At 40.5% G+C, this 288358-nt stretch overlaps 2 protein-coding genes and 1 pseudogene across 2 annotated transcripts; 1 reads left to right on the forward strand and 2 right to left on the reverse strand.

Annotated features, from left to right (window-relative positions):
* Positions 1-17028: 17028 nt before the first annotated feature.
* NEXMIF (neurite extension and migration factor) lies at positions 17029-230318 on the forward strand. Its single transcript, XM_062183547.1, has 4 exons — positions 17029-17108; positions 224300-224425; positions 225102-229473; positions 230075-230318. Exons 2-4 carry the CDS (start codon positions 224347-224349, stop codon positions 230163-230165), a joined length of 4542 nt encoding a protein of 1513 aa, XP_062039531.1. The 5' UTR covers positions 17029-17108; positions 224300-224346; the 3' UTR covers positions 230166-230318.
* Positions 80836-81972, reverse strand: LOC133753372 (dimethyladenosine transferase 2, mitochondrial-like). Its single transcript, XM_062183930.1, has one exon. It carries the CDS (start codon positions 81970-81972, stop codon positions 80836-80838), a length of 1137 nt encoding a protein of 378 aa, XP_062039914.1.
* Positions 230319-261764: 31446 nt separating the features above from the next.
* On the reverse strand, positions 261765-262696 carry LOC133752705 (protein C12orf4-like; annotated as a pseudogene).
* Between the last annotated feature and the right edge of the window lie 25662 nt (positions 262697-288358).

A 288358-nucleotide genomic window follows, 5' to 3' on the forward strand; every position in this document is an offset into this window, starting at 1 on the left:
AGATATTTTTTTCCTCATTTGAATCCACAGCTGCCTCATAACCAGAGCTTATGCCTATGCACATTGCTACTATTCTTGTAAAGTGAAAGGGCACAGGTACTTGTTGCTAGTATTGCCTGAGTGAGAGTGCAGGACTAGAAACATCAGCTGTGTACTTTTGGGAACTCAGTTGTTAATTATTTTATTTGAGGATGGTGTCAATTAGCTGTCATCTTCCAACACCTATAATGACCACAATCTGAGCTCACACAGGGGAACATGAGGTCCTCTCCTGTGTAATAGGTTGTCTTCAGGGTCACATCAACCCGGAAACTGAATAAATGCAGAGACAGTGGTCCTGGTCAGGGTGACCTCATATTAAATGAGAAGCCTGGCAATTGGCCCAGCTTGGTCAGGTTTTTTATTAACTTGTTGTCTGAGCCATGCTTAAGAAAGAACCCACTGTTCTTTGTAGCCATCCCTTAGGAACATTCATCGGTGGGGGCATGGCTGATGTAAGAGTGTGCATGAAATATTCAGCTCAGTCACTTATTTAGACATTTTATTCTTCAAATGTGTGTGCCTGGCACTCTCTGAAGAATGGAGAGACAAAGAGAAGGAAGCAAGCTCTTTATCCTGAAGGAGCTAAGAATTCTGAGTGCAGTGTGAAAGCAGACACATGTCCAAATCCTTATAATACAGGAAGGTAAGTGCTTTAATAGAGATTTATGCTATACAAGGTGCCATAAAAACCCAGAGGAAATAGCCGCTCATTTTTCTTGGGAGGATGGGAAGTCAAGAAAGGCTTCAGTGAGGAAGTGGCATTCAAGCTGCACCTTGACAGGTGAGCAACAGGTCACCAGACAAGGAAGGAAGGACATTCCAGGCAGAACGAAGAACTTGTGCAAAAGCATAGAGGCATGAAAGTACATGCAGCTTTTGGGAACAGGAATTCATTCTGTATTTCTGGTCAGGATGAACTCTCATCACTCAGTCTGTGACTGAGACCAAGACAATTACCCCTCTTGGCTTGCATTTTCCTCTGTTAAAAGGTAAGTGTAATAACAATGATGAGGATGATCATTTTATCCACATTATGTATCTCACTATTATTGTATTAGGAGCAAATAAAATGGTTAACATGGGATTCCAGTGCTCTGGGAAGATGTGCATTTAGACATGCTTCCCAACCTTTAACTATCGTAAAGCATCATACACATGAGTATTGATATTACTGTAAGTCTCATGAGCCAAACCCACAGCCCCACAGGAAAGTTTAACAGCTCAGTTTTCAGTCACCTAACTAGTTTGATGCTATGACTCCTCACTCTATCACTCAGCCTCATGACTGCTTTTCATCAGTTCATATGGAAGAATATGCAAGTAAGACTTTCCCCTGCACCTGCTCATACATCCAATTCTTACCTTCTTAGCTGTTAGTCCCTGAGCCCCAAATGGGGACATATATACTTCAACTGTCCCCTTTTCATTCCACCCTCCCTCATTTTATTCCAGGAGTTTCAGGTAGCCTTTTGCTCTCCTTTATTCTAGCATCTTAATTCTGGCATATGACATCTCAATTGTCAGTTCCAATCACAGTGTCTCCCAGGGTTTGGGGTGGGGGATATCTGGAATACACAAAACAATAAACCCCCAGGTAATCTGCTTTAACTTCCCAGCATTTCAATAAAGAATAAATGATTGAATTGCTCTTGTGCTTAAAGGATTAGTAGTTATATAGTATTTGGTAAACAGGCATATTTTATGCAGATCTGTGAAATGGGCAGGGAATATGCACCCTAATTTGTGCTGCCTCATAGGAAACTATTTCAGAAAACAAGTAGTAAGTTTCCCTGGCCAAGTCCATGGCTCTAAACTCTGTTGAGACATTGGGTTAGCTAACTTATTCTTGACATAACCCATAAGTAATGCCTATGAGAAGATGACCATATCGGGTCCCATACATGTCATTTGCACATCTCTCTCTCCTCTCTCTCTCTCTCTCTCTCTCTCTTCTCTCTCTCTCTCTCCTCTCTCTCTCTCTCGATAACTCTAAGCTCATAAAGGACAATACTTACATCTTAAGGATTTATGTTTTGCCTTACTATGCCTAGCCCCATGTTTGGCAAATAGGAGCTCAGTTAATTGAATGAATTAGTTATAGCTACTTGAGTGAATCAGTAAATCTTGAAAGATATGCTAAGGTTTGGTATAGGATGGCTTGTTTTGAAGATTGTCAAAAAAAATCCTTCCTGTTTGGATTATAATACTACAGGGAGTTACAGTTGATTCCTGCTGATATGGAAGCTAGTACTTTCTCAGATGTAGGCACTGAATCTATATCATAACTGATGGTTAGGTAGTACATTGTTGGTCCCAGTCTGCCTTTCATAACTATTTTCCTCTATCCTGTAATTGGAAGGTAAATCAGACACTTTAAAATTTCAGTGATAATTAATTCAGCACCTACTATATATCAGGCACTTGGATAAGCAATGAGTTGCACAGAGATAAATAAGATATATTTCCTGCCCTTAAAGAGTTTGCCCTCTGATCATACAGACTTTTATTTACATACCTGCATTATAGAAGGGAGAATAGAGTTGTATTAGTCATATTTCCTTTACTGCCATTAAATAACTTGATGCAGGATACATATGAAGGAAAGAGGTTTATTTTGGCGCATAGCTCTGGAGGGTCAAGTCCAAGATCAGGCAGCTCAGTTAGTTTGTCCTCTGATAAGCACAGTAAATAGCAATGGTGGAGCACATGTGGAGGAAGGATCACATATTGAGACAGGAATCAGACACAAACACATACACACACGAGAGAGAGAGAGAGAGAGAGAGAGAGAGAGAGAGAGAGAGAGAGAGAGAGTCTGGGCCCTACTCAGGCTTTATATTCAACCCTCTTGTGAGAACTACCTTCCAAGGGCTTTACCTTAGTGGCCTAAGGGCTTCCCACTAGAGCCACCTCCTAAACACCAAGGCTGGGTTAGGTTTCTATCCTCTTAGTACCATTAGCTTATAGCTTTGGATTGTAAACATCTGCATGAGTTCAGTAGCCAAGTAGCATTCAAACCATAGCAGAAGTCAAGCTCTTATAATCAAAAATATGTAATATGTAAGGTCAAAAGAAAAGAATGTGAATTCAGTCTGAAAGGATGTAGTGGGTTGAATGGTGACCCCACAAAAGATGTGTCCAAGTCCTAACCCCTTATATCTGCAGGTGTAAGCTTACTTAGAGTATTTGCAGGCAAAATTAAGTGATAGATCTTGAGATAAGATTATCCTACTTTAACATAGTGGAATCTGAATCCAATGACAAGAGCCTATATAAGAAGATGACAACTATACAGACAAAGGGAAGACAGTCTTGTGAAGATGGAGGCAGACATTGTAGATTTACTGCCACAAGTCAAGGAACACCAGGAATTACCAGAACCTGGACGAGGTAAGGAAGGATTCTCTCCTGGAGCACTTGGAAGGAGTATATTCCTGCTGACACCTTGATTTTAGGCTTCCAGTCTCCAGAACTATTAAAGTCTAAATTTCTATTGCTTCAAGCCACCAAGTTTGTGATAATTTGTTGTTGTAGCCCTAGGAAAATAATGTAGGAGGATTAAAGAAGGACTTTGGAAAGGATAGGACATTTCCACTAGACCTAAAAGGAAGAGAAGGATTTTGATGACTCAAGGCATAGAACGGTTAGTCCAGGCTGCAGGAACAGCCTGAACAAAGACATGGAGATATAAAGTGGAGAATGTGTGGATGGACTATCAGCTATGTGGAACTGGAAAGACAGGTTGGGGCTGTTGTTGGTGATTATTATCTTAAGGTTTTTGACATTGTCTATTCAGATTTAAAAAGCCACTAAAGATTTTGGTGGTTTCCAGGAGCGGCAAGATGGTGGAATAGGAAGGGAGCACACTATTAGTCCGGGGGAGAGACAGGTTAATAAAAGTGGAGATACTGCAGGGTCAAGGAAGAGTAGGGGAAGAAACAGCAGAGGAAACTCTTCTGGAACTAGTGATTCACAGTGGACCTGCGTGGAGAGCGTGGGAGCCCAAGTTCGGGACACCAGCGGCAGACTCAACACACTAGCGCTGGAACGCGAGGTGAGCCGAACCTCAATAGCCCAAGACACCAGCGGGCAAGCGGAAAGAGGAGACTAGAGGGAACGAGGCTTGAAACTCCGTGGGGAAAAGTTCACCAGGCTAACTAGAAGAGAGAGAGAGAGAAAAAAAAAAGTGACCGATACGGACACGAGTTTCTCTCTCTCCGCTCACCCCTCAAAGGCGAGCAAGACAAAGAGCAGGCGCCATTTTGGACATACGTCATAAGCAGGGCGACCTCAGGTCTGCACTGGCCCTGAGCCTAGCAGAAAAACCTGACTCTGGGGGGAGGGGTGAAATAACAGGAGATTAGCCTCTAACTTGACAACCCAGTGGGAGACTGCAGGAGAATTGGAGCCCACACCGAGGGCAGCAGAGATTCCCTGTGTGGTCCTTGGGAAAGAGCTTCCAATCTCTGGCTCCTGTGGGTATATCATTTGCCTGCTAACTACCTCCAATTACGTTCAGCTGTGCAGAATTACTTCCCTTTTGAATCAAAAAAAAAAAAAGAAAGAGAGAAAGAGAGATTTACCACACCTAACCTGGGAGTGTCATCTTTGACACACCCTCAACCCTGAGGAACCAAACACAGCTCTCAGTCCACACCCATCTCAAGCCTCTAAGGCTCCACTGAAAGCAGACAGTCCACTTAATATAGAGCCATAGTGTAACAAGAAAAAACACCACAGTGAAGAAACCAAATATCTCCAACATGCCAAACAACAAACGCAAAAACCGAGGTAACAAGAACAAGGAAGACACTACGACGCCCCCAAATGAAAAAGACACCCCAATGCAAGATTTTGAAGATGATGAGATAGAAGAAATGCAAGAAGCAGATCTCAAAAAATTGATAAGAACATTAAGAAGTTCTCAAAAACAAATTCTTGAACTACAGAAATCCTTAATGGACAAGATAGAAAATCTCTCTCGTGAAAATGAAATATTAAGGAGGAATCAAAATGAAATGAAACAACTAGTGGAACAAGAAACTGTGATAGTGACGAGAAATCATAATGAAATGAAGAATTCAATAGATCAAATGACAAACACATTAGAGAGCCTTAAAAACAGAATGGGCGAAGCAGAAGAGAGAATATCAGACTTAGAAGACAGAGAACAGGAAAGGAAACAGGCAAACCAAAGAAAAGAAGAAGAAATTAGAAATCTAAAAATATTGTCGGGAATCTACAGGATACTATTAAAAAACCCAACATTCGGGTTCTAGGAGTTCCTGAAGGCATGGAGAGGGAGAAAGGATTAGAAGGCATTTTCAGTGAGATACTAGCAGAAAATTTCCCAGGTTTGGAGAAGGACAGAGGCATCTTAGTACAGGAAGCTTATAGAACCCCTAATAAACATGACCAAAAGAGATCCTCACCACGACACGTCATAATAAAACTCACCACAGTGAAACATAAAGAAAAGATCCTAAAATGTCCAAGAGAGAAATGTCAGATTACTCTTAGAGGATCTCCAATTAGACTCACTGCAGACTTCTCATCAGAAACCCTACAAACTAGAAGGGAATGGCGAGACATAGGCCAGGTACTAAGAGAGAAAAACTGCCAGCCCAGAATATTATATCCTGCAAAGCTCTCATTTGTGAATGAAGGTGAAATTAAGACTTTTCATAGCAAACAGAAACTGAAAGAATTTGTTGCCACTCATCCTGCCCTGCAAAAGATGCTTAAAGATGTGTTACACACAGAAACACAGAAACATGGTCACCAATATGAAAGAAGGTAAAGGAAGGAAACCTCACAGCAAAAGATCACAGGAAGCTCAATTTCTCTTTGACATAGAATTAAACTCTGATGCTCTGTTAAAGCAATGTGTTAAAGTAATCTATTATGTTCTCTTGATGTCTGTTAAATTCTACTTGTTCAAAAACAGCTGAATTTTTATTAAGAGCTATGGGTTATTTAAATATGTGCTTATTTTCAAAGATTTGAATAATCACCTTGTAACAATGATCAAATTTGGTCTATGTTATGTCATGATTTTAAGGAATCTTATTTCAACCAGATATTTTGGATTTTGAGCCTTCTTGGCATTCTTGACAGGCATTCAAAAAATCAAAGTTTCAAACAATCTGGACTCTAAAATTTCCAGTAAATCTTGGACTTTAGTTTTTCCAGTTTGGGCCCAACTGAAAAAATCGAAGGACCTATGTCTCTCATCTTATAGAGACACCAACCAATCAGGCTATTTGGATTATATTAGAAGTACTGTCAAGATGTGATGTGGTACCAAACTTTAAGTTTCTATAATGGAAAATGATATTAATACAAATGTTTGAGAATTAAAAGTCTAATGATCTTGTGTTACTAGACATGATAGTTATCTTAATGATAAAGCCCCAGAGGCCTAAAGGGTTAAATACTTGTAAAATCCTACAGGTGCTTTGAAAAATACTGTGAAGTAAGCAAGTGCCTCTTGTTGGTTGATGAGTTCATAATTTTAAACATGGCAACTTAAAGTCTTTTGTCATCCACAGTTATATATGATTTGCTGCTCATAAAACTAAAGCGTTGTTGGTTCTGTGTTTAGCTGTCCTCCTATAGGATCCTATGGACTTTTTCCAGCCCCTTCTATTGTATTCAGTACTTTGGGATGGCTCTGTAAACAGCTGAAGCCAATAATGTAATAACAGTACCAACTGAGAGAAAGTATGGTTAACTGAGGTTACTAAAAAGAAAAAGCAATTCAAATCAATTGGCAATTTACAAAAAGAGTTAAAGATTTTAAAAGCTATTATTAAAATTGCTATATTGGTCTACTATGCTACGTTATATGTGTGTACATATTGTATGTCCACATGGGAAAATTTTATTAAGAATTTTATTTTAATTGCCTTATAGATAAGATTGTCCATAAATTTAAGCTGCTAAAATCAATCAAAGATACATTTTAATTTGTGGGACCTGAATCTGTGTATCATATGGTTTAAACTTGTTGGTAGAAAGAAACTAAAAACATTTTATATGGTTGTGCTTAAGTTTACTGGTTAAACAAACTAACACCATGTTAGATATTTAAGAGGTGTTTTCAAATACAGGATTCTTAAAATTTATAGAAGGCATTGGATCTTCTGGTAAATGTTTTCTTAAGTTGTTATCTAATGGTTGAAACTGTTTGCTAAGTATTCATGTGATATTGCTATTGTCAGCAAGCAATCTAGGACTTGCTCCCTCATTTCTCTATTCTAAGCCCAACTTGTTCTTTCATTTCTCTATTCTCTTCAAGGTAGGAAACTAATTCTATTATGAAGGAATCTGTAGGACGCACAATTTAATCTTTAGACCTTATAAAAGAGATGGCTAACATTTTTCTGTGATAGCATAGCCAAAATAAGAGCTTAAATTATAATCTCATAGCTAGATTTACTTCGCCATCAGCGAAGTAAACAGTAAGTAGAAAAAACCTCCCTTTCAGACCAAAGGGAAAGAAAGTGTTTAAGTGAGAATATAATTTTCCTCATGGGCATTGTCTACCTTAGAAAAACTACTACAGAACATGCCTGTGACTATAGACTTGTAGTTCAGGCCACCGAAGATTAGAGATGGGACACGGGCACTCCCTTGACTTGCATCCTCTGGTCTGCTTTAACACAAACCAGGAGGAAAAGAAAGCTAGGCATCAGAAGCAGTGGGTGGCAGGCCTATTAAGGGCTGATCTGTACAGTGATCTGCCCTCAAGGAGACCCAACAGGCCAGTCCACTGCAGTGGCTTTCAATGTGGTAAGCCTGGGCTTCAGCAGAATTCAACTTGTGAAGAGCCCTGGCAGCTCTGCCAAGAGTTGGATCACTGGAAATGGACCTGCCCTGGAGTCGAAGGATGCCCAGGTCAGAGCCACAGATCTTATTGGCTCTAAGCTGAAAAGCCCTTCACTCAGCCCAACTTCCAAAGTGACCACCGCAGCTGAGGTTATGGTCAAGTAGGGTCAGCAACATTGCAGGCAGAACTGTAAATTTCTTGTTAGAGATGCCCCCTGCTTTTACCTGGCCAGCTCTCCTCCCAGGCCAGCCAAGTAATGAAAGTCAACAGAGTGCCTTCCCCTAGGAGGTTCACACCTCCCTTAGGATATACCCCATGTGAAGAGATAGATAGGTCTGGGCCTCTTAACTTACAAGGCCTAAAGCCCACCAGATTATTATCAAGCCCCTTCTATCAGGTTCTATTTGCCTCTATATCAGAAAACTTAATTGTAGCTTAGACAGCACCGTTCTTAGCTCCTCTAATAATGACTCTGTCCTTTGTTCTAGACCCTGTCTAGCACACTTGGGCCTCATTCCTTTGTAATCATAACCTCTACCACCAATGGCTCTACTCCCAACCTGTGTGTACTGATGGTCCTCTTCCCCACTTAATGCTGTATAATTGTTCAAACCTGGTTAATGCCACTCTTAGGATCATTGGTTACTATCCTCACTCTGTCTTTTATGAGCTTGTCTAAATATGATCAGAGTCGGCAAACTTGGAAGGCTTCCATAGCCTTGGCATCCCATGACGTGAGCCTAGGGTGGTTACTGGTGCCATAAACTAGAGTGTCAATTTGTTGGGTCAACAACAGGAGCCACTGTGCACTTGCTCCTCATGTGGGATCTCTATCCTTAATGTGCTGTACATTGTGATTTAATGCTCTAACTATTACTCAAACAGTATGTTTCACTTTGTGTTTCTATGTGGGTGCAAACGGTTGAAATCTTTATACTAATTTGATCTTCTGTATATAAAGAGAATTGAAAATGAATCTTGATGTGAATGGAAGGGGAGAGGGAGCGGGAGAGGGGAGGGTTGCGGGTGGGAGGGAAGTTATGGGAGGGGGAAGCCATTGTAATCCATAAGCTGTACACTGGAAATTTATATTCATGAAATAAAAGTTAAAAAAAAAAGATTTTGGTGGTTTGAAATGGTAAGAGGGATGTACTATTATTTAACAACGCTGAAGACATTTTGACTGGTCTCAGCAAATAGCCATACTGAGTGTGTGTTGACTCTACATTTCCTAGATGTCAGTGCATTCATTCATTTGTGGTCAAAGAGTGTATTCAGGAAGCATTTATTTTAGATGAATGGAAATATGTCCTTTCCTGGTTTGTTTTATATTCACTCTTTTGGAGAACATCCCTTTTCTGTTTCTTAGGACACATTTTACTGTATAATTCCCAGTGCAATACTCTTTGGGATTTTGCATGAATTGTGTATATAGATAGACTTCGAGAGGCCTGCTCAGGGAAGGTCAGACATTGAAAACAAAGCCATAGCTTCTGTTTTCTCCCTAAAGGAACTTCTCTTGCTGTCTTTTTATTTATGTTATTTATTTCATGCTCTTAACTGGTCACAGTTTTCCACATTATACAATCCTATCATCCCCATCCTCAACAGAGGAGTAGCAGCTATTATTAATAGGGTAAAAGGAGAGCATTATAGGAATTGCTAGTAAGAAGGAAATTCACATCTTCTCCATTGATGACTTAGAAGAGCCTCTTGTAAGATAAGAGATTTCAGAAATTTCTGGAATATATACATGGACAGACATTTATTATGTATCAGCATATGCCAAGCATTTTGCCAGGTGCTTTCATACACCTTAACTTATGAACTCCACACACGTGCTGTGTGAGAAAGAAATTATTACTGTTTAAAGATTTATTTATTTATTTATTTTTTGAGAGGCAGAGTTATAGACAAAGAGAGGAAGAGACAGAGATTTAGGTCTTCCATCCTCTGGTTCACACCCCAAATGGCTGCAATGGCCAGAGCTGGGCCAATCCAAAGCCAGGGGCCCAAGCACTTGGGCCATCTTCTACTACTTTCCCAGGAGCATTAGCAGGGAGGTGGATTGGGAGCAGCCAAGACTCAAAATGGGGCCCATATGGGATGCCAATGCCACAGCAGATGCTTAATCTACTACACCATAACACCGGCCCCTGTTGGCTCTTTATAATAGATGAGGAAACTGTGGTTCTGAGAAGAATTAGTAAACAGCCCAGGATCACGTTAATCAGGAACAGAACACAAGGTCATTTGATTCTAAGTCTAGTGCTTTCCCAATAGGGCACAGTCAATCCTCTTTTTCTTTATCTGGGTGAATGGGAACAGGGGAGTGGGATATATTGTGATGTATTGGATTTTACATGAAGAGTAGTCCATTCCTTAAATGGACAGAGGTTACTATGTCCAAGAAGCCCTAGACAAGATATATCTATAGCTAGGTGAGCTCAATCTGTCTGTGTCTCCTCACTTTGGGACTATTCTTCAAACTAATCCAAGATTGCATTACAATCTCCTACAGTGTACATTTGGCACTGCTAATACCTCACACATTGAATAAGGCCTTTGAGTCTGTGCCCAAGAAAGAGCTTACACTGTACATGGTACTCTGGCAATGAGCAATCTAGGGATGGCAAAAACCCACATCACATGGTCCATACATTCTGCAGTGCTGCCCAGGCACACAGACATGATGGAGGTCTGTACTTCACTGTGAGATTTTGTTAAAGATGCCTGATGATCTCTGTCCATGGTCCTGTCCTGAGTCCGAACACACTTCCTTACCATCTCCATCCATGTTCAGTGTTGTCAGGTTACAAACATCTTTGGCTTGTGGCTGAAACTGTGTAAAACAGCTCCGTATGCTGAGCTATTTGGCTCACCTTCATTTGGGCCTCTCCAATGGCCATTGGCAACTGATGGGGGAAATGGTTCTCCCCAAACCTCAGTTCCCTAACTTTGACACATTCAGCGTGTCCCAGTATATTTCAAAGGCTCATCCTGAGAAAAAGTACTCAAGTGGCAGGAGCTTGAGTACTTGAGTTCCTGCGTATGCTTCCCACAGTAGCCAAGGTGCCTGGGCCTGTTGAACAAATTGGGACAGGACACCCCAGACACTCTGGATTGGAATCAGCATTTTGTTTATCTGGCTTTGATTTGTGGGCCCTACTGTTGCTTCCTTACCCCCAGAAACTCAGTTATATCTCCATAGGATGAGCTTAACCAACAGGTTATGTTTATCTGTTTATTTGTTGTAGACTTCAATGAAGAAAGGGAGAAGGGAATGTCTGCTGTGAGACACTCTGAACAGGTTGTAATATATAGATCACATAATGTAAGTGAAAGTGTATCATATATCATATATGTTCATCATTGCTGTTTTCTGAACCCTAAGAGTCACTGCCTCAGCTAGCTACCTGTCTACTATATAGCCATGACCTTTTTTTCCACATTGGTAAAGTAGAGAGTTAGAATTGCAGGACAAAATATCCTAGAGTTCCAAAGCCTCCTCAGTCTGGCTTCATTCAGCCCCTGCAAATTTTTCTTGTTCCCTGGAGTGAGTTTTTGGGTCCATTCTGGTACATCCCTGATGCCCAAACACATTGTTCACTAGTCTGTTTCAGTACTTCCTCAGCTCATGCTCTTTCCTGTGATCAACACGCTTTCCTCATCAGTGCCTCATACAATCCTACTTCTCCCCCAAGTCCACCACATCTGGTGCATGCCCAAACTCCTTTGGTCCCCTGAAGCCCTGATTTAGTCTCACCTCTCACTCAGGCCTCATTCTGCACAGCCTAAGAGTTTTTCTTTCCTGTGTTTTCTTCTCCTCCAATAGACTGTAGGCTCCTTTGAAGCAAAAAAAATTGCACCTTTAACTGTCTCTGTTTCCTTAAGACCTAATAATATAGGGCCCAAACCAGGCAGTAGTTGAATAACTTGTAGAATAGTGATTACTTCACTGCTGAAAGGGGAAAAAATGAAACATCTGTCAGTATAGATGAGAGTTATATTCTTCCAGTCCTGTTTAGGACAAAGGGAGGACATGCTGAGGCAGCTTATCAGTTCCACTGTATTCAATTAAAGCCCTCAATGCTGGGTGCTGCCCCTCAAATGAGAAGAAGAGCTAATGCTGGTTTCAATTCATTGACATCTGGAGTCTGAACCCCCTTGAGTTCCTTTGGACCATTCTTTGACATTTACCATGGAAAGGTGGCATAAAGTCCCAGCCAGAGGCCATTATTATGATTATTATATAGTCTAGGCACAATAGTGGTATATTATATGAAAAATAATATAGTAGTTTTCTTCTTTATATATGCACATGATACCATAATAATGTTATTTCTGTCATTCACTTTCTTTATCCCTTTGGGTTATAACAGAACATAAATTTGGGCTGAAAATTCTCCTGTGTCTGGCCTCTGCATGCTAGAAAGAAACCTTTTGGGTCTATCTCCATGATGGTGGTACCTCTTATGCCCCAGAAATTTCCAGACATCTTAGACCCTTCACTGGAAATAGGATGAATTGTGGGCTATTAGGGAGCTGATTTGACAGACTAAAAACCACAATATCCTGGAATTTGGGTTGGAGTATGAAAGTCTATGACCATTTTAGAATACCAAGTCCAGAGACTGATAACCATCTAGGCATGTAATATGAAAGTAGCAGATGAGTTCAATGTTTTTCCCAAAGTGAAAGTCCAATAAACTCTTTAATCTTTGTTATCAAAGTCCGTTAACCCATGAATGAAGAGATTATGCTCTCTATGTCCCCTATGGAGAAACTGAAGTTCTGAGAGGTTTGGTGATTTGCTAAACAGCATAGTTTGTTTGTGAAAGAATAAAGGTCAAAATCCAAGATTCTAGGGATTAGTTTTACACTCCTTCACTGACTCCACTTTGCCCTAACAGGCATGCTACCATTGGCTTTTAAATAGCAGAGGCTAATTGTTTCCAGACCTTGCCTTAAAGTTTTGTACTCTTTCCTCTATTTTATTAAAATATGTATTTATTTACTGAAAGCAGAGTTAGAGAGAGAGAGAGAGAGAGAGAGAGAGAGAGAGAAACATCATCCATCCATTGGTTCACTCTCCAAGTGGCCACAATGGCCAGAGCTGGGCCAATCAGAAGCTAAGAGCCAGGAGCTTCTTCTGGGTCTTCCAAGTGGGTGGCAGGAGTTCAAGGACTTGGGCCATCTTCTACTTCTTTCTCAGGCTCATTAGCAGGGAGCTGGATCAGGAGTGGAGCAGCTAGGACACGAACCAGCACCCATATGGGATGCTAGCACCACAGATGGCAGTTTTACCAGCTACACCACAGCACCAGCCCCCATTCTTTCCTTTAGATCTGCCTTATAGGGAGGATTACTTTGTGAGAGATCTTATATTACCGTTTTAATAATAAAAAAAGAGATAATCCAGGGAAAGGGATGATGGTGGCTATGACTAGCCTGACCTGAGTTCCACCCTAGACAAAGCAAAGAATGTGGCAAAAATACAATCTGTGACTTTATATTGAGTGCCTTTATTGTGCTGGGCACTGTGCTCACATATGGGCACCAAAGTTGAAAGTATTGTCTTCTTTCCATAAATAGTCTGGAAGGGGAAGGAAACACACAAGCAGTTGTCAGTATCATATGCTAAGTGTAGTGATTAAGGTAAATACTGGTGCTATGGGAGCACAGTGGAAGACAGTCAGGTGGGTCTACAGGTAGGGATGGGGCCTCTGGAGCTTTCTTGAAGTAACTATAGTTAACATAAACGTTTGATACATTGAAAACACTCGGTAAAAGTTAGCTATTATTACCATGACAACAGACATTGTCCCTGTTCTCAAGGAGCTTAGGGTCTAACACAGGATAAAGTATCACTATCGTAATATTGTGCAAGCCATGCTATAATGGTCTGTTGGAGAAGACAGACATGGGTAAGAGCTCACATTCAATGAAGGCTGCCCAAGTGCAATGAAGGCTGCCAAGTGCAAAGCCCTGTTCTAAGGACGTTACACGACAGGACTTCAAAAATTTTCTGGAAATGTATACTATACAAAACTACATGAATTTCAATTTTCTGCACCAAAAATAAACTTTTAATTCCACTTTCCCATGAATTTCTTGAAGTAGCCTCCTACAGGTGTTTAGAGCTTCAGCATTTGAATTTTGATGGTGCACAATTCAGCCCATAACACCTCTGGTTTGTGTTCTCTCTCACTATCACAAATAACAATAGCTCAAATTTAGGTGTGTTCCTGGTAGTCTGGTTGGACAGCATCGACACATATTATAACTGATAGTAAGCAACTAGCTTAAAAAAGGAAGAATGATACATGTGGTTAGTGCAGGAGAAGACAATGTGCTTCTGACAATGGGAAAAGAGAATTCATGCTGGCTTTTGAGATCCAGCCAAAAATTGGGTGGTATTTTACATGTTTAACCTTGTTTGTTTTTGCTTTTGAGGACAGACACTAAATTTTATTTTGCTTCTTATTTATTATAGCGTCTTAAAGATGCAAATGTATTTTCATAGTGCCTGATAGATGCAAAATAAATAAGATGGTCCTCAATATATATATACCTAACTTCTTTGTAGCTCAAACTTTTTTCACCTGTAAAATGAGGATAACAGCATTCTGTTTGTTGTGAGGATTAAGTAAAATATGTCGTGTAAATTGCATAGCACAGTGTCTGGCACATAGTAAGAACTAAATAAGTGTTGATTAAGGGTGAGCTATTACTTATGAATGAGTTGCATAGATATAAAATGAGAGAGAGAGAGCGAGAGAGAGAGAGAGAGAGAGAGAGAGAGAAATACAAGAGTGTTCTAAGCAGGTGGAATGACAGAAATAAAGGCACAGAGATGAGGAGCTATAAAAGGATCTTCAGTGCCTTTATAGATACTTTAGGGCTCAGGGATAAAAGGCCAATGGTAGAGTGCCTGTCTCAAACATGATAAAGTGGAGTGGGAGTTGTGGTGCAGTGGCTAAAGCCACCGCTTGGGATGTTTGGGACTCCTGCATCCCATATCCCGAGTTCCTGTGGGTTTGAGTCCTGGCTTTGTTTCTGATCCAGCTTCTTGCTAATGTGCACCCTGAGAAGTCAGCTAGATGATGGTTCAAGTAGCTGGGCCTTGCCATCCTTGTGGCAGACTTGCATGGAGCTCCTGGCTCCTGGCTTTGGCCTGGATCAGCCCTGATTATTGCAGGCATTTGGAGAGTGAACCAACAGATGAAAGATCTCTCTCTCTCACTCTCTCTCTCTCTCTGCCTTTCGAATACATAAAAATAAATAAACTTTTAAAAAATGTGATAAGGGGACCCGCATCTTGTTGGAAATTAACTCTCTGGAAGGCGTGTCTCCTGTATTTTGTCGGGGAAAGGCAAGAAGTGCCCTACCTCTCCTTCACCACTTGTGTTATTTCTGGGGAGAGGTGTGTGACAAGCTCTGTTCAGGGTGGTAGTCAGTTGCACACCTGTATTTCAAAGCCTGAGCCTTGATAGTGAAATGGGGCTGTAGCTGTGGCAGCAGAGAACTCTGAAATCAAGCCCTCCCTGACTGGAGATCCTGTGTTTTGGCAACAACTTCCTGGAGCAAGTGCAGGAGTTCTACCTCTCCTGCCCCAGCACCAACCTTCTCATTTCTTGTCCTGGTTCCTAGTGGTGATGACTGCTGGCCTGGGGCCCCAACCTCAGACCCAGGGTTTGAGGACTGCTAAAATGTTCCCACCTGCCAATGTTTGGCTGTTTCCCGTTGGGTTCCCAGGACATCTAAAGGGAAATGAGCACCTAAGGATTTTTCAGTGATGGCACTCATGCAGATCCCCCTTTGCTTCCTACCCATATTCAGGTTCCCCTCTCTCCTGTTTTCCAAAACAACAACAACAACACACACACACACACACAACCACAACAAAACAAAACACCTCTTTCCAATTCTCTGCCTTCAGCCAACCCTTCCAACAGGACCCACCTTTCTCAGCACCAGGCCCTGAACTTAAGGGTAGGTAGAGGTTGAATGGTTAAATGCTTGGTGGACATAGCCATTCAAATATTCTTCCCCAAACTTCAGAGCGCCCCTCTCCGCGCACACAGCTGCCCTACAAGTCGTGGGAGAGTGGTGTCCGGCTGCGTGTCTGCCAGGGGAAGAAGGCGCCAGTGGCGCGGTGGCCTGGGCGGGCTGTGAGAATGCGAGTGGGGGGCGGGGTGGGGGTGGGGAAGGGGGGTGCGCGCCCTTTATGACAGGTGGCCGCGCAGTGCGCGCTCCCGGGTGCCTGAGGGGAGGGAGGGACAGACGGACAGGGTGGGAGGGGGCACATGAGGAGGGGACCGTGAAGAGGATAAGGAGAGAGCGGGAGGGTAAGGAGAGAGCGGGAGGGAAAGGGAGGGCTGTAGTGGGGAAGGAGGGTAGAGGGGGGGAACGCGTCCAGCAAGAACAGCAGTGTTGGAGGAAACAATGGCAGGGGCAATAGCGATGGTGGCAGCCTAGGCAGTCCCACTCTGGGCACCTTTCTGAATGGGCAGAGGCAGCTCTGGGAGAACAGGGGACCAGGCAGCGCCCGCAGAGGCTCTGAGAAAAGCGGCAGAGGGAGGAGAAGGGGGAGGAGGGGGAGGAGGAGGGAGAGGAGGGGGAGGAGGAGGGGGAGGAGGGGGGAACGAGGCAGGGGGAGAACCCGGGAAGGAAAACCAGTAGCATCAGCAGCAGCAGCCGCCGCCGCCACAGCAGTAGCAGTAGCGGCAGTGGCAGCATTTAGCAGTAGCTTTACCGGCGACAGCGACGGTAGCAGCCGCCCTCCTTCTCTCTCCCTCTCGCGGACAGCGGCAGCCACCGCACAGAGCTAGCCGGCTGTAGGCGCCGCGCGAGCAGCCCGCTCGCGAGGTAGCCCCGGCCCGAGCGAGCGGCGGTGCAGGCGAAGCGCGGAGCCCGGGAGCACTTGGACATCCACCGAGGCTCTGAGTTTCAGGGCCAGAGCCGACAGCTCTGACTCCATCTGGAGCGGCGGCGGCGGCGGCGGCGGCGCCTGAGGGAGAGCGAGGGAGAGAGGCGCGTCCACCTGGCGGGCCCGGCGCATGGAGCTGAGGCAGAGGCGGCGGCGGCGGCGGTAGCAGTAGCGGCAGCGGCAGCGGCAGCTTGAACAGCTGCGGCGACGGCGGCAGCGCAGCCTTGACTGTGGCCGCGCTAGCTCCAGCGCCTTGCTGCCTGAGCCCGCCAGCGACGTGCGCTTCGGGAGTCGGCCTGTGAGGTGAGTACGAGCGCTACCATCCAGCCCCCGGCCTTCTCGCCGGCTCGCCGCCGGCTGCCTCGGGGTGGCGGCGGCAGGGGGTGGAACGAATTGGGGGAAGCCGAGCGAGCTAAGGAGGAAGGGAGAACGGAAGGGAGGCTGTCTGTGTGCGAATGGTGTGCGTGTGTGTGTCTGGACGAGGGAGCGGGGCCGTGAGGGCGAGAGATCCCAGTTCGCCCTGACAGGCACTGCAATCTAGGAAAGGCCTCTGTGCTTGCGCGGGGGGTGGGGGGGAGGGGAAACGAGCGGGCCGGAGCCGCGGCGCTCACAGGCACACAGGCGGGCACCGGGAACCGGCAGAGTGCCGCCTCCTTTCAGGCTGGTGCCTGGGAGCGCCTGGCCAGGGAACCAGGGGCAGCGGCACGGCACGCTTCGGTGTGAGCGGGAAAACCCACGCGGCGGCTGCCGGGAGGCCAAAGCCGCAAAGGTGCGAAGCCGCGTCGCCGGCGCCTCCCCCGCCCGCGGCTCCCGCGCGCGCGCCAGGCGGCCACGGCCACGGCCACCACAGAGCGCCCGCGGGGCACGCTCCAGCCGGCCCGGGGCTCGCGAGCCGGGGTGAGTTGGGGGCCCGACTGAGCCTCGCCCAGCTCGTCACCTTTGCGGAAATTGACCCGCAGCCCCTTCCCGCTCTCTGGGCGGCGATGGAATTGACGCTTCCCTGGGAGGCTGCTGGCGCTTCTCTCTGCCGCGCCCCACAGCAACACGTCGGCTCGGGTCTCGTACACCCCATGGGGTGGGGAGGCGGGGAGGCCGGGCCGCGGGGCCCCGCTCTGGGAAAGTGTGGAAACCGCGCCGCTGAGTTGGCGCCTTGCAGCTGAGGAATCCAGCGGTTTCAGCATGAGTGCTTCTGTCTGTCTGATTCGTGAGGGACCGAATCACCCGCGCAAGGTTTTCTGTCTTTTTCGAAGTTAAAAAAAAAAAAAAAAATTGGCATCCTCATTTTGACACCAGCGCTCTTTGATTTTTGTCGAGCTTCTGGTTGCATTTTGGAAGAAGTGGGTCTCTTGGCTCCCAGCATAGTGTTGAATTCTGTGCAGAGCAGTGCACTTAGCTGTGTGGCCTTTCCCTAACATTCCATTTTCTAGACTGTGATCTGAAAAGACATGATTTGTGTGCCGGGCTGGCAGGGCTGTTTTTCAGAAGCATCTAGAGCACTTGAACCCCAGGATTGGAGTACCTTCTCGGTTGTTTTAGGCGGAGAAGCAGTGTGCTGCTAGTTCCTGGAATATTTTGCTTGGTGAGAAAAGGTGCTCCAGTGGTCTTCTCTAAACTACTAGAGACCATTTGGAGTTGCTTTTGTGTGTGTGTGTGTGTGTGTGTGAATCTCCCTTACATCTTTTACACATGGCGTAACATAGGACCGAACGGTTTATTTACAGCAGTGACGTTCTCATGGCTGAGGAGAATTTACACTTATTGAAAATATATTTTTAGAAAGGAACAAAAAAGCCCTAAGTAACTGTCATTTTACATATTAACTGGGAAACCGGCTAATCAAATAAAACTGGCTGAGTGTCTGAAACTCTATCCCAGTGAAATATGTGGCTGTGAATATAATTAACCATCTGTCTAGTGAGCAATTTAAATTTGGGCTGGTACATTTTTATTACGGTGTCTAATTTCTGGAAGACTTGTACATTTTACCCAACAGTAACAACAAAAACGTATTCACTTACTAGGTCAAAAATGTACTTGTGTGCTGGCGAGATTTCCTTTCCTCCCTATATCTTCCCTAGTCTCCACACTCCTTGACCTGGGAGGTCAAAACGAGCCTCTTGCTATTGCAAATGGCATATTTACAATAGAAGAACTCAAACCAACCCTGGCAGCTAGTGATTAGACATTTTTCTTTCTTGGAAGCACTTTCCAATATTTTACCTCCCACAGAACCTAGATAGATTGCATGCATTTGAGTTGAAAAGATATAATTTTTGTGCACATGTGTTCAGATGGGGTAGGGTGATTCAACAAAATCTGTAAGACTTGAAATTTGACTCCATTTACTTTCTCTTATTTTACCTAATTCTCTAGCTTGCTTTCCCCTAACTGTCCCGAATGCCCACACACACACAGATAAGTACTCACACACACACAAAAAAATCACACCCTTTTGTCCTTTTAGCCAATTTTTTTGGGCTAGCAATTTTCAGATCTGTGATTTTAACAATATGGCAAGAAACTGCTGTTTTGGAAATAAGTGTAAAACCCTGTAACATAAAATCACATTGTAAGTATTTAAAAATTTTACTCTATGGTATGGTTTTAAACCCAAAAGTTATTAGTGGGCTAAGAAATGTAGGAATAGAGTTTGGATGGAGATGAGATGGCGTGGGGAAGACCAGATTTCAGAGACCTCCACCAAATAGCTATTGTTAACATAATTAAAATAAACTGTGCAGGTTGATTGTGCAATAGGCCAGAGGAGTCGTTTAAAGGAAAATACTTATAAAACAAATATTTGCCTAAATAGCAGCTCTGATAAATGGGTAACAATTATGTAAGCACATGGCAGAATTTTACATATGTCAAGTCTGTTAAACAAATCAACCTGTTCAGTGAATAAATCTTCTATGCTTCGGTGCTTAACACACACACACACACACACACACAAACCTGTAACACCCTGTTGCCAAAGTCAAACAACTGCAGAGCACTGCTGCTTTCTGTTTTACTCAGACTCTGTCTCCCCTCTTTTTCCTTTTTTCCACAATCTTCTGATTACCTATAAGCTACCCAGTGGGCAGAGAGAACTGAAGGTGTGGTAGCATTGCCTGTGTTTATGATGTGCAAGAAGAGCAATGAGAAAAACGATAAATGCTGGATTTAAAACAGTCAAAGGTGTGCTTATGGATTCCTGACACAATCAGGGTGAAGGTCTTGGTCTCACTTAAGTACTTGCTTAGGAGAGGGACTGGCCTAACCACAGAAGCACTGATTGCAGTTTCTGTGTTCCTAAGTCCAGTTTGAGTGAATAATTACTTTTTTTCTTCGGTAGATCCTTTTAGTAAGGAGAGAAAAGGAGATTCTAATTGGCCTTTGCCTCTGTTACATTATACATGTATTTAAACTTATTTTCTTGGTGGCAATACATAGTTTAAAGATTCCTGTTCATAGTAAGCAAAAGGAGAGAAGGATCAAGTGGGTGACAGGGAGTGGTGGATGATTCACTAAGGAACAGGTCATTTGGCTTCCTTGTTTTTTCTGGCTTAGAAATTTCAGGTTTGGACATTTTAATCTTTTCTTTCTTTGACTTTTTCCTCCTCTGAAAAGTTGTCCACCAGCTCCTTAATTGACAGTTTCTCCACAAGAGCACCTTTTCAAACCCAAGGTCACAGGGTTAGACACAAAGAACTTGTCAGGTTCTCCACACCACTTCTCCATAGCTGCTGGAAAACAAAACAAAGAGCACGGTATGAGGCTGCATCACTTAGGGCTAATTTTAAGTTTACACCTTTTCTCTTGTCCAGAAAATTTCTCTTTAGCAGAGATGAACATGCCTCTCTTCTCAAACAGTACTGGCCTATAATACAGCAGTGAGTGCATCACAACCTCGGGGAAATCTTTGGGTGTGGTCAGCTGAGAAAGTGGAGGGTTAGGGGAAGCTGCTTTTTAGTGATGGTAGTGTCTTTTCTGGGCCAGCTACAAGTAGAGGTGAGGATCTTTGTTTCTTCCCTCTGGTCTCTCACTACCCACAGTGATTTGCAGGTCTCTGCCAGGGAAGGTGCTCTTTTTGATCTTTTCCTGTAGGTAAGTGCTGTGATCTGATGTCTTTCTCCTTCCTTGTTTTTCTCGTGGAAAACAAGGACTAACTACTATGCACACAATTATTGTTTCTCCAAAGAGCTCTTCAAAAAGGTCATTTTACCTACCCCAGTGGGACATTTTTGATACAATTAACTACTGTTTTCTCAAGCACTTCCAAATCCTATTTTAAAAATTCAGCTTCTCTTCTTTAGTAACCCATTTCAGTTGTTACACAACTAAGCAAGAATCTGCTCCCAAGGGGATTTAGAGGTTTGATACCAGGATTATACCTTGGCCCTGACTGCTAGAGCAATGCCAAGCCATCCTCCATCAAGAACAGGCAAAGGGATTCATTTCATTTGGGGCAAGTTAAAGCATTTCCTCTATGGAGGACTGTAAGTTGGATGACCATATACATGTCATGTTTTACACTTATTATGCTGGCATACTTATTTCACTCTCAAAACGTTCCAGTTGGGAAAAAAATTCTATGGCCACCTTAATTGTAAGCCACATTTGAAAGAAGCTACTATTCTTTTCTTTTTTAAAAGATTTATTTATTTTATTTGAAAGTCAGAGTTACACAGAGAGAGAATGAGAGGCAGGAGAGAGAGAGAGAGAGGTCTTCCATCCTCTGGTTTACTCCCCAATTGGCTGCAATGGCCGGAGCTGCACCGATCCGAAGTCAGGAGCTAGGAGCTTCCTCTGGGTCTCCCACGTGGGTGCAGGGCCCCAAGGACCTGGGCCATCCTCTACTGCTTTCTCAGGCCATCAGCAGGGAGCTGGTTGGAAGTGGAGCAACTAGGACTCGAACTGGTGCCCATATGGGATGCCAGCACTACAGGTGGCAGCTTTACCTGCTATGCCACAGTGCTGGCCCCAAAAATACTGTTCTTGATTTGGGAGAAGGATATTTTTGCCAAACCTGGAGACATAATAAGCTTTGGAGATGGAACAGTATCTTAACCCAGCTCAACCTTTCTAAGAGCTCTTTCTAGAGGAGTCCCAGAAATTATTCAGGCTCCATGCTTTCTGGAATTGCATTGTTAGGTCCAACGACACCCGTCCAAAAGCATGAATATGTTTGCACATACACAGGCACGCAAAGAGGTGCTAACTGTTTGCTGGAGAGTGCTTGTTATTACTTTCATGGAATATCTTGACCATGGTAGTTGTGAAAAGAAATTAGTATCAGGGAAGTGTGAATTCTTCTTTTCAGAATGTATTTGACAAGTGCATGGACAACCTTCTATCCCAAATAGTTTGTGTATGTGTGGTTTTGCTCCGTGTGTGTGTGTGTGTGTATGTTTATTTATTGTATATTATGCCTTTTCTGTAATAGACAAGATGATCTTTTATACTGCCTCCCAATCCTAAGTATCTGTGATTGACTTTCATTGATCTAGGTCAAGAGTCAAAACAAACTAAGGCTTTCAGGCAAAATCTAGCCGGCCATAAAGAAATACTGCAGAATAGAAGACATGGAGCCAAGTCCAGTGTTGTGGCATAGTGCTTAAAACAGCTGCCTGTGACATGGGCATTCCATATGGGTGCTGGTTCTGTCCCTGCTGCTCTAACTTGCGATCCAGGTCCCTGCTAATGGCCTGGGAAAAGTAATGGAGGATGTCCCAAATATTTGAGCCCCTGCTATCTATGTGGGAGACCTGGATGAAGCTCCTGGCTCCTGGCATTGGCCTAGCCCAGCCCTGGCTGTTGCAGCCATCTGGGGAGTAAACCAGAAACTGGAAGATCTCTGTGTGTGTGTGTCTCTCCCTCTCTCTCTGTAACTCTTTCAAATAAACAAATAAATCTTGGAAAAAAAGAAGAAGAAGAAGGGCATGGAGCCATTTGGAGTTGCTTTTGCTAATATTTTCAAGCTGCCCCATCTTAATTAAGATTTATTTTGTCAATTGCCCGCATTTCACGACTATATATCAGTTTATTTCTAGAGTTTGGGAGATTGTCCTAGTGGAGTGGCATGGGGATGACCAAAAAGTGGAATCCATGAGTGAATTTGTTTTTTTTGAGTCAGCATGTCAGTAGTTACCTTTCTTGCCTATTGCAGTAACCTAAATTTGTGATGCTACTAAATTCTTTCTGCCTTCCTTCTCAATATTTGCTGTTATTCTAGTCAGGCAGGTGATTTATTAACCCAGAGACCAGTTCTCAGAGACTTGGTTGAATAGAAACCCACTGTCTCTTTCGTTAATAAATAACTGGAACACATTTTGAAGATGTGCTGCTTTGCTAAGTAAAGGAGTGGAAAAAGTGGGCCATCACCGTCTACAGTGGTCTCCAACTTTAGCTTGAACTCCTGTGAAAATTCTGTGAACACCAAGGATACTCTTTTCAAAAAGTGCATATTTACATATATAACACCTGCACATATTTTCAGCAGTCCAATCATGCATTGTGAATTAAAAGCCTCTGCATCAGCCTTTCCCAGTTATTACAGAATTCCTGTTGCATGGCTATCATGGTCACAGTAGCTGGAAATGGAAGCCGGGAAAATAACTGTCTCAAAAAAGCATGTTATTAGTATACTTATGGTTCATAGCACTCAGTTACCATTACAAGCAGTTTTCTGATTAGCCTTCATAGACACTTTCATGATGAAGAAGAGCCACTGAATACTCCCTTTGACATTACTGTTCTCACTAAAAACAAGTAAAGACTAGTTTTCCAAAATCCTTGACTTAACAACTCTCAAATTTTTAAAAAATGCTTGTTCAGCTCCCACACCCCAGTTCATTCACTATTAATACGTGAAATATATTCCATAAAAGCTCACTCACACTCAACTTCCTCTGTCTCTCTTTCATCTGTATATCTCTATAACTGAGGAAATTTCAAAAAATTTTTGGAATTAAAATGTTTATCTTGGTGCTTTTCCATAATACCCATTTTTCATGAACTTTTTGAAATGCCTTCGTATTTCACTTTGCCAAAGGCCTGACAAAAATAAGGAACTCTTTCCAAGATTGGTTGTTAGGTATGATGATGGGTTAAGAGAGGGAATTGGTGTCTAGATGTCTTCATGGTTGTTTTGGAGTACTAGCCATCCAGGAGAGAGTTAATGGATTTCATCCTGGAGATCTAACACCATATATTAAAGGCAAAGCTCCTTAAGCTCTGCAAACACAAATATATGCCACATCTGTACCTTGCAGTTGGGATGATAGTAATGGGTGAGATTCCCATCCATGAATAAATGTTTATTGCTTCTTGTCTTAGCAGCTTGGAGTATTGCAGAGTATGAGGGTTAGTATGATACTAAGGCTGGATGAATTCATTAATAATAATTTATAACTCAAGTCAGCAAACTTTCATTGAGCATCTATGTGCTAAGCATTGAGATACTGGGGACAGAGAAAAGAATAAAATGTATTATCCTGTCATAGGGCATTAACTTTGTTTCTGTCTGGGTATTTTCAGAGTTTGCATGACTTTATTTCAACCTTATTTAAAAGTTATTTTTATCTTTTAATTGACATATAGTAATAACACATTTATGGCGCACAATGTGACACTTCAATACATGCATACAATATTTAATGATCTTATTAGAGTAATTGGCCTATATATCACCTCAGATATTTATCATTTCTTTGTGTTGGGAGCATTCAATCTTCTCTATCAGCTATTTTGAAGTATTCAATTAGTTGTTGTCAACCATAGGTCATTCTGTACCACATCATTTCTTTAATTCAATTTATTATTCTGTTATTTCTATATTCTACCATTTGAAAAATAAGTGTAGATATTTTGTTTTCCTGACAGCAAGAAATTCTTAGGCAAATAGGTATCTTCTACCTGGCTCGAGACAAGATTTCCAGCCTCCATGAAACAAATGTTTTGTTCTCATCTCTGTATTGGCATAGAAGATCCCATTTAATACAGAGTAATATGTTTATTTTCCTTGCAATTCTGAGGCTAGATTTCTATCACTGCTGTCATTGGTAATATGGAACTGCAAATAGCATTAATCATGATGAATTGACTATTGCCTAAAGATTATAGTAGAGTTATTGACTTCTGACTACTGAATTGAATGTATTCTGTAAAAAGCCAGTTAGTTGTCTATCTCTGAGCAGGTTAGTTTTTAACCCCTTGTTCATGGTGGTTTAGGTTTTCTATTATGGCTACTGTGACAAATTACCAAAAACATACTTTCAATGAACAAAAAAATTATTTTTCCACAGTTCTGGAGTTAGAGGTAGGTGTCATTGGGCTAAAATCAAGGTGTAGGCAGAGCTGCGTTCTTTTTGGCGGCTCTAAGAGGACATGGCTGTCTAAATAGTTCATTTCATTTTATTGTTGAACGATATTCCATGGCATGACTGTATCCCAGTTTATTTAACCATCCACCTGTTGAGAAGCATTTGATTATACTCAGTTTTTGGTTCTTACAAATAAAGCTTCTAGTAACATGAGTGTACAGATTTTTGTGTCATTTCTCTCGCTGCTTTCAAGATCTTTTTTCCTTTAGTTTTCAGAAATTTGACTATGACGTGCTTTGGCCTTGATTTCTTTGGGTTCATCTGGTTTGGGATATACTCACCTATTTAAATCTGTAGGTTTGTATCTTTTGCTAAGTTTGGGAAAACTGTTATTTCTTCAAATACTTTTCCTGTATCTCTACGTTCTCCTGTAGTTATAGTAGTTACTTTCCTCCTGTGATAGCAGGAAAGTTGGGTCTTTTTTGGCATCTTAAGTTTCTTGACTCTATTCATTTTTTTCTGTTGTGCAGATTGGATAGTTTCTATTGTTCTATCTTGAAGTTAACTGATTTCTTTCCTCAGTCTTCTTGATTATGCTACAGACACCCTCCATTAAGGGTTTTATTTTGTTGTTATTATAGCTGTCATTCCTAAAATTTCTACTTGGTTCATCTATAGATCCTGTACTTAATTTACTTCAAGAATGTATGTATTTGTATTTTGAAGCACCTTTGCTATGGTCACTTCAAAATTTTTGTTAGATGGGGTAGACATTTGGTATAGCAGTTAAGATACCATCTTCCAGGTCTATGCTAATGTTCACCCTGGGAGGCAGAGGTTTGATTCAAGTAGCTAGGTCCCTGTCACCCACGTGGGAGACCCAGATTGAGTTCCTGGATTGTGGGCCATCTCCACCATTGTAGGTGTTTGGGGAGTGAACCAGCAGATGGGAGATTTTCTTTCTCTCTCTCTCCCCATTTCAAATAAATGAAATAAAAGTTTTTAAAAATATTCATCAAATAATTCTTTTTTTAGTAATATTTTAAACTGTTATTTAATGAATATAAATTTCCAAAGTACAGCTTTTGGATTACAGTGGCTCCCCTCCCCCATAACTTCCCTCCCACCCGCAACCCTCCCATCTTCCACTCCCTCTCCTATCCCACTCTTCATCAAGATTCATTTTCAGTTATATTTATATACAAAAGATCAATTTAGTATATATTAAGTAAAGATTTCAACAGTTTTCACCTACACAGAAACACAAAGTGTAAAGTACTGTTTGAGTACTAGTTATAGCATTAATTCACATTGTACAACACATTAAGAACAGAGATCCTACATGGGGAGTAAGTGCACAGTGACTCCTGTTGTTGACTTAACAAATTGACACTCTTGTTTATGACATCAGTAATCACCCTAGGCTCTTGTCATGAGTTGCCAAGGCTATGGAAGCCTTTTGAGTTCGCCAACTCCGATCTTATTTAGATAAGGTCATAGTCAAAGTGGAAGTTCTCTCCTCCCTTCAGAGAAAGGTACCACCTTCTTTGATGGCCCGTTCTTTCCGCTGGGATCTCACTCGCAGAGATCTTTCATTTAGATTTTTTTGTTTGTTTGTTTGTTTGTTTGTTTTTGCCACAGTGTCTTGGCTTTCCATGCCTAAAATACTCTCATGGGCTCTTCAGCCAGATCCGAATGCCTTAAGGGCTGATTCTGAGGCTAGAGTGCTGTTTAGGACATCTGCCATTCTATGAGTCTGCTGTGTATCCCGCTTCCCGTGTTGGATCATTCTCTCCTTTTTAATTCTATCAGCTAGTATTAGCACACACTAGTCTTGTTAATGTGATCGCTTTGACTCTTAATCCTATCATTATGATCAATTGTGAACTGAAATTGATCACTTGGACTAGTGAGATGGCATTGGTACATGCCACCTTGATGGGATTGAATTGGAATCCCCTGGCACATTCCTAACTCTACCGTTCGGACCAAGTCCGATTGAGCATGTCCCAAATTGTACATCTCCTCTCTATCTTATTCCCACTCTTATATTTAACAGGGATCACTTTTCAGTTAAATTTAAACACCTAAGAATAATTGTGTGTTAATTAAAGAGTTCAACCAATAGTACTAAGTAGATAAAAAAATACTAAAAGGGATAAAGTATTAAGTTATTCATCAACAGTCAGGACAAGGGCTGATCAAGTTACTGTTTCTCATAGTGTACGTTTCACTTCAACAGGTTTCCTTTTTGGTGCTCAGTTTTTAAAAATATTCATCAGATAATTCTAATATCTCTGTCATCTTGTTTCTCACATCTATTTATTGCTCTTTTTTCATTTCATTCAGTTTGAAATCTTTTTGGTTCTTGGTATGATGAGTGATTTTTAGACAGAAATCTTGGACTTTTTTGTAGTATGTTAACAAAACTCTGGATCTTATTTAAACCCCTGTTTTAAGCTGTCTTTCTCTGACAATGCTTCAGCATTGTTGCAATTGCCAGATGAAAGTAGAAGTCCATACATTTCCCACTGAGCCCAGTTGATACTTGGAGGGCAAGGCTTGTAACTTCTGGGTGGAGGTTAGAAGCAAGCACATTTCAAGTATTTAGTGGCCACATAAGGTTATTGGATACCATATTGGATGACACATAGGTGGAACCTTTCTATCACTGTTCTAGGAAGACTGCGGTTACAGGAGAGAGCTGTAAAGGAACTTGATCTACAGAAATTGAGGTTTGGTGTTAGATGTGTTAGACACAGGTGGATATGACAAGGACCTACTTACTGAATCTGAGGTCCATAGATGGGGCTTGGTTCCAAAACCTAAGATGTTATTAGTTCTAGAGAAGTATTGGCACAGAGAGCTCACCTTGTCAGTATGGACCTAGTAAGAGCAGGGGTGGTATCCATAGTATTACCCAAGTTTCTTACTCTCAATTCTTGTAAGAGAGGTGGAGTGACGTGCTACAAATTCTGGTACTATGCTGTTTGAATAGAGGGAAAGTCTTCCTTATTGGGAGCAGGGGGCAGCTAGCTTGTATATTCGTAGCAATAAAATGCCACTTCCATGACTGAAGTAACCATGGATTGGGGAAATATTAACAGAAGAGAGTGGGTTGTGAAAAGGGTATTCATTTGGTTTGTAGAATCGAGAGTTTACTTGGCATCTTGGTGGCCCTGATATTCTAATCCTTGAGGTTTTCAGTATGCTCAGCCAGGTGGCAGGCATTTGTGAAAGAACTCTGTCCTTCACAGAGCTCTGTGTTGACCTGTTGGCACTTTTTGTCCAAGGTCTGGAGAGTTAGTAGACTCAGTTACACAGCTTCTTTGTACACTGGAATAACCGTTGCCTTCTCAAGTCTCTTTTTGCTTAGAATAGTGGTGATGTCTTCAATGTAGATTCAGTGTTCCCAATCTCCCCTTAGGGAAGTTCAGTTAAATTTTTCCCTTACTGACTCTGTATTTGTGCATACATCTCCATGTGCTTGTATTTATGAACTGTCTGTGTACTGTATATCTTGGCAAGGGAAGAGGTGTACCCAGTATCCTTGAATATGTGTTATATGAGGAGTTGTCAAAAAGTTCATGGAAAATGTGCCTTAAAAAAGTAATGCATGGATTTCAAATTTTTTGCATAAAAATGAATATACTTTTTAATTCCATTTTCCACTAACTTTTTGAAGGACCCTCTTACACAGATCACATGCTTTCTCCCATGGTAATTTATATGTAAAACTGTGGTCGGCATGTTAAATGGTAATACGTCAATCCATTTGTGTAAACAGGCAAAAAAAAAGGGGAGTTGCACCAATTCTATAGTGGTTTTTCAGATCTATATAGTTTAACTTTAAACAAAAATACATATTCATCTGAGAAAGGAGTAATTTGGGGGTCAGACTAAAAAATAGGCATGCATGCTTAATAACCCGAGGCCAAAGTGTTAGTTTAAAATCCTACACCATACGTCTTACCCAGATCATTCTAATGCAGGTATATATGGGGAGGAGGTGAGTGTGTCTGTTCTGCTATACAGAGATATGGAAATGATACAGTGGGAGCAACCAAAAAAATCCAGATTTGTCACTTTGTCTTTGAAGAAGTCCCCAAATTTGTCACTTACTTTTAAAGACAGTGGCCATGACTTGTGTTGGAGAGCCAAAGATCCTGCTATACTGATCTGGGAAGAAAATCCAGAATCATTCTTCCTTGCCATTGATCTTACCCTTTTCCAATAAGCTACTGTTTTTTGGTCTCTTTCAATAATGGTTTATTAGCTACAGTTACATAGATTTAATGCCTGAAAGAAGGGAAATATCTTTTTGTTTATTATCTAAATAAGGTGTTGGTATCACAACATTACTGACCCCAGGGAAGAGATACATGACTCACTAAAACCATATTACTTCTAGCCTACCACTGAAAGATGCTGAAAAAGAGGTAGGAGAATTAATATCTTCCTTTTGATTTTCACTTCCATTGTTCTGCCTTCAAATTTGACTTTGATATCGTCTGGCACTGAGTACCATTGGCTAATGGAGGCCTAATGTGGGTGCAGATAATACTAGGAATGGAATTCCTTTGTTTTCTGAAAATTCAGTTTATTACACTAAAAAGTCTGCACTCCTGCCTCACACAGCCAGACCACTTACTAGACAAGAGTGCCCTCAAATTATACTTTGAAATGAAAAGCTATTTTGGAATAATGTGCACTGATGGGAAAAGCGCGTACCTAAGTATGCTCTTTACTTTGCCTTTTGGACTTTCTCAGCTTTTCTTTGATCTGTGTGTTGTTCTGACTCCTCTCCCAACAACCTTCTAGGAGGCCCTGCTGTATGTCGTCTACTTATGGCACTGAAATGCTGGGTATCACATGGCAAAAGGTAGCAACAACCACAGTGGGGCTGAGAGAAGGATGTAGTGGTGAGCAACCATTTCCAAACCCACAGGTAGAGAGAGTACTCAAGCAGCTGAGACAGCCTGAGGTGGGACAGGGAACAGTGGATAATAGGTCAGAGAGCTGCCATCTCCTTTTCTGAGATGACCAGCTGAAGGAGAGAGCAGTGTGTTCAATATCACTGAGAACATAAAAACCAACATTGATGTGTCTTTATTCAGGATTTATGTTAAGGGACCATAGCCATTAAGGCTACTGATCATAACACCTTGCAATTCTATAGCCTTCTCTTCTAAAGGAGTAAAAGTGCTCCTATGTTTTATTTCATTTGGTCTTACAAACATCCTTATGGGTTTAAGTTCAATGTTGATGACCACACAGAACAAACTGTTTCTCCTCCCAAGCCTCAGAGTTGTCAAACTGTGAAATGGGGGCTTGCTTTGTCTGGAAATGCTTTCTAAGGTCTTTCCCCACACTAACAGTTTCCATGATGGTAACGTTTTCCAGATGGGAAATTGAGTCTCAGAGACTTTAAAGAGAGTTGCCCAAAGCCACACTGTTTATCAGAGATAGAGATCTTTTCCCTTAGATTGCCCCAGCTGTGGTCTTTTTTGAACAATGATGTAAGGGGGAGTCTCATTTCTGAACACAGGAAGCCTTGTGCTCATCAGTTGCATTTAGCACTGTCCCCCATCTGGCCTCTTTCACAACCAGCCCCCTCATCCCACTTATCAGCAAGGCCTTCAGCCTTTCCCTTGATGTTGCCCAGTATCCATATCTTGACTGAAGTTGTGTTCCTGGAATAATTTGTGCTTGGATGCAAGGTCATTGTTACCCATAGTGAACAAAGCCTGGAGCAAGCACTTTAGTTACATCAGCCAAGAAAGGCTGTGGCCGCTGGGTGTGACAGGGTGTCAAGACAGGAGAGACATGAAAAAACATCTTATTATAAAATGCCCTCAACAGATGAGGAGAGTTTATAGATTAGGACTGGGAAAGGGGAAGTGCTGATGAAAGGGGCCAAGGAAGAAATTAAGGGACAGTAAGTTGATAAAATAAATTGGTTCATTAACCAATCAATATGCAGCAAAGACACCAAGATGACTGACATTTCTTCAGAGTTATGGAATAAACATGGCATTTCTGACTGTGATGGAGATTTAGCTTGGGAGAGAGCATCAGGGGAAAAATGAAAAATCAGCTTTCATAGTAAGACATTGAGTTTAAGAAATGTTGTGAGCTAAGTATTATAAGGGAATAAATTCAGAGAACTATATTCTCCATATGATTCCTGGAAACCAGTAGGAAATTGGCTCAAGAAGGGATGGCAGAAGGTGATTTGTGGTGTTGTAACAACTGCCTTAGAAGCCAAGATGGAAAATTTGTCCCTGAAAGGCTAGATGGTTTGGAAGAGACTCACTGGAAGTTTCTGTCCACAGAAAATCAATGAAACAGAGTGGAGTTTTAGAACATGTGGTGGGGGTGAAGGCTGGAACACCCAGGAGCTCCCATCTTGTAATAGGTACATTTGTTAAATTCTTGGCTTATGGTCTAGAACAGGAATTTGTTAGTTACTCTGAGGGAAAAAAATGTCCTCAAGCTCCCAGGGCTTCTCTCTATCTTATCTCAGTGACCCACTCTCATTTTTCTTTGTCCTGTTTTCTCTTTTCTATTTCCCTAGCTTTAAGATTAAATTCATCTGACATTTATCAAAATAATCTATGAACATTTCACAAATATAGAAAAATTCAAGCTTTTGCTTTTAGAAATAATTTATTTTTATTCTGAATAATAAGAAAAATATTGTGAAGCACTGAGAATTGATAATATGACAAAGAAATCTAGATCTCTATTCAGAACTGTTAACATTTTAAATGTAAAGTTTGCTTTAGATTTTAAAAAATTCTTTTCTCTACTCTCATTCTCATTTTTTCCATCCATTTGCAGAGGCAAGCATTAAGACAGATTTGGTATGTATTCTGCCATCTTGTTTGTATACTTTTGCATGCACACACACACACACATCCTCCCATAACTAATGTATAGAGCTGTTCTTTGTTTTTAAAATTTATAAAAGTAATATCCTAATGTGTGTGTCATTCTGCAACTAGTTTTTTTTTTTTGCTCAATATCTTATTTGGGAGTTTAATTCTACTTTTCTTTTCACATTCTCCTTTTCCACTATATCTGTGCCCTAGAGTCAATGATATTGGCTCTTTCCCATTACTTTTCGTGATACTTTATGATAAAGATAATATATAATCACATTATAGGAAAATTAGAAAATTCAACTAATTAATGGCTCTAAGTACCAGAGAACTCACTGTATAATTTTTTTTTGACAGGCAGAGTGGATAGTGAGAGAGAGAGAGACAGAGAACTCACTGTATACTGAAGTTTGCAAAGGCTCTAGGCAAATCGAGTAGCTCAATGATTCTGGATGTAAAACATTGAAAACCAAATTTGGAAAGGTCTCTAGGGGAACTTTCTCTCCAGTTTCCCACTCTATTTCATGAAGGAGTAAACAGAGGCTCAGACAAGGAAAATGACTTAACAAGAGTACATATTCATTTAATATTGTATCCTGGCTCCCTGTCCCATGCTTGAAACCTTTCCAAGGCAAGAAAACAGGAAAGGAAAAGAAAACTAAAATTGCTATTTTTTGTTATAAAAATAATCAATTTTTAATAACCTGGGAAGTACAGAAAAGTAAGAAAATCAAGGACTGCCTATTTTAATATTTTGATCTTCTGATCTTTTTTTCTGTCCAACTTTTATGTTTCTGTAATTGTAGTTTACCTTTTGTTCCTGTTCTTTGGCCAGATCTTGTTGTTCTAAAACAAAATGACAAAACCTAGATAGATACGTCCAGGGTTCCTGCTCCTGAAGTTTTCATTCAGAACAATTAGATTGCCCTCTGAGATGGCTTGAGTATGACCAAGAGATGCCATAATAGGTCCTTCCTTCTTCAAGGTAAGGGTTGCCCTTGGGCCCAAAAGGAGCCAATTCCAGAATTGTCCGGCTCAGAGAAGCCAACTCAGAGGAACATGTGGTGGTTTTCCATGATCCATGGAGAGGGGTGGGATGCTCAGTTTTTTCAGAGCTCAAGCACAAAGACGATGACAGTCATTAAAACTTCAATACAGACTATGAGAGGAGAGATATCCATCCTTGACAAAGCCACAACACTGCTACACACACACACACACACACAATCAGAATTTTAACATGTGTCTAATTGAAATGTGTACAAAATTTCATTCAACTGTCAAGACATGCTGAGAGAAAGGGAAGTGATGGTTTATTATTCTGGGCAGTTCAACGTGCTTGAAACAACAAAGCACTGGGAGATTAAGCTACTTGATCAAGGTCACACAGCCAAAAAGTATGATGCTGAGATTAAAAAATAAAATAAAAAATGGAAGTGCTGTTTTTCCTTGGTCTTAGGTCTTGCAAAGCCAGACCTTAGCCCGCTGAAGCTCACCATGCTTCTGCTTTAATCAGTTTAATTCGTTGCTAGCTTGCCCTTGCCACCTTTGATTCTCTTTGCATCGGCCAAATGTCAATTCGCAGTAGTTGTTCCAAACCGCTTGACTGTTTTCAATTTTTCAGTTCCTGGGCTCTACTCTTTTGTGCAGGGCTGGACAGAAACAAGTCAAACTAGTGGCAAGCTGCATCTCTGCCCCAGACATTGAGGGTTGAGGTGTGTGTGTGTGTGTGCACGCATGCGCGCGCACACGCACATACATGCATGCACATTCATACCTGTGCTTGAAAATCACTGAGGTCTGCAGGATTGGGAATGTTCAAGATTTTAAATTGACATAATTAAACAAATTCCTCTATGAAGAATCATTTCCCCTGCCAAAAAGATTTTCTTTTTTAAAGATATGTATTTATTGAGGTTGGAAATAGGCAGGGTGAAGTTGACCAAACGTGTCTTTCTCTAGGACATAGGGTGCTCTTGCTGCCAGGTCACAGAAGCCAATATTGGAACAAGTCCCAGCTGTGTTTACCCCTAGATTCAAGTTTCAAGGGAGCTTCTTTTCCCACTTCTCTCCCCTCCTCCTAGCAAAACCAGCTGAACTAAAATTGCCTTTATTCACTGTAGAAGCGGTTCCCCTTCAAACTGGGCAGACAACTTCTTGGTGGGAGTCTGAACCTGCCACACATATCACAGGTTTTAGAAAATGCGAAGTGGCACTGCAGCTAACCTCCAAAGAATTTGCCTGCATGCTCACCAGTTTGGCTACAGGATACCTTACCATTTTTTGACTATCCAAACAGATCTGAATGTTTGAGTGTAGGGAGAATGGAGCAGGGAGGACTGCAGAAAGCTCACAACTATCCTCAGACCTAAGGAAGGTGGCAGTCAAGAAGACCATTATTGATCTGTTTCCAGTGTCTCAGGTAAGTGAAGATTGCAGTCCTCAGTGGAAAAGATAAAAGAGGCAAGGAGATATATGGGAACTCAGATGAATTTCAAGGGACCTCAGCCATAGATCAGCTACATCAGTGCTTCCCAAATCTTTTCAGACCCTCCCAAACCTTTCTATATCTTCTTTTCATAAGGCCTGGTACTTCAAAGAGTTATTTCTCCTGAAAAAAAAAAACCCTATTTATTGAATAATAGCTTCTTCATGCTTTTTAAGATTTATGCAGAGTAAGACAGAGAGAGGGAGAGAGAGAAAGAAAGAGATCCACCAGTTCACTCCCCAAATGGCTGCAATGGCCATGGCTGAACCAGGCCAAAGCAAAGAGTCTGGAGCTCCATCCAGGTCTCCCATGTAGGTGGCAGGAGGGACCCATGTACTTGGGCTATCTTTCACTATTCTTCCAGGTGCATTTTCAGTGAGCTAGATCAGAAGCAGAGCAGCTAGAATTTTATGCTCCCAATATGGGATACCAGCATCACATTGCAAGTGTCAATTCAACCTGCTGTGCCACAACCTTGGCCCATTTCTTCATGCTAATATATAACTATATATATAATATATAGTTATATATATATAACTATATATATATAATATATAGTTATATATATATAACTACATATGAATGCACATGCATACACATCAGAGATGATCAGTACAGGTAACCAGTTTTGTTCTTGTGTGCTGTAATTCCAGGCAAAGACAAAGAAACTTGACATTTAGCTATTTGGGCAACTGTATGATAAAGTGTTCTGTTTTCCTTAAAGTTTTGAAAATGGCTTGAGGAACCTTTTCAATTAAGATGACCTGAGACCACAGGGTGTGAATCAGTGATCTAATTAACTCTTCCTCCTCCTTTTTGACTTAAGTAGTAAGGCTTTTGGACAAATAGAAAGTTAGTTTTTGAGCTGGAATTAAAAACTTACTGCATTTGGAGCCAATTTACATCCTTTTACTTGGTTTTCCAAACCATGACACTTTTTATCTATAATTTTGCCTCATCCATGATCAAATTTCAAAAATGTCCTGGAAAGGAATTTTTACTGTGTTCTTTTTTAAAGAGATTGATTTATTTACTTGAAAGGCATAGAATTACAGAGATGCAGAGGCGGGGGGGTGGGGTGGGTCTTCTGTCCGCTGGTTCACTCCTCAGTTGGCTGCAATGGCCGAAGCTGTGCCGATCTGAAGCCAGGAGCCAGGAGCTTCCTCCAGGTCTCCCACGCGGGTGCAGGGGCCCAAGGACTTGGGCCATCTTCTACTGCTTTCCCAGGCCATAGCAGAGAGCTGGATTGGAAGTGGAGCAGCCAGGTCTCGAACTGCTTTGCTACAGCACCAGCCCCTTCTGTGCTCTTTAGTATACAGTAAAGGTACTCATAGTGGTTTGGAACTGGCTTGGGATTTGAGACAGGCCCTCAATTTCTAGGAGGGAGTATAAAAGGAGCTGCCTCATCTTATTTATCTGAAGCTAAAAGTCATTTGTAATAAAATGTGCTTAAATATACAGCCTACTAAGTGCAATATACTATATAGTTGGAAGGAGGATAGGGTAGGAGTAATGGTGGAGGAGCAGCTTAGTAAAAAAGACCCCACTGGGGAAACTATATTTTATTAGGGAGATATAAATACACAGGACTATTTCTAAGGCAAGACATAAGATAGGGCATGCCTCTGCGGGTTGTAAATTATGCATATAACACTTGGTTAAGCAGGATTCCCCGGGACTGAAACCAGCATCTTCACAATTTCTAACTATCTTCTAGAAGAAGACAAGTGATGTAAGTTGTGTCACACTGTGCTTTGTGCAGCAAATTACAACAGAATTTAGAAGCACTATCATCCTTGCTGTTTGTGTTTATCTGTTAAGCCTCACATTGACAGCATGGGCACAAATGTTTTCTACCTCTGGGAAACCTAGGAGATCATCTAAGCTACCTTTATCTGATAGATTAATTACTTTTGCTACATTGCCTTGTCTAGACAGGCAGCTACCTGCAAAGGTAGTCCATGCCAGAAATCCTATATTTTGTTTTACTATTTAAAATTGCAATAAAACAAGTATAAGATGAAATTTGCCATCTTAACAATTTTAAGTGTACACTTCTGTGGAATTAAGTACATTCACATTATTTTGTAACCACCATCACCATCCACTCCTAGAATTCATTTCGTTTTATGGTACTGAAACTAACGGGTTAAATAGCAGCTTCACATTTCCCCCTTCACCCCAGTCCCTGGCTACGAGCATTCTACTTTCTGTCTCTATGATTCTATGGCTCTAGGTACCTCATATAAGTGGAGTCATGCAAGTATTTGTCTTTTTGTAACTGGCTTATTTTACTTAGCATGATGTTTTCCAGGTTCATCAACTTCATAGCATGTGTCAGAATTTCCTTCTTTCTCAACACTGGATAATATTCCACTATGTATGTGTGTGTATGTATTAATATATATATATATGTAACATATATACCTACAACTATATATACATATATATAAAACATATATATAGTTAATCCATTCATCCATTGTTGGACACTTCGGTTGTGTCCACTTTTTGGGTTTTATAAACAATGCTGCAGTGAACATAGGTATACAAATAACTCTGAAGACATTGCTTTTAATTCTTTTGAACTTATTCCCAACATTGAAATTGCTGGGTCATATAGTGATTTAGTTTTAATTTTTTGAGGAACCTTCATACCATTTTCCATAGAGGCTGCACCATTTTACATTCCCACCAACAATGCACAAGGATTCCAGTTCTTCCACATCCTCACCAACATTTGTTATTTTCTGTTTCTATAGCATCCATCCTAATAGGTGTAAGGTGGTATTCTCATTGTGGTTTTGATTTGCATTTCCCTAATAGTGATGTTGGACATCTTTTTATATGTTTATTGCCCATTTGTGCATCTTCTTTGGAGAAATGTCTATTCAAGTTCTTTGTTCATTTTAAAATCAGGGTTTTGTTGTTACTGGGTTGCAGGAGTTCTTTATATATTCTAGTTATCAATATTTTATAAGTGGTATGATTTTAAAAGATTTTCTCTCATTCTATCTGTTACCTCTTCACTGTGTTGATAATGTCCTTTGATGTAGTTTTTTTTATTTTTGTACAATCCAATTTATTTAATTAATTAATTTTTTCGTATGTTGCCTGTGTTTTTGGTGTCATATCCAAGAAACTATTGTCAATGAAGCATCCCCTCTATGTTTTATTTTGAGCTTTTATAGTTTTAGCTCTTATGTCTAGATATTTGGTCTATTTGAGTTCATTCTTGAATATGATATATGCTAAGAGTCTGGCTTCCTTCTTTGGCATGTGGATATCCAGTTTTCCAAAACCATTTGTTGAAAATGCTGTGCTTTCAATCAGACTTGCCCCAAATGATGGAGTTAGAAATGTACCAGGGAATTCCAATACAATCCCATCAAGGTGGCATGTACCAATGCCATCTCACTAGTCCAAGTGATCAACTTCAGTTCACAATCAATCACACTGATAGGTCTAAGAGTCAAAGGGATCACACAAACAAGACTAGTGTCTGCTAATACTAACTGATAGAATCAAAAAGGGAGAGAAAGATCCAAATTGGGAAGTGGGATACACAGCAGACTCATAGAATGGCAGATGTCCTAAACAACACTCTGGCCTCAGAATCAGCCCTTAAGGCATTCGGATCTGGCTGAAGAGCCCATGAGAGTATTGTAGGCATGGAAAGCCAAGATTCCATGGAAAAGAAAAAAAAAAAGAAGACCTAAATGAAAGATCTCTGTGAGTGAGATCCCAGTGGAAAGAACGGGGCCATCAAAGAAGGAGGTACCTTTCTCTGAAGGGAGGAGAGAACTTCCAATTTGACTATGACCCTATTGGAATAAGATCAAAGTCAGCGAACTCTAAAGGCTTCCATAGCCCTGACAACTCATGACTAGAGCCTAGAGAGATTACTGACGCCATGAACAGGAGTGTCAAATTGTTAAGTCAGCAACAGAAGTCACTGTGTACTTACATCCCATGTGGGATCTGTCCTTAATGTGTTGTCTAATGTGCAGTGATGCTATAACTAGTACTGAAACAGTATTTTTACACTTTGTGGTTCTGTGTGGGTACAAACTGATGAGATCTTTACTAATTATATACTGAATCGATCTTCTGTATATAAAGATAATTGGAAATGAAAAAAAAACCTGTTGTTAAATTGGAAATGGCATAGAAAATTAATTATTTTTTTAAAAAAATATTATGTAGGATCTCTGTCTTTAATGTGCTGTACACTGTGATTTAATGCTATAACTAGTACTCCAACAGTATTTTTTTTCACTTTGTGTTGCTATATGGGGGCAAACTGTTGAAATCGTTACCTAATATATACTAAACTGATCTTCTGTATATAAAGAGAATTGAAAATGAATCTTGATGTGATTGGAAGGGGAGAGGGAGCGGGAAAGGGGAGGGTTGTGGGTGGGAGGGAAGTTTTGGGAGGGGGAAGCCATTGTAACCCATAAGCTGTACTTTGGAAATTTATATTTATTAAATAAAAGTTAAATTAAAAAAAAAGAAAAAAAGAAAATGCTGTGCTTTCTCCATCCAATGGTCTTGGACTCCTTGTTGAAAATCATTTGACCAGATACATGCAGATGTATTACTGGTTTCTGTCTTGCATTGATCTATATATCATTCTGTACAGTAGCTTTGTAGTAAGTTTTGAAATCAGAAAATCTGAGATCTTCAACTTTATTCTTCTTTTTCAAGATTGTTTTGGCTCTTTAGGGTTTCTTAAGATTTTATATGAATTTTAGAATGAAATTTTATGTTTCTGTAGGAAATGTCATTGGGTTTTTAAGAATTTTTAATTTTTATTCACAAATAATTGCATATATTTATGTAGTACAGTGTGATGTTTACACACACATACACATACACCATTTAGTGATATCAAGCTAATTAATATTTCCATAACCTCACATAAGGCTATGATTTTTATATTGTCACCCAGAGATTCAGGTAATGAAATCTTGGTCCACAGTGTGGTAGTGTTGAGGTAGTAGAACCTTTAAAAGGTGGGGCCTAGGAGAAGGTAATTAGGTCACTGGGGGCTCCACCTTCATGAATAGACTAACGCTAATATTTCCATGTGGGTTTAACTGGCAATAGTGAACTGTTTCTCAGGAGAATGGGTTGTTATATATAAAAGGAGAGAGTCTGGAACCTCTATAGCCTCTTGCTTCCTGTCTTACCATATGATCTCTTCCACCTGTGCTCTAGCCATTGTAGTGCCACCTACCATGAGGACCTCACCAGAGCAAGCAGATGCTGGCACCACACTCTTGAATCGCCAAAACAAAATAAATCCCTTTTCTTTGAAACGTGCTTAGCCTCAGGTGTTTTGTTATAGAAACACAAAGCAGACTCATACATATAATTTTTTGTAGTGAGAACATTTTAAATATAATATTTTAGCAATTCTAGAATACATAATATTTTATTATTAACTGTTACTACCATGCTGTGCTATAGATCTCAAAAACTTATTCCTCATATTTACCAGAAACCTTGTACCTTTTGGTCAGTGTCTCCTCATTGTCCCCTCCCCAGCCTCTGGTAATCACCCTTCTCTTCTCTACTTCTGTAAGTTCAAATTTTTAGATTCCACAGATTAGTGGGATCATGTGGTATTTACCTTTCTGTGTTTGGCTTATTTCACTTAGCATAATATACTCCAAATTCATCCACATTGTTTCAAATGACAGAATTTTCTTCTTTTTAAAGGCATAATAGTATCCTATTGTGTATATATACTATATTTTCTTTATTCATTCATCTACTGACTGACACTTAGGTTGATTCCATGTATGGGCTATTGTGAATAATGCAATAAACATGGTAGTACAGGAACCTTTTCAACATAGAGATTTCATTTCTCCTAGATATGATCACAGAAGTGAAATTATTAGACATGAATTCTATTTTTATCTTTTTTAGCCCCTCTGTGCCATAATGCTTGTACTAGTTTACATTCCACTAATAGTGTTCAAAGATTCTCTCTTGGAACCAGCATTGTGGCAGGTTAAGCCTCTGCCTGTGATACCAACATCCCATATAGGAGTGCCAGTTCAAGTTCCTGGTACTCTGATTCCTATCTGGCTCCCTGCTAATACACCTGGGAAAGCAGTGGAAGATGGTCCAACTATTGGGCCCCTGCCAACCATATGGAAGACCCAGATGGAGTTCCAGGCTCCTGGCTTCAGCTTGGCCCAGCTCTGGCAGCCATTTGGAGGGTGAACCAGAGGATAGAAGATCTCTTTCTCTTTGTCTCTCCCTCTCTCTGTCAATCTGTCTAAAGAGTCTCCCATGTGGTGGCAGGGGATGAAGTACTTGGGCCATCGTCCACTGCTTTCCCAGGTGCATTTGTAGGGTGCTGAATTAAAAGCAGAGCAGCGGGAGAGCAGCAAGATGGCGGAATAGGAAGGGAGCACACTATTAGTCCGGGGGAGAGACACTTTAATAAAAGTGGAAATACTGCAGGGTCAAGGAAGAGTAGGGGAAGAAACAGCAGAGGAAACTCTTCTGGAACTAGTGATTCACAGTGGACCTGCGTGGAGAGCGTGGGAGCCCAAGTTCGGGACACCAGCGGCAGAATCAACACACCAGCGCTGGAACGCAAGGTGAGCCGAACCTCAATAGCCCGAGACACCAGCGGGCAAGTGGAAAGAGGAGACTAGAGGGAACGAGGCTTGAAACTCCATGGGGAAAAGTTCACCAGGCTAACTAGAAGAGAGAGAGAGAGAGAGAGAGAGAGAGAGAGAGAGAGAGAAAAGTGACCGATACGGACACGAGTTTCTCTCTCTCCACTCACCTCTTAAAGGCGAGCAAGACAAAGAGCAGGCGCCATTTTGGACATACATCATAAGCAGGGCGACCTCAGGTCTGCACTGGCCCTGAGCCTAGCAGAAAAACCTGACTCTGGGGGGAGGGGTGAAATAACAGGAGATTAGGATCTAACTTGGCAACCCAGTGGGAGACTGCAGGAGAATTGGAGCCCACACTGAGGGCAGCAGAGATTCCCTGTGTGGTCCTGCTACTACCTCCAATTACGTTCAGCTGTGCGGAATTACTTCCCTTTTGAATCAAAAAAAGAAAGAGAGAGATTTACCACACCTAACCTGGGAGTGTCATCTTTGACACACCCTCAACCCTGAGGAACCAAACACAGCTCTCAGGCCACACTCATCTCAAGCCTCTAAGGCTCCACCGAAAGCAGACAGTCCACTTAATATAGAGCCATAGTGTAACAAGAAAAAACACCACAGTGAAGAAACCAAATATCTCCAAAATGCCAAACAACAAACGCAAAAACCGAGGTAACAAGAACAAGGAAGACACTACGACGCCCCCAAATGAAAAAGACACCCCAATGCAAGATTATGAAGATGATGAGATAGAAGAAATGCAAGAAGCGGATCTCAAAAAATGATAAGAACATTAAGAAGTTCTCAAAAACAAATTCTTGAACTACAGAAATCCTTAATGGACAAGATAGAAAATCTCTCTCGTGAAAATGAAATATTAAGGAGGAATCAAAATGAAATGAAGCAACTAGTAGAACAAGAAACTGTGATAGTGACGAGAAATCATAATGAAATGAAGAATTCAATAGATCAAATGACAAACACATTAGAGAGCCTTAAAAACAGAATGGGCGAAGCAGAAGAGAGAATATCAGACTTAGAAGACAGAGAACAGGAAAGGAAACAGGCAAACCAATGAAAAGAAGAAGAAATTAGAAATCTAAAAAATATTGTCGGGAATCTACAGGATACTATTAAAAAACCCAACATTCGGGTTCTAGGAGTTCCTGAAGGCATGGAGAGGGAGAAAGGATTAGAAGGCATTTTCAGTGAGATACTAGCAGAAAATTTCCCAGGTTTGGAGAAGGACAGAGGCATCTTAGTACAGGAAGCTTATAGAACCCGTAATAAACATGACCAAAAGAGATCCTCACCACGACACATTGTAATCAAACTCACCACAGTGAAACATAAAGAAAAGATCCTAAAATGTGCAAGAGAGAAACGTCAGATTACTCTTAGAGGATCTCCAATTAGACTCACAGCAGACTTCTCATCAGAAACCCTACAAGCTAGAAGGGAATGGCGAGACATAGCCCAGGTACTAAGAGAGAAAAACTGCCAGCCCAGAATATTATATCCTGCAAAGCTCTCATTTGTGAATGAAGGTGAAATTAAGACTTTTCATAGCAAACAGAAATTGAAAGAATTTGTTGCCACTCATCCTGCCCTGCAAAAGATGCTTAAAGATGTGTTACACACAGAAACACAGAAACATGGTCACCAATATGAAAGAAGGTAAAGGAAGGAAACCTGTGCAAAAGATCATAGGAAGCTCAATTTCTCTTTGACATAGAATTAAACTCTGATGCTCTGTTAAAGCAATGTGTTAAAGTAATCTATTATGTTCTCTTGATGTCTGTTAAATTCTAATTGTTCAAAAACAGCTGAATTTTTATTAAGAGCTATGGGTTATTTAAATATGTGCTTATTTTCAAAGATTTGAATAATCACCTTGTAACAATGATCAAATTTGGTCTATGTTATGTCATGATTTTAAGGAATCTTATTTCAACCAGATATTTTGGATTTTGAGCCTTCTTGGCATTCTTGACAGGCATTCAAAAAATCAAAGTTTCAAACAATCTGGTCTCTAGAATTTCAAGTAAATGCTGGACTTTGGTTTTTCCAGTTTGGGCCCAACTGAAAAAAATCGAAGGACCTACGTCTCTCATCTTATAGAGACACCAACTAATCAGGCTATTTGGATTATATTAGAAGGACTGTCAAGATGTGATGTGGTACCAAACTTTAAGTTTCTATAATGGAAAATGCTATTAATACAAATGTTATTAAAAAGTCTAATGATCTTGTGTTACTAGACATGATAGTTATCTTAATGAGAAAGCCCCAGAGCCCTAAAGGGTTAAATACTTGTAAAATCCTACAGGTGCTTTGAAAAATACTGTGAAGTAAGCAAGTGCCTCTTGTTGATTGATGAGTTTATAATTTTAAACATGGCGACTTAAAGTCTTTTGTCATCCACAGTTATATATGATTTGCTGCTCATAAAACTAAAGCGTTGTTGGTTCTGTGTTTAGCTGTCCTCCTGTAGGTTCCTATGGACTTTTCCCAGCCCCTTCTATTGTATTCAGTACTTTGGGATGGCTCTGTAAACAGCTGAAGCCAATAATGTATTAACAGTACCAACTGAGAGAAAGTATGGTTAACTGAGGTTACTAAAAAGAAAAAGCAATTCAAATCAATTGGCAATCTACAAAAAGAGTTAAAGATTTTAAAAGCTATTAAAAAAAACCTCCCTTTCAGACCAAAGGGAAAGAAAGTTTTTAAGTGAGATATAATTTTCCTCATGGGCATTGTCTACCTTAGAAAAACTACTACAGAACATGCCTGTGACTATAGACTTGTAGTTCAGGCCACCGAAGATTAGAGATGGGACACGGGCACTCCCTTGACTTGCATCCTCTGGTCTGCTTTAACACAAACCAGGAGGAAAAGAAAGCTAGGCATCAGAAGCAATGGGTGGCAGGCCTATTAATGGCTGATCTGTACAGTGATCTGCCCTCAAGGAGACCCAACAGGCCAGTCCACTGCAGTGGCTTTCAATGTGGTAAGCATGGGCTTCAGCAGAATTCAACTTGTGAAGAGCCCTGGCAGCTCTGCCAAGAGTTGGATCACTGGAAATGGACCTGCCCTGGAGTCGAAGGATGCCCAGGTCAGACCCACAGATCTTATTGGCTCTAAGCTGAAAAGCCCTTCACTCAGCCCAACTTCCAAAGTGACCACCGCAGCTGAGGGTATGGTCAAGTAGGGTCAGCAACATTGCAGGCAGAACTGTAAATTTCTTGTTAGAGATGCCCCCTGCTTTTACCTGGCCAGCTCTCCTCCCAGGCCAGCCAAGTAATGAAAGTCAACAGAGTGCCTTCCCCTAGGAGGTTCACACCTCCCTTAGGATGTACCCCATGTGAAGAGATAGATAGGTCTGGGCCTCTTAACTTACAAGGCCTAAAGCCCACCAGATTATTATCAAGCCCCTTCTATCAGGTTCTATTTGCCTCTCAATCAGAAAACTTAATTGTAGCTTAGACAGCACCTTTCTTAGCTCCTCTAATAAGGACTCTGTCCTTTGTTCTAGACCCTGTCTAGCGCACTTGGGCCTCATTCCTTTGTAATCATAACCTCTACTCTACCACCAATGGCTCTACTCCCAACCTGTGTGTACTGATGGTCCTCTTCTCCACTTAATGCTGTATAATTGTTCAAACCTGGTAAATGCCACTCTTAGGTTCATTGGTTACTATCCTCACTCTGTCTTTTATGACCTTGTCTAAATATGATCAGAGTCGGCAAACTGGGAAGGCTTCCATAGCCTTGGCAACTCATGACGACAGCCTAGGGTGGTTACTGGCACCATAAACTAGAGTGTCAATTTGTTGGGTCAACAACAGGAGCCACTGTGCACTTGCTCCTCATGTGGGATCTCTGTCCTTAATGTGCTGTACATTTTGATTTAATGCTATAACCAGTACTCAAACAGTATGTTTCACTTTGTGTTTCTATGTGGGTGCAAACTGTTGAAATCTTTATACTAATTTGATCTTCTGTATATAAAGAGAATTGAAAATGAATCTTGATGCAAATGGAAGGGGAGAGGGAGCGGGAGAGGGGAGGGTTGCGGGTGGGAGGGAAGTTATGGGAGGGGAAGCCATTGTAATCCATAAGCTGTACACTGGAAATTTATATTCATTAAATAAAAGTAAAAAAAAATAAAATAAAAGCAGAGCAGCTGAGACTCCAGTTGACACTCTGATATGGGATACCGTTTTCTCAGGAGGAAGCTTAGCCCACTGCTTCACAACCCCAGCCCCAATAAATAAATATTTTTAATAAAAGGGTTCCCTTTTCTCCACATCCTAACACTTATTATCATTTGACATTTTGATAATAGCCATCCTAACTGATATATTGATGGTATCTCATTGTGGTTTGATTTACAGTTTCCTGATGATTAATAGTGTTGAACATTTTCTCATAAAATTGTTGGCTGATTTGTATTTCTTCTTTTGAGAAATCTCTCTTTAAGTCTGCTCATTTTTAAATTAAGTTTTTTTATTTTCTTGCTATTGAGGTTTTTGAATGCCTTATATATTTTAGATATTAACTCCTTATTGGATGTCTGGATTATAAATATTTTCTCCCACTCAGTAGCTTTTCTCTTCACTCTGTTAATTGTTTCATTTACTGTATAGAAGCTTTGTAGTTTGATGAAATCCCATTGATATATTTTTACTTCCATAGCCTGTGCTTTTGGGGTCCTATCCAATAAAAATCATTGCCCAGACCAATGTCATGAACCTCTGTTTTCTTCCAGAAGTTTTATAGTTTCAGGTGTTATATCTAAGTATTTTATTAAAAATGTTTATTTATTTTCATCTGCTTAAAAGGCAGGGAGATGGTAAGAGAGAGAGAGAGAGAGAGAGAGAGAGAGAGAGAGAGAGAGAGATCTTCCACTTGCTGGTTCACTGATTGACTCCCCAAATGTCCCACAACAGCCACAGGTAGGCCAGACTGAAGTCAGGAGCCTGGAACTCCATATGGGTCTCCGTTGAGCCATCATTTGCCCAGGATGCATTAGCAGGAAATTGGATTGGAAGTAGAATAGTTGAGACTCAATTGGCACTTGGATATGGGATGCAAGGGTGCCATGTGGTGGCTTAAACCATTGCACCACAATGCCCACCCCTATGTCTTTAAGCCATTTTAAGTCGGTTTTTATGTATGGTGTGAGATGAAGACTTAACTTCATTCTTTTGCATAATAGTTGGAATTCTTGTGCACTGGAATGTGTCTATTTTCTCTCATTTATTTGTTCATTTACTTGTATCAATATTATTTAATTTTGTTTCCCAAATTCTTCTCTCTGGTCATTGAGAGCTTTTTCAGCTGGCTCCTGTATCCTTTCAATGTAACTTCATAATGTTGGTTATTTTTTTGTTCTGCCTTCTGCCATGAAAAAACTTAATTTCTCTTACATGTGGCAACCCTTCCGATCTCTGAAAACATCCATCATTACCCCTTTAGTCTCCAGACTAAACATTTCCCACCCATTCCTTCAGACATTCTTCTTGTGACAGATTTATTGACCCTTTACTCTCCTTGTTGCTTTTTTTCCCCTGGAAACATTCCATTTTGTCAGTTACCTAAACTTCCTCCTCTAACTCTTCTTACCCTCCATGACAATTATACAATTTTAGAAAAATCAAAAGTGGTTCTTCTGGAAACTTTGTGATAGTACCTCATACCTAGACTATGTCACTGAATGAATAAATACATGGTCTCTTCATTAGAATGAAGACTCCCTAGGAATTAGAGGGAAATGATAATGCTTCTGTTTTGTGTAGAGCTTAATAGTTTTCAAGGTCACATAGGAACCTGTTAGGCTCTCCTTATCCCCTGTGGAAGGTAGGTAAGGCAGTTAGTGGTATGCTTAGAAAACCAAGGCTCAGAGAGAGTGCCTTATTTGAAGTTGCAATATGAGTTAGACGGACCTGGGTGCCTGACTCTTAGTCCAGTATCCTTTAAATTTTGTTTAAACTTTGACTCTTTAGGCTAATATTTGTTTGGCAGACCTTTAACCTTAGTCAGAATTGCCAGTACATTTGCTTATGGGCTGAACATAACATGAGTATAACTCCTGACATAACATGAGATTTAAAAGATAAGTCCAAAATGCAAACACTTAAGACCTTTTTTTAAATCAAAATCATTTTTGTATGCTAGTAGATATCAATTGGGTGGTCAAGCCAGAACCTAGAAAGCATTTGGTTATCTTTGGGAATAGAAGTGTGAACATAACAAAAATGAATGTTTTCTAATTGTCCTTGCCTACTACAGATATTAGGCAGCTAGCTTTGTGTCTTTTTCAATACTTATCAAATTCTAATGGAAAGGTTCTGAGGTGTGGCTAATCCCAAACAGTGTATAATCCCCAAATAATTTATACAGTAATATCCTGTCACACATACACACCCCAGTGCTCAGTCCCTGCTCTTCTATTTTGGAGGTTGCAAACACTGCACTGGGATGTTTGACAAATGGCACCAAATTTTATTACTGGGCGTCTGTTCATTCACACCCAGGGTAAGACTTTTTTTTATTTTTTTCATTTTTTATTTCATAAATGTGAATTTACAAAGTGCAACTTTTGTATTGTTGTGGCTTCCCCTCCCAACTTCCCTCCCTCCCGTAGCCCTCCCCTCTCCCTCTCCCATCCCGCCCTTTATCGAGTTTCATTTTTAATTACCTTCATATACTGAAGATCAACTTAGTATATACTAAGCAAGGATTTCAACAGGCTACACTCACACAACCGCACAAGGTATAGGGTACTGTTCGACTAGTAGTGTTTTTAAGTTTCACAGTAAAATACATTAAGGACAGAGATCCTACGTGGGGAGCATGTACCCAGTGACTCCCGTTGTTGATTTAACAATTGGCACTCTTATTTATGACGTCAGCAATCACCCGAGACTCTTGCTATGAGCTGTCTAGGCTATGGAAGCCCCTTGAGTTCACCGACTCTGAACTTGTTTAGTCAAGGCCGTATCACAGTGGAGGTTCCTTCCTCCCTTCAGAGAAAGGTGCCTCTCTCCTTGATGGCCTGTTCCTTCTGCTGGGGTCTTGTTCACCCGGATCTTTCATTTAGATTGTTTTTTGCCACCGTGTCATGGCTTTCCATGCCTGTGAGACTCTCATGGACCTTTTAGCCAGATCCGAATGTCCCAAGGGTTGATTCTGAGGCAGGAGTGCTGTTTTGGGCATTTGCCATTCTATGAGTCTGCTGTGTGTCCTGCTTCCCCCACTGGATCATACTCTCCCTTTTAATTCTATCCTTCATTATTTGCTTACACTGGTCTTATTTGTGAAATCTCTTCGACACATCAGGGTAAGACTTTTGTAGAGCCTTGTGACATACTCCTTCAAGTATGAGCTAACCCCTTGTTAAGAAGAAAAAAGAGCTATAAATTTTTTTCTGTGACTACCTGACCACTGCCTCAGTATCAAAATCAGTCTGTATAGACTAGAAATTATAGTGCATATGGAATATTTTGCATCCCAACTTCAGGATGAAGGATTGTTATACCCAAAGAGCCTGCTGCCTTCAAAAAAATTATTAGTTGAGAAGAATCGTCCAGCTATCCGTGACGCCACCTACTGGCCAGGATGGGATGGAGAACGTTATCTGAAGTTTGGCTGGCAACCCTAAGGAGTAAATTTCAGGGCTGGGGCCGGCGCCTTGGCGCAGTAGGTTAATCCTCCGCCTGCAGCGCCGGCATCCCATATGGGCGCTGGTTCTAGTCCCGGCTGCTCCTCTTCCAATCCAGCTCTCTGCTGTGGCCTAGGAAAGCAGTAGAAGATGGCCCACGTGCTCGGACCCCTGCACCCACATGGGAGACCGGGAAGAAACACCTGGCTCCTGGCTTCGGATTGGCGCAGCTCCAGCCGTTGTGGCCATTTGGGGAGTGAACCAACGGATGGAAGACCTTTCTCTCTGTTTCTCCCTCTCACTGCCTATAACTCTACCTCTTAAATAAATAAATAGATAGATAAAATCTTTGAAAAAAAATTCAGGGCTGAGGGAGGGTGAATATGGTATTTGGAGAAGAAGGGTAGTAAAAGGACTGAGACTTTTCGACTTTGGTAACGAAGGATGGGTAGGATTAAGTAGGTACAAATACTGTCCCTACTCGAAGAGTGGGGATTATGAGGAAGGAAAACCCCCGCTTCATGTTAAATGTTAGTTTAATGTTTTATGGACCTCTGAGATTCAGAGTTCATAGAAGAACCTAGGAAGCATGACTGAGTAGGTGAATCCGCTATGGAAAAAGGGCAAGTGATGCCAGCTTTTAACTGAACTTTGTGTCTTTGCCACCTGAAAGAGGTTCCGAGATAATTTGAACAAGGAATATTAATTACAATGATGTGGTTCTTTTTACTAGAGAAAGCTTAAATCCTTTGGAAACAAAGTTTTTAATCCTCCCTCAACCCCAAAGCATTAGTCATTGTAAACGTGATTAACATGCTTCTGCCTTAGATAGGGGTATCCAAGGTAATGGCAGAGCTAGGTCATGACTCCAGGACCAAATGGATCTGACTAACACTGGTAAGTTGAGCAACTTTGTATAAATTTAGGAGACATTCTAGTCTCCTAATTTGATGCAGAGGGTCTTACGAGCCCAAGAAGAAACTTAGAGGAAAAGTTTCCATGTACATGGTCTGTAGCTGTTCTCTCTGTGTGTATGTGTACTGAATATTTTAAAAATTTTCCAACATGGCCGGCACTGTGGCTCACTTGGCTAATCCTCCACCTGCAGTGCCGGCACCCCGGGTTCTAGTCCCAGTTGGGGTGCCGGATTCTGTTCTGGTTGCTCCTCTTCCAGTCCAGCTCTCTGCTGTGGCCCGGGAGTGCAGTGGAGGATGGCCCAAGTCTTTGGGCCCTGCACCTGCATGGGAGACCAGGAGGAAGCACCTAGTTCCTGGCTTCGGATCGGCACAGTGCACCAGCCGTAGCCAGGAATTTTGGGGGGTGAACCAACAGAAAGGAAGACCTTTCTGTCTCTCTCTCTCTCTCACTGTCTAAATCTGCCTGTCAAAATAAAAAAATAAAAAATCTTCCAACTTGCCTGAAGACAGTCTTCCCTTCTCCATCTTGGGTGCCATATTTCCTCATTCTTTCTTTAATTTCTTCTTTCCTACGTTCATTGAATGTGCATAATTAAGTATAATAATATTAATTTGCACACTAAATGAAATGACTTTCTTAACTGTGACTTTTAGACCAAGCATAAGATACTCTACATGAAGATGTTAGCCCTCTCATCAAATGAACCCTTTAAGTCCTTAAGAAAACATGAGGGTGAAAAATAAGGAACTTTTGGGTTTCAGTCTTCTATTTGCAAAGATAAATAATAAATCCAAGTTGCTTTTCTTCCTTGTACTTTAGCTTCTTGAATGATAAAATAAAACACTTTCAGTTTTTTGTTATCTGAAATCATCTGCTTTGTGGATTATTCAGATTTTTGTTTCTTTCCCCTTCAGCTGTATGATATCACTTCTACCAATTTTTTTTAGAGATTTATTTATTTATTTATTTGAAAGTCAGAGTTACACAGAGAGAGAGAAGGAGAGGCAGGGAGAGAGAGAGAGAGAGAGAGACAGAGAGAGAGAGAGAGAGAGAGAGAGAGAGGTCATCCATCTTTTGGTTCACTCCCCAATTGGCTGCAACGGCTGGAGCTGTGTGTGCTGGTCCGAAGCCAGAAGCCAGGAGCTTCTTCTGGGTCTCCCACACAGGTGCAGGGACCCAAGGACTTGGGCCATCTTTTACTGCTTTCTCAGGCCATAGCAGAGAGCTGGATTGGAAGTGGGGCAGCCGGGACTTGAACCAGCACCCATATGGGATGCCGGCACTGCAGGTGGCAGCTTTACCCACTGTGCCACAGCGCCGGCCCCCCAATGTTGTTTTTGTGTATATTTTCTTATTTTACCAGAACAGAAGTCACAGGGCTTACCCATATAGGAGGAAACAGAAAGTTGTGGGGCATTAGTGAGTGCATTTTCTAGTATTCTCATTCCTTAAGACCTAAGTCAGCATGTTTATTTTTTAAAACAAATGTCTCTCCCAACCCCTCTTTGCTAACCTCCTGTCCCAGACATAAATTTTCTCTCCCTTATTCCCCTCCATCCCTTCTCAGCAAGTTTGATGGACAGACTAGTTTGATGCCTCAAAAGTACTCTAAGAAAGAAACTAAATTCTCCCTCTAACATTCCATTCCCCCTGTGGTTTTAATTAGGTGTAAATTCTCATATGTTCACTTTGAAATATGCCTCTGGATCTTGGGGAGATGGCAGGCAGATGGGGTATTAATGCAGGGTGATGTTTGTGACTTCATGGTGCCCATGCAACATTTATTGTCATTAAAATAGTGTCATTCAAATGAGGTGGCTGATGTTGGAAAATGAATGCAAAGTTTATCATTGTTCTGTGGGTCTGAGCTGAATTAGAGGCAGCACTTCAGTTCTGCTTATGCAATATGTATCTATGTATCTATCACTCAGTAGTGAAACCCTTGAGATTGTGACAGGAGGACAAAGCCTCTAAGACTGCATTAGGGTTGTGGGAATGAAAATACCTGCCTCTCCTGCTTTACCAGACTGTGGAGAGAATAAGGGAAATAATACATGTAAAGTGGCCTGAACTAGAAAGAAAATGTAGATGTTTTATTAGCTCTATGTAAGATTTTTGGTTAATTCCCCAGAGCCATATAGAGTCATGGAATCCCTGTAACAAAATTTTCTCTTCCTTCCTCAGGTTTTGGTTTCCTCCTGGTGTCCACGTTAAAGAGAAATTGATTCCTTTCTATCTTGTGTTTAGCTTCTGTCCTTCTGCATTGAGGTTTTAAATTCAGCAAATCTCTTTAGGTCTATAGGGCTGTCCACTGATGGTTAGGCTTTGACATTAAACAGTCTCATAGAACCAATTAGGCTTTATGGCCTATGGCCAAGTCAACTAATTTTGCTTCATAAAATTTCTGAGAGACAAAAAAAAAAATACACGTTTAGGACTTGGTAAAACTTCCCTCACAATGCCTCTTTGTAAATGTGAACATTACCAACCCAGTGAAAATATTCCCAGTGTAGAAACATCTCCTACCTTTCTGCTCCTTATCCTTTATGACTTCATTCTAGGTTGAGCTATGAAAAGGTGAAAGGGACAGGAGCCATTTTGGAAAAACAGAGGAAGCAGAATTGAATATATAGAGAACACAGTTTGATTAAGTCAAAACTGAAGCCCTGGCCTCCACAGTCTGGTGCTCCACAGCAATAATTTCTCCTTGGCTGGAGGCCTAAGCATTTGTATCCAAATTTCATACCCTTTTCTGGATGGATTCATTGAGTCAAACCTCGAATTGCTTTGGTTTTCTTCTGCACCATCCCCTAATTTAAGTTAAGCTTAAAAATGAAAGCCATTAAATAACAAAACAAACAAATACAACAATAATAATAGAACATTATGTTCTAGCCCTCAGAGGTCAATTTAATGTGATTAGCAGCATAAAACTTCACAAAGGCCTTTGCTGGAGGATTACCAGAAACAGCATCATTCAGTATGTTGCCACGCGCTGCCTTTCTTTCACTTTGGCATTATTTATTGATTGTAGCAAAGCACAATATTTTTACCTATTAAACCTGTTAGTCTCCTTTCAGCTTTTCTTGAGTAAAAGTGGAACTGCACCATTATTGTTAAACTGTTCTCAAGGCTAAGAAATATCCTGAATATTGTTTACATCTCTGGTTACAAAGGCGAGTACTGAGGTGGAGCTGCTCTGCCTGCTTTGATTCATAGGAAGGGTAAGAGTGTGTGTGTATGTGTGTGTGCGTGAGTATGTGCATGTTTTCACATAGATAGCGAGTGGAATAAGAGTTTTAAGGAAGGAGGGGGACTGGAAGGAAAAAAAATTTTCAATGAATTGAAATTGCATAATGAAATTCTGAAATTTAATTATAAAAATGGCTGTGTTTTTTCTCTCACCTCCTCCTCTCTCTCTTTTTCTCCCTCCTCCTCCCTCCCCAAAAGCACTGAAGTAAAATGAGACTGTCAGATCGAAGCCACACACCCACTCTAGGTCTGTTTTGAAGAAGGAGATTTTTTTCTTCCCTTATTTACTTGATAGCAGGAGCAGAGCACATCAACTGCTGGATGCAGTGATAGTATGGAATCTTGCCGTTGTTCTGCTAGGTCCCCTCCCTTGAGCTACTGTCCCATTTGGTGAGCAGGGTCAAAGGTTCTATGCATTGCTATTTATACATTTCTTACCGTCTCCTGCAGTTTCACACTTGGCCATTCAGTAGTTAGTAATTGTTCCCCGGAATAGCCTGAAAGAATTGAAAATTTTGTTTCCAAGCTTGGAAATGCTCAAATGTGGCAGCAGAGGGTGGGTTTGCCTTTGTGGCTCTGCAGATTCTGTTGAAGATTTTTGGAAAAGGAATAAAATGTCTTTTTAAAACAAGATTTATTTATTTGAAAGGCAGTGGGAAAGAGAGAGAGAGATTTTCCATCTGCTGGTTCACTCCCCAAATGCCTAAAACAGCAAAGTATGAGCCAGGACAGGTCTCCCACATGAGTGGCAGGGGCCTAAAGTATGTAATCCACCTTCTGCTGCCTTCCCAGGCACATTAGTAAGAAGCCAAATCAGAAGCAGAGTAACCGGGACTCAAACTCGTGCTCTGATATAGGATGCTGGTGTCACAGGTGGCGGCCTAACCAGCTGCACCACAACACTGGCCCCATTAAAGCTTTTTTATTTTTGTTTAAGAATCTTTAGAATGCCTGTGTTTGAATCCTTTAATTTTTTTTCAGACCAGTTGTCAATTTCCAACAACTCTAAAATAGAACTTTTGGAGATGAGTGTTTGGTTTAGCAGTTGGGACACCAGTAGAGATGCCCACATCCCATATTGAATTACTTGTGTTTGGTGCCTAGCTCCAGCTTCTGAGTCCAGCTTCCTGCTGGTGGAGACCTTGGGAAGCAGTGGTAATGGCTCAAGTAGTGGGGTTCCTGCCACACATGTGGGAGACCTGAAATGAGTTCCCAGCTGCTGTCTATGGCCTCCTCTGCTACTGTGGACATTTGGGGAATGAATCAACAGGTTGAGCTCTCAGTCTCTCTCTCTTTCACTTGCTCTCTAATAGATATACTGAATCGATCTTCTGTATATAAAGATAATTGGAAATGAAAAAAAACCTGGTGTTAAATTGGAAATGGCATAGAAAATTAATTAAGTTTTAAAAAAATATTATGTAGGATCTCTGTAAAAAAATTTTTTTTAAAAGTAGAGCTTTTGGGTTTTCTTGTTCTTTACTGGTTCCCATTCTTTTCTACTTGTTGTTTCCTCCTCAAAATAAAATTGCACCTAGTTAACAAAAGTAGATGGATATTCAGTTTTTACACTGTCTGTGAAAATCTGTCTCCTTCTCTCTCTCTCTCTCTCTCTCTCTCTCTCTTAGGAATATCTTCCTCATGTGCAATACATATTCTGGGATTGGTTGAGAAAGACTTGTAGGTCGAGGATCAAAGTCTTGGACCAAGTGACCACTATACTTGGTAACTGCAACCAAGACAGGGTCAGAGGCTCATGGAGCAAGAGCTGGAAGCTGGAAGAAACTAAGTGCAGCTTTGGTGGAGGGAGAGAGTGATTGGGTCAGGGAGAACCTGAAACAAACAAAATGAGAAGAAAACTAAACTAGATTCAAGAGCAGCATGTTTTGAATCGAACAACCTTTGTTGGTCTCTGTTTTTACTGAGCTATATCCTTCAGCTATCTCTGAAATGTATATGATGTGCAACTCAATGTACAAAAGATCTATGAAATGTCAACCTTAGCTTATTCATTGAATATATTTTTATCACTTTCATACTCCTTATTAACTCTTTTTTATGACCTTTGGGAACCAAGAACTACATTATCACCTTAGGAAGAATTTTATTAGTGCTCTGTAAAGATGTATTTACCATTATGGCTTTTATTTGTATGCTATGCAACCACAGGTACACGTAGCACCCACCTTACTGAATTATATTTTCTTTATGGTCCATTCTGATCCTGAAATCCCTTGAGTGTCACAATTCTCAATCTGATTTTAACAGGGACTAAAATAATTAAGTAAATAACAGCATTCTAAGGTTAAATAAATATAGGGAATAGTGGAATAAAGAAAATAGAACAATTTTAAAGGTCTTCCCAGAGTGTGTATTGTGACTTTATAAGATGCAACTTTCCCTAAATTCATTTGCTGAAAATACTTATTAGTAATATCTTGAGTAAGCTTCTGTTCCAAGGCATACAGTCTGTGAAACAACTATTATAATGAAATTTAGAGGACTTGGAGCTTTTAACTCAAACGACATTTCCTTTATAATTTTGATTCCCATGCCCATTCGGTCTTTGCCACTTCTTTGCTACAACAAAAGAAAACCTTTTAACACCTGATGTTAATACTTGGCATCCATCCATCTCACTGTGGTTTTCATTTACAAAACCCAACAACTTGCTTTTCCCATCTCATTCCATTCTTTTCTTTCTACTTTGGCCCTAGGAATTAAAATAAGCCATCCTGACCTCACAGCTTATTTCTGCCTCTCAGTTTTGCAGATCTGGATATTAATGGAAATAGTAAGCACCTTATAATTTTATAATGTTTTATGTTTTTCAAGGTACTTTCACATCCATTATCCTATAGGATCCTTTCTGTACCTCAGTGGGTAAGCAGGGCATGGATTATTACCCCATTCTACCTCAAAGCCATGCAGCTAACTAAGGGCGGAGCCCATAAGGTTTCTAGATGAGTAAGTTCCACTATACTTAACCTACCATCAGGTCGCCAGTGTAATTCCTTTCCTGCTATTTTTTGGAAACTGAATATGTGTAGGGATTTGCTTGGCAAATATGAGAATTTAGGAAGATACCAAATATGGAAAATGTTTGGCAGGAAATTATGCAAGGAGGAGACCCACGAGGTCACTAGGTGCTTGAACATTAATGTGGGAAATTATGTCAAAAAGGAAGCCAAGACTATCATATGTTAGGTCATCACAGAGAAGATTCATTTCTAAGTGGCAAGAGCCCTTTCTGCTGCTGAGACGAATTTCTTTTTTAAAATCTTTATTCATTTTTATTTTTTGAAAGAGACAGAGACAGACAGAGAAATATCTCCCATCCACTCTTTCTTTTGCCAAGTGACTACAGTGACTGGGGCTGGTCCAGGGTGAAACCTGGAGCCTGGAACTCCATCCAGGTCTCCTATTTATGTGGCAGGGACTCAAGTACTTGAACTGTCATCTGCTGCCTCCCAGGATGCACATTAGCGGGAAATTGAATCCTAAGTATGTGTAGCCAGGACTCAAACCAGGCACTGCAATATGGGATGTGGGCATCCCAAGCAGTGGCTTAACATGCTGCTGCCAGAACACTGCTCCTAACTGAGAAGGACTTCTGATCATAAAAACCCCTAACCTCCTCCTTGACTGTGTACTAGAAAGACTAATAAGGGTGGCCGGCGCCGCGGCTCACTTGGCTAATCCTCCACCTGCGGCGCTGGCACCCTGGGCTCTAGTCCAGGTCGGGGCATCGGATTCTGTCCCAGTTGTCCCTCTTCCAGTCCAGCTCTCTGCTGTGGCCCGGGAGTGCAGTGGAGGATGGCCCAAGTGCTTGGGCCCTGCACCCACATGGGAGACCAGGAGGAAGCACCTGGCTCCTGGCTTTGGATCGGCACAGTGCGCCAGCCGTAGCAGCCATCTGGGGGGTGAACCAACAGAAAGGAAGACCTTTCTCTTTGTCTCTCTCTCTCTCTGTCTAACTCTGCCTGTCAAAAAAAAATAATAAAGACTGATAAGGGTAATTAATTAATCCTTCATCTATTTTTGTAATGTAGCAATTTTCTTGCTAACTGGAGCACGAATAGGGGAATCTTTTTTGGTCTAAGGCAGTGGTTCTCAAAGTGGGGAATTTTGCCATTGGGACATTTGGGAATGTCCGGAGACATTTAAAAATTTTTTTATTAATACAAAGAGAACAGATTTTATGCATTCCATAGGTACAGTTCCAAGAAGACAACCACACTTCCCTCACTCCCCTGCTCCCTCATAATCCCCCACTCTCCCTCCCTCTGCTCCCCCATAGTCCCCCTCCCTCTCTCCCCTCTCTTCATCAGTTTTTGCAAAACCATAATTTTTTTTGTTAAAGATTTATTTATTTGAAAGGTAGAGTTACAGAGGCGGGGAGAGACAGAAAAAGGTCTTCCATCCACTGGTTCACTCCCCAAATATTCACAATGGCCAGAGCTGGGCTGATTGGAAGCCAGGAGTTCCCTCCAGGTCTTCCATGTGGGTGCAGAGGCCCAAGTACTTGGTCCATCTTCTACTGCTTTCCCAGGCCATAGCAAAGAGCTGAATCGGAAAAGGAGCAGCTGGGACATGAACCGGCGCCCATATGGGATGCTGGCACCACAGGTAGAGGCTTAGCCTACTAGGTCATAGTGCTGGCCCCACAAAACCATAATGTTATCCACTCTATATTCACAGGTTTAATTTACCACTAATCATAATATTCATCAAGCAAAAAGTAGGAAGACCACAGTTCCACAGGATTATAAACAAGGGTTAAAAATGACGATCATATCCCAAAAAGACTATTTCATTCCTACAAACTGCAGTTGTGAATATGGATGATTCAAGGAAGGAGTGATGTTATGGGAGGAAGGGTTATAAGCATTTGGTGTGCCAAAGGAATGCCTGAGCATATGGGTATATGTTGTAGTTTTGTATTTCAGCTTCAGTTCAAGGCTTTTTCATTTACATGATGAATAATTTCCTTTCCACTCCTAATTTCCAGTGACTAATGGTGATTAACCTTTATAATTTTGGCACTATAGATAGTAAATGAAATTCATTATTTTAGGCTTATCCACAGTGCTGGTTTTTGAGTAGAAACAAAGGCTGGGATAGGAATCCCTTTTGTTCATTGTACCCCTAAAGTAATTGTGAACCCTTGTAAAACCTCTATCTACAGTGCACAAAAAATTTAAGGTTTGTAATGCAGAGGTGGGGCTATGGGAATTACCAAATGTTGTAACCAGGGACAAGTGTTGGTAAAGTTTTAAAAACCTGGCTACTTTTAGTGTTCTCTTTTCCTCTTCTCTTGGTCAGCCATCATCATTATGTCAGATGAAATTCATGGGTGACACATTGCTGAATTATAAGTTATGTTGCTTGTGGAAGAAAGGGTTTAGTCTCTCTGTTCCTTAGGGAGTTATATCTGATTTTTACTCTTCCTCTTTCCCTCTAAGTTTGTGTGGGGTTTCTGCTTTGGAGCATGGGAAATGTTTACTAACAGTGGACCTAAGGTAAGGTGGTGTGAAAATGAGGTACTCTTCTAATTGTAATCTGACTTAAATAAAAATTCTATCTGTTGAGATAGATACATTTAAGTTCCTAAAGGTCAGGAGTTGTGGTTGAGCCTGGCAAATGTGATACAGTTCAGTTGGTGGGTACTTATGAATTTATGCATGCATACATAATGTTGAGAATATGTGATTAGTATGCTAATTAGATCATGTGTTTTTATGTCAATATATGATCATTTCTCCATTGTTGATGATGAAAAGCAGTAGTTCAAATAATCTCAAGCATCAGGTGATTTAAAAATCTTTTCTGTTGAGTTTTAAATTACATTATTATAATTTTTTAAAAAGGTGAAGTTCACTTATATGTGTGAAGAGAATATGGGAAGTCAGAATGGGATTAAAAGGAAAATATCAAATAATCATCAAATAATTCGCAAAAGGAATAGTTCTGATAACAAATAGTTCAGTGATGTAGTCTACAAATGTTATGACCAGTGTTCAGCAATGGTTAAATATCAGACCACTACTTTAAATGTCAGTATATTCTTGAAATGGGTGCTCTTTACTATGTGTGCTTTGTATAGCTTTCCTGAAATTTACTTCTCACATACTAAATACCATAGCCTTCATCTTTTAAGTAGTAGATAATTGTCTATAATCCTTAATTTACTAGCCTTTGTTTTTTTTCTTCACTTTCTTTTCACTAGTCTTGTCTCTCCCATTCTTATCCCATTGTCTAAATAAAATAATTCCTGTTGAATTTATCATAGGTTATACAATGTGTCTAGATTCAGATCTTTTCGAGTCTGACTTGGAGTCTGTTTAGCTCTTTGGATATGTAAATTGTGTTTTTAAATCAAATTTAGAAAGATTTTGTCCATTATTTCTTCAAATATCCTTGTTCTCCCTTTTCTCCTTCTAGGATCCCATGTGTGTATGTTGATGTACTTAATGGTTCCTATAGATCTTTGAGGCTCTGCCAATTTTCTTCATTCTTCTTTTTCCTTTTTTAAAAGATTATTTTTTTAATTTGGAAAGCAGAGCAACAGAGAGAGAAAGCAATCTTCTATCCACTGGTTCATTCTCCAGATTACTGTAACGGCCAGGACTGGACCAGGCCTAAGCCAGGAGCCCATAACTCTTTCTGGGACTTCCACGTGGGTGACAAGGGAGCAATTATTTGGGCCATTAACCACTGCATTTCCCAGGTGAATTAGCAGGAAGCTAGATGGGAGGCAGAGCAGCAGGGACTCAATCTGGCTTTCTGAGGATGCTGGCATTGCAGGCATCTGTTGACACCAACTGCATCACAATGTAGGGCCCTCATTCTTTTTTTCCCCCTATTCCACAAACTGGTTCATCTCAGTTGGCCTGACTTAAAGCTCATTGATTCTTTCTTCTACCTGTTCAAATGTGTTTTGTTTTTATTTTCAGTTTTGTAGTTTTTGACTCTAAAATTTCTATTTAGTTTGTTGTTATAATTTCTGTGTGCTTCTTTATATTCTTTATCTGGTTAAACTTTGCTCTCATACTTTCCTTTAGTCCTTTAGATATGATTTTCTTTGGTTCATAAACATATTTGTAATAGCTTTTTAAGATTTATTTTACTTATTTGAAAGGCAAAGATACAGAGAGAGAAATCATCCATCCCCTGGTTCACTCCCCAAATGGCCGCAATGGCCAGGGCTGGGTCAGACCAAAGGTAGGAGAAAGGAGATTCTTCTGGGTCTCCAACATGTGTGGAGAGTCCCAAGGACTAGGGACATCTTCTGGTGCCTTCCCAGGTGCATTAGCAGGGAGCTGGATCAGAAGTGGAGCAGCCAGGACTCGAACTGGCACCCATATGGGATGCCAGTATCACAGGCAGTGACTTTACCTGCTGTGCAACAGTGCTGACCCCTAATAGCTGTTTCAAAATGTTTGTCTAGTAAGTTCAACAATTGGGCTATTTCAAGGAGTTTCTATTGGTTACATTTTTAAAAGATTTATTTATTTATTTGAAAGAGTTATATAGAGAGAGGGAGAGACAGAGGGAGAAAGAGAGAGATTTTCCATCCACTGATTCACTCCCCCAGATTGCCTCAATGACCAGGGCTAGGCCAGGCCAAATCCAGGAGCCAGCAGCTTCATTTGGATCTCCATGTGTGTAGTGGGGGCCCAAACACTTGGCCCGTCCTTTATTGCTTTTCCCAGTTCACTAGCAGGGTGCTGGATTGGAAGTGGAGCAGCTGGGACATAAATCAGCACCCATAGGGGATGCCTGCCTCACAGATGACAGCTTTACCTGCTGTACCACAATGCCAGCAATTGGTTACATCTTTTTTTGTGTATGGGCCATACTTTATCTTTTGTTTATTTGTTTTGCTGTCTCATTGCTTTTTGTTGGAAACTGAATATTTTAAATAATACAGTGTAGCATATCTGGAATTCAGATCCTTCTGTTACCTCTCCAGGGTTTGCTGTTGTATGTTTATCTAATAACTTTCTTAAACTACTTCTATAAAGTCTGTATTCTATATCCTATGTGGTCACTGAAGATTGGTTGGTTAGCTTATGGGTCCGCTAACGAATGGACAGATTTTCTTAAACCCTTGGAACCAGTAGGTATCTCAGTCTTTGTGAATAGGTTCTGTGTGCATATTGGCAGCATACAGTTAGTATTCAGACGAGTAGTTGAAAACTTTGCATTACCCTTTACTTCCTCTTAATACAGGCTCAGGATCAGTCAGAAATGTGAGTACAGACCCTTCTCAGTATTCCTGGGTATGCACACAGCCCTGGACATGAGCACAGTCCTATCAATACATATGGCCATTGAGATTTATAAGAGTACGTCAGAATTTTCAAATCCCCCTATGTACATTTCTTTCTCCAGCTTTTCCTTTTAAGCTCTTTGATTATACTGTTGTTTTCCCCATCTGTTATACATTGCCTCAGACAGCCATGATGTTAAACAATTGCCACAGAGTATTTTTGACAAATGCCTCTGGGGAAAAGGCTGTTCATATTGGGATAGCTCCCAGTCGTGTCAAATTAAGACAAGCCTTGTAAATGGAATATTCCTGGGAACCACCAGACAAATCAAATAATGACAATTCTCAGAAAATGGGACCTTGAAACAGCTCTAACCCCATTCTGCCCCCTCCTGTCACTACTGACTTTCACTCTGTTTTATTACTCATTTTCACTATGCTTGTGAACTGGTGGTTTTCAAGGCTGCTCTGGAGCTGCAAAAGCTGTAATGATGATAAAGTTAAAACACCACCAAAGTGCATTGTTCTTACTGAGACACAGACATTTTCCTGAATAAATACTTCCTGAATTTTTGCAAGCCTTTGGTTAATTTCCAGAGTCCTAAAAAAATGATTTGACAATGTTTGCCAGTGTTCTAATTGATGGAGGAGGAAGATTTCTGAGGTCCTTAATCCACCTTTCCTACTGATATCACTCTGAATTCCTAGATGTATAATTTGACTTTCTTTTTTTTAAAACTTTTATTTAATGAATATAAATTTCCAGTGTACAGCTTATGGATTACAATGGCTTCCCCCTCCCATAACTTCCCTCCCACCCACAACCCTCCCCTCTCCCGCTCCCTCTCCCCTTTCATTCACATCAAGATTCATTTTCAATTCTCTTTATATACAGAAGATCAATTTAGTATAAAGATTTCAACAGTTTGCACCCACATAGAAACACAAAGTGAAACATACTGTTTGAGTACTAGTTATAGCATTAAATCACAATGTACAGCACATTAAGGACAGAGATCCCACATGAGGAGCAAGTGCACAGTGGCTCTTGTTGTTGACCCAACAAATTGACACTCTAGTTTATGGCGCCAGTAACCACCCTAGGCTGTCGTCATGAGTTGCCAAGGCTATGGAAGCCTTCCCAGTTTGCCGACTCTGATCATATTTAGACAAGGTCATAAAAGACAGAGTGAGGATAGTAACCAATGATCCTAAGAGTGGCATTTACCAGGTTTGAACAATTATACAGCATTAAGTGGGGAAGAGGACCATCAGTACACACAGGTTGGGAGTAGAGCCATTGGTGGTAGAGTAGAGGTTATGATTACAAAGGAATGAGGCCCAAGTGCGCTAGACAGGGTCTAGAACAAAGGACAGAGTCATTATTAGAGGAGCTAAGAACGGTGCTGTCTAAGCTACAATTAAGTTTTCTGATTGAGAGGCAAATAGAACCTGATAGAAGGGGCTTGATAATAATCTGGTGGGCTTTAGGCCTTGTAAGTTAAGAGGCCCAGACCTATCTATCTCTTCACATGGGGTATATCCTAAGGGAGGTGTGAACCTCCTAGGGGAAGGCACTCTGTTGACTTTCATTACTTGGCTGGCCTGGGAGGAGAGCTGGCCAGGTAAAGGCAGGGGGCATCTCTAACAAGAAATTTACAGTTCTGCCTGCAATGTTGCTGACCCTACTTGGCCATCCCCTCAGCTGCAGTGGTCACTTTGGAAGTTGGGCTGAGTGAAGGGCTTTTCAGCTTAGAGCCAATAAGATCTGTGGGTCTGACCTGGGCATCCTTCGACTCCAGGGCAGGTCCATTTCCAGTGATCCAACTCTTGGCAGAGCTGCCAGGGCTCTTCACAAGCTGACTTCTGCTGAAGCCCAGGCTTACCACATTGAAAGCCACTGCAGTGGACTGGCCTGTTGGGTCTCCTTGAGGGCAGATCACTGTATAGATCAGCCATTAATAGGCCTGCCACCCATTGCTTCTGATGCCTAGCTTTCTTTTCCTCCTGGTTTGTGTTAAAGCAGACCAGAGGATGCAAGTCAAGAGAGTGCCCATGTCCCATCTCTAATCTTCGGTGGCCTGAACTACAAGTCTATAGTCACAGGCATGTTCTGTAGTAGTTTTTCTAAGGTAGACAATGCCCATGAGGAAAATTATATTCTCACTTTAAAACTTTCTTTCCCTTTGGTCTGAAAGGGAGGTTTTTTCTACTTACTGTATACTTCGCTGATGGCGAAGTGAATCTAGCTATGAGATTATTATTTAAGTTCTTATTTTGGCTATGCTATTACAGAAAAATGTTAGCCATCTCTTTTATAAGGTCTAAAGATTAAATTGTGCGTCCTACAGATTCCTTCATAATAGAATTAGTTTCCTACCTTGAGGAGAATAGAGAAATGAAAGAATAAGTTGGGCTTAGAATAGAGAAATGAGGGAGCAAGTCCTAGATCGCTTGCTGACAATAGCAATATTACATGAATACTTAGCAAACCGTTTCAACCATTAGATAACAACTTAAGAAAACATTTACCAGAAGGTCCAATGCCTTCTATAAATTTTAAAAATCATGTATTTGAAAACACCTCTTAAATATCTAACATGGTGTAGTTTGTTTAACCAGTAAACTTAAGCACAACCATATAAAATGTTTTTAGTTTCTTTCTACCAACAAGTTTAAAACATATGATACACAGATTCAGGTCACACAAATTAAAATGTATCTTTGATTGATTTTAGCAGCTTAAATTATTGACAATCTTATCTATAAGCCATTTAAAATAAAACTCTTAATAAAATTTCCTATGTGGACATACAATATGTACACACATATAACATAGCATAATAGACCAATATAACAATTTTAATAATAGCTTTTAAAATCTTTAACTCTTTTTGTAGATTGCCAATTGATTTGAATTGCTTTTTGTTTTTAGATTACTTTAACACATTGCTTTAACAGAGCATCAGAGTTTAATTCTATGTCAAAGAGAAATTGAGCTTCCTATGATCTTTTGCACAGGTTTCCTTCCTTTACCTTCTTTCATATTGGTGACCATGTTTCTGTGTTTCTGTGTGTAGCACATCTTTAAGCATCTTTTGCAGGGCAGGATGAGTGGCAACAAATTCTTTCAGTTTCTGTTTGCTATGAAAAGTCTTAATTTCACCTTCATTCACAAATGAGAGCTTTGCAGGATATAATATTCTGGGCTGGCAGTTTTTCTCTCTTAGTACCTGGGCTATATCTCGCCATTCCCTTCTAGCTTGTAGGGTTTCTGATGAGAAGTCTGCTGTGAGTCTAATTGGAGATCCTCTGAGAGTAATCTGACGTTTCTCTCTTGCACCTTTTAGAATCTTTTCTTTATGTTTCACTGTGGTGAGTTTGATTACAATGTGTCGTGGTGAGGATCTCTTTTGGTCATGTTTATTACGGGTTCTATAAGCTTCCTGTACTAAGATGCCTCTGTCCTTCTCCAAACCTGGGAAATTTTCTGCTAGTATCTCACTGAAAATGCCTTCTAATCCTTTCTTCCTCTCCATGCCTTCAGGAACTCCTAGAATCCGGATGTTAGGTTTTTTAATAGTATCCTGTAGATTCCCGACAATATTTTTTAGATTTCTAATTTCTTCTTCTTTTCATTGGTTTGCCTGTTTCCTTTCCTGTTCTCTGTCTTCTAAGTCTGATATTCTCTCTCCTGCTTTGCCCATTCTGTTTTTAAGGCTCTCTAATGTGTTTGCCATTTGATCTATTGAGTTCTTCATTTCATTGTGGTTTTTTGTCACTATCACAGTTTCATGTTCTACTAGTTGTTTCATTTCATTTTGATTCCTCCTTAATATTTCACTTTCATGAGAGAGATTTTCTATCTTGTCCATTAAGGATTTCTGTAGTTCAAGAATTTGTTTTTGAGAACTTCTTAATGTTCTTATCAATTTTTATAATTTGACTTTCTGATGTTGATGGAGAGATAGGATAATCTTTAGTGGGATGATTAAAAATTTTTTCATTTGGAAATAATTTTAAGTTTATAGAAAATTAACAAAAGGAATACACAGAACACCCATCTACTTTTCACCTAGATTCACCAATTGTTAATATTTTGCTCTATTTTATTTATTAGTTTTTTATATACACACACATGCACACAAACTGAAATAATCTATAATGGGGTCTTCAAAAACTTATGTAAAATATATACTGTGGAAAAAAGTATGCATGAATTAAAAAAAATTAAGTGCTTTGTTTTTCCCACATTTGTCATTTCTTTTGTTTGTTTAAATTATTATTTATTTGAAAGGCAGACAGACAAACAGACCAATCTTCCATCTGCTAGTTCATTCCCCAAATATCTAAAACAGCCAGAGCTTGGCCAGGCTGAAGCCAGGAGTCCAGAACCCAATCCTGGTCTCCCATATAGGTGACAGGAACCCAAGTAGTTGGACCATCACCTGGTGCCTTGCAGGGTGAACATTACCAGAAAGCCAGAATTGGGAGCAGAGCCAAGACTCAAACCCAGGCACTCCAATATGGGATACTGGTGTCCCAAGTAGATGCCTGTCCTGGATTTCAAATTTTTTTGTACCAAAACAAACTTTTATTTCCATTTTCCCATATATATATATATATATATATAGAGAGAGAGAGAGAGAGAGAGCGCCATCTGAGAATAAATTGCATTCATCATGGTCGTATATACTAAAATAAGAAAATTCTCTCAAATAATCAAAGTAGTTATCACAATACTTTATCTTCTGCATTCCCATTTTGTCAGTTGACTCGATAATGTGCATACCATTTTTCTCCAGTTTAAGATCCATCTAGGATGATTATTACTGCATTCAGTTATCATATTATTGTAGTCTTATAAATGGATCACTGTGTGTTCTTACAAGTTCACAAGAAATAAGAGCTGTGGTAATTTTTCAAGGAATAATTTCAAAAAATAAACTTAATTAGTGGCCCAGAAAACTGTTTCTGTATCTCCTCATCCCCAAACCTCCCACCTCAGGTTCATAAAGTGTCAGGTTTAGTCTGAGTACTCCTAGTCACCAGCATTCTCTTGTCACTTTCTGTTTAATGTCTCAAACACATCTCCTTTTCCTTCTGACTGCTATCCCTTTGGTACCCAACATGTGACAGATAATGATTTGCTTGGGTTTAATCTGTCACAGTGTATCTGAGTGAGGATAGTCACAAGATAGCTGGGGACTACAGTGAGCTTTCCTTTCCAAAGATCCTGTTAATTAAATTTTGTATGAAGGAGCTCAGGCACACCAGCAAAGATCTTTTTTTTTCCAAGCCAAAATGTTGCAGGCATTTCACAAAGAGACTTCATGTGTGTGCTTCTCTGTGAAAATCAATTAGTGTTATGAATGTGTGATAGCTTTCCTTAAAAAATTTCTCCCATGGTGGTAAAGACTACACCTTAACTTAGAAAGCAATGCTTCTGTCTTAATTCTTTGCCCTCTATTCCCTTGAATATTCTACACCACCACTCCTCAAATGTTGATTTCAAATGACTCTTTTCAAGTAGAGAGTACATTAGATCCTCTTCCTATGCTAGATAATCTAGCCCTCATATTTCTACCCTTCACTGTCATACTGGCCCTCTGCCTCCACCCTGCCACATATGTGCACCCACATTCATGGCTTGAAGCCAATGACTGCCTTGGGTGAGGAGGCTTCCATTATCTACTTACCCATATTACCCAACCTGACAGTCCCTCTCTGAATTCTTATAACCAGTAAATAACTGGTTAAAATTGGTCCATTCTTTATTTGTACTAACATGCATTTTAAAGTTATTTTTTATCATTAGCTAGTTTTACTTGATTCTTTACAATTTTTGTAACAGAATTCTATATCATGAACTTAAGTTTCTCAGCACCAAATCCACTGCACTTTGGAGCTCTAAGTGGTTAGGTGCTTCAGTTTGAAAGTTTTCATGATTATTACACTTCTAAATGATTAAATATCAGGACAGGTATCCTGCTTTTGGATGTTTTGTACTTCACTGATCATTTCTTTGCCCTTTTCTGCCTGTTTCATTCACCCATTCTATTCTCTCACCTATGGACTACCCACCTTCCCCTTCTGTTTTTTGAAATCTTTTGTATTCTTATCCTACCTAACCAAATTATACACCCTGAGAGGAGAGATTTGTTTTGTTCAGTTTGAAATCTCACATGACACTAAACAATAGTGCCCTGATACAGTAGGAGCTAAATGTTGAACATTTGAATATTGGATAGTTGAATTATATTGGGAAGAACAAACTGCTTTTATAAAAATTTATTTTTGTTAATGAATTTATTTTTTAAGAAATACAAATTTCGTGAGTACAACTTTAGGAATATAGTTATTCTTCCCACCATACCTGCCCTCCTACCCACACTACCAGCCTTCCTCCTCCTCCCTCTCCACTTCCCAGTACCACTCTCCACTAAGATCCATTTTCAATTAACTTTGTACACAGAAGACCAATTCTATACTAAGTAAAGATTTCAACAATTTGCACACACACAAAAAAACTGTTTGAGAACTAGTTTTATAGTTAACTCTCATAATACAACTCAATGAGTACAGAGGTCCTGCATGGGGAGTTACTGCTCAGTGACTCATGTTGTTAATTAAACAATTAACACTCTTCTGTATGACGTCAGTGATGACCTGAGGTTCTTGACATGAGCTGGCTAGGTTATGAAAGCCTTTAGACAAGGCCATAAGCAAAATGGAAGTTCTCTTCTCCCTTCAGAGAAAAGTACATCCTTTGATGGCCACTTCTTTCTGCTGGGATCTCACTCACAGAGATCCTTCATGTAGAACATTTTTTACCACAGTGTCTTGGCTTGCCATGCCTGAAATGCTCTCACGGACTTTTCAGCCAGACCAGGAAGCCTTAAGGCCTGATACTGAGGTCAGAGTGTTACTTAAAGCAATTGTCATTCTATAAGTCTGCTGATTGGACGCTTCGTATGTTTTAATTCTATCTATTATTATTACCAGACACTTGATCCTATTTATATGATCACTCTAACATTTAATCCTAGCTATATGATCACTTTAACACTTAATTTGATCACTTTAACACTTAAGATGGCATTTGTACCACCCAGCTTAATTGGATTTGGAGTCCTATGACAAGTTTTTAAACTGTACCATTAGAAATAAGTCCTCAAGAATGTATGTAGAAATATACAACTTTACAGTTACAAACTTCCTCCTCCCTCTCTTTTTCTCACTCTTGTTTTTGACTGGGATCCATCTGTAATTGACTTTTATACACACATGATTAACTCTATGTTAAGTGAAGAGTTCAACAAATGGTATGAAGAAAAAGAAACCAAAAAACAAAAAGAATGAAACTGTTCCTCAACAGTAAAGACAAGGGCAGCTAAAGTCATCCTTTCTCAAAGAGTCAGTTTCTCTTATAAGATTTTGTTTTAGGTGCTCTATTAGAGCTCACAGATCAGGGAGAACATATGCTATTTGTCCTTATGGGACTGGCTTATTTCACTAAATATGATGTTTTCCAGATTCATCCATTTTGTTGCTAATGACTAGATTTCATTTTTTTTTACTGCTGTGTAGTATTCCATGGTGTACATATTCCATAATTTCTTTGTCCAACCTTCAGTTGATGGGCATTTAGGTTGGTTCCATGTCTTAGCTATTGTGAATTGAGCTGCAATAAACTTGGAGGTGCAGATAACTCCTTTACTTACTGATTTCATTTCCCTTGGGTAAATTCCCAGGAGTGAGACAGCTGGGTCATATGGTAGGTCTATATTCAGATTTTTGAGATATGTCCATACTGTCTTCCATAGTGGCTTTATCAGTTTACAATCCCAACAACAGTGGATTAGGGTACCTTTTCCCCCACATCCTCACCAGCATTTGTTGCTAGTTGATTTCTGTATGAAAGTCATTCTAATTGGGGTGAGGTGAAACTTACTTCTGGTTTTGATTTGCATTTCCCTAAAGGCTAGTGATGCTGAACATTTTTTCATGTGCTGTTGGCTATTTGGATTTCTTCTTTTGAAAACTGTGTGTTTACAGCCCAGACATCCCACTCCTTGGAATTTACCCAAAGGAAATTAAACTGGCAAACAAAAAAGCTGTCTGCACATTAATGTTTATTGCAGCTCAATTCACAATAGCTAAGACCTGGAACCAACGGAAATGCCCATCAACAGTAGACTGGATAAAGAAATTATGGGACATGTACTCTATAGAATACTATACAGCAGTCAAAAACAGCGAAATCCAGTCATTTGCAACAAGATGGAGGAATCTGGAAAACATTATGCTGAGTGAATTAAGCCAGTACCAAAGGGGAAAATATCATATGTTCTCCCTGATCAGCGACAACTAACTGAGCACCCAAGGGGAAACCTGTTGAAGTGAAATGGACACTATGAGAAACAGAGACTTGATCAGCTCTTGTCCTGTGTGTTGATGTACAATGTAATACTTTATCCATTTTAGTATTTTTTTGTTCTAGTACTATTGGTTGAACTCTTTAATTAACACACAATTATTCTTAGGTGTTTAAATTTTAACTGAAAAGTGATCCCTGTTAAATATAAGAGAGGGAAAAAGAGAGGGAGGAGATGTACAATTTGGGACATGCTCAATCGGACTTGCCCCAAATGGTGGAGTTAGAAACATGGCAGGGCGCAGCGCCGGCCATTGCGGCCATCTGGGGAGTGAACCAGCGGATGGAAGACCTTTCTCTCTCTCTTTACCTCTCTCTGTAACTCTGTCTTTCAAATAATATAAAATAAATCTTTAAAAAAATGCACATCAGAGAATCTTTTTTTTTAACAGATAGAGTTAGACAGTGAGAAAGAGAGACAGAGAGAAAGGTCTTCCTTCCATTGGTTCACTCCCCAGATGGCTGCTACGGCTGAAGCTAAACCGATCCGAAGCCAGGAGCCAGGTGCTTCCTCCTGGTCTCCCATGCAGGTGCAGGGCCCAAGCACTTGGGCCATCCTCCGCTGCCTTTCTGGGCCACAGCAGAGAGCTGGACTGGAGGAGGAGCAGCTGAGACTGGAACCCGGCGCCCATGTGGGATGCCGGTGCTACAGGCAGAGGATTAACCAAGTGAGCCATGGCACTGGCCCCAGAGAATCTTCTGAAAGTATATTTAAGAAGCATTCTTACATAACAAGTAAGTACTGATTCATTACTTTCTTAAGAAGCCCACATCCCAGTGCTGACATTCCAAACTGAGTGCATATTTCATCTATGTGCCCAAGGGTTATGCATGTATTTGTTGGGGCCTTCTTTCTGGCTTAGAAGTTCAGACAAATCTAGTGGGTTTGACAGTGGTAAAGTGTTTAGGTGTGGCCTTTTTCTTTGGAATACCCCATTCTTTTTAGCTTTTCAGTAGAACAAAGGAAAGTGTAATGCCATTCTTCTTGATAGCATCATCCTTATTTTTCCTCTGTCTGTTTGTCATTTCCTTTCCTTTTATTTTCTCCTCTCTGGAAGAATGTTACCTAAGTGAATATTTGAAAAAAAAATGTACAAATAGCTTTTGTTTGTTTTTGACTGGAAAAGGCTGATTTTCAGGATTTAGCAATGGATCCATTTTCCCTCAAAATGTGAAAAAAAAATAAACCTACTGACTTAAAAACTTAAAAAATGAAACATGCCAGGGGATTCCAATACAATCCCATCAAGGTGGCATGTACCAATGCCATCTCACTAGTCCAAGTGATCAACTTCAGTTCACAATCGATCACACTGATAGGTCTAAGGGTCAAAGGGATCACACAAACAAGACTAGTGTCTGCTAATACTAACTGATAGAATAAAAAAGGGAGAGAACGATCCAACATGGGAAGGGGGATTTACAGCAGACTCATAGAATGGCAGATGTCCTAAATAGCACTGTGGCCTCAGAATCAGCCCTTAAGGCATTCGGATATGGCTGAAGAGCCCATGGGAGTATTTTAGGCATGGAAAGCCAAGACACTCAGGAAAAAAAAAAGAAGACCTAAATGAAAGATCTCTGGGAGTGAGATCCCAGTGGAAAGAATGGGGCCATCAAAGAAGGAAGTACCTTTCTCTGAAGGGAGGAGAGAACTTCCACTTTGACTATGACCCTGTTGGAATAAGATCGAAGTTGGCGAACTCTAAAGGCTTCCATAGCCTTGGCAACTCATGACTAGAGCCTAGGGAGATTACTGACGCCATAAACAAGAGTACCAAATTGCTAAGTCAACAGCAGGCTTCACTGTGTACTTACTTCTCATGTGGGATCTGTCCTTAATGTGTTGTCCAATGTGAAGGAATGCTATAACTAGTACTGAAACAGTATTTTACACTTTGTGTTTCTGTGTCGGTGCAAACTGATGAAATCTTTACTTAATATATACTAAATCTATGGGAAGCCATTGTAATCCATAAACTGTACTTTGGAAATTTATATTTACTAAATAAAAAAATAAAAGTATGTTTAAGTCCTTGACCCATCTCTTAACTTGGTTGTTCTTTTTGTTGTGGAGTTTCTTGATCTCTTTGTAGATTATGGTTATTAATCTTTTATCAGTTTCATAAATTGAAAATAATTTCTCCATTCTGTCAGTTGCCTCTTCATTTTCCTGAGTGATACTTTTGCAGTACAGAAGCCTCTCAGTTTGATGTAATCCAATTTATTAATTTTGGCTTTGACTTCCTGTGCCTCTGGGGTCTTTTCCAATAACTCTATGCCTGTGCCAATGTCTTGCAGGGTTTCCCCAATGTTCTCTAATAATTTGATGGTGTCAGGTTTTAGATTAATTTCCTTAATCCATTTTGAGTGGATTTTTGGGTAAGGTGTAAGGTAGGGGTCTTGCTTCATACTTCTGCATGTGGGTATCCAATTTTCCCAGCACCATTTGTTGAAGAGACGGTCCTTGCTCTGGGGATTGGTTTTAGCTCCTTGGTAAAAAATAAGTTGGTTGTAGATGTTTGGATTGATTTATGGTGTTTCTATTCTGTTCCATTGGTCTATCCATCTGTTTTTGTACCAGGCTGTTTTGATTGTAGCTGCCTTGTAGTATGACTTGAAATCTGCTGTTGTGATGCCTCTGGCTTCGTTTTTATTGTCTAAGAGTTCCATTGCTATTCGAGGTCTTCTGTGTTTCCATATAAATTTCTGCATCATTTTTTTCTATAACTGAGAAGAATGTCTTTGGTATTTTGATTGGTGTCACATTGAATCTGTAAAATGCTTTTGGAAGAATAGACATTTGATGATACTTATCCTTCCAATCCATAAACATGGAAGATTTTTCCATTTTTTGAATCTCTTCTATTTCTTTCTTTAATGTTTTGTAATTCTCATCGGAGAGATCTTTGACATCCTTGGTTAAATTTATTCCAAGGTATTTGATGTTTTTTGTAGCTATTGTGGATGGGACTGATCTTAGAGGCTCAACCTCAGCCTTGGTATTGTATGTATATACAAAGGCTGTTGATTTTTGTGTATTGATTTTATATCCTGCCACTTTACCAAACTCTTTTATGAGTTCCAGTAGTCTCTTGTTGGAGTCATTTGGCTCCCCTATATATAATCATGTCATCTGCAAATAGGGATAGTTTGACTACCTCATTCCTGCTTTGAATCCCTTTGATTTCTATTCTTGCCTAATGGCTCTGGCTAAAACTTCCAGAATTTTATTGAATAGCAATAACTGGAGTGGGCACCCTTGTCTGGTTCTGAATTTCAGTGGGAATGCTTCCAAATTTTCCCCATTTAATAGGATGCTGGCCATGGGTTTGTCATAAATTGCCTTGATTGTATTGAGATATGTTCCTTCTATACCCTGATTGTGTTGAGATATGTTCCTTCTATACCCAATTTGCTTAAGAGTTTTCATCATGAAAGGGTATTGTATTTTATTAGATGCTTTCTCTGCATCTGTTGAGACAATCATATGGTTTTTGCTCTTCAGTTTGTTAATGTGATGTATCATATTGATTGATTTGCAAATGTTGAACCATCCCTGCATACAAGGCATAAATCCCACTTGGTCTGGGTGGATGATCATTCTGATGTGTTGGCTAGAATTTTGTTGAGGATTTTTGTATATGTGTTCATCAAGGAAACTGGTCTGTAATACTCTTTTTCTATTGCATCTTTTTCAGGTTTGGGAATTAAAGTGATGCTGGCTTCATAGAAAGAATTTGGGAAGATTCCATCCCTTTCCGTTATTTTGAGTAACTTGAGAAGAATTGAAGTTAGCTCTTATTAAATGTCTGGTAGAATTCATCAGTAAAATCATCTGGTCTTGGGCTTTTCTTTGTTGGGAGGATCTTAATTACTGATTCAATTTCTGCCTTGGTTATGGGTCTATTTAGGTTTTCTGTGTCTTCACAGCTCAATGTAGGTAGGTTGTATGTGTCAGGAATCTATCCATTTCTTCTAGGTTTCCCAGTTTGTTGGCATGCAGCTCTTTGTAGTAGTTTCTGATGTTTCTTTTTATTTCTGTGGTGTCTGTTGTTATATTTCTTTTTTCATTTCTAATTTTATTGATTTGGGTCTTTTCTCTCCTTTTTTGGTTAGTTGGGCCAATGGTGTGTCAATTTTGTTTATTTTTTTTTAAATCAGCTCTGTTTAGCTGATCTTTTAAATTTTTTATTCAATTTTTTTGTTGATTTATTCTCTAATTTTAATTATTTCTTTTCGCCTACTAGTTTGGGGTTTGGTTTGCTGTTGTTTTTCTAGGTACTTGAGATGCACTGATAGCTCATTAGTTGGTGGCTTTCTAATTTCTTGTTGTAGGCACCAACTGTTTTTTTTTTTATTTTTTATTTTTGACAGGCAGAGTTGGACAGTGAGAGAGAGAGACAGAAAGAAAGGTATTCCTTTTTCCATTGGTTCACCCCCTAAGTGGCCGCTATGGATGGCATGTTGCGGCTGGCGTGCTGCGCCGATCCGAAGCCAGGAGCCAGGTGCTTCCTCCTGGTCTCCAATGCAGGTGCAGGGCCCAAGGACTTGGGACATCCTCCACTGCACTCCTGGGCCACAGCAGAGAGCTGGACTGGAAGAGTAGCAACCGGGACAGAATCCGGCACCCCAAGCGGGACTAGAACCCAGGGTGCCAGCGCCACAGGCAGAGGATTAGTCTAGTGAGCCGCGGTGCCAGCCGATGTAGGCACCAGTTGTTATAAACTTTCCTCAACACTGCTTTTGCTGTATCCCATAAGTGTTGAATATGTTGTATTGTCATATTCATTTGTTTCCAGAAATTTTTTTTATTTCTCTTTTGATTTCTTCTGTGATCCACTCTTCATTCAAGAGCATGTTGTTTGGTCTTCATGTGTTTGCATATGTTCTAGAGATTCCTGAGTTGATGATTTCCAGTTTCATTGCGTTGTGGTCTGAGAAGATGCATGGTATGATTTTGATCTTTTTTAATTTGTGGAGACTTGCTTTATAGCCTAGCATGTGGTCAATCCTAGAGAAAGTTCCATGCACTGGTGAGAAGAATTTGTATCCTGCAACTGTAGGATGAAAAGTTCTGTAGATATGTTAGGTCCATTTGGTCTATAGTGTCGATTAACTCTGCTGTTTCCTTGCTGATTTTCTGTCTGGTTGATCTGTCCATTGCTGAAAGTGGGGTATTGAAGTTCCCCAGTACTATTGTATTGGAGTCTACGTCTCTCTTTCGATCTCTTAAAATTTCTTTTAAATAGCCAGGGGCCATATAATTAGGTGCATATATGTATATAATAGTTACATCTTCCTGTTGAATTGGTCCCTTAACCATTACATAGTGTCCTTCTTTGTGTCTTTAACAATTTTTGTGTTAAAGTCTATTTTGTCTGATATTAGGATGGCTATACCAGCTCTTTTTTGGTTTCTGTTGACATGGAATATCTTTTTCCATCCTTTCACTTTCAGTCTGCACACATCTTTCTTGGTGAGATGTATTTCTTGTAGGCAACAAATTGATTTTTTTTAATCCATTCAGCCACTCTGTGTCTTTTTACTAGAGAGTTGAGGCCATTTACATTAGGGTGACTATTAGTAATTAATGACTTTGCCCTGCTATTTTTCCAAAAATATTCCTATTTTTTACTTTGAATTTCCTTTGAACTTTTACTGGGAGATTGTCTTCCTATACTTTCTTTCATAGTGATGACCATGTTTTGTGTTTCTGTGTACAGCACATCCTTAAGCATCTTTTGTAAGGCTGGACAAGTGGTGACAAATTCTTTCAACTTCTGTTTGTTATGTAGGTTCTTTAATTCCCCTTCATTCATGAATGAGAGCTTTTAAGGGTATAGTATTCTGGGTTGACAGGTTTTTTTCTCTAGAGACTTGGACTATGTATTTCCATTCTCTCCTAGCCTATAGGACTTCTGATGAGAAGTCTGCTGTGAGTCTAATTGGAGATCCTCTGAAAGTAATCTTACATTTCTCTCATGCAAATTTTAGAATCTTTTCTTTATGCTTTATTGTGGTGAGTTTGATTACAATGTGTCATGGTGAAGATCTTTTCTGCTCATGTCTATTAGGGGTTCTATGTGCTTCCTGTACTTGGATGTTCCTTTCTTTCTCAAATTAGGGAAGTTTTCTGTTATTATTTCACTAAAAGCCTTCTAATCCTTTCTCTGTTTCCACACCTTCAAGAACTCCTAAGACCTGTATGTTGAGTGGTTTGATAGTATCCTGTAGATTCCCAACATTTTTTTTAGTTTTCTAATTTCCTCTTCTTCTTTTCGGTTTGCCTTTTAAGTTGGATATTCTTTCTTTTTTTTTCTGCTTCACAAATTCTGTTGTTAAGGCTTGCCACTGCATTTTTATTTGTTCTATTGAATTCTTCATTTCATTTTGATTTCTCTACGATCTCAATTTAATGGGGGAATTTTTTTTCATGTCAGGTATAGATTTCAGTAGTTCATGCATTTGCCTTGATTACTTCTATGTAATCTTATGATCAATTTTTTGAATTCCATTTCTGGCATATCGTCAATCTCATCATCTTCACAATCTGGTATTGAAGTATTGTGTTCTTTTGGGGGCATCCTTTTGTCTTCCTTATTCTTGTTTCTTGAATTGGTGCATTTGTTATTGGGTATTTGTGGAGATAGTCGTTGGTTTCTTTATTTGTTCACTGTGGCAGCTTTCATCTTTGTACTATGTGTTTGTTGATAAGTGGAGTGTCTGCTTCAGTGAATATCTAGAGGCATGTGGTGGGTGCGGCCAGGGAGCTCTGTTCAGTTCTCCAGGATGAAGAACGTGTCTAAGATGACACACCCAGGTTTGTGATAAGTCCCTCTCTTTTTTTTTTGATGTCAGAAGAGAAGTTTACTCTGCTCAGCTGAGCTCTTCTCCTCAAAAGATAACAGCACCTGAGTGCTAGCCCCAGTGAGTATAATTTTCGTCCCCTCTTCCCCAAGGACCACACAAAGGATCTGTGCAGTCCTCAGTGTAAGCTCAGATTCCCTAGCAGTGTCCCTCAGCAGGTTACCAGGATGCCCTGAGCGTGTGGAGTCTCCCACAGTGACTGCCCAGAGTCCCAGCCACACCGGGAGTCCTCCCACTCAGCCTCAGTTTTTTTCACAGTCACGGCACACAAGCCTCCCACAGTCATGAGCACCTAGCCCCCTGTTAGTTCTCCCCACCAGAATCAGTAGTCTCCACTCAGCTAGTTGTTGGTTGCGGATATGAGCTGGCACAGCTGTTACATATGTCCAAAATGGCACCCACTCTATCATCTTGTTACAGGACTCCATTGCAAGGTGATCAGGGAGAGAGAAACGTGTTCCTCCTTTTTATTTTTTTCTCCTTTAGTTTGGCAGATAAACTATCCCCCACAGGGCTCCAAGCCAGGTTCCCTCTAGGCTTTTCCCACAGCCTTATTGCCAGTGCGTTAGCTACTGCAGTCTGATCTCATCTCACCCTCCAATGCTGGTGTGTAGGCTCTCGGCTGCTGGGGTCCTGAGTTGTAGGTATCCACACCCACCATGTAGGTCCACTGTGTCCCTCTAATGTTCGTAGAGTTTTCTCTGCTGTTTTCTCCCTAACTCTTCCCTGAGTCTGCACTCTCTCCACTTTTTTTTTTTGACAGGCAGAGTGGATAGTGAGAGAGAGACAGAGAGAAAGGTCTTCCTTTTTGCCATTGGTTCACCCTCCAATGGCCGCTGCAGCCGGCGCATCTCGCTGATCCGAAGCCAGGAGCCAGGTGCTTCTCCTGGTCTCCCATGCGGGTGCAGGGCCCAAGGACTTGGGCCATCCTCCACTGCCTTCCCGGGCCATAGCAGAGAGCTGGTCTAGAAGAGGGGCAACCGGGATAGAATCCGGCACCCCAACCGGGACTAGAACCCGGTGTGCAGGCGTCGCAAGGCAGAGGAATAGCCTGTTAAGCCACGGCGCCGGCCCCTCTCCACTTTTTTAAAACTATCTTCTCCTAGACCAGATCAGTAAGTTCCTTCCCTACTCCACCATCTTAGAAGCTCTGAAACTTTCTTTAATAATGTAAGTGATGATGTTCTTATTTTCTAAACTTCCATACTCCTTTCACCACTTAAGTATTATATCATAAGCTGTTTTGAACTGTCTCCTGCATTTGTTTATACATACATTTTTAAATGTTTTATTTAGCCAGCGCCGTGGCTCAATAGGCTAATCCTCTGCGTTGCGGCATCAGCACCCCGGGTTCTAGTCCCAGTCAGGGCGCCAGAGTCTGTCCTGGTTGCCCCTCTTCCAGGCCAGCTCTCTGCTGTGGCCAGGGAGTGCAGTGGAGGATGGCCCAAGTCCTTGGGCCCTGCACCCCATGGGAGACCAGGAGAAGCACCTGGCTCCTGCCTTCGGATCAGTGCAGTGCGCCAGCCGCAGCGTGCCGGCCGCGGCGGCCATTGGAGGGTGAACCAACAGAAAAGGAAGACTTTTCTCTCTGTCTCTCTCTCTCACTGTCCACTCTGCCTGTCAAAAATGTTTTATTTAAAAAACATTTAACAGACATAAAATTGTACATATTTATGGGGTTCCATGTGATGTTCCATTACATGTATATATTGTTTAATATCCAGTTAGGGTAAATACATTAATCTTTTGAATTATTGAACATTTCTTATAGTGAAAACATCCAAAGTACTATCTTCTCGTTTTTATAGAGAGATATATCCAGGAAATTAAAATAATCTCCACCATACTGTCAGTAGAACCCCAGAACTACTTATTGCTATCCAGCTATAACATAGTACCCATAAATCAACCTTTTCAAATCCTTCCTTCCCTAACTCCCTTCCCAGCCTCTGGGACTACAATTATATTTTTAACTTCTATCAGATGGCCTATACTTTTTAGACTCCACATGTAAATGAGACTATGTTTCACTTTTGTGTGCTTAACTAAATAACACTTAACTGAATGACCTCCAGTTCCACCTATGTTGTTGGGAATGACAATATTTAAACCTTTTTATCAGCAAATATTATTCCATGGTGTAGATGTACCACATTTTCTTTATCCATTCATCAGTGGATGGACACTCAGGTTGTTTCCATTTCTTGGATATTGTGAATAGTGCTGCAATAAATATGGGAGTGCAGATGTCTCTTTAACAGACTGATTTCATTTCCTTTGGAAATATACCTAAAAGTGGAATTGCTGGATCATATGGCAGATCTATTTTTATTTCTTTGAGGAACTGCTATACCATTTTCCACAATGTCTGTACTAACTTACATTCCCACCAGCAGTGTGAAATGGCTCCCTTTTCTCCACATTCTCATCAACACTTGTTATCTTTTGTGATTTTGACAGTAGCCAAACTTACTAGAATGAGATGATACCTCATTGTGGCTTTGATTTGCATGTCCCTGATAATTAGTAATGTTGAGTAGTTTCATTAGCCTGTTGGCTATTTGTATGTCTTCCTTTGCAAAATGTCTGTTTAAATCTATTGCCCATTTTTAAATTGGATTTTTGTGGAGTTTTTTGGCCATTGAGTTGTTTGTGTTTCTTATATATTCTGGATATTAAACCCTTATCATATGTATAGCTAGCCAATATTTTGTTCTGTTGATTGGTTCCTTTGCTGAGCAAAAACTCTTCAGTTTGATGAAATCCATTTGTTTATTTTTGCTTTTATTTCTTGTGCTTTGGATCTCTAATTCAAAAAAATCTTTGCACATTCCAATGTCCTAAAGTGTTTTCCCCTGTTTTCTTCTAATTGTCTCAAAGTATCAGGTCTTACATTTAGGTCTTTAATGATTTTAAACTGATTTTTGTTAAGCACCGAGACATAGGGGTCTAGTTTCTTTCTTCTGCAAGTGGATATCCGATTTTCTCAGTACCATTTAATAAAAAAGCTACCTTTTCTCCAGTGCATGGTCTTAGCACCTTTGTCAAAGATGTAGATGCATGGGTTTACTTGTGTGGTGTCTATTATGTCCCATTGGTCTATAGATCTGTTCTCTACACCAACAGCATACTGTTTTAATACCTGTATCTTTGTAATATACTTTTTTTGACATGCAGAGTGGACAGTGAGAGAGAGACAGAGAGAAAGGTCTTCCTTTTGCCGTTGGTTCACCCTCCAATGGCCACCGCGGTAGGCGCGCTGCGGCCGGCGCACCGCGCTGATCCGAAGGCAGGAGCCAGGTGCTTCTCCTGGTCTCCCATGGGGTGCAGGGCCCAAGGACTTGGGCCATCCTCCACTGCACTCCCTGGCCACAGCAAAGAGCTGGCCTGGAAGAGGGGCAACCAGGACAGGATCGGTGCCCCGACCGAGACTAGAACCCGGTGTGCCGGCGCCGCAAGGCGGGGGATTAGCTTAGTGAGCCGCAGCGCCGGCCTCTTTGTAATATATTTTAAAGTCAGGTGGTATAATGCCCCCTGCTTTGTTCTTTGTGCTCAAGATCACTTTGGCTATTTGGGGTCTTTTGTGATTCAATAAAAATGTAGTAGTGTTTTTTCTAGCTCTGTGAAAAATGTCTTTGGATTGCACTGAATATTTAATCTCTTTGGATGGTATAGACATTTTATTTTTTTATTTTTTTTTACTTAAAATATTTTAATTTCTAAAAAATTAAAATTTAAATAATTTCATTGTACAGTACTTGATATTACATTCCAACAAATTGGAAGGTAAAATAAACCTCTTAAATCAATTTAATTTTTTCCCCAAGATAATAATATACAAACTCCTGCCCTCTCCTTCTCACAGAAGGATGCAAAATGCAGCAACACTCAAAGTGGAATATTTAAATTATAAACAATATAAGATGTTGGGACAAAAAAACTTATTTAAAAATAAGTTTGAGCTGGTAATACCCACAACTACCAGTATATTTATAGTAGAGAAAAATTTAAAGCCAAACAAATTCAATCTGATCAAACCCACAATTAACTGAAGTTTTCATTTTATTCCATTGTAAATAAAATAGCAGTCCTGTTTTAGCCAACAGATCAGTGGAATTATCAGAATGATCTGCCTAATCTGTGCAATACAACAACAGTTTTCTGTTGAAAGGAGGTAAGGTTTCCAAACTCAGTTCTTTTTCATCTATGTTAAAAACTGCTCCAGCTGATGTCGTGACAGTCTAGTTTTCTGCATATGTGTTCTCCATGCTGTCATCATATAGCCATTTATGGGTATAAATGGGTAGCTTCAAAAAGGCATTTAAAGTCTTGAGGATACATGTCAGTTATTTTCACTTTTTCATTTTTTCTTGTTTGCATCAATATATCCATTGCATCAACTGGACTCAATGACCTTAAGTGTTCTATTAGGCTTGCATTGCACTTCCCAAAACAGTGCTTTACCATATGAAAAAATACATCATAGTTAATAGGAGTTAAGTTTTCTGTGAATAAATTTCGACGAGGAGTCATTCGAATAAAATACAAGTTTTGTTGTATTCGTTCTAATGAATCCTTATGCTTTGGCTTTTTCAGCTGCCCATTTTGGGTATATACATAAAATGATGACCAAGGCTCCACATGCAGCACCTTAATCTCACAAGCAACTTGCCAGAGCACACTTAATACTTGATACAAGTTTGGATTTCTTGGATTTGCCATTAGTTTCTGGTATTCTTTTTCACTAATGAACATATTTAATTCTACTCGTCCATGCCTATATATAGAAGTGCAGGAATACAGGTCATATACAAGTTTCCATAGTGCCTTTCTTTCATTTTTAATTGGGAAGATTCCAATTATTTTTAAGGGAATACCTGCTGACCAAGGAAGTGCCTTTATTCCCAAATTCTGAAAAAGCACATGTGAAATCATAATGGGTGGTCTTACTAGTCCACACTTTCTAGGATCCAATTTAAAGAAGTCACAGTAGACCACTTCTAGTTTTCCACCCAGATTATTTCCTAAGGACTCCAAATGCGGAATGAAATTTCTGTCACTTTCAAGGGCAACCACTTTGGCACCAGTTTCAAGTAATGCCTGAGTCAGCACTCCAGGACCTGGATTGCACTCTAAGAAGAGAGAGCGAGGGTCTTTTTGACTCCCCTGCAGGATCTGCACCAAGGTCTCAGCCAATCCCCGACTGCTTATGTAACGCTTAGGGTCCAAGCGGTGCTTGCATACCCACGGAGGCAATTCCTCAAAGTCAGGATAGGGCAACAGCTGCGGGGATGAATCAGACAAGCCACAGCGATGCGGGTGTCCACGTATCGTCGCTCGGGTCCTCAAAATGCAAAAGCGACTCGTGCCCGCCAGGGCTAAGGGCACCAACCTCAAAGGAAGTCCCGCTGCTGGGACCCACATCGTCACCTCCAAGGTGCCCCCTCACATGACCCAGGGTCGCTATTTCGGTGAACCCCATGAAAGGCATCCCACCGGTGTAGACATTTTAATGATACTTACTCTTCCAACCCATGAAAACGGGATGTCTTCCCATTTCTTTGTGCCCTCCTCAATTTCTTTCATCAGTGATTTAGAGTTTTCATTGTAAAATCTTTCACCTGTTTGGTTAAATTTATTTCCAAGTGGATTTTTTTTGTAGCTATTGGAAATGAGATTGCTTTCTTGATTTCTTGTTCAGATGATTCACTATTAGTCCATAACACTGCTACTGATTTTTGCATTGACTTTGTATTCTGCAACTTTGATGATTTTGTTTATTAGTTATAAAAACGTTTGGTGGAGAATTTGGGGTTTTCTATATATAATATCATGTCATCTGCAAACAGCGACAGTTTGACTTCCTCTCTTTCAATTGGTTGTTTTTATTGCTTTCTCTTGCCTAATAGCTCTGGATAGGACTTCTGGTACTATGCTGAATAAGAGTGGTAAAAATGAGCATCCTTATCTTGTTCTAGATTTTAGAAAGAAAGCCTTCAGCTTTTCTCCATTTGATTTGATGTTAGCTGTTGGCTTGTTTTATATAGTCTTTATTATTTTGAGGAATGTTCCTTCTATACTTAATTTGGCCAATTTTTATTATGAAAAGATGTTGTATTTTATCCAGTGCCCTTTCTGCGTCTATTGAGATTTTCATATGATTTTGGTCCTTCATTCTGTTGATGTTCTGTATCACATTTATTGATTTGCCTACATGAACCCCACTTGATCATGTTGAAAGATTTTTTAACATGCTGTTGGATTTGATTTGCTACTATTTTGTTGAGGAATTTTGCATTTATGTTTATTAAGAATATTTGCCTGAGGCTTTGTTGTTGTTGTGTCCTTGCCTCATTTTGGTATCAAGGTAATGCTGGCCTCATAGAATGAATTTGAAGGAATTCCCTCGACTTCTATTTTTTGAAGTATGTAAGAAATATTAGTGTTAATCCTTCTTTAAATATTTGGTGGAATTCATTAGTGAAACATATGGTTCTGAGTTTTTCTTTGATTTTTTTTTATTATGATGCAGTCTTGCTAATTATTATTATTTTTTTATTATGCAAATAAAGTATCTTTTATTTTTTTTTATTAAACTTTTATTTAATGAATATAAATTTCCAAAGTATAGCTTATGGGTTACAATGGCTTCCCCCTCCCAAAACTTTCCTCCCACCCACAACCCTCCCCCCTCCCGCTCCCTCTCCCCTTCCTATCACATCATGATTCATTTTCAATTCTCTTTGTATACAAAAGATCAGTTTAGTATATATTAGGTAACGGTTTCAACAGTTTGCCCCCCATATAGTAACACAAAGTGAAAAGAAAAGAAAAAAAAATACTGTTGGAGTACTAGTTGTAGCATTAAATAAGGTGTACAGCACAATAAAGACAGAGATTCTACATAATATATATATTTTTTAATTAATTAATTTTCTATGCCATTTCCAATTTAACACCAGGTTTGTTTTTTTTTTCATTTCCAATTATCTTTATATACAGAAGATCGATTCAGTATATAATTAGTAAAGATCTCATCAGTTTGTACCCACACAGAACCACAAAGTGTAAAAATACTGTTTCAGTACTAGTTATAGCATCACTGCACATTAGACAATACATTAAGGACAGATCCCACAGGGGATGTAAGTACACAGTGACTCCTGTTGCTGACTTAACAATTTGACACTCCTGTTCATGGCGTCAGTAATCTCCCTAGGCTCTAGTCATGAGTTGCCAGGGCTATGGAAGCCTTTAGAGTTCGCTGACTTTGATCTTATTCCGATAGGGTCACAGTCAAAGTGGAAGTTCTCTCCTCCCTTCAGAGAAAGGTACCTCCTTCTTTGATGGCCCCGTTCTTTCCACTGGGATCTCACTCACAGAGATCTTTCATTTAGGTCTTCTTCTTTTTTTCTTTTCCATGGTATCTTGGCTTTCCATGCCTACAATACTTTCATGGGCTCATCAGCCAGATCCGAATGCCTTAAGGGCTGATTCTGAGGCCGGAGTGTTGTTTAGGACATCTGCCATTCTATGAGTCTGCTGTGTATCCCACTTCCCATGTTGGATCTTTCTCTCCTTTTTTGATTCTATCAGTTAGTATTAGCAGACACTTGTCTTGTTTGTGTGATCCCTTTGATTTTTAGACCTGTCTAAGCCATCGAATGTGAACTGAAATTGATCACTTGGACTAGCGAGGTGGCATTGGTACATGCCACCTTGATGGGATTGTATTGGAATCCCCTGGCACATTTCTAACTCCTTCATTTGGGGCAAGACGGATTGTGCATGTCCCAAACTGTGCATCTCCTCCCTCTCTTTTTCCACTCTTAATTTTAGCAGGGATCACTTTTCAGTTAAAATTTAAACACCTAAGAATAATTGTGTGTTATTTACAGAGTTTAACCACTAGTACTAGAACAACTACTACAACAACAAATACTAAAAAGGATAAAGTATTACATTGTACATCTAGAGTCAGGACAAAAGCTGATCAGGTCATTGTTTCTTGTAGTGTCCATTTCACTTCAGCAGGTTTCCCCTTTGGTGCTCAGTTAGTTGTCGCCGATCAGGGAAAACAAATGATATTTGTCTCTTTGGGACTGGCTTAATTCACTCAGCATGATGTTTTCCAGATCCCTCCATCTTGTTTCAAATGACTGGGTTTCATTGTTCCTTACTGCTGTATAGTATTCTATGGAGTACATGTCCCATAATTTCTTTATCCAGTCTGCTGTTGATGGGCATTTGGGTTGGTTCCAGGTCTTAGCTATTGTGAATTGAGCTGCAATAAACATTAATGTGCAGATGGCTTTTTTGTTTGCCAAATTAATTTCCTTTGGGTAAATTCCGAGGAGTGGGATGGCTGGGTTGTATGGTAGGGTTATGTTCAAGTTTCTGAGGAATCTCCAGACTGACTTCCATAGTGGCTTAACCAGTTTGCATTCCCACCAACAGTGGGTTAGTGTCCCTTTTTCCCCACATCCTCTCCAGCATCTATTGTTGGTAGATTTCTGGATGTGAGCCATTCTCACCAGGGTGAGGTGAAACCTCATTGTGGTTTTGATTTGCATTTCTCTGATTGCTAGTGATCTTGAACATTTTTTCATGTGTCTGTTGGCCATTTGGATTTCCTCTTTTGTAAAATGTCTATTGAGGTCCTTGGCCCATCTCTTCAGTGGGTTGTTTGTTCTGTTGTTGTGGATTTTCTTGATTTCTTTGTAGATTCTGGTTATCAACCCTTTATCTGTAGTATAGTATGCAAATATTTTCTCCCATTCTGTCGGTTGCCTCTTCACTTTCCTGACTGTTTCTTTCGAAGTACAGAAACTTCTCAATTTGATGCAATCCCAAATGTTAATTTTGGTTTTGACTGCCTGTGCTCCTGGGGTCTTTTCCAAGAAGTCTTTGCCTGTGCCTATATCTTGCAGGGTTTCTCCAATGCTCTCTAATAATTTGATGGTTTCGGGCCGTAGATTTAAGTCTTTAATCCACGTTGAGTGAATTTTTGTGTAAGGTGAAAGGTATGGGTCTTGCTTCAAGCTTCTGCACATGGAAATCCAATTTTCCCAGCACCATTTATTGAATAGACTGTCCTTATTCCAGGGATTAGTTTTGGTTCTTTGATCAAATATAAGTTGGCTGTAGATGTTTGGAGTGATTTCTGGTGTTTCTATTCTGTTCCATTGGTCTATCCATCTGTTTCTGTACCAGTACCATGCTGTTTTGATAACAACTGCCCTGTAGTATGCCCTGAAATCTGGGATTGTGATGCCTCCGGCTTTGTTTTTGTTGTACAAGATAGCTTTGGCTATTCGAGGTCTTCTGTGTCTCCATATGAATTTCAGCATCATTTTTTCCAGATCTGAGAAGAAGGTCTTTGGTATCTTGATTGGTATTGCATTGAATGTATAAATTGCTTTTGGGAGAATAGACATTTTGATGATATTGATTCTTCCTATCCATGAGCATGGAAGATTTCTCCATTTTTTGGTATCCTCCTCTATTTCTTTCTTTAAGGTTTTGTAGTTTTCATCGTAGAGATCTTTAACGTCCTTGGTTAAGTTTATTCCAAGGTATTTGATTGTTTTTGTAGCTATTGTGAATGGGATTGATCTTAGAAGTTCTTCCTCAGCCGTGGCATTGCCTGTGTATACAAAGGCTGTTGATTTTTGTGGATTGATTTTATATCCTGCTACTTTGCCAAACTCTTCGATGAGTTCCAGCAGTCTCTTAGTAGAGTTCTTTGGGTCCCCTAAATAAAGAATCATATCATCTGCAAAGAGGGATAATTTGAGTTCTTCCTTCCCGATTTGTATCCCTTTAATTTCTTTTTCTTGCCTAATAGCTCTGGCTAAAACTTCCAGAACTATATTGAATAGCAGTGGTGAGAGAGGGCATCCCTGTCTGGTACCAGATCTCAGCGGAAATGCTTCCAACTTTACCCCATTCAATAGGATGTTGGCCATGGGTTTTTCATATATTGCTTTGATTGTATTGAGGAATGTTCCTTCCATACCCAGTTTGCTTAGAATTTTCATCATGAAAGGGTGTTGTATTTTATCAAATGCTTTCTCTGCGTCTATTGAGAGAATCATATGGTTTTTCTTCTGCAGCCTGTTAATGTAGTGTATTACATTGATTGTTTTGCGGACGTTGAACCATCCTTGCATACCGGGGATAAATCCCACTTGGTCTGGGTGGATGATCTTTCTGATGTGTTGTTGCATTCTGTTGGCCAGTATTTTATTGAGGATTTTTGCATCTATGTTCATCAGGGATATTGGTCTGTAATTTTCTTTCAATGCTGCATCTTTTCCCGCCTTAGGAATTAAGGTGATGCTGGCTTCATAGAAAGAATTTGGGAGGATTCCCTTTTTTTCGATTGCTCTGAATAGTTTGAGAAGAATTGGAGTTAGTTCTTCTCTAAATGTCTGGTAGAACTCAGCAGTGAATCCATCTGGCCCTGGGCTTTTCTTTGTTGGGAGGGTCTGTTTAGGTTTCCTATGTCTTCCTGGCTCAATTTAGGGAGGTTGTATGTGTCCAAGAATCTGTCCATTTCTGATAGATTTCCCTGTTTGCTGGCATACAGGTCCTTGTAGTAATTTCTGATGATTCTTTTTATTTCTGTGGTGTCTGTTGTTATGTTTCCTTTTTCATCTCTGATCCTATTGATTTGGGTCTTTTCTCTTCTTTTTTTTAGTTAGTTGGGCCAATGGGGTGTCAATTTTGTTTATTTTTTCAAAAAACCAGCTCCTCGTTTGGCTGATTTTTTGTAATGTTTTTTTGGATTCAATCCTGTTGATTTCTTCTCTGATTTTAATTATTTCCCTTCTTCTATTGGGTTTGGGTTTGGTTTGCTGCATATTTTCTAGATCCTTGAGATGACTTGAGAGCTCATCTATTTGGTGCCTCTCCAATTTCTTGATGTACGCACCTATTGATATAAATTTTCCTCTTAACACTGCTTTTGTTGTATCCCATAGGTTTTGGTATGTTGTGCTGTTATCCTCATTTACTTCCAGAAAATTTTTGATTTCTCTTTTAATTTCTTCTATGACCCATTGTTCATTCAGGAGCATGTTGTTCAATCTCCATGTGTTTGAACGTGCTCTGGGGATTCCCGAGTTGCTAATTTCCAATTTCATTCCTTTGTGGTCTGAGAAGCTGAATGGTATGATTCTAATTCTTTTGAATTTGCTGAGACTTGCTTTATGGCCTAGTATGTGGTCAATCCTAGAGAAGGTTCCATATACTGCTGAGAAGAATGTAAAGTCCTTAGATGTAGGATGAAATGTTCTGTAGATATCTGTTAGATCCATTTGGGCTATAGTTTCATTTAAATCTGCTGTCTCCTTGTTGATCTTCTGTCCTGTTGATCTGTCTATCTCTGAGAGTGGAGTATTGAAGTCCCCCAGTACTATTGTATTGGGGTCTAAGTCTCCCTTTAAGTCCCTTAACAAGTCTTTTAAATAAGCTGGAGCCCTGTGATTCGGTGCATATACATTGATAATTGTTATATCTTCCTGTTGAATGGATCCCTTAATCTTTAAATAATGTCCCTCTTTGTCTCTCCTGACAGTTTTTGTGGTAAAGTTTATGTTGTCCGATATTAAGATGGCTACGCCCGCTCTTTTTTCATTTCTGTTGGCATGGTATATCTTTTTCCAGCCTTTCACTTTCAGTCTGTATGGATCGTTGTTGGAAAGATGAGTTTCTTGTAAGCAGCAAAAGGATGGGTTTTGTTCCTTAACCCAATCAGCCAATCGGTGTCTTTTAACTGGACAGTTCAAGCCATTAACATTCAATGTGACTATTGAGAAGGAGTGACTTTGCCCTGCCATTTGCCAAAGATATTTTCTAATATCTGATTTGAGATTCCTGTGATCTTTTGCTGTGAGGTTTCCTTCCTTTACCTTCCTTCATATTGGTGACCGTGTTTCTGTGTTTCTGTATGTAATACTTCTTTAAGCATCTTTTGCAGGGCTGGACGAGTGGCGACAAATTCTTTCAATTTCTGTTTGCTGTGAAAGGTCTTTATTTCACCTTCATTCACAAATGAGAGCTTTGCAGGATATAATATTCTGGGCTGGCAGTTTTTCTCTCTTAGTACCTGGACTATATCTCGCCATTCTCTCCTGGCTTGTAGGGTTTCTGATGAGAAGTCAGCTGTAAGTCTAATTGGAGATCCTCTGAGAGTAATCTGGCGTTTCTCTCTTGCACATTTTAGGATCTTTTCTTTGTGTTTCACTGTGGTGAATTTGATTATGACGTGTCGTGGTGAGGATCTCTTTTGGTCATGTTTATTTGGGGTTCTATGAGCTTCCTGTACTAGGATGCCTCTGTCCTTCTCCAAACCTGGGAAATTTTCTGCTAGTATCTCACTAAAAAGGCCTTCTAATCCTTTCTCCCTTTCCATGCCTTCAGGAACTCCTAGAACCCGAATGTTGGGTTTTTTAATAGTATCCTGTAGATTCCTGACAGTATTTTTTAGATTTCTGATTTCTTCTTCTTTTCTTTGATTTGACTGTTTCCTTTCCTGTTCTCTGTCTTCTAATTCCGATATTCTCTCTTCTGCTTCACCCATTCTGTTTTTAAGGCTCTCTAATGTGTTTGCCATTTGATCTATTGAGTTCTTCATTTCATTGAGGTTTTTTTTCACTATCTCAGTTTCGTGTTCTACTAGTTGTTTCATTTCTTTTTGATTTCTCCTTAATATTTCATTTTCACGGGAGAGATTTTCTATCTTGTCCATTAAGGATTTCTGTAATTCAAGAATTTGTTTTTGAGAACTTCTTAATGTTCTTATCAATTTTTTGCAATCTGCTTCTTGCATTTCCTCTAACTCTTCATCTTCATAATCTTGCTTAGGCGTGTCTTTCTCGTTTGGGGGCGTCATAGTGTCTTCCTTGCTCTTGTTGCCTCGGCTTCTATGTTTGTTGTTTGGCATGTTGGAGATAATTTATGGTTTTTGTTTTTTTTTTTTTTTGTCTCAGTTGGGAGTGGAGTTGAGGGTAGTTGAAATCTGGCCTCTGTAGGTATTCGTTTGATCTACTTCTGGGACCACACAAAGAGTTTATTCAGCCCTCAATGTGTTCTCCAGTTTTGCTAAAGTTACTGAGTTTGGCTGCGCTTTAGATATGTAAAATCGCGGTGCTCTTTGTTTTGCTTGGTGAGTGCAGGGAGAGGCCTCTGTTTCCCCCCCCCCCAATGTCTTGGGTTTCTGAGGTCTTACCCTCCTCCGTTGGTTCCCGCGCTGGCGAGATTCTGTGGCCCGGCTCCCGCCACCGGGGCCGCTGGCGAGATTCTGCAGCCCGGCTCCCGCCGCCCGGCTCCCGCCGCCCGGCTCCCGCCTGCTAATTATTATTGACCTCTATCTCCTTATGATTCAATCTTGGTAAAGTGTATGTGTCCAAGAATTTGTTTCTCCTTGCTTATCAAATTTATTTCCATAAGGTTGTTCATAGTAATCTCTAACAATCCTTTGTTCTTCTGTGGCATCAGTGGTCTCTATTGTATTTTGGTTATAAAAGATACTTGGAATAATTTCTGTTCTTTTAAACTTGTGAAGATATGTTTTGTGACATACCATATCATCTATTCTGGAAAACGTTCCATGTGCTGTTGAGAAGAGTGTATATTCTTTTTTTTTTTATTGCTTATTGTACTTATATTCATTCATTGCAAATTGATCTGAAAATTTTGGAGTCAAGTGTTATATTTTTTTTAAACTTTTATTTAATGAATATAAATTTCCAAAGTATAGCTTATGGGTTACAATGGCTTCCCCCCTCCCATAACTTCCCTCCCGCCCGCAACCCTCCCCCCTCCCGCTCCCTCTCCCCTTCCATTCATGTAAAGATTCATTTTCAATTCTCTTTGTATACAGAAGATCAGTTTAGTATATACTAGGTAAAGATTTCAACATTTTGCCCATATAGCAACATCAAGTGAAAAAACTACCATTGGATTACTAATTATAGCATTAATTAGCAATGTACAGCACATTAAAGACAGAGATCCTACATAATTTTTTTTTCAAAATAATTAATTTTCTATGCCATTTCCATTTTAACACCAGGTTGTTTTGTTTTTTTTTTTTTTCATTTCCAATTCTCTTTATATACAGAAGATCACTTCAGTATATAATTAGCAAAGACCTCATCAGTCTGTGCCCACACAGAAACGCAAAGTATAAAAATACTGTTTCAGTACCAGTCCTAGCATCACTTGGCTTTAGACGACACATTAGGGACAGATCCCGCATGGGGTGTAAGTACACAGTGACTCCTGTTGCTGACTTAACAATTTGACACTCCTGTTCATGGCGTCAGTAATCTCCCTGGGCTCTAGTCATGAGTTGCCAGGGCTATGGAAGCCTTTAGAGTTCGCTGACTTTGATATTGTTCCGATAGGGTCATAGTCAAAGTGGAGGTTCTCTCCTCCCTTCGGAGAAGGGTACCTCCTTCTTTGAAGGCCCCGTTCTTTCCACTGGGATCTCACTCACAGAGATCATTCATTTAGGTCTTTTTTTTTTCCATGATATCTTGGCTTTCCATGCCTGCTATACTCTCATGGGCTCTTTAGCCAGATCTGAATGCCTTGAGGGCTGATTCTGAGGCCGGAGTGCTGTCTAGGACATCTGCCATCCTATGAGTCTGCTGTGTATCCCACTTCCCATGTTGGATCTTTCTCTCCCTTTTTGATTCTATCAGTTAGTATTAGCAGATACTTGTCTTGTTTGTGTGATCTCTTTGACTCTTAGACCTATCGGAGCTATCAATTGTGAGCTGAAATTGATTACTTGGACTAGTGCGATGGCATTGGTACATGCCATCTTGATGGAATTGTGTTGGAATCCCCTGCACATTTCTGACTCCACCATTTGCGGCCAGTCCGATTGAGCATGTTCCAAATTGTTCATTTCCTCCCTCTCTTTTTCCACTCTTAGATTTAACAGGGATCACTTTTCAGTAAAAATTTAAACACCTGAGAATAATTGTGTGTTAATTACTGAGTTCAACCAATAGTACTAGAACAACAACAACAACAACAAATACTAAAAAGGATAGAGTATTACATTGTACATCTAAAGTCAGGACAGGAGCTGATCAGTTCATTGTTGCTTATAGTGTCCATTTCACTTAACAGATTTTCTCTTTGGCGCTCAGTTGTCACCGATCAGGGAAAACAAATGATATTTCTCTCTTTGGGACTGGCTCAATTCACTCAGCATGATGTTTTCCAGATTGCTCCATCTTGTTGCAAATGACTGGGTTTCATTGTTTCTTACTGCTGTATAGTATTCTATGGAGTACATGTCCCACAATTTCTTTATCCAGTCTACTGTTGATGGGCATTTGGGTTGGTTCCAGGTCTTAGCTATTGTGAATTGAGCTGCAATAAACATTAAGGTGCAGATGGCTTTTTTATTTGCCAAATTAAATTCCTTTGGGTAAATTCCAAGGAGTGGGATGGCTGGGTTGTATGGTAGGGTTATGTTCAGGTTTCTGAGGAATCTCCAGACAGACTTCCATAGTGGCTTAACCAGTTTGCATTCCCACCAACAGTGGGTTAGTGTCCCTTTTTCCCCACATCCTCTCCAGCATCTGTTGTTGGTAGATTTCTGAATGTGAGCCATTCTCACCGGGGTGAGATGGAACCTCATTGTGGTTTTGATTTGCATTTCTCTGATTGCTAGTGATCTTGAACATTTTTTCATGTGTCTGTTGGCCATTTGGATTTCCTCTTTCGAAAAATGTCTATTGAGGTCCTTGGCCCATCTCTTAAGTGGGTTGTTTGTTTTGTTGTTGTGGATTTTCTTGATTTCTTTGTAGATTCTGGTTATCAATCCTTTATCTGTAGTATAGTTTGCGAATATTTTTTCCCATTCTGTTGGTTGCCTCTTCACTTTCCTGACTGTTTCTTTTGAAGTACAGAAACTTCTCAATTTGATGCAATCCCAAATGTTAATTTTGGTTTTGACTGCCTGTGCTGTTGGAGTATTTTCCAGGAAGTCTTTGCCTGTGCCTATATCTTGCAGGGTTTCTCCAATGCTCTCTAATAATTTGATGGTTTCGGGTCGTAGATTTAAGTCTTTAATCCATGTTGAGTGAATTTTTGTGTAAGGTGAAAGGTATGGGTCTTGCTTTAAGCTTCTGCACATTGAAATCCAATTTTCCCAGCACCATTTATTGAATAGACTGTCCTTATTCCAGGGATTAGATTTGGATCTTTGGTCAAATATAAGTTGGCTGTAGATGTTTGGATTGATTTCTGGTGTTTCTATTCTGTTCCATTGGTCTATCCATCTGTTTCTGTACCAGTACCATGCTGTTTTGATAACAACTGCCCTGTAGTATGTCCTGAAATCAGGTATTGTGATGCCTCCGGCTTTGTTTTTGTTGTACAGGATTGCTTTGGCTATTCGAGGTCTTCTGTGTCTCCATATGAATTTCAGCATCATTTTTTCCAGATCTGAGAAGAAGGTCTTCGGGATCTTGATGGGTATTGCATTGAATGTATAAATTGCTTTTGGGAGGATAGACATTTTGATGATATTGATTCTTCCAATCCATGAGCATGGAAGATTTCTCCATTTTTTGGTATCCTCTTCTATTTCTTTCTGTAAGGTTTTGTAGTTTTCATCATAGAGATCTTTAACGTCCTTGGTTAAGTTTATTCCAAGGTATTTGATTGTTTTTGTAGCTATTGTGAATGGGATTGATTTTAGAAGTTCTTCCTCAGCCGTGGCATTGCCTGTGTATACAAAGGCTGTTGATTTTTGTGCATTGATTTTATATCCTGCTACTTTGCCAAACTCTTCGATGAGTTCCAGCAGTCTCTTAGTAGAGTTCTTTGGGTCCCCTAAATAAAGAATCATATCATCTGCAAAGAGGGATAGTTTGAGTTCGTCCTTCCCGATTTGTATCCCTTTAATTTCTTTTTCTTGCCTAATAGCTCTGGCCAAAACTTGCAGAACTATATTGAATAGCAGTGGTGAGAGAGGGCATCCCTGTCTGGTACCAGATTTCAGTGGAAATGCTTCCAACTTTTCCCCATTCAATAGGATGTTGGCCGTGGGTTTTTCAGATATTGCTTTGATTGTATTAAGGAATGTTCCTTCCATACCCAGTTTGCTTAGAATTTTCATCATGAAAGGGTGTTGTATTTTATCAAATGCTTTCTCTGCGTCTATTGAGAGAATCATATGGTTTTTCTTCTGCAGTCTGTTAATGTAGTGTATTACGTTGATTGTTTTGCGAATGTTGAACCATCCCTGCATACAGGGGATGAATCCCACTTGGTCTGGGTGGATGATCTTTCTGATGTGTTGTATTCTATTGGCCAGAATTTTATTGAGAATTTTTGCATCTATGTTCATCAGGGATATTGGTCTGTAATTCTCTTTCAATGTTGCGTCTCTTTCTGGCTTAGGAATTAAGGTGATGGTGGCTTCATAGAAAGAATTTGGGAGGATTCCCTCTTTTTCGATTGCTCTGAATAGTTTGAGAAGAATTGGAGTTAGTTCTTCTCTAAATGTCTGGTAGAACTCAGCAGTGAATCCATCTGGCCCTGGGCTTTTCTTTGTTGGGAGGGCCTTTATTACTGTTTCAATTTCTGTGTCAGTTATGGGTCTGTTTAGGTTTTCTATGTCTTCCTGGCTCAATTTAGGGAGGTTGTATGTGTCCAAGAATCTGTCCATTTCTGATAGATTTCCCTGTTTGCTGGCATACAAGTCCTTGTAGTAATTTCTGATGATTCTTTTTATTCTGTGGCGTCTGTTGTTACGTTTCCCATTTCATCTCTGATCCTATTGATTTGGGTCTTTTCTCTTCTTTTTTTAGTTAGTTGGGCCAATGGGGTGTCAATTTTGTTTATTTTTTCAAAAAACCAGCTCCTCGTTTGGCTGATTTTTTGTAATGTTTTTTTGGATTCAATCCTGTTGATTTCTTCTCTGATTTTAATTATTTCTCTTCTCCTACTGGGTTTGGGTTTGGTTTGCTGCAGATTTTCTAGATCCTTGAGATGGCTTGAAAGCTCATCTATTTGGTGCCTTTCCAATTTCTTGATGTAGGCACCTATTGATATAAACTTTCCTCTTAACACTGCTTTTGTTGTATCCCATAGGTTTTGGTATGTTGTGCTGTTATCCTCATTTACTTCCAGAAAATTTTTGATTTCTCTTTTAATTTCTTCTATGACCCATTGTTCATTCAGGAGCATGTTGTTCAATCTCCATGTGTTTGCACGTGCTCTAGGGATTCCTGAGTTGCCAATTTCCAATTTCATTCCTTTGTGGTCTGAGAAGCTGCATGGTATGATTCTAATTCTTTTGAATTTGCTGAGACTTGCTTTATGGCCTAGTATGTGGTCAATCCTAGAGAGGGTTCCATGTACTGCTGAGAAGAATGTAAAGTCCTTAGATGTAGGATGAAATGTTCTGTAGATGTCTGTTAGATCCATTTGGGCTATAGTGTCATTTAAATCTACTGTCTCCTTGTTGATCTTCTGTCCTGTTGATCTGTCTATCTCTGAGAGTGGAGTATTGAAGTCCCCCAGTACTATTGTATTGGGGTCTAAGTCTCCCTTTAAGTCCCTTAACAAGTCTTTTAAATAAGCTGGTGCCCTGTAATTAGGTGCATATACGTTGAGAATCGTTATATCTTCCTGTTGAATGGATCCCTTAATCATTATATAGTGCCCCTCTTTGTCTCTCCTAACAGTTTTTGTGGTAAAGTTTATGTTGTCCGATATTAAGATGGCTACGCCCGCTCTCTTTTCATTTCTGTTGGCGTGGTATATCTTTTTCCAGCCTTTCACTCTCAGCTTGTATGGATCATTGTTGGATAGATGGGTTTCTTTTAAGCAGCAAAAGGATGGGTTTTGTTCCTTAACCCAATCGGCCAATCGGTGTCTTTTAACTGGACAGTTCAAGCCATTAACATTCAATGTGACTATTGAGAAGGAGTAACTTTGCCCTGCCATTTGCCAAAGATATTTTTTAATATATGGTTTGAGATTCCTGTGATCTTTTGCTCTGAGGTTTCCTTCCTTTACCTTCTTTCATATTGGTGACCGTGTTTCTGTGTTTCTGTATGTAACACATCTTTAAGCATCGTTTGCAGGGCTGGACGAGTGGCGACAAATTCTTTCAATTTCTGTTTGCTGTGAAAGGTCTTAATTTCACCTTCATTCACAAATGAGAGCTTTGCAGGATATAATATTCTGGGCTGGCAGTTTTTCTCTCTTAGTACCTGGACTATATCTCGCCATTCTCTCCTGGCTTGTAGGGTTTCTGATGAGAAGTCAGCTGTAAGTCTAATTGGAGATCCTCTGAGAGTAATCTGGCGTTTCTCTCTTGCACATTTTAGGATCTTTTCTTTGTGTTTCACTGTGGTGAATTTGATTATGACGTGTCGTGGTGAGGATCTCTTTTGGTCATGTTTATTTGGGGTTCTATGAGCTTCCTGTACTAGGATGCCTCTGTCCTTCTCCAAACCTGGGAAATTTTCTGCTAGTATCTCACTAAAAAGGCCTTCTAATCCTTTCTCCCTTTCCATGCCTTCAGGAACTCCTAGAACCCGAATGTTGGGTTTTTTAATAGTATCCTGTAGATTCCTGACAGTATTTTTTAGATTTCTGATTTCTTCTTCTTTTCTTTGATTTGACTGTTTCCTTTCCTGTTCTCTGTCTTCTAATTCCGATATTCTCTCTTCTGCTTCATCCATTCTGTTTTTAAGGCTCTCTAATGTGTTTGCCATTTGATCTATTGAGTTCTTCATTTCATTGATGTTTTTTGCCAGTATCGCAGTTTCCTGTTCCACTAATTTTTTCATTTCATTTTGATTCCTCCTTAATATTTCATTTTCACGGGAGAGATTTTCTATCTTGTCCATTAAGGATTTCTGTAGTTCAAGAATTTGTTTTTGAGAACTTCTTAATGTTCTTATGAATTTTTTAAAATCTGCTTCTTGCATTTGCTCTATCTCTTCATCTGCATAATCTTGCATTGGCGTGTCTTGATCACCTGGGGGCGTCATAGTGCTTTCGTTGTTCTTGGTACCTCCGCTTCTATGTTTCTTGCTTGGCATGTTGGAGATAATTTGTGGTGTTTTTGTTTTTGTTTTTGTTTTTTTTTTCTCTCGTTATACTATGCCTCTAAGTGAGCTGTCTGTTTAGTTGGAGCCTTAGGGGCTGTGATGGGTGTGGCCAGAGAGCTATGCTTGTTTCTTGAGGTTTAAGGCTGTGTAAAGAGCGACTCTCCCAGAATAGTTGCTCCTTGCTGGGATACTCACTCTCTCTCTCTCTCTCTTTTTTTTTTTTTTCTTTTGACTCAGTTGGGAGTGGAGTTGAGGGTAGTTGAAATCTAGCCTCTGTGAGTATTCGTTTGATCTACCCCTGGGACCACACAAAGAGTTTATGCAGCCCTCAATGTGTTCTCCAGTTTCGCTAAAGATACTGAGTTTGGCTGAGCTTTACATATGTAAAATCGCGGTGCTCTTTGTTTTGCTTGGTGAGTGAAGGGAGAGGCCTCTGTTCCCCCTCCCCCCAATGTCTCGGACTTCTCAGGTCTTTGTCTTACCCTCCTGGGTTCCCGCGCTGGCGAGATTCTGTGGCTCTGGCTCCGCTCCCGCAGCTGCCGCTCGGCTTGTCTCGGTTGGTTTTCCACGCGGTGGGTTCCCTGTAAGTCCTCTGTGTCTCATCCACAAGATCCGGAAGCGTTTCCTCTGCAGTTTTTTTTCTTGAGTCTTTTCCTGAGGCTACAGTAGTTCCACTTTTATGAAAGTTTATTTTCCCAAAGTAAGGCACACGTCCTCACTATCCGCCATCTTGGCTCCGCCCGAGAAGAGTGTATATTCTGCAGCGGTTGAAGGGAAAGTTCTGTAGAAGTCTGGTAAGTCCAGTTGATCTACAGTTCAGTTCAGCTCTGCTGTTTCTTGGTTTTTTATCAAATGATCCATCCATTTCTGTGAATGGGGTGTTAAAGTTCCCTCTATTGTTGTATTGGGATATGTTTCTCCCTTTTGTCCTATTTTTGTTTGTTTTATGTATTTGGGTGTTACCAAATACATAAGTATATATATTTAAAATTGTTATTTTCTCTTTCTGGGTTGAAACTTTTATCATTATATAATGCCCTTCCTAGTCTCTTTTTACCACTTTTGATTTAAAATCTATTTTATCTGATGGAAGTATGGATACTTTTTTTTTTATTTGACAGGTAGAGTTTTAGGCAGTGAGAGAGAGAGACAGAGAGAAAGGTCTTCCTTCCATTGGTTCACTCCCCAAATGGCTGCTACGGCCAGTGCTGCACCAATCTGAAGCCAGGAGCCATGTAATTCTTCCTGGTCTCCCATGCGGGTGCAGGGGCCCAAGCACTTGGGCCATCCTCCACTGCCCTCCTGGGCCACAGCAGAGAGCTGGACTGGAAGAGTAGCAACTGGGACTAGAACCCATTGCCCATATGAGATGCCTGTGCTGCAGGCGGAGAATTAACCAAGTGAGCCATGGTGCTGGCCCCAGAAGTATGGATACTTTTGCTTTCTTTGGGGTAGCATTTTCATGGACTATCTTGTTCCATTTTTTTCACTTTCAGTCTTTGTATGTCCTTAGAGATCACATGAGTGACCTGCTTTTTAATCCATTTAATGGGTTCTGCTTTTTAATCCATTCAGTCACTCTGGTTTTCTTAAAAATATTATTAATTCATTCAATCATTCATTTGGAAGGCTGAATGACAGAGAGAGGTAGAGACAGAGACAGGGACAATGATAACTATTTGTTGGTTTACTCCCCAAATGGCCACAACAACCTGCTCTGGGCCAGGCTAAAGCCAGGAGCAAGGAATTCCATCTTGATCTCCCACATGGATGACAGGGGCCCAAGAACTTGGGCCATCCTCCACTGCCTTCCAGGGTGCAATTTCAGGAAGCTGGGTTGGAAGCCAAGTAGTCCTGACTTGAAAGAACATTCCAATATGGGACACCAGCATTGTGAATGGCTGCTTAACCTGCTGTACCACAATGCCAGCCTCCAATATAAATCATTTACATACCATGTTTACAATACTAAAGCATTCTGAATTTGTTGGTATGGTTGTTCTTAAAAGTGAGGATTTTTAACCTTATGATATTTTCTTCTTACTTGTTAGCATATCTTTCTTTCAGTTTGAAGAACTCCCTTTAACATTTCTTGTAACAGATCTGGTGGTGATAAATTCTGTCAGCTTTTATTTGTGTGGGAATGTCTTTGTCTCTCCCTCATATCTGAAGGGTGACTTTGCTGGATACCGTATTCTTGGCTGGCAATTTTTTTTCTTTAGTATTGCAAAAGTCTCTGTCACTCCTTCCTGGCCTGCAAAGCTTCTGTTGAGAAGTCTGCTGTCAGATGATTTGGGACACCTTTATGTGTTGTTTGCTTCTTTTCTCTTGCATCTTTAAGAGCCTTCTCTTAGAGTTAACATTGGAGAGCTTGATTGTAATATTCCTGGGGTAGACTTGGTCATGTTGAATCTGGTAACTTTTGACCTTTCTGTACCTGGATTGTTTTATCTTCCTCTAGGTTTGGGACTTCTGTCATTATGTCTTTCAATGTGCTTTCAGTCCCTTTGGCATTCTCAAGTCCTTCTTGAACCCTGGTGATTCAAATAGTTGCTCTTTTCATGCTATCCCATATTTCCCATAAGCTTTCTTCATTCTTTTTGCTTTTCTCTTCTAACTGTATATTTTCAAATAGTCTATCTTCAAGCTTACTGATTCTTTCTTGTTTGATTTGTTCTGCTATTGATGCCATCTCTAATGTTTTTGAAAGATTTATTTATTTATTATTTGAAAGGCAGAGTAACACACAGAGAGAACCCTGTATTTTCCATCTGCTCATTCACTCTCTAAATGACCACAACAGCCAGGTCTGGACCAGGCTGAAGTCAGGAGCCAGGAACTCCATCCTAATCTCTGACATAAATGGCAGGAGCCCAAGAACTTGGGCTATCTTATGCTGCCTTCCCAGGTGCATTAGCAGGGAGCTGGATTAGAAATGTAGTGGTCAACCCTGCAACCATTGCTCCATTGCTCTGATATGGAATGCCTACATTGCAAGCAGCAGCTTAACCCACTGTGCCACAATGCCAGCCTCTTCTCTGTTTTTAATTTCACTTAATGCATTTTTTCAAATGAAATATTTCTGCTTGATTTTGTTTAATTACTTCAATCTCTCTGTTAGGATACTGAACCATTTCTCTGTGTTCTTTTGAATTTTGTTGAGTTCCCTTAAAACAGCTATTTTGAAATCTTCCAGGCATTTGGAAACTTCAATTCCTAGATGGTTGGTTTCTGGCACCTTATCCTGCTGTTTAGATGAGATCATTGTTCCCTGGAAGTTCCTGATACTTGGAGTATGATGTCATCTTCATGTTTAAGAATTAGCTTATATAATCTGGCTTTATTTGTGACTGTCCTTCTAGAAATTCTAAGCAGTATGTTCTGCTGCTGAGTTGAGCTTTGGTGTGCCTGCTGCTGAGGTAGGCTCACTGCCAAATGCTGCACTTATCAGCCACTGGGGATGCTGGCTTGACTGCTCAACCAGGACCACAGAACACCACTGGGCACTAAAGCAGGTCCAGAGGTTCTGTTTGCAGGTGTTGCCTGGGGAACAGGACCACTGAATCTGCTCAAGGCCGGGTTTTTTTGGCCTAACACTGAGTTCATAAACAGTCTTGGGATTCCTTGCTGTCTGCACAGGGTCATAGGAGGGATGAAAGAGGCGACTCCTCAGCTACTCAGGTAGGCCCTAGTTGGCTCACACATGGGTCTCATAATTGCTAGGCCCTGTGCAATCTTCAGAGTGCACACCAATCCTGTGAGAGGTTGGTGGTGCTACACACCATAATAAGTCTGTCTGACCAGGGTGCATGTTTCCACCTGATATTGAGGAAAGGCTAGAACCTGTCTCCACAGGCATTAAGATCTGCCAAGCATTGGGCTTTACCAGCCCAGCATTGATTTCTAAGACACAGTGCCTTGGTCCCTTGATATCTGTTCAAGTTTGGAGGAGGGTGATAAAGGCTGCCCTCTGCCCAGATTGGCCCTAGGATGGTCACACCTGGTCCCACAGTCTCTAGGCCCCACAAAGTCCCATGTGTGCCCTCCAGGCCCACCTGAGGCTGGTAGTGACACATACTAAAATCAGTCTGACTCACCAGAGCTCAGGTGTTTGCCTGATGCCAGGCAAATCTAAAGGCTCAGTCTGTGAGCACCAGCTAGACGGTAGAGGCCTTTGGACTTTATCAGGTGCCAGGTCTTTGTGTGGTATGCCTGGCTTTGAGCTCCAAGGTGTGGTCCTAAGCTCCCTATCTTGGCTTTTCTGCATGGCTGAGGTTGGGGGAGCAGTTTTAGAGATTGCCTGGCTGTGGAAGCTCTAGGTAGTCACTCTGCAGGTAAGGGCCTGGATAGAGGGACTGGTGGGTTCAGCTCAAGTGAAATTGTTGCAGTGGGCCTAGCACTGGGATTCAGCTCCCTCCCTTTCCCAAGCGGGAGGTATCTCTCTACACCATGCTCCTTGGTGCTGGGGGAGGGGTGACACGAGTAACTCCTTCCTCTTTTCAGTGTGACTTTTCTTATGATTATAAGATGAGATATTGTTGTTTCTCACTTGGCTTCACTAGCTCTTGTGAAGGTGACTTGGTGTATAGCTGTTCACATTGGTGTTTCTGCAAAGGAGTAGCTGCCAGAGTGTGTTAACCATCATCTTAGTTCCCTGTCATATATTTTTTACTATCTAATTTTAAAAGGTTTTTCTGGGGCTGGTGCTGTGACATAGTAGGCTAAGCCTCCATCTGCGGCACCAGCATTCCATATTGGAGTCAGTTCATGTCCCGGCTGCTGCACTTCCAATCCAGCTCTCTGCTAATGCACCTGGGAAAGCAGAAGAAGATGACCCAAATGCTTGGGCCCCTGCACCCACATGGAAGACCCAGAGGAAGCTCCTGGCTCTTGGCTTTGGATGGGCCAAACTATAGCCATTGTGGTGATTTGGGGAATTAATCAGTGGATGGAAGACCTTTCTCTCTGTATCTCCCTCTCTGTCTGTAACTCTGCCTCTCAAATAAATAAATAAAATCTTTAAAAAAAGAATTTTCCTGAGGCCCCAAATCCATAGGGGTGAAAAATTCCTTGGATTCAGTCTTTATTAAAATTATAATTTTTTTTTACAGAAATGTCTATCAATGAAACGGGAAAGACTTTTTTCAATTAGTTGCTATATCCATGAATTTATATTAATTATTGCCAGATATGACAGGCTTAGTGTCAGATTTCTTTGTGTCTTGTATTTTTAAAATATAAATGATTAAAACCTTGCCTATGCTAATGGGTTTGGAATGGAAGTTTGTTTACCCAATCCTTTGAACTCCTTTCAAGTTACTTACCACAATTACAATGATCTATTATCAAAAAATATCTTAATGACTTATACTCTTTATCATCCTCAATTTTGTTGAGCATAAAGTATTGGAAGCCATCTGCCTTGCAAAAGTATGCATTGCCTAGTTAATAGAATAATTGACTTTCTCAACATCTGTGTTAATGTTTGGAATTGTCCCTTTAATTAGTGCCCTTATATCACATGACTTTGCACATATCAAAATTCAAAATATAGGGCCAGCATTGTGGCATAAGTGAGTATAGCTACCACCTGCGATGCCAGCATCCCAGATGAACACCCATTCATATCCCGGCTACTCCACTTCCAATCCAGTTCCCTGCTAATGGCCTGGGAAAGCAGCAGAAGATGGCCCAAATATTTGGGTCCCTGCCACCCATGTGGGAGACCCAGAAGAAGCTCCTGGATCCTGGCTTCAGCCTGGCCCAACCCTGGCCGAAAGAATGGGAAGGGCCATAATGAAAAGAGACTCCATTTTTAAAAAGATTTATTTTATTTATTTGAAAGGCAGAGTTACCAGGAGAGAGAGGGAGGGAGAGAGAGAGAGAGAGGGAGAGAGAGAGAGAGAGAGAGAGAGAGAGAGAGAGAGAGAGAGAAAGGGATCTTCCATCTGGTGGTTCACTACCCAAATGACCACAACAGCTGGGTCTGAGCCAGATCGAAGCCAGCTCCCAGGAGCTTCACTTGGGCCATCTTGTGCTGCTTTCCCAGGAGCAGCAAGGAAGTGGAGCATCCAGGACTTGAACTAGCACCCTTATGGGATGCTGGCATTGCAAGCAGTGGCTCAATCCACTACTCCACAGCTCCAGCCCCTAAAATAAATCTTTTTTTTTTAAATTTTTTAAATTTTTTTTTTTTTTTTTTTTTGACAGGCAGAGTGGACAGTAGAGGGAGACAGAGAGAAAGGTCTTCCTTTTTGCCGTTGGTTCACCCTCCAATGGCCGCCGCGGTAGGCGCGCTGCGGCCGGCGCACTGCGCTGTTCTGATGGCAGGAGCCAGGTGCTTCTCCTGGTCTCCCATGGGGTGCAGGGCCCAAGCACTTGGGCCATCCTCCACTGCACTCCCTGGCCACAGCAGAGAGCTGGCCTGGAAGAGGGGCAACCAGAACAGGATCGGTGCCCCAACTGGGACTAGAGCCCGGTGTGCCGGCGCCGCAAGGCGGAGGATTAGCCTAGTGAGCCGCGGTGCCGGCTCCTAAAATAAATCTTAAAAAAAAAAAAAAACTACCATTGCCTTTGAAATAGCTTCAAGATACAGGCCACAGTTTTATCACTGTTCTATAGCATTTAGCACTCTGTGTCTGCTGAATACTGCAAAAGGAGTAAACAAATGCTTATATTTATTAGAACTGTGGGATGGAAGTGTTACTACTAAAATTCTTGTGTTAATGAGTCATCATCATTAAGGTGAGTTAAAGACACTCCATTTCAATCCCAAACTGATTAAAATATCACCTGCTTTTAAAGACATTTTGGAGCAAAGACTCTGGCTTCTTCGTATTTTGCATACTTAATTACATCTAGCATCTTTCATTCTCTAGATGATCTCATTGAATGTCTATACTATTATAGGCTTATATTTATTGTTTTAAGCATAGTGACCATTGTAAGTTGTATTATCTTCATTGGCAAATGTGGCTGGAGATTAAATTAATATGCCTGGGGCTTAGGGCCCAAGACAAGCAGATGTGGATTCCAACAGGTCAGAGAACAACTTGGAGCCATTTGTGGGTTTATATCTCCTTTATTCACAATGGCAGTGAGAAATGCACAAGGAGCAGCCACTTGTCAGAGATGGGGCCGTAGGATATACCCAACTTTGTGTTTGTGGTGGCAGTCGAATACACACAAAGACATCTATATAAATCCACATGTATCCACATACCCCACTAACCATATTTACCAATAACCACATATAGCCATACATCCTCACACGCACAAGCAGCTGCACCTAGCCATGCACCTCAGTTGCTTATATGGGTTTACAGACAAAAGTGGCCCAGAACCAAGCCATTACATAACATACTTGTGGGCAACTAGCCAAGCAGGTGGACCTGTTGGTTACCGTGACACTGGTTACCATAGAGGCACAGGGATATGGGAGCACAGAGATAAGGGGGAAAGGGCAAAAGGCATGAGAACTTGATATCTTCACCTTCCCAACTTCATCTTCTCAATACCTGTGTTAGTCGGTTTGGGATGCTATAACAAATTACCATAGACTGGGAAACAAATTTAATTTTCACAGTTCTGTGGGCTGGGAAGTCAAAGATTAAGGTGCCAGCATATTTGGTGTCTGGTGAGAGCCTACTTCCTAGTTCATAGACATTGCCTTCTAGCTGTGTCCTCGTGTGGTGGAAAGGACAAAGGAATTCTCTGATATCTCTTCTATAAGGTCAACTAACTCCATTCATGTGGTGTCCACCCTCATGGCCTAATCACCACTCAATGGCATCACTTCCAAATAATTTCATACTGGAGATACAATCTCAACATATGAAATTTGGGGGGACACATTCAGTCTATAACATGCCTGTTTGTACATTTAACTAATATACCAGTTGCCTTTGTAAGCACATTAAGGATTTCTGCTATCATTTAATGTTCAGTTTTTTACCAAGACCGTCTTGTTAGTTTCTCACTTTGAATTGTATAGAAGATGCTAATAAGAGGTTTTGTGTTTTTCATATTTATTATTGTAGTTGGCTAAATGGTAGCCCGCAGAAAGATCTGTCAGCATCCTAACACCTGGAACCCATGAATGTGCTCTGATTTTGAAAGAATCTTTGCAGATGTAATTGAATTAAGGGTCTCAGAATGAAGGTATCTGGATTATGGGAGTGGGCCCTAACTACCATCACATGTGTCTTTATAAGAACGAAGCAAAGGAAGGTAACACAGGAAGATAGAGAAAACAGACCTGTGGAGAAGATAGTGTGAAGGTAGAGCAGAGATTCTGCCACAAGCCAATGAATGCCAACAGCCATCAGAAGGTACAAGAAATGGACTTTCCCTTAGACCCACCAGAAAGGAGGGTGAGGTGCAGCCCTGCTGACGCTTTGATTTTAGATTTCTGGCCTCTTAAACTGTGACAAAACATTGGGGCTGGTGTTGTGGCACAAAGGGTTAAGCCACTGCCTACAATGCCAATATCTCATGTGAGCAGCCATTTGAGTTACTGCTGCTTCACTTCCAATCCAGCTCCCTATTAATGTGCCTGGGAAAGCAGTGGAAGATGGCCCAAGTACTTGAGTCCCTACCACCCATGTAGGAGATCTGAATGGAATTCCAGGCTCCTGGCTTCAGCCTGGCCCAGTCACAGGTGATGTGGCTATTTGGTGAATGAATCAGCAGAAGGATGATCTCTCTCGCTCTCTACCTTTCAAATTAATAAAAATAAATATTTAAAAAAATAAAAATTTAAAAAACTGTGATGAAAAAAATTGCTATTGTTTCATGCCACTAAGTTTGTGCTGATTTATTACAGCCACCATAGGAAACTAATAACTTATTAATACGTCTCAAGTCCACAGTGTTTTGAAGCATAGCTCCAGTATTAAGCATATAGCTTCTTTGACTTGTTTATCATGGAAGAGTAGATCATTTGTGTTACTTACTCGCCTAATTAGTAGTTTTGCTAAAGGTAACTATCATTTTTTAAAGATAAATAAGGACGGCCGGCGCCGTGGCTTAACAGGCTAATCCTCCACTTTGCGGCGCCTGCACACCGGGTTCTAGTTCCGGTTGGAGCGCCGGATTCTATCCCGGTTGCCCCTCTTCCAGGCCAGCTCTCTGCTATGGCCCGGGAAGGCAGTGGAGGATGGCCCAAGTGCTTGGGCCCTGCACCCGCATGGGAGACCAGGAGAAGCACCTTGCTCCTGGCTTCGGATCAGCGAGATGCGCCGGCCGCAGCGGCCATTGGAGGGTGAACCAATGGCAAAAAGTAATACCTTTCTCTCTGTCTCTCTCTCTCTCACTATCCACTCTGTCTGTCAAAATAAATAAATAAATAAATAACCCTATTTTTTACTATAGGAGAAAAATAGACATACACAATACTCATAACCTTTGAATATTATTAAAAAGAAAAGCCTTTGTCTATGGGACTGCAGAAGAAAAATGGTAAATAAATAGTTTGTACAGACATGGGTTATATATCAGTGATTATAAGGCAAAGAAACAGTTCAGCCTTAGAACTAATTGATGTAGTTGGAATAAGATGGAGTAGTCAGTTAACCCTCTAAATGAATTGCCTGACCATTTTATTGACTGAGGAGCCATTTGATGAGATGAGCAGAATGAATGTGTGTGCTCAGCAAGTATGTTTTTGAATTTTCATTATATATTATTATTACTATTACTAATTAACTTATAGCCTTGAGTTGACATGGATACCTTTTTTTTTATTAAACTTTTATTTAATGAGTATAAATTTCCAAAGTATAGCTTATGGGTTACAATGGCTTCCCCCTCCCAAAACTTTCCTCCCACCCACAACCCTCCCCCCTCCCGCTCCCTCTCCCCTTCCTATCACATCATGATTCATTTTCAATTCTCTTTGTATACAAAAGATCAGTTTAGTATATATTAGGTAACGGTTTCAACAGTTTGCCCCCCATATAGTAACACAAAGTGAAAAGAAAAGAAAAAAAAATACTGTTGGAGTACTAGTTATAGCATTAAATAAGGGTGTACAGCACATTAAAGACAGAGATCCTACATAATATATATTTTTTAAATTAATTAATTTTCTATGCCATTTCCAATTTAACACCAGGTTTGTTTTTTGTTTTTTTTTTATTTCCAATTATCTTTATATACAGAAGATCGATTCAGTATGTAATTAGTAAAGATCTCATCAGTTTGTACCCACACAGAAACACAAAGTGTAAAAATACTGTTTCAGTACTAGTTATAGCATCACTGCACATTAGACAATACATTAAGGACAGATCCCACAGGGGATGTAAGTACACAGTGACTCCTGTTGCTGACTTAACAATTTGACACTCCTGTTCATGGCGTCAGTAATCTCCCTAGGCTCTAGTTATGAGTTGCCAGGGCTATGGAAGCCTTTAGAGTTCGCTGACTTTGATATTGTTCCGATAGGGTCACAGTCAAAGTGGAAGTTCTCTCCTCCCTTCAGAGAAAGGTACCTCCTTCTTTGAGGGCCCCGTTCTTTCCACTGGGATCTCACTCACAGAGATCTTTCATTTAGGTCTTCTTTTTTTTTCTTTTCCATGGTATCTTGGCTTTCCATGCCTACAATACTTTCATGGGCTCTTCAGCCAGATCTGAATGCCTTAAGGGCTGATTCTGAGGCCGGAGTGTTGTTTAGGACATCTGCCATTCTATGAGTCTGCTGTGTATCCCACTTCCCATGTTGGATCTTTCTCTCCCTTTTTGATTCTATCAGTTAGTATTAGCAGACACTTGTCTTGTTTGTGTGATCCCTTTGATTTTTAGACCTGTCTAAGCCATCGAATGTGAACTGAAATTGATCACTTGGACTAGCGAGGTGGCATTGGTACATGCCACCTTGATGGGATTGTATTGGAATCCCCTGGCACATTTCTAACTCCTTCATTTGGGGCAAGACTGATTGTGCATGTCCCAACTGTGCATCTCCTAGTTTGGCAAAGTAGCAGGATATAAAATCAATCCACAAAAATCAACAGCCTTTGTATACACAGGAAATGCCACGGCTGAGGAAGAACTTCTAAAATCAATCCCATTCACAATAGCTACAAAAACAATCAAATACCTTGGAATAAACTTAACCAAGGACGTTAAAGATCTCTACGATGAAAACTACAAAACCTTAAAGAAAGAAATAGAGGAGGATACCAAAAAATGGAGAAATCTTCCATGCTCATGGATAGGAAGAATCAATATCATCAAAATGTCTATTCTCCCAAAAGCAATTTATACATTCAATGCAATACCAATCAAGATACCAAAGACCTTCTTCTCAGATCTGGAAAAAATGATGCTGAAATTCATATGGAGACACAGAAGACCTCGAATAGCCAAAGCTATCTTGTACAACAAAAACAAAGCCGGAGGCATCACAATCCCAGATTTCAGGGCATACTACAGGGCAGTTGTTATCAAAACAGCATGGTACTGGTACAGAAACAGATGGATAGACCAATGGAACAGAATAGAAACACCAGAAATCACTCCAAACATCTACAGCCAACTTATATTTGATCAAAGAACCAAAACTAATCCCTGGAATAAGGACAGTCTATTCAATAAATGGTGCTGGGAAAATTGGATTTCCATGTGCAGAAGCTTGAAGCAAGACCCATACCTTTCACCTTACACAAAAATTCACTCAACGTGGATTAAAGACTTAAATCTACGGCCCGAAACCATCAAAATATTAGAGAGCATTGGAGAAACCCTGCAAGATATAGGTACAGGCAAAGACTTCTTGGAAAAGACCCCAGGAGCACAGGCAGTCAAAACCAAAATTAACATTTGGGATTGCATCAAACTGAGAAGTTTCTGTACTTCGAAAGAAACAGTCAGGAAAGTGAAGAGGCAACCAACAGAATGGGAGAAAATATTTGCATACTATACTACAGATAAAGAGTTGATAACCAGAATCTACAAAGAAATCAAGAAAATCCACAACAACAGAACAAACAACCCACTGAAGAGATGGGCCAAGGACCTCAATAGACATTTTACAAAAGAGGAAATCCAAATGGCCAACAGACACATGAAAAAATGTTCAAGATCACTAGCAATCAGAGAAATGCAAATCAAAACCACAATGAGGTTTCACCTCACCCTGGTGAGAATGGCTCACATTCAGAAATCTACCAACAATAGATGCTGGAGAGGATGTGGGGAAAAAGGGACACTAACCCACTGTTGGTGGGAATGCAAACTGGTTAAGCCACTGTGGAAGTCAGTCTGGACATTCCTCAGAAACTTGAACATAACCCTACCATACAACCCAGCCATCCCACTCCTCGGAATTTACCCAAAGGAAATTAATTTGGCAAACAAAAAAGCCATCTGCACCTTAATGTTTATTGCAGCTCAATTCACAATAGCTAAGACCTGGAACCAACCCAAATGCCCATCAACAGCAGACTGGATAAAGAAATTATGGGACATGTACTCCATAGAATACTATACAGCAGTAAGGAACAATGAAACCCAGTCATTTGAAACAAGATGGAGGGATCTGGAAAACATCATGCTGAGTGAATTAAGCCAGTCCCAAAGAGACAAATATCATTTGTTTTCCCTGATCGGCGACAACTAACTGAGCACCAAAGGGGAAACCTGCTGAAGTGAAATGGACACTACAAGAAACAATGACCTGATCAGCCTTTGTCCTGACTCTAGATGTACAATGTAATACTTTATCCTTTTTAGTATTTGTTGTTGTAGTAGTTGTTCTAGTACTAGTGGTTAAACTCTGTAAATAACACACAATTATTCTTAGGTGTTTAAATTTTAACTGAAAAGTGATCCCTGCTAAAATTAAGAGTGGACATGGATACCTTTTAAGAGCTATGAAGAGAGTATTACTGACTATGCAGCTGGCACCCCTGAAAATGCCCTTGCCAAAAGGCAATTGTAATTGAGGTGAAGAGACAAGGTAAATTGGCTGTGATTGTAAATAAGCATTTCCTTTTAAAAATCAGTTAAATATGAAAATTCATATTGTTCCCTTTCCAAATTGGTCATTTTAGGACACATTCTCACACAACTGCCATTACTTAAGAGTGTTTTTGGAACCCCTTCTTTCGGATTATCTTCAGAACCTGCAATATGTTGCTTAGAATCTACTTTGAGATGACTGGCCTTTATCCAAGTTCACATTTTCTAAGTTAAAGTCTTTAACATAAAACACTTGGGGAAGGTGTTTAGCCTAGTGGTTAAGACATCAGTTAGGATTCACATGTACCATATCAGGGTGCCTGAGTTTGATACCTTGCACCAGATCCTAAATCCATGAGGCAACAATGGCTCAAGTAGTTGGTCTCTGCTGCCCATGTGGGAATTTCCAGTTCCTGGCTTCAGCCTCAGCCTCGCCTAGGCAGTGAACCCATGGATGGAAGTATGCTTGCTTTCTCACTCTCTCCTTCTCAGATAAGTAAATGAATTTTTAAAAAGTAAAACACTTACATGTATACTTACATTTGGGTTTGTTTTCTAAAGACAAATTCCCCAAGTATCATCCACATTTAAATGGGACTTTCTCAAATTTCTAGTCCCATCCCCCTTAACTAGCATTGGATCCCTGCCTCCAAACGTTCTGATTAACACAACTGGCCACTTTGTAAGACACACTAGTGCGTTGTTACCCACTTAAACCTTTAGAAAATCGCTTTATAGTTAAATGAGACAAGATGTAGGCAAGTGCCCAGTATAGTATATTAAACATTGTAAATACATGATAAATGTTTATACCTTACTCATGTAGCCCTAAAATGTGCTTTTCTCAAATTCTGCTTTGTGGAGTAACAAAAGTTAATTCTTCTATATGACAAAGTTCAGTTATTATTAAAATTACTAATGTGATACCTGAATTATCCTCCATGCTAAGTATCCACAGGTTCTTCCATCATCTTCTTATGTCATGATTTCTAGACAGATACACTTGAAACACGTAATAAAATGAGAAATTATTTTATAAGAGAGAAATGAGTGGTGTGGAAAGCTGGCAACAGTACCTAGACAGGATATCCATAGCTTAGAATGTTCTTGAGAAAGTTTAGTGATAAAAGTGAAATTTATGCTGGACCTTAAAATTCAAGTGGAATTTGGATGGGGTGAAAAAAGACTGAAGCACATCCCTTAAGTGAGGTGAAGGGGATTTTTAGTAAGTCCTGAACAGTGAAGAGTATGTTTAGTATTTGTTTTGTCTTCCTGAAGAAAAAGGTTTGTTTTAAGTGGGGGAGGTAGTGTTAGATAAAATTGAAAATGGCTTCACACTTTAAAAACTGGGCTCTTTAGCATCTATAGCAGCTGAGGGCAACTAGAAGTAGAATCAGTGGTTTCTAGCGAAGTAGAGCCTCTATCTTTGGTATCGAAGATACTAATTACAAGAGGTGTCACCCCAGAATATTGTACCCTGCAAAGCTCTCATTTATGAATGAAGGTGAAATAAAGACCCTCCATAACAAACAGAAATTGAAAGAATTTGTCACCATTTGTCCAGCCTTACAAAAGATGCTTAAGGATGTGCCACACACAGAAACACAGAAACATTGTCATAGTTAGGAAAGAAGGTGAAGCAGAAAATCTCCCAGTAAAAGTACAAAGGAAATCCAAAGTAAACAATAGGAATTTATGGGAAAATGGCAGGACCAAGTTGTTACTTATCAATAGTCACCTTGAATATAAATGGCCTCAACTCTCCAGTTAAAAGATACAAACTGGCTGAATGGATTAAAAAAAAACAACATCTATTTGCTGCCTACAAGAAACACATCTCACCAACAAAGACACATGCAGACTGAAAGTGAAAGGATGGAAAAAAAACATTCCATGCTAACAGAAACCAAAAGAAGAGCTGCTGTGGCCATCATAATATCAGACAACATATAGATTTTCACGCAAAAACTATTAAAAGAGACCAAGAAGAGCACTATGTAATGATTAAGGGATCAAAAACATCATGCTGAGTGAATTAAGCCAGTACCAAAGGGGAAAATATCATATGTTCTCTCTGATCAGTGACAACTAACTGAGCACCAAAGGGGAAACCTGTTGAAGTGAAATGAACACTATGAGAAACAGTGACTTGATCAGTCCTTGCCCTGACTGTTGATGAACAATGTAATACTTTATCCCTTTTAGTATTTTTTGTTCTAGTACTATTGTTTGAACTCTGTAATTAACACACAATTATTCTTAGGTGTTTAAATTTTAACTGAAAAGTGATCCCTGTTAAATATAAGAGTGGGAAAAAGAGAGGGAGGAGTTGTACAATTTGGGACATGCTCCATCGGACTTGCCCCAAATGGTGGAGTTAGAAACGTGCCAGGGGATTCCAATACAATCCCATCAAGGTGGCATGTAGCAATGCCATCTCACTAGTCCAAGTGATCAACTTCAGTTCACAATCGATCACACTGATAGGTCTAAGGATCAAAGGGATCACACAAACAAGACTAGTGTCTGCTAATACTAACTGATAGAATCAAAAAGGGAGAGAACGATCCAACATGGGAAGGGGGATACACAGCAGACTCATAGAATGGCAGATGTCCTAAATAGCACTCTGGCCTCAGAATCAGCCCTTAAGGCATTCGGATATGGCTGAAGAGCCCGTGAGAGTATTTTAGGCATGGAAAGCCAAGACACTCAGGAAAAAAAAAAAGAAGACCTAAATGAAAGATCTCTGGGAGTGAGATCCCAGTGGAAAGAACGGGGCCATCAAAGAAGGAGGTACCTTTCTCTGAAGGGAGGGGAGAACTTCCACTTTGACTATGGCCTTGTCTAAATAAGATCGAAGTCATTGAACTCAGAAGGCTTCCATAGCCTTGGCAACTCATGACTAGAGCCTAGGGAGATTACTGACGCCATAAACAAGAGTACCAAATTGCTAAGTCAACAGCAGGCTTCACTGTGTACTTACTTCTCATGTGGGATCTGTCCTTAATGTGTTGTCCAATGTGAAGGAATGCTATAACTAGTACTGAAACAGTATTTTACACTTTGTGTTTCTGTGTGGGTGCAAATTGATGAAATCTTTACTTAATATATACTAAATCGATCTTCTGTATATAAAGATAATTGAAAATGAATCTTGATGTGAATGGAATGGGAGAGGGAGCGAGAGATGGGAGGGGTGCGAGTGGGAGGGAAGTTATTGGGGGGAAGCCATTGTAATCCATAAACTGTACTTTGGAAATTTATATTTACTAAATAAAAGTTAAAAAAAAGAAACTGGAAATGAATAACTCAAGAATCTCTACAAAACATGAAAACACACACAGACTGAACAACATGCTCCTATATGAACAGTGGGTCATTGAAAAAATCAAAAGAGAAATTAAAAAATTTCTGAAAACTAATGAATCTGACAATAAAACATACCAAAAGTTATGGGACACAGCAAAAGCTGTGTTAAGAGGAAAGTTCATAGCAATTGGCGCATACATCAAGAAATTTGGACAGGCACTAAATAAATGAACTATCAATGCATCTCAAGGACCTGGAGAAACCAAACCTAAAACTAGTAAGAGAAAAGAATAATAAAAATTAGAGAAGAAATAAACAAAATTGAAACAAAAAATAGAAAAGATCAGTGAAAATAAAACCTGTTTTTTTAAAAAAAAATAAACAAAATTGTCAAAACATTGGCCAAACTACCAAAAAAGAGGAAGTAGACCCAAATCAGTAAAATTAGAGATGAAAAAGGAAATGTAACAAATCCCACAGAAATAAGATGAATCATCAGAAATTACTACAAAGAGTTGTATGCCAACAAATCAGGAAACCTAGAAGAAATGGAGATTCCTAGACACATACAACCTACCTAAATTGAGCCATGAAGACATAGAAAACCTAAACAGACCAATAACCAAGATGGAAAATGATTCATTAATAAAGACCCTCCCAGCAAAGAAAAGCCCAAGACTGGATGGCTTCACTGCTGAATTCTCCCAGACATTTAAAGAACTAACTCTAATTCTTCTCAAGATACTCAAGATAATTGAAAAGGCAGGAATCCTCCCAAACTCCTTCCATGAAGCCAGCATCATCTATTTGTCCCAAAAGGACAAATACCATATGTTCTCTTTGATCTGTGATAACTAATAGAATACCCAAAAGGTAATCTATAGAAGTGAAATTAAGACTTCAGGATTCAATGACTTTGAACAGCCCTTGTTTCAACTGTTGAGGAACAGTTTTTTTTTTAATACACTTTGTTCAAGTCTTTACTTAGTATAGAGTTAATCATTTGTGTATAAAGTTAATTGAAAATAGATCTTAGTAAAAAATAGGAATGGGAATAGGAGAGGGAGGAGGAAGAGGGGTAATACTGTGGACGGGAGGGTGGGTAGAGTGGGAAGAATCACTGTATTCTCAAAGTAGTATTTATTAAATGCTTGAAGTTTGTATTCCTTAAATAAAAGGTTCCTGGGGAAAATATTTTATAACATAAGAATTTTCCTTTCTGGGCCGGCGCCATGGTTCAATAGGCTAATCCTCTGCCTGCGGTGCCAGCACACCAGGTTTTAGTCCCTGTCAGGGCAATGGATTCTGTCCCGGTCACTCCTCTTCCAGTCCAGCTCACTGCTGTGGCCTGGGAGTGCAGTGGAAGATGGCCCAAGTCCCTGGGCCCTGCACCCACATGGGAGAACAGGAGAAGCACCTGGCACCTGGCTTTGGATCGGCGCAGTGCGCCGTCCACAGCATGCTGGTCACAGCGGCCATTGGGGGTGAACCAAGGGAAAAGGAAGACCTTTCTCTCTGTCTCTCTCTCTCACTGTCCACTCTGTCAAAAAAAAAAGAATTTTCCATTTTTAAAAAAACTCAATTTGAAATGTTTTCAAATAAAAAATTGGGGATTTTGTAAGCCTTGCTTTCCCTATGTTCCAGGCTTGTTAGAGTTAACACCAGTTTCATCCATATACAGGCATAGCACATTGTGCATACACATGCACCTACATCAAACAACCAGAATTTTCTGGGTTCCATTTTTAATTTTTTTAATTAAAATTTATACTTACTCAGATTTCACTTTATTCTGGACAGAAACTGGTTTGTCCTTTAGGTTCAAAGCTTATAAATCCGTGGTATTTGCTGTTTGGGGCCTTTTTTGATTACTTCTTCCATTTACAGTGGGAATCACACTCTTTTCTCCTTCTTCTCCATGCATTTGGAAAACACACACACACACACAAGAACACACCCATACACATATACATATTTATAGACAGACAACTGTGCTATGCCATTTAAATAAGACATTTCTGTGCCTTTCTCATAAGCTCAGGTTTTATTCTTCTCTTTCAATGTCTGGTTTATTCCTTTTTCTTGCAAGAACCTGAACTGGTAGTTACATACAATCATTGTACCCCTAGACGACTACTGTATGTTGGTGTGACCCTTTCATTTCCCAAACTACATTGCTGCTCTTGTTTTCCTTAACTCACAGTGGTGTATTCAGCTCTTCTCTGGTGTTTGAGGTCCTGCCTTTGTAGATGAAAAAGTACTTTGAAAAAAATGCAGAAATGGTAGGAATAAATGGACAAGACAAGACAGTGAAGAGATTCTTGTTCTGTCCATTACCCTCTGCTGATGTGAATGAACTATATAGAATTTGACAAAAGTACAAAACATAAAAATTATATCATCTGCTTCTATTTGGAGGTAATTAATATCTTCTTACCTCTTGTGTATCTAAAATGAGAATCCAGTAAAGTGTAAGGGAGATTAAGAAAATAGTCCTGGGGCAGAGCCAAGATGGCAGATAGTGAGGACGTGTGCCGATAGTTTGGGAAAATAAAGTTTCATAAAAGTGGAATTACTGTAGCCTCAGGAAAAGACTCAAGAAAAAAACTGCAGAGGAAACGCTTCCGGATCTAGTGGATGTGACACAGAGGACCTACAGGGAGCCCACCGCGTGGAAACCCAACCGCGGGAGCCGAGCCGCAGAATCTTGCCAGTGCGGGAACGAATGGGAGATAAGACAAAAACGTCAGAAACCAGAGACATTGGTGGGGAAAGGCAGAGGCCTCTCTCTTCACTCACTGAGCAAAACAAAGAGCAGGCGCCATTTTACATATGTAAAGCGCCACCAACGAGTACACAAACTCAGTAACTTTGGAACTTTGGTGAAACTTGAGAACACATTGAGGGCTGCATAAACTCTTTGTGTGGTCCCAGGGGTAGATCAAACGAATACTCACAGAGGCCAGATTTCAACTACCCTCAATTCCACTCACCTGTGCGGAATTACTTCCCAACTGAGTCAAAAAAAAAAGAGAGAGAGAGAGAGAGAGAGAGATCCAGCAAGGAGCAAGGGAGAGAACAATCTGGGTGAGTCACTTTTTGCACAGCCTTAAACCTGAAGAATCAAGCAGAGCTCTCTGGCCACACCCATCACAGCCTCAAAGGATCCATCAAAGCAGACAGCCCACATAGAGGCATAGTATAACGAGAAAAAAACACCACAGCCAAAAAAAAAAAAAACCATAAATTATCTCCAACATGCCAAACAACAAATGTAGAAGCCGAGGTAACAAGAGCAAGGAAGACACTATGATGCCCCCAAATGAATAAGACACCCCAATCCAACATTATGAAGATTAAGAGATAGAGGAAATGCAAGAAGAAGATCTCAAAAAATTGATAAGAACATTAAGAAGTTCTCAAAAACAAATTCTTGAACTACAGAAATCCTTAATGGACAAGATAGAAAATCTCTCTCGTGAAAATGAAATATTAAGGAGGAATCAAAATGAAATGAAACAACTAGTAGAACATGAAACTGTGATAGTGACAAGAAACAACAATGAAATGAAGAACTCAATAGATCAAATGACAAACACATTAGAGAGCCTTAAAAACAGAATGGGTGAAGCAGAAGAGAGAATATCAGAATTAGAAGGCAGAGAACAGGAAAGGAAACAATCAAATCAAAGAAAAGAAGAAGAAATCAGAAATCTAAAAAATACTGTCAGGAATCTACAGGATACTATTAAAAAACCCGACATTCGGGTTCTAGGAGTTCCTGAAGGCATGGAAAGGGAGAAAGGATTAGAAGGCCTTTTTAGTGAGATACTAGCAGAAAATTTCCCAGGTTTGGAGAAGGACAGAGGCATCCTAGTACAGGAAGCTCATAGAACCCCTAATAAACATGACCAAAAGAGATCCTCACCACGACACGTCATAATCAAACTCACCACAATGAAACATAAAGAAAAGATCCTAAAATGTGCAGGAGAGAAACGTCAGATTACTCTCAGAGGATCTCCAATTAGACTCACAGCTGACTTCTCATCAGAAGCCCTACAAGCTAGGAGAGAATGGCGAGATATAGCCCAGGTACTAAGAGAGAAAAACTGCCAGCCCAGAATATTATATCCTGCAAAGCTCTCATTTGTGAATGAAGGTGAAATAAAGACCTTTCACAGCAAACAGAAACTGAAAGGATTTGTCGCCACTCGTCCAGCCCTGCAAAAGATGCTTAAAGATGTGTTACATACAGAAACACAGAAACACGGTCACCAATATGAAAGAAGATAAAGGAAGGAAACTTCACAGAAAAAGATCACAGGAGTCTCAAACCATATATTAGAAAAAATCTTTGGCAAATGACAGGGCAAAGTTACTCCTTCTCAATAGTCACATTGAATGTTAATGGCAGGAACTGTCCAGTTAAAAGACACAGATTGGCTGATTGGATTAAGGAACAAAACCCATCTTTTTGCTGCTTAAAGAAACTCATCTTTCCAACAATGATGCATACAGACTGAAAGTGAAAGGCTGGAAAAATATATACCATGCCAACAGAAATGAAAAAAGAGCGGGCGTAGCCATCTTAATATCGGACAACATAAACTTTACCACAAAAACTGTTAGGAGAGACAAAGAGGGGCACTATATAATGATTAAGGGATCCATTCAATAGGAAGATATAATGATTATCAATGTATATGCACCTAATTACAGGGCACCAGCTTATTTAAAAGACTTGTTAAGGGACTTAAAGGGAGACTTAGACCCCAATACAATAGTACTGGGGGACTTCAATACTCCACTCTCAGAGATAGACAGATCAACAGGACAGAAGATCAACAAGGAGACAGTAGATTTAAATGACACTATGGCCCAAATGAATCTAACAGACATCTACAGAACATTTCATCCTACATCTAAAGACTTTACATTCTTCTCAGCAGTACATGGAACCCTCTCTAGGATTGACCACATACTAGGCCATAAAGCAAGTCTCAGTAAATTCAAAAGAATTAGAATCATACCATGCAGCTTCTCAGACCACAAATGAGTGAAATTGGAAATTAGCAACTCAGGAATCCCTAGAGCACGTGCAAACATATGGAGATTGAACAACATGCTCCTGAATGAACAATGGGTCATAGAAGAAATTAAAAGAGAAATCAAAAATTTTCTGGAAGTAAATGAGGATAACAGCACAACATACCAAAACCTATGGGATACAACAAAAGCAGTGTTAAGAGGAAAGTTTATATCAATAGGTGCGTACATCAAGAAATTGGAAAGGCACCAAATAGATGAGCTTTCAAGTCATCTCAAGGATCTAGAAAATCTGCAGCAAACCAAACCCAACCCAGTAGGAGAAGAGAAATAATTAAAATCAAAGAAGAAATCAACAGGATTGAATCAAAAAAAATACAAAAAATCAGCGAAACAAGGAGCTGGTTTTTTGAAAAAATAAACAAAATTGACACCCCATTGGCTCAACTAACTAAAAAAAAAGAGCAAAGACCCAAATCAATAGGATCAGAGATGAAAAAGGAAATGTAACAACAGACACCACAGAAATAAAAAGAATCATCAGAAATTACTACAAGGACTTGTATGCCAGCAAACAAGGGAATCTATCAGAAATGGATAGATTCTTGGACACATACAACCTCCCTAAATTGAGCCAGGAAGACATAGAAAACCTAAACAGACCCATAACTGACACAGAAATTGAAACAGTAATAAAGGCCCTCCCAACAAAGAAAAGCCCAGGATCAGATGGATTCACTGCTGAGTTCTACCAGACATTTAGGGAAGAACTAACTCCAATTCATCTCAAACTATTCAGAGCAATGGAAAAAGAGGGAATCCTCCCAAATTCTTTCTATGAACCCAGCATCACCTTAATTCCTAAGCCGGAAAAAGATGCAGCATTGAAAGAGAATTACAGACCAATATCCCTGATGAACATAGATGCAAAAATACTCAATAAAATTCTGGCCAATAGAATGCAACAACACATCAGAAAGATCATCCACCCAGACCAAGTGGGATTTATCCCCGGTATGCAGGGATGGTTCAACGTTCGCAAAACAATCAACGTAATACACTACATTAACAGACTGCAGTGAAAAACCATATGATTCTCTCAATAGACGTAGAGAAAGCATTTGATAAAATACAACACCCTTTCATGATGAAAACTAAGCAAACAGGGTATGGAAGGAACATTCCTCAATACAATCAAAGCAATATATGAAAAACCCACGGCCAACATCCTATTGAATGGGGTAAAGTTGGAAGCATTTCCACTGAGATCTGGTACCAGACAGGGATGGCCACTCTCACCACTGCTATTCAATATAGTTCTGGAAGTTTTAGCCAGAGTTATTAGGCAAGAAAAAGAAATTAAAGGGATACAAATTGGGAAGGAAGAACTCAAACTATCCCTCTTTGCAGATGATATGATTCTTTATTTAGGGGACCCGAAGAACTCTACTAAGAGACTATTGGAACTCATCGAAGAGTTTGGCAAAGTAGCAGGATATAAAATCAATCCACAAAAATCAACAGCCTTTGTATACACAGGCAATGCCACGGCTGAGGAAGAATTTCTAAGATCAATCCCATTCACAATAGCTACAAAAACAATCAAATACCTTGGAATAAACTTAACCAAGGACGTTAAAGATCTCTACGATGAAAACTACAAAACCTTAGAGAAAGAAATAGAAGAGGATACCAAAAAATGGAGAAATCTTCCATGCTCATGGATTGGAAGAATCAACATCATCAAAATGTCTATTCTCCAAAAAGCAATTTATACATTCAATGCAATACCAATCAAGACACCAAAGACATTCTTCTCAGATCTGGAAAAAATGATGCTGAAATTCATATGGAGACACAGAAGACCTCGAATAGCCAAAGCAATCCTGTACAACAAAAACAAAGCCAGAGGCATCACAATACCAGATTTCTGGACATACTACAGGGCAGTTGTTATCAAAACAGCATAGTACTGGTACACAAACAGATGGATAGACCAACGGAACAGAATAGAAACACCAGAAATCACTCCAAACATCTACAGCCAATTTATATTTGATCAAAGATCCAAAACTAATCCCTGGAATAAGGACAGCCTATTCAATAAATGGTGCTGGGAAAATTGGATTTCCACATGCAGAAGCTTGAGGCAAGACCCATACCTTTCACCTTACACAAAAATCCACTCAACATGGATTAAAGACTTAAATCTACGACCCAAAACCATCAAATTATTAGAGAGCATCGGAGAAACCCTGCAAGATATAGGTACAGGCAAAGATTTTTTGGAAAAGACCCCAGGAGCACAGGCAGTCAAAACCAAAATTAACATTTGAGATTGCATCAAATTGAGAAGTTTCTGTACTGCAAAAGAAACAGTCGGGAAAGTGAAGAGGCAACCGACAGAATGGGAAAAAATATTTGCAAACTATAGTACAGATAAAGGGTTGATAACCAGAATCTACAAAGAAATCAAGAAAATCCACAACAACAGAACAAACAACCCATTTAAGAGATGGGCCAAGGACCTCAATAGACATTTTTCGAAAGAGGAAATCCAAATGGCCAACAGACACATGAAAAAATACTCAAGATCACTAGCAATCAGAGAAATGCAAATCAAAACCACAATGAGGTTTCACCTCACCCTGGTGAGAATGGCTCACATTCAGAAATCTAACAACAGATGCTGGAGAGGATGTAGGCAGAAAGGGACACTAACCCATTGTTGGTGGGAATGCAAACTGGTTAAGCCACTATGGAAGTCAGTCTGGAGATTCCTCAGAAACCTGAACATAACCCTACCATACAACCCAGCCATCCCACTCCTTGGAATTTACCCAAAGGAAATTAATTTGGCAAATAAAAAAGCTGTCTGCACATTAATGTTTATTGCAGCTCAATTCACAATAGCTAAGACCTGGAACCAACCCAAGTGCCCATCAACAGTAGACTGGATAAAGAAATTATGGGACATGTACTCTATAGAATACTATACAGCAGTAAGAAACAATGAAATCCGGTCATTTGCAACAAGATGGAGGAATCTGGAAAACATCATGCTGAGTGAATTAAGCCAGTCCCAAAGAGACAAATATCATTTGTTTTCCTTGATCAGCGACAACTGAGCACCAAAGGGGAAACCTGTTGAAGTGAAATGGACACTATAAGAAACAATGACCTGATCAGCTCTTGTCCTGACTCTAGATGTACAATGTAATACTTTATCCTTTTTAGTATTTGTTGTTGTTGTTGTTCTAGTACTAGTGGTTGAACTCTGTAATTAACACACAATTATTCTTAGGTGTTTAAATTTTAACTGAAAAGTGATCCCTGTTAAATTTAAGAGTGGAAAAAGAGAGGGAGGAGTTGTACAATTTGGGACATGCTCAATCGGACTTGCCCCAAATGGTGGAGTTAGAAATGTGCCAGGGGATTCCAATACAATCCCATCAAGGTGGCATGTACCAATGCCATCTCACTAGTCCAAGTGATCGATTTCAGTTCACAGTTGATGGCTCTGATAGGTCTAAGAGTCAAAGGGATCACACAACCAAGACTAGTGAGGGTTGCGGTTGGGAGGGAAGTTTTCGGAGGGGGGAAGCCATTGTAACCCATAAGCTGTACTTTGGAAATTTATATTCATTAAATAAAAGTTTAATAAAAAAAACAAAATAGTTCCTGTGCTTGCTGATATATATATATATATATATATATATATATATATATATATATATATATATAAAACTTTTGGAATGTGTACAAGATGGAGGAAAATTAATTTCTGTGCTGCCTAGAACTATTATGTATTGCCTTTCCTAGATAATTTTATGAGGTATATACTTAGCATGTACAGGTGTTTCAATCATAAGTTTAGATGCATAAATTTAGATGCATAGGAAAAAATATAGAACCTACTGTGGTTTTTTGCTGCTGATACATAGCCCAAATGCATAAAGAGAAGATTATGTGAGGGAAGATTTCAGAAACTGCAGTAAAGATGAGATTTTTCTCTTCCTTTTAAGGCTAGGATGAAAAAAATCCTCAAAATACCACTACCTTCAGGCAGTGGTTTGTTGCCTTGAATGATTTCAACTTAATTTGTTTCACAGTTGCCTGGTAGGCAAGAGGACCACTAAACCAGAAGCAACCAGAAGCCATTTGTTCTGTTAGATAGAATAGTACTGTTAAATAAAGTCTTCTGTTTTGGGGAAGCAATCATATTCCACAAAACAAGTAGCTGGTCTGAATTTTTTTTTTATTTAATGAATATAAATTTCCAAAATACAGCTTATGGATTACAAAGGCTTCCCCCCGACACGACTTCCCCCCCCACCCGCAACCCTCCCCTTTTCCACTCCCTCTCCCCTTCCAATTCACATCAAGATTCATTTTCAATTCTCTTTATATACAGAAAAATCAGTTTAGTATATATAAAGATTTCAACAGTTTGCCCTCACATAGTAACACAAAGTGAAAAAATACTCTTGGAGTACTAGTTATAGCATTAAATCACAGTGTACAGCACATTAATGACAGAGATCCTGCATGATTTTTTTTTAAAAAAGATTGATTACTTTTCTATGTAATTTCCAATTTAACACCAAGGGTTTTTTTTTTCATTTTCAATTATCTTTATATACAGAAGATAGCTTCAAGATATACTAAGTAAAGATTTCATCAGTTTGCACCCACAAATAACCACAAAATGTAAAAATACTGTTTCAGTACTAGCTATATCATTACTTCACCTTGGACAACCTATTAAGGACAGATCCCACATGGTACGTAAGTACACAGTGACTCCTGATGTTGATTTAACAATTTAACACTCCTATTCATGGCGTCAGTAATCTCCCTAGGTTCTAGCCATGAGTTGCCGAGGCTATGGAAGCCTTTAGGGTTCGCCGACTTCGATCCTATTCCGACATGGCCATAGTCAAAGTGGACTTTGACCACTTTGAATTTTTTTTTAAATATCTTAGATTCTTTTTTTAAAATTTTCTTATTTTATTTATTTGAAAGAGTTACAGAGAGGGGTCAAGACAGAGAGAGAGGTCTTCTATCCACTGGTTTACTCCCAAATGGCCCCAGTGACCAGAGCTGAGCTGATCCGAAGTCAGGAGTTTCTTCTGGGTCTCCCACGTGGGTGCAGGGGCCCAAGGACTTGGGCCATCTTCTACTGCTTTCCCAGGCCACAGCAGAGAGCTGGATCGGAAGAGGAGCAGCCAGGACTAGAACCAACGCCCACATGGGATGCTGGTGTTTCAGGTCAGGGCTTTAACCCGCTGCGCCACAGTGGCCCAAAATTATACAACAACTTTGTTGCATTCATTTGGTGATAATACCAACATAGACTTGCACTTCCTTTATTATTCTTGAAAGGTTAGAGTAGCTTGGTCAGTTATACAGTAACCAGCATGAATGTTTTAACTTCTACTGGATATTGGTTGCAAGTTGGAATCTTTGAAGTGTTGTGTAGTAAATGGAACTTTGTTGTATTTTCGTTAAACTGCTCTGTCAACTGTTCCAACATGATACAAATACCTTCCATTGTAGTTTAACTTCCGTTTACTTTTTTATCTTTATTGGAGATTATTAACTAGTCACACTTTTCCCCCTTCTCCTTTTGTCTTGTACTGAAAAAGTTGGAAAGCTTTCCAATAAAAGAATGATTTTTTTCTCTGCAAACCTACCTACCTCATTTCTCTGTTCCACATTCTTCTCTTTTCTCTGCTGAAAGATACAAATAACTTTTAAAAGATTTATTTATTTATTTGAAAGTCAGAGTTACACAGAGAGAAAATGAGAGGCAGAGAGAGAGGTCTTCCATCAGCTGATTCACTCCCCCAGATGGCCGCAATGGCTGGAGCTGCGCCGATCTGAGCCAGGAGCTTCTTCTCGGTCTCCCACGCAGGTGACCCAGAGGAGCCCAAGGACTTGGGCCATCCTCTACTGCTTTCCCAGGCCATAGCAAGAGCCGGATTGGAAAAGGAGCAGCCAGGACTTGAACCAGTGCCCATATTGTATGCCCGAACTACATGCAGCGGCTTTACCTGCTGCACCACAGGCCGGCCCCAAGATAAAAATAATTTAAACAAATCTTGTTTTCATTATTTTCTTTGTTGTTTTCGTTCTCTATTCTTAACTCCTTATGTGGTATGAAGTATGTTATTTTCTCCACTATGTAAATATCTGCACCAGCTGCATGGGTTGTTTTCATCTGGCTTCTGTGCTGTCCTCCCATGAAAGCAACAAGCCAAAAACTATCTTAGGAATAGCTTCTCTTTCCCTAAGAAGTAAGATGGAGAGGTATATGTTATGATTTATTTCTGGTCTGTATCAGTGGTACATTGGAGATTATCAACTCCTGGTAACCAATTGTTCACATCTCTTACCAAATCCAATTTTATGTTCAATGATTGGTATCTGAAATCGATCATGGAAGGACTATTTAACCTATGGAAATCACCAGAACCAACTTTCTTCAGAAAGAAATAGAAAGACCTCCAAGTAGGAGGGTATTTACACAAGTGGTACTCTGTAGGGGAATCACTTAACAAGTAGTGGGACAGGACACCTCAGTTTCTAGAAGGACTGGGAAAACAAAGCAGAACCTTAGTCCTGAAGGAACTGGTATATTGGACAGATATTTTGTCACTGGATTTGGAACATAATAGAGAAGATGAATTACAATGAATTGAGCTAGAACCTGGTTATCAGAAGTAAGGGGGGCCAATCAAGGAGAGAGGCGCCTTTCTCTGAAGGGAGGAAGGAACCTCCACTGTGATACGGCCTTGACTAAACAAGTTCAGAGTCGGTGAACTCAAGGGACTTCCATAGCCTAGATAGCTCATAGCAAGAGTCTCGGGTGATTGCTGACGTCATAAATAAGAGTGCCAATTGTTAAATCAACAATGGGAGTCACTGGGTACATGCTCCCCACGTAGGATCTCTGTCCTTAATGTGTTTTACTATGAAACTTAAAAACACTACTAGTCGAACAGTACCCTATACCTTGTGCGGTTGTGTGAATGCAGCCTGTTGAAATCCTTGCTTAGTATATACTAAGTTGATCTTCAGTATATGAAGGTAATTGAAAATGAAACTCGATAAAGGGCGGGATGGGAGAGGGAGAGGGGAGGGTCACAGGAGGGAGGGAGGTTGGGGGGGAAGCCACAACAATACAAAAGTTGCACTTTGTAAATTCACATTTATGAAATAAAAAATAAAAAAAGATTATCATTCCAAATTTGAAAAATGAACTAATAAATTTAAAATAAGAGCAAAATAAAGTTTACTACATATATTTATAAAAAAAAAAAAGAATTAAGGGGGGCCAGCGCTGTGGCACAGTGAGTTAAAACCCTGGCCTGAAGCACCAGCATCCCATATGGGTGCTGCTTCTAGTCCAGTTCTGATCCAGCTCTCTGCTGTGGCCTGGGAAAGCAGTAGAAGATGGCCCAAGTCCGTGGGCCCCTGCCCCCGTGTGGGAGACCCAGAAGAAATTCCTGGCTCCCGACTTCAGATTGGCTCAGATCAGCTCCAGCCATAGTGGCCATTTGGGGAATGAACCAGAGAATGGAAAACCTCTCTCTCTGTATGTCTCTACCTCTCTCTGTAACTCTGTCTTTCAAATAAATAAAAAATAAATCTTAAAAAAAAAGTAAGGCATTATGGCAGATCAGAGAAATGATACAACTGTTTTGGATCTATGCCTCTGAGTTCTGGTTCTAGGAATGCTTATTTACCCGACTTAGGTGATGAACTGATCCAACAACTGCAATGGAGTTGGGCCTTCATATTGGATTTGGCTCTAGCTGTATGAATTAGAGGGTGGATATAGAAATCAAGATTGACTGCACCTACCAGCAGCCACATTGTCTTGCTGCAGTTGATCCATCAAGCAGCCTGCTGATGGAGGGTTGTTAGATCTTACCTTTCATAAGGAACTAGATGTGAATTATGCAAACTAGTGTTTAAACACTAGTAGGCTGGGGTCATTTAGCTTGTCTGGACTATAGCTGTTCTTGTCAGTGAAGAGGGACATATAGAGTGAACGTTCTTTTGCATTTATCTAAATTAGATGACTTATACTCAGTTAAGTAGTTAAATGGAAAGCATAGGGCATAGTGGCAAATGTATGGCTAAGTTTTCTTGGCAAATATTTCCCTGGAGGCTAGGGTCAATGCTGTTAAATAATTTCATACTGTGCTACATTTGGAGAGGGATTTACAAAGTGTATTTCATTAGGTATCTATATATCTATAATATTAGAATTATAACACTTGAACTGAAAGGAGTACTTAGAACGTCATCTAGTTCAATTCTCTTTATTTTAAAACATGTATGTGGCAATGGGCGTTGGTCCTAATGGTTAAGAGATTTGCATCCCATATCAGAGTTTCTGGATTTTGAGTCCTGGCTCTGTTCCTGATTAGAGCTTCCTGCTAATGTAGACTCTGGGCAGCAGCAGCTGATGCCTCTAATGGTTGAATCCCTGTGGGAGACTTGGATTGAGTTCCAGCTCCTGGCTTCAGCCCAGTCCATCCCCAGCTGTTGCAGGCATTTGGGGGAATGAACCAACAGTTGGGAACCCTCCATCGGTTTTCTCTCTCAGTATCTCTGCCTCCCAAATAATATAAATCAATAAATAATTTTTAAAAATCAACTCAAAATTGATTAAAAACTTAAAGACTTGAAACTGTAAAACCACTAGAAGAATGCGTGGTGTGAAACTGCACAACATTTGTCTGGGCAATAAATTTTTGGATGTGACCCCAACAGCAAAGGCAATGAAATGAAAAATAGACAAGTGGAATTATTCAAAAAAAATTATTAAAAAATCTTGTACAGCAAAGGAAACAATTAACAAAGTGGAGAGCTAGCCTAAAGATTGGAAGAAAATATCTGTGAGCCATACATTGAATACAGAGTTAGTATCCAAAACATACAATGAGCTCAAACTTAATAACAAGAAAACAACCCGATTGAAAATTGAGCAAGAGGGGAGGGTGTTTGGAGCAGCAGTTAAGAAGGTGCTTAAGCTTTGTGGCACAGCAGGTTAAGCCACCACTTGGGACAACTGCATAGCTTATCAGAGTGATGGTTTGAGTCCCAGCTACTCTGCACTTCTAATCCAGCTTCCTCCTAATGTACACGAGAGGCAATGGATGATGGTTCAAGCGCTTGGGCCCCTGCCACCCACATGGGAAACACAGATGGAGTTCCTGGTTCCTGCCTTCAGCCTATAGCTCTAGCTGTTGCAGGCATTTGGGGAATTACCCAGCAACAGGAAAATATCTTTGTCACTCTCTGTTGCTCTCTGTTTCAAATAAATCTTTTTTATTAAACTTTTATTTAATGAATATAAATTTCCAAAGTACAGCTTATGGGTTACAATGGCTTCCCCCTCCCAAAACTTCCCTCCCACCCACAACCCTCCCCTTTCCCGCTCCCTCTCCCCTTCCAATCACATCAAGATTCATTTTCAATTTTCTTTATATACAGAAGATCAGTTTAGTATATATTAGGTAAAGATTTCAACAGTTTACCCCCATATAGCAACACAAAGTGAAAAAATACTGTTAGAGTACTAGTTATAGCATTAAATAAATGTGTACAGCACATTAAAGACAGAGATCCTACATAATATTTTTTAAAAAAATTAATTAATTTTCTATGCCATTTCCAATTTAACACTAGGTTTTTTTTTCATTTCCAATTATCTTTATATACAGAAGATCTATTCAGTATATAATTAGTAAAGATCTCATCAGTTTGTACCCACGCAGAAACACAAAGTATAAAAATACTGTTTCAGTACTAGTTATAGCATCACTGCACATTAGACAACACATTAAGGACAGATCCCACATGGGATGTAAGTACACAGTGACTTCTGTTGCTGACTTAACAATTTGACACTCCTGTTCATGGCGTCAGTAATCTCCCTAGGCTCTAGTCATGAGTTGTCAGGGCTATGGAAGCCTTTAGAGTTCGCTGACTTTGATCTTATTCCGATAGGGTCATAGTCAAAGTGGAAGTTCTCTCCTCCCTTCAGAGAAAGGTACCTCCTTCTTTGATGGCCCCGTTCTTTCCACTGGGATCTCACTCACAGAGATCTTTCATTTAGGTCTTCTTCTTTTTTTTTTCTTTTCCATGGTATCTTGGCTTTCCATGCCTACAATACTCTCATGGGCTCTTCAGCCATATCCAAATGCCTTATGGGCTGATTCTGAGGCCAGAGTGTTGTTTAGGACGTCTGCCATTCTATGAGTCTGCTGTGTATCCCACTTCCCATGTTGGATCTTTCTCTCCCTTTTTGATTCTATCAGTTAGTGTTAGCAGACACTAGTCTTGTTTGTGTGATCCCTTTGATTCTTAGACCTATCAGAGCCATTGATTGTGAACTGAAATTGATCACTTGGACTAGTGAGATGGCATTGGTACATGCCACCTTGATGGGATTGTATTGGAATTCCCTGGCACATTTCTAACTCCACCATTTGGGTCAAGTCCGATTGAGCATGTCCCAAATTGTACATCTCCTCCCTCTCTTTTTCCACTCTTTTTTTTTATTAAACTTTTATTTAATGAATATAAATTTCCAAAGTATAGCTTATGGGTTACAATGGCTTCCCCCCTCCCATAACTTCCCTCCCGCCCGCAACCCTCCCCCCTCCCGCTCCCTCTCCCCTTCCATTCATGTAAAGATTCATTTTCAATTCTCTTTGTATACAGAAGATCAGTTTAGTATATACTAGGTAAAGATTTCAACATTTTGCCCATATAGCAACATCAAGTGAAAAAACTACCATTGGATTACTAATTATAGCATTAAATAGCAATGTACAGCACATTAAAGACAGAGATCCTACATAATTTTTTTTTCAAAATAATTAATTTTCTATGCCATTTCCATTTTAACACCAGGTTGTTTTGTTTTTTTTTTCATTTCCAATTCTCTTTATATACAGAAGATCACTTCAGTATATAATTAGCAAAGACCTCATCAGTCTGCGCCCACACAGAAACGCAAAGTATAAAAATACTGTTTCAGTACCAGTCCTAGCATCACTTGGCTTTAGACGACACATTAGGGACAGATCCCGCATGGGGTGTAAGTACACAGTGACTCCTGTTGCTGACTTAACAATTTGACACTCCTGTTCATGGCGTCAGTAATCTCCCTGGGCTCTAGTCATGAGTTGCCAGGGCTATGGAAGCCTTTAGAGTTCGCTGACTTTGATATTGTTCCGATAGGGTCATAGTCAAAGTGGAGGTTCTCTCCTCCCTTCGGAGAAGGGTACCTCCTTCTTTGAAGGCCCCGTTCTTTCCACTGGGATCTCACTCACAGAGATCATTCATTTAGGTCTTTTTTTTTTCCATGATATCTTGGCTTTCCATGCCTGCTATACTCTCATGGGCTCTTCAGCCAGATCTGAATGCCTTGAGGGCTGATTCTGAGGCCGGAGTGCTGTCTAGGACATCTGCCATCCTATGAGTCTGCTGTGTATCCCACTTCCCATGTTGGATCTTTCTCTCCCTTTTTGATTCTATCAGTTAGTATTAGCAGATACTTGTCTTGTTTGTGTGATCTCTTTGACTCTTAGACCTATCGGAGCTATCAATTGTGAGCTGAAATTGATTACTTGGACTAGTGCGATGGCATTGGTACATGCCATCTTGATGGAATTGTGTTGGAATCCCCTGCACATTTCTGACTCCACCATTTACGGCCAGTCCGATTGAGCATGTTCCTAATTGTTCATTTCCTCCCTCTCTTTTTCCACTCTTAGATTTAACAGGGATCACTTTTCAGTTAAAATTTAAACACCTGAGAATAATTGTGTGTTAATTACTGAGTTCAACCAATAGTACTAGAACAACAACAACAACAACAAATACTAAAAAGGATAGAGTATTACATTGTACATCTAAAGTCAGGACAGGAGCTGATCAGTTCATTGTTGCTTATAGTGTCCATTTTACTTAACAGGTTTTCTCTTTGGCGCTCAGTTGTCACCGATCAGGGAAAACAAATGATATTTCTCTCTTTGGGACTGGATTAATTCACTCAGCATGATGTTTTCCAGATTCCTCCATCTTGTTGCAAATGACTGGGTTTCATTGTTTCTTACTGCTGTATAGTATTCTATGGAGTACTGGGAAAATTGGATTTCCACGTGCAGAAGCTTGAAGCAAGACCCATACCTTTCACCTTACACAAAAAGTCACTCAACATGGATTAAAGACTTAAATCTACGACCCAAAACCATCAAATAATTAGAGATCATTGGAGAAACCCTGCAAGATATAGGTACTGGCAAAGATTTCTTGGAAAAGACCCCAGGAGCACAGGCAGTCAAAACCAAAATTAACTTTTGGGATTGCATCAAATTGAGAAGTTTCTGTACTGCAAAAGAAACAGTCAGGAAAGTGAAGAGGCAACTGACAGAATGGGAAAAAAATATTTGCAAACTATACTACAGATAAAGGATTAATAATCAAAATCTACAAAGAAATCAAGAAAATCCACAACAACAAAACAAACAACCCACTTAAGAGATGGGCCAAGGACCTCAATAGACATTTTTCGAAAGAGGAAATCCAAATGGCCAACAGACACATGAAAAAATACTCAAGATCACTAGCAATCAGAGAAATGCAAATCAAAACCACAATGAGGTTTCACCTCACCCCGGTGAGAATGGCTCACATTCAGAAATCTACCAACAACAGATGCTGGAGAGGATGTAGGCAGAAAGGGACACTAACCCACTGTTGGTGGGAATGCAAACTGGTTAAGCCACTATGGAAGTCAGTCTGGAGATTCCTCAGAAACCTGAACATAACCCTACCATACAACCCAGCCATACCACTCCTTGGAATTTACCCAAAGGAAATTAATTTGGCAAATAAAAAAGCCATCTGCACATTAATGTTTATTGCAGCTCAATTCACAATAGCTAAGACCTGGAACCAACCCAAATGCCCATCAACAGTAGACTGGATAAAGAAATTATGGGACATGTACTCAAATAAATCTTTTTTGAAAAGCTGTTGGGATGCTGGCATACCATATTGCAATGCTTGAGTTTGATTCTAGCATTTCTACTAATGCACATTCTGGGAGACAGCAAGTGATGGCCCAAGTACTTGGGTCTCTGCCACCTACAAGAAAAATCTGTCTTGAGTCCTAGGCTTCTGCCTTCAGCCTGGCCCAGTCTGGCCCAGCCTTGCCCAGCCTGGCTGTTGTGGACATTTGGGGGAGTGGTCCAGTGAATGGAAGATTCTCTCTCTCTCTCTCTCTCTCTCTCTCTCTCTCTCTTTCCCTCCATCCATCCCTCTCTCTCTCCCTGCCTTTCATATAAATAAAAATAAATTTTAAAAAATTATAAATGGGCAAGAGACCTGAATAACATTTCTCAAAAGAAGTTATACAAATAGAATGCTCAGCATTGGTAATGATTAGTGAAATGCTAATCAAACAGCAATGAGATATCACTTCACACTGTCAGAATGGTTGTTATAAAAAGATGAAAGATAACAAGGGGCCAGCGCTGTGGCATAGTAGGTAAAGCCACTGCCTGCAGTACTGGCATCCCATATGGGCACCAGTTCGAGTCCCGGCTGCTCCACTTCCAATCCAGCTCTCTGCTATGGCCTGGGAAAGCAGTAGAGGATGGCCCAAGTCCTTGGGCCCATGCATCCGCATGGGAGACTCGGAAGAAGCTCCTGACTTCAGATCGGCGGAGCTCTGGCCTTTGCGGCCAGTTGGGGAGTGAACCAACAGATGGAAGACTCTCTCTCTCTCTCTCTTTCTTTCTCTCTCTCTCTCTCTGTTTCTTCTCTCTCTGTAACTGACTTTCAAATAAATAAATAAATCTTTTTTAAAAATAAAAGAAAGATAACAAATGTTGGAGAGGATGTGGGAAAAGGAAACCCTTTATGCTGTTAGGGGAATGTAAATTAGTACAGCCATTATGGAAAGTTGTATTAAAGTTCCTTAAAAATCTGCAAGTAGAGGACAGATATTTTGTATAGCAGTTAAAACTCCACTTGGGATGTCCACATTCCATATCAGAATGCTTGGGTTCAAGTACCAGCTCTGCTTCCAATTATACCTTCCTGCTAACATGCACCCTAAGATGCAGCAAGTACTTGGATGTACTAAGATGCTCAAGTACGTGGACCCTTGCCACACACATGGGCGACCCACATTGAGTTCTGGACTCTTGGGTTTGACCTGATCCAGCCCTGGCTGTTGCAACATTTCAGGAGTCAATCAGCAGATGGAAGATTTCTGTGTCTCTATCTCTCTGTGTCTGTCTCTCTGCCTTTCAAATGAAATGAAATGAAATAAGTAATTTAAATGTATCAGATTGATATAAGTGCAATTTTCCTTTAATTTTTAAATTTTTAAATAATTTCAGAGTAATAAAATTTATAAAAATAAATTTTGCAAAGAACTCTTGTATACACCTTAAACAGAATCACCAAATTTTAACTTTTTATTTTTTAACATTATCTTTTTTTTAACTTTTATTTAATGAATATAAATTTCCAAAGTACAGCTTATGGATTACAATGGCATCCCCCCCCATAACTTCCCTCCCACCCGCAAACCTCCCCTTTCCGCTCCCTCTCCCCTTCCATTCACATCAAGATTCATTTTCAATTCTCTTTATATACAGAAGATCAGTTTAGTATATATTAGGTAAAGATTTCAATAGTTTGCCCCCACATAGCAACACAAAGTGAAAAATACTGATGGAGTACTAATTATAGCATTAAATCACAATGTACAGCACATTAAAGACAGAGATCCTACATGAGGAGTAAGTGCACAGTGACTCCTGTTGTTGACTTAACAAATTGACACTCTTGTTTATGGCATCAGTAATCACCCTAAGCCCTTGTCATGAGTTGCCAAGGCTATGGAAGCCTTTTGAGTTCACCAACTCTGATCATATTTAGACAAGGTCATAGTCAAAGTGGAAGTTCTCTCCTCCCTTCAGAGAAGAGTACCTCCTTCTTTGATGGCCCCGTTCTTTCCACCGGGATCTCACTCGTGGAGATCTTTCATTTAGGTCATTTTTTTTGCCAGAGTGTCTTGGCTTTCCATGGCTAAAATACTCTCATGGGCTCTTCAGCCATATCCGAATGCCTTAAGGGCTGATTCTAAGGCCAGAATGCTGTTTAGGACATCTGCCATTCTATAAGTCTGCTGTGTATCTCGCTTCCCATGTTGGATCATTCTCTGCCTTTCTTATTCTATCGGTTAGTATTTGCATACACTATTCTTGTTTATGTGATCCCTTTGACTCTTAGTCCTATCATTATGATCAATTGTTAACAGAAATTGATCACTTGGACTAGTGAGATGGCATTGGTACATGCCACCTTGATGGGATTGAATTGGAATCCCCTGGTATTTTTCTAACTACCATTTGGGGCAAGTCCAATTGAGCATGTCCCAAATTGTACATCTCTTCCCTTGCTTATTCCCACTCTTATATTTAACAGGGATCATTTTTCAGTTAAGTTTCAACACTTAAGAATAACTGTGTATTAATTACAGAATTCAACCAATAGTATTAAGTAGAACAAACAAAAAAATACTAAGAGGGATAATGTATTAAATTGTTCATCAACAGTCAGGGCAAGGGCTGATCAAGTCACCATTTCTCATAGCATTCATTTCACTTCAACAGGTTTCCCCTTTGGTGCTCGGTTAGTTGTCACTGATCAGGGAGAAAATGATATTTGTCCCTTTGGGACTGGCTTTTTTCACTCAGCATAATGTTTTCCAGATTCCTCCATCTTGTTGCAAATGACCGGATTTCATTGTTTTTGACTGCTGTATAGTATTCTATAGAGTACATGACCCATAATTTCTTTATCCAGTCTACTGTTGATGGGCCTTTGGGTTGGTTCCAGGTCTTAGCTATTGTGAATTGAGCTGCAATAAACATTAATGTGCAGAAGCCTTTTTTGTTTGCCAATTTAATTTCTTTTGGGTAAATTCCAAGGAGTGGGATGGCTGGGTTGTATGGTAGGGTTATGTTCAGGTTTCTGAGGAATCTCCAGACTGACTTCCATAGTGGATTAACCAGTTTGCATTCCCACCAACAGTGGGTTAGTGTCCCTTTTCCCCCACATCCTCTCCAGCATCTGTTGTTAGATTTCTGAATGTGAGCCATTCTCACCGGGGTGAGGTGAAACCTCATTGTGGTTTTGATTTGCACTTCTCTGATTGCTAGTGATCTTGAGTATTTTTTCATGTGTCTGTTGGCCATTTGGATTTCCTCTTTCGAAAATGTCTATTGAGGTCCTTGGCCCATCTCTTAAGTGGGTTGTTTGTTTTGATGTTGTGGAGTTTCTTGATCTCTTTGTAGATTTTGATTATTAATCCTTTATCTGTAGCATAGTTTGCAAATATTTTTTCCCATTCTGTCAGTTGCCTCTTCACTTTCCTGACTGTTTCTTTTGCAGTACAGAAACTTCTCAATTTGATGCAATCCCAATAGTTACAAATTTTAACTTTTTATTACATTTACCTTAATCTATCCTTCTTCCCTCCCCATCTAATTTCTCATTACAGTAATATTTGTTCCCCTTACCCCATATATCTCTTTGTGTCTCTTTCTTTCTCTACCTCTCTTTTTTTTTGTAAACCATTTCAGAACAAGTAGTATACACAGTGCCACTTTAGTCCCCTATGTATTACAGTGTATATTTACCAAAAATAAGATAATTGTTTCATAACCACACTACAATTATCAAGATCAAAAATTTCATCAATTGCCACAATAATGTTCTTCTTTAAAAAGATGTATTTATTTATTTATTTGAAAGGCAGAGTTACAGGAAGAGAGAGGGAGAAAGAGGGAGAAACAGAGAGAGAGAGAGAGAGAGAATCTTCTGTCCACTGGTTTTCTGCCCAAATGGCCACAACAGCCAGGTCTGGGCCAGACCAATGCCAAGAAACGAGAACTTCATCCTGGTCTCCCACATGAGTGCAGGGGCCCAAGAACTTGGGCCATATTCTGCTGCTTTCCCAGGGATATTTGCAAGGATCTGGATTGCAAGCAGAGCAGCTGGGACTCAAACTGGTTACTATATGGGATACCGGTGCTTCAGATGGTGGCTTAACCCACTACGCTACAGCACCTGCCCCACAATAATGCTCTTTACAGCAAAGGAAAATTCCAAATCATGTATAGCATTCAGTTGTCACAACTGTTTAATATCCTTTAACCTATAAGATTTCCTTAGTCTTTCTTCGTCTTTTAAGACATTGACATTTTTTGAAGAGTACAGTCCAGTTATATTCTAAAAGCTTTATTGAAATATAATTAGCATATCATAGAACGTACCTATTAAAGCATACAATTCAGTGTTCTTTAGTGTATTTGTAGAATTGTACAACTATCACAAGAACATTTTTCTTCCTGGTAAACCCCATTACCCATTAACAGTTACTCCCATCACTCCCAATTCTGAAAGACCCAATAATATACTTTCTATATCTGTATTTGCCAGTTCTGGACATATTTTATAAATTGAATTATAAAATACGTGGCCTTTTATGTCTTGCTTTTTTCTTTTTTTTTCTTTTTTTAATTAAACTTTTATTTAATGAATATAAATTTCCAAAGTACAGCTTATGGGTTACAATGGCTTGCCCCCTCCCATAACTTCCCTCCCGCCCGCAACCCTCCCCTTTACCGCTCCCTTTCCCCTTCCATTCATGTAAAGATTCATTTTCAATTCTCTTTGTATACAGAAGATCAGTTTAGTATATATTAGGTAAAGATTTCAACATTCTGCCCATATAGCAACATAAATTGAAAAAAACTACCATTGGATTACTAATTATAGCATTAAATAGCAATGTACAGCACATTAAAGACAGAGAACCTACATAATTTTTTTTCAAATTAATTAATTTTCTATGCCATTTCCATTTTAACACCAGGTTGTTTTTTTTTTCATTTCCAATTCTCTTTATATACAGAAGATCACTTCAATATATAATTAGTAAAGACCTCATCAGTTTGTGCCCACACAGAAATGCAAAGTATAAAAATACTATTTCAGTACTAGTTATAGCATCACTTCGCTTTAGACGACACATTAGGGACAGATCCCACATGGGGTGTAAGTACACAGTGACTCCTGTTGCTGATTTAACAATTTGACACTCCTATTCATGGCGTCAGTAATCTCCCTAGGCTCTAGTCATGAGTTGCCAGGGCTATGGAAGCCTTTAGAGTTCGCTGACTTTGATCTTATTCTGATAGGGTCATAGTCAAAGAAGAAGTTCTCTCCTCCCTTCGGAGAAGGGTACCTCCTTCTTTGATGGCCCCGTTCTTTCCACTGGGATCTCACTCACAGAGATCATTCATTTAGGTCTTTTTTTTTCCATGATATCTTGGCTTTCCATACCTGCTATACTCTCATGGGCTCTTCCACCAGATCCGAATGCCTTGAGGGCTGATTCTGAGGCCAGAGTGTTGTTTAGGACATCTGCCATTCTATGAGTCTGCTGTGTATCCCACTTCCCATGTTGGATCTTTCTCTCCCTTTTTGATTCTATCAGTTAGTATTAGCAGATACTTGTCTTGTTTGTGTGATCTCTTTGACTCTTAGACCTATCAGAGCTATCAATTGTGAGCTGAAATTGATCACTTGGACTAGTGAGATGGCACTGGTACATGCCATCTTGATGGGATTGTGTTGGAATCCCCTGGCACATTTCTAACTCCACCATTTGCGGCCAGTCCGATTGAGCATGTTCCAAATTGTTCATCTCCTCCCTCTCTTTTTCCACTCTTAGATTTAACAGGGATCACTTTTCAGTTAAAATTTAAACACCTAAGAATAATTGTGTGTTAATTACTGAGTTCAGCCAATAGTACTAGAACAACAACAACAACAACAACTAACACTAAAAAGGATAAAGTATTACATTGTACATCTAAAGTCAGGACAGGAGCTCATCAGTTCATTGTTGCTTATAGTGTCCATTTCACTTCAACAGGTTTCCCCTTTGGCGCTCAGTTGTCACCGATCAGGAAAAACAAATGATATTTTTCTCTTTGGGACTGGCTTAATTCACTCAGCATGATGTTTTCCAGATTGCTCCATCTTGTTGCAAATGACTGGGTTTCGTTGTTTCTTACTGCTGTATAGTATTCTATGGAGTACATGTCCCATAATTTCTTTATCCAGTCTACTGTTGATGGGCATTTGGGTTGGTTCCAGGTCTTAGCTATTGTGAATTGAGCTGCAATAAACATTAATGTGCAGATGGCTTTTTTATTTGCCAAATTAATTTCCTTTGGGTAAATTCCAAGGAGTGGGATGGCTGGGTTGTATGGTAGGGTTATGTTCAGGTTTCTGAGGAATCTCCAGACTGACTTCCATAGTGGATTAACCAGTTTGCATTCCCACCAACAGTGGGTTAGTGTCCCTTTTACCCCAAATCCTCTCCAGCATCTGTTGTTGGTAGATTTCTGAATGTGAGCCATTCTCACTGGGGTGAGGTGAAACCTCATTGTGGTTTTGATTTGCACTTCTCTGATTGCTAGTGATCTAGAGTATTTTTTCATGTGTCTGTTGCCCATTTGGATTTCCTCTTTCGAAAAATGTCTATTGAGGTCCTTGGCCCATCTCTTAAGTGGGTTGTTTGTTTTGTTGTTGTGGATTTTCTTGATTTCTTTGTAGATTCTGGTTATCAATCCTTTATCTGTAGTATAGTTTGAGAATATTTTTTCCCATTCTGTTGGTTGCCTCTTCACTTTCCTGACTGTTTCTTTTGAAGTACAGAAACTTCACAATTTGATGCAATCCCAAAAGTTAATTTTGGTTTTGACTGCCTGTGCTGTTGGAGTATTTTCCAGGAAGTCTTTGCCTGTGCCTATATCTTGCAGGGTTTCTCCAATGCTCTCTAATAATTTGATGGTTTCGGGTCGTAGATTTAAGTCTTTAATCCATGTTGAGTGAATTTTTGTGTAAGGTGATAGGTATGGGTTTTGCTTCAAGCTTCTGCACGTGGAAATCCAATTTTCACAGCACCATTTATTGAATAGACTGTCCTTATTCCAGGGATTAGATTTGGATCTTTGGTCAAATATAAGTTGGCTGTAGATGTTTGGATTGAGTTCTGGTGTTTCTATTCTGTTCCATTGGTCTATCCATCTGTTTCTGTACCAGTACCATGCTGTTTTGATAACAACTGCCCTGTAGTATGTCCTGAAATCAGGTATTGTGATGCCTCTGGCTTTGTTTTTGTTGTACAGGATTGCTTTGGCTATTCGAGGTCTTCTGTGTCTCCATATGAATTTCAGCATCATTTTTTCCAGATCTGAGAAGAAGGTCTTTGGAATCTTGATGGGTATTGCATTGAATGTATAAATTGCTTTTGGGAGAATAGACATTTTGATGATATTGATTCTTCCAATCCATGAGCATGGAAGATTTCTCCATTTTTTGGTATCCTCTTCTATTTCTTTCTCTAAGGTTTTGTAGTTTTCATCGTAGAGATCTTTAACGTCCTTGGTTAAGTTTATTCCAAGGTATTTGATTGTTTTTGTAGCTATTGTGAATGGGATTGATCTTAGAAATTCTTCCTCAGCCGTGGCATTGCCTGTGTATACAAAGGCTGTTGATTTTTGTGCATTGATTTTATATCCTGCTACTTTGCCAAACTCTTCGATGAATTCCAGCAGTCTTTTAGTAGAGTTCTTTGGGTCCCCTAAATAAAGAATCATATCATCTGCAAAGAGGGATAGTTTGAGTTCTTCCTTCCCGATTTGTATCCCTTTAATTTCTTTTTCTTGCCTAATAGCTCTGGCCAAAACTTGCAGAACTATATTGAATAGCAGTGGTGAGAGAGGGCATCCCTGTCTGGTACCAGATCTCAGTGGAAATGCTTCCAACTTTTCCCCATTCAATAGGATGTTGGCCGTGGGTTTTTCATATATTGCTTTGATTGTACTAAGGAATGTTCCTTCCATACCCAGTTTGCTTAGAGTTTTCATCATGAAAGGGTGTTGTATTTTATCAAATGCTTTCTCTGCGTCTATTGAGAGAATCATATGTTTTTTCTTCTGCAGTCTGTTAATGTAGTGTATTACGTTGATTGTTTTGCGAATGTTGAACCATCCCTGCATACCGGGGATGAATCCCACTTGGTCTGGGTGGATGATCTTTCTGATGTGTTGTTGCATTCTATTGGCCAGAATTTTATTGAGGATTTTTGCATCTATGTTCATCAGGGATATTGGTCTGTAATTCTCTTTCAATGTTGCATCTCTTTCTGGCTTAGGAATTAAGGTGATGGTGGCTTCATAGAAAGAATTTGGGAGGATTCCCTCTTTTTCGATTGCTCTGAATAGTTTGAGAAGAATTGGAGTTAGTTCTTCTCTAAATGTCTGGTAGAACTCAGCAGTGAATCCATCTGGCCCTGGGCTTTTCTTTGTTGGGAGGGCCTTTATTACTGTTTCAATTTCTGTGTCAGTTATTGGTCTGTTTAGGTTTTCTATGTCTTCCTGGCTCAATTTAGGGAGGTTGTATGTGTCCAAGAATCTGTCCATTTCTGATAGATTTCCCTGTTTGCTGGCATACAAGTCCTTGTAGTAATTTCTGATGATTCTTTTTATTTCTGCGGCGTCTGTTGTTACGTTTCCCATTTCATCTCTGATCCTATTGATTTGGGTCTTTTCTCTTCTTTTTTTAGTTAGTTGGGCCAATGGGGTGTCAATTTTGTTTTTTTCAAAAAACCAGCTCCTCGTTTGGCTGATTTTTTGTAATGTTTTTTTGGATTCAATCCTGTTGATTTCTTCTCTGATTTTAATTATTTCTCTTCTCCTACTGGGTTTGGGTTTGGTTTGCTGCAGATTTTCTAGATCCTTGAGATGACTTGAAAGCTCATCTATTTGGTGCCTTTCCAATTTCTTGATGTAGGCACCTATTGATATAAACTTTCCTCTTAACACTGCTTTTGTTGTATCCCATAGGTTTTGGTATGTTGTGCTGTTATCCTCATTTACTTCCAGAAAATTTTTGATTTCTCTTTTAATTTCTTCTATGACCCATTGTTCATTCAGGAGCATGTTGTTCAATCTCCATGTGTTTGAACGTGCTCTAGGGATTCCTGAGTTGCCAATTTCCAATTTCATTCCTTTGTGGTCTGAGAAGCTGCATGGTATGATTCTAATTCTTTTGAATTTGAAAGACTTGCTTTATGGCCTAGTATGTGGTCAATCCTAGAGAGGGTTCCATGTACTGCTGAGAAGAATGTAAAGTCCTTAGATGTAGGATGAAATGTTCTGTAGATATCTGTTAGATCCATTTGGGCTATAGTGTCATTTAAATCTACTGTCTCCTTGTTGATTTTCTGTTCTGTTGATCTGTCTATCTCTGAGAGTGGAGTGTTGAAGTCCCCCAGGACTATTGTGTTGGGGTCTAAGTCTCCCTTTAAGTCCCTTAACAAGTCTTTTAAATAAGCTGGTGCCCTGTAATTAGGTGCATATACATTGATAATCGTTATATCTTCTTGTTGAATGGATCCCTTAATCATTATATAGTGCCCCTCTTTGTCTCTCCTAACAGTTTTTGTGGTAAAGTTTATGTTCTCCGATATTAAGATGGCTACGCCCGCTCTCTTTTCATTTCTGTTGGCATGGTATATCTTTTTCCAGCCTTTCACTCGCAGCCTGTATGGATCATTGTTGGATAGATGGGTTTCTTGTAAGCAGCAAAAGGATGGGTTTTGTTCCTTAACCCAATCAGCCAATCGGTCTCTTTTAACTGGACAGTTCAAGCCATTAACATTCAATGTGACTATTGAGAAGGAATAACTTTGCCCTGCAATTAGCCAAAGATACTTTCTAATATATGGTTTGAGATTCCTGTGATCTTTTGGTGTCAGGTTTCCTACCTTTACCTTCTTTCATATTGGTGACCGTGTTTCTGTGTTTCTGTATGTAACACATCTTTAAGCATCTTTTGCAGGGCTGGACGAGTGGCGACAAATTCTTGCAATTTCTGTTTGCTGTGAAAGGTCTTTATTTCACCTTCATTCACAAATGAGAGCTTTGCAGGATATAATATTCTGGGCTGGCAGTTTTTCTCTCTTAGCACCTGGGCTATGTCTCGCCATTCTCTCCTAGCTTGTAGGGTTTCTGAAGAGAAGTCAACTGTGAGTCTAATTGGAGATCCTCTGAGAGTAATCTGGCGTTTCTCTCTTGCACATTTTAGGATCTTTTCTTTGTGTTTCACTGTGGTGAGTTTGATTACGACGTGTCGTGGTGAGGATCTCTTTTGGTCATGTTTATTAGGGGTTCTATGAGCTTCCTGTATTAGGATGCTTCTGTCCTTCTCCAAACCTGGGAAATTTTCTGCTAGTATCTCACTAAAAAGGCCTTCTAATCCTTTCTCTCTCTCCATGCCTTCAGGTACTCCTAGAACCCGAATGTTGGGTTTTTTAAGAGTATCCTGTAGATTCCTGACAGTATTTTTTAGATTTCTGGTTTCTTCTTCTTTTCTTTGATTTGATTGTTTCCTTTCCTGTTCTCTGTCTTCTAAGTCTGATATTCTCTCTTCTGCTTCGCCCATTCTGTTTTTAAGGCTCTCTAATGTGTTTGTTTTTTGATCTATTGAATTCTTCATTTCATTATGATTTCTCGTCACTATCACAGTTTCTTGTTCCACTAGTTGTTTCATTTCATTTTGATTCCTCCTTAATATTTCATTTTCATGAGAGAGATTTTCTATCTTGTCCATTAAAGATTTCTGTAGTTCAAGAATTTGTTTTTGAGAACTTCTTAATGTTCTTATCAATTTTTTGAGATCTGCTTCTTGCATTTCTTCAATCTCCTCATCTTCATAATCTTGAATTGGGGTGTCTTTTTCATTTGGGGGTGTCATAGTGACTTCCTTGTTCTTGTTAGCTTGGTTTTTGTGTTTGTTGTTTGGCATGTTGGAGATATTTGGTTTCTTCACTGTGGTGTTTTTTCTTGTTACACTATGGCTCTATATTAAGTGGACTGTCTGCTTTCAGTGGAGCCTTAGAGGCTTGAGATGAGTGTGGACTGAGAGCTGTGTTTGGTTCCTCAGGGTTGAGAGTGTGTCAACGATGACACTCCCAGGTTAGGTGTGGTAAATCTCTCTCTTTTTTGATTCAAAAGGGAAGTTATTCCGCACAGCTGAACGTAATTGGAGGTAGTTAGCAGGCAAATGATATACCCACAGGAGCCAGAGATCGGAAGCCCTTTCCCAAGGACCACACAGGGAATCTCTGCTGCCCTCAGTGTGGGCTCCAATTCTCCTGCAGTCTCCCACTGGATTGCCAAGTTAGATCCTAATCTCCTGTTATTTCACCCCTCCCCCCAGAGTCAGGTTTTTCTGCTAGGCTCAGGGCCGGTGCAGACCTGAGGTCGCCCTGCTTATGACGTATATCCAAAATGGCGCCTGCTCTGTCTTGCTCGCCTTTGAGAGGTGAGCAGAGAGAGAGAAACTTGTGTCCGTATCAGTCACTTTTTTAATTTTTTTCCTCTCTCTCTCTTCTAGTTAGCCTGGTGAACTTTTCCCCACGGAGTTTCAAACCTCGTTCCCTCTAGTCTCCTCTTTCCGCTTGCCCGCTGGTGTCTCGGGCTATTGTGGTTCGGCTCACCTCGCGTTCTAGCGCTGGTGTGTTGAGTCTGCCGCTGGTGTCCCGAACTTGGGCTCCCACGCTCTCCACGCAGGTCCACTGTGAATCACTAGTTCCAGAAGAGTTTCCTCTGCTGTTTCTTCCCCTACTCTTCCTTGACCCTGCAATATCTCCACTTATATTAACCTGTCTCTCTCCCGGACTAAAAGTGCGCTCCCTGCCTATTCCGCCATCTTGTGTATCATATGTCTTGCTTTTTTCAATTGGCATGTTTTCAAGTTTCATCTGTAATAGCATACACTTCATTCATTTTTATGGCTGAGTATTATCATATGGAAATGCCACATTGTTTACCCATTCATCAGTGGAGGGGCATTTTGGGTTTTCTTTTAAAGATTTTATTTTATTTCTTTGAAAGACAGAATTACAGAGAGAGGTAGAGCCAGAGAGAGAGAGAGAGAGAGAGGTCTTACATCCACTGGTTAATTCACCAAATGACTGCAACAGCCAGAGCCAAGCTGATTTGAAGCCAGGAGCCAGGAGCTGGGTCCCCCATGTGGACTTGGGCCATCTTATACTGCTTTCCCAGGCCATAGCAAAGAGCTGGATCAGAAGAAGCACAGCCGGGACTCAAACTGGCACCCATATGGATTGTTGGTCCTGCAGGCTGAGGTTTTAACCTGCTGTGCCACAGCACCAGCCCACATTTTGAGTTTTTAAGATTGTTTCACTATTATGAATATTGAACCATCCCTGCATACCGGGGATGAATCCCACTTGGTCTGGGTGGATGATCTTTCTGATGTGTTGTTGCATTCTATTGGCCAGAATTTTATTGAGGATTTTTGCATCTATGTTCATCAGGGATATTGGTCTGTAATTCTCTTTCAATGTTGCATCTCTTTCTGGCTTAGGAATTAAGGTGATGGTGGCTTCATAGAAAGAATTTGGGAGGATTCCCTCTTTTTCGATTGCTCTGAATAGTTTGAGAAGAATTGGAGTTAGTTCTTCTCTAAATATCTGGTAGAACTCAGCAGTGAATCCATCTGGTCCTGGGCTTTTCTTTGTTGGGAGGGCCTTTATTACTGTTTCAATTTCTGTGTCAGTTATGGGTCTGTTTAGGTTTTCTATGTCTTCCTGGCTCAATTTAGGGAGGTTGTATGTGTCCAAGAATCTGTCCATTTCTGATAGATTTCCCTGTTTGCTGGCATACAAGTCCTTGTAGTAATTTCTGATGATTCTTTTTATTTCTGTGGCGTCTGTTGTTACGTTTCCCATTTCATCTCTGATCCTATTGAATAATAATGCTGCTATGAACATCTATGTATAGTTATTTCTGTGAGTATGTTTTTAATTGAGTGGAATTTCTGGGCCACCTGTTAACTATAACTTATTTTTAAGATGTTTATTTGAAAGGCTGAATAACAGACAGAGAAATGAAGAGACAAACAGATCTTTATCTCGCCAGTTTATTCCCCAAATGCCTGCAACAGCTGGGTCTGGGTCAGGCTGAAGTCAGGAGGCAGTCTGGGTCTCCCACCTGGGTGGCAGGGGCCAAGTACTTGAGCCACCTTCTGCTGCCTTCCCAGGCACATTACCAGGAAGCTGGATTGGAAGCTGAGTAGCTGGTACTTGAACCGGTACTCTGACAAACTCAAATAACAAAATTTAAATTGTTTCCACTTTTATATCATAGCCAGTTAAAGTATGAAAGAGAAGAAAGGGGTGGGGAAAAGAAAGAAGAGAATTAATGTTGGGAAAGGAATCGGAGAGGTATGGGAAGAGAAGGCAGAAAAGGATCCATCTTTAGTAGTGACAGTTGTTTAGGAGCAAGAATTTGCCTCAGTGGTTAAGCTGCTTCTTGGGAGACCTGCATCTGATACATGTCTGGATTTAGTCCTGGTTCCTCTGCTTTTAATCCAGCTTCATACTAATGCATCTTGGGAGGCAGCAGATGATGGCTCAAGTACTTAAATCCCTGCTACCCATGTGGAAAGCCAGGATTGATCTAAAGGCTGTTGACTTCAGCCCAGCTCAGTTCTGGCTCTTGTGGGCATTTGGGGAGTGAACCAGTGGATGGAAGATGTATATATCTCTCTTGATATCTCTCCATCTCTCTGCCTTACAAACAAAAGGGAAATAAATTAATTTTAAAAAGAGACAAGTGTATTTTCTTGTTTTCCACTAAAGCATCAGAGATTTCAAGGTTAATATTTCTACTGTGTAAGATCACCAGTGACTAAAGAGATTAGAGCTGTAATTATCAGGAAAACAATTGCAGGAAAAATTAAAGATGCTAAGAGGTAGCATGATTACTGTCTTTATATATCTTAGAAAACTTAAAGGAAAGGATAGACTTTTATTATATGGAAGAAGGTGTGGGGGGACAGTTTGTCTCAACATAGGTGAACAATAGGATGGTTACTTTCAGAAGGTAGTGGGCGTACTCTTCGTTGTGTCTAGCATCACATGGAGATTCAGGTGGCATGACTTTTAAGGTCTTCCTGACCCTGTGGTACATGGACTATTTTCTAGCTTTTTCTTATTATTTTACTTTGTTTAAGGAATATAACTTCATGCATTTAATATACACAGATCAGAGAAACCATATGGTATCTGTCTTTTTGTGAAGGGATTATTTCACTAAGTATAACAGTTGGATCTATTTTCTTGCAAATAAAGGATTTCATTTTTTACAGCTGTGTAGTATTCCATAGTGTATATATACCATAATTTCTTTTTTAAAAACTTTTATTTAATAAATTTCGAAAGTACAACTTTTGGATTATAGTGGCTTTTCCCTCCATAACCTCCCTCCCATGACAACCATCCCATCTCCCACTCCTGCTGCCATCCCATTCATATCAAGATTCATTTTCAATTATCTTTATACACAGAAGATCAACTTAATATATACTAAGTAAAGATTTCAATAGTTTGCACCCACACAGACACACAACATATAAAGTATTGTTTGAGTAGTAGTTTTACCGTTAATTCTCATAGTAAAACACATTAAGGACAGAGAACCTACATGGGGAGTAAGTGAAGTGACTCCCATTGTTGATTTAAAAATTGACACTCCTATTTATGATGTCAGTAACCACACGAGGCTCTTGTCATGAGCTGCCAAGGCTATGGAAGCCTCCTGAGTTCACAAATTCTGACCCTATTTAGACAAAGCCATAGTCAAAGTGGAAGTTCTCTTGTCTCTTCAAAGAAAGGTACCTCCATCTTTGATGGCCTGTTCTTTCCGCTAGGATCTCACTCACAGAGATCTTTCATTTAGGTCTTTTTTTGCCACAGAGTCTTGGCTTTCCATGCCTGAGAAACTCTCCATGGGCTTTTAACTTTTATTTAATGAGTATAAATTTCCAAAGTACAGCTTATGGATTACAATGGCTTCCTCCCCCCCCCTATAACTTCCCTCCCACCCGCAACCCTCCCCATTCCAGCTCCCTCTCCCCTTCCATTCACATCAAGATTCATTTTCAATTCTCTTTATATACAGAAGATCAGTTTAGTATATATTAAGTAAAGATTTCAACAGTTTGCCCCCACATAGCAACATGAAGTGAAAAATGCTGTTGGAGTACTAGTTATAGCATTAAATCACAGTGTACAGCACATTAAGGACAGAGATCCTACATAATATTTTTTTAAAAAATTAATTAATTTTCTATGCAATTTCCAATTTAAAACCAAGGTTTTTTTCACTTTCAATTATCTTTATATACAGAAGATTGATTCAGTATATACTAAGTAAAGATTTCATCAGTTTGCACCCACACAGAAACACAAAGTGTAAAAATACTGTTACAGTACTAGTTATAGCATTCCTTCACATTGGACAACACATTAAGGACAGAGATCCTACATGGAGAGCAAGTGCACAGTGACACCTGTTGTTGACTTAACAATTTGACACTCTTGTTTATGGCGTCAGTAATCTCCCTAGGCTCTAGTCATGAGTTGCCAAGGCTATGGAAGCCTTTAGGGTTCGCAAACTTCGATCTTATTCCAACAGGGTCATAGTCAAAGTGGAAGTTCTCTCCTCCCTTCAGAGAAAGGTACTTCCTTCTTTGATGGCCCCGTTCCTTCCACTGGGATCTCACTCACAGAGATCTTTCATTTAGGTCTTCTTTTTTTTTTCCTGAGTGTCTTGGCTTTCCATGGCTAAAATACTCTCATGGGCTCTTGAGCCATATCCGAATGCCTTAATGGCTGATTCTGAGGCCAGAGTGCTATTTAGGACATCTGCCATTCTATGAGTCTGCTGTGCATCCCGCTTCCCATGTTGAATCGTTCTCTCCCTTTTTGATTCTATCAGTTAGTATTAGCAGACACTAGTCTTGTTTGTGTGATCCCTTTGACTCTTAGACCTATCAGTGTGATTGATTGTGAACTGAAGTTGATCACTTGGACTAGTGAGATGGCATTGCTACATGCCACCTTGATGGGATTGTATTGGAATCCCCTGGCACGTTTCTAACTCCACCATTTGGGGCAAGTCCGATGGAGCATGTCCCAAATTGTACATCTCCTCCCTCTCTTTTTCCCACTCTTATATTTAACAGGGATCACTTTTCAGTTAAAATTTAAACACCTAAGAATAATTGTGTGTTAATTACAGAGTTTAGAACAAAAAAAATACTATAATGGATAAAGTATTACATTGTACATCAACAGACAGGACAAGAACTGATCAAGTCACTGTTTCTCATAGTGTCCAATTCACTTCAACAGGTTTCCCCTTTGGTGCTCAGTTAGTTGTTGCCGATCAGGGAGAACATATGATATTTGTCCCTTTGGGACTGGCTTTTTTCACTCAGCATAATGTTTTCCAGATTCCTCCATCTTGTTGCAAATGACCGGATTTCATTGTTTTTGACTGCTGTATAGTATTCTATACAGTACATGTCCCATAATTTCTTTATCCAGTCTACTGTTGATGGGCCTTTGGGTTGGTTCCAGGTCTTAGCTATTGTGAATTGAGCTGCAATAAACATTAATGTGCAGAAGCCTTTTTTGTTTGTCAATTTAATTTCTTTTGGGTAAATTCCAAGGAGTGGGATGGCTGGGTTGTATGGTAGGGTTATATTCAGGTTTCTGAGGAATCTCCAGACTGACTTCCACAGTGGCTTAACCAGTTTGCATTCCCACCAACAGTGGGTTAGTGTCCCTTTCTCCCTACATCCTCTCCAGCACCTATTGTTGGTAGATTTCTGAATGTGAGCCATTCTCACCGGGGTGAGGTGAAACCTCATTGTGGTTTTGATTTGCATTTCCTTGATTGCTAGTGATCTTGAGTATTTTTTCATTTGTCTGTTGGCCATTTGGATTTCCTCTTTCGAAAAATGTCTGTTGAGGTCCTTGGCCCATCTCTTAAGTGGGTTGTTTGTTTTGATATTGTGGAGTTTCTTGATTTCTTTGTAGATTCTGGTTATCAACCCTTTATCTGTAGTATAGTTTGCAAATATTTTTTCCCATTCTGTCAGTTGCCTCTTCATTTTCCTGACTGTTTCTTTTGCAGTACAGAAACTTCTCAATTTGATGCAATCCCAATGTTAATTTTGGCTTTGACTGCCTTGCTTCCGGGGTCTTTTCCAAGAAGTCTTTGCCAGTACCTATATCTTGCAGGGTTTCTCCAATGCTCTCTAATAATTTGATGGTGTCGGGTTTTAGATTAATTTCCTTAATCCATGTTGAGTGGATTTTTGTGTAAGGTGAAAGGTAGGGGTTTGCTTCATGATTTTGCACGTGGAAATCCAGTTTTCCCAGCACCATTTGTTTAATAGTATGTCCTTGCTCCAGGAATTGGTTTTAGATCCTTGATCAAATATAAGTTGGCTGTAGATGTTTGGATTGATTTCTAGTGTTTCTATTCTGTTCTATTGGTCTATCCATCTGTTTCTGTACCAGTACTATGCTCTTTTGATAACAACTGCCCTGTAGTATGTCCTGAGATCTAGTATTGTGATGCCTCCAGCTTTGTTTTTGTGTACAAGATTGCTTTAGCTATTCGAGGTCTCCTGTGTCTCCATATGAATTTCAGCATCGTTTTTTCCAGATCTGAGAAGACTGTCTTTGGTATCTTGATTGGTATTGCATTGAATGTATAAATTGCTTTTTGGAGAATAGACATTTTGATGATGTTGATTCTTCCAATCCATGAGCATGGAAGATTTTTCCATTTTTTGGTATATGCCATAATTTATTTGTCCAGTCCTCAGTTGATGGACATCTTGTTTGAAACCATATCTTAGCTATTGTAAATTGAACTTAGATGAGCACGGGATACAGGTCACTCTTTCATATGCTGATTTCATTTCCTTTAGATAAATTCCCAGAAGTGAGATGACTGGGCTATACAGTAGGTCTATATTCAGCTTTCTCAGATAGCTCCATATTGTCTTCCACAGTGGTTGTACCAGTTTACATTCCCACCAACAGTGGATTAAGATACTCTTCTCCCCACTTCCATGCCAGCATTTGTTGTTTGATGATTTCTGTATGAGGGCCATTCTAACAGGGATTAGGTGAAACTGCATTGTGTTTTTATTTGCATTCTCTGAGTTCTAGCAATCCTGAGCATTTTTTCATGTGTCTATTGGCTATTTGAATTTCCTCTCTTGAAACATTTCTCTTCAGAATCTTTGCCCATTTCTTTTTTTTTTTTTTTTGGACAGGCAGAGTGGACAGAGAGACAGAGAGAGAAAGGTCTTCCTTTTGCCGTTGGTTCACCCTCCAATGGCCGCCGCGGCTGGTGCGCTGCGGCCAGTGCACCGCGCTGATCCGATGGCAGGAGCCAGGTGCTTTTCCTGGTCTCCCATGGGGTGCAGGGCCCAAGCACTTGGGCCATCCTCCACTGCACTTCCCTGGCCACAGCAGAGAGCTGGCCTGGAAGAGGGGCAACCGGGACAGAATCCGGCGCCCCAACCGGGACTAGAACCCGTTGTGCCAGCGCCGCAAGGAGGAGGATTAGCCTAGTAAGCCACGGCGCCGACCCGCCCATTTCTTAACTACATTGTTTGTTTTGTGTTTGTTTAGTTTCTTAAGCACTCTATAGATCCTGGAAGTTAATCCTTTGTCGGTTTCATAGTTTGCAAATATTTTCTCCCATTCTGTTGGTTTTTTCTTCACTTTGATAAGTGTATCTTTTGCAGTGCAGAAGCTTTTGAGTTTGATGTAATTCCACTTGTTAATTTTGGTTTGATTGTCTGTGCTTCTGGAGTCTTTTTCAAGAAGTCTTTCCCCATGCCAGTGTCTCTTAGGGTTTCCCCAATGTTCTTTAGTAATTTGATTGTATCACATCGTAGATTTAAGTCTTTGATTCATTTTGAGTGCATTTTTGTTTAAGGTATAAGGTAAGGATCTTATTCCATGCTTCTGCATGTGGAGATCCAGTTTTCCCAGCACCATTTGTTGAAGAGACTGTCTTCGCTCCAGGGGTTGATTTTTGCTCCTTTATCAAAGATAGATTGTTCTAGATGTGTGGATTAATTTCTGGGGTTTCTATTCTGTTCCATTTGTCTACATGTCTGTTTTTTGTACCAGTACCATGCTGTTTTGATTATAACTGCCCTGTAGTATGTCTTGAGGTCTGATATTGTGATGCCTCCAGATTTGTTTCTATTGTTTAAGGTTGCTTTAGCTATTCAGGATCTCTTGTGTTTCCATATGAATTTTAGCATCATTTTTCTAGATCTGAAAAGAATGTTGTTTGTATTTTGGTTGGGATCCCATTAAGTCTATAAATTGCTTTCAGCAATATGAACATTTTGATGATGTTGATCCTTCAAATCCATGAACTGGAAGATTTTTCCATTTTTTTAAGTCTTCTATTTCTTTCTTCAGTGTTTTGTAATTTTCATCATATTGATCTTTGACATCCTTGGTTAAATCTATTCCAAGATGTTTAAATTTTTTGTAGCTATTGTGAATAGCATTGATCTTAGAAGGCCGTTCTCAGCCATGGCATTGTCTGTATACAAAGGTATTGATTTTTGTGTGTTGATTTTATATCCTGCTACTTTACCAAATTCTCTTATGAGTTCCAATAGTCTCTTTATAGAGTTTTTTGGGTTCCCTATATATAGAATCATGTCATTAGCAAAAAGGGATATTTTGACTTCTTCCTTCCCTATTTGTATACCTTTGATTTCTTTTTCTTACCTGAAATTTCTTACCTAAAATTTCCAGGACTATATTAAATAGCAGTGGTGAGAGTAGCCATCCTTGTCTCGTTCCAGATATTAATGAGAATGCCTCCAATTTTTCCCCATTCAGTAGGATGCTGGCTGTGGGTTTGTTAAAATTGCTTTGATTATGTTGAGGAATATTTCTTCTATACCAAGTTTGCTTAAAGTTTTCATCATAAAAGGGTGTTGAATTTTGTCAAGAGCTTTTGCTGCATCTATTGAAATAATCATGTGGGTTTTGATCTTCAGTTTGTTAATGTGGTTTATCACATTTATTGATTTTCAGATGTTGAACCATCTCTGAACACCAGGAATAAATCCCACTTGGTCCAGGCGATTGATCTTTCTGATGTGTTGTTGGATTCATTTGGCTAGTATTTTGTTGATGATTTTTCCATCTGTCTTCATCAGGGATATTGGTCTATAGTTCTCTTTCTCTGTCATGTCTTTTTCAGTCTTAGGAATTAAGGTCATGCAAGCCTCATGGAGAATTCCCTCATTTTAGATTGTTTTGAATAGCTTGAGAAAAATTGGGATTAGTTTTTCTTTAAATGTCTGGTAGAATTCAATAGTGAAGCCGTCAGGATCTTGGTGTTTCTTTGTTGGAAAGGTCTTTATCACTGATTCAATCTCCATCTTGGTTATTGGTCTGTTTATAGGTGTTCTAGATCTTCATGATTCAATTTAGGTACGTTATAAGTGTCCAGGAATCTATCCATTTCTTCTAGGTTTCCAATTTGTTGGCATCCAGTTCTTTGTAGTAATTCCTGATGATTCTATTTACTTATGTGGTATCTGTTGTTGCATTTTCTTTTTCATCTCTGATTTTATTGATTTGGGTCTTCACCCACTTTTTTTGGTAAGTTTGGACAATTGTGTTTCTATTTTGTTTATTTTTTCAAAAACCTAGCTCCTCATTTTGCTGATCTTTTGTATTGTGTTTTTAATTTCAATTTTGTTTATTTCTTCCTTAATTTTAATTATTTCTTTCCTCCTACTAATTTGGAGTTTGGTTTGTTGTTTTTTTTCTAGGTCCTTGTGATGCATTGACAGCTCATTTATTTGATGATTTTCCAATTTCTTGATGTAGGCACTAATTGCTATAAACTTCCCTCTTTAACACTGCTTTTTGTATCCCATAACTTTTGATTTGAGGTATTGTCATCTTCATTTGTTTCCAGAAATTTTTTATTTATCTTTTGATTTTTTTATGACCCACTGTTCATTTAGGAGCATATTGTTCAGTCTCTCCATGTATTTACATATGTTCTTGAGATTCTTAAGTTGTTGGTTCCGAGCTTCAATCCATTGTAGTCAGAGAAGGTGCGTGGTATGATTTTGATTTTTTGAAATTGCTGATACTTGCTTTATGGCCTAGTATGTGGTCTGTCTTAGAGAAAGTTTTGTGCACTGCTGAGAAGAATGTGTATTCTACCACTGTGGGCTGAAAAGTTCTGGGGATATCAGTTGGTCCATAGTGTCAATTAGCGCTGTTGTTTCTTTGTTGATTTTCTATCTGGTTGATCTATCCAGTGATGAAAGTGGGGTGTTGATGTCCCCCGTTACTTCTGTGTTGTAGCCTATGTCTCACTTTAGATCTGTTAATAGTTTTTTTAGGTATTCAGGCACCCTGTAGTTAGGTGAATATACATTTATTATTGTCTTATCTTCCTTTATTTTTAGGCATTTGTAGAATTTTTTTGTCTGATGGGTTTTATCTTTGATCTATGCCTCTATGGCTTAGTGGGAAATCCATACCTTCAGTGAATACCAAGAAGTTAGTGCTTGGTGTGGCCAGGAAGCTCTGTTCAGTGCTCCAGGATGGAGCGAGTATCCAGGATAACACCCAAGTTGGGCATGATAGCTCTCCTCTGGTTAACTGGATGGAAAGGAATGGTCATCTCTGTTGGTGCAACCAGCCCTTCTCTTCCTAGCTGAGGAATGCCCAAGTGTTAGACCCTAGTGTGCTCAGCTCTCATCTGAACCCACTGTATGAACCACATACATGATTTGTGGTGTCTTTCCTATGAGCACAGTTCCCTCTGCTATGAGCTGCTCTAGGCAACTGAGGAGCTCTGAGAGTGTGCAGAAGCACTCTGTGATTGCCCAGAACCTAGCCCCACTTTGCCTCCTCTTATGCAGTCACAATGTTTTCTCAGTCTCAGCTCCCAGAGCTCTCAGGTTTGTGGAGTGCCAGGGGGCCAGTCTGCCCCGCTAGCCTGTCCTATCTACAAGGAAACTAAAGTGTTCTCAGAGCCGCTGCTGCCCATGTGTGTTCCAGTCTGCTCAATCGAGTCCAGCCTCCCAACCAGATTTGATGTCAGTGAAAAACATGGTTTTTTTTTCTCTCTAGTTAGATCTGTGGTTCGCAGGCACGCAAAGTACCCAGCCGCCACAGCCCTGCTCAATTCACGATTGTGCTGGGTACCTAAGAGAGTCCCACAGGCAGCACATCCCTTCCGTAGGTGTGGCAGTCCCTCCCCTCCTGTTGCCAGGTGGGTGCAACTAGCACGGTGGAAGCCGTCTCCCTTGGTTTCTCCTGAATTGCTATGGTTGTCCTCACCAAATGGGTGGACAGGGACCCCAGTGATTGCTGGCTGTGTGCACAGGAGCTAGGGTGGCTGCTACTTGTCTGTGTCCAAAAATGGTGCCAGCCCTCCCATCGCTGGCTGCAGGTCTCTGTTGTAGCAGGGAGGAGGGGAAGGAGATACACCGCTTTTTTTTCCTGCCTCTGGGGGATCTGGGTGGGACTCTAAAAGGTGCCATTCACTAAACTCTCCCTCCCTCTGTATCAGCAGTGCCATGGGCCCATGGAGTCCACTCTCACCTAGTTTGCTGGGGCAGGCGCTTTCCTCTCTGGATCCAAGCTGGGGGGTCTTTTGTTACATGTCTGTTCTTTCAACACAGGTCTGGACCGTTTGTACTGCTTTATCAGGATTTCCCACTGCAGTACCCCTGCAGCTTTAGCTGAGATTGTACTTTCTTTTTTTTAATACTAGTTTTGCCTAGCTTAAATAACACCATCCTGTTGCTATTCTGCCATCTTGGAGCTCCCGGTACTTGGGCTAGTAAGGTGTATTTTATTTCATTGTTCATAAAGTGATGATTTGCAAAGCTTTTGTTATCTTGCCTTAATCTTGGAAGGTAGACCATGACATTGTATAATTAATAGTGTAGTAATCTTCCATTCTCATTAGTCCATTTGTACTATCTAAAGGCCGAGATGGCAAAAAAGGGAAAATTCACAAACTGAATTTCTGTTTAGTTTTGTATTCCCAGTGCTAATTATTTGTTTCGTGGAGGGCTTTTGCCTAGATTAGAAGCCTTACTAAATAAAACACCTCTGAATATCTGAAGTTCTTTTATTTCATACCAGTGAATTTTCATATTCTGATAGTGCAAATGAAAGCAGAATTGAGTGAATAAGAAGCAATTTCAAATTGGGCTCTTAAGTGTATTAAAATGCTTTGTGTAAGAAATCTATATAAAATGTTTAGTATGTTAATGCTCACAGATTATATTATATTATCACTTAAGTTGTTGGAAGAGTTTAATAGGTCACACCAGATGGCATACTATCTCAGACCCCCCCCTTTTGCCAAATCCTCAACTGCTGAGGAAAAAGAGTTACTTGTGATATGTATATTTTGCTCTCTTTCCTTCATATATAAGTAAGAAATTTCAAGGTTAAGGATTCAGGAAACTATGTTTGCTGATGAGGTTTTAAAGAAAGTCATACCATGTGAAGGGGGATGCACTTAAACATGAGGATTGTCAAAAACCATTAAAATGTTAATCTAGCCTTTAAAAGCAGTGCTTTTATCTCTAAGTGTAAAGAGGGTGTTTGCTTATTCATTATCTATTCATTCTAAATAGAATAAATCATTTGGGAATTAAAAAAAGCAAGAACTCATCTTTTTCCATCTATAAAGAAAGTGGTTGAATAAATTAGCTACAGAAGCCAATATTTTAGTTTCTTTTCTTAATTGACTGGGCTTAAATTTTTTAACTTACTTTAGATTTATAAGATTTCAAAATGTGTTCATTTAGGTCACGCTTTGTGACACAGAGGGTTAAGTCACCAACTACAATGCCAGCATCCCATATGGGTGCAAGTTGGAATCCCAGCTGCTCCACTTCCAATCCAGCTCCCTGCTAATGTGCCTGGGAAAGCAGCAGAGGACAGCTCAAGTGCTTGGCCCCTGCCATCCACGTGAGAGACCCAAAAGAAGCTCCTGGATTCTGGCTTCAGCCTGGCCAAGCCCCAGCTCTTGCAACCATTGAGGAGTGAACTAGCAGATGGAAAATCTCAATCTCCCTCACTCTCGTTATCTCTCCGCCCTCTCTCTGTTTCTCCCTCTTTCTCTGTGATTGCCTTTTAAGTAAATAAATAAATAAGTCTTTAAAAAGTAAAATGTGATCATTTAATTTAATATGTAATACTTAAGTAAGTTTGTTCTAGGTAAAAATAGCATAAAAGCACATTGTTTTTAGTGACATGAGTATTCCCAATGTAGATGTATCTATCCAATCCACGAGACTCAACATGAACAAAAATAAAAACAATTTATAGAGAGTAGCCAAAGGATATAGTCAAAGGCAGCAGTTCCTCTGGAATTTAAAAGAAGAAGGATGGTCATTGTGGGTTAGGGTAGTTGAAGAAAGCTTTTGAAAAATGAACTTGATTTACTTAATATATGCTAAATCAATCTTCTGTATATAAAGATAATTGAAAATGAATCTCTTTTTTTCCTTTTTCTTTTTTAAGCTTTATTTATTTATTTGTTTGTTTTTAAACTTTTATTTAATGAGTATAAATTTCCAAAGTACAGCTTATGGATTACAATGGCTTCCCCCTCCCATAACTTCCCTCCCACCCGCAATCCTCCCCTTCTATTCACATCAAGATTCATTTTCAATTATCTTTATATACAGAAGATCAGTTTAGTATATATTAAGTAAAGATTTCAACAGTTTGCCCCCACATAACAACACAAAGTGAACAAAGTGAAAAATACTGTTGGAGTACTAGTTATAGCATTAAATCACAGTGTACAGCACTTAAGGACAGAGATCCTACATGATATTTTTTAAAAATTAATTAATTTTCTATGCAATGTCCAATTTAAAACCAAGGTTTTTTCTCATTTTCAATTATCTTTATATACAGAAGATCGATTCAGTATATACTAAGTAAAGATTTCATCAGTTTGCACCCACACAGAAACACAAAGTGTAAAAATACTGTTACAGCACTAGTTATAGCATTCCTTCACATTGGACAACACATTAAGGACAGATCCCACATGAGAAGTAAGTGCACAGTGACTCCTGTTGCTGACTTAACAATTTGACACTCTTGTTTATGGCGTCAGTAATCTCCCTAGGCTCTAGTCATGAGTTGCCAAGGCTATGGAAGCCTTTAGGGTTCGCCAACTTCGATCTTATTCCAACAGGGTCATAGTCAAAGTGGAAGTTCTCTCCTCCCTTCAGAGAAAGTACTTCCTTCTTTGATGGTCCCGTTCCTTCCACTGGGATCTCACTCACAGAGATCTTTCATTTAGGTCATTTTTTTTGCCAGAGTGTCTTGGCTTTCCATGGCTAAAATACTCTCATGGGCTCTTGAGCCATATCCGAATGCCTTAATGGCTGATTCTGAGGCCAGAGTGCTATTTAGGACATCTGCCATTCTATGAGTCTGCTGTGCATCCTGCTTCCCATGTTGGATCATTCTCTCCCTTTTTGATTCTACCAGTTAGTATTAGCAGACACTAGTCTTGTTTGTGTGATCCCTTTGACTCTTAGACCTATCAGTGTGATCAATTGTGAACTGAAGTTGACCACTTGGACTAGTGAGATGGCATTGGTACATGCCACCTTGAAGGGATTGTATTGGAATCCCCTGGCACATTTCTAACTCCACCATTTGGGGCAAGTCCGATTGAGCATGTCCCAAATTGTACATCTCCTCCCTAATTTTTCCCACTCTTATATTTAAGAGGGATCACTGTTCAGTTAACTTTAAACACCTAAGAATAATTGTGTGTTAATTACAGAGTTCAACCACTAGTACTAGAACAAAAATCAACAGCCTTTGTATACACACACAATGCCACGGCTGAGGAAGAATTTCTAAGATCAGTCCCATTCACAATAGCTACAAAAACAATCAAATACCTTGGAATAAACTTAACCAAGGATGTTAAAGAACTCTACGATGAAAATTACAAAACCTTTAAGAAAGAAATAGAAGAGGATACCAAAAAATGGAAAAATCTTCCATGCTCATGGATTGGAAGAATCAATATCATCAAAATGTCCATTCTCCCAAAAGCAATTTATACATTCAATGCAATACCAATCAAGATACCAAAGACATGGCTGGAGCCGTGGCTCACTAGGCTAATCTTCTGCCTGCGGCACCGGCATCCCAGGTTCTAGTCCCAGTTGGGGCGCCGGATTCTGTCCCGGTTGCTCCTCTTCCAGTCCAGCTCTCTGCTGTGGCCCAGGAAGGCAGTGGAGGATGGCCCAAGTGCTTGGGCCCTGCACCTGCATGGGAGACCAGGAGGAAGCACCTGGCTCCTGGCTTTGGATCGGCGCAGCGCCGGCCATGGTGGCCATTTGGGGGTGAACCAACGGAAGGAAGACCTTTCTCTCTGTCTCTCCCTCACTCTAACTCTGCCTGTCAAAAAAAAAAAAAAGACAGTCTTCTCAGATCTGGAAAAAACAATGCTGAATTCATATGGAGACACAGGAGACCTCGAATAGCTAAAGCAATCTTGTACCACAAAAACAAAGCTGGAGGCATCACAATACTAGATCTCAGGACATACTACAGGGCAGTTGTTATCAAAAGAGCATAGTACTGGTACAGAAACAGATGGATAGACCAATAGAACATAATAGAAACACCAGAAATCAATCCAAACATCTACAGCTAACTTATATTTGATCAAGGATCCAAAACCAATCCCTGGAGTAAGGACAGTCTATTCAATAAATGGTGCTGGGAAAATTGGATTTCCACGTGCAAACTCATGAAGCAAGACCCCTACCTTTCACCTTACACAAAAATCCACTCAACATGGATTAAGGACTTAAATCTACCACCCGAAACCATCAAATTATTAGAGAGCATTGGAGAAACCCTGCAAGATACAGGCACAGGCAAAGACTTCTTGGAAAAGACCCCGGAAGCACAGGCAGTCAAAACCAAAATTAACATTTGAGATTGCATCAAATTGAGAAGTTTCTGTACTGCAAAAGAAACAGTCAGGAAAGTGAAGAGGCAACCGACAGAATGGGAAAAAATATTTGCAAACTATGCAACAGATAAAGGGTTGATAACCAGAATCTACAAAGAAATCAAGAAACTCCACAATATCAAAACAAACAACCCACTTAAGAGATGGGCCAAGGACCTCAACAGACATTTTTCGAAAGAGGAAATCCAAATGACCAACAGACACATGAAAAAATGTTCAAGATCACTAGCAATCAGGAAAATGCAAATCAAAACCACAATGAGGTTTCACCTCACCCCAGTTAGAATGGCTCACATTCAGAAATCTACCAACAATAGATGCTGGAGAGGATGTAGGGAGAAAGGGACACTAACCCACTGTTGGTGGGAATGCAAACTGGTTAAGCCACTATGGAAGTCAGTCTGGAGATTCCTCAGAAACCTGAATATAACCCTACCATACAACCCAGCCATCCCACTCCTTGGAATTTACCCAAAAGAAATTAAATTGACAAACAAAAAAGGCTTCTGCACATTAATGTTTATTGCAGCTCAATTCACAATAGCTAAGACCTGGAACCAACCCAAAGGCCCATCAACAGTAGACTGGATAAAGAAATTATGGGACATGTACTCTATAGAATACTATACAGCAGTAAAAAAAAAAAATTTAATCCGGTCATTTGCAACAAGATGGAGGAATCTGGAAAACATCATGCTGAGTGAATTAAGCCAGTCCCAAGGAGACAAATATCATTTGTTTTCCCTGATCGGCGACAACTAACTGAGCACCAAAGGGGAAACCTGTTGAAGTGAAATGGACACTATGAGAAAAAGTGACTTGATCAACTCTTGTCCTGACTGTTGATGTACAATGAAAATGAATCTTGATGTGAATGTGAGGGTAGAGGTAGCAGGAGAGGGGAGGGTTGCGGGTGGGAGAGAAGTTATTGGGGGGAAGGCATTGTAATCCATAAACTGTACTTTGGAAATTTATATTCATTAAATAAAAGTTAAAAAAAAAGAAAAATGAGCTTAAACAGGTTAGTGAAGGAAGACTAGCACCTGAATAGGAAAAGAATAAAATTCCTTGTGTGATTAATGATAGTGTTAAGGGCAGACAGAAATAGAAACACTGTCATGTCGGGGAAACAGTAACTGGAAGACTTCATACTAAGGAGTAGTGGTAGAGAGTATTAAAATGCACTAGGGTTAGGGGTTGGCACTGTGGTGTAGTGGGTAAAGCCCTAGCCTGCAGAGCCAGCATCCCTTATGGGTGCCGCTTCGAGTCCCGGCTACTCCAATTCCAAGCCAGCTCTCTGCTATGGTCTGGGAAAACAGTAGAAGATGGCCCAAGTCCTTGGCCCAGGCACCCACGTGGGAGAGCCAGAAGAAACTCCTGGCTCCTGGCTTCTGATTGGTCCAGCTGTGGCCATTGCAGCCATTTGTGGAGTGAACCAGCAGATGGAAGACCTCTCTCTCTGTCTCTACCTCTCTCTGTAACTCTGTCTTTCAAATAAATAAAATAAATCTTTAAAAAATGCACTAGGGTTCAATCATGAAATACCTTAATGCCAGTGGGAAATATTGCTGGTTTTTCATAGGGAGATGAAAACATATGCAAAGGGATATTTTTAAGTGTGTTCTTCTACCAGCATTGTGGAAAATGTTTTGGAGACAGGGTGGGCCTTGCCTTCAACTAACTGAAACAATGAGGGAATAATACAGGTATTTCTAGCATTGCAAAGTGATGCAAGAGAGAGTAGATTTGCTAGATTTAGGGCCATGATTCGAGAATGAAATATTCATATTTGCCTTAACTCAGAAAGAAGATAGTATGGCATTAATTCTAGATATTCCACCAGAGATCTTGAAAGGATTTATTCCAGCTAACTTTGGTACATAAAATTAATCATTCAGTTTTCTAAAGAAACTGAAAATTAATTTTAAAAATTATAAAATATAAATTGCTACCTAATTGTTTACCTGTGTGTCTTCTAAAAATAAATCCTGTATCTGTTTGAGTGACAAACAATAAGGGTAAATCAAGTAAGTATGCATTCTTTATAGAAATATTGATTAAATGGACTCTTCCTGATTAGCAATTTCTTTTTTTAACTTTTATTTAATGAATATAAATTTCCAAAGTACAGCTTATGGATTACAATGGCTTCCCCCCTCCCATAACTTCCCTCCCACCCGCAACCCGCAACCCTTTCCCACTCCCTCTCCCCTTCCATTCACATCAAGATTCATTTTCAATTCTATTTATATACAGAAGATCAGTTTAGTATATATTAAGCAAAGATTTCAACAGTTTTTCCCCACATAGTAACACAAAGTGAACAAAGTGAAAAATACTGTTGGAGTACTAGTTATAGCATTAAATCACAGTGTACAGCACTTAAGGACAGAGATCCTACATGATATTTTTTAAAAATTAATTAATTTTCTATGCAATGTCCAATTTAAAACCAAGGTTTTTTTCACTTTCAATTATCTTTATATACAGAAGATCGATTCAGTATATACTAAGTAAAGATTTCATCAGTTTGCACCCACACAGAAACACAAAGTGTAAAAATACTGTTTCAGTACTAGTTATAGCATTCCTTCACATTGGACAACACATTAAGGACAGATCCCACATGAGAAGTAAGTGCACAGTGACTCCTGTTGCTGACTTAACAATTTGACACTCTTGTTTATGGCGTCAGTAATCTCCCTAGGCTCTAGTCATGAGTTGCCAAGGCTATGGAAGCCTTTAGGGTTCGCAAACTTCGATCTTATTCCAACAGGGTCATGGTCAAAGTGGAAGTTCTCTCCTCCCTTCAGAGAAAGGTACTTCCTTCTTTGATGGTCCCGTTCTTTCCACTGGGATCTCACTCACAGAGATCTTTCATTTAGGTCTTCTTTTTTTTTCCTGAGTGTCTTGGCTTTCCATGGCTAAAATACTCTCATGGGCTCTTGAGCTAGATCTGAATGCCTTAAGGGCTGATTCTGAGGCCAGAGTGCTATTTAGGACATCTGCTATTCTATGAGTCTGCTGTGCATCCTGCTTCCCATGTTGGATCATTCTCTCCCTTTTTGATTCTATCAGTTAGTATTAGCAGACACTAGTCTTGTTTGTGTGATCCCTTTGACTCTTAGACCTATCAGTGTGATCAATTGTGAACTTGGACTAGTGAGATGGCATTGGTACATACCACCTTGATGGGATTGTATTGAACTGATTAGCAATTTCTATTGACATGATTTATTCCACTAATGCAAAGATTCTGTGTCCTCTTCAGTTCTGTCTGGAGGGGTGAGGTAGACTCTGACAGCAGAGACTGGAACATTGCCAAGTTCCCAAGGCTCTCAGCTTTATTTGTTTAGAAATTAAAGCCAATACAAAGTTCTCTGAGGTTTCATGATAACACAGGAATGTATGGGGTGTCATTTGTGGACCCAGAGGGAGTTAAAAAGCAGAAAGTCAATTTTATATTCAGTCTCACATTGTTCTGTAATTGTTTCATGTCAATTATATACTCAGTTGTATATTGTTAGCTAATTGGTTTGTGTCAATTACATATGCTTCCTTATATTGTTGTGAAAGTGTTTGTTTCTTGTGGATCCAACACAGCATTCCTAGGTAAACTAGAAGCTCCCCAGGGACAGGGACTATACTTCTTTTTGTTCCCCCCAGTAAATAGCATGTTACCTGGCACATGGCTAAGTACAGAACTAGAATAAGGTATTTAAGAATATTTGGATCTGGGACCGGCGCTGTGGCTCAACAGGCTAATCCTCTGCCTAGCAGCGCTGGCACACTGGGTTCTAGTCCCGGTCGGGGCTCCGGATTCTGTCCCGGTTGCCCCTCTTCCAGGCCAGCTCTCTGCTATGGCCCGGGAGTGCAGCGGAGGATGGCCCAAATTCTTGGGCCCTGCACCCCATGGGAGACCAGGATAAGCACCTGGCTCCTGCCTTCGGATCAGCGCAGTGCACCGGCCGCGGCAGCCATTGGAGGGTGAACCAACGGCAAAAAGGAAGACCTTTCCCTCTGTCTCTCTCTTTCTCACTGTCCACTCTGCCTGTCAAAAATAAGAAATAAAAATTTAAAAAAAGAATATTTGGATCTGGATCCATTATACTATTGTGGACCTCTATGACACTTTCTGTTCCGTAATAGTACTATGAATGTTGATCAAAACAGCAGCATGACTTTATATTCCTATTTGGGTTGTTTCCAGAGAGTCTGTTAGTGTACAATCATTCAGGATACAAATTGGAATGTATAATTATATAGTTATCTGTAAAATGAGAGGATCTGACTGATTAATGGCCTATTCTTGGCTTTTGTACTTGGATCTGCCAATTAAACTCTTGGGGCTCACAGTTTTCCTACCTGCCAAATTAGGACACTCACTCCTACCTTGGAAACTGATTGTGTTGATTAAATACATAACATGTCAATATCCTGTCAGTACTAGTTCTTTGGAGTTAAGAACAGTAAAGCATTGTCCTTTTCTCAGGATATGCTACAGGGATGACAATGAATCTATCTTGGACAAATCTGTTCAGAAACTCTGATTCTGAACATGTAGTATCCATGACTGATAAAAAAAAGTACTATAATAAAGTACTGTCAAGTTCTGAAGCCGGCGCCGCGGCTCAATAGGCTAATCCTCCGCCTTGCGGCACCGGCACACCAGGTTCTAGTCCCGGTTGGGGCACCGATCCTGTCCCGGTTGCCCCTCTTCCAGGCCAGCTCTCTGCTGTGGCCAGGGAGTGCAGTGGAGGATGGCCCAAGTTCTTGGGCTCTGCACCCCATGGGAGACCAGGAAAAGCACCTGGCTCCTGCCATCGGATCAGCGCAGTGCACTGGCCGCAGCGTGCCAACCGTGGCGGCCATTGGAGGGTGAACCAACGGCAAAAAGGAAGACCTTTCTCTCTCTATCTCTCTCTCTCACTGTCCACTCTGCCTGTCAAAAAAAAAAAAGTTCTGAAATGCTGTGATTATAATGTTAATGATCTCTTTTATGTATATTATATATTGTCATTTATAGTAAATAATTTCACAACCCTTATCTCATTTGACCAACACAATGAAATAATTGCATGAAAGTCTTTATTTATTGAGCTCTCAATGTATACTAAGTGAATATATGTGCTCAATAACACCACTGAGTACTGGTGGTTCTGGTGATACATCAGTATTACATACAAATGAAAACAGCTCTAATGGAATTCACATTCTGGTTGATTGAACATGGATTCTTTTTAAAAAAAGATTTATTTATTCAATTGAGAGGCAAAGTTATAGACAGAGTGAGGGAGACAGAGAGAGAGGTCTTCCATCTGCTGGTTCACTCTTCAAATGGCTGCAATGGCAAGAGGTAGGCTGATCTGAAGCTAAGAGCCAGAAGCTTCTTTCAGGTCTCCCATGTGTGTGCAGGGTCCCAAGCACTTGGGCCATCTTCGACTGGTTTCCCAGGCCATCAGCAGGGATGCTGGATCAGAAATTGAGCAATCAGGACTCAAACCAGGCACCCATATGGGATTCTGACACCATAGGCAGAGGCTTACTCTACTACACCACACTGCCAGCCACAGAAACATGGATTCTAGTTCTGATGTAGCTACCAGCTTACTAGTTGCGAAAGGAGATGTGTGTGTGTGTACATATGTGTGTGTATTCATATATGCACATGCTCTTACGTACATGGTTTCACAAGATGCTTATTGTATCAAATATAGCATCAGTTCAATCTCATCCATTTTCAGTCTATAAAACTTGTCTTTAAAATGCCAAGAATTGGGGCTGGCACTGTGGTGCAGCGGGTTCAAGCCCCGGCCTGCAGTGCTGGCATCCCTTATGGGCACCAGTTCAAATCTCGGCTTCTCCACTTCTGATCCAGCTCTCTGCTATGGCCTGGGAAAGCAGTAGAAGATGGCCCAAGTCCTTGGGTTCCTGTACCCGCGTGGGAGACCCAGAAGAAACTCCTGGCTCCTGGCTTCAGATCAGCTGAGCTCTGGCCATTGCAGTCATTTGGGGTGTGAACTAGCAGATGGGAGACCTCTCTCTCTCTCTCTCTCTCTCTCTCTCTCTCTCTCTGGATCTACCTCTCACTGTAACTCTGTATTTAAAATAAAAAAAAAATCTTTAAAAAAAATGCAAAGAATTGTTCTGGTCTCTATTTGGTGTCACCTATTGACGATTCTTGGAAAAGCATCTTGTCTCAAGGAGGGACCCGGGACAATTATGTACCTTTTTCTAGCATACTATTCATCTGCCTTTTGGTTTTCTTTATTTTTTCAAAAATTTTTAAGATTTATTTGTTTATTTGAAGGTCCGAGTTAGAGAGAGAAGGAGAGGCAGAGAGAGAGAGTTCTTCCATCTGCTGGTTCACTCCTCAATTGGCTGCAATTGTCGGAGCTGTGCCGATCCAAAGCCAGGATCCAGGAGCTTCTCCTAGGTGTCCTTTGTGGGTGCAGGGGTCCAAGCACTTCGGCCATCTTCTACTGCTTTCCCAGGCCATAGCAGAGAGCTGGATCGGAAGTGGAGCAGTCAGGACTCGAACCAGTGCCCATATGGGATGCCAGCACTGCAGGCAGTGGCTCTGCCCGCTATGCCACAGCACTGGCTGCTATATTTTGAATTTAATGCAAATAATGTGGAGGCTCTGAGTTGTTTGCTTTCTGTCTTTTTTTAAATTAAGGCTATTCATCTAATTAGAACAGCTCCTTAAAGAATCTCAATTCAATGAAGTATTTCTTTTTTAAAAAAAAGATTTATTTATTTATTTTACTTGAAAGTCAGAGTTACAGAGAGGCAGAGGCAGAGAGAGAGAGAGGTATCTTCCATCCGCTGGTTCACTCCCCAAATGGCCACAACAGCTGGAGCTGGGCCGATCCGAAGCCGGGAGCCAGGAGTTTCTTCCGGGTCTCCTACGGGGATGGAGGGGGTTCAGGGGCCCAAGGACTTGGGTCATCTTCTGCTTTCCCAGACCACAGCAGAGAGCTCGATCTGAAATGTAGCAGCCTGGACTTGAACTGGCGCCAATATGGGATGCTGGTACTGCAGGTGGCAGCTTTACCCACTAGGCACAGCACTAGCCCCAGAGGTATTTCTTTTTAAACTGTTTTCTCAACTTTCTTCTTTAGCGTCACATCCTCTCTGGGAATTTTGGGACTATTATTATGATAAATAACATCAGGAAAAACTAAGGTATAAAAAGTAAATAACTAGCCGGCGCTGTGGCTTAACAGGCTAATCCTCCGCCTTGTGGCGCCGGCACACCGGATTCTAGTCCCGGTTGGGGTGCCGGATTCTATCCCGGTTGCCCCTCTTCCAGGCCAGCTCTCTGCTATGGCCCGGGAAGGCAGTGGAGGATGGCCCAAGTGCTTGGGCCCTGCACCCGCATGGGAGACCAGGAGAAGCACCTGGCTCCTGGCTTCGGATCAGCGAGATGCGCTGGCCGCAGCGGCCATTGGAGGGTGAACCAACGGCAAAAAGGAAGACCTTTCTCTCTGTCTCTCTCTCTCACTATCCACTCTGCCTGCCAATAAATAAATAAATAAATAAATAAATAAATAAATAAAAAGTAAATAACTAAATGAATATTATCTGGAATTAAAATGTCAGTGTTACTCTTGTGCTTTGTTCACTATTGAATGTTTTCCCAATTCAGCCAGCCAGTGACCCATCACATAAGGAGAAAAAAACTGCAGTTGTGTTGAACTTGGAGTCAAAGGACTTGGTCTGTAGTCCTGATTTTGCCTTTTTTATGATCTTGGAAGAGCATTTAAGTCCTCTGGGCTTCTGTAAAATTCAGTAAATGATAGCTTTTCTTGAAATGGTCTCTCATACTTGCCTACTGTTTAGATTTGTTTCTCTAATCTTATCTTCTTTACTCTGATTTCTGTTGCTCTCAGCTTATCTTTCTCCTATTTCTTTTCCTCCTGAGACTTCCTTTCTGTACTGAAGCCCTGACTTCTATCTTTTTTACCTGGTCCTTCCTCCTCTTGGCATCATATCATCCTATGTAGTATTCAACTGATCATTTTCTTGTATGATCCTTGAATGAAGAGAAAGTGAGCCTGACTTTCTTTAATTGATTGATTATTTGTCAAAAGAATATGATGGATAGAATTGCAGATGTCCTAAACAGCACTCTGGCCTCAGAATCAACCCTTAATGCATTCAGATCCGGCTAAAAAGCACATGAGAGTATTTCAGGCATGGAAAGCCAAGACACTGTGGCAAAAAAAAAAAAAAAAAAAAAAAAAAAAAAAAAAAAAAAAAAACCTAAATGAAAGATCTCTGCAAGTAAGATCCCAGCGGAAAGAACAGGCCATCAAAGAAGGAGGTACCTTTCTCTGAAGGGAGGAAAGAACTTCCACTTTGACTACAGCCTTGTCTAAATAAGATTGGAGTTGGCGAACTCAAAAGGCTTCCATAGCCTTGGCAACTCATGACAAGAGCCTAGGGTGATTACTGATGCCATAAATAAGAGTGTCAATTGTTAAGTCAACAACAGGAGTCACTGCACTTGCTCCTCATGTAGGCTCTCTGTCCTTAATGTGTTGTACTATGTGAATTGACGGTATAACTAGCACTCAAAAAGTTCTTTATACTTTGTATTTCTGTGTGGGTGCAAACTGTTGAAATTTTTACTTAATATATTCTAAATTGATCTTCTGTATTTAAAGATAATTGAAAATGAATCTTGATGTAAATGGAATGGGAGAGGGAATGGGAGATGGGAGGGTTGAGGGTGGGAAGGAAGTTATGGGGGGGGAGCCACTGTAATCCAAAAGATGTACTTTGGAAATTTATATTCATTAAATAAAAGTTAAAAAAAAGAATATGATGGAGAATGGGACTGGGAATGGGAGAGAAAGGAGGAGGGGGTGAGAGGGCGGGTATGGTGGAAAGAATCACTATATTCCTAAAGTTGTACTTATGAAATGCATGAAGTTTGTATACCTTAAATAAAAGATTTCTTTGGGAGAAAAATTTTTTAAATAATATGAAATATTAAACAAAATGAAAATTAAAGATTCTAAATAATTTGGTTAAGATTTATTTTACTTTAAGATGCTGATAAAATTTATTTAAATAAACCTTTTTTAAGAAACAGCTATCAAGCTAGGGAAACCATATGTTAATTTACTTGTAGGGGTGCATGTGTGTATGTGCTCACACACGCACGTGTGTGTGTGTGTGTGTATACCTTTAATTAAGTTTGGATTGTATTTGGATATTATGTATAAATTCCATGTGCCAAATGAATTATTATTAGTGATTAAAAGTGAATAAAATAGTTTCTGAGGTGTGTTAGTTACTACTTTACTGAGTAGAAATACTTTACTGCTAGAAATCCTGATAGCATGAAACTCTGCTTCCTAATTACTTCCAGAGTCCCATTCTGCCTTCTATCTAATCTATATTTTTCAGCAAATTATTATTTAGGTAATCTGGTTGAAGGGAGATGGATTTTTTGGATCATATAAATGTTCTCTTTGAAGCTAGATTTTTCCTTCTTTTATGTTCAAATGGTTAAGTTATCATATATGAACTTGCCCCTTTACTTACAGATTTTTCTCCATGTTGGGAAGGCGAGGGTTTTCTTGCCACAACACTCAGGATTTTAGCATCCTGAGACCCTGATGAAAAACAAAGGAACCCTGTTACTGCGCTATGGAAAGCCAAGAAAAGTGGGAAGCTGGTTGTACGATGCAACTGATCTCCTCTGCAAGTTTTATGGGGTATGAGCTCAGAGAATCTAACTAGCCTATCACTCAGGAAGATAGCTAGGTAACACCACTTTGTTTAGAGGAATGGATGACTTTTACTGGCAGCAGAACTCAATAGTTCTGGCTGCTGGTCTCCTCCATGTAAGCTGTGTGATAATTGCTACTAACTGAAGAATAGGGCTGCAAGTGAACACCTTAAGCTGGTAGAAGATTTGAGTTTATGGATTATGCTAAATAGGTGGCTTGCAGTTTTAATACTAGACGTAAGGGAATCCCATTAACAATGAGACTTTGAAATGGAGACAACTTTTCTTCAAATTGGATGCTTTCTTAAGTGTTTCTTACTGGAAGGAGCCAGTCCCATGGTACAAGGCCTATAGGTGGTATGTGGAAGGAAATGAAAGGGGAAGTCATATTTGTAGGTGATCTTGCATACGTAATTAATATCTGCCTTGTCTTGAGAGATCTTTAATCCAAGATGAGGGGATCTAAACTTTTATATATATATAGACGACTGGAGAAAGTCTTGCGGTCTTGGGGTAGAAGAATACAGCCTTAAGGTTTAGCCTGGCTTTGAGTTCCTCTTTCTGGTAGTTACTATGGGACCTTAGCTACGTTGCTGCTGCTTTCATATGCTTCATTTTTTTCCTTTTTTAGAATATGGATAACAATAATTTCCCTTGAATAGTTGTTGATGTTAAATATTGTAAATATTAAGTGAGGTAGTATATATAAGTTTAGCTCCTGGCTACTAATGAATACTAGCTACTATGAGTAATCCTTGGACCTCATGTTATAGCACTTGTTTCCAGGTTGGTAATTGCAAAGGATTGCAGCTTTCAAGTAGTACAGGATGATTCAGTGTATACCTTGCAGTCATTATCTTACTCTGTCTGGGAAAGAATACATATTGAAATTTTCTTCTTTTCAAAAATATCAAAGCCATACTGATATATTTTAGTTCTTCCACTTGATGGATCCTTCCTATTTAAAAGCCAATTCTACCAATAATGGACTGAGTTTCCCGGGTTCCACTATTTATTTACTCAGCTCTCTTTGTTTTTCCACAGAAAACCAAACACCTTCACCATTCAGCTAAATAATGAATATATACTATGCGTTAAACATCACACAAGATGCAAGTGTGACTGATACTAGAATGTCTTGAAATCTAGGCACTGAAGGTGTGGGCGTTGAGGGGGAAGGGCTTCAAAGTCAGTGTATATTATAGTACACTAGAAGAACAATGGATTTGGTGTCAGAAAATCTGGATGTCATATGACTCAGTTTCCTCATCTGTTAAGTAAGGCTGCTGAACTCTATTCTCTACTTCGTGTTTTTAGATCCATGTTAGCCCCAAATTCTTGGTCGAATGCATCAGGCTCTTAAGCTAAATTCTGTAGATCTCCAAGTGACCAGCTCCTCAGAGGGTGTCATAAATGAGTAAAGAAACACAATGAAAATACGGTTCTCTAATTTTTCTGGGAGTTTTCTGTCCAGATTTCTTGTGAATGCAAGATTGGCAGGGCCCCATGCTTCATTTTTTTAAAGATTTATTTATATATTTGAAAGGCAGATTTACATAAAGAGAGAGAGATCTTCCATCCACTGGTTCACTCCTAAAATGACCTCAATGGCCAGGGCTAGACCAGGCCAAATCCAGGATCCAGGAGTTCCATCCAGGTCTCCCACATGTATTCAGGGGCCCAAGTATTTGGGCCATCTTCTGCTGCTTTCCCAAGCCCATTAGCAGGGAGCTGGATTGGAAGTGGAGTAACCAGGATGTGTACCAGAGCCCATATGGGATGCAAATATTAAGGAACATTTTACACAGGAGAAAACTGAAGCCCTTAGAATTAAGATTGAGACTTTCTGGAAAACCAAAATTATAGGAATAGAAAGCAAGTCAGTTTTATTAGGGGCTAAGGGAAGGATTGACTACAAAAGGGGTAGTATGAAAGAATTTCTGGGGTTATGAAACTGTTCTGAATTATGATTGTGGTAGTGGTTTATACCACTGTATGCACCTGTCAAAACTCATATAAAAGTTATTTGTACTATATATGGTTTTAGAAAGTGAATAAAAACAGGATGAGGAATTTTAGAAAGCTTTTTTCAAAAAGCTATTAGTAGCTCCTAATTGTCAAAGTTTTCAAAGCATTGAAGTGCATTGCTTTCAGTGAAAAAAATATTTCATTTAGAGTCAGATTGTTTAGGGCAGAAGGGTCCTTAAAGATCATTAAACCTCCCACATACACTCTTATTTTATAGAAGGAGAAACTGAGGCCCAGAAAGAAGGAAGTTTCCCAAAGTTACACACAAATTAGTGGGTACTTTGTATGATTTTAACATTTTCAAATTTATGAATCTTGTTTTGTAGCTTAACATATGGCCTGTCCTAAGAATACACCATAAGTACTTAAAAATGTGAACTCGCAGGCCACACTGCCAGGAGACTCAGTGGATCAGGAAAGGAGTAACAAAAATAAAGTGGGTTGCATTTTAGTGTCTGCAACTATAGTCACCCCCAGAGGCAAATGAGAGAGTGCGGATGAGGGACAGGTGCATGCAAAGATGGATTTTTGTGCTCTAAGTGCAGAAAGATCTCTGATGAACGTGATGAGCCATGTCTCACTGACAGGACTATCAGTAGAGGAACTATTCATCTGTGGGGTCTCTGAGGGCAGGTCTGCAGCAGAGTAGGGTAGACTGTGGGATCTCTGAGAAGGTTCTATTGTAGGGTAGAGTGAACTTCAGTATCTCTGAGGGTGAGTCTGTGGTATAGTGGAGAGGACTGTGGTGTCTCTGAGGTAGGTCTTTGGTGGAGTGGAATGGGTCTTTAGGGTCTCTTAGAGTGGATTTGTGGCAGGATAGAGGGGACTGCAGGGCCCCTGAAGGTTTCTGCTGGTGAAGTGGACTGTTTCGGGGGGATCATGGTGGAGGATAACTATGAGGGTTGTGAGGGATGATTGATGTGGATCTCAATTGATTTCCTCTCTCATTTATGCTGACCAGTCTGTGGGTGTATTTTGCTAGGGATTAAAAAATACATTGCTATATGATTGCATATAATTTTCCATTCACTTTGTTTCTGTCTATATACAGAATACTAGCTTTTTGTTATTACTAGTATTGTATATCATTCTTTCTTTTTTAATTGTGTATCTATTCTACTGACCGTTTTGAAGTACTGGCTCTTCGTTTTGTTTGTACTCCCTCATCTAAATTTTTTCTCTTTTTCTGTAGTTTATCCTTTCCACCCTTCTTTGATGTAATGTGTTGTCTTTATTAAGTTTTACACTGGCTACATTTAGAGTTGTAAATTTTCTCTAATTAAATCTTTATCTATGAAATGTATAAATTCCATTTAATGCTCCACTTTGATCCTCATATAGGAGAGTTTCTTCATCTCCAAGTTATTAAGATGTTTTATTTGTTTCTTTTTAATTTTATTGTATTGTCAGAAACTGTAGATTGCCAAATCTCAATGTTTCAAAATTTGTCAAGATTTTCTTTGAAGCCAAGTTGCAAAATGAACCTAGTTCAACGTATATAAGAGAGTATATTTTGTTTGTATGGTGTAAAGTTCTTTCCATGTATATTACATCTAGCTTGTTTGTACTTTATAAATATTTATCTTTACTGAATTTTGATCTACTTGATTCATCATATTCTAGAAGACAATAAAAATCAGACACTTTAGCAGTTAAAGAACAGAGATTGTATTCTGCTATTGTTGGCTCCTGTGTTCTCTGTATGTCTGTTAGGCATTTCAGTTTATGGTGTTGTTCAAGTCCTCTGTTCTTTCTCACTCTGCCATATAGCTGCTCTATCCATTATTGGAATAATGATATTGAAGTTTCCAACTATTACTTTAGAAATGCCTACTTCTCCCTTCAATTCTGTCAAATTTTGCTCCTAACATTTTGGAGCTCTGTTTTTAGGTATATATGTGCTTATAATTATTGTGACTTCTTGGTTAATTGATTCTTTTGTTGATATATAATATGTTCTTTTATTGCATTTTGAGAGTTCGCTATTGTTTGGAGCCAATGAAATCTCCCAGTTTTAAGAAGTATGTGTGTGTGTGCATGCTCACATGTGTGCACACACACATGCATGCACCCATGTGCTGTTGACCAGTGTGGTAAATAACAGGATGGGAAGGGTCTGTTTGGTCTTTGATTCTGCGAGGAGTGTGTTTACCAAAAGCATTTTTTTGTTGGCAGCTACCTATTCTAGTAAGATCTAATTGCTTAGGTGGAAAATGAATCAGTGGATTCATTATGAAGAAGACCCAACTCTTACTGAGGCCTTTATAAAAATATCCCTATCTACACACAGATAACAATTCAAATCCAATTACAACACATTCAACAAAAAATCTTAAGTCTGCAGTATCACTAGTCAATAAAATTAAAAAGCAGTGGCAATTTGAGGGCTTTCTTTATTGCTTCTTTATTTCACTATCCTCTTTTGTTCCTTTATTTCTTTTTCTTTTGTTTTTTCTGTTTTATTTTCCCTTTTTTCTTTCCATCTTTCCTTTTCTCCCTTTATGTTTAGTCTTTATATATCTTTATCTCTCATTTCTCCTTTATAAAGTATATGCTTAGTATTCTTTAAAAATATTTATTTATAAATTTATTTATTTGAAAGGAAAAGAGCAACAGAGAGAGAGAGAGAGAGAGAGAGAGAGAGAGAGATTCATTCTACCTGCTGGTTCACTCCCCAAATGCCTGCAACGGCTGAGCCTGGGCCAAGCTGAAGCTAGGAGCCAGGAACTCCATCCGGATCTCACATATGGCTGGCAGAGGCCCAAGCATTTGGGCCATCATTTGCTGCTTTTCTGGGAAGCTGGTTCCAAAGCAGGGCAGCTGGGACTCAAACCAACACTCTAATGAAGGATGCCTGTGTCTCGATCAGAAGCTTAACCCATTGTGCCACAACACGAGCCCCTCATTTTGCCTTTTCTATATTATTCCATTTACTCTGTGACTTTTGCATTGTTGTACACTGGTGGTGAGACTAAATATTTTAAGTCAACATCAATAAGGATATATTAAAATGGAAAGAAGAACCATAATTTTGTCTCTGTGGAGAAACTATGAAATTAATTGGAGCTTCTGTACTGGAAGAAAATGTACTGTAAAATAAACAAACCCAAAAAAAAGTAAAAAAAAATACTTAAGGGCAGACATTTGGTGCAGCAATTAAGATGCTACTTGGGACAACTGCATCCCATATCAATGTGCCTGGATTCAAGTTCTGGGTCTGCTTCCATTCCCAGTATCCTGCTAATGCACACCCTGGGAAGCAGCAGATGGTGACTCAAGCACTTAGGTCCCTGCCACCCATGTGGGAAACCCCAATGTAATTCCCAGCTCCTAGCTTCAGCATGGTAGAGCCCTGGCTATTATGAGCAGTCAGGTAGTGAACCAGTGGATGGAGAAGATTTCTCTCTCTCTCTCTCTCTCTCTCTCTCTCTCTCTCTCTCAAATAAAATAAATAATATGTAATATCTATTGAGTAGCTGAGCCCAAACATCCACCTTACTGTTTATTAGAAGTATCTAAATAAGCAAGGCTTCTTTAAGAAACAACCTCTGCAGAAAGGCCCATTGACTTCAAAGCTGTTTATTTCAAGGGAAAGCCAGAAATTCTCAGATTGTCTATCACACTGATAGTTATGCCTGTTCAAAGTTGTAGTTGAGGAAAAAGTGAAATATGAAAGCAGATGTTGGGTTTAAGCACAGATATGTGAAATGTTGGCAGTGAGACACCCCTTAATTCTTTTGCAGACTGATACAATTTGGAAATCTTAACTGATTTGTAGATTTTTTTTCTATCTCTATTATTTTAATCTTACCTTGGGTTATAGGCAGCTGGAATGGGCTAGAAGACTTTTTGGTGGTTTAAATATCTTACAAGATGGTGATCTAGCCCTTTAGTTTTGAGGTTGGTGTACTGTGTGTGAGTATACATATTTATCACACACAGTCACTATCTTCGAAAGTGAGGGTGCACATCTTTCTCAGCCATCTCTTTCTTGTAAAGCTGTTGAGGTAATGTCAGGGTCTGAAGCTAGCACATTCTGTTTCTAGGAAGTCAAAGGTTGTCTCCTTGATGGGTTTGGCCTGCCATAAGATCTTCAAAAGTAGGAAATAAGAATAGTATGATTGCCCTGAGTGTTCCCAGCTCTCCTTTAGGATAAAGTATTATTTGGCCTCCATTATCACCTCTCTATATCTGGTCAGCAGAAAGAGTGACATTTTGAAAATATTTTAATTTACTGACAATGTGTCTGTCCTAACTTAACCAGTTTAGTTGGGCAGTCAGTGCTTGGCAAGAAACAAGTTATGTCTTTTTTTTTCCTCTGAAAGTACTAATTGTTTTTTTATTATTTTATTTCATAAATGTGAAGCAAGTTATGTCTTAACCATAAAATATTCATATAAATTTTTGGTTCATTTCCCCTTCTTTTTAAACCCCACATACAGATTGACCTTCACATTTCCCTCATTTCCTAGAGAATGCAGACCACAATCCAGAAAGAAGGCTGATTCTTACTGAACTTGTCTCTCTAGGATTTCAGGTGATTTGCAACTCATATGGAATATTCTACTTTGATCTTCTGTTGGTAAAGCAGCTGATTTTGTTAAACAAGCCCAAGGGAAGCTTTCAAGCTGTGTTTCTACCACCCACTTAAGCCAAAAGAAGCCCAGACTGGGTAGAGTTAAAAGGGCCTTTGGAGACCATCTAGTTCAACCCCTCTTGGTACACATGGAAAATTCATGCCCAGAGTTGACAAATGTCACTTGCTTAAGGTCACACAGTCAAATAATGCTAAACTTCAGACATCAGAAGACTATTATTCCTCCTTAAAATGTGTGTATATGTGTGTGTGCATGTGAACATTTTCATATTTCTATATGGTTTAATTTTTTAAAAATTTTATTTTGAATTAATTTTGTATTTACAGAAAAGTTGAAAAGCTGGTACAAAGAGTTCCCATACACCCACTGAAGTTTCCCTTAATGTTATCATCTTATATTACAATAACACATTTATCAAAACTAAGAAACACTGGCTTATTACCATTAACTAACCTCCAAACTTCATTCATATTTCACCAGTTTATCCACTAATCTGTATTTTTTCTAAAATATCAGGATCTTATCCAAGGTAACACATTGCATTTAATTATCATGTGTCCTTATTCTGCTCTGATCTGTGGCGGTTTCTTAATTTTTTCTTGTTTTTCATAACATTAACAGAGTACTGGTTTTTGCATAATGTCCTTCAACTTATGTTAGTCTGATGTTTCCCTCACAATTTCATTGGGGATAAAAATTTTGGAGAATGCCACAGAAGTAAAGTTCCATTTTCATCATATTATATCAAAAGATGCATAATATCAATAAGACTTATCACTAGTAACTATCACTAGTTAACTTGGATCATCTTGTTAAGGTAGTGTTTGCCATATTTTTCCACTCTAATCCATTCTCTATTATTTGGAAGTAATTCCAGCCCACATCCAAATTCAACCTCTTTAAAGGAAAAGAACCTACATAGGTCTTCCTTCCGTTGATTCATCCCCCAAATGACCGCTACCACCGGTGCTGCGCCGATCTGAAGCCAGGAGCCAGGTGCTTCTTCCTGGTCTCCCATGCGGGTGCAGTAGCCCAAGCACCTGGGCCATCCTCCACTGCCCTCCTGGGCCACAGCAGAGAGCTGGACTGGAAGAGGAGCAACTGGGACTAGAACCCGGGTGCGCATATGGGATGCCAGCGCCGCAAGGCGGAGGATTAACCAAAAGCCACAGCGCTGGCCCCCTCCTGTTTGTTATTAATCAGTCCTCGGTTCCGTAGCACCCAGAAACTAGTGACAAGTGTCCCGTCCCTATAATTTCACCTTTTGCAGAGTGTCATATGGATACGGCTTCTGTCTCTTAGCAGTATGCATTTAAGACTCATTCATATGTGGCCGGCGCTGTGGCATAGTAGGTTAATACTCTGCCTGCAGCACCGGCATCCCATATGGGCGCTGGTTCAAGCCCCAGCTGCTCCACTTCCCATCCAGCTCCCTGCTACGTGAGAGTCCAGGAAGAAGCTCCTGGTTTCAGATCGGCCCAGCTCCAGCCGTTGTGGCCACTTGAGGGGTAAACCAGCAGATGGAAGATCTCTCTCTCTCTGTCTCTCCTTCTCTCTGTAACTCTGCCTCTCAAATAAATAGATATATCTTTAAAACAGAACAAAAGACTCATTCATGTGTGAATCAATATCTTCTTTCAAATAGTTCTCTTTTATCACTTAATAATATCCCATCATAAGGTTGTTTATCCATTCTTCTGTTTAAGGACATATTGATAGTTTATAGTCTTTGAAATTTATAAATAAAGTTTCTATTACCATCTACATGCAAGTTTTGTGTGGACACAAATTTTCAGTTCACTTGAATAAATACCTAGGAGTACACTTATGTGGTAGGTCTGTGTTTAAACTACTAACTTTTAAGACAATCCCTTTCAAGAAGTCTAGGATATGAGTGGAAAATGAAATATTCACAGGATGTCTCATTACTTCTACAAGGAGAGTGAAGTTTCTAAAAATAACCACTAGATGGCAGGGTACTTCTTGGCATCCTAGGAGGTGGAAATCTAGATTCTGGGTTAGGACTGCTAAAGTAAATCAATGTGTGGGGCTGGCGCTGTGGCAGTGGGTAAAGCTGCCACCTGCAGTGCCATCATCCCATATGGGTGCTGGCTCGAGTCCCAGCTGCTCCACTTCCGATCCATTTCTCTGCTATGGCCTGGGAAAGCACTAGATGATGGCCCAAGCCCTGCCCCTGTATGGGAGACCCAGAAGCTCCTGGTTCCTGGCTTCAGTTAGGCCCAGTTTTAGAGAGTGAACCAGTGGATAGAAGACTACTCTCAGCCAAGACACTCTGGCAGAAAAAAAAAGACCTAAATGAAAGATCTCTGCAAGTGAGATCCCAGTGGAAAGAATGGGCCATCAAAGAAGGTGGTACCTTTCTCTGAAGGGAGGAGAGAACTTCCACTTTGACTATGACTTTATCTAAATAACATCAGAGTTGGCGAACTCAAAAGGCTTCCATAGCCTTGGCAACTCATGACAGGGCCTAGGGTGATTACTGACGCCATAAACAAGAGTGTCAATTTGTTAAGTCAACAACAGGAGTCACTGTGCACTTACTCCTCATGTAGGCTCTCTGTCCTTAATGTGTTGTACAATGTGAATTAATGCCATAACTAGTACTTAAACAGTACTTTACACTTTGTGTTTCTGTGTGGGTGCAAACTGTTGAAATCTTTACTTAATATATACTAAATTGATCTTCTGTATATAAAGATAATTGAAAATGCATCTTGATGTGAATGGAATGGGAGAGGGATGGGAGATGGGAGGGTTGCAGGTGGGAGGGAAGTTATGGGGGGGAAACCACTGTAATCCATAAACTGTACTTTGGAAACTTATATTTATTAAATAAAAGTTTAAAAAAAGAAGACTACTCTCCTCTCTCTCTCTCTCTCTCTCCCTGTTTACTCTGCCTTTCAAATAAATAAATAAGTTTTTTAAAAATGAATCAATGTCTCATAAGTTATAGTTATTTCTAAGTGCTTGCAAAAGATGTATCATTCTTGGGTTCTTCTTTAAAGATAATTAAGTGTCCAAGGGCTCCAAGATGGCAGAATAGGAAGGGAGCTCACTGATAGTCCAGGAAAAGATAGTTTAATAAAAGTGGAGATACTGTAGTCTCAAGGAAGAGTTAGGAAAAAAACTGCAGAGGAAACTCTTCCGGAATTAGGGAGACATGGTGGACCTACGTGGAGGGCACGGGCGCCCACAGCTCGGGACCCCAGCTGCCAAGTCTACGCACCAGCGCTGGAAAGAGAGGTGAGGTGAAACCGCAGTAGCCCGAGACACTGGCGTAAAAGTGGCAGGAAGAGCCTAGAGGGAATGAGGCTTGAAGCCCCAAGGGGGAAAGTACACTAGCCTAACTAGAAGAGAAAAAAAATAAAAGGGACCAGTACAGACACGATCCTCTCTCTCCACTCACCTTACAAAGGCGAGCAAGACAATAGAGAAGGCACCATTTTGGACATATGTAACAGCTGTGCCAGTTCAAGGCTGCACCCGCCCTCAGCCAAGCAGAAAAACCTGACTCTGGTGGGGAGAAATAACAGGAGACTAAGACCTAGTGAATGTGTGGAGCTTATGAACCAGGACTGTGAAAAAAAAAAAACCTGAGGGCTGAGGGTGTGTGGGAGAACTCACAGTGTGGCTGAGACATGAGTAGTCTCAGAGGGAGATGCCACAAATTCAGGCAGCTTTGGCTACCCGGTGAAAGACATTGCAGGGAAATCTGAGCTTACACTGAGGACTGCACAGAGCATACAAATATTATACCCACTGGAACTAGCAGTCAGGCACTGATTGCCATTGAGGAGAAGAGCTCAGCTGAGTGGAATTACTTTCCTTCTGAATTAAAAAAAAGGGGGCGGGGGAAGAGAGAAGATTTACCATGCAAACCTGGGTGTGTCACCTTTGGAACACCCTTAACCATGAAGAACTGAATAGCACTTTCTGGCCACACCCACCACAAGCCTCTAGAAATTCCCCAAAAGCAGACATAACACTTAATCTTAGAGTCATAGTATAATGAAAAAAGCCACCACAGCAAGAAAAAAAAAAAGAAGAAGAAACCAAAGAATATCTCCACAATGCCCAACAACAAATGCAGAAATCGAGAAAACAAGAACAATGAAGGCATCATGACGCTCCCAAATGAACATGACACCCCAATTCAAGATTATGAAGATGATGAGATAGAAGAAATGCAAGATATGGATTTTGAAACATTTATGATAAGAACATTTAAAAGTTATCAAAAACAAATGCATGAACTACAGAAATCCATACAGGACAAGACAGAAAATCTGTCTTGTGAAAATGAAATCTTAAGGAGGAATCAAAATGAAATGAGGAATTTAGTAGAACATGAAATTGAGATATTGAAGAGAAATCAAAATGAAGTGAAGAACTCAATAGAACAAATGAAAAACACATTTGAGAGCCTTAAAAACAGAATCAGTGAGGTAAAAGAGAAAATATTGGACTTAGAAGACAGAGCACAGGAAAGTATACAGTCAAACCAAAGAAAAGAAGAGGAAATTAGAAATCTAAAAAATATTGTTGGGAATCTACAGGACACTATTTAAAAAACCCAACATCCGGGTTCTAGGAGTTCCTGAAGGCATACAGAGAGAGAAAGCATTAGAAGGCCTTTTTAGTGAGATACTAGCAGAAAACTTCCCAGGTTTGGAGAAGGACAGAGACATCCAAGTACAGGAAGCATATAGAACCCCTAATAAACATGACCAAAAGAGATCCTCACCACGACACATTGTAATCAAACTCACCACAGTGAAACATAAAGAAAAGATTCTAAATGTGCAAGAGAGAAACGTCAGATTACTCTCAGAGGAACTCCAATTAGACTCACAACAGACTTCTCATCAGAAACCCTACAGGCTAGGAGGGAATGGTGAGATATATCCCAATTACTAAGAGAAAAAAAGCTGCCATCACAGAATATCATATCCTGCAAAGCTCTCATTTGTGAGTGAAGGTGAAATAAAGACCTTTCATGGCAAACAGAAATTGAAAGAATTTGTCACCACTCGTCCAGCCCTGCAAAAGATGCTTAAAGATGTGTTATACACAGAAACACAGCCATCAATATGAAAGAAGGTAAAGGAAGAAAACCTCACAGTAAAAGATCACAAGAAGTTCAAAGCATATATTAGAAATATCTTTGGGAAAATGGCAGGGCAAAGTCACTGCTTATCAATAGTCACATTGAATGTAAGTGGCTTAAACTCTCCAGTTAAAAGGCATAGACTGGCTGAATGGATTGAAAAAGAAAAAAAACCCATCTATTTGCTGCTTACAAACAACACATCTTTCCAACAAAGATGCATGCAGACTGAAAGTGAAAGGTTGGAAAAAGATATTCCATGCCAATAGAAACCAAAAAAGAGCTTGCATAGCCATCTTAATATCAGACAAAATAAACTTTAACACTAAAACTGTTAGGAGAGACAAAGAGGGGTACTATATAATGATCAAGGGAATCAATTCAACAGGAAGATGTAACTATTATAAATGTATATGCACCTAATTACAGGGCACCGGTTTATTTAAAAGATATGTTAAGGGACTTAAAGGGAGATTTAGACTCCAATACAATAGTATTGGGGGACTTCAGTACTCCACTCTCAGAAAGAGACAGATCAACCGGACAGAGATCAACAAGGAAACAGCAGATTTAATCAACACTATAACCCAAATGGATCTAACAGATGTCTACAGAACTTTTCATCTTACACTTAAAGAATACACATTATCAGCAGTACATGGAACCTGCACTAGGATTGACCACATACTAGGCCATAAAGCAAGTCTCAGCAAATTCAGAAGAATTAAAATCATACCATGCATCTTCTCAGACCACAGCGGAATGAAGCTGGAAATTAGCAACTCAGGAATCCCTAGAGAATATGCAAACACATGGAGACTGAACAACATGCTCCTGAATGAACAGTGGGTCATAGGAGAATTCAAAAACTTTCTGGAAGTCAATGAGAATAACAACACAACATATCAAAAGTTACAGGATACAGCAAAAGCAGTGTTAAGAGGAAAGTTTATAGCAATAGGTGCCTAAATCAAGAAATTGGAAAGGCACCAAATAAATGAGCTATCAGTGCATCTCAATGATCTAGTAAAACTGCAGCAAACCAGACCCAAAACTAGTAGGAGAAAAGAAAGAATTAAAATTGGAGAGGCCAGCGCCACGGCTCACTAGGCTAATCCTCCGCCTGTGGTGCCAGCACCCTGGGTTCTAGTCCTGGTGGGGCACCGGTTCTGTCCCAGTTGCTCCTCTTCCATTCCAGCTTTCTGCTGCGGCCCAGGAAGGCAGTGGAGGATGGCCCAAGTGCCTGGGCCCTGCACCCGCATGGGAGACCAGGCACCTGGCTGGACATTTGGGGGTGAACTAACAGAAAGGAAGACCTTTCTCTCTGTTTCTCTCTCTCTCACTGTTTAACTCTGCCTGTCAAAAAAGAAAGAAAGAAAGAAAGAAAGAAAGAAAGAAAGAAAGAAAGAAAGAAAGAAAGAAAGAAAGAAAGAAAGAAAGAAACTCGTAGAAGGGTTTGGCAAAGTAGCAGGATATAAAATCAATGCACAAAAATCAACAGCATTTGCATATACAGGCAATGCCACGGCTGAGAAAGAACTTCTGTGATCAATCCCATTCACAATAGCTACAAAAACAATCAAATACCTTGGAATAAACTTAACCAAGTATGTCAAAGATCTCTACGATGAGAATCACAAAATCTTAAAGAAAGAAATAGAAGAAGATACCAAAAAAATGGAAAAATCTTCCATGCTCATGGATTGGAAGAATCAACATCATCAAAATGTCCATTCTCCCAAAAGCAATTTATACATTCAATGCAATACCAATCAAGATACCAAAGACAGTCTTCTCAGATCTGGAAAAAATGATGCTGAAATTCATATGGAGACACAGGAGACCTCGAATAGCTAAAGCAATCTTGTACCACAAAAACAAAGCCGGAGGCATCACAATACCAGATTTCAGGACATACTACAGGGCAGTTATAACCAAAACAACATGGTACTGGTACAGAAGCAGATGCATAGACCAATGGAACATAATAGAAACACCAGAAATCAATTCAAACATCTACAGCCAACTTATATTTGATCAAGGATCTAAAACCAATCCCTGGAATAACGACATTCTATTCAACAAATGGTGCTGGGAAAACTGGATTTCCACATGCAGAAGCATGAAGCAAGACCCCTACCTTACACCTTACACAAAAATCCACTTAACATAAATTAAAGATCTAAACCTATGACCCAACAACATCAAATTATTAGAGAACATTGGAGAAACCCTACAAGATACAGGCACAGGCAAAGATTTCTTGGAAAAGACCCCAGAGGCACAGGCAGTCAAAGCCAAAATTAACAATTGGGATTACATCAAATTGAGAAGTTTCTGTACTGCAAAAGAAACAGTCAGGAAAGTGAAGAGGCAACCGACAGAATGGGAAAAAATATTTGCAAACTATGCTACAGATAAAGGATTAATAACCAGAATCTACAAAGAGATCAAGAAACTTCACAACAACAAAACGAACAACCAAGTTAAGAGATGGGCCCAGCTCTCTGCTGTGGCCCGGGAGTGCAGTGGAGGATGGCCCAAGTCCTTGGGCCCTGCACCCCATGGGAGACCAGGAAAAGCACCTGGCTCCTGGCTTCGGATCAGCAAGATGCGCCGGCCGCAGCGGCCATTGGAGGGTGAACCAATGGCAAAGGGGAAGACCTTTCTCTCTGTCTCTCTCACTCACTGTCCACTCTGCCTGTCAAAAAAAAGAAAAAAAAAGATATGGGCCAAGGAACTAAACATACAGTTTTCAAAATAGGAAATCCAAATAGCCAACAGACACATGAAAAAATGTTCAGGATCACTAGCCATCAGGGAAATGCAAATCAAAACCACAATGAGGTTTCACTCACCCGGCTGAGAATGGCTTACATTCAGAAATCAACTAACATCAGATGCTGGCAGGATGTAGGGAAAAAGGAACACTAATCCACTGTTGGTGGCAATGCAAACTGGTAAAACCACTATGGAAGACAGTTTGGAGATTCCTCAGAAACCCGAATATAACCCTGCCATACAACGCAGCCATCCCACTCCTTGGAATTTACTCAAAGGAAATTAAATTGGCAAATAAAAGAGCTGTCTGCACCTAAATGTTTATTACAGCTCAATTCACAATAGCTAAGACATGGAATCAGCCTAAATACCCATCAACTAAAGACTGGATAAAGAAATTATAGGAGGGGCCGGAGCCGTGGCTCACTAGGTTAATCCTCCGTCTGCGGTGCCAACATCCCATATGGGTGCCGGGTTCTAGTCCTGGTTGCTCCTCTTCCAGTCCAGCTCTCTGCTGTGGCCCGGGAGTACAGTGGAGGATGGCCCATGTGCTTGGGCCATGCATCTGCATGGGAGACCAGGAGGAGGTGCCTGGCTCTGGCTTCAGATCAGCACAGTGCCGGCCATAGTGGCCATTTGGGGGGGGGGGGTGTGAACCAACGGAAGGAAGAGCTTTCTCTCTTTCTCTCTCTTTGACACTGTCTGTAACTCTGTCAAATAAATAAATAAAAATCTTTAAAAAAAGAAATTATGGGAAATGTACTCTATAGAATACTATACAGCGGTAAAAAAAATGAAATCTGGTCATTTGCAACAAAATGGAAGAATCTGGAAAACATCATGCTGAGTGAAATAACTCAGTCCCAAAGGGACAAATATCATATGTCCTCCCTGATCTGTGACAACTAACTGAGCACCTAAAAGGAAACCTGTAGAAGTGAAATGGACACTATGAGAAACAATGATTTGATCAGCCCTTGTCCTGACTGTTGAGGAACAACTTACTACTTTATTCCTTTTAGTATTTTTTTGTTCTACTTAATACCATTGGTGGAACTCTTTAATTAACACACAATTATTCTTAGGTGTTTAAATTTAACTGAAAAGTGATCCCTGTTAAATATATGAGTGGGAGTAAGAGAGGGAGGAGATGTACAGTTCGGCACATACTCACTAGGACTTACCCCTAATGGTAGAGTTAGAAACATGCCAGGGCATGGAAAGCCAAGACACTCTGGCAAAAAAAAAAAGAGGACCTAAATGAAAGATCTCTGCGAGTGAGATCCCAATAGAAAGAACAGGCCATCAAAGAAGGAGGTACCTTTCTCATAACGATAAGATTAAGTGTCAAAGGGATTACATAAACAAGACTAGTGTCTGCTAATAATAACTGATAGAATTAAAAAGGAGGGAATAATCCAACATGGGAAGTGGGATACACAGCAGACTCATAGAATGGCAGATGCCCTAAACAGCACTCTGGCCTCAGAATCAGCCCTTAAGGCATTCGGATCTGGCTAAAAAGCCCATGAGCATTTCTCAGGCATGGAAAGCCAAGACACTCTGGCAAAAAAAAAATGACCTAAATGAAAGATCTCTGCAAGTGAGATCCCAGTGGAAAGAACGGGCCATCAAAGAAGGAGGTACCTTTCTCTGAAGGGAGGAGAGAACTTCCACTTTGACTACAGCCTTGTCTAAATAAGATCGGAGTTGGCAAACTCAAGAGGCTTCCATAGCCTTGACAGCTCATGACAAGAATTTCGGGTGATTACTGACGCCATAAATAAGAGTGTCAATTTGTTAAGTCAACAACAGGAGTCCCTGTGCACTTACATTTACTCCCCATGTAGGATCTCTGTCCTTAATGTGTTGTACTATGTGAATTAACAATAAAACTACTATTCAAAAAGTACTTTATACTTTGTGTTTCTGTGTGGGTGCAAACTGTTGAAATCTTTACTTAGTATATACCAAGTTGATTTTTTATATAAAGATAATTGAAAATGAATCTTGATATGCATGGGATGGGAGAGGGAGTGGAAGATGGGATGGTTGCAGGTGGGAGGGAGGTTATGGGGGGAAAAAGCTGCTATAATCCAAAAGATGTACTTTGGAAATTTATGTTTATTAAATAAAAGTTTAAAAAAATAAAGATAATTAAGTGTCTAAAAAAAGCGAAATTACCTTCAAAATGCAATGACTTTGAACAGTCCTTGTCTGGACTGTTGAGAAACAGTTTTTGGTTTCTTTTTATTTTTTTCCTTTCTTTTTCTTCCTCTTGCAAAGTGTTGAACTATTTACCTAGAATATTGTTAATCTTCTGTGTATAAAGTTAAATGAAAATAGATCTTAGTAAAAAACAAGACTGGGAACAGGAGAGGGAAGAAAATGAGGGGTAGGAGAGTGGGTTGGGGGGGCAGGTATAGGGGAAAAATTACTATGTTCCTAAAGTTGTATTTATGAAATGCATGCAAATAATTTTTTAAAGATTTTATTTATTTATTTAAAAGTCAGAGTTATACAGAAAGAGAAGGAGAGAGAGAGAAAGAGAGAGAGAGAAAGAGAGAGAGAGTCTTCCATCTGCTGGTTCACTCCCCCGTTGGCCACAACAGCCAGAGTTGTGCCAGTCTGAAGCTGGGAGCCAGGAGCTTCTTCTGGATCTCCCACATGGGTACAGGGGCCCAAGGACTTGGGCCATCTTTTACTGCTTTCCCAGGCCATAGCAGAGAGCTGGATTGGAAGTGGAGCAGCCAGGACTCGAACCGGTGCCCATATGGGATGACGGCACTGCAGGCCACGGCTTTACCTTGCTATGCCACAGTGCCAGCCCCACATGCAAATTAATTTTTAAGACAGATTATAAAAAAGTGAATCAATGTACCCCTTCCCTTTTTTATTTTTAATTATTTTGCTTATTTTATTTATTTTGTTATTACAATTTCATGCATTTAATATATACAGATTTGGGAACATGATGGTTCTCCCCCCCCCCCCACCTTCCTCCCACCCATACTCACACCTTTCTTCCTCATCCCTCTTCCTTTCTGATTCTTGTTTTTTATAGAGATCAGTTTTCAGTTAATTTTTATACTCATAAGATTAACCCCACACTAATTTGAATGAAGAAAAAAAGTAAAGAAAATAAAGAAACAAGAAAAACATTGTCCCCTGACAGTGAAGGCAAGAGTTGTTCAAAATTATCACATCTCAAATTGTCAGTTTCGCTCCCATAGATTACATTTTGAGTACTCTATTAGTTACCACAGATCAGAGAGACCATATGGTATTTGTCCTTTTGTGACTGGTTCATTTCACTAAGTATAAATGGTTTCCAGTTGCATCCATTTTGTTCTAAATAACAAGATTGTACCCATTCCCTTTTCTTGGCAAAGAGGTATTATAGTCAAAACCGGACTATAGCATTCGGTATTTCTGGCTTCTCACATGTACCTCACTACCTATTCAGAAAGTTAAGCTTAGGTTTCATATTTGTAAGTGTCTGAATAGATGTATTTGTATAATGATAAACTTTAGGTTAGATAATGACTTTTAACCTGGAATGGTGTATGCAATATATCATATCATGTTTGTGCCACTTGTTCACCTCATTGCAAAGAAGAATTGTGGAACCTTAATGTCTGTGTTCTTAAGCCAGTTATCTAGTGTTTTACCTCTCTTGGCCTCATATTCATCATCTGTAAAATTGGGATAACAATACCTACGCATTTACACTCACAGGGTTATTGGCAGGGATCAACATAAAATAAACAATATGAAATACGTTAAGGTACTTTCTAAATCTAACATCACTCAAATATAAATAACTAGTAATGATCAAATGAAACAGGATACTAATGCTACCCATGTTAGGTGGTACCATACATTAATAAATCAATCTTGAAATAGAGTATGATTCTCTTCCATCAAAAGAAGCAAATATTTAATCCTGGAAGTGACCCAGGGTTTCCCTCAGAATTAGTGGGTAGGCAACTTTGTGTGTGTGTATGTGTTGTAGTAGTTGTTGTTATTGTAGAAAATATCTCAACTTGATTCCAGATTGAACAATTTTTATAGGGTAATTTTTCACCCTCACAAAATCCACACTATTTCGGTTTACTAAGTACTGTCAGATTTAGTAGATATTACTATTTAGAGTTCTAATTGGTATTCATGATTACTATGGTGTTGTGGACCTAAGTTATCCTCTTCCTCTGGTGTGTGCCAAGGGCCAGCAAACCCAAGCTATAGAGGTGGCTTCATCTTTAACTTGGAAATCATCTGCAGTTGCTCTGACTCAAAGCTCAAAAGAAGGATTCACTTCTTAAGAGTTGTGTACTCTCTCTCTTCCCAGTAGTGTATAAACCAATAGTCATCATCACCATAAACCGTGGCCAGATTCTTTTAGACCTGCCATTGTAGCCCAGCAATCCTCTCTCTCCCTGAAACAGGCAAGCCAGGGGAAAGAGCATCTGCTCATTGCACTCTTTTCAGTTTATTTATCTGCATTTAGAAAGCCTTGTCCCTCTAGGTTCCCCTGCATGTCTAAGCCAAAAAGAAAAGCCCTGTGTTTACATGTGGGCCTGAATATAAGAAGTGAGGCCGGGTCCGGCATTTCACCTAGTGGTTAAGATGCCAGATAAGATGCCCATGATCCATGTTGAAGTGCTTGGGTTCAGTGCCCAGCTCTGGCTCCTGATAATGCAGAAGCAATGGTTTAAGTTACTCATTCCCACCATCCACATGGATTGAGATCCTGGCCCTTGACTTCAGCCTTCACAGCCATGGCCATTGTAGGCATTTAAGAAGTGAACCAGTGCATGGGGGCACTCTCTCTTTCTGTCTCTCTGCCTCTCAAATAAATAAATAATTTTTTAAAAAAGATGTAAGGCGAGGCCGACGCTGTGGCATAGCAGGTAAAGCTGCCACCTGCAGTGCCGGCATCCCATATGGGCACCGGTTCGAATCCCAGGTGCTCCACTTCCTATCCAGCTTGCTGCTGTGGCCTGGGAAAGCAGTAAAAGATGGCCCAAGACCTTGGGCCCCTGCACCCATGTGGGAGATCTAGAAGAAGCTCCTGGCTTCGGATCCACGCAGCTCTGGCCATTGCGGCCAACTGGGGAGAGAACCAGCAGATGGAAGACCCCTCTCTCTCTGCCTCTCCTCTCTCTGTGTAAGTCTGACTTTCAAGTAAAATAAACAAATCTTAAAAAAAAAATATGTGGGGCTCACTGACATCCTTGGCATCTGGCATGCAGCATGTGGCATATACAATGGTTTGTAATAGAATCAGCAAATCATGAGATATTAACTGATACGTGAGGTCAAGTTCTGGTTTCTTAGTTTTAGAGTTGGGGACACTGAGACCCAGACCAAAAAGTTCTAATTTGCTAAGTGGGTCTTGCTTTATTACTGGTCACATCAAGTGAATCTTAACAGGAGCCAGAACAGGTACTGGGAAGGCAGAAAACAAATGGTATAATGCTCATGGCTCCAATTTTTATCTTTCTCCCATGAAGGAGTCCTAATCTAAATGAAATAGTTGATGCAATGTAGAACATGGGAGAGAAGGGTGATAGATATGTATGTGTTTGTGGACAACTTTATTTTCAGTTACCTACTTCTTTTTTGCTTCTAAGTTCTACATATTTTTCAGTCTTCCTGTCAGAATCTGTAAGTATGTGTTTTTTCAGTTTGCAAATGGAAGGTGGGTTAAAGAGTTGCTTGGTTTTGCAATGTTGTGTGTTCATCTGTATAGGTGTGTTGTGGTTGTGTATGGAGCATGTGTTGTATTCCAAATAGTAAACATGCTTCAAAGCAAGATTTATTTTTAAGATTTTTGTTTATTTATTTTAGAAGTAGAGTTGTAGAAAGTGAGAAAGAGAGACAGAGAGAAAGGTCTTCCATCTGCTGGTTCACTCCCCAAAAGCCACAATGCTGAGCTGGGCCGATCTGAAGCCAGGAGCCAGGAGCTTCTTCCAGGTCTCCCACGCAGGGCAGGGGCCCAAGCGCTTGGGCCATCTTCCACTGCTTTTCCAGGCCTTAGCAGAGAGCTGGATCAGAAGAGGAGCAGCCAGGAATAGAACCAGTGTCCATATGGGATGCTGGCGCCACAAGTGGAGAATTAACCTACTGTGCCACAGCATCAGCCCCAACAAGATCTTTTTAATAAGAGCAAATGGTATACCTTTTTTCTTTTAGAGTCCAGCTTTATTAACTGATGTGACATATTTTATACTACTCTGTGCCCAAAAATATCTCTGTAAGTAACTGAGATGCCTCTTCCCTTTACTCCTAGATATTCCTTTCTCTGTATTATCAAGAAAAACAATCTTGATATGTTTATCTCTTAGCACTTTATCAGAGGTTTTCTTCTAGCTCTAGAAAAGCCAAACTGTCCTCTCCCTGCCCCTCTCTACAACCAACCCAACATTCTTTGCATGGGCAAGTTTCTGTTCTGAGTGATACAAATCTGTGAAAACTCGCACACATTGTAGTGAAACTGAACTTGCGGATGCCAAACTCTGAGCAGAAAGACCCTCTAGAAAGCCATTGCCAAGGATAAGACTGATTGCTACACAGGCAGGTGTCTACCCACCTCCCCCGCTCAGTGAAAAATTTTGTCCAGCGCTGCAAAAATGAAGCTCAGCAGATCCAAGCCTCGAAACTCACCCAGTGAGATTTAACATTGGGAATAAAATCAAGACTGCAGAAAAATTCATTCATTTGCTTTAATGTTACATTTAAAACATATATTTTTTTAAACTTTTATTTTATTTTAAACGAAAGTACAACTTTTGGATTATAGTGGCTTTCCCCACCATAACCTCCCTCCCACCCGCAACCATCCCATCTCCCACTCCCCCTCCCATCCCATGCATATCAAGATTCATTTTCAATTATCTTTATATAAAAAATCAACTTGGTATATACTAAGTAAAGATTTCAACAGTTTGCACCCACAGAAACACAAAGTATAAAGTACTTTTTGAGTAGTAGTTTTATTGTTAATTCACATAATACAATACATTAAGGACAGAGATCCTATATGGGGAGTAAGTGCACAGGGACTTCTGTTGTTGACTTAACAGTTGACACTCTTATTTATGGCGTCAGTAATCACCCGAAGTTCTTGTCATGAGCTGTCAAGGCTATGGAAGCCTCTTGAGTTTGCCAACTCCGATCTTATTTAGATAAAGTCATAGTCAAAGTGGAAGTTCTCTCCTCCCTTCAGAGAAAGGTACCTCCTTCTTTGATGGCCCGTTCTTTCCACTGGGATCTCACTCACAGAGATCTTTCATTTAGGTCATTTTTTTTTTTTTTGCCAGAGTGTCTTGGCTTTCCATGCCTGAGAAATGCTCATGGGCTTTTTAGCCAGATCCGAATGCCTTAAGGGCTGATTCTGAGGCCAGAGTGCTGTTTAGGGCATCTGCCATTCTATTAAAACATATATTTTAGAAATACCAAATTTCATGGAGGGTGATTTCTGTCATACATTTTATCTGTTGCCCTTCTAAGGCACAATCTCTTCCATCGTTCTCTGAACATATAGCTTAGAGACAGACTACATGGGATTAAATGACAAACTGAGTCCTTTGGGAATTTAGAGCATACCAAGGTCAGGTCAGAGAAAGCTATAAACTTTCCCTCTCCATTATTAAGCCTAATAATGACACCAAAAAAACTCAAACAAGATCTTTCTCAAATCCATGAGTACAGTTCTTATTTGTCATGGATGGGGCAGAAAGCCTCTGTGAAGACATGCATACTAGAACTAATTGATTTCTTTGCCCATGCATTCTTTTTTAATAAGATTTATTATTTTATTTGAAAAGCAGAGTTATGGAGAAAGGAGAGACAGAGAAAGACAGTTATCCATTGTTCACTCCCCAAATGGCCACAACAATCAGGACCAAAGCCAGGAGCCAGGAACTTCACCCGGCTCTTCCACATGGGTGCAGGGGCCCAAGGACTTGGGCCATCTTCCACTGCTTTCCCAGGTGCATTAGCAGGGAGCTGGTTCAGAAGTAGAGCAGCTGGGGTTTGAGCTGGCCCATACGGGGTGCCAGAATCATCACACATGGTGGCTTAACCTGCTATGCCATAATGCCTGCCATGCTTGTGCATTCTTGTATAGTGTCAATAGAGCCCTGGACAGCCCAAGAGACAAGTGACATATGTAAAAGGGAAATAGAGGGAGATTAACGTGAATAAACTTTGTAGTTTTTAGTTATACTTGCTCCTTTTCTGCTTTTTTTTTCTTTAATATGGGTTTCTAGATATACAGATAATGAGTATCAGAGCTGAAAGGGACCTCTGATACTGTATTCTCTGCTCCCAGCTGTAACAAAATTTATATAGGAATAAGTTTAAAGGAGTAAGAAGAGCATGAGATTTAGAAAGGAGAATTGAGTTCTAGTTCCAGCTCAAGTAATTTGATCTGTCTGAAACTCAGTTTCCTTACACATAAAATGGAGAAGATAATCCTCATAGCTGATTTGTTAGGACTCACAGGACTTAGTCTTTATAATCAGGATACGGTTTATTATAGCAAACCAAAAGAAAGCAGGATCAATAAAGGAAAATATATAAAAGAGATAGCCTGGAGGATACCAGTTGTAAACTGCTAAGAGTCTTCTCCCAATGGAGTCACATAGAATGTGCTTAATTCCCCAGTAATGAACTTTAGAAATATATACAAAGTGTTTTCTGCCAGAGAAATTTGCTTGTTTGAGCCTAAAAGTCCAGGGTTTTTATTGAGTACCTGTAGTGAGTTACCCAAACTCCAGATGTGACAGAAAGAAAGTATTCACCATAATTTATATTTTTTGCACAAGCAAGACAAACATAGTTTAGGGCTTCAAGGATCCAGAGTCTTTATCAGCTAGTAGTACAAGGAACATTTTAAGACCTCATCTTCCAGGAGCCAGTTAAGGGTGGGTCACATAAGTAGGCCCTTCTGAGAATATACAAGATTTAAGCAGTTCAGACATATTGGGTCAACTCTTTGCTTTATAGATAGTTACTAAATTATGTATATGAGTGTGTGTGTGTGTGTGTGTGTAAAATAAAGCATTATATTAAAAGTGAGGGATTAATACAAATGAGAAATGAGAGCTAGAACTATTCCAGGTGTGACTGAGAGCAGTGAGAATGGAAATTTGCAAGGGTAGTTGTCTTGCAAGTAGGGAAGCCATAAAACAAATAAAAGAATCCCACTGAGGACTTTATTTTTCTCTGTTATTAGAGATAATTGATTTTGTCACCAATGCCATTCTGCCTCTCACCAGTTTCACATTATACTTTCTTACCAGTAACTATACAATTGTTGGTAGGTGGTTTTTTTTCTTTTGGTGTTTTTTGTTTTGTTTTGTTCTTCACGTACCAAATTTTTCTATCACCCACAATGAAGTTTTGACAAAGATGTGACCCTCCCAGGGAAGGTGCAGAACTGTACCTCTGGAAAAGGGCATTGACAGCACTTTGCAGGAAACTGAAGAAATTGAGCAACTTCTAGTGAAAGACTATAGTTAACAATACTGTAACAATGGTGACTAATAGCAATAATGAATTTGAGTCAGAATTGAAATGAACTTATGGGAACTTGAATGCTCTTGAAATATCCTATTGAAGAAAATATTGGGTCAGATACCTACTCTAGCCCTGATTATTTTTCCAAAATGGTTGTCCTCTAATAATGAAATAAAATGACCATAGAAAGGAAATTTGGGCATTGTGCATGCAGAGGATTTCCTTGTATGAAGGGGGACAAGGAGGATCATCCTGAGGGAGTGCATTTTCTCATACCTAAAACTACTGGAAGCATTTACCAAAGGACAATATGAATCAAGGAAGCCAAGTACATTCAAAAAGAACTTGTGGGAGGGGTACATCTTATAGACAGACAATAAGCATCCTGAGGGGAAATTTGGTAGGGCAATGTGTGCTAGGAATAGTCTAGCCGCTGTCAGGCACCTCTTCTGCTTTATACCCCCCACAGCTGCTGAAACCCTTCCCTAACATAAGAGTAGAACCCGGGACAGTTACCTTTATTCTGCATATAAGCTATAATTGGCCTATTTGTCTTGCTGGTGTATTCATTTACCCTTTACCTTAGAGCAATGTCAGTGATTCTCCTTATATTGACCCTCTGCTGGCAGAGCTCATTGAATCCTATCTGAGATTCTGAGTCTCCTGCTCCAAGTAGCCCTGGAAAGTACTCCTGTACAATGTAATGCAGTTTTTTTGTGTGCTTGAAGAAAAAGAGATTACATCAAATCAAGGAAGCTCATTGCTTCTTTTGCAATAAAGTATTCAGCACATTGTGCCTTAAGAATTAAATGATTGAATCATTCCTTGACTCATTTTATCTTTCCTTAGAACAGCTTTTCCCACCCTTGACACAGGTTAAAATATTAGTACTTGCATTCCTATCACATTTTATACTTTTCTAACACTTTCTCATGTATTATTGAATCCTTAAAATATTTTTGTTCATGTTTCAAGGCCAAATTCAAATGCTATTTTCTACAGAGGGATTAATTTTAACTTCCTCTAACTTCTTGAGGAAATTTCTATGACACTTTCTTTATGTTTAGCCACTTTTCCTACTTTTATTATAATTATTCATATGCATATTTCATTTAATAGTCTCTCTAAAATGCCCAATGGCAAGATAATCAACAACCAATGTACAGACAAATAACAAGCAGTGGAGAAAGAATAGAAAACAAATGGTTGAAACTTAGATAACTTTGGCAATAATTTACTCTTTCTTTAAGATTTATTTGTTTATTTATTTATTTACTTGAAAAGCAGAGACAGAGAGATCTTTCATTTACTGGTTCACTCTCCAAAATGTGCAACAGCCAGGTCTGGGCCAGGCTGAAGCCAGGAGCCAGGAACTCCATCTGGGTCTCCCACGTGGGTGACAGGGGCCCAAATACTTGACCATCTTTTGATACCTTCCCAGGTGCATTAGCAGTGAGCTTGATCAGGAATGGAACAGCCGGGACTCGAATGGGGTCTCTAATATGAGATGCCAGTGTCACAAGCAGCAGCTTAACCCACTAAGCCACAACACCACCCCCAGTCATTGACTCATTACTAATAGACCTGGAAGTTGAATTTACATTTTTTACTAATCCTATACTACTCTTTTAAATTCTCTACCACACTGACTCCCTTACACTGGCCAGATTGCATTTACTCTTCAGAAGGAAAGTGATGAGGAAAGACTTTAAGGAGGAGGTGGACCTTAACAGATGAGTATTTCAGAAGGTGAAATATGGATAGATGGGTTGTTAAAGAAGGAACCAGCAATGAAAGCACATGAGGAGGGTGAGAGGAAAAGCATGGTCTGTGGAGTAATGAAACCAAACCTCGTAACCAGCATAGCAGGAACTGTTTGGAACAGGTCTTGAAAACCATGCAGAAACAGTGGGATATGATATGGTAAGAAATAAGGGCCCATGAGGAAGGCTTTATAAGGGAAAATGGTCTGTAATATGGAGGACTTAGGACTTTCTGATTTCCAACCTCTAAAAGAGGGATCTAAGCCCCTAAACCTCCTTCCTCTCAGTGTGGTCAACTCAAAATACAAAATATATTTTATTAAAATATTGTAACTTGCTCTACAGCATTACATATTACTTGCCAAATTCCAAATTCCAAAACCTGAACTCAGAGGGGGTCCTCTTGCAAGTTTGAAAGGGTTTCAGAACTCTTTGTCATGGTAATCAGGATTTTGCCTAGCTTAGGAGAAACTGCCAACTCCTAGAGGCCTCTCTCTGGCACTCTAAATCAGAGGAGTTTAAAATGATGCAGCTTCTGAGATAGAGCATGAGTCCTTAATCCACCCTCCCCTTATTCTCTTTAATCTGGATTTATCCTCCAGGCAACATTGTCATTCACCATTTGGTTCAGGGCTCTCAAGTTCTTATCTACTATCTAGGTCTTCAAATGTGTATGTCATCTCGTTGGTACCCTGTACTCCAAAAACTTAGACATTTTCATTTAGTCAGTCCTTGCCCTGTGCTCCAGAGTAGCAAGTATTGAAAAATGATCAACCTCCATTGAGCTATACTATATTCTTTTAAGAGGGTAATCTTAGTATAAATTTCTCAGGTACACATAACCAAGGCTTCCCTCTGGTTCTCTCTCCCTCTTCTCCTCCCTCGCTTCTCTCTCTCAGTTCTTCCTCTGACTCCCTCCCTCAAACATACTTACAGTTTGTTGTTTGATGCCAACTACACATTTGGCAATAGACAAAAAATAAAAACTTCTGCTCTCAGCTATTCATACCACTAACTTCTTGATTCAGTTCTCTCTGCAGGAGATCCTAGCAACCTCTTCCAAAGTTCATTTCCAACCAGTATTCTTTTTTTCTCTGGGGAGTAGTGGAACTTCACCAAAGTCTACTTTGTAACTATTCTAACAGCTAGCCTCTGAAAGCTAAAGCAAGAAGAAAACAGAAGGTGGTAAGTGGGACCTGGTTCCTAGAAACAGAATCATGGGAAGCACTGTAGAATAATGGAAGGAGCAAAGGTCCAAAGACCTCATTTGGGACTTAGTTTTGTTTTTATTTTTAACTAACAGTTGACCAGCCATTACTTATATTTCTTACACATTTATGTACCTTTAGGATAAGGATTATCATTTGTATTTGTATCATCTCACAGTACCTAGCTCATAGATGATGTTCACTTGAATCACTAGGGCCCCCACTGTGCTGTACCTCCCTTCCCTGCCCAACTTCTCTACACCCTGGGTTCAGATCTTGTGTCTACCACTACTTAGCTTTGAGGATTTGGTATATTTAACTTCTCTGAGTTTTAACTTCCACAAGAGAGCCTGCTTCATAGTTTTGTTGTATACAACAAATAAAATAGCAGATACTAAAATGTTTTATAAAGTACTATGCAAATGCAAAGTGATTTTATCAGATTAATCAAGAAATGTCAAAAAGCCCAAGATGTTATCAAATCTGTGAACCAATTAGAGCATATGGTTTAGTTACAGGCCTATTTATAGACCTAAATTTGCTTAGGTTCAGTTCACTTGGACACTTTGATCAAAGTTAACATTAGGAAAGAAAAAACTGCAACCTTTATCTGTGTTGGGTACAAAGGCCAATAGCAATTACATCACTTGAATGTAGTTAGATTTAATTTTCCTTTGGTATCTTGATGAAATTCCCAAAAGAATGCCCAAGAGTAATTAAAGCAGACTGGCTGTGGCAGAGGAAGTGTGTTAAAAGCAATTAGTAAAATGTAGCAAACTTTGATGAAAACCAAAGCTACATTCTTCCAGCTATTTCCAAGTATAAACTGTATAAATCTGTTCCAAATTCCCTGAAGGTAATATTTTGAGGGAATCGAGCAGCAAGGATTTAGTGATCTCTTGTTATGTGCCTGACTCTGTGCATGAAACATGATATGGTGGCAGATGTAAGATCTTAAAAACCTCCTTTCCAAGAGCTCATATTCAGCTTGGATCCAAAAAACATAGAAGGAATACAGTTTATGTTATAAGAAATGAAACCATCTAAGATAACACAGCATCAGGTAGTTAAGTGGTGCACAGCAGAAGGCATTCAGAAAAAGTGAAGTGTGGGCTGAGCCCTTGAAGGATAGTATTTGGCGAGAAAGAGAGGAAGAAAACAGGGATATATTGTCTCTGTTGGGACAGTAAGGTCAGGAGTCACTCTGAGATGGAAGGAGCATGTCAGGTGCTGTGCATGGTGCCAGAAGGCTGCTGAGATATGTGAAGCCAGACTATGGAAGGCCTTCAAAGCCTGGCTGAGAATACTGGATTTGATATGTTAAGCAGTGTGAATTTGTGAGTTCTTGAGCCAGGACACTGATGAGAAAATATTGTTAAGAAGAAACATGCAGGATGAATTAGAAACAGCTGCCTACTACCAAAAACCTATTTGTTAGCTCCTTCTGTAGGATGCGATAGCCTATGGAAAACAAGATATGGTCAAAGAAAGCAATGAGAACGTTGGGGTCTGAAGGTTAGATATGCCTTATTCAGTCAGTCAGAACTCCGGCATTATAGGTTTATTTTAATGAAAAACATATCTATCTGTTGGAAACGAATTTTCAACATTAAATGGTTAACTCACAGGCTTACAGTGTATAGGTTCCCAAAGTAGAATTGGTGAATGGAACCTGACATATTTCCAAAATTGAGGATGTGCACGAATATTTCTTCTCTAGGCTTTCCCAGGCTGATGGACTCAGAATTTATGCTAGTGGCTGTGTTAAAATGAAGGCCCGTATTGTCTCTGAAAAGAAATTAAGAAAGTGCCAAAGACAAACTGAGCAAAACATCAGTACAAAAAGACCGTAAATGAAGGGAAAATTATATGAAAGATGAGAAAAATATTGAAATATCAATTTGTTCTTAGTTACTCAGGAAAGTACTCTTCACTTTGACACACACACACACCATGTCTTCCCTCCTCTCTTACCTCCCTTAAAATTTCTATGTTACCTGACATATTGGCCTATAATGATGTCACTTAGAGCAAGTTACTCAAACTCTCTGAGAAACTTTAGTTTTCTTATTTGTAATGCCTTACTACTTACTTCACAGGATTTTTGTAAAGGTTAAGAGCACATCAATATCGAGTTTCTGGCCCTTAGTAGGTAACTGAGAAATGTTAATACCTTTATCATTAGACATCATGAGTAGGTAGGTAAGCTTAGTGTTGGGACTTAAACTTGCATTCATCTAAAGGCAGTAAACATTTCCACATCCTACTGTTTAAGCAGTTGCTAATGTATAGAATTTAACCCAGTTCCATCAGACTGAGTTTCAGTTTACTTGACTGCCTACAATTGGGTTGTGGTTATGTTGGAGAAGTGGTCAGTAGCTAGTAAATTCAATGTATAACTTACTGTGGGGAAACAGTGTCATTTTTAATCTTAAAAACTTACTTATTCATTATAATATAAGATGATCCTACTCTCTAGGAATAAAGTGAGCCCATTCCTAAGGGTGATATGACTCCAGTTTAACTGATTCAAAATCTACATTGCTATATGCATGTTTTCCCATGACCCTTGACTATGGTGTAACTTTATTTGGGAAAGCTCAGGAAAGAATGAAAAATACCATATGGGAAGTGTTGACAGCAAGAGTTGTTTATTGCCATTCACCTGAAAACACTGTCTATACTGCGTATTCATGCTCATCAGACACATGAGCACTCTCCATTTATCTGCAGTACATGGAGAAATGATGGTATACTCATATTTTTAGAGAAATTCCTCCTTCTGCTTGGATAGGTTTCCAGAATTTGACCTAAGGGATTACCAAGGCCACCATTCCTTTTCCAGGTAAAATCCTACATACATTTTGCCACCTTGCCCATGACCACTTTTATGTTAACTAAATAAACAGAATGTGGTTTTCAGTATAAATAAATCATATAGAAAATACCAAATAAGGTATTGGTACAGCGAAGTAAGCCACCACTTGCAATGTTGGCATCACATATTGGAGCTCAGGTTCAAGTCTGGCTGCTCTGCTTATGATCTAGCTCCCTGCTAATGTGCCTGGGAAGGTCCAAGCACTTGGACCCCTGCCACCCACGTGGGATACTCAGTTGGAGTTCCAGATTCCAGGCTTCGGTCTGGCCCAGCCCTGGCCATTGCAACCATTTGGGGAGTGAACCAGTGAATGGAGGATCTGTGTGTGTGTGTGTGTGTGTCCCTCCCTCTCTGTCTTTCAATAAATAATCTTGTTATAAAAAAAATTCCAAAGAAATCACTAGCTACAATTAAGTGTTTGGAAATAATTGGCTTTAAGGTGCCACATTGTTCTCCACAGCAATTTGGTAGGTAATTCAATGTAGAACCTACTGTGGCCACTCCATTAAAATGAAATCAAATCACAATTTGCCTTATCATTCTATATCTTCCTGGTGACAACTCTTTGGGTAATTGCAGAAACTTTAGTTAGTATCAACAAGCAAGGTCAATAGTGAGCAAGGCATTAGCAAAATGGTAAACTAAACTGATTCTGTGATATGTTTGCAAATGACAGCGTGCCTTTTTTTAGATTGTCTTGGTAGTAGATCTTTAATTACTTGATCATTTTTAAGGAGCTGTTTTTATAATACTGACTTTCACGTTTTCTAGGCCCAAACTTTTTTTTAAGATTTATGTATTTATTTGGTTTTTTCTTATTCGATAGGTAGAGATATAGACAGTGAGAGAGAGAGAGAAAGAGAGAAAGGTCTTCCTTCCGTTGGTTTACTCCCCAAATGGCCACTACTGCCAGCGCTCCGCCGATCTGAAGCCAGGAGCCAGGTGCCTCTTCCTGGTCTCCCATACGGGTGCAGAAGCCCAAGCATTTGAGCCATCCTCCACTGCCCTCCCGGGCCACAGCAGAGAGCTGGACTGGAAGAGGAGCAACCGGGACTAGAACCCAGCGCCCATATGGGATGCCGGCACCGCAAGGCGGAGGATTAACCAAGTGAGCCACGGCGCCGGCCCTGAGATTTATGTATTTATTTGAAAGTCAGAGTTACACAGAGAGAGAAAGAGAGAGAGAGATAAGAGAGAGAGAGAGAGAGAGAGAGAGAGAGAGGTCTTCCATCTGCTGGTTCACTCCTCAAATTGGCCACAATGGCCGGAGCTGGGCCGATCCGAAGCCAGGAGCCAGGAGCTTCTTCCAGGTCTCCCACGCTGGTGCAGGGGCCCAAGGATTTGGGCCATCTTCTGCTTTTCCAGGCCGTAGCAGAGAGCTGGATCGGGAGTAGGGCAGCTGGGACTTGAACCAGTGCCCATATGGGATGCCAGCACTGCAGGTGGCAGCTTTACCCACTACGCCACAGTGCTGGCCCCAGGCCCAACATGTTGACAAAACAAAACACACCAATTCAGACATATGATCTGGTTCCAAGGAGGAGAGGGACATGCCCTATCTGAATGTGATACAATTATTTCAGTAATGTTATAAATATGTTAGAATATTTGTGATCAGAAGAGATAAATGATAGCACAGAATGAGACAAAAATATTGGAAAATGGTCAGAGCAAAAAATGAAAAATGACAGTGAAGGATTGGACAGAAAGAAGAATAAAAACTACTTGGGTCAGGATAACAGTTGCCTTTTTTCCACACCAAAATCTTTTAATAGATGTTAAAATGATGCTTCTTTAAAAGTGATTTATTTAATTATTTATTTGAAAGGAAGAGTTACAGAAAGAGTGAGCGAGAGAGAGAGAGAGAGAGAGATCTTTCATTGCTGATTCACTCCCCAAATGGCTGCAACAGCCAGGAATGTGCCAGGCCAAAGCCAGGAGCCAGGAGCCTCTTCTGGGTCCCCTAAGTGGGTGCAGCGGCCCAAGCTTTGGGCCATCTTCTGCTTTACTAAGCATATTAGCAGGGAGCTGGATCAGAAGTGGAGCAGCCAAGACTCAAACCGGTGTCCATATGGGATGCCAGCACTACAGGTGGCAGCTTAACCCACTGAGCCACAGTGCCAACCCCAAAATGATGCTTCTTGTCCATAGTCCATAGGGTGTCCTAATAGTAGATTAATTTGATCTAGGTAGCGAGATCTTTTTCTAGGTTTATAATAAGATCTACTTAAGTGTTGTGTGTTTTAAGTAAATGGATGATCCACAAAATATTAAAAACTGGGTAGTCACCACAATCTTATTTCAAGGAAACTGAGGACCTGTTAAGCACTCTTACATCCATTATTTCTCTCATCTGAGTCCCCAAAAGCCCTGTTACTAATAAGGTGATAAAGCCATGACTTGAACTCAGAGCTCTAACTCCCAGCCCAGCATTCTTCTTATCTGCAGTCCTGATTCCCATGATTATTCCTGAGTTGAGGGGCCAGCGCTGTGGCACAGTGGGTTAACGCCCTGGCCTGAAGCGTCGGCATGCCATAAAGGTGCCAGTTTGAGACCTGGATGCTCTACTTCCGATCAAGCTCTTTGCTATGGCCTGGGAAAGCAGTGGAAGGTGGCCCAAGGCCTTGGGCCCCTGCACCCCGTGGGAGACCCGGAGGAGGCTCTTGGCTCCTGGCTTCGGATTGGCACAGCTCCGGCTGCTGTGGCCAATTGAGGAGTAGACTATTGGATGGAAAACCTCTCTCTCTCTATCTTTGCCTCTCCTCTGTGTAACTCTTTCAAATAAATAAATCTTTTTTAAAAATTCTGAGTTGACTAATCTTTCTAAAGTGCCACTTTGATCATGTCACTCCCCTACTTAAAAATGTATTGAAGAAGATACCATTGATAGCCTTCAGGGCCTACCCAGACCCATCACAACAACTTTGTATTATTACTTTCTTGGTCTTTAGTTTTCTCATTTGTAGATCAAGATGACAATTATTTTTTCCTGATTCACAGTGTGGTGGTTTTCAAGTGATAGGATGGATGTTAAACTATAAAACTCTCGATAGCCCCATTAACATATTTACTTATTAATTCCTTAACTTTAATTAGAAACAGCTTTGGAAAAAACAACAAATGTGACTTTTGTAACTGTGCAAAAATCTATTCTTGGATAAAAACTATTGTGCATCTTTTGTTAAGTTGACCTGACGAAAATACCTTAACTCTTGATTTCAGATGTTCTTCAAGTTGGGAAAATACTGCAACTTCTCTCCTTTTTTTATTACTTTCCTTTCAAGGAACTTTTAAACTTTATTTCTTTTTTGAGAGGCAGAGAGAGTGAGAGCACTCCCATCCATTGGTTCATTCCCCATATGCCTGCAACAGCTGGGAGTCGATGAAGTGGGTATCGAAGCCTGGAGCTGGGAACTCAATCCAAGTCTCCAAGCCATCACCACTGCCTCCCAGGGTCTATGTTAGCAGGAATCTAGAGTCAGAATCCAGAGCCAGAAATCAAACCTAGGTACACTCATGTGGGATGCAGGTGTCCAAACCAATGGCTAAATCACTAAGCCAATCCCCAATACCTCAAGGAACATTTTATATGTAAAGGGTTCAACTTCATTGTTTAGAGCAGCATGTTAATGGCTTGAAGGTTACCCTACTAGTGTGGAGGTGAGTTAGTTCACTTCTGTTATCTCACCAAAGAATGAACCTTGGCCCTCTGCCCAGGCATCTTGGAAACTTCTTGTGAGTGGCAGAATCAGGAGCTTTGGTATAACCTGTTGCTGACTTTTAATCCTAATTCCCCTCCTGATAGCCAGATTGGTCTGAAAGAGTGACTTAACTTTTTCTGAGCCTCAGTTTCCTTATCTATTAAAGGAGACAATTATCACTGTCTCATAAGAATGTTGTTTGAATTAAAGTAATAAATATATTTAAAGTGCTTGGTAGATTATTTCTCAATAAATGTTAGTCTTCTTCCCTTTCCATACTGTGAACAAAAAGTGTAACCAGGTGAGCTTGTGGACGGATCAGTGTAGAATCCTCCTCACTGATGGAGAAAGTCCTTCTGAATGCATATCTTAGGAACAGGAAGAGTTACCAGCAACATAGCTGAATACTAATGGCAGCATTATTATAGATATACATGCATAGCAAAGATACCATCTTTAACAGCTGTGTTTAGTTGAATAACAGATTTAGAAAGTGCAGACTTTAATCTATGTTTTCTCCTGGGATTTCATCACCATCTGATTTATTTTTTTCTAGATCAAACGTGTAATTGTGGCTCAATTCCCCCTCCACCATGTGCACCCTAGCTTTCCTCCAAGAAATATCTGCCTTTTAGAAATCTGAATAAGAAGCTGAATAGCATTTGAAATGGGACAATAGATATCTGAATAGGTAAGAAGTTGAGGACTTTGAATTGAAAGCTGTAATGACTAATGCCTTTTTTCAGACGGTCCCTTTTTCCTTCATGTTTGCAAGGATCGAATGACCCTAGAGATGCCACAACAAAGCTTGAGTTTCTTTGTTGCTTATCTATGTGGAGTAATAACCAAGGTAGAAGCCATCATTTGGTAAAAGAGGCTAAACGGAGCAGTTCATGGAAATTAAGGTTTTTTACTTACCCTAAGGAAGGGCTGGAGGGGGAAAGGTAACAGAAGATTTTGTCATCAAGTTTATGGAGCAAAAATTACTGAATCTTCTTCCGCTCTTTCCTCCATCTACACCTACAAACCCAAATAGATTCTGGATTCTACCTTGGACTCTTGATATTTGATAGCATAAACTTGTCATAGTGTGAGGAAAGCAAGGTAGCGTGGAGGGGCTAGAAGACAGGAGTATTAAAAGACCGGATTATCATAGTTGGCCTTGTAGCACAGTGGGTTAAGCTGCCTCCTGTGATGCTGGTATCCCATATTATAGTCCAATTCGAGTACCAATCCAGCTCCTTGCTGATGAGCCCAGGAAGGCCGCAGAGGATGGCTCAAGTATTTGGGCCCTTGCCACTCATGTGAGAGACCCATATGGAATTCCTGACTCCTGGCTTAGGCCTTGCCCAGCCATAGTTGTTGCAGCCATTTGGGGAGTGAATTAGCAGATGGGAGATCTCTCTCCCTCTCTCTTTCTGAATTTTGAATAAATAAATAAATCTTTTTCAAAAGATGGAATTATACTAGGGCCATGTAAAACCAACTATACTGCAGCCATGGGTGAGCTCAGTTGCATGGTGGAAGGCAAGGTTTTTCAATTTATCCTATGTCCCTCAGCCCTCCTCCACTCAGCAAATACATTGCAGGCAGCAAATAGGCTTAAAGTTGATTTCATTCCTGTTTCTTTTGACATCACAAAATGTCTTAGAGATCAACAAGAAAGATTAAAGAAGAAACAGAATGCCCCAGATAGTTCTCCTCTATCACCTTGTTGATTTGCTTTTAATATTAGTTTCTGTGAACCCCTGCTTGAACCACTCTAAGATCCCGGGGATTCCATATCCCAATTTAAGAGTGTCCTGTCAGGAATTTTTAAAGTGATACCGTGGGAGTAAAGAGGGAGAAGATGAGAACTACCATTTTTGAGGACCTACTGTGAGCCCAAAGCTGTACTGCTTTTTATATATGAAAGGTCTTCAGAAAGTTCATGGAAAGTGCATATTATGAAAAAACTGTAAGGATCCAAAAGTGTACCATCTAATTCAACTTTCCATGAACTTTTTGAAGTCGCTTTACATATACTGTATTTATAAATCATTTAGCTCTTACAATAGCCCTGAAAGGTAACTATTATTTTTTTTTTTTGACAAGTAAGGAAACTGGAGCTTGGTAAGTTTAAATGATTTCCTCAGTTTTACATAGCTTCTAAGTAGCAGAGTGAGACTAGAATCCAGCCTACTAATTTTGTTTGATACTGATTAATTTCTTTCTCTCCACCCCTACTTTTAGCTATCTCCAAAAGAAGATAAACTATTTAAGTGTTAATATCATTTATCACAATTATTATTATAATATCAAGTTCCACCAGCCTTAGAGAGAAAAACAAACTAAACAGATATTTACTAAGCCCAGCACTAGGCACTGAGGGGACATATAACAGTCATAAGTAGCTATTTTGTACTATAATCCTAAGGTTGATTGGACTCTTTGATTCCACAGCCTAGATTTATAGGACTGTGAAATCAAGGATTTTAAATAAACCAGTTCTAATTCTGGCCACTACCACCTTCATACAGGAGCCTTTCCCCAAGTTGCAAAGTGCTCTTGTCCTGTCAACACACGGGTTCAAAACTGAAGATGGTGAACAGCCATGATTTACTGGGTGTCTGGGTCGTAGTATATTTGTTGTCTTGGAAACCTAAAGCAACTTTGCAACACTAAATAAAATTTATGAGATCAACTTTAAGACATCTTAATTATAAATGTGCTAAAACATAAACAATTTGATAAAGGTCTAGAGTATGCAGATGTGTGAGGTGATACGATATTATACAACAGAGCTAGGGCTGCATTGCTAGACTAAGAGCAGGTTCCTTTTTATCTTTGCCTTTATTTCTTTGTGGTTTCTGAGGAAGCTTTTTAGTTTCTTTTCATAGTGTTGGCATTTGATTTTTATTTTAATTTTCAGGGTATGTTTGCACTTAATTGGCACTGTGGTAGGTTTGCTGCATGTTGTTTGCCTTCTGCAAACCTTGATTGTAATCGAGTCTGGGCTAGAAGGGAAATTGAAGAGTACAGCAGGCAATAAAATCCAGCCAAGTGGAGTGTCATTTCATCTGGCTTTCAAACTCTGCACAGAGCCTTGGAGAAATGTGGCAGAGCCTTCCTGGAGAAAATATGTTTTTTTTTTAAAGATGAGGGAAAGGTGGGACTAGGGTGCTAGTGGCAAGAAGCCTCATATACCTAGGCCAATTTACATATATATTAATTTCTTATGGAAAACTGTCATGAATTTCACTGAAAAAATATAGATTTGGTCTTTAAAATTTTTTGAACCTCCAGTGTTCTTCCAGTACCCATATCCTCTCATTTCTGACAGAATCTCTCTGACCTTTATAAAAACCTGCACCAACATGGCTTGAATTCATGGGAAGGCCATGCTCCTTGTTGTTATGGGCCCATATCCAAGGCTGTACTTGGTGTCATAGTGTGGGAATGTCTTCTGTTTTTCTCACAAACATGGCTGGGTAGCTTGAGTAAGACCAAATTTTATTAGCTTTGCCATATTTTCTATATTTTAAAAAGCTCATTGAATTTGTTTTAGATTTACAGGACTGCTTCTCTTACTGTCACATAGAGTTAAAATCATCTGGTCCAGCCTAGCCATACAATGCTTAAATCTGTTCTTTAATGTTGCCAAATCATTGCTCAGCCTCTTCTTGAATACTTTCAGTGACAGGAAGCTCACTTTTTCTTCTATGCTCCTTCCCCAGCATCCATTCCACTTTGAACATTTCTGTTGATCTACACATTAAGCCACAGTCTTCCTCCCTGTAATTACTTCCCATTGTTGTCTTACCAAACAAATTTAGCTTCACTGTTTTGTGATAGCTCTTCAAGTATTTTAACACAGAAAATACATTTCTTGAAGTTTTTCCCCAAGCTAAACATCAGTTTTGAGTCTTCTTGCTTGGGACATTTTCCTCTAAATGAGTTCCAACTTGTCTACACCATTTATCAATGTTGATTAGAATATACATTCATTGCCTTTCTGCCACTTTAATGATATCGTGTACCCTGTTCCATTCTTTCTTTGTATCTCTGTAGATTATTAATTTTTTACTGTTAAATCATTAGCACTGACAGATGATTTTAATTAAAACACATACCCGCAACCCCTCCTCCCCACCCATCCTCTTCTTCCCCAGGAGACAAACATTCTAATTTGGCATGACATTATCTGGCCTAACAGTGCTTGGCATATGAAGTGCCTTAAAAGGTCATCTTCCGTTGTTTTAGCCTTCTGGAGTAGTTGAATTAAGTTCAAACCCAGAATGTTTTTGGAATCTTAAATCTCTCTTGGGATGTTTTTCATAACATCTTCAAACTGGATAACACTACAATAAATGAAATATGCTGCACTGGATTAAAAGTTTATTTCCCTGGTGTGTCAAGCTAACAGAGAACATGAACCTCCCATTAGGCCCTGGAGATCCCTGGCTGTCAGTGTAGCAACCCTGTCTCCATTAGGTTCCTAACCCCCACTGCTCAGTGAAAACTTTAGTCAGGAATCTATCTGTCATGCTGAATCTTGAGTGGAATCAAGGCAAAGAAAAGAAGCATAGGAAGAGTCAGACATACACAAAAGAGATAAGGAACTTTATGAGCTACTAACCTGAGTCCAGGGAACCAGAGCCAAAGACGAATGTAAAACCATTATTTGAAATTAAGAATAGGACAGAGACCTCACACAGAAGCAGGGCCAAACAAAATATTGTCCGATGATCACTAACAGTCAAAGAATAATATTGATAAATTAGAATGTTAACTAACAAGACAAGGGTCTATATTCAGAGGTAGCTAGCTACAATCAAAAGTGAGGTCGCATACCCAAATAACAAGTGCTTTTGGTTATGAAGTTCTTCAAAGGTTTTCTATGAAGCCAGTAATTTCTGTGAAGAGTTCTGTAAAGTGCTAGGCCAGGCATCTTAGGTATCTATCATAATGAAGGTAAACACATAAAATGTGACAGGTACACACATAGAGCATTATGCAGCACATAAAAGCAATAAATTAAATATACACATAGAAGTATGAATGAGTCTTAAGGATATGATTTGTAGTGAAAATTAAAATTATGGGATCTATACCATGACACTTTCTACATAAAATTATACTTGCAAATGGTGTTTGCTGTGCACACTTTAACGAATGCCATCTGTATAGCTTTGGGTATCAGCCATGATTAGTTTGAACTGGGTACTCAAGAAGATACCTCAAGGAACTGTTTCATAAGGACCAAAGAGTTTTTTTTTAATTCTGAGTTGCACCAATATTTGAAAGGTCTATTCTGGGAATTGACAAGGCTATGAGAATAATTTGAAAGTAAAATTATAGGTGGGCATTTGGTGCAGTACTGAAGATGCAGCTTGGGGTGCCCACATCCCACATCAGAGTACCTGGGTTCAAGTCCTATCTCTGCTTCAGATCCATTTTTCTGCTAATGTGCACCCTGGGAGACAGCAGATGCTGACTCAAGTACTTGGGTCCCTGTAACTCATGTAGGAGACCCAGACTAGGTTCCAGGCTCCCAACTTTGGCCTGGCCCAGCCCCAGCTGTTGTGAACAATTGGGGAGTGAACCAGCATATGAGAGTCTCTCTCTCTCTCTTTCTCTCTCTGCCTTTCAAATAAAATAAATAATAAAAACAGAAAGATAAAAATACAAAAATAAATATGTGAACCAACCTAAGGCTCATCCCACTGAGAGATTCCTGCTGTTTCATATGCACTCCTACCTCTCCAAGACTATAAGTACCTTGAGGGTAGAGCTTGTGTTTCTCAGTTCTGTGTCCCTTATGACATAGCCTAACATATAAGGCAAGTACTTAATGTGGAAAAAATTAACATGGATCCACATTCATATGACAATTCCAGCCTTCTAGTAAGCTGTTTCTACTTGGTTTGCACGTAGCCAAGAAAGGAAAGTGAGGTGCTCAACTAAGTCATAGATACACTTTCTTTTTTTTTTTTTTTGTAAAGAGCTTTCTCCTGGCTTCTTTTTTTTTCCTAAGATTTATTTACTTATTTTAAAGTTGGAGTTACAGAGAGAAAGGGAGAAAGAGAGAGAGATCGTCCATCTGCTGGTCCCACCACCCCCGCCCCAGATAGCCACAACAGCCAGGGCTGGGCCAGGAACTTCATCTAGGTCTTCCATGTGAGTAGCAGGAGTCCAAACAGTTGGGCCATCTTTTGCTGCTTTTCCCAGGCCATTATCAGGGAGCTCTAAGTGGAGTAGCTGGGACTCAAACTGGTGCCCATATGGAATGCCAGCATTTTATGTGGCATCTTTACCTGCTACATCACAATGCTGGCCCACAGATATGCAATTCTCCATCAATGTTAAACTATCTTGTTTTTCACTGCTAGAATATAGGAAGGGGACCCTTATTTCAACTGAACATGCTAGAAAGAACTTGGAAACATAGCTGTACTTCAAAATTTATTTTGGAGCCAGTGATGTGGCTTAGTGAGTTAGGCTGCGGCTGTGACAACAGCATCACATAAAAATGCTGGTTTGGTTCAAGTCTTGGCTGTTCCATTTCTGATTCAGTTCCCTGCTAACGTGCCTGGGAATGTAGTGGAAGATGGTCCAAGTGTCTGGGCCCCTGCTACCCACATGGGAGACTCAGATGACGCTCCTGGCTCCTGACTTCAGCATGGCCCAGCCCTGGTTGTCGCAGCCATCTGCAGGAGTGAACCAGCAGATGGAAGACTCTCTCTTTCTCTCTCTCTCTCTCTCTCTCTTTCTCTCTCTCTCTCACTCTCGCTCTCTCTGTCTAACTCTGTCTTTCAAATAAATAAATTTTTTAAAAGATAAATCTATTTTGGTGGGAAAATTTGAAATGCATAGTTTTTTCATAATACACATTTTCCAAAAAATTTCTGAAAATCTCTAATATGCATGTATTTCATTTTTTGCCGCAAAGTAAACTTAGCTTTTAATTTCATTTTTTCCACAAACTTTGAATTATCCTCGAATCTCCGAAATTAAGAAGGGAGTCCAGCTCTTCCTCTAAATGGTTTCAGGTGATCTGTAAAAATTGCTATTCGCTTGATCCAAAAAACCCACAAAATCACGCAAATCAGGAGGTTTGAATTGAGGCTGGCATTGTGGCACAGTGGATTAAGCCACCACCTATGATACCAACATCCCATATGAGCACTGGTTTGAGTCCTGGCTATTCCACTTCTGATCCAGCTTCCTGTTAATGTGCCTAGGAAGGCAGCAGAAGATGGCCCAAGTGCTTGATCCCCTAACATCCATGTGGGCAACCTGGATAGAGTTCCACGGTCCTGGTTTTGGCCTGGCCCAATCCCAGCCATTGCAGCCTTTTAGGAAGTGAACCAATGGATGGAAGATCTCTCTCTGTAACTTTGCCATTCAAATAAATAAATAAATATTTAAAATATAAAGGTTCATTTCACAAACATGTGAAACTCTCTGGGTAGTCAAGGCTATGCATATCCAAAAAGCCACCAAGTATCTGAAAGATGTTACATTAAAGAAGTAATGTGTGCCATTCTGTTGTTACAATGGTGGAGGCTGATAAATGTAGTGGGGTTGGACACAGGGTCAGTGGCCCAAAAAGAGCACTAGATTTTTGGGGTTTTTTCCACATGATTAAAAATGCAGACAGTAATGCTGAGCTTAAGGGTTTGGCTATAGATTCTCTGGTCATCAAACATATCCAGGTGAACAAAGCACCCAGAGTGCACCAGCATACCTCAGAGCTCAAGGTCAGATTAACCCAGGCTTTAGCAGCTAGCTCAGTGGGGCCAACACTGAGTTTTGGGCCAGACTAACAAGATCACTTTTACTCATAGGATGTTTTGTGTTTGATTTTATGTTGTCTTCAATTTAATTGGAACCATTTATAGATGTTTCTTACCTAGTTGCCTTAAAATAAGCTAATGTATCAATGAATAGATATATCTGTAATTTTTAAGGGTTCTAAATAAATATAATAATCAATGTGATGTTCATTTCTTTATAGTTTTGTTTCCTATCTTGGGGATTAGGACAAAGTAAGAAATGTGCAAAAGTCTGTAAAAGAAAACTACTGTAATCACTGGAGACATTTTAAAAACTATCTTACTTTGCATGGTATCCTTGATCCCTCTACTCTTGCCAGAAATACCAAATGGTATTTTAACTAGGCATTATTAACTAGTTGAGTTTATTTTAGCACTTTCAGACCAAATGAATTCCCAGCTTCTCTCATCTTCCAATGTCTGGTCCTTTGTGCAGCATCCTACTTTTACAATGGGAGAAGAAAGGCACCATAATTTAATGAGTATACACAAACATTGTGTGTGTGTATGTGTAGGAAAAGTGGTGCTTGGACTGTTATGCATTAGGGTGACAAAACAGAGCACTAGGCCAGCGCTGCGGCTCAATAGGCTAATCCTCCGCCTTGCGGCGCCGGCACACCAGGTTCTAGTCCCGGTCGGGGCGCCGGATTCTGTCCCGGTTGCCCCTCTTTCAGGCTAGCTCTCTGCTGTGGCCCGGGAAGGCAGTGCAGGATGGCCCAAGTGCTTGGGCAGTGCACCCCATGGGAGACCAGGAGAAGCACCTGGCTCCTGCCTTTGGATCAGCGCGCCGGCCACGGCGGCCATTGGAGGGTGAACCAACGGCAAAGGAAGAAAGACCTTTCCCTCTGTCTCTCTCTCTCTCACTGTCCACTCTGCCTGTCAAAAAAAAAAAAAAAAAAACCCAGAGCTCTAGGATCCAGAGGCTGGAAGAGTGGTACTTCCTTCTTATATGAATTTGGGCTTTTTCCTCACGTCCTGCCACTTCCTTGCGACTTGGTTACCCTGTTTGTTAAATAGGGAGTTTGGGCTTAGACTGTCTTCCAAGATCCTTCCAGTCTTGTGATACAATGATTATATTTGTTAAAAGAATTTAATAACTTTTTAAATGCAATTAACAGGATACATTAATAATAAAAAAGAGATTAGAAACCATATGGAAAAATCAAAAGATAATTCATGTAAAGTTACTGAACTGAAGTATTAAATGTAACTCAGTGCTGTCTGGCAACAAAGGCACTCTGTGATTAGGACTTTGTTCTTATATAAACCCATTCTAATAAAATTCAGGAGCCTAGTCTTTCCAAGGACTCACCATCGTGGCTACACCAATAGAAGTGTTCTCTCTGCTGCCTAATGTGCCATTATACTTCCCATTTGGGTCTAGAGTCAAGAAGAGAGTGACTCTCCTTGGAAAGAAATATTCCATCCTTTATCTGACCAACAGTAATTGGACTCTCTACCACTCATCCCATAGACTTGCAAGAGAAAGTGGGCAGAGCTCCTGAAAGTAAAAATTATTTTGCAAAGGCAAGGAGACTGTGAGATATGCCAGTAAATTTGAGCCACCTATGGCCTAAAAATTTAGAAGTTAAGATTAATGAGGTGACTGGCTATTCCTGATTTGACCCCATGAGTGTCTCTGCTTGTTTTTTTTTTTACACGTAATTCAGTTCTTAGTGAATTTTCTGTTTCTTAACATATATATGTATGTAGTGCTTTAACATAGACAATGCATTTTCACATACTTTTTCGTTGATTTATGTTCTTATACAATACTCTTTTTGTAAATCTCATTTAAGTGATGTCAAACAGTGGTGCAAATAAGAATGGTAGGGAAGGGAGAAAAGAGGGAAAAAGGAGATCCAAATGTTGAGCCATGGGTCAAGGACCAAAAAAAAAAAAAAAAAAGGCAGCCTCTGTTGTTTCTGCCGAGGAATTAGATAGCAAAGAGCTCCCCTGTCTCCAGATTGGTGACTGCAAAAAATCAACACAAGTGAAGCATACAGAGCCCTATCACTAGTAGCAGGACCATGTTTCTTGCCTCTGACAGGATTGGGATGTAAATGTATAAAAATCAGAGAAATACAAGAAGGGACATAAGATAGAGGGAATAATGAGCTCATTCAACTGTGAGGCTCATCTCTGTATTACAAAAAAAAAGCACTTAAATCAGAATTCCTTTATGTGTGCAAATTTTCCTTGTATATGTAATTATTTCAATTGTTTGAATGGAGAAGAAACAAAAATTAAATGAATTACAGATTATTCAGATCTAGAAGAACCATTAATTAGACATAATAAAGTCCATTTCCCTATTGTTTAGCTAGTGAAACTTAGGACCAGAGATGGGAAGGAGCTTGTATGAGGACACTCAGCTAGTTAGTGGATGTGCTTTGTCCATTACACAGTATCACCTCTTTTTATATGAGGTTTTATGCATATCTTTTGAATTTTTGAATCTTTATTATGAGAGATAAAATAGATTCATACTGTATTTTTGAGATACATACAATACTTCAGAGTTTGACTGTAATCCTCTCTTTTTGATGTCTTTCCTGCCCTTAATATTTTTAAAACTTGTCACTCATTTAAGATGTGTTCTGTAGTTAAAAGCATCATATTTCTAAACTAGGGATTTGAAATCCTAGTAGGTATCAGAAAATGGAATTACCCAAGGAGAGAATTATAGATAAGAATGTGCTATCTGTACTGTTGCTGGTTCTGTCTGTTGCACTGACTACAATTGAATTGGGAAGAACCAGATGAGACAGAGCTAACCACACCAGGCTGGAAACCCTCCTGTTGACCTTTTCCTACAGCAATACTATGCTTCACTGCATTCCCTATCCAAGTTTCTTTAGATTCCCTATCTGGAACAGCTTTCTGGTCAGTTGCTTCTTTTCACCTTACTTTATTCCCACACATCTTGGTATTTCTGATGCTACCCTGGTCTGGAACCTAACAATTCTCTTTTCACAATGCCTATTAATTATTTGACTTCTCTCTTCTCTGGATATGCCAACTATTGCTCTCTTACTTGTCATATCTACATCATTTTCTAAGTCTATGTCACACACTTGTGCAGTTCCACACCTCCTTTCCATTCCTATTTGCTCATCTCTAGTTCTTTAAAAAAATTATTTATTTGAAACACAGAGTTACAGAGAGAGACAGAACTTCCATCTACTGTTCACTCCCCAAATGGCCACAACAGCTAGGGCTGGGCCAGACCAAAGCCAGGAGCCAAGAACTCTATCTAGGTCTCCCACGTGGGTGCTTTCCCAGATGTATTAGCAGAGAGCAGAATCAGAAATGGAGCAGTGGGACGTGAACCAGCACTCATATGGGATACTGGTATTGCAGGAAGTGGCTTAATCCCTGCTCCCTAATTCTGATATTCTTGACATCTCTCTACTAATGACCTGAGAAAGCAGTAGAAGATGGCCCAAGTGCTTGGGCTCCTGCACCCGTGTGGGAGACCTGGAGGAGGCTCCTGGCTCCTGGCTTCAGATAGGCACAGCTCTGGCCATTGTGGCCATCTGGAGAGTGAACCAGCAGGTGGAAGACCTCTCTCTCTCTCTCTCTCTCTCTCTCTCTCTCTCTCTGCCTCTCTGTAACTCTGCCTTTTAAATAAATAAATAAATCTTAAAAAAAAAGAACAGAGCTAGTACTTGAACCAAGATACTGCCGTATGGCATGTAGTCATCCCAAGTGGCAGCTTAACCTATTATACCACAATGCCCAACACTTGTCTATGGCTTGTTTCCTTCACTAGACTCTTAGTGCCTTGAGAATGAGTATCTAGCCTCACTCATCTGTCTTTTACACTGCTGTGTCTAATATAAAACCATGACCACAAGTAGTACCTAGTAGATTTGTTGAATTGATTTAAAGTGGTATCCCAGAGACTGATACTACTCAAACCCCAAAGGCTATGTTGTCCCAAGCCCATAAGCAAAAACATGATTTACTTTCTTGCTTTGCTTTTTTCCAGCTGGAAAAATCCAAGGACAGCCCTCAGCAGAAATGCTGGTATGGGTCATCTAGACTAAGACCTGAGGCGTCAAGGCCTCTGGGGAAGACCATAGCAGCCTACTGGGACAGGATCTATGAACCTGTCTTAGGCCAACTGAGGGGATGGGTAGGTAGGAGGGGTTGCCTTTCCTATTTAATTGAGTATTTCCTTGCTTCAAAATACTTGTGTCCATGCTAATGTTACTTTAATGCCATTACACTGTGTAATTTACTATGATCAGCAAAGCAATTTGTTGTATATTCTTCCAAATGTGCTAATCAATTTTAACTCAAGCTAGATTCTTTAAATTTCACCGAACACACTGTCCTAAATGCCAATCAGTGAGAAAAAGCTAAAGCAAGCCCAGAGCTATTTGTATTATAGCCGTTAATAAATTATAATATCTATCCAAAATCATTTTATAAGCAGTTTTGGTATAAATAAATAAAATGTGAAAGAACATATACCTTCAGTTTTGTAGTTTAAAACTGAAATGTGAAAAGTCATAGCAATGCCGATCTGATTGTCAGGTTTTTTTCCTTCGAAATTGCATTTTAAAACCCCAGCACTATAGGGCTCTTTAGGAGTTTTTCTCTCTTGGAAACCCCCCTCCATGCCGCTCTTGCTGGAGGTCTTTGATTCTAATAAATCTTTTTAATCTAAAAAAAATAGTTATAGCAAAAGACTAAAAGATGGTCTGACCAGGTTTAGCCTTCTAGTTCTGGAGAACAACAGCTTGAAATATTGACAATCATTTAGTATTCATAATACTCTGTTGACTTTCATTACTTGGCTGGCCTGGGAGGAGAGCTGGCCAGGTAAAGCAGGGGGCATCTCTAACAAGAAATTTACAGTTCTGCCTGCAATGTTGCTGACCCTACTTGACCATACCCTCAGCTGCAGTGGTCACTTTGGAAGTTGGGCTGAATGAAGGGCTTTTCAGCTTAGAGCCAATAAGATCTGTGGGTCTGACCTGGGCATCCTTCGACTCCAGGGCAGGTCCATTTCCAGTGATCCAACTCTTGGCAGAGCTGCCAGGGCTCTTCACAAGCTGACTTCTGCTGAAGCCCATGCTTACCACATTGAAAGCCACTGCAGTGGACTGGCCTGTTGGGTCTCCTTGAGGGCAGATCACTGTACAGATCAGCCATTAATAGGCCTGCCACCCATTGCTTCTGATGCCTAGCTTTCTTTTCCTCCTGGTTTGTGTTAAAGCAGACCAGAGGATGCAAGTCAAGGGAGTGCCCAAGTCCCATCTCTAATCTTCGGTAGCCTGAACTACAAGTCTATAGTCACAGGCACGTTCTGTAGTAGTTTTTCTAAGGTAGACAATGCCCATGAGGAAAATTATATTCTCACTTTAAAACTTTCTTTCCCTTTGGTCTGAAAGGGAGGTTTTTTCTACTTACTGTATACTTCGCTGATGGCGAAGTGAATCTAGCTAAGAGATTATTATTTAAGTTCTTATTTTGGCTATGCTATTACAGAAAAATGTTAGCCATCTCTTTTATAAGGTCTAAAGATTAAGTTGTGCGTCCTACAGATTCCTTCATAATAGAATTAGTTTCCTACCTTGAGGAGAATAGAGAAATGAAAGAACAAGTTGGGCTTAGAATAGAGAAATGAGGGAGCAAGTCCTAGATCGCTTGCTGACAATAGCAATATTACATGAATACTTAGCAAACCGTTTCAACCATTAGATAACAACTTAAGAAAACATTTACCAGAAGGTCCAATGCCTTCTATAAATTTTAAAAATCATGTATTTGAAAACACCTCTTAAATATCTAACATGGTGTAGTTTGTTTAACCAGTAAACTTAAGCACAACCATATAAAATGTTTTTAGTTTCAATCTACCAACAAGTATATAACATATGATACACAGATTCAGGTCACACAAATTAAAATGTATCTTTGATTGATTTTAGCAGCTTAAATTTATGGACAATCTTATCTATAAGCCATTTAAAATAAAACTCTTAATAAAATTTCCCCATGTGGACATACAATATGTACACACATAGAACATAACATAATAGACCAATATAGCAATTTTAATAATAGCTTTTAACATCTTTAACTCTTTTTGTAGATTGCCAATTGTTTTGAATTGCCTTTTGTTTTTAGTAAGCTCAGTTAACCATACTTTCTCTCAGTTGGTACTCTTAATACATTATTGGCTTCATCTGTTTACAGAGCCATCCCAAAGTACTGAATACAATAGAAGTGGCTGGAAAAAGTCCATAGGAACCTATAGGAGGACAGCTAAACACAGAACCAACAACGCTTTAGTTTTATGAGCAGCAAATCATATATAACTGTGGATGACAAAAGACTTTAAGTCGCCATGTTTAAAATCATAAACTCATCAACCAACAAGAGGCACTTGCTTACTTCACAGTATTTTTGAAAGGGCCTGTAGGATTTTACAAGTATTTAACCCTTTAGGCATCTGGGGCTTTCTCATTAAGCTAACTATCATGTCTAGTAACACAAGATCATTAGACTTTTTAATTCTCAAACATTTGTATTAATAGCATTTTCCATTATAGAAACTTAAAGTTTGGTACCACGTCACATCTTGACAGTACTTTTAATATAATCCAAATAGCCTGATTAATTGGTGTCTCTATAAGATGAGAGACATAGGTCCTTCGATTTTTTCAGTTGGGCCCAAACTGGAAAAACCAAAGTCCAGCATTTACTGGAAATTTTAGAGACCAGATTGTTTGAAACTTTGATTTTTTTGAATGCCTGTCAAGAATGCCAAGAAGGCTCAAAATCCAAAATATCTGGTTGAAATAAGATTCCTTAAAATCATGACATAACATAGACCAAATTTGATCATTGTTACAAGGTGATTATTCAAATCTTTGAAAATAAGCACATATTTAAATAACCCATAGCTCTTAATAAAAATTCAGCTGTTTTTGAACAATTAGAATTTAACAGACATCAAGAGAACATAATAGATTACTTTAACACATTGCTTTAACAGAGCATCAGAGTTTAATTCTATGTCAAAGAGAAATTGAGCTTCCTGTGATCTTTTGCTGTGAGGTTTCCTTCCTTTACCTTCTTTCATATTGGTGACCATGTTTCTGTGTTTCTGTGTGTAACACATCTTTAAGCATCTTTTGCAGGGCAGGATGAGTGACAACAAATTCTTTCAGTTTCTGTTTCCTATGAAAAGTCTTAATTTCACCTTCATTCACAAATGAGAGCTTTGCAGGATATAATATTCTGGGCTGGCAGTTTTTCTCTCTTAGTGCCTGGGCTATGTCTCGCCATTCCCTTCTAGCTTGTAGGGTTTCTGATGAGAAGTCTGCTGTGAGTCTAATTGGAGATCCTCTGAGAGTAATCTGGCGTTTCTCTCTTGCACATTTTAGGATCTTTTCTTTATGTTTCACTGTGGTGAGTTTGATTACAACATGTCGTGGTGAGGATCTCTTTTGGTCATGTTTATTACGGGTTCTATAAGCTTCCTGTACTAAGATGCCTCTGTCCTTCTCCAAACCTGGGAAATTTTCTGCTAGTATCTCACTGAAAATGCTTTCTAATCCTTTCTCCCTCTCCATGCCTTCAGGAACTCCTAGAACCCGAATGTTGGGTTTTTTAAGAGTATCCTGTAGATTCCCGACAATATTTTTTAGATTTCTAATTTCTTCTTCTTTTCTTTGGTTTGCCTGTTTCCTTTCTTGTTCTCTGTCTTCTAAGTCTGATATCCTCTCTTCTGCTTCACCCATTCTGTTTTTAAGGCTCTCTAATGTGTTTGTCATTTGATCTATTGAATTCTTCATTTCATTATGATTTCTCGTCACTATCAGAGTTTCTTGTCCAACTAGTTGTTTCATTTCATTTTGATTCCTCCTTAATATTTCATTTTCACGAGAGAGATTTTCTATCTTGTCCATTAAGGATTTCTGTAGTTCAAGAATTTGTTTTTGAGAACTTCTTAATGTTCTTATCAATTTTTTGAGATCCGCTTCTTGCATTGCTTCTATCTCATCATCTTCATAATCTTGAATTGGGGTGTCTTTTTCATTTGGGGGCGTCATAGTGTCTTCCTTGTTCTTGTTACCTCGATTTTTGCGTTTGTTGTTTGGCATGTTGGAGATATTTGGTTTCTTCACTGTGGTGTTTTTTCTTGTTATACTATGGCTCTATATTAAGTGGACTGTCTGCTTTCGGTGGAGCCTTAGAGGCTTGAGATGAGTGTGGACTGAGAGCTGTGTTTGGTTCCTCAGAGTTGAGAGTGTGTCAAAGATGACACTGCCAGATTAGGTGTGGTAAATCTCTCTTTCTTTCTTTCTTTTTTTCATTCAAAAGGGAAGTAATTCTGCACAGCTGAACGTAATTGGAGGTAGTTAGCAGGCGAATGATATAAATGATATACCCACAGGAGCCAGAGATCTGAAGCTCTTTCCCAAGGACCACACAGGGAATCTCTGCTGCCCTCAGTGTGGGCTCCAATTCTCCTGCAGTCTCCCACTGGATTGCCAAGTTAGATGCTAATCTCCTGTTATTTCACCCCTCCCCCCAGAGTCAGGTTTTTCTGCTAGGCTCAGGGCCGGTGCAGACCTGAGGTCGCCCTGCTTATGACGTATGTCCAAAATGGCGCCTGCTCTTTGTCTTGCTCGCCTTTGAGGGGTGAGCGGAGAGAGAGAAACTCGTGTCCGTATCGGTCACTTTTTTTTCTCTCTCTCTCTCTTCTAGTTAGCCTGGTGAAATTTTCCCCACAGAGTTTCAAGCCTCGTTCCCTCTAGTCTCCTCTTTCCGCTTGCCCGTTGGTGTCTCGGGCTATTGAGGTTCGGCTCACCTCGCGTTCCAGCACTGGTGTGTTGATTCTGCCACTGGTGTCCCGAACTTGGGCTCCCACGCTCTCCACGCAGGTCCACTGTGAATCACTAGTTCCAGAAGAGTTTCCTCTGCTGTTTCTTCCCCTACTCTTCCTTGACCCTGCAGTATCTCCACTTTTATTAAAGTGTCTCTCCCCCGGACTAATATTGTGCTACCTTCCTATTCCGCCATCTTCCTGCTCTCTCCCACTGTGGTGTTTTTTCTTGTTACACTATGGCTCTAGATTAAGTGAACTGTCTGCTTTCGATGGAGCCTTAGAGGCTTGAGATGAGTGTGGTCTGAGAGCTCTGTTTGGTTCCTCAGGGTTGAGGGTGTACCAAAGGTGACACTCCAAGGTTAGGCGTGGTAAATCTCTCTTTCTTTTTTCTTTTTCTTTTTCTTTTTTTTTTTTTTTTTGATTCAAAAGGGAAGTAATTCCACACAGCTTAATGTAATTGGACGTAGTTAGCAGGCAAATGATATACCCACAGGAGCCAGAGATCTGAAGCTCTTTCCCAAGGACCACACAGGGAATCTCTGCTGCCCTCAGTGGGGGTCCCAACTCTCCTGCAGCCTCCCACTGGGTTGCCAAGTTAGATCCTAATCTCCTGTTATTTCACCCCCCCCCAGAGTCAGGTTTTTCTGCTAGGCTCAGGGCCGGTGCAGACCTGAGGTCGCCCTGCTTATGAAGTATGTCCAAAATGGCGCCTGCTCTTTGTCTTGCTTCTTTTGAGAGGTGAGCGGAGAGAGAGAAACTCGTGTCCGTATCGCTCACTTTTTTTTTTCTCTCTCTCTCTCTTCTAGTTAGCCTGGTGAACTTTTCCCCACAGAGTTTCAAGCCTCGTTCCCTCTAGTCTCCTCTTTCCGCTTGCCCGCCAGTGTCTCGGGCTATTGAGGTTTGGCTCACCTCGCATTCCAGCGCTGGTGTGTTGAGTCTGCCGCTGGTGTCCTGAACTTGGGCTCCCACGCTCTCCACGCAGGTCCACTGTGAATCACTAGTTCTGGAAGAGTTTCTTCTGCTGTTTCTTCCCCTACTCTTCCTTGAACCTGCAGTATCTCCACTTTTATTAAACTGTCTCTTCCCGGACTATCAGTGTGCTCCCTTCCTATTCCGCCATCTTGCCGCTCTCCTCCCGTGATTTAATGTTATAATTAGTACTTAAACAGTATTTTACACTTTGTGTTTCTATGTGGGTGCAAACTGTTGAAATCTTTACTTAATATATGCTAAATTGATCTTCTGTATATAAAGATAATTGAAAATGAATCTTGATGTGAACGTTAGGGGAGAGGGTGCGGGAGAGGGGAGGGTTGCGGGTGGGAGGGAAGTTATGGGGGGGAGGGAGCCATTGTAATCCATAAGCTGTACTTTGGAAATTTATATTCATTAAATAAAAGTTTAAAAAAAAGAAACCACCTCACAAAATAAATATATATCTAAAACAGTATAAGTTTTTTAATAGTATCCAGCACAGCACTTACTAAGCATTCATTCCCTTTCTCTTCACTTCTTAACTCATCAAACTCCCACTCTCCACTCTACCTCTTTAGCTCTTGCCAAAGTGTATTTCCCCTCTGTTCTCAACCATGTAAGATTCCCTCTCAGGGCCAGTGTTGTGGTGCAGCAGGTTAAGCTGCAGCCTGTGATGCCTGCATCCCATATGAGCGTCATTTCTAGTCCCAGCTGTTTCATTTCCAATCCATCTCCCTGATGATGTGCCTGGGAAAGCAGTAGAAGGTGTCCCAAGTGGTTGGGCTCCTGTCATACACAAGATGGACCAGATTGAGTTCCATGCTCCTGGCTTCAACATGGCCCAACCCTGGCCATTGCAGCCATTTGGGGAGTGAACCAGCAGGTAGAAGATCTCTTTCTCTGGGCAGGGTAAAGCTGCAGCCTGCAGTGCCGGCATTCCATATGGGCACCGGTTCGAGTCCCAGCTGCTCCACTTCCAATCCAGCTCTCTGCTGTGACCTGGGAAAGCAGTAGGAGACGGCTCAAAGCCTTGGACCCCTGCACGCACGTGGGCGACCCAGAAGAAGCTCCTGACTCCTGGCTTCAAATTGGCACAGCTCAGACCGTGGCGGCCATCTGGGGGGAGTGAACCGGCAGATAGAAGACCTCGCTCTCTGCCTCTCTATAACTCTGCCTTTCAAATAAATAAATAGATCCTTTTTTTAACACCTATTCAATAAATAGATCTTTTTTAAAAAGAAAATATTGGCTGGCGCCGCGGCTCACTAGGCTAATCCTCCCCCTTGCGGCACCGGCACACCGGGTTCTAGTCCCAGTCAGGGCACCGGTCCTGTCCAGGTTGCCCCTCTTCCAGGCCAGCTCTCTGCTGGGAGTGCAGTGGAGGATGGCCCAAGTGTTTGGGCCCTGCACCCCATGGGAGACCAGGAGAAGCACCTGGCTCCTGGCTTTAGATCAGCACAAGGCGCTGGCCGCAGTGGCCATTGGAGGGTGAACCAACGGCAAAAAGGAAGACCTTTCTCTCTGTCTCTCTCTCTCTCACTATCCACTCTGCCTGTTAAAAATAAAAAAGATGGCTTGAGTACTTTGGCCCCTGCCACCCATATGGAAAAACCTGGATGGAGTTCCTGGCTCCTGGCTTCAGCCTGGCCAGCCTTGTCTTTGTGGCCATTTTGGGAATGGCCACAGCTGATGAAGATCTGTCTCTGTGTCTCTCCCTGTCTCTCTCTGACTCTTCCTTTCAAGTAAACACATAAATCTTTAAATAAAAGCGCAACAAATTAGGCTTCTTTCCAAGAGGCAGGAAATTCAACATTCCCATCCACTCCTTTCCGCCTATTAAATTCCAGCCCTTCTTTCTGTGCAAATATAAATAAACATCTCATTCTCTTTTCCATGGCCACATGGTTTATTAGCTATTCATCAAGTCAAGCCTCATATAAAATGAGAAGTTTGGAAATCCTAATATATAAGTTTTAAAAGAAACCCAGAACCATCTCACATTTTTAAAGTTGAAAGATTGCTAATATAGAATTTTTTTTTGTTTCCTACATAAGAAAATAATCCCAATAGGTAAAATATCTTATAGATTGAATCATGAAAGACTATTACTGTTTCTTGTTTCCTCAGTACTGAGGCCATCTTTTATAATTTGTGTGTATTAATATGCTCCTTAACTTATGATGGGATTAGGTCTCATAGAACTATTACAAGTTCAAAATATCTTTATTCAAAAATGTGTTTAATATACCTAACCTACCAGACATCGTAGCTTAGCCTAGCCTGCCTTAAATGTGCTCAGAACACTTATATTGGCCTACAGTTGGGCAAAATCACCTAACTGGAAGTCTGTTCTTTAATAAAATACTGACTATCTCATGTTATTTATTGAATGCCTGTATATACAAAATACTGGTAATGTAGTATATTGTAGAGTAACAGTTGTTTATCTTCATGATTGCAGCATTGACTGGGAGCTGCAGCTCCTTATCACTACTCCAACACAAGAGAGTATTGTACTGCCTATCACTAGCCTGGAAAAAGATTGAAATCCAAAATTCAAAGTACAGCTTCTACTGAGTATGTATCACTTCCACATCATCATCAAATCATCATAAGGATACTAGGATACTAGGATAAATGAGTATACAATTGAGATTCTCATAATAGTTGTTTGACTGTCAGGGGTGTGTGCTTTTAAATGGAATATATTTTAGGGCCAGCACTGTGGTATAGCAGGTTAAGCCTCCACCTGTGGCAACAACATCCCTTAATGGGCCCTGATTCCTTTCCTGGCTACTCCTCTTCCAATACAGCTCTCTGCTTATGGCCTGGGAAAGCAGTGGAAGATGGCCCAAGTGCATGGGCCCCTGCACAGACAAGGGAGACCCAGAAGAAACTCCTGTTTCCTGGCTTTGGATCAGCTCAGCTTGGCTGTTGCAGCCATTTGGGGAGTGAATCGGAGATGGAAGACCTCTCTTTGTCTCTCGCTCTCTCTGTAACTCTGCCTCTTAAGTAAATAAATAATAAATTTTTTAAATTGAAGATATTTATTTACTTATTTTCACTTTCATTTTATTCAAAAGGCAGAGAGACAGAGAGACAGTTAGAAAGAAAACTTCTATCCACTTATTCACTCCTCAAATGCCTACAACAAAGTACTCAAGCCATCATCTGCTACCTCCCAGGGTGCACATTGGAAGAAAGCTGTATTGGAAGCAGAGGAGATGAAACTCCAACCAGGCACTCTGGGTAAGATGTGGGCATCCCAAGTGGTGTCCTAACTGCTGCACCAAATGCCAGTCCCAGTGTATTCTTTTTAATAAAGGGATGGATATTTGGCTGCAGAGAAGGTTTACGGACTGAGTGAGGAGGGGTAGAGGGAGTGGGTGTGACTAGAATAAATAAGGATTTATAGACATTGTAGTATGATATATAGTGGGGGCCAGCGCTGTGGCATAGCTGGTAAAGCCGCCGCTTGCAGTGCCGGCATCCCATATGGGTGCCGATTCAAGTCCCAGCTGCCCCACTCCCGATCCAGCTCTCTGCTGTGGCCTGGGAAAGCAGTAGAAGATGGCCCAAGTCCTTGGGCCCCTGCACCTGCGTGGGAGACCAGGAAGAAGCTCCTGACTCCTGGCTTCGGATCGGCCCAGCTCCGGCCATTGCATACAATTGGGGAATGAACCAGCAGATGGAAGACCTCTCTCTCTCTCTCTCTCTCTCTCTCTCTCTCTCTGCCTCTCCTTCTCTCTGTGTGTAACTCTGACTTTCAAATAAATACATCTTTTTAAAAAAATACGTAGTGGTATATAGTAGATTCCTCCATATTGAAAACCTAATCTGTCGTTCTGCATGTAGGAGGGAAAGAAATGAGAGCTACAGATACTGCATTCTGTGCCCTGAAAATACCAGATGATGCTGAACTCTTTTCAGAAAATCTAGACCTTCTTTGCAGTCATATTTATTTATTTGTAAGGCAGACTCACAGAGAGGCAGAGGCAGTTACAGAGAGAGAGATCTCCATCCGCTGGTTCACTCTCCAAATGGCTGCAACAGTAGGAGCTGGGCCAATACGAAGCCAGGAGCCAGGAGCTTCTTCCAGGTCTCCCATGCGGGTCCCAGGGTTCAAGCACTTGGGCCATTTTCTACTGCTTTCCCAGGCCATAGCAGAGAGCTGGATCGTAAGCGGAGCAGTCTCCAAGAGGCGCTCATTTGGGATGCTGGCACTGCAGATGGCAGCTTTACCCACTACACCACAGCACTGGCCCCTGCAGTCACATTTTTAAAAGGATTTTTTTATTTATTTGAAAGGCAGAATTACAGAGAGAGAGAGAGAAGGATAGACAAAGAGAAATCTTCCATCCCCTTGTTCACTCTCTAAATGGCTGCAATGGCCAGGAGCCCAGAACTCCCTCAGGAGTAGCAGGGACCCAAGTGCTTGGATCATCTTTCACTTGTTTCCCAGATGCATTAGCAGGGAGCTGGATCAGAAGCAAAGCATCGGGACTCAAACTGGTGCCCACATGGGATGCCGGCACTGCATGTGACAGCTTAACCCTCTGTAGCATAACACTAGCCCCTGTAGTCACATTTTAAAATCTTGCTACATACCTGGTTGAGTACTTGTCAAAATCCTACCTAAGTTCCTGAAAGTTGAGAAACCTAGGAATTCTCTACCTCTTTCATCTTTAGCAGTCAAATTTTAAAGCTTAAAGAGTGACAACCTGAGTGCGAAGTATATGGGTGTGTATGTATGAAGTGGCTTGTTTTTTGAAGTGCTTCTGACTGTCTGAAGTAGAAATAGGTAAGCAGAAATAAAACTAATCTCCACATGCACACACCCTTTATCTCAAGTTAATCTGGTCTGCTTTTTGTCCTTAAATGAGTGGGCATGCTTAGGTTAAATGCATTGCTATCTGGAGGAAGATATAAGTGTACCTGCTTCTTCAGATTTCTGTTTTGAAAACTGTGAGGGCCCAGAGGTTACAAAAGGACCTAGGATGTGTGAATGACATGTGAGTTTGCAAACTGACTTCCAAATTGCATGGTAAGTATAAACTATGAAACAAAACAATAGTAATAATGAAGCCAGACCAGAAGCAGGCTTTTAAGATTCCTGGAACTAAAATAATATGTAAAATACAGAGTAAAATAATCTTAATGACTGACATTATATATTTGAAATCTGCAGGTTGGACAGCATTTGGACTTGGAATGAAACAATAAGAGGTTACATTCATGGATAACCAACAAGATAAGACTATTGCTGCCTCAACCAACGGGGAAAATACTCTGATTAATGGGGTCAAAGAAAATGGTAAGGTAATTTAGATATTATATACAATATCTCTCCTAGTAGTCCTTTGTTATTATGGATATTCAGTATCCACAGAGTTGGGACAGAGTCCAAGATGCCCCTGAAATTGATGTTAATCCTAAACTTTATTCCACCAAATCTCTAACTAGGATAGGAGAGTCTCTAAGAGGCTTTGAACACAACCCCTTTGTCTTCCCAAATTATCTGTATCGACTGAAGTTCCTCAAAATTCCTAGTGAATTAGAAATACGCTCTGATGTGGGGCTTGGAACTTCTAGTTCACTAGCAGCTTCCAGAACATGGGTTTGAAGGATGGGTCAGAGCCTCATAGGTCAAAACCATGAATGGCCCATCTGAGAATTTTCCTTCTGAAAGCCTTGACTCTCGAATTCACCAAGCAATGCAATTCTTTCCTTGTTTTTGAAGTGGACTCTGTCTTTTCTCTGAGGAAAAAGGTGGGCCTAAAGATTTGCCATTTTTCACTTGCATGAATATTCAATAGAAAATTAAAGTTGTTATTTAATGTTGTAGTTTTGATGTCTAAAGCCAGAAAAGCAGAGGCTTAGCTTAAATACTACAAGCAAGATACTAGAAACTGATCAAAGGGAAAGGGAGTTAAAGAGACTGGCATAAGACCCTTAACTTTATTCCTGTCATTATTTTCCCTTTTCTCTAGACTCAGAGGACCAGGATGTGGCAATGAAGTCATTTGCAGCTCTAGAAGCTGCTGCACCAATCCAGCCTATGCCAGTGGTACCAAAAGAGACCCTGATGTATCCCAGGGGTCTCCTGCCTCTGCCCTCCAAGAAGCCCTGTATGCAGAGCCCTCCCTCTCCTTTGGGCCTCATTGAAACACCTGAGCACGCTGCTAATAGTGCTTCTGTGAATGCCATTTCCCTAACATCTGGTGTTGCAAAGGGCCTGAACACATGGTCCCTACCCAACGAGTGTGAGAAAGCTCCATTTGCCATAATGGAGCCTGCAGGCATGTCAGCTCTGAATGGGGACTGCCTAATGCAGCCAAGCCGGACTTGCTTGGGCTGCTTCATGGAATCCAAGGATACAGTAGATCCTGAGCCAGGGATCAGCCTGAAAGTCAGTGATCTAAATAGGGATTATGAAACATGTGCAGTTTCTGATATAGGGATTCAGTGTATTAATGCTGGAGAAAACATGAAATATGGAGAGCAGCTCCTCTCAGACCAGCTCCTGGGCTTCCCCCTGCATAAATCAAGGGCAGGAGATAGACGAGAAGCTGAGAAACCTGACATCGACCTGGAAGATCCAGCTCAGAAAAGTTATTATGAGGCATTACTGTTGGATAAGTGTAATACAGAAGAAGCTTTGCTTGCAAATTCCAATCAGGATTGGGGTTACTTTGAGACTTTCATTAGTGAGAGTAAGATTGAACTGCTTGACCTCTGTTCCAAGAATGAGCTTTCTGTCAATCTATTCTCTGAAGAAGATGTGGATAATTACATGTTTGATGATGATGAGTCGACACTGGGCAGTGATGTCTGCTCCCTGAAAATTCGATATGAGTCTTTTCAGGACAATGTTCGAGACAAGACCACCCTTCTGATGCAGGAGGATGCCCAATTCAACTTTTTCCCCAGTGTCTTTACTACCTGCCCCAAGCGGGAGTCTAAGAATGGGGCTTTGAAGCAGAGCAGCGATCTTTCACAATTCAAAATCCCTGACGTGAGCATCATCTGGGGGGAGGAAGAGAAAAACCTGGACAAGAAGAAAGGCAAAGAGGAAGGGCAGGAAGACAAAGGTATAGAGAAAAAAGATGGAAAGGATAATGGAGAAAAATCTGCCTTAAATAAACCATGCAGTGGGAGTGAGGTAGGGCAATTTAAGAATCCAAAGCAGGGCCATATTGCTGATTCCTTGGAGACATCAGGGAACTTCAGTGATGACAGTTCCTTCATTGAGGTATCATATGATGCCATGGGAGAGATCAAGGACTGTAGCCGCTATATGGCTCGGGACACTAATTCTAGCAACTCCTCCTCCCAGCAGAACTATGGATTACGAGCCAAGAGAAAAGTCAGATACAGTGAAGATTATCTATATGATGTTGACTCACTAGAAGGTGAAAAGGTAAATGAGAGGAAAGAATGGCTGCCAGGTGGTTCCAAAGAGGAAGATGATGATGAATGGTGTCCCAAAAAGAGAAGAAAAGTAACGCGTAAGGAGCCCCCTGTTATTATCAAATACATTATCATCAATCGCTTTAAAGGTGAGAAGAACATGCTGGTGAAGTTGGGCAAAGTGGATGCCAGTGAGACAACAGTGAATTTGAGTGAGAATAAGCTCAACAAATATGCCAAGCTGGCACCCTTAAAAGGATTCTGGCAGAAGAAGAAGAAGCAGAGAAACAACATAGACTCCATCAAGATACCCTTATGCCAAAAGCAAAGCTTTGAACCAGGTAGCTGTGAGGTGTCATTCCTGCCACCTGCTCGCAAACGAAAATCTAAACTTGGTAACAGGCATAGAATTCAAAGAATCTCATCCATGGAATCTTCAGCAAGTAATAAGCAGGTTTCATTCTGCAATGATCAGAAGCAAACTAGTAATCGTAAAGAAGAGGGAGGCCTAAAAGTTACACTAAAGTCAGCCCCTCTGGCTGCTCCCAGCTGTGCAAATGGACCACATTTAAATGAAATCACAGGCCCTGACTCAGGGAAAGTCAAAGCCCAAGACACAGAGTTGAGGGGGCCAGAGAGGAAAGTGCTCAACAAAATCAAATTTAAAAGTGAAGCTAGATTAAAATCCAAGAAAATCAAAGCTGGGCAAGAAAGCAAGCCAGTCATCCAAACAAGCCCTCTCTTGGAAGAACAACCCTCTGAGGCTAATTTAAAGAATGAAGTTATTTCTGGAACTTCAAACAGTTCCCACATATCTGAATTTCATGAGGCAAAGGTTGCTAAGAATTCCACTTTCCTGCCAACCACTTGCTCTTCTGAAATGCCTCTGTCATCAGCTAATGTTGCCACCAATATACCTGTTATCCCTGGAGGTTATCTGCAGACATTGTTAGATGCTTCTGACTTGTCAAATAATACTAATATCACATACTTTACTCACCATTCTCCAGAGCAGAATAAAGGCAGCCCCACTCAAACAGAAAAGTCATTTGTACCTCTCCAGCCTGCCCAGGACTGTGTGCTTTCCTCATCCTCTGACTCTGAGATGCAGCAGTCATCTCAGAACTTCAAAATGGAGTCAAGCAGCTATGGAAATGTGTGGCCCAACAAAAGTGCTTCTGGTCCACAGGAATTCTTGCCAGAAGTCTCAAGAGATATAGCTCCAACCCAATCCAGTGAATTTGGAGCCTCCCAAGTAGTCCCCATGGAAAATAACCTCACAGCTACAACATACAATCCAATCTGCCTCAGTAGTGGTGGCAATAGTTGCAACAAGGTCCTATATGCCTCAGTGCAAGACACCCAAATCCCATCTGATGACACTTATCAATTATGTCACTTTAATAATGGAGAGATCTGCTTTCCTTTCCAGCAGAGCCCACTCAATACTGATGATGGTCGGCTCTTTAGCTTTGATTCAATGGCCCCACTCTCTATCAGCTCAAGCAATTATTGCTCCTTAAGCTTGAAGTCCTGTGAAAAGGAAGGAGATGATGATATCACTGATGACTTCCTGGCCCATTGCAGCCCCAAGCTCGTGATCCAGCAGAGCATTGATGAGATAGCACCACTAAAGGAGTCCACTGATCTGCTGGATATCTCCAACTTCACTCCTGACAAGTTCCGCCACTCTTCTCTCTCAGAGGGGTCTCCACCTGACACTCCCAGTCTTTCTCCTCAAATTACCAGATGTGAAGGTATCAAGACATTGGGAGCACTTAAGGGGTTCCAAGAGGCTGTCCCAGGATCATTGGGAAACATGGAAAAGATCAAGTGGGACTGTAATACTCTTTCACAGCAGAATCAAGCCGATGATGGATTTACCTTAAATAACCATCAATTTCAGTTCCATATGTTCAATGATGAGGATTCTGTCAGCCTGCTCCCAAAAAACCCTTGCCTGTCAACATTTAATGACCCATCTGGTCAAATTAGCACCAACAACAAAGTCTCAAAATCAAGAAAGAAAAGTTCACCTGGCAAGAGTGGGGCTCTGAACCAAAGCTCTTCTCAGAAAAACACCAGGAAAAAATCTCCCAAAGCCAACAACAAAGGGACTGAAAAGTCACCTGGCAAAACCTCCCGCCAGATCCCCAAGTCCACCAAAAAAGGAAAATACATGGCTGCCATCAATGGAGAGAAAATGCAAATTGGCATTGGTCGTGGGGGAGGCCAAACCAACAGCATGTCCTCTACTGGGAAGACTTTGACCGAATGTATCCAACACAGTGGCCCTATGGCCTCTCTGAAGATGCCAAGTCACAAGGGACTTTCTGGAGACTGGGCTTTAGGGAAGGAGAGTGGCCCAGGCTGGAATGACATGAACATGGGCACCAACAGCAACACCCTCCTGGATGATGACCAAAGGGAATTTCAGGAACCTTCCTATATCTTGTCTAACATTGCCTCTGGTATGGCAGATGTGCAGAGATTCATGATGGCCTCTATAGAGCCCCTTTGGGAACCCATGGAACACCATGGGGACCCCAACACATTCTACTCTCCTGAGTCCAATAGTCTAAAATTAAAAACCCTGAAAATATTGGCTGGGACACCACAGGAGACTAAGAAAAAAATCAACAGTGGGTCCCCAGGAGCCACTAAGAATCACAGGTCAATCAAGGGTGTGAGCAAAAGCAATGGGAAAGCAGCAATAGGTGATCCTGGTCATACAGACATGCCTGGTTATAACGAGGACTCTCACTCTGCCTTCTTTGATAAAAAGTATAATAACATGAGCACTTTAGGCAATAATGGACCAACACACAAAAAATTATATCGTCACAAATCCAGCTCCAAGGCCCTGAGAGATGAGAAGTGTAAGGGAAAGCGCATGGAGCGAGAACAGGTCCACAAGGATGAGGCTGGGACAGCTTCTTTTGAAAAACTGAGGTAATACTGCACCAAAATGGCTGAGATGATGCGCCCTTAGCTTTCCTACTACCTGCTAAGCCCGCAGTCCCTCATTTTTTTCCTCTTGAAAGCAAACATTTGCATGAAAGAAACTGTCCCATTCCTTTCTTTTTCAAATTAAAAAGAAAAGAAAAAAAGTGCATGGAAATCCCTATATCTTTGAGCCACCCAAAGGATTGGGCAGTTTTGCTGTGGCTTGTTCAGGGATAAGCTCTAACAAAGCTACTTTTTCTTCTGCTATTCAGCATTAGTTTTTACTTACTAAGAAAACAGAACTAAAATATGCTCGTCCTGAATGATTTTGGGAAGGGAAAGGCTTTGCAGTATAACATATTTGGAACAACAGAATTAAAAAGTAATGTAGACAAAAAGCCAAGATCATTTAAATGAAAAGAGCATTAGTCGGAAGACCAAATCTCAACATGTGGCAATTAGAAGTACTTTCTAGTGCCCCCTCTATTTGTATCTTTTTTCTGCATCATACAGCAGCTAGTATGATGCTAACAAATTTATATTGTATGACCCTTTGTGGGACATACACTAAAACTAAGATGGCATAAATTGTTTGATTTTTCTGCAGGGATTCCAATTACAATCTCTTAAAAGCAGAAACAGCATTTTGGGTTTTACCTGTGTTTGAAGAGACTCACGTTTTCCAGAAAGACACTTGATGTTTGTATTTTCTTTCTTTCAAAATATGCCTTGTGGTATGTATGTTGACATGTAAGTGCTTAAAGAAAAGAATTTTAAATTGTGGGAATAAGTCTTTGGAAGCAAACTTTAATCTGATGTTCTATGTAAAAGACTTAAAAAGTCATACAGTTGCACAAGTAGTTTATGCACTATTTACCCACAAGGAAAAAATGGAAAAGATTGTGCCAAACTACAAACAAGTGACTGTACTGTATATATTTTTACTTCTGTATCAACATTTGGTTGTGAGTATTTGGGGCAGTTGTCCCTGTTAATTTACTAGAAACATTCCAGTGATTCTTGCTATTAACCACCCCCACTTATGTGGATAGCACCTGTAGATCACAGTGGAAAAATATGTTGTGTTACGCAATTTACCAAATCTTAAAGGATACTGTTTGAAATGTGCCAAATTTCCTTACCTCATCTCACAGATTCACCCCCACAGTTTAAAGCTCATTAGTGAATTTTAAATGTGTGCATGTGTGTGTGTATACACACCCCACACACATATATGTATATGTGTATATATATTCAAACATATACACACACATGCATACATTCTCTTAAAGTTTTAAACTCTAACTCTACTGTCTTGTGTGAAAACATGAACAGTTTTACAAGGCACAATAAAGATTTGTTTGTTCCATTGTCTAAGGGTTAAAATGTTGGAAAAGTCTGAAAGTCACAACAGCTCAGTCCATCAAGGACCCGAGTATATGCATTTACAGAACCTTTTACAAGGAAACAAAACAGCTGCTTTGAAAGTTTGTTTTCTAAAAGCAAAATCTGTAGCTAAAAATTATTTAAAGTGCAAAGTTATATTGCTGATACTTTATATCTCAGTTTTATATATTTTATAATAGCCTGGGATAAATTATAAAATAGCTATAAAATCAACACTAATGATAAATGAAGTACATAGATTGCTTTTATTTAAGTAGTTTCCTGAATGTTTTATTCCAGTTTTGTCAAAAGTGCACTCATATCACAGCTTTAGTGTTCTTTAAGTGTTTAATCTTGCAATGCCAATGTCATTTAAAGAAAATGTTAAGGCATCTCAGTTCGACCAAATTCTTCTTCCTGTGAGTTAAGTATGTATAACAGCAGATAAGCTGAAAAATGTGTGGTGTCAACTGATTTGGGCTATATATACTTGTCTGAGGATAACTAGTATCTGTGATGCCACACACTAAACTTAAATCTCAATTTTTGATATAAATTTTTAAATAACATTTTTAATTCAGCCCTCCCCACCTTTTTAAAAAAAAGTTTCACAGCTCCAACATCCCTCACTCCTAGCCTTTTCTTCCCCTTTCTTCACCACTTGACTTCTAACATTTGATCTCTTTTACTTGCACAGTTGAAGGCCTGTGTGTCTGATGACTGGTGCATTATGGCACAGATGAGATAATGGATGTGAAAGCGCTTTGTAAATCGTAAAGTGCTATACAGATATAGGGGATTAATATTATTAATGTTGTTGGTTGTTGTTGTTGTTACTATTCTTACTAATATTGTTACTAACCTAATAACTTTGTGAATATATAGGCTGGGGTGGGAGGGTGGAGAATAAGTGGGTGGGGAAAAGGGGGACTTAACAAAAAAGGGAAGATGTCTCAAAAGGAAAAATTGAAGTAAAATATGAACCTACCTAGTCATTTTCACAAACAGAGAAGCAACATTTGAAAGTAGTCAGAGAAAGGGAAGGAAAGCCTCTTGTGTATGTAAGTATACACACTTCCCAGTCTATGATTCTGTGCACCAGCCTGCTCTACTACTTACAGCTAGGTAGTAAAATGAACAAGCCTGTTCTCTTGATTGTGTGTGTTCCCAGCATCAGTCTCTTGTGTCTATGGGGATAAGTGGGTGAGGAGCAGTTTGTGAGTCTGGTTCAGGCCCATTCCTGGGATTTAACGCTCTGTGTGCAGTGAGCCCTGGAAAATCACTTAGTGGAAAGGCACCAAATGAAATATGTCTCTTGCCCTACAGCTGCCATCCAAAAGGCAAAACAATCAAACTGGAACACTTTCTTCTATTTCTCTGCTCTGATAGCCAGCTGTTTGTACTAAATGCTATGGCTGGTTCCTAGAAACTAGCCTTTGTTTTATTTCTGTTTTTGTTTACTCTGCTTTGCAGCTAAATTTTGGCTTGGAATCACCAATTGAGCTGTATTGTGATCCCCAAGACTCTGGACCTTAGAGTCACCTGCTGGGTTACAAGAATGGAACACTTTCTGTGTAATCAAAAGGTGACAATTAAAGAAGAAATAAAGAAAATGTTCCATGAGTACAAGGTGTTTTTATAAAAAGTAAATATGGGAGCAGTTGCTCCAGGTTTTTTTTTTCCAGAATCAGTTCAGCTTTGGAGAATTTTGTAGGAGTAAGATGGAAGGACAACCTGAAACTGTTGGAAATCATTTCCTTTTCAGAGCTTGCTATCATGAGTCCTATGGAGTTGATACATTTTCAGTTGCTCCTGTGGAGCCCATGTAGGGTCAGTTCTAGGGTACAGCTCATCCCTCTCTCCAAAGAGAACTATTTAGAGCACATTTTTATTGGCCTGCAGTGCATTATGTTTTAATACATAAATTAGTGACTCATAAACATTTTGTACTGAAATATAACAAGAAACTGGGTTTGAGGAATAGATCGAGGCAGAAAATGCTTTTTCTCTTAATTGCATTTAATATCCCTATCAGTACATGATGTTCTGAGTTGTTCAGCATTTAACATTCTGTTGATCCTATCTCTGCTGTCACAGTTTCCTTTCATCCTGTCACAACATAATAGACCAGACATATTGGAGATCCCTTATTCAACCGGCTGCCTTAGTGGAGTGAGGACCAATGTCTAAAAATAGTATTTTGCCCTATGTCTGATAATCTCAAGTCAGAAACATTGAATTTTCCTTGGTCAGAAATTCCTGATTACCACTCCATTCTAACTTCTCTGAGAAGCTGCTTCCCTTTCAAATGCCTCCTCGACAGAGTCCTATTTAATCTCTAGTTTCCTGGAAATGATATCCTCCCTTTGGTCTTAGAATTTTTCTTCTTTTATGATCTTGTAGTACACCTCCCCAAATTGTCACAGTTTAAGACCTTAACCCAGCTGCTTTCTTCTGGAAGTGCAGAGGGGAACTTTCCCCTTCTTAATTACTTTTAATTGCCTTGATCATTTTCAGATCTAATTTTAAGCACACACACAAACTATCACATGACTGAGGAAAAGTTGGAAGATGTTTTTCCTTGAAGAGCTGTAAGAATAGGTCTGATCTCCTGCCCTGGTTAGGTGCTGTACTGTGTGGAGCAGGGTGCTGAAACAGTGGCCCTGACCAAGAGTCTTTGAGATGTTGGGGGTCATGTTTGGGCTGTGATAACTGGATTAAACCAGTGGCCTTCCTCTCTGCCTCTCCAGTGTCTCAAATACCAGCTGCCTCATCTATGCTGCTTCCTCCCAGCTTTCCCTTCTGACTTCTTCTTGCTACTCTGTGCAATTATGTGTTAAGGCCTTACTTTTTCCTAAATGTTTTCAAACCTCCTGCACTACCTTGACTTCTCCAGCCATCTCCCTGAAGTCCTTGGTGCTAGGTGGGCTTTTGTGACAACTTTTACCTTCTCTGACCTTTTTCCTTGCTGGGAAGCATCTGTGTGTAAGTGGGGAGTGTGGGAGGGAATAGGAGTGTGTGAGAGAGAGAGAGAGAGAAAAGCATAATGGATGCTTCAAAAGCTGTAAACAACTCTAGCTAGCATCTTATGTTCTGTTCTGTGAGGTCCTGCAGTTCTAGTGAATTTCTGTTTTAGTGGGTTTGAATTAGTGTTGACTGCCTAAAGGAGAAAAACCATATCCAAGGACCTCTTAGCCAAGCTTGCTCTTACCAAGTTGAACCAGTCTGCTGCAGATCCACCACACTTTCAGTTTACAGATACTCTCAGAACAGTTCCAAGAATTGAGAGAGCTAAATTTCTGCACTGCAGAGGCGAATGGAGCATTAGCTAGTCCTAACTATTGCTAGAACTAGAAATGTTTGTTTTCTCCTGTATTGTTGAGAATTTATCTAATTTTGTTTTCACTTAGGAATTTTTAAGTGACTTCCCATTACTACAGAAATGTCCTTTTATATAATAAAACCAATGTGAGGTTGATTTGTTTTCTAAGCATAAAATTCATTAAGCCTATAGTTACATTTAGAATTCTGGTTTAGTACCAAAATCAAACATTTTAGTAACACATAGGGATTTTGTTAACACAATGTAGGCCAAGGATTTTGTAATGGTTTCTCAAAGACCCAGGTAAGGGAGAAAAAAATTAGTTGGGCTGTTTAAGTTGAGAAACACTGTCATCAATGTGAGGGTGCTCAACCAGCATGGGGTTATTTTGATGATAGTACTCAGGCTACCCTTTAAGGCACATTTTTTACTCAGCATCAAAAAGTAGCTACAGTCATGAAGCAGAGCTCCCATTGCAGCTACATGATACTTGAGATGTACTCTTAGTTTCAGAATCACAACTAAGAGGTAAAATGGTGAAGAACAATGTAAAAGAGAGATGCTTAGTAACAGAATCTAAAGTATGAATGAGGCTTTTTAAATCAGTATGTGGGTAAATAATTCCTAAAGACACTGAAGAAACACTCATCCACACGAAATGGAAAGGATGTCAGTCCATCCAGCGGGCTCCAGGCTTTCTGAGTCTCAGAAGGACATCCCATTCAAAAAGAAGAAAGGAGATAGTTAAGTCAGTCTGCCTCTTTGAGACATGCGTGGTTGTACAGCACAAAAGAAAAGGCTTAGAATGAAAGCTAGAAGAGGCCTTTTGTGTTTTTACTCCCAGTGAAGAGGGTAGAAATCTTAAGATGCTCTACTGGGATACCTGTAGCACTGACTGGAGTTTGCTGCCTACAGAGTTTTGAATGTACTAGTCCTTAGTTTCCATAGAACTGAACGCACCTCTTTTAGTAAGTTACTGATTTATGGTGCTAAAGAAAACTATTATCCCCATTTTGTTCTCCTCCCTCAAGCCCCTTAAGCATTTAAGAAAATTTGAAATAAAAGCATTAGAGGCCCTTTTTATGAATGTAATCTAAGTTTCTGTTTGACATATGACACTGCAACTTTAAAATGTTAGGAAATTATTTGCCTTTTTTCTTTTAGAATTAAGCTTTATAAATAATCTGTAGAGTCAATTGAAGTATAAAGCTTAAGGATCACTCTTAAGACGCCTACAAAATCTTGTATATTTTTAAGTGTGCCAATTTGTAACATATTTTGTAAGTGTATATTTTTCTTAGAAAAGTGCTGTGAAGTGTCTGTATGTGAGAGTTTTCCTTTTTCTGCACCACTAAGTGCTAATAAAAGGATATTTACTTCAAAGTTTCTGGTTTTAGAAACCACAATACAAAGAAAAAATACACTTTTGTTGGGAATTTTGTAACACAAAACATGTTGTGAAAGAGTGTAGTGATCTTGTGCAAAAGAAAATGAACATTTGTGAGCTTCTTGCTGTTTTATAGACTTTCTTGTAAATTATTCTTGTAACACCTCTGGTTTTGTTGTTCTTGTTGCAAAAGTTTTAAATATTTGTGACTGAATGTATGGTGAAACTGTCATAATGTTATCTAGCTGAGTTTTGTTATTGTTTATGGAATAAATAAAAAGAAAAGTTTAAAATATTGCTTTAGAATCATATGTAACAGAAATCAAACCATTTCTAATTAAAGTTATGTCCCAATAAAGAGTTCTTCATTGTCTAGAGCAGTGTTTCTCAAACTGTCTGTGGTAAGGGACCTATTTTTCATACAGTACATTGCAGACCAATGCTATTATAAAACACAATAAAATGAATTTCTAAAAAAGTTAAATGGAAAAAATACAGGCAAATTAAAATCCCAGATGTATTAAGAAGTCAATTTATAAAATTATATTTCACAGCAAACATAACATAGGGAAAGGGAAGAACATTCTACAGAGTAGGAACCCTGTTTGATACATGTTCACAGATCAATGTCAAATTGTCACAGAAAGTTCTACAAGTAATGCTTTGAGTAACACTTTGAATAGGACCAGCAGCACTGTCATCATCTGGGAACTGGTTAGGAATGCTGAATTCTAGGCCCTGGGCCAATTCTACTGAATCAAAACCTCTATTTTAACAAGATCCTTAGGTGACTTACATGTATGTTAAAGTTTGAGAAGCACTGGGCTAGAGTTTTGTGCAGGACGTTCTTTTGCCCCTCAAACTGGGGAATCATTTTCTAGTGTGTCCAGTCTTCAAAGTCCTTATAAACAAATGGTGTCTTTGTTTTGTGGTACAGATGGATTCTCTGCAGAGATGCAATCCTCTTAAAGTGTCAAAGCTGTTTATTGAAAGTAATAAATGCTGGTTTGCCTGGCACCTAAAATGTCAGATTTTCCATAATTCCCTACAGTTCCTAAATCATTTTACTTACCACTCACTCATGGACCATGTTACCTTTAATTAGAATTTTCTCAAGCTCTATTACCACTGTACCCAGTATTTTAATATTTACTCTTTCTAGAAAAACTGAATTTTGCTTTCAAATGCCCAAACCATTTGAGCCACCCATCAGAGGCTAGAGACCTGGCTAACCACAGCAAGGGCATTGTGGCACACACAACTTAACAGCCATTTTCCCTGGTTTTGAGTAGCATCGCTCCAAGAAACTGAAAACCGTATATGATGGCATAGCCATCTTCTCACTTCATCCACTTCCGCCACCTCAACTGCTACCTACGTTTCCACAAATCACTCCTGAGTTCCTGGCCTATATTTCCAGTTATAGACTATCTCCACTAGAACATTCTGCAACATCCTCAGACTTATTTTGTCAGGATTATTTCATAATCTCTTCACCTTCTCACTGCGCTCTACTTCAGTGAATGGTGCTGCTGTTCAGCCAATTAGTGACCCAAACCAGCAACTTTTTCTGTTCCATCTTCACTCTCATTTCTCCTTTTTTTATATGAAGGGCAGAGTGACAGGGAGAGAGAAACAGAGACAGATTTTTCCATCTCCTGGTTCACTCCCCAAATGCCTGTAACAGCCACAGCTGGGCCAGGCCAAAGTCAGGAGCCAGGAACTCCATTTAGGTCTCCCACATAAGTGACAGGGGCCCAAGTATTTAAGCCATCTTCTATTGCTTTCCCAGGTGCATCAGCAGGGAGCTGGAAAGGAAGCAAAGTAGCCAGGACTCAAATCAGTGCTGTGATATGGATGTAGTGGCTTAACCTGCAACACCACAACACTGACCCCTATCCTACCTTTTCATCTCTATTGCCACTGCCTTAATTCAGGTTTTCATGGTATTTCACTTGGCATATTATAACAATATCCTAACTCAATGATTTACAAACTTTGATTTCATATCTAGATTTAAAAATATGTGTATTTATTAGAGAGGAAGACAGAATTCCCATCAGCTGGTTAATTCTCCAAATGCCTGCAATTACTGGGTACCTAGACCAAAGCCAGGAGTTGGGAATGCAATCTAGATCTCCCAGGTGGACAGCATGGACCTAAGAATGTTAGCTATCACCTGTTGCCTCCCACAGTGTGCATTTAGCAAGAAGTTGGAGTTGGGAACAAAGCCAGGATTCAAACTCAGGCACCTCAATACAGGATGTGAGAGTCCCAACTAGTATCTTAACTACTAGGCCAAATGCCTGCCTTGAAGAATTGTTAAGGAAAAAGAAATGAAAATGGGAGTCTATAAAGTTGCCAACTTTTTATTTTATTAATTAATGGCATTTAAAAAATAAAACTTCATTATCAATTCACAGAGCATCATTTAAACACCAAAAAATAACCAATACTTAATTGAAAATGCACAGTATTATCTTTTTCTCTTCATCATATATCATGAGACTGAAATCAAACTCTTAACCTATTGCGTTATTCTTTATGTGTTATTTTCATTTTATTGGAAAGACAGTGAAAGAGAGAGAGCTCCCATTTGCTGATTCACTCACCAAATGATGCAGGCCTGAGTATCTTAATTCCTACTCTGGGTCCTTACCCCCACAGAGATAAGAATTCAGAGTAGAGGCCTTCATATATGTATATTTTATATAAGTCAGAACAGGATTCATAAAACAGAGATAATAAACAAACATTCACATGTGAGTGTGGGCTGCCCCACATGGAGAAATATCCATCAGGACTGAGCCAGGGTGCTGCCTATGAAAGAGAAAGAGTGGCACCTCCAAGCATGGACTGTGGCAAAAAGAGACCTTTCCCCCGTTCTCAGCCTCAGATATACAGAGTGGGGTCTTTTTTTTTTTTTTTTTTTTTTTTTGACAGGCAGAGTGGATAGTGAGAGAGAGACAGAGGGAAAGGTCTTCCTTTTTCCGTTGGTTCACCCTCCAATGGCCGCTGCGGCCGGCGCATTGTGCTGATCCAAAGCCAGGAGCCAGGCGCTTCTCCCGGTCTCCCATGGGGTGCAGGGCCCAAGGACTTGGGCCATCCTCCACTGCCTTCCCGGGCCACAGCAGAGAGCTGGCCTGGAAGAGGGGCAACCGGGATAGAATCCGGCACCCCAACCGGGACTAGAACCCGGTGGGCCGGAGCCACAAGGCGGAGGATTAGCCTGTTAAGCCACGGCGCCAGCCCAGAGTGGGGTCTTAATAAGCCCTTGTCCTGAATGACACAGCTGCATCCTGTGAAGGTGAGTGTATCAAGCTGATGGTTAGAGATAAACATTACTTTGCAAGGCTTCAAGGATTCCAGTTCACTTGGGCCTAACTAGATGCCTGCCTGTGGACACCATATCACAAATACTTGAAAAAGCACAGAGCAGAGCCAGGCTTAATCCAGGAGCCTGGAACTCAATTCAGGTCTCCCACGTGGGTGGCAGGGATCCAAGTATTTGAGCCATTACCTGCTGCTTCCCAGGGAACACATTAGCAAGAAGCTGGAATAGGAAGTGAAGCAGGCACTCAAACCCAGGCACCTTGATAGGGGTTGCAGGCGTCCCAAGCAGTGTCTTTACAACTGTGCCAAATGCCTTCTCCAAAACTCATTACTTTGAAAAGTAAAAAGAGGTTTTGAGCTTCAGGGCTAAAGGGGTATGGGAGAATAGAAAAAAGAGGGATAAAGCAGTCAAAGGCCCCATGGTCAGACTTCAAAGTTCTGAGACTTTATTTCTTCCAAATTCTAGGAGTTTTCTATGTGACAGGGGTTCCAAAAGTATATTCTTCACTCTACAGGATTCAGAAGTGAACGCTGGTGAACATAACCTTGGGTAAAAATTCTTGAACTAAAGTAGTGGCAGGTTTGGAGTGGGTGAGTGGTCCTATTCCTTTCCCTGTGGTTTCATATCTTTCTTTGAACTCTGGTCAAAGTTGAGATGATACCAGAAGTATAGAGGAAGATGGCAAGTTCTTTGTCAAAAGACAGTTGATCTGTCTTGAATTTGAGCTTTCGATAGAATTAATTTGGGGGAGTAGTTATTATGTGGTCTTTTAATTAAAGGGAATTGGAGGGGCTGGTATTGTAGCACAGGGGGGTAAGCCACCACCTGCGATGCTGGCATCCTATATGAGTGCTGGTTAAAATCCCTGCTAGTCCACTTCCAATCTAGCTCCCTGATAGTTCACCTGGGAAAGCAGTGGAAGACAGCCCAAACACTTGGGCCCCTGCCACCCACGTGGGAGACCTGGATGCAGTTCCTGCCTTCTGGATTCAGCCTGGTCCAGCTTCAGCTGTTGCAGCTATTTGGGGAGTGAACCAGCAACTAGAGATCTTGTGCTCTCTCTCCCTCTCCCACTCCCTCCCTCTTCTGTAACTCTGCCTGTCAAATAAGTCTTTTTAAGATTTTATTTGTTTATTTGACAGGTAGAGTTACAGATAGAGACAGAGAGAAAGGTCTTCCATCTGCTGGTTTATTCCCCAGATGGCCTCAATGGCCAGAGCTGGGCTGATCCGAAGCCAGGAGCTTCTTCCAGGTCTGCCACATGGATGCAGGGGCCCAAGTGCTTGGGCCATCTTCTACTGCTTTCCCAGGTAAATTAGCAGGGAGCTAGATTGGAAGTGGAGCAGCCATGACTAGAACTGGTGCCCACATGGGATGCCAGAGCCGCAGACCGAGGATTAGCCTACTGTGCCACAGGGTGGGCCCCTCAACCAAGTCTTTAAAAAAAGTAATTGGAGGTGTAGTTATTAAACTTTTCAGGTCACATACTATTTTGAGAATCTAATTAAGTCAATGGGCTTTCTCCCCAGAAAAATGAACATACTTAGAATTTTACACAGCATTACAGAGGTGTGGGGCCATGCTGTGATGCAGCAGATTAAACTGCCACTTATGACATTCATTCCATATCAGAGTGCTGGTTCGAGTCCCAGCTGCTCTGCTTCTGATCCAACTCCCTGCTAATATGCCTAGGACGGCAGTGGAAGATAGCCCAAGTGCGTGGGCCCCTGCTACCCATGTGAGAGACCTGGACAAAGCTCCTGGCTTCAGCCTGGCCCAGACCTGGCCGGTGGCCATTTGGGTAGTAAACCAGCAAATGGAAGATTCTCTCTCTCTCTTTCTCTCTCTCTCTCTCTCTCTCCCCCCTTCTTCCCTCCCTCTGTCTCTCTGCCTTTCAAATAAATAAATAAACAAATAAACAAACAAACAAATCTTTAAAAAGAAAAAGGAGGCAGCATTGTGGTGCAGCAGGTTAAGCCACTACCTGCAATAGCAGCATCCCATATCGGAACACCGGTTTGAGTCTCAGCGGCTCCGTTTCCAATCCAGTTCCCTGAGAATGCACCTAGGAAAACTAACAGAAGATGGCCCAAGTGCATGGGCCACTGCCACTCATATGGGGAACCTGGATGGAGTTCCTGGCTCCTGGCTTCATCTTGGCCCAGTACCTGCCATTGCAGCCATTTGGGGAGTGAACCCATGGATGGAAGATCTCTCTCTCTCTCTCTCTCTCTCTCTCTGAGTGTGTGTGTGTGTGTGTCCCTCTTTTTGTCACTCTGCCCTTCAAATAAATAAATAATTTTATTTATTTATTTGAAAGTCAGAGTTACACAGAGAGAGGAGAGGCAGAGGTGGGGGTCTTCCATCCACTGGTTCACTTCCCAATTGGCCGCAATGGCTGGATCTGCGCAGATCTGAAGCCAGGAGCCAAGAGCTTCTTTCTGGTCTCCCACGTGGGTGCAGTGGCCCAAGCACTGGGCCATCTTCTAATGCTATTCCAGGACATAACAGAGAGCTGGATCAGAAGTGGAGCAGCCAGTCTTGAACCAGCGCCCATATGGGATGCCAGCACTTCAGGACAGGGCATTAACCTGCTGCACCACAGCACCAGCCCCAAAATAAATATTTTTAAAGATTAAAAAAAGGACAATGTTGTAACAAGTTAGAAACTACTGTGTCAGGGATGAGTAGCCTTAAATATCTTCCCCACATCACAGTGGAGTCTCTTAGCCTAGCTTGTCTTCTACACTTACCTAAGATAAACATCATTTATTGGTTGTCTACTATGTGCCAAACACAGTATGTGAATTATAGTTTTTCACAACAACCCCACAAAATAGATGTCTCTCCTATTTTACAGATAAAATAATTGAGACAGAGAGGCACAACCAACTTCTTCAAGGTCACACTAATAATCTAATAATCTTCAATGACCTTCACTGGAGCTAACAAAGCCTTTGTATTTGTTCCATCACAGAGTGTCTCTAACTTGATACTTACTTCCATGTCAAAAATACATTGATAAGCACTAATTCTAGCATGAACCATTATTCAATAAATACTTGACTGTGTCAGGTATTGGGCTACATAGATGTTAGGAAAAACAAAGCATTTAAATATAAAATACAGGCTTTGCCTCTAGGAGTCCACAGATGAAACACACAGGTATAATTTAATAGTTTAAATGGAAAAATATCCAATGATCTGTTTAAGACAAATAACCACATATAAAATATCTATATGCATCTGAGAATAAAAAGGCTCCATCCGGCCAGCGCTGTGGAGCAGCAGGTTAAGCCCTCACTTGCAATACCAGCATCCCATATGAGTGCCAGTTTGGGTCCTAGCTGCTCCACTTCCCATCCAGATCCCTGATACCGTGCCTGGGAGGCTCCTGGCTCTTGGCTTTGCTCTGGCCCAGGCCATTGCAGCCATTTGGGAAGTGAATCAGTGGATGAAAGGTTTTGATCTCTTTCCATCTCTCATTCTCTGTGACTCTGACTCTCAAATAAATAAATACACCTTTAACCAAAATGACTTAGCATTTAAGAGTGTGAAGTGTGAAGTCAAACTGCCTGGGATTGAATCTAATTGTCTGCTCTTGATAGCAATAAGACCCATCTGACTTTATCCAACAGTAAAGTGCGAATAATTATGATGCCTATATCACAGAATTTGGCAGGAAGAGGGAGGGGAATTAAATGAGATAATGCATGTAAAGCATTTAAAATAGTGGCTGGTACACATATAATATGCTTGTTAAATATTAACTATTATTATATTGGAGGATCTTTCCTTTCAATTTGAAACCCATGATCCAATTTATTATCTGGACTGCTGTGGCTAGAGTAAATTTTTTTTTGAAAGGCAGAGTTAGACAGTGAGAGAGAGAGACAGAGAGAAAGGTCTTCCTTTTTCCGTTGGTTCACCCCCCAAATGGCCGCCACGGCCGGCGTGCTGTGCCGATCCAAATCCAAGAGCCAGGTGCTTCCTCCTGGTCTCCCATGCGGGTGCAGGGCCCAAGCACTTGGGCCATCCTCCACTGCCTTCCCGGGCCACAGCAGAGAGCTGGCCTGGAAGAGGGGCAACTGGCACCCCGACTGGGACTAGAACCCCGGGTGCCAGCACCACAGGCGAAGGATTAGCCTAGTGAGCCGCGGCGCCAGCCTAAAGTAATATTTACTGAAGCAACTATGGATTTGTTCATTATTCAATTATTAATTCAACAAATTATTCTTTAACACCCAGTATGTGCCAGCAACTGTTCTAAGCATTGAGGATGCAATGGTGAGCAAAATGGGATGTTAACTCTTAACATTAATCAAAAAAGCACTTTGATTATGAGCATATAATTTCAAACTTAGGTAAACACTCTGAAGGAAAGGAACATACTTTTATGAGAACCACTGACAAAGAAACTTGACCTCATAGTGCAACTGTAAGGAGGAGTAGGATGTACCAGCCAATGTGCCTGATAACCTACAACATGAAACCATTCAGCTGCAAAGCAGTGATGAGCTCAAGGTAAGGCACAACAACATCCTGCTGCTTGAGTTCTATAAATATTGCATAAGCAATGATGTATTTCCCACGTTGGAGAGACATGCATTGCAATACGCATCTGTGTTTGGATGCTACAAGCTGTTCCTTTCAATACTTGCCCTCACAGTCAACTGTGCTCCAGACTGACCAGCATGAACCTGGAAAAGCAGTTGCAAGTAGCAACATCAATACCAGCTAACATCACATGCCTCACCAAAGAGAAGCAGTTCCAGCTGTCATATTAGAAGTGAGTTAATTAAATGTATGACCAATTATAGGAGGCAAAATTTTAAGTTGATCACTTCTGTATGGCCTGTGATGATTTTATAAATATCCAAATGGCCCTTAGCAGAATAAAGGTTCCCCACTCTGGACCTAGCTGAAAAAAAACTTGTGGGGTGGTAGTGGTGGATATCTCAGAAACAACACACACAGAGATCCTTTGGTAGGAAGAAGCATGTAGGACTCGTGGAACCAGAAGACAGGCAACATGACTGAGAAGAGTGGAGAGAGGAAGTCAGAGAGCAAGGCTTCATGTGTTCCAGCTTGGTCACATTTTATGGGAATCTTAATCATACAAATCTGAGATAATACAACATTTTGAGAGCTTGACTATGTACAACTTTTACATTTAAAAAAACGTAATCATTTATTCTCATTTTAGTTGAAAAGCAGAGAAAGACAGACAGATGTCTTCCAACTACTAGTTCGCTCCCTAAAATCCTGCCACAGCAGATCTAGACAAGGCCAAAACCAGGAGCCAGTGGCTAAATTCAGGTCTCCCACGCGGGTGGCAGGTATCCAAGGACCTGCTGCCTCCCAGGGTGCACATTAACAGTGCAGCAGCCCCATAACTTGAACCCAGGTACTCTGATATGAGATGTAAGCATCCCAATGCATAAAATTAATGTACAGTGACTTATATCAGTCTAACTTAATAAGCCAGATAGTAGTTTAAAACACACATTGCAGAGATGTCTGAAAAGGACACAAGCCCAATCACTTTGCATTTTACAACTCAGTTTCTGGATGCCCTCATGAAAGTGGGTATTGAAGATTGAATTTACCTTGGGTTCTTAGAAAACAAGCATACATTACTTTTTTCCTATTTTAAACTCAAATATACATGGGTAAATCTTATATTTTCACTACATAAGCCCATGTTTAACTGGTACAGTTTCTAAGATCTCAAAAATTCTTTTTACAATGTCTCAATTTAAACTGCTTACAGCCGGCGCCGCGGCTCACTAGGCTAATCCTCCGCCTTGCGGCGCCGGCACACCGGGTTCTAGTCCCGGTCGGGGCACCGGATTCTATCCCGGTTGCCCCTCTTCCAGGCCAGCTCTCTGCTGTGGCCAGGGAGTGCAGTGGAGGGTGGCCCAAGTGCTTGGGCCCTGCACCCCATGGGAGACCAGGAGAAGCACCTGGCTCCTGCCATCGGATAAGAGTGGTGCGCCGGCCGCAGCGCGCCGGCCGCTGCGGCCACTGGAGGGTGAACCAACGGCAAAGGAAGACCTTTCTCTCTGTCTCTCTCACTGTCCACTCTGCCTGTTAAAAAAAATAATAAACTGCTTACAAATACTTTTCAAGTAGTGAAATTAGCAAAGCACAAAAGTAGACATACAGTAGATTGACAAAATCATGGGGCAACATCTGCTAATCTGAAAATCAGTAACTGTATTTGCACACCAACTCTTCCCAGGTTTGTCCTGTTGACCAGGAGATGTCAACACTGTAGTCTTTCACATTGATGATGTAATAAAAGTAAATTTCAGGGGCCAGCATATATGGGCGCCGGTTCCCACATGGAAACAGGGGCCCAAACATTTGGGCCATCTTCTACTGCTTTCCCAGGCGCATTAGCAGGGAGCTTGATCAGAAGCAGAGCAGCCATGACTCAAACTGGCATTCCAATATTGAATGTATCAGTACTTCATTCCTTTTTATGACTAAATAATATTCCATTATATGACTATTTTACATTTTGTTGATCAGTTCATTGTTGGGATAATTGAGTTATTTCTACTTTTTGAATATTGGAAGTGGTACCACTACAAACATTCACATACAAGTTTTTGTGTAGGCATGTGCTTTCAGTTCTCTTGCACAGATATCTAGGAGTGGAATTGCTAAGTCCTCACTACCTCTATGTTTAATATTTTGAGGAACTTATAAATTGTTTTTCCAAAGTAGCTGTGACAATTTACATTTCCACAAGCAATGACTAGGAGTCCTGGTGACTCCACATTCTAATCAATATGTATTCCTATCTGTGTTATTCATCATACTGATTCTAGTAACTGTGAAGTGGTATCTCATACTGACACTGAGCATCTTTTCATGTACTTAGTAGCCATTCCTGTATCTTCTTTGAAATGTCTGTTCCAATCTTTTACACATTTTAAAAGGGCTGTCTTCTTATTTAATTGGAAGAGTTCCTTCAGATTCTAGATGCAATTTCTCTGATACATGGTATACAAATGTCTTCTCCCAACATGGTAATTATTTTATTTTCTGAAAGCACACAAGTTTTGAACTTCGATGAAGTCCAACTTACCCAAATTTTGTATTATAGATCATGCCTTTAGTGTTGTATCCAAGAAATGTTTGCTTAACCTAATGTCTCAAAAAGTTTTTTCTATGTTTTCATCTAAAAATTGTATTGTTATAAATCTTACATTTAGGTCCCTGATCCCTTTGGGTTTTTTTGGTGTATGTGAATGTCATGAGGTCTAAGTTAATCTTTTTGTGTATGGCTATCCAGTCCCAGCACCATTTGTTGAAAATACTATCCTTTCTTTCTTAATACATTTATAGAAAATCAATTGATCATGAATATAAAGATTTATCTCTGGACTCCCAGTTTTGTCCCATTGACCTAAATGTCTATGTTTATGCCTATGCAGCATTTTTTTAATCAATGCAGTTTTTTTTTTTTTGACAGGCAGAGTGGATAGTGAGAGAGAGACAGAAAGGTCTTCCTTTTTGCCATTGGTTCACCCTCCAATGGCCGCTGCGGCCAGCACATCTCGCTGACCCGAAGCCAGGAGCCAGGTGCTTCTCCTGGTCTCCCATGCGGGTGCAGGGCCCAAGCACTTGGGCCATCCTCCACTGCACTCCCGGGCCATAGCAGAGAGCTGGCCTGGAAGAGGGGCAACCGGGATAGAATCCGGCGCCCCAACCAGGCCTAGAACCCGGTGTGCCGGCGCCGCAAGGTGGAGGATTAGCCTGTTAAGCCACGGCGCCGGCCTAATCAATGCAGTTTTATGTGATGTTTTGAAATAATATGAAGAAGAAAAATGCTTCAATTCTGTTCTTCATATGATTTTGTAAAAAAGATTTAATTATTTGAAAGAGAGTTACAGAGAGAAGGAGAGAGAGAGAGAGAGGAGAGAGAGAGAAAGAGAGAGAGAGAGATTTTCCATCTGCTAATTCACTCCCCAAATGTGACCCTGGCCAAAGCCAGAAGCCTGGATTTCTATCTGGGTAGCCCACGTGGATGGCATGGGCCTAAGCACTTGGGCCATCTTTTGTTGCTTTCCCAGGCCATTAACAGAGAAAATGCATATGGAATGAAAGTGGAGCAGACAGGACTCATCTTATATGGGATGCTCATGTCACAGATGGTGGCTTAACCCACTGAGCCACAATGCCTGCTCCTTTTCTTAATTTTAAAAATTATTTTGACTACTCGGGAGCTTTTGTACTTCTACATATAAGTCTTAGAAACAGCTCTTTAATTTTCTCAAAAGCCTGTTGGAAATTTCATACAGATTGTGTTATAGCTATATAGCAATTAAGGGATATATGATATTTGCCAATATTTAGACTTTTGATCCACAAACATAGAATATTTCAATTTTTTAGATCTTTAATTTCTCTCAGCAATGAATTGTATTTCTCATCCTACAACTTTTACACATTTTGTTAATATTATTTATAAATATTGTATTATTTTGCTTGCTATTGTGTTATTGTTCTGTTCATTTCATTTTAAAATTGCGCATTGCTATTTCACAGAAATACAATTGAGCTTTGTAGTTTGATGTTTGTATCCTGCAAATTTGCTAAACTCATTTGTTAGTTCTAAAAGATTTTTTTGTGTATTCCTTGGGATTTTCTACATATCACATCAGGTCATCTGGAAATAGAGTTTTACTTCTTTTCTAATATTGTTGACATCTTTCTTTTCTTGCCTTACTGTCCTGGCTAAAACCTTCAGTAAAATATTGAAATAGAAGTGATAAAAGCAGGGTCTGGTGTTGTGGCACAGTGCCTACAATGCCTACATCCCGTATGAGTACCAGCTCAAGTCCCAGCAGCTCTGCTTCTTTTTTAAAAATTTTCATTCATATAAAGAGGAAATATTTCATGTATTTCATAAATACAGCTCTAAGAAGATAACCATACTTGCCTTCATCCCTGTCTCAATTTCCTCTCCTTCATTTCTTTTTATTATTATTTTTTCAATAACATACTTTCAATTTACTTTGTAATCATAGGCTTAATGCACCAGTAACCATAGTGTTCAACAAGTAAAAAGTAGAAAGACCACTGTACCACTGGAATATAGATAAAGGTTATAAACAATAACCAAATCATAAGATATCAGTTTTACTCTTATACACTCAATTTTTGTACTCTACCTCATTTCAGAGGAAACATGATATTTGTCTTTTGGGGACTGGCTTATTTCACTAAACATAATGGTCTCCAGTTTTTGCCTTTCAAATAAATAAAAATAATAAATAAAACTTTTTTAAAAGTTTATGGAAGACCGGCACCGCAGCTCACTAGGCTAATCCTCCGCCTGAGGCACCAGCACTCCGGGTTCTAGTCCCAGTTGGGGGCGCCGGATTCTGTCCCGGTTGCTCCTCTTCCAGCCCAGCTCTCTGCTGTGGCCCGGGAGTGCAGTGGAGGATGGCCCAGGTCCTTGGGCTCTGCACCTGCATGGAAAACCAGGAGGAAGCACCTGGCTCCTGGCTTCGGATCGGCACAGCGTGCCAGCTGCAACACACCAGCTGTAGCGGCCACTGGGGGGTGAACCAATGGAAAAAGGAAGACCTTTCTCTCTGTCTCTCTCTCTCACTGTCTAACTCTGCCTGTCAAAAAAAAAAAAAAAGTTTATGGAAACACACTGTGGGAAAAAAAACTTCATGGATTTCAAAAGTTTTTACACTACGATGAACTCACCTCTTTAAAGTTTTTGTATTTGACTGGCAAAAACAGAGCTCTCATCTGCTGGTTCACTCCCCCAAAAGCCCACAATACCCGCGGCTGGGCCACGCTAAACCTGGGAGCCAAGAACTCAACCCAGGTCTCATATGTAGGTGTTAGGAACCCAATCATTTGAACCAATAAACAGTGCCTGCCAAAGTCTGCATTATCAGTAACCTGGAGTCAAGACCAAGAGCTGGATGTCAAACTCAGATACTCTGATGTGGGACATGGAGATCTTAACTGGTATCTTTAAGCACTAGACTAAACCCCTACTCCACCATCGACTCACGTGGGAAATCCAGATGGAGTTCCAGGATCCTGGGTTTGGGCTGGCCCAGCCCCAGGCCGTTACAGCCATTTGGGGAGGGAACCAGTGGATGGAAAATTTTCTCTCTCTCCCCCTCTCTCTCTGTAACTGTGCCTTTCAAATAAATAAAAAGTAAAATTTCTTTAAAAATCAATTAAGATAATGAGTAAAATATGTATTTATTGTTATTTTGCCTAATTACCTTAGCTGTGCCCTTTATTTCTTCATATGGATTCAAGTTACCACCTGGTGTCACGCCTTTTCAGCATGAAGATTTCTTTTGCAATGTTTTGTAAGATAGATCTGTTAACAATGAATTCTCTCAGTATCTGTTTAACTAGGAATATCTTCATGTCATCTTCATTTTTGAAGATAGAATTGATAATTTTTGCTTCTTTTAACACTTTAAATGTCATCCTATTGCTTTCTGGCATCCATGGTTTCTGATAGAACAAATGCTATTATTACTGTTTCTTTTGTGATTCATTTTTCTTGTTGCTTTAAGATTGTCGTTGTCTTTCAACAGTTTGTCTATGCTGTGTAGGTGTGGGCCTCTTTCAGCTTATCCTACTTGGAGTTTGTTAAGCTTCTTGGAAGTGTCCATGTTCTTGCCATATCTGACAGTTTTTAACCATTGTTTCTTTGAGCCTTTTTTCTGTCCTTTTCTCCCTCTCTCCTCTACTCTTGCTTCCATTATGCCTATGTTACTTTGTTTAATTATGTTCTACATTTCTTTTGTAAAGATTTATTTTATTTATTTGAAAGGCAAAGTTCACACACACACACACACATACACTCAGGAAAGAGAGATAGAGAGATTCTTCCATTCACTGGTTCCCTCCCCAAATGACTGCAACAGCTGGGGCTGGGCCAGGTAGAAGCCAAGAGCCAAGAACTCCAACTAGGTCCTCACATGGGTAGTAGGGGCTCAAGAACTTGGAACATCTTCCACTGTCTTCCCAGGCACACTAGCAGGGAGCTGGATCCAAAGCAGAGCAGCCAACACTCCAACCAGCACTCATATGGGATGCCAGCATAGCAGACTGCAGCTTAACCAACTGCACCACAGAATCGGCCCCTGTATATTTTTCTCCACTCTTTTTAGTCTGTGTTATTCAGATTGCATGTCTCTATTGATCTGTTGGCAAGTTCATTGATTTTTTTTTCAGCTGAGATCTGCTTTTGTACTAGTCTAGTGAATTTCTTTATTCAGTTATTATATTTTCAACTCCAGAATTTCCATTTGATTCCTTTTTATAATTTCCATTTTCTGTTGATATTCTCTACTTGATGAAGCATCGTTGTCCTGTGTTGTCTTAATTTATAAAACATGGTTTTCTTGCCGGTGCCGTGGCTCAACAGGCTAATCCTCCACCTAGCGGCGCCGGCACACCGGGTTCTAGTCCCGGTCGGGGCGCCGGATTCTATCCCGGTTGCCCCTCTTCCAGGCCAGCTCTCTGCTATGGCCCGGGAGTGCAGTGGAGGATGGCCCAAGTTCTTGGGCCCTGCACCCGCATGGGAGACCAGGAGAAACACCTGGCTCCTGGCTTCGGATCAGCGCGGTGCGCAGGCCGCAGCGCGCCGGCCGCTGCGGCCATTGGAGGGTGAACCAACGGCAAAGGAAGACCTTTCTCTCTGTCTCTCTCTCTCTCTCTGTCCACTCTGCCTGTTTAAAAAAAAAAAAAACATGGTTTTTCTTTACTTTTTTGAACAGATATATATATATATATATATATATATATATATATATATATGGCATTGCCTAAAACCTCCATTACAATATGGCACCTGGCAGATGTTCGAGGGGCGTGTCTGCAGCTGCTGCGGTTAAACTACGTAAGATCAGACCACGGGCAGGGATAGGTCCGCTTTAGTTCCAGACACGTGGACAGTGCGTGATCCCTATACTTTGCTTAAGGTGCCCCTGTGCGTGGTTCACCCACGCCTGCATGACCTTTTCGCTGATTGGCTCCCCTACTGCGCTTTATAACCTTGCACACTTCCTCAATAAAGTAGTTCCTGCTTAGACAGAAGTCACGGGTGCTTGCTTCGGTGTGCTTGACCCGTCGACCTTACTACCTCTCCCGTTCGCCTTGTCAGGGAGTGCTTGTACTGTCCCCTGCTGATCAGGAGCCAACCTCAGGCTTAAGACCCCAACATATATACATATATATATATATATATATATATATATATATATATGAACTAGTTTGAATTTTTTTTTAACCAAGTCTGACATGTGATCCCCTTCAGAGACAGTTTCCATTAACAAATTTTTCTTTCTGTGTATAGGCTACACTTTCCTGATTCTTTGCTTGTCTCATAATTTTTTGTTGAAAATTGAATATATTTTAGATAAACTATTGTACCAATTATTGATTATGCTCTCTTCTCCAGCCCTGCCCCTGCCAGGAGATGCTACTTTTGTTGTTGTTGTTAATGTTGTTGTTATTGTTTGTTTCTATGTTTAGTGAGTTGCCTGGACTAATTTTTTTTGTTTAAGATTTATTTTATTTATTTGAAAGTCAAAGTTACAGAGTGAGATAGAGGTGTTCCACCTGCTAGATCACTCCCAAATGGCCTTAATGGCCAGGACTGGCCCAGGTCAAAGCCAGGAGCTTTTTCCAGGTTTCCCACATGAGTGCAGGAGCCCAAGTACTAACCCACTGCACCACAGCACTGGCCCCTAGCCAGAGATTTTAAATGGAGATTGGCAGAATGAGACAACTATAGAAGGTTTTGAAAATACTGACATATTATTGGGGGTTCTGGAAGTCTGTGTGTATATGCCAGGATAAGAATATGCTAAGGAAAGACCAGAGAGGGCCCCAGTTATCTACCCACTCCCAATTGAGAGGGAGGCTCTGCATAAGCAGAAAGTGGAATCTAAGATCAATTCACTGCCTGAACTTTGAATGCATGCTTCAAACCCCAAATCATCTTAGCGAAAGGTGAAAGTTTTAGGGGCTCAAGGTCTTTAAGCACAAGCTATTTAACACTGATCAAAAGTATTCATTGAACTCTAAGCAATGCTGACCCAGTGATGACTCCTAGGAAGCCCTCTTACTCTGGGCTGCTAAAACAAAAAGACTGAGTGATTTATAAACAAAATAAATGTATTGCCCCAACTTACAGCTGCTGCGAAGTTCATGGTCAAGGCACCAGTAGATTCATAGTGTGATGAGGGCTTGTTGTCCACTTTGAAGACAGTGCCTTCTTGCTGAGTTTTCACGTTAGAAGGTCTGAGGGCTTCCTCAAGCTGTTTATATTAGGCACTAATCTCATTCATGAAGGTGGAGCCCTCATGACCTAATGACCTCATCTCTCAACAACATCAACTTGGGTATTGGGTTTCAATATACGAATTTTGGGGAGGAGGTATAAGCATTCTTAACAGTAGTCAAACTTAAAAATAAAAATAATAATGAAGATAAACAACTGACTAAACACTTCAGTAGTTGTTCTGTAGGGAAGACAGATACTATAGAATTAGTCCACAAGGGGTGGGTTAAGCCACTGCCTGTGATGCCGACATCCAATATGGATACCAGTTTGAGTCCCGGCTGCTGCACTTCCAATCCAGCTCCCTGCTAATGCACCTGGGAAAGCAGCAGGGGATGGCCCAAGTCCTTAAGCCCCTGCACCCTTGTGGAAGAAAGAAGCTCCTGGCTCCTGACTTTATTCTGGCCCAGCCCTGGTCATTATGGCCATTTGGGAGTGAACTAGCAGATGGAAGGTTTCTCTGTGTCAGTGTGTATGTGTGTGTGTGTGTGTACTCTACCTTTCAAACAAATAAAATAAAATATTTGTTTAAAAAGTCGTTGGCTGTAGAGGCAGGTGTTTGGTGCAGTGGTTAAGACACTGCTTGGAATACTCATATTCCATAACAAAGTGCCTGGGTTCAAGTCTTGGTTCTGCTTCAATTCCAGCTTCCTGCTAATGTGCACCTTGGAAATAGCAGATGATAGCCAAAGTAGTTGGATCCCTGCCACCCATCTAGAAGATCCAGAATGAGTTCCTGGCTCTCAGCTTTGGCCTAGCCCAGCCCCAGCTGTTGAGGGCATTTTAGGAGTGAGGCCACAGATGGGAGATTTCTGTCTATCTCTGTCACTGTCTCTGTCTCTCTGCCTTTCAAATGAATAAAAATTTTTAAAGATAAATAAAACTTTTGTTGGTTTCTAACTTGTTAAACCAGTACTATAGCCTTGGGCAGATATAATAATGGACTTTGCTTCTTTTTGACAATAGTCACTACTATTTTTCAACAATGCCACTGGGCATTTGGACTTCAGTACAGCTCCAGATCAGGTCAGTCACCTCCAGCTAGCAGCCAGGCAAATGGTCTTTATAGGTAGTGTGCAACAGATTTAAATTGGTCAAGGATTGGCTGAGATGGGAGCAGATCTGATTTAAAGATTCCACTGTTTGGGGCCAGCATTGTGGCGTAGCAGATTAAACTGCTGTCTGTGATGCCGACACCTCTTTTGGGCACTGGTTCAAGTCCTGGCTGCTCCACTTCTGATCCAAGTCTCTGGTAGTGCACCTGGTATAGTAGTGGAAGATGTCCCAAGTAACTGGACTCCTACACCCATGTTGGAGACATGTATGAAGCTCCTGCCTCCTGGCTTCAGTGTGGCACAAGCCTGGCTGTTACAACCATTTGAGAAGTGAACCAGCAGATGGAGATCTCTCTCTCTCTCTCTCTCTCTCTCTCTCTCTAACTCTGACTTTCAAATGAATAAATAAATCTTTAAAAAAGATTCCATTGTTCTTAGGAGGTTCAGTAGTTTTTCCTGAATAAATGTTTTTTAGCTTATTGTGTGACTCTGGTTAGTGTTCAGAGCTTTGAAATAGTTGCTTAGCACTGACTTTGGGCAGGCAGAATTTCCCAACGTCATCACTACCTAAATTATAAATTTTGTTTCATTTTGGGTTATTTTGTTAACTCTAGTTATTCCTCTACTCAGAATCTTATTTTTTAATTGACAAATAAAATCATATAGATTTATCATGCACAACATGATGTTTTGAAAAATATATACATAGAGGAATGGCTAAACCTAGTTTATTTACATACACAATACTTTACATTTTTGTTGTGAGAATGCTTAACATTCACTCTTTTAGCATTTCTCAAGAATATAGAATTGATGCTATGAGCCATGCCTTAGACTTCTCTAATATTTTTTACATGGCCTGGTATAGTGTGAAACAGAGATCAGATATGCCCAAAAAGTTTTTTGATCAATTTAAAAGTACTATAGATTATTACATCCAGTAGGGAATTGATACATTTCACTGCACAAAAATGTAGAAATCATGTCTGACTGAATGCTTCTTCTACATCTTCCTCTCGAGACGTTACATTATACCTTTGACAATGGCCTATAGGTCATTCTGATGTACAGTCTCGGCTGTGAGCCATGGATTTATATGCTATGTTTATATTCTGCTTTAGAGTTAACAAAGCACTTTTTTTTTGACAGGCAGAGTGGATAGTGAGAGACAGAAAGGTCTTCCTTTTTCCATTGGTTCACCCTCCAATGGCCGCTGCGGCCGGCTCATCGCTCTGATCCGAAGTCAGGAGCCAGGTGCTTCTCCTGGTCTCCCATGCGGGTGCAGGGCCCAAGCACTTGGGCCATCCTCCACTGCCTTCCCGGGCCATAGCAGAGAGCTGGCCTGGAAGAGGGGCAACCGGGATAGAATCCGGCGCCCCAACCGGGACTAGAACCCGGTGTGCCGGTGCTGCAAGGCAGAGGATTAGCCTGTTAAGCCACGGCGCCGGCCAACAAAGCACTTTCTTATCAAAGATCTCAATGATCCTTAAAACAACTCCGTGAGGAAAGCAGGGAAGACATATATCTCTATTTTATATTTGATAAAAATTCAGGAGCCTAACATACATAAAATTAGTGCTGAAACCAGATTTTTCTATCACTTTGACTCTTTGATCAATCTCTTTCCTGAACAATTTTATAATGTCCCATGTAAAGATGATAATGAGAAATAGTAGGCAGCAAGATAGTGACTGAGCAAGATACTTCAATGACCATCTCCCCACAGAGGCACCAATTTAAACAGCTGTTCACCCCTCAAGCCAACTGCACAAGTACTAAGGAAATCAAGGGAGAGACCGTAGTGCTTGGTTTTAGAGTAATGATGAGATATGACACATTGAAGAAAGTGGGAAGGAAAGACTTTCCCACGTCACCCCTCCTCCAGCTCCAAGTAGTACAACATGGAGAGAGGTACCTTGTCTCCTGCTTGGGAGAAGGGGAGGGAATTAGTCCATACCTTACACTTGAAACCCAATACCAGTACTGCCACTGTAAAATCTAGTGCTAGACAGGGCCCCATGGCCCCTTTTCCCAGGCTAGTACCTTCAGACTGAGATTTTGGACTCTCCTAAGATAGGTAGTCAAGAGGTTTCTTCTGCCACCCCTCCCCAACTGCCGTGATTCCAGCTGCTGGGGAGTAGAGCCAGGACTGTAATCTGAGGGCACTACATTGGAGTTCAGTGCTAGACTGGCACCAGACAAAGCCCAAGGCCTCTATCTCCAGGTTGAAGCTCACAAATAGATCCTCTAGACCTGCCAGTGCATCAGGTGAATGAATACCTGTGACCGGGTAAGACATTTTAGCATATATCATTCATTGCCAGCCTCATGTGAGTCTGGCATGCACCCCTGACACCGCACAAAGCTGGTAACTGTGAGATCCAAGTGGAACTTAGCATCAGCCTGGGTGGCCAAGGGACTGCCTCCACCAACACACCACCAACCTCAGGAAGAATAAAACTCTGGGGCCAGCGTTGTGGTATAGCAGGTTCAGCTTCTTTCTGCAACACCAGCATCCCATATTGGTGCTGGTTCAAATGCCAGCTGTTCCACTTCCCATCCAGTTCCCTGCTGATGTGCCTAGAAAAGCAGCAGGAGATGTCCCAAGTCCTTGGGTCCTTGCCATCCAGGCGGGAGACCCTGATGGAGTTCCAGGCACCTGGCATTGGCCCCAGCCATTGTAGTCATTTGGGGAGTGAACCAGCAGATGGAAGATCTTTGTCTGTGTGTGTAACTTTGGCTTTCAAATATATAAATAGGTATTTTTTTAAAAAGACGGAAAGAAAGAAAATAATTGTCTTGTATTTAAGGGAAAAACGATTTCAACCATAAGAAAGTAAGATGAGAAATGCCTCTTGGGACTCAGTGCCAGGCTGCCAAAACTCAACACAGGGGTTTGGTGTTGTGGCATAATGGATAAAGTAGCCACCTTTGATGTCAGCATCCCATGTGGGTGCCAGTTAGAGTTCCAGCTGCTCCAGCAGCGGGAAGATGGCCCAAGTTCTTGGGCCCCTGAACCCACATAGGAGATCCAGATGAAGTTTTTGGCTCCTGGCTTTGGCCTGGCCCAGCTCTGGGCCATCTGGGGAGTGAACCAGCAGATGGAAGACTGAACTCTCTCTCTCTCTCTCTTTCTCTCTCTCTCTCTCTCTCTCTCTGCCTTTCAAATAAATTAAATAAATATGTTTTTAAAAAACCACAGGGCTAATGCTAACAGTGTGTCTATCTTCAGGCCAGTATCTGCATATGGAAGCTCTGGACCTGTCCCCGTGTCAAGTGGAGACACATGGCCCCAGTTGATCAGACTTATATACCATCCAGCCCCTGGAAAAGGCCTGCAAGGATAGGTGACTTCATTTTTTATGTAATTTTGTATATACTGTTAATTTACCAACCTTCTAAATATTAGGAAAGGACCTAGGGTTTTTTTTTAAGATTTATGTTTTACTTATTTGAAAGCTATAGTGACAGAGAGAAGGAGAAATAGTGAGATCTTCCATCTGCTGGTTCACTCCTCAAATGGCTGCAACAGTCAGGGCTGGGCCAGGCCAAAGCCAAGAACCAGTAATTCCATCTGGATCTCTGACATGTGGCAGGGGTCCAAGCACTTGGGACATCTTCTGCTGTTCTCCCAGGCACTTTAGCAGGGAGATGGATCAGAAGCAAAGCAGCCAGGACTTGAACTTGTGCTCTGATATGGAATGCCAGTATTACTGGTACTCTGATATGGAATGCCAGCATCGCAGGCAGCAGCTTAGCTTACTGCACCACAACACTGGCACTTGGACAACTTCTTTGTAGACATTCCTCCAGATCATTCTGAACAAACCAACTGCAGATTTGTGACAAATCTGGAGTTGGGGCACCCTCTAGTGCTCATACAGCAACAATACACCAATAGCAGAGTTGCGGCAAACTTCTATGTATGGCACCATCTAGTGCTGAAATAGCAGACGTAGCCACTGGCTCAAAGAAAATAGAGTGCTTAGAATTTCTGAACTGATAGCCACAAATAAAGCAAATTATGAAGACTTGAAAAAACGCACAATCCTTCAATGCCAAGACGATTCCATATGCCAAAAAGCATCAAGAAATTCTAGGGAAGCATGAATTTTCTCACCTAGTAAAGTAAGATGCCAAAAATCAACCAGAGAACAGATGACATCTGAAAATTCTTGGATGTAAAATTCAAAATAACAATTTTGAAAGAAACACAACAAACCTCAAGAAAGAATACAGAAATAATTCAATATTCTAACAAACTTAACAGAGAGATGGAAGTAATTTTAAAAATCAAACGGAAATCTTTGACCTGAATAGTACACTCAGAAAACTTAAATATGTGATAGAAAACATAATAGCCTACTAGAAAAAGTACAGTTATCTTCTTAGAATTGTATCTATGAAATACTTGAAATCTGTTCTATTTATATTAATTAAAATTTGGGAAAAAAGATATGCTTAAGGCAGTTCTTCAAACTGAAAGAAAGAGATGCTAGTGAGTAACAAGGAAATATTATTGGTAATAGTAGCTATGCATACAAATTCAGAATGCTATAATATTGTATACCAGTTACATAAAAATTCATACCTTTAGTATAAAGACTAAAAACAATTAAAAATAACAATTTAATTAATGTGTTATTAGGGAATATAGAAAGAAGTAAAATGGAATATTCGAAATTCAAAATGTGGAGAGGAATGGAGAGCAAGTGTAGAATTTTCTATTTTAAAACTTTATTTAAGGCATACAAATCTCATGTATTTCATATATACTGTTTTAGGAACATAGTGATACTTCCCACCCTACCCACACACACACACTCTATCCTTCTTCCTCCTCCCTCTCTTATTCCCACTATTAATTTTTACAAAGATCTATTTTAGTTCACTTTATACTCATAAGATTAACCTACACTAATTAAAGAGTTCAACAAATAGTACGAAGAAAAAAAACTTGCTCAACAGTAGAGACAAGAGCAGTAAACAACCATTGAACCTCAAAATGTCAGTTTCACTCAAGTACATTACATTTTAGATACTCTATTAATTACCCTAGTCAGGAAAAACATACAGTATCTGTCTTTTGGAGAGTAGCTTACTTCACTAAGTATAATGGTTTCCAGTTGCATCCATTTTATTGCGAAAAAAACAGGATTTCATTTTTTTAATCACTTAGTAGTATTCTGTAGTATATATATATATATATATATATATATATATATATATCTCATAATTCCTTTATCCAGTCATCAGTTGATGGAAATCTGGATTGGTTCTACGTATTAGCTACTATGAATTGAGCTGCAATGAACATGAGGGTACAGATAACTCTTTCATAGGCTGATTTAATTTTGTTTGGGTAAATTACCAGGAGTGGGATTGCTGGGTCATATAGAAGATCTATCTTCAGCTTTCTGGGGTATCTCCATACAGTTTTCCACAATGGCTGCACCAGTTTACATTCCAACAGTGGATTTAGGGTACCTTTCTCCCCACATCCTCACCAGCATATGATGTTTGTTGATTTCTGTATGAAAGCCATTCTAACTGGGGTGAGGTGAAACCTCATTATGGTTTTGATTTGTATTTCCCTGATGACTAGTAATCCTAAGCACTTTTTCGTGTGTCTGGTGTCCATTTGAATTTCCTCTTTTGAAAAATGCGTATTCAAATCCTTCACCCTTTTTTTAACTGGATTGTTTGTTTTGTTGTTGTTGAGTTTCTTGAGCTCTTTATAGATTCTGGATATTAACCCTTTATCAGTTGCATAGTTTGCAAATATTTTCTCCTATTCTGTCTGTTGCCTCTTCAGTTGGCTGAATGTTTCTTTTGTAATGCCGAAGCTTCTCAATTTGATGTAATCCCATTTGTCAATTTTGGCTCTTACTGCCTGTGCTTCCGGGATCTTTTCCAAGAAGTCTTAGCCTATGCCAAAGTCTTGCAGAGTTTCTCCGATGTTCTCTAGTATTTGATGGCACTGGGTCATAGATTTAGGCCCTTGATCCATTTTGAGTGGATTTTTGTGTAAGGTGTAAGGTAAGGGTTTTGTTTCATATTTCTATACACAGAAATCCAGTTTTCCCAACACCATTTCTTGAAGAGACTATCTTTATTCCAGGAATTGATTTTAGCTTCTTTGTCAAAGATAAGTTGGTTGTAGATGCGTGGATTGATTTCTGGAGTTTCTATTCTGTTCCACTGGTCTACATGTCTGTTTTTTGCCAGTACCAGGCTGTTTTGATCATAACTGCCCAGTAGTATGTCTTGAAGTCTGGCATTGTGGTGCCTCTGGCCTTGTTTTTGTTGTATAAGATTGCTTTAGTTATTCAGGATTTATTGTGTTACCATATGAATTTTAGCATTGTTTTTTTTCTAGATCTGAGAAGTGTGTTGTTGGTATTTTCATTGGGATCGCATTGAAACTGTAAATTGTTAAAAAAAAAAAAGAAACTGTAAATTGTTTTTGATAATATGGACATTTTCATTATATTAATTCTTCCAATCCATGAACATGGAAGATTTTTCCATTTTTTGTGTCTTCTTCTATTTCTTTTTTTTTAATGTTTTGTAACTTTCATTGTACAGATCTTTGCTGAGACTTACTTTATGCCTAGCATATGATCTATTCTGGACATAGTTTCAAGCACTGATGAAAAGAATATGTATTCTGTAACTGTGGGATGAAAGGTTCTGTAGATATCAGCTAGGTTTAGAGTGTAGATTAGCTCTGTTGTTTCTTTGTTGATTTTCTGTCTAGCTGATCTGTCTAGTTGATTGATGAAAGTGGAGTATTGAAGTCCCCATTACTATTGTATTGGAGCCTATGTCTCGCTTAAAATCAATTGATATTTGTTTTAAATAGCCAGGCATGCTGTAATCAGGTACATATACATTTATTATAGTCACATCTTCCTATTAAATTGATCCCTTAATATAATATAATATTATACTATATAATATAGTACTCTTGTTTGTCTCTTTTAACAGTTTTTGTGTTAAAGTCTATTTTGTCTGATATTAGGATGGCTACACTTGCTCATTTCTGTTTGACATTAGCATGGAATATGTCTTTCCATTCTTTCACTTTCAGTCTGTGTATCTTTGTTCATGAGGTGTGTTTCTTGTAGGCAGAAAATAGATGGGTCTTGTTTTTAATCAACAGCCAGTCTGTATGTTTTAACTGGAGAATTTAGGCCACTTGCAGTCAAGGATACTGGTTTTTTAAATTTTTTATTTATTTATTTATTTGAGAGGTAGAGTTAAATATGGAGAGAGAGAGAAACAAAGAGAAAGGACTTCCATCCACTGGTTCCCTTCCCAAATGGCCGCAATGGCCAGAGTTGGGTTGATCCAAAGCCAGGAACCAGGAGCTTCCTATGGGTCTCCCATGCAGGTGCAGAGGCCCAAGCACGTGGGCCATCTTCTACTGGTTTCCCAGGCCACAGAGGAAAGCTGGATTGGAAGTGGAGCAGCTGGGACTTGAACTGGCATCCATATGGGATACTGGCACCACAGAAGGAGGCTTAGCCTGCTGTGCCACAGCATCAACCTCAAGGTTACTATTGATAAATAACAACTTGGCCTTGTCATTTTTCTGTAAATATTCCTATTATTTGCTTTGGATTTCCTTTGTAATTTTACTGGGAGATTGTCTGCCTTCACATTCTTTAATAATGATGACTGTCTTTCTGTGCTTTTGTGTGTAGCACATCCTTAAGCATCTTTTGTAAGATGGACCGAGCAGTGGCAAATTCTTTCAATTTCTGTTACGGAAGATCTTTATTTCACCTTCATTCACAAATGAGAGCTTTGCAGGGTATAGTATTATGGGCTGACAGTTTTTTTCTCTTAAGACTTGGACTATGTATTTCCATTCTCTCCTAGCCTATAGGGTTTCTGATGAGAAGTCAGTTGTGAGTCTAATTGGAGATCCTCTGAAAGTAATCTGGCGTTTCTCTAGTGCACATTGTAGAATCTTTTCTTTATGTTTTACTGTTGAAAGTTGACTACAATGTGTTGTGGTGAAGATCTTTTCTGGTCATGTTTATAAGGAGTTCTATGTGCCTCATGTACTTGGATGTCCCTTTCTTCAAATTAGGGAAGTTTTCTGTAATTATTTCACTGAATAGGCCTTCTAATGCACTCTCTCTTTCCACATTTTCTGGACCTCCTAACACCTATATATTGGGTCATTTGATAGTATCCCATAAATCTCCAGCACCGTTTTTAATTTTTCTAACTTCTTCTCTCTCTCTGCTTTTTTGTTTGTTTGTTTTTTGTGGGTTTTTTTGACTGAAAAACGTCCAAAGATTTGTCTTCTAGCTTGGATATTTGTTCTTCTGCCTTATCAAATCTGTTGTTAGGGCTTTCTACTGTATTTTTTATTTGACATATTGAATTCTTCATTTCTAGTATTTGTTTTCAAAATCTCAATTTCATGTGTGAACTTTTCATTCATGTTATGTAAAAATATTTAAATAGTTTCTATCAGCATTCTTAGTTTTATCATCACTTCCTCCATGTTGGTTTCCAGAATCATGTGATTCTTTCAACTTACTCCTACTCTAGGTTCTAGCATAAGGGACCACCTGTTGGGCAACTTCCAGTTGCTCTTCAATTCAGGAAGCATGGAATTCAATGCACTCTTGTCAAACTGTGGCAAAATCTCTTTCAACACCACTATATGAATTAATTAGATTGTCATCTAGTAAAACCAAGCCATAGGGGCCGGCACTGTGGCGCAGCGGGTTAACACCCTGGCCTGAAGTACATGCATCCCATATGGGCTCTGGTTCTAGTCCTGGCTGTTCCACTTCCGATCCAGCTCTCTGCTATGGTCCGTGATAGAAGTAGAAGATGGCCCAAGTCCTTGGGCCCCTGCACCTGCATGGGGGACCCGGAAGAAGCTCCTGACTCCTGGCTTCAGATCAGTGCAGTTCCGGCCATTGTGGCCAATTGGGGAGTAAACCATCGGATGGAAGACCTCTCTCTCTCTCTCTCTCTCTCTCTCTCTGCCTCTCCTCTCTCTGTGTAACTGACTCTCAAGTAAAAAAATAAATAAATCTTTAAAAAAAAGGCCATAGAAAGATGTGAAATAAAGTAACAGTGCTGTCTGAAGCTGATGGAATTGCACACCACTCCAATGACTTCTTTTATGTTTACAGAGGTCCAGCGTATCTGCTCTGAATAACCTCAAATTATTCATCGTCTTCAGCTGGGCTTCTAAATGAATAATAAAACTTTCTTCCAGCTTTCTCTATGCCTCACAAATCCTTCCAATTGCTTCTACAGATTCTCTGAACTGACTTGGTTGACCTTTAATTTCTTAACTGAAAGAGATGTTGAGATTTTTTAGGTCATGGTGAAGTTTTATCAACCATTCCTAATATTATTGTTTTTGTCAGCCCCTACCTTAGAAATTTATTCTCCATGGGAAATAACATCTCTCTTTTCTACTGTTACCTCACATCTTTGAATATTGGTTTGTTAAAATTTGTATTATATCACCCCTGTACACTTGCTATAGGAGACTGTTCACTACCTTTTCAGGGAGATATTTGATTTTGATATGGGCTTGAGTTATAACAGGTACAAGCCTTAATTAAACATACAAGTAAGATCTTCCTTATCTATTTGCCATAGCAAAGTTAAAAATCACTGAAATTTTAAAAAATTGTAAAAGACAGAATGGAGCAGGCATTTGGAGCAATGGTTAATATAGTACTTGGAATGCCCACACCCCATATTAGAGCACCTGGGTTCAAGTCCCAGCTGTGCTTCCAATCCAACTTTCTGATAGTGCACACTCTGGGAGGCCACACATGATGGCTTAAGTAGTTGGACCCCTGTCACCAATGTGGAAGACCCAGACTGGGTTCTGGGCTCTTGGCTTCAGTCTGGTCCAACCCCAGCTGTTGTGGGCATTTAGGGAGTGAGCCAGTAAATGGAACATATCTCTGTCCTTTCTCTCTCTCTCTTTCTTTCTCTCTGCGTGTGTGCGTGTGTGTGTGTGTCAAAAACAGCAGTGAATAAAAAATTGAAGAAAAATACACAATAATTTAATAGGCTAAAAAAAAACAAGACACAACTTAGGAGAAACTCACTTTACCTTTAGAGGCACACATGGACAGAAAAATGAAAAAATGGAATAAAACATTCCATACAAATGGAACCTAAAATACAGCAGGAATAGCCATACTTATATTGGATAAAATAGTTTTTAAATCCAAAGCGGTAAAAAGAGACAAGGAAAGTCATTTAAAAATGATCAAAGATCTGGCCGGCGCCGTGGCTCAATAGGCTAATCCTCCGCCTTGCGGCGCCGGCACACCGGGTTCTGGTCCCAGTCGGGGCACCAATCCTGTCCCGGTTGCCCCTCTTCCAGGCCAGCTCTCTGCTGTGGCCAGGGAGTGCAGTGGAGGATGGCCCAAGTGCTTGGGCCCTGCACCCGCATGGGAGACCAGGAGAAGCACCTGGCTCCTGCTATCGGATCAGCGCGATGCGCTGGCCGCAGCACGCCTACCGCGGCGGCCATTGGAGGGTGAACCAACAGCAAAAAGGAAGACCTTTCTCTCTATCTCTCTCTCTCACTGTCCACTCTGCCTGTCAAAAAAAAAAAATCAAAGATCCAATTCAGCAGGGGAAATAACTATTGCATATATACATATATATATATATACACACATATATATATAACCAATATAGAGGCATCCAAATGTATAAAGCAAATATTGATAGTAGTGAAAAGAGAGCTAGACTTCAATACAACAGTAGTAGAATATGTTAATACTCCATGTTCAGCAATGAACACATTAAACAGACAGAAAGTCAATAAATAGACTGCAAAATCGAACTGTATCCCACATCAATTGGAGCTAACATTTACAGAAACTCCATCCAACAGCTGCAGAATACACATTCTTTTTAACTGTGCATGGAACATTCTCCAGGATAGATCATATAATGGGTCCCAAAACAAGTCTGAACAAGTTTCTAAAAATATTGAACATCTTTTCAATCACAATTCAATAAAATTAGAAATCAATAACAAGAAAAACTTAGGAGACTATAAAAATGCATGGAGGGGCCAGCGCTGTGGTGTAGCAGGTAAAGCTGCTACCTGCAGTGCCGACATCCCATATGGGTGTCAGTTTGAGACCCAGCTGCTCCACTTCTGATACAGCTCTCTGCTGTGGCCTGAGAAAGCAGTAGAAGATGGTCCAAGGGCCCCTGCACCAGCGTGGGAAACCTGGAAGAAGCTCCTGGCTGCTGGCTTTGGATCGGCTCAGCTCCCTGCTTTTGCAGCCATCTGGGGAGTGAACCAGTGGATAGAAGACCTCTCTATGTGTGTCTCTGCCTCTGCCTCTCTGTAACCCTGCATTTCAAATAAATAAATAAATCTTTTTAAAAAAATAAATGGAAATTGCACAATTTGCTACTGAACAACCAATGGACCAAAGAAGAAATTAAGAAAAAAATCTTAGGGGCCAACAATGTGGCACAGTAGGGTAATCTGCTGCCTGTGACACCAATATCCCATTTGACCACTTGTTTGTATCCTGGTTGTTCCTCTTCCAATCAACCTCCATGCTAAATGTGCCTGAGAAAGCAATGAAAGATTGCCCAAGTCCTTGGGCCCCTGCCACATGCATAGGAGACCAGTTTGGCCTAATCCCAGACACTGTGGTCATTTGAGGAGTGAACCAGTGAATGGAAGATATTCTCTCTCTCTCTCTCTCTCTCTCTCTCTCTCTGATAAATAAATAAATATTTTTTAAAGTATATTGAATAAAAATAGCAAAGAAATAGCATACATGAAGAGTTCAGTGATGGCAAGAGTGAGTCAGTAATAGTCTCCCTTCAAAGAAAAGGCCAGGACCAGATGGCTTTGCTGCTGAATTCTACCAAACATTTAAAGAACTGATACCAAATATTTTTAAGTTATTTAAAAAACAGAAGAGGAGGAAGTTCTCTCAAATTCATTCTGAGATCAGCCTTACCCCTTATGTTTGGATTCTTAAAAAGTTGATCAGAGAGTGGAATAGTGGTAACCAGAGGCTGGTGAGAATAGAGAGGGAGGGATAGAGAAAGGTTAATTAATGGGTACTAAGTTATAGCTATGACTAAGAAGTTCTGGTATTCTATTTTGCAGTAGAGTAACTATAAACCATGATAATATGCTATATTTTTAACAAGAAAATCAAGCTAGTAGAAGGGAATTTAAATGTATTTACCATAAAGAAATGATAAATGTTTGAGGAGGTAAATCACACAATGTATACGTGCATGAAGAAACCACATGGTACTCCATAGATATGTGCAATGTTTACATGTTAGTTAAAGTTTTTTTATTTGAAAAAAGAAGAAATAGTAATAAAAATTATTTAGCAAAATGTAAAATGTTAGTCTTTCAGTTTTCTTGAATGTCACAAAGAGGGGCCTAAAGACCAAGAAAAATAATGCCAAATACATTCCTATCAGGCTGGACTAGAATCTACTGCGAAAACAACCCCAAATTATGAGTGCTTTGATGCACAAAAGTATATTTCACATTCACACAATGTTACCAAATGTGTACCAGCAAGGCGGCTCTGCTTGTCCTGCTCATTTTGGGTCCCATTTGGGTCCTTCTCAACACTTAATTTTATTGGCCACTGCAAAAGAGGCTCTTAATGCTAGGCCAGAAGTTTTTGCTCACATTTCATTGGACAAAGCAAGTCACATGACCTTATCTGATCTCATGGTCAGAGATGTGCAATCCTATGCTGTGCCAAGAAGGAAGATGCGAATATCTGGTAAAGAACAGAATGACTATTTCATCCACACCAAATATCCTTGTTAGGTACCAGACCATCCAAAAAGATACACTAAGAGAAGAAACTGGGATGGCGCTGTGGCTTAGCGGGTGAGACTGCTGTGGCTTAGCGGGTGCTGCCTGCAGTACTGGCATCCCATATGGGCGCTGGTTCAGGTCCTGGCTGCTCCTCTTCTGATCCAGATCTCTGCTATGGCCTGGGAAACCAGTAGAAGATGGCTCAAGTCAGCTCCAGCCATTGTGGCCATTTGGGAAGTGAAGCAGCAGATGGAAGACACCGCTCCTCTACCTCTTCTTCTGCCTCTCTGTAACTCTGCCTTTCAAATAAATAAATAAATCTTTTAAAAAGAGAGAGAGAGGAGAGAGAGAGAGAGAGAGAGAAGAAACTGAAGTCAACTCATCACCCAACCCCTATCTGTGAAAAAGCTTCAAAAAGTGATGGGAAATGCATATTAATTTTTTAATATTAGTTATTTATTTGAAAGTCAGAGTTACGCAGAGAAAGGAGAGACAGAGAGAGAGAGAGAGAGAGAGAGAGAGAGAGAGGTCTTCCATCTGCTGGTTCACTCCCCAATTGGCTGCAATGGCCAGAGCTGTTCCAATCCGAAGCCAGGAGCCAGGAGCTTCTTCTGGGTCTCCCACGTGGGTGCAGGGGCCATCTTCTACTGCTTTCCCAGGCCATAGCAGAGAGCTGGATCAGAAGTGGAGCAGCCAGGTCTCTAACCAGCACCCATATGGGATGCATCGCTTCAGGACAGGGCGTTAACCCACTGTGCTACAGCGCCCACCCCAGGAAATGCATATTAATTTTAATTCCATTTCCCACAGACTTTTTACAAAGATTAATTTGTTTGTTTGTTTATGTATCTATCTATTTATTTGAGAGATAAGAGTGGGAAATCTGAGTGGCTCTGTGGTGCAGTGGGTTAAAGTCTTGGCCTGAAGCGCCAGTATCCCATATGGGCGCCAGTTCTAGTCCTGGCTGCTTCTCTTCTGATCCAGCTCTCTGCTATGGCCTGGGATAGCAGTAGAAGATGGCTCAAGTCCTTGAGCCCCTGCACCCACGTAGGAGACTCGGAAGAAGCTCCTGGCTCCTGGCTTCGGATCAGCGCAGCTCCGGCCATTGTGGCCATTTGGGGAGTGAACCAACAGATGAAAGACACCTCTCTGTGTCTACCTCTCTCTCTATGTCTTCTTAAAAAAAAAAAAAGAGCGAGAGATCTTCCCCCAAAATAGCCACAACAACCAAGGCTTGGTCAGGCCAAAATCAGGAACCAGGAGCTCCTTCAGGATCTCCCACATGAGTGCAGGGGCACAAACACTTGGGCCATTTTCCATTACTTTCCCAGGCACAACTTTTTCACTGGGTGCTGGATCAGAAGCAGGGTAGCCAGGACTGGAACCTGCACTCCAATATGGTATGCCTGCATCACAAGTGGCATACCCCCTTGCACCACAACACCAGTCCTTCCATGAACTTTTTGAGACCCCCCTCGTAGGAGTTGAGGGTGCAGAGTACTTTTGGAAGATTTGGGGTGGGGGGAATCATTAGTGTACTATGTCCCTCTTCTGCCTTTTGTTGGATATAAAATATGATTTTCCCTTATCTCAAGCCAAGTGAGAAAGGCCTCAAGGGGACGCACTTGGATAACAAATGTTCCCTGGAATTGCAGAAACCTAAGGACTAGTATTTCATTCACAGCTGGGAAGAGTACAGATGCAGAACTCTAGTTGCCCCACCTGTTCCACAACAGAGCCCTAAGAAGACCATGTGGAGAGAAGACAGCCCTTCCTGCAGAGAACAAGCCAATAGGGTATGTTTTCTGGGGAGCAAGTGTTATCCAGGAGTTAGAGGGATAGACAGGGAGCACTTTTTAAAGGAATCTTGCACAAGTCAGGTGAGATAATCCCCAAAGAGCACCTGTGTAGAATGGACTGAAGCTGAGGGAAGGCGTAAAAAGTGGGCAGCCTGAGGAAACACCACCCCATCAGGAAGCTCCAGTCAGAGATCCTCAGTGGGAGCTCCAGAGGAAATGTACAACAATAGTGGCCCTTGGGAGAGAAAAAGGACCAACAAGCTGCTTGACAAGCTTCATTCTGCATTCTTTACATATATCCCTTAATTTCTCAAACCTTATAAGGTCAATTCTGTCATCATCCCTGTTTTACAGACGTTGCAACTGAGCACAGAGAGGTTAAAAATTTTCCACAGAGCCACACAGATTATAATCTACAGAGCCAGGTTGAACCAGGATTGCTCAATTCTGTAGCACAGCACCTAATGTAGTTGTCCTCCTTGCCTTCTATGGTCAACAATGGGGGCCTAAGAGCTTTGCATAAACACACCTTGATCTGGTAAGCTGACTTTAACCATGATGATCTGTGAGGCTGAATTAAAAGCTCGGACCAGGAAATCATGAAATACATTCTTTAGGAGGCTCTGTTACCTTTTTTAAAAAGTGTGGTATTATGAAAATTATTCTCTTCCTGTCACCTGCAGAGGACACTTGTAAGGGACAGAGATAAAATCAATAAATTATAGTTGACTCAGATTGAAATGAGTTATTTTAAAAGAAAATAGCAAAGATTACTCTAAATCCTGGTTTATGAGCCTAAAGAGTAACACACACACCCATACACAAATACACACACACCCTGCTATGGTTTGAATATGTGCCCCCCACCTAGATTCATATGCTTTAAACTTCACCTCCAGACTCACACGGTGTTGGTATTTGGAGGCAGGACATTCAGGATGTCCCAAAGGGTCAGATGAAGCCATGAAGATGGGGCCACTGTGATGTGATTAGAAGGAGAGGAAAAGAAACCTGAGCTAGTTAGACTTCCAGCTGTTCTGCTTCTGAGCCAGTTCCCTGCTAGTTCCCTACTGACACACCTAGGAAAGCAGGGGAAGATGGCCCCTGCCACCCAATGTGAGAGATCTGGATGCTGAAGGGAGTTCCTGGCTCCTGGCTTCAGCCTGGCTCAGCCCCGGCTGTTGTGGCCATTTGGGGAGTTGAAAGATTCTCTCTCTCTCTCTTTCTGGCCCCCCATAACTCTGCCTTTCAAATAAATAGTCTTTAAAAAAAAATTAGAATCCCAGGTATTCTGTTGTATCAACACAAAATGGACTTTATATATCACAAAAGGTGTAAGATGCATGGTATAGTGTCAGATCTCTCATTAATTTCATGACCACAAATATTAAATGCATGCTCAATAACTACTCTACTTTATTCCTAGCAACCCGTTACATTCTCCTAAAATTTTTTTGGTCCCACCCTCCAAAATAATTATTTGACTTTTTTCTTCTCTTTTCAAACTTTCCTCTCCTTTCCCGTTATCACTCTCAAAACCCGTGAACAGAACTTCAGACACCTGTGGTACAATAAACTATTCAATATTCATATCATCAAAATTCCAGAGAAGAGAAAAGACAGCAGGGTACTCCACTGCCCGAGTATCAGAATCTTTATTAGTTTCCTAGCATTGCCATAACAAAGTTTAATAAACTGTGTGGCTTGAAACAATAGAAATTTGTTATTTCACAGTACTGAAGGATATATGTTCAAAATCAAGGTGTTAGCAAAGTCATGCTCCGTCTGAAACTAGTAGGAGACAAATTTTCCCTTGTTGGGGCTGGCACTGTGGCATGGCGGGTAAAGCTGCCGCCGCAAGTGCAACATCCCATATGGGCACCAGCTCGAGTCCTGGCTGCTCCACTTCTGATTCAGTTCTCTGCTGTGGCCTGGGAAAGCATTAGAAGATGACCCAAATCCTTGGGCCCCTGAATCCACGTGGGAGACCGGGAAGAAGCTCCTGGTTTCAGATTGGCCCAGCTCCAGCTGTTGTGGCCACATTGGAAGACCTGGAGAAGGCTCCTGGCTCCTGGCTTCGGATCGGTGAAGCTCCGGCCATTGTGGCCAACTGGGGAGTGAACCAGCGGATGGAAGACCTTCTCTCTGCCTCTCCTCTCTCTGTGTAACTCTGACTTTCAAATAAATAAATCTTTAAAAAAAAATCTTCTCATGCCTCCTCTTAGCTACTGATGGTGTGCTGGCAATCTTTGGTGTTCCTTGAATTGTAGCAGCACCCCTTTCATTCCTGTCTCTGGTATTACAATGCATTCTCCAAGTTTGTGTCTCTTTGTGTCTCTTCATATAAGGTCATCAGCAATATTGGATTAGAATTCTAGCCTTCTCCAATATTATCTCATCTGCAATGATTCTGTTTCTAAATATGGTCACATGCCGAGGTTCTGGAGTTAGTATTTCAAAATTTAATGGAGGAGAACACAACTCAAGCTGTAACATAATGATAGGGAAAAAAAGTACTGAGTGGGCGTTGGGTGCAACAATTAAGACACCACCTGGGACACCTATATTCCATGTCAGAGTGCCTGGGTTTGAGTTCTGGTTCTGTTCCTGATTCCAGCTTCCTGCTAATGTGCACCCTGGGAGGCAGTAGGTGATGCCTCAAGTAGTTGGGTCCCTGTCACTCACACAGGAGACCTGGATAGAGTTCCCAGCTCCTGGACATGTGGAGAGTAAAACAAGGTAAAATAAAGTTAAAACTTGAAAAAAAAATTACAACTTGATGTGTTACTTAAGACAACAAGATAAGGGGCCAGCATTGTGGCACAGCAGGTTAAGCTGCTGCCTGCAACATCAGTATCCCATTTGAGTGCTGATTTGAGTGCTAGCTGCTCCACTTCCCATCCATATCCCCACTAATGCACCTGGGACAGCGCCAGAAGATGGAACAAGTGTATGGGCCCCTGCCACCCACTCTGGAGACCTGGATGAAGCTCCTGGCTCCTGGCTTCAGCATAGCCCAACCCTGGCTATTGTGACCATCAGGGGAATGAACCTTTGGATGGAAGACCTCTCTCTCTCTCTCTCTCTCAACTCCGACTTTTAAATTTTTTTTAAAAAAAGTGCACATACAGCAGCCAGCCTTGTGGCACAGCTCACCGGTATTCCATATGAGTGTCAGTTTGAGCCCTGGCTGCTCCGCTTCCAATCCAAAGCCAATCAATGTCACCAACCAATAGGATCTAATTGGCATATATAGGATACTACACCTGAAAACAGCAGAATACACCCTTTTTAAAATTTTTTTTATTTATTTATTTTGAAAGTCAGAGTTCAGGCCAGTGCTGTGGCCCAGCAGGTTATCACCCTGGCCTGTAGTGCTGGCATCCCATATGGCCGCCAGTTCAAGTCTTGGCTGCTCCACTTTGGATCCAGCTCCCAGCTAATGCTCCTGGGAAAGCAGCAGAGCATGGCCCAAGTCCTTGGGCCCCTGCACTCACATGGGAGACCCAGAAGACACTCCTGCCTACTGACTTTGGATCGACTCAGCTCCAGTCAATGCTGGAGTAAAGCTACGCAATTGGTAGCTTTACCTGCTATGCCACAACACCAGTCCCAGAATATAATTTTTTAGGTGCTCATGTAACATCAACCAATATAAACCATAAAACTAACCTCAACAAATTTAAAAGAACTGAAAACATGGAGTGCATTCTCTGACCAAAATGTAATCAAACTAGAAGTCAATAATGCAAAGACAACAGTAAAATTGTGAAATATTTGGAAATTAAATGCACTTTTAAATAATTCATGAGTCAAAGGGAAAGTATTGACAGAAAAAATATATCAAACTACATGCAAATGAAAATATGAAATATCAAAATATGTAGCTGAAGCTAAAGCAGTGATAAGAGGGAAATTTATAGCACTAAAATACTTATATTAGGAAGCAGGAAAGGTCTCAAAATAATAATCTCAAGAAACCGGAAAAAGAAGAGTAAAAAAGCACAAGCCAAGCAAAAGGAAGGAAATAATAAAGATAACAGCAGGGCTGGCGCCACGGCTCACTAGGCTAATCCTCTGCCTGCGGCGCTGGCACCCTGGGTTCTAGTCCCGGTTGGGGCACCAGATTCTATCCCGGTTGCTCCTCTTCCAGTCCAGCTCTCTGCTGTGGCCCAGGAAGGCAGTGAAGGATGGCCCAAGTGCTTGGGCCCTGCACCCACATGGGAGACCAGGAGGAAGCACCTGGCTTCTGGCTTCGGATCTGCATAGTGCGCTGGCTGTGGCGGCCATTTGTGGGGTGAACCAACGGAAGGAAGACCTTTCTCTCTGTCTCTCTCTCACTGTCTAACTCTGCCTGTCAAAAAAAAAAGATAACAGCAGAATTTTTTTTTAACTTTTATTTAATAAATATAAATTTCCAAAATACAGCTTATGGATTACAATGGCTTTTTCCCCCATAACTTCCCTCCCACCCGCAACCCTCCCAATCTCCCACTCCCTCTTCCATTTCATTCGCATCAAGATTCATATTCAATTATCTTTATATACAGAAGATCAATTTAGAATATATTAAGTAAAGATTTCAACAGTTTGCACCCACACAGAAACACAAAGTATAAAATACTGTTTGAGTACTAGTTATAGCATTACTTCACATTGTACAACACATTAAGGACAGAGATCCTACATGAGGAGTAAGTGCACAGTGACTCCTGTTGTTGATTTAACAATTGACACTCTTGTTTATGGCATCAATAATCACCCTAGGCTCTTGTCATGAGTTGCCAAGGCTATGGAAGCATTTTGACTCTGATCTTATTTAGACAAGGTCATGGTCAAAGTGGAAGTTCTCTCCTCCCTTCAGAGAAAGGTACCTCCTTTGATGGCCCATTCTTTCCCCTGGGATCTCACTCAAAGTGATCTTTCATTTAGGTTTTTTGTTTTGTTTTGTTTTTGTTTTTGTTTTTTGCCAGAGTATCTTGGCTTTCCATGCCTGAAATGCTCTCATGGGCTCTTCAGCTAGATCCAAATGCCCTAAGGGCTGATTCTGAGGCCAGAGTGCTGTTTAGGATATCTGCCATTCTATGAGTCTGCTGTGTATCCCAACAGCAGAAAATTTTAAAAATTAAAAGCCAAAACCAGTATCTAGCTTTCTGAAAAGACCAATAACACTGCATGTGAATCGATTTCATTTCAAAATTTAAAGTTTAATTAAAAATAAGTAAAAATAATCAGGTACTTTCTAAAGACAATAAAAAGTAAAACACATAAAATAATGGTGGAAATATAAATAGTACCTACCTTTACTAACTATCCTGTTTAGCTTTTTATATTTTCCTTTTTAACACTTGTTTTTTTTTTATTTGAAAGGCAGAGCAACAAAGAGAGAGAGAGAGAGAAAGAGAGAGATTTTCTATCCACTGGTTGACTCTTCAAATGGCTGCAACAGCCAGGTCTGAGCCGGGTCAAAGCCAGAAGCCAAGAACTCTATTCTGGTCTCCCACATACGTGGCAAGGGCCCAAGTATTTGGGCCATCTTCTACTGCCTTCCCAGGCACATTAGCAGGATGGTGGATCAGAAACAAAGCAGCCAGGGCTCAAACCAGTGCTCCAATATGGGAAGGCATCATTGTAAGTAGCAGCTTAACCCACTGCACCATAGTACCAGCCCCCTGACCATCCTATTTAAAATTATTCCTCTTGGGGCAATGCACAGCAAAGCATGTTAAGCCTCCACCTAGGACACCCACATCCCATATCATAGTGCCAAGTTGAATCTCAGCCGCTTCACTTCCTATCCAGATTCCTGCTAATGCATCCTTCGAGGCAGCAGATGATGGACCAAGTGCTTGGGTGTTTGCCAACCTCATGAGAGACCTAGATGAAGTTTTGGGCTCCTGGCTTCGGCTTGGCACAGCCCTGACTGGCTGCTGTGGCCATCTAAGGGGTGAACCAGTAGATGGAAGATCTCTCTATCTCTCATTCTGCCTTTCAAGTAGATGAGAATAAATAAACATTTACAAATAAATAAATAAAGGTATTCCTTCACACTTTTATCTGACAGGGTTCTCCAGAGAAATAGACATATAGGAGATAAACACACATGCATACACACACACACAATAGGAAGGAGATATGTGTGTATATATATAAATATATATAAAACATGACATATATAAGATACATTATAAGACTTCTCTTGGGGCCGGCGCTGTGGCGCAGTGGGTTAACGCCCTGGCCTGAAGTGCTGGCATCCCATATGGGCGCTGGTTCTAGTCCCGGCTGCTCCTCTTCCAATCCAGCTCTCTGCTATGGCCTGGGAAAGCAGTAGAAGATGGCCCAAGTCCTTGGGCCCCTGCACTCACGTGGGAGACCTGGAAGAAGCTCCTGGCTCCTGGCTTCAGATCGGTGCAGCTCCGGCCATTGTAGCCATCTGGGGAATGAACCAGCGAGTGGAAGACCTCTCTCTCTGTCTCTACCTCTATCTGTAACTCTGTCTTTCAAATATATAAAATAAATCTTAAAAAAAACTTTAAAAAACTTGTCTTTTTTTAAAAAAAAATTTAAGTGATCTGAATGAATGTACCATTTAAGTCTCCCTGGCATCTCGTTCCCTCCTATGTTCCATAAAATTTATTGTTAGCTTTCAGTAAAAAAAAAATAAAATAAAGACTTCTCTTAAGGAATTGGCTTACATCTGAAAAGTCTAAAATCTGTAAGCTGGAAATTCAGGGAGAAGTTGACATTTCAGTGTTTTTTCTCTTTTTTAATTTATTTATTTGAGAAGTAGAGTTACAGACAGTGAGAAAGAGAGACAGAGAGAGAGGTCTTCTATCCACTGGTTCACTCCCCAAATGGCTGCAATGGCCAGAGCTGAGCCAATCCAAAGTCAAGAGCCATGAGCTTCTTTCCAGGTGTCCTGCATGGGTGCAGGGCCCCAAGTGCTTGGGCCACCTTCTACTGCTTTCCCAGGCCATAACAGAGAGCTGGATGGGAAGAGGAGAAGCCAGGACTAGAACTGATGCCCATATGAGGATTAACCTACTGCACCATAGGGCAGGCCCTTTCAGTGTTTTTTTTCAAACATTTATTTATTTATTTGAAAGTCAATGTGTGTGTGTGTGTGTGTGTGTAAGAGAGAGAGACAGGGGCTGGCGCCGTGGCTCACTTGGTTAATCCTCCGCCTGCAGCACCGGCATCCCATATGGGCACCGGGTTCTAGTCCCGGTTGCTCCTCTTCCAGTCCAGCTCTCTGTTGTGGCCTGGGAAGGCAATGGAGGACAGCCCAAGTGCTTGGGACTGTGCATCCTCATAGGAGTCCAGGAGGAAGCACCTGGCTCCTGGCTTCGGATCGGCGTCACTCCAGCCGTAGCGGCCATTTGAGGGGTGAACCAAGGGAGGGAAGACCTTTCTCTCTGTCTCTCTCTCTCTCTCACTGTCTAACTCTATCAAAAAAAATTTTCATGGGGACATTTTAAAAAAAAGAGAGAGACAGACAGACAGACAGATAGAAAAACAGATCTTCTACCCACTGTTTCACTACCCAAGTGGCTGCAATGGTTGGGGCTGGGCCAGACTGAAGCCGGGGGCTTGTGAATGGCAGGGCCCAAATACTTGGGTCATCTTCTACTGCCTTCCAGGCGCAAAGTGGAACAACCAGGACTCGAACTGGCACTCACATAGATGCCAGTGTCACAGGAAGTGGCCTAACGCTGACCCTGATGCTGCAGTTTTGAGTTATCAATCTATAAAGCAGAGGTAGGCATTTGGCATAGTGGCTAAGATGCTGCTTGGGATGCCTGCATTCCATACCATAATTCTTGGATTCAAGTTCCAGCTCTGCTCCCTATTCTAGTTTCTGCTATTACACTCCCTGAGAGGCAGCAGGTGATGGCTCAGGTACCTGGGCCCCTGCCATCCACGTAGGAGACCTGCATTGAGTTCCTGGTTCCTGGCTTCGGCCTGACCCAACCCCAGCTGTTGGGGGCATTTGGAGAGTTAGTCCAAAAATGGGAGCTCACTCTCTCTCTTTCAAATAAATTAATTAAATTAAAGTTTTAAATTAAGAAAAAGGAAAGCAATCTGTAAGCAAACCAGCAGGTTAGAAACTTGACAGAACGTGACACCTTGGACTTGAGACAAAATTGCTTTGCCAGAGAACTTCAGATTTTGCTCTTGCAGCCTGCAACTCATTGGATAAGGACCAGCTACATGATCAAGGGTAATCTCTTTTACTTCAAATCAAATGACTATAAATGTTAGCCACATGTACAAAGTATCTTCATAGAGACACCTAAATCAGAGTTTGATTGAATAACTAGGAAATATACTCTAGACAAGTTGACATATAAAATGAATTTCAACAGTTCACCTCTTACCAAATAGTCACCCATATACAGAACTCCAAATAAACACAATAATGAAGTCATACTTAAATCTAACAAAGCACAACTATTCTTTTTTTTAATTAATCTTTTATTTAATGATACAAATTTCCAAAGTACAGCTTATGGGTTACAATGGCTTCCCCCTCCCAAAACTTCCCTCCCACCGCAACCCTCCCCTTTCCCGCTCCCTCTCCCCTTCCAATCACATCATGATTCATTTTCAATTCTCTTTATATACAGAAGATCAGTTTAGTATATATTAAGTAACGATTTCAACAGTTTGCCCCCATATAGCAACACAAAGTGAAAAAAAAATACTGTTGGAGTACTAGTTATAGCATTAAATAAGAGTGTACAGCACATTAAAGACAGAGATCCTACATAATATTTTTTTTAAATTAATTAATTTTCTATGCCATTTCCAATTTAACACCAGGTTTTTTTTCATTTCCAATTATCTTTATATACAGAAGATCGATTCAGTATATAATTAGTAAAGATCACATCAGTTTGTACCCACGCAGAAACACAAAGTGTAAATATACTGTTTCAGTACTAGTTACAGCATCACTGCACATTAGACAACACATTAAGGACAGATCCCACATGGGATGTAAGCACACAGTGACTCCTGTTGCTGACTTAACAAAGCACAACTATTCTATGCACAACTGGTAATGTGTTAACACTTTCTCCACAAGAGGATGCAAAGTACTGATGTTCACTGTTCTTGATATCTTACAAATTAAATTCTGTGATGTAAAGTTAACTGCTACTATGTACATCGTTTTATATGATAAAGGGATAAAAGGGGGGAAAACAAATATATTTCACATATACACACAAATAAGTATATTCTCAATAAAATAAGGAAGAGATACTCATAACAATTATAGTCCTTCTTACTGCAACTGGTCACATGGTGGTAGCCGGTATCTATAACTACATTCTTCCACTACTCATCCCTTACTCTCTTGACCTTAGTAAGAATCTCAACTAGTTATGATTCTTTGCCTGATGAGGTTACTTAGACATGTGTACCCTAAAGGGTCTGAGCCATGAGTAGACCTGTTGACTTAGATTAGAGTTTTCTTTTTTAAAAAAATATTTATTTATTTATTTATTTGAAAGGTAGAGTTACAGAGAGGCAAAGAGAGAGAGAGAGCTTCCATCTGCTGGTTCACCCCCAAATGGCCGCAATGGCTTGAGCTGGGCCAATCCGAAGCCAGGAGCCTGGAGCTTCTTCCAGGTATCCACGTGGTTGCAGGGGCCCAAGCACTTGGGCCATCTTCTACTGCTTTCCCAGGCCATAGCAGGGAAATGGATCGGAAGTGGAGCAGCTGGGACTCAACCATCACCCATATAGGATGCTGGCCCTGCAGGCGGCAGCTTTACCCACTGTACCACAGCGCTGGCCCCAGATTAGTTTTCTATTGACTTTAATTACAGGGCATGGTAGTACTAAGAGACGCCCTAAGTGAATACTCTTTCCTTACCACCATTGTGGAGTAGGAATTTCAGAATTCTCTCTTGGTAATCAGGATCAATCCAGAAAGCCAGTACAATACCTCCCTTCACTGCCTATTGATTTAGAGGCAGGAGGAGGCCAAAGTCTCAGTCTCAACTTCCAGTTCAATGGAACTATTGTTGGATAACCTGGTGGTAGCATCCATATTTTGGAACTAAGACCTCTCTGTGCAAGCAGGCCACAAGGTTATTGGTACAGAAAGCAAAATTTTTTCTAGTGGATTGCTAGAGAATACTGAGGGATACTACTCTGATTTCCAGCCCTTGAGTCCTGGGTTTGTGAATCTTGTCTATGGAGGAGATAGCATCATATATTGGACACTACTTTAGGGCATCTACAGCCTCCTGATGCTATATGCCCCAGCCCTGCATGTACTGCTAGTATTGTCATTGAAAAGCTACTTTACCATTCTATCAAATCAATTGTTTCTTGATGGTGGGAAATCTGGTAAAGACAGTGAATTCCATGACTATAAGCCCATTCTCATGCCTCATGTGAGTGAAGTGAGTTTCTTGATTAGAAGCAACACTATCGGGGCCGGCGCTATGGCGCAGTGGGTTAAAGCCCTTGCCTGAAGCACCGGCACCCCATATGGGCACCAGTTCTAGTGCCAGTTGCTCCTCTTCCGATCCAGCTCTCTGCTATGGCCTGGGAAAGCAGCAGAAGATGGCCCAAGTCCTTGCGCCCCTGCACCCACATGGCAGACCTGGAAGAACCTCCTGGCTCCTGACTTCGGACCAGCCCAGCTCCAGACGTTGCAGCCATCTGGGGAGTGAACCAACAGATGCAAGACCTCTCTCTCTGTCTCTGCCTCTCTCTGTAACTCTGTTTTTCAAATAAATTTTAAAAAAGAAGCAACACTATCTGGAATATAATGATAGTGGATAAAACATCCTGCAAGTCCAAAGATGGTAGTTCTGGCAAAAATATTGTGTTCAAAGAAGGAAAATCCATACCTAGAGTAAGTGTCTTTTCCACTAAGAATAATGTTGCCCCTCCTATAATGGAAGAAGTTGAACATAACCAGCCTATTTGGAGTAACTGAATGATCATCTTGGGAAATGGTTCAGTGATGGTCTCTGCTGCTGGCATATTGAGGACTCAGCAGTAAGATATAGTCAAGTTGGGGCCAGCACTGCAGGAGTCTGCTGAGGTCACTCTTTAGTGAAGATTCACATGAGACACAAATAACTTCAGGGTTTTTTTTCTTTTTTTGCCTATTCCAAGAGGCCTGCCCACACACCTATTCCTCATATCTCCTTGTCACCAATTTTGAAGTCTTGTTTCTTCCAAGTACCTGACCATTCACATAAGCCACTGGCCACAGTCCATCAATCAATCAAAATGTATACTTCTGTTCATTTCTGCTTACATAAAATATGAACAACCAGCTGTAATATTCAATACTCTGCCCACAAGGAGGATTTCCTTCCCTCACTGTATTTCAGGGAAGGGGCTTTCCACTTTCTAGTGGAGCTGCCCACTTTCATATGGCATCTCTATATCATGCAGAATCATCTGTAGACTATAAGCAAGTCTTCTCTTCCTCTGTCAACTGAATGGCATCAGAGTAGGAAACTCCTATGAGGCAATAGGGTCAGGATAGAAGAGGGGAATATAATATGGCATGAGTGGAGCCATAGGTGTTTGGAACACTTCTTCATGTAACTTACTCATGCTTTCAGGGCCTGCTCAAGCCCAGCCACATATTCCACTTGCAATTGATGACTGAGTGCCTGTATGCATGCTCAAATGTATGGCTTGGTGGGTCAGACAATATCCAGTTCATGATGAGCATCTCAGGTCATGTGATAAACTAGTGTTCCAAGTTAAATGTTCAGTCTCTAGCAAGGCCCTATAGCAAGTCAAAAACTGTTTCTTATAAGGCAAATAGTTATCTGAAGAGAGTGGCAGGGCTTTTTTCCAAATTCACCTATAAGGACCTATTAAAGCATCTCTATCTCTATCTGCTACTTACACTTCAAGCACCATTGGATCTGCTGGAACATATGGCTCAAGTGGCAGAGCAGCTTGTATAGCAGCCTGAACCAGTTGCAGAGTCTTCTCTTGTCCTAAGTCCCACATAAAACTAGCAGCTTTCTTAGGTCACTTGGCAAATAGGTCAGAGTCATATACCCAAGTGAAGAATTTTTACCTTCAAAGTCCAAAGAAGTACACTAAGTGTTGTGCATCTTTTTGTGCTTTTTTTGTTGTAAAAAAAATAAATAAAACAGATGCAGGAGCTGGCCCTGTGGCACAGTGGGTAAAGCCACCGCCTACAGTGCCAGCATCCTATATGGGCGCCAGTTCGAGTCCTGGCTGCTCCACTTCCCATCCAATTCTCTGCTATGGCCTGGGGAAGCGGTAGAGGATGGCCCACGTCCTTGGACCGCTGCACCCGTGTGAGAGGCCAGGAGGAAGCTCCTGGCTCCTGGCTTCAGATCTGCCCAGCTCCGGTCATGGCGGCCATTCTGTGCCTCTGCCTCTCTTGTAACTCTGCCTTTCAAATAAATAAATAAAAATAAAAAGCCAGATGCAACAACTTTCACTTTAGAAGTGATATTTCAATATACACCACACCACTGGATCCACGAAAATTTCATTGAAGTGGAAGTCCCCTGAATCTTTGTGGGATTTATTTCCCACCCTCTGATTGCAAATATCTTCCTGATAAGTCTAGAGAAGCTGTTCCCACTTGCTCAATGAGTTCAATCAGCAAAATGTCATTAATGTAAACAAAGTGTGGTGCCTTGTAGAAGGGTGAGGCAAGCAAGATAACTGTGGACTAAATGGTGACACAGGACAGAGAGTTGAAATATGTCTGGGATAAGCCAGTTGCTGGTTTTGCCACCTGAAAGCAAACTACTTCTAGTGATCTTTACTAACAGACTTTGAGAAAAGAAGGCATTTGTCAGATCTATAGCTGCATGCCAGATACCAAGGGATATATTAATTTGTTCAAGCAATGAAACCACATCTGGTATAGCAGCTGCAATCAGAGTCACCACCTGGATAAGTTTATGACGATCTCCTGCCATTCTGCAAGATCCATCTGTTTTCTGTACAAGCCAAATAGACAAGTTGAGGGGCTGTGTGAGAATCACCACCCATGCATACTTCACATACTCTATGGCAGCACTAATCTCTGTAATCCCTCCAGGAATGCAGCATGGCTTTTGGTTTACTATCTTCCTGGGTAGAGGCAGTTCTCATGACTTTCACTTGGCTTTTTCTACAAATAAGTTATGCCAATTGCTGATGATGCCTGTTCCAATTATGCATTCCAGAATTAAGAACTGGAGAAATTCATTAGCCAGCTTTTGATTACTTTAACAAGTGCTTGAGAGAATCTGCTTATGAAGGAAGAAGGTTTATCTCTGCCTCACAGTTTTGGAGGTTCACAGTCCAAAGATTGGGCAGGCTCTGTTGTTTCAGCCTTTGGTGAGGCCAGAGGATGGCAATGGAAGAGTATGTGTGGAGGAAGGATCATGTAACAAACGAAGAAATGGGAAGAGAGTTTGCTTGTCCTTGTTGCCTATGTCTATGTGTCTTCCATTATAAAGCCACCATTATTCAATCATGAGCTCCACCCCAATGACCTAATCCAATTTAATCAATTCTCAAATGCCCCCATATTCAGATACCATAATTGGATCATTAACCATTAACATAAGAGTTAGGGGACCATTCCCTTAACACATGGGCCCTTGGGGAACACCCAAACTAACATCTAAGCCATAGCAATAAAAACTGTAAGATGAGTTCAAGGACGCACTTCCCAGTGGACCTAAGCTAAAAAATGCCACTGATTACTTAAACCTCCATAGGCCCCTTCTCTGACTGGTAGATTACAGTGATGTTTCGAGTCTCCTAGAATTAGTGTCAGTTCAGAGCTGGTGTTCAGTAATTCTTGAAAGATCTGATTATTTCTGTTTCTCCAGTGCCATCTTTAGCACTGTAACTAGAGTCAGTTCATTTAAATCAAATCAGATTGAAGAAGCAATTCCAAAAACTCCAGAACCACTTCAGAAAATTCATCCTTAAGATTCTGTTCCTCACAGGGATGGGGAACCTTTTCTTTGCCCAGGGCCATTTGGATATTTATGACATCACTCACAGGCCACACAAAATTGTCAACTTAAAATTAGATTGCTGTAGATTTATTTAATCTCGAGTTCTGCCTGTGGGTGGCTTGGCAGGGTCACATCAAGTGATTTTGCCAGCCTTATGCAGCCCACAGGCTGGACATTCTCCTTCTCAGCTGAACCACTCTGGTTTCCAAAATCTGTATCAGTCAGGGCTCTCCAGGAAAAAAAAAGAGCCAATAGTGAAGATACACACTATTTATATTCTTTTTTATACTTATTTGTCTTAAGGCTCATGTAGTTCTGTGGCTGGCAAGACTAAAATCCTTAAGGCAGGCTATTGGGCTGGAAACTCTTCATGAAATGATGCTGCAGTCTTGAGGCAGAATTCTATATCCAGGAAACTTCTAATTTACTCTTAAAATCTTCAAGTGATTGAAAGAGGCACACACATGTTATTGGGTAATCTCCTTTACTTCAATTCAAACAATCATAGATGTTAACCATATCTATAAAACACCTTCACAGCAAAACATCAAGATTAGTGTTTGATTAAGTAACTGGATAGAACAGCTTAGCAAACTTGAACCCAAATTTAAAACGATATATTCCCATTCTTTGTCTGGGATTTTGGAGCTTCTCTGTCCCTGCTCAACTTCATTGTTGGCCTCCAGAAAGCAGGAATTTCTGTAGATTTTGTTCACAGTTTGCTACCATTTAAATTTGTCCCCCTAAAATTCACCTGTTGAAACTTACTGGCCAGTGTGACAGTATTAAGAGGTAAGGCCTTTAGAAGTGACTCATTCATGAATGAGTAAGGACACAGTGTTCTTCCTCTCAGGAGTATGCAACAAGAAAATGCCATCTTGGAAGCAAGGAGTGGCCCTCACCAGACAACTGAATCTGTTTTCTCAGCCTCTAGAATTATGAGAAATAAATTCCTGTTCTTTATGAATTACCTAGTCTTAGGTATTTTATTATAGCAGCACAAATAGACTAAGACTCTACTGCATACACAGTTCCTAGGTTAGTGTCTGGCACATATTTTGGAGTAAATAAATCTTTGTGAGAAAAATGAATGGGTGCATTAAACTTTCTCTGAAATCAATTTGGCCATATCCAGTAATATTGAAGACATGTACACTAGGATGTTCATTGCAGCATAGTTTAGAATACCAAATTTGGGGGCCGGTGCTGTGGCACAGCAGGTTAAAGCCCTGGCCTGAAGCGCCGGCATCCCATATGGGCGCCAGTTCTAGTCCCAGCTGCTCCTCTTCCCATCCAGCTCTCTGCTATGGTCTGGGACAGCAGTAGAAGATGGCCCAAGTCCTTGGGTCCCTGCACCCACGTGGGAGACCCGGAAGAAGCTCCTGGCTCCGGATGGGTGCAGCTCCGGCCGTTGTGGCCATCTGGGGAGTGAACCAGTGGATGAAAGACCTCTCTCTCTCTCTCTCTCTCTCTCTTGCTCTTGCTCTCTCTGCCTCTCTGTAACTCTTTCAAATAAATAAAATAAATCTTAAAAAAAAAAAAAGCTATATCCTAACAACCACTTACAACATTGTGTGGGATCTGCTTTAAAAAAAAAATACCAAATTTGAAAATCAGATGAATGTCCATTAATAGTGGAATGCATTTTTATAAATGTTGCTTATAGTCATACAATGAAATTCTATTGTTCAGTTTAAAATCAATTAAACAAAACTATACATAGAAGTATAGATTTCAGAAACAGTATATTGAATAAATAATGTTTCAAAATGATGTGTACATTATGATACATAAAATTTAACAATGCACAAAGCAATGCAATATAATGCATAAGGATGTATCTGAATGTAGAAGGAAATACCAATATCAAGTTACCTGTAGAGAGGAAAGAAGATTAATAAGATGTGTAGAGGGCTTTAAGTTCATCTGTAATCATTTTCTTCTTTAAAAAAAAAATTATCTGAAGTCAACATGAAAGCATTCATGAAGTCTAGGTGGTAAAATCATAAAAGTCTGATGTTTTTATACTTTTCTGTTTGATATTAACAATTGATAATAAAATATAATGTTAGCTAAGAGTCAATTTCCAACAGCAACTACAAGAAACCCTCATGATAGGGACAAGCAACCAGTACAGTGGTTAAGATGCTGCTCAGCACACCCACAACCAATATTGCAGCGCTTGGTTACAGTCTAAGCTCCTCCACTTCTGATACAGCTTCTTTCTTTTTTTAAAAGTTTTTTTTAAAGATTTTATTTATTTATTTGAAAGGCAGAGTTACAAAGAGAGGGAGAAAAAGCCCCAATGGCCAGGGCTGGACCTGGAGCCTGGAACTCCATCCCAGCCACCCATGTAGTTGCAGGGGCCAAAGTACCTTGGCCATCTTTTGCTGCTTTCTCAGGTACATTAGCAGGGAGTTGTGACACAGCTTCCTTCTAAAGTGCCTGTAATAAATAGCAGGGGCTGAGCCAGACCAAAGCCAGGAACCAGGTGCTTCATCCAGGTCTCCCACATGGAAGCTGTGTTGGAAGTGCTGAGGAGCCAGACCGCAAACTGGCTCTACAAATTGGGGTCCAAGTGTCCCAAATAGCCACTTAACCTGCTGTACCACACACCCACCCCAAAATGCGACACCCATCCTTAAGTGGGGATGAACCACTGACCTCTTGGTTAATAGCCAATTGGGCTAACCAATTGGTTGTGCTGCAGAAACAAGTAACCATGTATTCCTTATCTATTCTTCTATTGATTCCATATCTTGGTTATTGTGAATAATGTTGCAATGAACATGGGAGTACTGATGTCTCTTAAACATATTTATTTCAATACCTTGGGATATATACAAGAATCAGGACTGCTGGATCATATGCTAAAGAGTACCAATTTCAGGTACATAGGAGGAATAAGTTTTTGAGATCTATCGCACAGTGAGGTGACTATAGTTAATAATATATATTTCAAAATAGCAAAGAGAATAAATTCAGATGTCTACAAAAAATAGGTGAGATAAAGGATGTGATAATTAGCTTGATTAAATCATTCCAGATGGTATATATATAGCAAACTTCACATTATATCCATAAGTGTATACAATTATGATTTATAGTTTAAAATAATATAAACAAACAATTTTTCTGTATGGGAAAATACTATAAATAGAATCTAAAAGCATATGAGAAACTGGAGAAAAGTTTGTAACACACATAACATAGGGCTATTTTCTTTCTATATAATTTGTAAAGGAAAATGACCAAAGTAACAAGAGAAAAATTGGCAAAATCTATGAATTAACACTCACAGTGGGAAGGTTCCCAAGATGGTGGAATATGGAGGGAGGTTATTGCTCTAGTCTAGGGGAAGATAGTTTTTTAAAAAATGGAGAGAGCGCAGTCTCAGGGAAGAGTTAGGGAGAAAACTGCAGAGGAAACTCCATGCAAATTAGAGGGACACTGTGGACCTATGTGGAGGGTGTGGACGTGCACAACTCAGGATCCCAGCAGCCGAGAGCCTCAGCACCAGCTTTGGAGAGTGAGGTGAGACCAGACTGTAGTAGCCTAAGCCACTGGTAATAAAGCTGCGGGAAGAGCCTGGAGGGAGTCCAGTTTGGAGCCCTGTGAGGGACAGTGTACCTGCCAACCTAGAAGAAAAAAGGGGGGAACATTTCTCTCCTCCCTGGCCACCCAGCACCAGCATCCTCTAATTAGCCAAGAGAGGGCCAACACCATTTTGGAAATACATAACAACCACACCAGCTCATGTCCGTGCTCCCAGAAAATATCTGAGAGGAGACACCTAAGTCTGGCTGGGAGCGTTGACAGGGGCAGGGGGCTGGGTGCTCATGACTATGGGAGTCTTGTGTTCTGGGACTGTGAAAATGCTGTGGATGTGTGGGAGGGCACAGAGCCTGGCTGGGTCTTTGGGCAGTCGCTGAGGGTGGCTCCACATGCTTGGGGCTCCCTGATTCCCTGGAGAGGGCCATTGCTGCAGGATCTGTGCTCACATGGAGGACTGCATGGATCCTTTGTGTGGTTATTGTGGCAGTGCAGATGAATACTGTACCCACTGGGGCTAGCACCCAGGCATTGGTCTCCTTGGAGGAGAGGAGGTAAGCATGAAGCTACACTAACAGAGCTGAACAAACCTTCCCTCTGATAAAAGAGAGAGAGAGAGAGAGAGAAATTAACCACACCCAACTTGGGTGTCACCTTGGACACCCCCACACACACCCTGGAGCATTGAACAGAGGTCTCTGGCCACAACCAGCACACTCCTCTGGGTATGCACTGAAAGAGAAGACACCCCACTAAGCCATTGAGGCATAGTCCAAAGATAAAAGCATCACAGAGGGGAAAAATCAACGAGTATCCCCACAAATGACTAAAAATAAATGCCACAATTCAAGAAACAAGAATAAGGAAGACAAAATGATGTCCCCAAAAGAACAACACTTGGAGAACAACACTTCAATACTAGAATGTGAAGACGAAGAGGTGGATGAAATGCCAGAAACAGAATTAAAAATTTTGATTGTAGTGTTGGACCTCTCAGTTGCAGAGATGCCCACTTGCTCGGGAGGACGCCCAAAGATCCAGACTCCAGACCAGTTGATGCAAAAAGCACGAGGTTTTATTGAACGTTTGCGCAAACGGGCCCCCACCTCAGGCAGTGAGGAGCCCTGAGCGGCAGTTTCACACAGGTTATATAGGCAACGAATTAGCATATTCCTAATGCGCATGCGTAGGATTGGTCAGTTCAGAGGGACAATTAGCATACCGGAGAATGCTGAGGGAGAGTGCTGAGGGAGAGTGCTGAGGGAACGTGCTGAGGGAGAGTGCTGAGGGAGAGTGCTGAGGGGAGTGCCTAGAGACTCTCTGAAGGGGAGTGGCAGCTCTGCTCTGGGCATGCCTAGAGGTTCTCTGAAGGGGATTGACTTTTCCTTCCCAGAGAACGTCCTGCCCGCTGGACTCTGGGGAACATCTAACCTCTTAAGAAGCCCCTGATATCTGCCCAGGCCTAGTTTCTTGTCCCTCTCCCCCATAAGGGTCCTTCATTCCCTCCTTTTCTTTTTGCAAAGATTTTAATCCTAAAATCTATTGGACCGGCCTGGGGAGAGCCTGCCTCACTGGAGGGAGGGAACTCTGTTCTTGCTGGACTGGGTTGGGTTCCACGTTAACAATTGTGGAGCATGGGGATTGGAAAAACAATGGGGAAAGGCCAGGAACATCATAAATATTAAACAGTTTTTGAAAGTCTTAGCTTGAGTGGGTTCTGAGTGCGCTGGAGCTTCCATTTGGCTGGTCTATCCGGATCCTCGGGGCCCTGGGGAGGTGGTGCTCGCTTCACGTGTGAGGCGTGGACCCAAGCAGCGATTCCGTCGACCTTGAGAGCGGTGGGAGTTGTCAACAGCACAGTGAAGGGGCCTTTCCACCGGGGCTCTAGAGTCTTAGATTGGTGCCTTCGGACATACACAGCATCACCGATTTGGAAAGGATGTGGGATGGTTGTCGTCTCGGGTTGGTAGGCTGCTGCAAGAGGTTTCCAGACCTGGTTCTGGATGATCTGGAGCGCTCTCAACCGGGCCTGTAATTTAGGGGCATCGGCAACGGAGTCACTGGCAAGGTCAAGCAAGCCTGCTACTGGTGGGGGCCCTCCATAAAGGATTTCGTATGGTGTCAGCCCGCAATGAGAGGGCGTGTTTCGGACCCGGAACAACACCATAGGGAGGAGTTGGACCCAGTCTTTAACACCAGTCTCCAACGCTAATTTGGTCAAGGTCTCTTTAATTGTTCTGTTCATTCTTTCTACCTGTCCTGAACTTTGGGGTCTATAGGCACAGTGCAATTTCCAATTTATGCCTAATGCTTTGGCCACCAACTGACTTACCTGGGAGACAAACGCTGGGCCATTGTCGGACCCGATTACCTTAGGCAAGCCGAACCGGGGGAAGATCTCCTCTATGATCTTCTTGACGACCACCCGGGCGGTTTCCCGTTTTGTGGGGAATGCCTCAGTCCATCCGGAGAAGGTGTCTACAAAAACTAGAAGATACTTATTCCCATAACTGCCCGGCCTTATCTCAGTGAAATCGACCTCCCAGTTGATTCCTGGTCGGTCTCCTCTTACCCTAGCTCCCTCCGGGAGCTTGAGGTGTCTGGCATTTACCTTGGCACACGGAACACAGGATTCAGTCACCTGCTGGACTAAAGAGTCAAGTCCGGGGATGTAATAAGACTGCCTATCTTCCTGTAAGGCTGCTTTTAGCTTTTTGTGTCCCAAATGAGTCCATTGATGGAGGCTGGTAATTATTTCTTTAGCCAATTGGTGTGGCAGGACTATTTTCTCTCCGAGCCTCCAAACCCTTATTTGTTCATCATACTCTGCACCGAGCCGCTGGATCGTATCTAAGTCTTGGTCCGAATAGAGGAAAGGTGGT

This window comes from Lepus europaeus, chromosome X, assembly GCF_033115175.1.
Source record: "Lepus europaeus isolate LE1 chromosome X, mLepTim1.pri, whole genome shotgun sequence".
In the NCBI taxonomy this organism is placed as follows: Eukaryota; Metazoa; Chordata; class Mammalia; order Lagomorpha; family Leporidae; genus Lepus; species Lepus europaeus.

Bases quoted from the DNA above. Each gene is read 5' to 3' on its own strand.
- LOC133753372 (XM_062183930.1), bottom strand. From the start codon at position 81,972: ATGTGGGTCCCAGCAGCGGGACTTCCTTTGAGGTTGGTGCCCTTAGCC.
- NEXMIF (XM_062183547.1), top strand. From the start codon at position 224,347: ATGGATAACCAACAAGATAAGACTATTGCTGCCTCAACCAACGGGGAA. The intron at 224,426-225,101 runs GTAAGGTAATTT...CCTTTTCTCTAG, and splicing joins TAATGGGGTCAAAGAAAATG to ACTCAGAGGACCAGGATGTG. The intron at 229,474-230,074 runs GTAATACTGCAC...ATTTTTCTGCAG, and splicing joins GCTTCTTTTGAAAAACTGAG to GGATTCCAATTACAATCTCT.